General features: G+C 43.2%; 2 protein-coding genes across 5 annotated transcripts; one reads left to right on the top strand and one right to left on the bottom strand.

Moving 5' to 3' along the window:
- The first annotated feature begins 31,487 nt into the window (after positions 1–31,487).
- Positions 31,488–210,931, top strand: LOC129814417 (low-density lipoprotein receptor-related protein 8-like). Of its 4 annotated transcripts, none has more exons than XM_055867525.1 (18): positions 31,488–31,642; positions 32,551–32,673; positions 106,784–106,906; positions 135,660–135,788; positions 157,632–158,027; positions 167,228–167,350; positions 167,761–167,883; positions 175,485–175,604; positions 176,389–176,514; positions 180,836–181,007; positions 183,210–183,443; positions 183,668–183,786; positions 188,361–188,500; positions 198,167–198,308; positions 199,527–199,679; positions 201,666–201,962; positions 205,332–205,400; positions 207,006–210,931. In XM_055867525.1, the coding sequence occupies exons 1-18, from the start codon at positions 31,576–31,578 to the stop codon at positions 207,332–207,334; spliced, it is 2,985 nt and encodes a 994-aa protein (XP_055723500.1). In that variant the 5' UTR covers positions 31,488–31,575; the 3' UTR covers positions 207,335–210,931. The 4 variants fall into 4 exon arrangements, with proteins under 4 accessions (XP_055723500.1, XP_055723499.1, XP_055723501.1 ...); XM_055867524.1 differs by having other exon boundaries at positions 206,988–210,931; XM_055867526.1 differs by lacking the exon at positions 106,784–106,906 and having other exon boundaries at positions 206,988–210,931.
- Positions 210,932–212,394: 1,463 nt separating this feature from the next.
- On the bottom strand, positions 212,395–240,336 carry LOC129814418 (KN motif and ankyrin repeat domain-containing protein 4-like). Its single transcript, XM_055867528.1, has 10 exons — positions 240,088–240,336; positions 226,547–226,703; positions 224,737–226,359; positions 222,738–222,813; positions 222,146–222,502; positions 221,820–221,904; positions 217,668–217,887; positions 217,295–217,437; positions 215,094–215,294; positions 212,395–213,879 (listed from the first exon to the last, which is right to left on the bottom strand). Exons 2-10 carry the CDS (start codon positions 226,563–226,565, stop codon positions 213,781–213,783), a joined length of 2,823 nt encoding a protein of 940 aa, XP_055723503.1. The 5' UTR covers positions 226,566–226,703; positions 240,088–240,336; the 3' UTR covers positions 212,395–213,780.
- Positions 240,337–246,776: the final 6,440 nt, after the last annotated feature.

Below are 246,776 nucleotides of genomic sequence, written 5' to 3'. Positions count from 1 at the left end.
AAATAAATGTGTGAAGTAGTAAAAATAAATTAATTTCTGTGCGAGACATTTAATAGATAAGTAGCGTATTGTTTTTAAATGTATCCTTTCTCCTTCGAGGAAACAACTGCTGACTCAAAGGGTGTGTGGCGGCTTTTAAAACACTTCCGCGATAGCCGTCGGAAGGATACACTTGCACTTCCTCTGCAGGAGGAGGCTATCAAGGAGAGGACACTCTTTCGTTCGCATGTTAACAAATTGACACTCCTACATATGGCAACTGCTTTTTTGGATTATGGAGGAGTCGAGGAGAGGACGTACTTTTTCCCAGTTGAGAATCTCCCAAGGAAAGACAGTTGTTGCTTTCTCCATGTCCCACACCAGTGGGCTATATTACAAAGCAGAATCAATGAATTAGCCAGTTAACTTGCCTAAATATTGAAATGGGCATGGTCTAATTGACTCAAAAACCCCCAAAACATATTGAAATTTAGCTTTATTAATGAAGCTGAAAATCTGTAGATATTTTAGGTTGTTTATCAAAGTTAACTGGCTAACTCATTGACCGTGCTTTGTAGTATACCCTTCAGACCTACTGAACCATGCATACCAATGTTCATATAAAAAAATCCCCTCAATCAAATGTTGGCTAGGCTACTTTGAAGCAAGGTAAGCCTTGTCTGTCTATGAATATGTGAAGTAGCCTAGGTATGGTGCACCTCAGCCACGCTCAAGGTACTAAACAATATCATAACCGCCATCGATAAAAGACATTACTGTGCAGCCGTCTTCATCGACCTGGCCAAGGCTTTCGACTCTGTCAATCACCATATTCTTATCGGCAGACTCAATAGCCTCGGTTTTTCTAATGACTGCCTTGCCTGGTTCACCAACTACTTTGCAGACAGAGTTCAGTGTGTCAAATCGGAGGGCATGTTGTCCGGTCCTCTGGCAGTCTCTATGGGGGTACCACAGGGTTCAATTCTCGGGCCGACTCTTTTCTCTGTATACATCAATGATGTTGCTCTTGCTGCGGGCGATTCCCTGATCCACCTCTACGCAGACGACACCATTCTGTATACTTCCGGCCCTTCCCTGGACACTGTGCTATCTAACCTCCAAACGAGCTTCAATGCCATACAACACTCCTTCCGTGGCCTCCAACTGCTCTTAAACGCTAGTAAAACCAAATGCATGCTTTTCAACCGCTCGCTGCCTGCACCCGCACGCCCGACTAGCATCACCACCCTGGACGGTTCCGACCTAGAATATGTGGACATCTATAAGTACCTAGGTGTCTGGCTAGACTGCAAACTCTCCTTCCAGACTCATATAAAACATCTCCAATCCAAAATCAAATCTAGAGTCGGCTTTCTATTCCGGAACAAAGCCTCCTTCACTCACGCCGCCAAACTTACCCTAGTAAAACTGACTATCCTACCGATCCTCGACTTCGGCGATGTCATCTACAAAATAGCTTCCAATACTCTACTCAGCAAACTGGATGCAGTTTATCACAGTGCCATCCGTTTTGTTACTAAAGCACCTTATACGACCCACCACTGCGACCCGTATGCCCTAGTCGGCTGGCCCTCGCTACATGTTCGTCGTCAGACCCACTGGCTCCAGGTCATCTACAAGGCTATGCTAGGTAAAGTGCCGCCTTATCTCAGTTCACTGGTCACGATGGCTACACCCACCCGTAGCACGCGCTCCAGCAGGTGTATCTCACTGATCATCCCTAAAGCCAAAACCTCATTTGGACGCCTTTCCTTCCAGTTCTCTGCTGCCTGCGACTGGAACGAATTGCAAAAATCTCTGAAGTTGGAGACTTTTATCTCCCTCAACAACTTTAAAAATCTGCTATCCGAGCAGCTAACCGATCGCTGCAGCTGTACATAGTCCATCTGTAAACTACCCACCCAATTTACCTACCTCACCCCCATACTGCTTTTATTTATTTACTTTTCTGCTCTTTTGCACACCAGTATCTCTTCTTGCACATGATCATCTGATGATTTATCACTCCAGTGTTAATCTGCTAAATTGTAATTATTCGATTTATTGCCTACCTCATGCCTTTTGCACACATTGTATATAGATTCTCTTTTTTCTACCATGTTATTGACTTGTCTATTGTTTACTCCATGTGTAACTCTGTGTTGTTGTCTGTTCACACTGCTATGCTTTATCTTGGCCAGGTCGCAGTTGCAAATGAGAACTTGCTCTCAACTAGCCTACCTGGTTAAATAAAGGTGAAATAAAAATAAAATAAAAATTCAGGTTTCAGGGGAAGTATCCTATTGACGATATTCAAGAATGTATCTGTTTGTAAGGTATTTCTTTATTCAGATTATTTTGTATAATGTGTTGTATTTACCATGGATGGTATGATAACATTGTGAATCTTTTAAGTTAAATTTGGGCCTTAGAAACAATGCATCATCTTAATTTAAAACCTGCCTTTCTATTGAACTTGCAAGTTTGAAAGCGGGTTTACTATTATTAGACAGTACTTGGTTTCAGTAAAAAACAAAACTGTTGAGGTAGTAAGAGGAAGGGGGATACCTAGTCAGTTGCACAACTGAATGCATTCAACTGAAATGTGTCTTCTAAATTTAACCCAACCCCTCTGAAGTAGGTAAGGCAGGTTAAGGCCTCTCGAGTGGCGCAGTTGTCTTAGGCACTGCATCGCAGTGCTAGCTGTGCCACGACAGATTCTAGAGTCCGGGCTCTATCGCAGATGGCCACGACTGGGAAACCCATGGGGCGGCGCACAATTGGCCCAGCGTCGTCTGCGTCAGGGGAGGGTTTGGCCGGCAGGGATATCCTTGTCCCATTGCGCACTAGCAACTCCTGTGGCGGGCCGGGTGCAGTGCATGCTGACATGGTCGCCAGGTATACAGTGTTTCCTCCGACACATTGGTGCAGCTGGCTTCCGGGGTTAAGCTTGTGTCAAGAAGCAGTGCGGCTTGGTTGGGTTGTGTTTCGAAGGACACCCGGCTCTCGACCTTTGCCTCTCCCGAGTCCGTACGGGAGTTGCAGCGATGAGACAAGACTGTAACTACCAATTGGATACCACGGAATTGTGGAGAAAAAGGGGCAAAAAAAATAAAAGGCAGGTGAGGCTTCCTCTAAGGGAGGATGGGGAACACTGCACCCATGAAACTGTTTACGTTGGCAAAGACTTTCTAATCAGCAATGACCTGGTAGGTTCGAAAGACTGTCATCTATATCTCTGCAGTCAGGTGAGATCTAGTAAAGAACAGGAAGGCCAAAACACTCTGTTTATGCTCCCAATTAACCGCTTTACTGACAACGTTTCAATCCCAAACTGATTCTTTTCAGAAAATGTGTCAATATAGCGGTGCGAGCATAAACAGAGTGCTTGAGCGTCACTTCAGACCCGGGTTCAATACACAATCACAACCGGTCATGACATGGAGTTCCATAGGGTGGCGCACGATTGGCCCAGTGTCGTACGGGTTAAAGGAGGGTTTGGCCAGGGGGGGGGGGGGCTTTACTTGGAAACACTGGTCACTTTAGTAATGTTTACATACTGTTTTACTCATTTCATATGTATATACTGTGTTCTAGTCAATGCCACTCTGACATTGCTTGTCCTAATATTTATATATTTCTTAATTCCATTCTTTTACTTTGAGATTTTTGTATATTGTTAGATATTGTTAGATATTACTGCACTGCTAGAGCTAGGAACACAAGCATTTCGATACACCTGCAATAACATCTGCTAAATACGTGTATGTGACCAATAAAATTTGATTTGGATCTCCCTGTCCCGGTCCTACTTCATCTGCTTCTTTATCTCCTTGATGTTCTCCTAGGGCTCGATCTGTTTATTCAGTTCTTTGATTTTGTATTCCAGGACAAACTTGAACTTCCCTAGCCCTTGGTTCTTCTTCTTCGGGTCATAGATCCTCTTCTTCTTATAACCCTTTTATATAAAAAACATGAAGTTGTACTAATAGCTACTGTTGTCAGATCTCTCCAAGGAGATGTGGGTGTGGAGTCAGGCGCAGGAGAGACAAGTTCCTGTCACGAATCCCGCTTCCTGAGTCTGTTTTTGCCTGTGTTCTGTCCTGGAGTGTTTTTTCCGGTGTCCTGGAACACACCCTGTCTGGTTGCCGGGCGACGTAGCTGGTTGGGAGATCTCTGATTTACCGCACCTGTTTCCAATTCGCTATCTGCACACCTGGTCCTGATCATCACCCCTCCACTTCATAAGCGCAGACCTGACATCCATTCCCTGCCGGATCGTTAGCCATGAACAGTATGTTGTGCCAGTGTATCAGCCTCCAGTTTGATAGAGTTTGTTTTGTACGTTTTGCTTGCCTTGAACTCACCTCTGTTTTTTTCTGTCTACAGTCATTCACCCGGAACACTCATCTCATCCCTACCTGGTTGTCGGTGACTTCAGTTACTTCATTGGACCTGCCTATTCAATCCCATCAACTCACCTTCGCTGCCCGCTCCAAAACTTGGATTTTTCTATCACTACATTCAAACTTGTAAATAAATACTCACCTTCGTCTTACTCTCCTTGTCCTGGTCTGCTTCTGGGTTCAACTTTAGAAAACCGTGACAGTTCCAAAGAAAAGGGCGTTTTATTTAACCAGCTCAAAAGACAACAGGAACACTGGACTACAGCAATAGCCACGAAAACCCCACTCAGACACAATGTAGGGAAAAACACCTGTAAAACATGAGCTAATTAAAACAAAACCCAAACTCACTGACAGTTCAAACGACAACAATCCCGCACAAAACCCCAAAGGAAATGTCGAATTAAATACCCCCCCCTAATTAACCAAAATGAAACCAGGTGAAACACAAAACAGACATAACCAAAAGAAAAGGAAAAAGGATCGGTGGCAGCTAGAAGACCGGCGACGCCGAGCGCCACCCGAACAGGGAGAGGAGCAACCTTCGCTGGAAGTCGTGACAACTGTGGTAGTTGTTGACTTGAATGGCAGTGTCCATTCTACTAATTCTTACTCTATGCGGTAGCATGATGAACTACAGTGTCTATAATGCATTGTAAAACATATATGTGTATATCCTTCTGCACTGCCCTCCCAAGCGAAAAAGCAGTAACTGCTCATTTGGTCGAAAATGAGTTAATGTCATTTTTGCTACATTAAATACATGCCTAATCATGTGGACAAGTATCCTGCCTCTGTTGTATTGTGTTTGGGAGAAAATGGGGGTCATATTAGCAGTAACTGCAAAACGTTACTGTGAAACCAAGGTAAATGGCAGTAATTTCTGAATATAATTTGCTTGGTTTCAACCTGCCCTTGGCTGCAGTTACTGCATTTTACCTTGGTATCATATCATTTTATTCTGAAAGTGATGCAATTGAACCTGTATGACACTGATTGACAGGTACACACACATACATTGCTAATCTAGCGATACAACACCATGACACAGCACTCTCAGGAGAAAATGATGGTTGAACTTGCTCTGAAACGCCGACATCCAGACACTGGTAAGAACTAGCTAGCTAAATAGATCTGAGATCAAAATTAATTAGCAAGCTAACTAGCTAGCGAGCATAGACTAACAATGCTACCTGCTCTCATAAGATGAGATCTGCAATTGATACTAACTTCAATCTATTAGCCATATAATGAATTATATTCTGAAATTTCATCTGATGGTTTCTTTGAATGAGTATACCATACACACGATTTCTAGCCAGTGACAGCCACCTAGCTAAAACTCACGCGCCCCTACCAAAACTTCAAAACCTACCTAGCTAGCATTAGCATGAAGCGATAGATTTGTGCTACATGCTCCCATAAGAGGAGAACACTAAGAGAACACTTTATGTTTCAGCTTAGTCAATGGAAGAGAGATGTTTATACTGGCAGTTTATACTGGCTTCAATATATTATACCTAGAATTGATATAATCCCTATAGTGGTATTCTGACATTCCATGGGTTATTTGAATCAGTAACATTACACCACACACACGATCTCTAGCCAGCTGACAGTCAGTTAGGCTTGCACCACATACTGAATTGTCAAAAGCCACGCACACTAGTTTTCCGTTTGAGCACACACACAGCATTGCTAGCTGATTAATTATATATACACTCACATGTTCAGGGTTTCTGGTTCTTTTTTATATTCCAGTATTGCATGACTGTCCTGGTCAGGAAAGTTAAAATCCCAAATTGTGTCCATCACCTTTGTTGGTGGCATATGTAATTGGTACAACAAGCTTTGACATGCCAAATGTGTGCTCAATGTGTCTGCTTCGGTGCCATCATTACAAGAATGTGGAAAAGACAGTTTTGCCAAAATGACTTCCACCAATCCCTGTGGTCTAGATGATTAGTATCTATGCGGATCAAAGTTGCCATGTGAGGGTGCAATAGGACAGTACAACCACGTCGATACTAGGTTTTATTCCTGTCAATGTCCATCTATGCAATTGTTTTTGTATTTGTAAATAAAGATGCAAATTTTAGAGCCTTTTTGGGAGCAGGTATGAAATGAATAAATGAGCTGACTTATGACAGTGAAAATGATTATGATAATGTTTGCACAAGATAAAATCAACATTGATTATATCCTATATTATAGAATAACTGAAAAGGATTATGATCATATGTTTGCACACCACAACATGTCAGTGTTAATTATTATCATCCATGACAGAAGAGAATCATTAGGATGCATGTCCCTGATTATTTGCTCTATTTATTTCAGGTGAGTTTGAGGGCCACATTCCAACAAAGACTCCTGATCTACCCCCTTTACCTGAAGTCAGTGTCAACACTATTTGAAGAAATAGAGAACCAGTCGGTGTTCTACGACTCCTTAGACATCATCATTTCTCATCAGATGAGAAAGCAATTGCCAGTGATGATGATGATGAAGAATATCATCCACCTTCAGAGTTGGATGTCCCAGCACAAGTGGCAGCTGAACCCGTGGACACAACCAGACGTACTACCAAACAAGAAATCCAAGATTCCACCAATGGGTAAGCCACGTGGTCCCAAAATGAAAGAGGAAATGTACTCAGAATATTTCAGAGGGTAGGAAAAAGGAAATATGGGATGAGATGAAGAGGACATGGATCTTCCACATGGTGGCACAGCAATCTAAGAAAAATATCACTGTTGGCGCTGACAGTCGATGCAGCAGGTCGTTTCTGTACCATCTTCCAAACCAGAGAGGTTCTGCACAACAGGTTGATGACAGCTTTGATGACAGCTTTGCACACGCTTGGCATTCTCTCAACCAGCTGCACGAGGTAGTCACCTGGAATGCATTTCAATTAACAAGTGTGACTTGTTAAAAGTTCATTTGTGGAATTTCTTTCCTTCTTAATGCGTTTGGGCCAATCAGTTGTGTTGTGACAAGGTAAGGGTGGTATACAAAAGATAGCCCTATTTGGTAAAAGACCAAGTCCATATTATGCCAAGAACAGCTCAAATAAGCAAAGAGAAACGACAGTCCATCATTACTTTAAGACCTGAAGGTCAGTCAATCTGGAACATTTCAAGAACTTTAAAAGTTTCTTCAAGTGCAGCTGCAAAAAACATCAAGCGCTATGATGAAACTGGCTCTAATGAGGACCGCCACAGGAAAGGAAGACCCAGAGTTACCTCTGCTGCAGAGGATAAGTTCATTAGTGTTACCAGCCTCAGAAATTGCAGCCCAAATAAATGCTTCACAGAGTTCAAGTAACAGACACATCTCACCATCAACTGTTCAGAGGAGCCTGCGTGAATCAGGCCTTCATGGTCGAATTGCTGCAAAGAAACCACTACTAAAGAACACCAATAAGAAAAAGAGACCACACCAAGTTTATATGTTTATAAGGCAAATAAGAACATATTTCAAATTACTTGAATAGCCTATGGGAAAGGTGTAAAAATGTGTATTTGCATCAGTAGGTTAAATGACTGAAATGCATTAGAAAAGTATTGGAAAGTGCAGGTAAACATCAGGGAAGCTCATCAGGTAATAGGCCTAATTGTGTGTGTAGAGGAGATCTGCATTGCATTCAATTGTGGTTTTGTCACAGTCCCTTCTAACGTCTCCTATGCAGCTGGTGAGCTTTTTAGAGGGAAACACGTAGGCCTATCCATGTTCATGAGAGTCTTACCTTCAGGAATGAGAACATGTCTCCTATGCAAGTAGGAGGGGCGGCAGGTAGTTAAATAAAAGAACAAAACAATCCACTAGGCTATACATAGCATGCTAGCAAAATGTTCTGATCAGTCCTGCTAATAGATAGATGAGACAACGAGACTAATGATCATGAGCACTCACAACTTTCCCATCCTAATGTTAACCAAGTATCCAAACGGAGATTCATTGAATAGAAAAATCTGACTGATTGATTCATCAAGATGAGTCTCAAAGCAGCGCTATGGTGCTGTCCCAATCAAAACGGTTCTGAAGTGATCATCTAGTTGACCGCACATGGCAATTGCTTTTACTGCTCTGTGTGCGGCGCATTCAGCTGGCTACAATTGTTTTACACCGTCGCAGCGCAAATGACCCCAAATCAATGGCCCAGCAATAACATCTTCTCTTGGAAGAGGGTGATCCCCTCCAAAGCGCCCCTTAGCCCCATCCGACCACCCCCAGACTCCCAGTCTCTACCCTCACCCCTCACCTGGCCCAGCATGAGCATCTTCTCCTGGAGCTTGGCCTTGTAGAAGAGGTTGAGCTCCTCCAGGGGACTGGAGGAGCTCAACCAATTCTACAAGGCCAAGCTCCAGGAGAAGATGTTGTTTTTGTTCCTCCTTGTTCTCCTCCATGGCCTGCACTTGAGCTGCAGCTCCTGGCAGTTCTCGTACTCTAGCATCAGCTTCTGGTTACTGGTCAACTCTGGGGAATGAACAATCTGATGATATATATATTCATCTAACAGATACTTTTACCTTAAACCAAGTACAGAGTACACATATACTCACGAGGCACACAGAAATCAAACCCACAACTCTGATCTCCTCCAACCACCTCAACCCCTCAGTGTGTGGAGGGTGTCCCTGTATGTGTGCAAATGTCGCAGTAAAAAAAAATGGGGCACAGTATGAAACTATTACAGTATTGTGTTCTCAATAGATGTAGGGTTATTGCATACAAAAGTTGACTTGAAATCTGTTGGATGAGATCTGTTGTAAAGTATTACGAGTTTACATTCAGTTAAGGTCAAACCGTTTCTAAGGGAGTGGGCACTAACGAGGCGTTTTTTTCTCTTACCTAAATCCTGCTGTTCTTTAGTGTTTCTAAGAGCAGTCATAATAATAATCATGGATTTTATTCCTAAGGGATTTTTCTCCGCACTTAAGGTGATTATACAACATTACTAACAGCCCAGTCCTAAGACTCATGTGGCGTTTCTGAACGTTGCTTTAAAAATATTTATTTATTTTACCTAGCGAAACCCTTAAGTTCTTTGAGAGTATTTTTTTAGACTCAAGTTTCTCTTAGGAAATGGCACTCAAGTGTGGTTACTTAGATTTTTTTCTTTCCCTTACCAGAATCCTGCTGTTATTCAGAGTGTTTCTCCACAACCTCCCCCATAGCCTCCTGATGAGCCAACTCCTGCTTCTCCTTCGTGGTTTTCAGGACCTACAACAACAGATCAGACCTGGGTTCAAATACTATTTGACATTTTTCAAATACGTTGAGCATTTGCTGCCGGGTGGACGGGATATGTAGTTTTGGGACTTCTCTATTGGTTCCATTGAAACACAGGGAAGCTCAGTCAAGCCCAATATAGCATTTGACATGCTTTGAAATAGTATTTGAAGCCAGGTCTGCAACATATTATGTATATAAACAGACAGTATATATGTACGGTTGAAGTCGGAAGGTTACATAAACTTAGGTTGGAGTCATTAAAACTAGTTTTTCAACCACTCCACAAATTTCTTGTTAACAAACTATAGTTTTGGCAAGTCGGTTAGGACATCTACTTTGTGCATGACAAGTAATTTTTTCAATAATTGTTTACAGACAGATTATTTCACTTATACTTCACTGTATTACAATTCCAGTGGGTCAGAAGTTTACATACACTAAGTTGACTGTGCCTTTAAACAGCTTGGAATACTCCAGAAAATGATGTTATGGCTTTAAAAGCTTCTGAGAGGCCAATTGACATCATTTGAGTCAATTGGAGGTGTACCTGTGGATGCATTTCAAGATCTACCTTCAAACTCAGTCGGTGCCTCTTTGCTTGACATCATGGGAAAATCTAAAGAAATCAGACCTCAGAAAAAACATTGTAGACTTCCACAAGTCTGGTTCATCCTTGGGAGCGATTTCCAAACCCCTGAAGGTACCACGTTCATCTGTACAAACAATAGTACGCAAGTATAAACACCATGAGACAACGCAGCCATCATACCGCTCAGGAAGGAGACGCGTTCTGTCTCCTAGAGATGAATATACTTTGGTGCGAAAAGTGCAAATCAATCCCAGAACAACAGCAAAGGACCTTGTGAAGATGCTGGAGGAAACAGGTACAAAAGTATCTATATCCACAGTAAAAACGAGTCCTATATCGACATAACCTGAAAGGCCACTCAGCAAGGAAGAAGCCACTGCTCCAAAACCGCCATAAAAAAGCCAGACTACGGTTTGCAACTGCACATGGGTACAAAGATCGTACTTTTTGGAGAAGGCATTACATTTAAGACTATAAGTTTCAGGAAAAGGCGGTTACAGGTTGTTTTCTTCAACCGTAACCAGAGGTCTGGTTCTGCCAACATCATTATTAGGTTGAAACGGTGCATTTGCTAATGATTTGAATGGTGTGTGGGTGTCGCACGTGCGTCGTCCGGGGGTCCGAGGCCGAGGGCGCGCCCCCGCTGCGCTAAATTGCTATTCATACAGATTCATCAAGGTTAGCAGGTCTGCAACTGTAAAGAAAAGTGTGTTTTTGAGCTTACAAACACCGAGTTTACAAAACACAAACACAGAGTGTACAAAACCACTGCTTACAAACAAACATGACTATTTACTCGAATGCAGCACCTGGCACAGATCATTTTATGGATGTGCATATGCATTATCCAATGAATACATTATCCTTCTAGATAACCTTTACTCAGGGTCATGGTCCATCTGTTGTGCTTAAAGAGCCATACATACTCAGGGTATATACAGTTGAAGTCAGAAGTTTACATACACCTTAGCCAAATACATTTAAACTCAGTTTTTCACAATTCCTGACATTTAACCCTAGTAAAAATTGCCTGTTTTAGGTCATTTAGGATCACCACTTTATTTCAAGAATGTGAAATGTCAGAATAATAGTAGAGAGAATAATTTATTTCAGCTTTTATTTCTTTCATCACATTCCCAGTGGGTCAGAAGTTTACATACACACAATTAGTATTTGGAAGTATTGCCTTTAAATTGTTTAAATTGGGTCAAATGTTTTGGGTAGCCTTCCACAACCTTCCCACAATAAGTTGGGTGAATTCTGCCCCATTCCTCCTGACAGAGCCGGTGTAACTGAGTCAGGTTTGTAGGCCTCCTTGCTCGCACACACTTTTTCATTGTTCAATCCGGTGGCACGTTATAGGAATCAACTTTTTACCTGTCTGTAAAGCATAACACACACATTTAGCTAACCATTGATATAGCTAGCTAGCTACAGTAGCTTGTTAATAGGGATAGGCGTCCCGCTAGCGGGACACCTGTCGACAACATCCGGTGAAATTGGAGGGTGCGCAATTCAAATAAATAATTGTAATATTAAACATTCATGAACATACAAGTATCTTATATCATTTAAAAGCTTAAATTCTTGTTAATCTAACTGCGTTGTCCGATTTACAATAGGCTTTACAGAGAAAGCATACCATGCGATTGTCTGAGGACAGCACCCACCATCAACATATTTTTCAACCAGCACAGGCTTCACAAAATCACAAATAGCGATTAAATAAATCACTTACTTTTGAAAATCTTCCTCTGTTTGCAATCCCAAGGGTCCCAGCTACAACATGAATGGTCGTTTTGTTAGATAAAATCCTTTATATCCCAAAAAGTCAGTTTAGTTGACGCCATCGATTTCAGTAATCCACTCGTTCAACATGCAGACAAAGGAGTCCAAAAAACTACCGCTAAACTTCGTCCAAACAAGTCAATCGACGTTTCTATTTAATCGTCAGGTATCCTAATATGTATAATAAAGTATAATATTTCATACGGAAAGTAGTATGTTCAATAGGAAAGTAAAATTAGGAAGCGCACGCCCTCTTCTTCGTGCCGAAATACTGATATTGTTCCGGTGGTCTCTTCACAAAACTCAAAATTCTTGCTTGTTTTTTTTTTAAAGCCCGAAACCTTGAACAAAGACTGTTGACATCTAGTGGAAGCCATAGGAATTGCAATCTGGGAGCCGGAATTACATAGGACCCATAGCTTTCCATTGTAAGAGCCTGGGACCTAAAACCCCCAAAAATCTGGTTGGTTTTTCTTCGGAATTTCACCTGCATATCAATTCTGTTATAGTCTTAAACATTATTATAACAGTTTTAGAAACTGCAAAGTGTTTTCTATCCAATGCTACCAATTATATGCATATCCTGGCTTCTGGGCCTGAGTAACAGGCAGTTTACCTTGGGCATGTCAGTCAGGCGGAAATTCAGGAAACTAGACCCTCTCCCAAACACATTGCTTGCAAAACTAACGTTAACTGGCTAGAAATTCAGACAACCACTCTCGTGCATTGTCACTACCCTGGTCTGTCATTGAAACTTTGTAAAATTATTAGCTAGCAAGTTATGCATGGTTGGAAATTGGAACATTTAGAGAAGTGCATCTGTCTTTATATAAACTTTTTCATGCATCTTGGGTGTGTGGTTACCAAGAATATATGAAGCCGGAGTGATACCATAGCAACCATGGAGGATGCCACTCAATCCTCGACCACTGGATGACGCCAAATACTGCACATTCTTTAGATGCGAGTGATTTTGTCATTTCAATGATATCCAACTACTACAATAATACTTGATAATACCACGTACGATATTATTTTGATATCAACACGATGAACTTCATAATCATTTGTTATTGCACATTACTGCAACTATGCTGTAAACCGATTTTATGCTCAAAATGAATCCATCTTTTGTGTTTCTGTGCCATAAGACTGTATTAATATGAATGAGTACTACATATAATTGCTGTCGGTTGTCCGGTGTGGATCAGTTAGTTGGTCGAGCATGGCGCTAGCAATGCCAGGGTTGTGTGTTCGATTCCCATGGGGGACCAGTATGGGGGGAAATGTAAGCACTCACTACTGTAAATCGCTCTGGATAAGAGCATCTGCTAAATTACTAAAATGTCAACAATTGGCTTATCAATCCAACGACTCTGTTTGAAGTCTGGGATAAATATTGCAGTTTAATTCATTTTTTGTGAGTTCCTCACTCGCTATACTCCTGGTGTGAAGGTGGGTGTAATGTAATGCTTGTCTGAAAAAGAATCAATACATCATTGAATTAAGATATACTGAGAGCAATAAGCACACAGAGATCCGGCTAAAATGATCATGTCATCTTAAAACTATAAGCTATTCGTTATGTACAAATGGAATATTATCAATGACACTGCACTGCTGTTTTTGCAGTGTACCAATAAATCCATATAGATTTTCTTCTGGTCCTAAAAAGTCACTGTCATGCAAAGACATTGGAAGTGTTGAGTTTGACTGGTAATATTCTTCTTATTTGTACTTTACACAAAAAATGCTTCACATCACAGGCTTTTACATTAATTAAGGGCATCAACAGTTGTTACGAACAGGTAACAACAACAGCATTGATTTTCTGTTACATATTTATTTCATGAACACTGAAAAAAAAAATCTGTGAACGTAATACAGCTAAACCGATTGAGCAAGAACACATTTGTTCCATATGAGTGGAGATAAACAAAACAAATTACAAAACAAAAACGTGAACAAATATGGGATTATATTTGAATTCAGAGCCGGTAAAGTGGAAAAAATCTCCCATTCTGCCCTTGAGCAAGGCAGTTAACCATCAACAACAACTGCTCCCCGGGCGCTTATGACGTGGACTTTGATTAAGGCCGCCTCCCGCACCTCTCTGATTCAGAGGGGTTGGGTTAAATGCAGGAAAACACATTTCAGTTGAATGCATTCAGCTGTACAACTGACTTGGTATTCCCTTTCCCTTACCTTTTAAAAATAGGCATAATATTGCTTCATATTTTTTTTAGATACAATTCTTTTGGTTGTGAATTGCCTTGAAAGTAACCAAATTGACAGTTTTTCCAGAAATGATTACAGATTATTATGTATTGTTGTTTTGATAGTCTGTTACGTCCGCCGTTAAATGAAGACCAAGGTGCAGCGTGGTAGGCGTACACATTCTTTCATTTTTAAATGTTCCACAAAAAACAATAAACAACTCAACGAATGTAAAGCTAGGAGTGCAACCATAGCAACACAAAAAGACAAGATCCCACAACTGAAGGTGGGAAAAAGGGCTGCCTAAGTATGATCCCCAATCAGAGACAACGATAGACAGCTGCCTCTGATTGGGAACCATACTCGGCCAACCAAGAAATATAATCAGATTTCCCACCCTAGTCACACCCTGACCTACCAAATAGAGAATGAAATGGATCTCAAAGGTCAGTCTTTTTATCAAATTGTTGTTAAAACGATGTTTGAGTTTACAGAAAATAAATGGTGAAGTCATGAAAACAAAGCTCAAAATCTGACTGGGAATGATAAAAAATAAAATAATAATGTTCGCAAATATTGGATTGAAATATGCCAATGAGACACTATCTCAATAAATATGTGCATATTTGCATATCTAGCAAATCCATTTTCAGGACACTGGATTAAGTCAGCCTAAGTATTTTGGTTTCATTTTGTTAAAATACTCCAGGACTGTAACGGCGGTCCTCCTTCTCTTCATCCGAAAAGGAGGAGTAGTGATCGAACCAAGGCGCAGTGGAGTTTGAACACATATTTATTAACGAAAAAACACGAACTTGAATAAACTAACAAAACAACAAACGGTGTAGACAGACCTAGACGACGAACTTACATGAAACAAGAAGAACGCACGAATAGAGAAAACAGGCTACACAAAAACAACGATGAACAAAACAAACCGAAAACAGTCCCGTGTGGTGCAACAACATACACAAACACGGAAGACAATCACCCACAACGAACACTGTGACAACGCCTACCTAAATATGACTCTTAATTAGAGGAACGCCAAACACCTGCCTCTAATTAAGAGCCATACCAGGCAACCCAAAACCAACACAGAAACAGAAAACATAGAATGCCCACCCAACCTCACGTCCTGACCAACTAACACACATAACAACTAACATAAATAGGTCAGGAACGTGACATTACCCCCCCCCATAAGGTGCGAACTCCGGGCGCACCAGCACAAAGTCTAGGGGAGGGTCTGGGTGAGCATCTAACCACGGTGGTGGCTCAGGCTCCGGGCGAGGTCCCCACCCCACCATAATCCATCCTAGCTTCCATCTCCCTCTAAGAATGTCCACCCTCCTTTTACCCCCACAAAATCTTCTTAGTAACATCACTGATAGGGACAGCACCGGGACAGAGAGATAGATCAAGACAGAGGGATAGATAAGAATATAGAGGTAGATCAAGATAGAGAGGGAGATAATGATAGAGGGGCAACTCCGGACTGAAAGGCAGCTCCGGACAGAGAGACAGCTCTGGACTGATGGGCAGTTCTGGGTATCTAGCCGTTTCAGGCTGAAGGGCAGCTCATGGCTGACTGACGAATCTGGACGCTCATGGCAGGCTGACGGCTCTCGACGCTCATGGCAGGCTGACGGCTCTCGACGCTCATGGCAGGCTGACGGCTCTCGACGCTCATGGCAGGCTGACGGCTCTCGACGCTCATGGCCGGCTGACGGCTCTCGACGCTCATGGCCGGCTGACGGCTCTCGACGATCATGGCCGGCTGACGGCTCTCGACGCTCATGGCCGGCTGACGGCTCTCGACGATCATGGCTGGCTGACGGCTCTCGACGCTCATGGCAGGCTGACGGCTCTCGACGCTCATGGCCGGCTGACGGCTCTCGACGCTCATGGCTGGCTGACGGCTCTCGACGCTCATGGCTGGCTGACGGCTCTCGACGCTCATGGCTGGCTGACGGCTCTCGACGCTCATGGCAGGCTGACGACTCTCGACGCTCATTGCTCTCTGACGGCTCTGGCTGCTCATGGCTCGCTGGCGGCTCTGGCAGATCCTGTCTGGTTGGCGGCTCTGGCAGATCCTGTCTGGTTGGCGGCTCTGGCAGATCCTGTCTGGTTAGCGGCTCTGGCAGATCCTGTCTGGTTGGCGGCTCTGGCAGATCCTGTCTGACGGGCGGCTCTAGCGGCTCCTGTCTGGCGGGCGGCTCTAGCGACTCCTGTCTGGCGGACGGCTCTGTAGGCTCATGGCAGACGGGCGGCTTTGCAGGCTCATGGCAGACGGGCGGCTTTGCAGGCTCATTGCAGACGGATGGCTCAGACGGCGCTGGGGAGACGGATGGCTCAGATGGCGCTGGGGAGACGGATGGCTAAGATGGCGCTGGGGAGACGGATGGCTCAGATGGCGCTGGGGAGACGGATGGCTCTGGCCGGATAAGGCGCACTGTAGACCTGGTGCGTGGTGCCGGAACTGGAGGCACCGGACTAAGGATAAGCACCTTCCTACTAGTGCGGGGAGCAGGGACAGGGCACACTGTACTCTCAAAGCCCACTCTATACCTGATGCGAGGTACCGGCACTGGTGACACCGGGCTGAGGACAAGCACATCAGGATTAGTAGGGGGAGAAGATACAGTGTGTACAGGGCTCTGGAGACGCACAGGAAGCTTAGTGCGTGGTGCCGGAACTGGAGGCACCGAACTGGATACACGCACTACAGAGAGAGTGCGTGGAGGAGGAACAGGGCTCAGGAGACGCACTGGTAGCCTAGTGCGTAGTGTAGGCACTGTAGGTACTAGGCTGGGGCGGGGAGGTGGCGCCGGAAATACCGGACCGTGGAGGCGTACTGGCACTCTTAAGCATTGAGCCTGCCCAACCTTACCTGGTTGAATGCTCCCGGTCGCCCGACCAGTGCGGGGAGGTGGAATAACCCGCACCGGCCTATGTAGGCGAACCGGGGAAACCATGCGTAAGGCAGGTGCCATGTATGCCGGCCCGAGGAGACGCACTGGAGACCAGACGCGTTGAGCCGGCCTCATGACATTTGGCTCAATACCCAATCTAGCCCTACCAGTGCGGGGAGGTGGAATAACCCGCACTGGGCTATGCACTCGTACAGGAGACACCGTGCGCTCTACTGCGTAACACGGCGCCTGCCCGTACTCCCGCTCTCCACGGTAAGCCTGGGAAGTGGGCGCAGGTCTCCTACCTGCCCTTGGCCCACTACCTCTTGGCCCACTACCTCTTAGCCCCCCCCAAGAAATTTTTGGGTGTTACTCACGGGCTTTTTGGGCTTCCGTGCCAGACGCGTTCCCTCATAACTCCGGTTCCTCTCTCCGGTAGCCTCCGCTCTCCTCAGTGCCTCCAGCTGTTCCCATGGGAGGCGATCCCTACCAGCCAGGATCTCCTCCCATGTGTAGCAACCTTTTCCGTCCAATATATCGTCCCAAGTCCATTCCTCCTTCTTTTCCTGTCCCTTACTCCGTTTACTCCGCTGCTTGGCTCTGGTATGGTGGGTGATTCTGTAACGGAGGTCCTCCTTCTCTTCATCCGAAAAGGAGGAGTAGTGATCGAACCAAGGCGCAGTGGAGTTTGAACACATATTTATTAACGAAAAAACACGAACTTGAATAAACTAACAAAACAACAAACGGTGTAGACAGACCTAGACGACGAACTTACATGAAACAAGAAGAACGCACGAATAGAGAAAACAGGCTACACAAAAACAACGATGAACAAAACAAACCGAAAACAGTCCCGTGTGGTGCAACGACATACACAAACACGGAAGACAATCACCCACAACGAACACTGTGACAACGCCTACCTAAATATGACTCTTAATTAGAGGAACGCCAAACACCTGCCTCTAATTAAGAGCCATACCAGGCAACCCAAAACCAACACAGAAACAGAAAACATAGAATGCCCACCCAACCTCACGTCCTGACCAACTAACACACATAACAACTAACATAAATAGGTCAGGAACGTGACAAGGACTGGATTTACTCAGAGCAGATTATTTATTTATTTATTTTATTTCACCTTTATTTAACCAGGTAAGCTAGTTGAGAACAAGTTCTCATTTACAACTGCGATCTGGCCAAGATAAAGCAAAGCAGTGCAACACAAACAACAACACGGAGTTACACATGGAATAAACAAACATACAGTCAATAACTTAATAGGAAAAAGTGTAGATACAGTGTGTGCAAATGAGGTAAGATTAGGGAGATAAGGCAATAAATAGGCCATAGTGGCAAAATAATTACAATTTAGCAATTAAACACTGGAGTGATAGATGTGCAGAAGATGAATGTGCAAGTAGAGATGCTGGGGTGCAAAGGAGAAAAAAAATTAACAGTATGGGATGAGGTAGTTGGATGGGCTATTTGCAGATGGGATATGTACAGGTGCAGTGATCTGTGAGCTGCTCTGACAGCTGATGCTTAAAGTTAGTGAGGGAGATATGAGTCTCCAGCTTCACTGATTTTTGCAATTAGTTCCAGTCATTGGCAGCCGAGAACTGGAAGGAAAGGAGGAATTGGCTTTGGGGGTGACCAGTGAAATATACCTGCTGGAGCACGTGCTACGGGTGGGTGCAGCTATGGTGACCAGGGAGCTGTGATAAGGCGGGGCTTTACCTAGCAAAGACTTATAGATGACCTGGAGCCAGTGGGTTTGGCGACAAATATGAAGCGAGATTGGCACAAGGGTTCAATTCTCGGGCCAGCCAACGAGAGCATACAGATCGCAGTGGTGGGTAGTATATGGGGCTTTGGTGACAAAACGGGTGGCACTGTGATAGACTGGATCCAATTCGCTGAGTAGAGTGTTGGAGGCTATTTTGTACATGACATAGCCGAATTAAAGGATTGGTAGGATAGTACGTTTTACGAGGGTATGTTTAGCAGCATGAGTGAAGGATGCTTTGTTGCGAAATAGGAAGCAGATTCTAGATTATATTTTGGATTGGAGATGCTTAATGTGAGAGTTGCATGGCATTGAAGCTCGTCTGGAGGTTAGTTAACACAGTGTCCAAAGAAGAGCCAGACGTATACAGAATGGATTCGTCTGCGTAGAAGTGGATCAGAGAATCACCAGCAGCAAGAGCGACATCATTGATGTATACAGAGAAAAAGTTGGCCCGAGAATTGAACCCTGTGGCACCCCCATAGACTGCCAGAGGTCCGGACAACAGGCCCTCCGATTTGACACACTGAGCTCTATCTGATAAGTAGTTGGTGAAGCAGGCGAGGCAGTCTTTTGAGGAACCAAGGCTGTTGAGTCTGCCGATAAGAATGTGGAGATTGACAGAGTCGAAAGCCTTGGCCAGGTCAATGAATACAGCTGCACAGTATTGTCTCTTATTGATGGAGGTTATATCTTTTAGGACCTTGAGCGTGGCTGAGGTGCACCCATGACCAGCTCGGAAACCAGATTGCATAGCGGAGAAGATACGGTGAGATTCGAAATGGTCGGTGATCTGTTTGTTAACTTGGCTTTCGAAGACCTTAGAAAGGCAGGGTAGGATAGATATAGGTCTGTAGCAGTTTCGGTCTAGAGTGTCTACCCCTTTGAAGAGGGGGATGACCACGGCAGCTTTCCAATCTTTGGGGATCTCAGACGATACGAAAGAGAGGTTGAACAGGCTAGTAATAGGGGTTGCAACAATTGTGGCTGATAATTTTAGAAAGAGAGGGTCCAGATTGCCTAGCCCTGCTGATTTGTAGGGGCCCAGATTTTGCAGCTTTTTCAGAACATCAGCTATCTGGATTTGGGTGAAGGAGAAATGGGGGAGGCTTGGGCAAGTTTCTGTGGGGGGAACAGGGCTGTTGACCAGGGTAGGGGTGGCCAAGTGGAAAGCATGGCCAGCCGTAGAAAAATGCTTATTGAAAAGTTGCATATCGTGGGGGCTATTCGATGCTAATGCAGTACACCACAGGATGTTTTTGTGCTGGTCAAGGGCAGTCAGGTCTGGAGAGAACCAAGGGCTACATCTGTTCCTGGTTCTACATTTTTTGAATGGGGCATGCTTATTTAAGATTGTGAGGAAAGCACTTTTAAAGAATGACCAGGCATCCTCTACTGACGGAATGAGGTCAATATCCTTCCAGGATACTTGGCCAGGTCGATTAGAAAGGCCTGCACGCTGAAGTGTTTTAGGGAGCGTTTGACAGTGATGAGGGGTGGTCGTTTGACCGCAGACCCATTACGGACGCAAGCAATGAGGCAGTGATCGCTGAGATCCTGGTTGAAGACAGAGATGTATTTGGAGAGCAGGTTGGTTAGGATGATATTGATGAGGGTGCCCGTGTTTACGGATTTGGGGTTGTACCTGGTAGGTTCATTGATAATTTGTGTGAGATTGAGGGCATCAAGCTTAGATTGTATGATGGCCGGGGTGTTAAGCATGTCCCAGTTTATAGCAAGCGGCAACGGTGAGAGACTTGTTTCTGGAAAGGTAGAATTTTAAAAGTAGAAGTTCAAATTGTTTGGACACAGACCTGGATAGTAAGACAGAATTCTGCAGGCTATCTCTGCAGTAGATTGCAACTCCGCCCCCTTTGGCAGTTCTATCTTGTTGGAAAATGTTATAGTTAGGGATGGAAATTTCTGGGGTTTTGGTGGTCATGAAACATGAGCTAAAGCAAAACTTTATACATTGCATTTATATTTCTGTTCAGTATAGAATAAGAAATGTACAACATCTCAACAATTCCCTCTGGGCAAGTCTCAAGAATATATTGAAGGATAACCACACAACATTGAGATAACGAGATGCAGTATTTCCGGTATTTGGGTTTTTGTCACTGGTTATATGGACATATCAGGAGTGGGCAAAGGCAGTGCTTAAACTGCTTCGCTTCGAGTGCTTTGCGCATGTGCTTCGCTTCGAGTGCTTTGCGCATGTGCTTCGCTTCGAGTGCATAGCGGAAATGTGCGCTTTGGCTGAGTTTCCTTTTGCAAAGGTGGAGACTTCGCAAACTGCCAGAACTCTCAATTTCTAACAGAAGTTAATCATGCAACTGACCAAATTACGTGACACTACTTTTTGGTTAACCCAGATTAAGTGCATCCAAACTCATAACAACAGTTGCAGTTGTGCTGTGGGTATGCTGCTGCTATTAAATCATGCGGTTCATGATACAGTACATGGGCCCTGTTCCAATACTCATCAATTGATCATTCCTTCTTTCCTTCATTGAAGTGATCTGATCTGACATACTAGATTGGTGTAAGTAAGCTTTCCATTTCATAGCGTTCACCTATTATGTCATGTCAGATCTGGGATTCCTTCAAGGATAGAAGGAAGCATTTTCAGAGTATTCAAACAGGACCCATGGTGTTCTCTAGCAGAATGGCACATCATTGACTGGATATGAGGTGACATATGCAGTGTAACTAATTGGGAACTCAGCTGAGACAGGCATTGGCATTTCCAGCCACAATACAGTTGGTATAGGCTGTGGGAAGAGGCTAGCGTTGTTATAGCTCCAGCCTACCCAGTTATTATTATTATTATGGCACTAGACAGAGGTATCATTTCAAATCGTAATGTTTTTTTCCCCACGAAAGATGCTGTACTCATCTGAAGAGTTTTTTTGCATTAGTATTATGTACACTGCCTTATTTTGGTTCCGCTCCAGTGAATTCGTTCAGGTTAATCCATTATAGTGATTTGCCTTTGTCACCACTGAGAATCACAATGACCACACACTGTGTAGCTACAGACATATCCTTCTAATGTAACCAGACTGTCTTTATCTGTATGCAGCTCTGTCTTGTTAAATTAAACCTTCCCGGCTGATATATTAAAATGCATTTTGTAAAACCATTTTGTAACTCTTCCCTCTGGGAATTCGACATTGCTGGAATCGATTGACAAACATCTCTTACGCTCGCTCTCTCTTTCGCTCTCTCTCTCTTTCGCTCTCTCATATATATATATATATGTATGAGAGAGAGCGAAAGAGGGGGTCTGAATATATATACAAAGGGTCTGAATATACAAAGACCCTTTGCTATGAGACCCGAAATTGAGCTCAGGTGCATCCTGTTTCCATTGATCATCCTTGAGATGTTTCTATAATGTGATTGGAGTCCATCTGTGGTAAAATCTATTGATTGGACATGATTTGGGAAGGTAGACACCTGTCTATATAAGGTCCCACAGTTGATAGTGCATGTCAGAACAAAAACCAAGCCATAAGACAACGTGGCCCCATCCGATGATACCCCCGGACAGGGCCAAACAGGCAGGATATAGCCCCACCCACTTTGCCAAAGCACAGCCGCCACACCACTAGAGGGATATCTTCAACCACCAACTTACTATCCTGAGACAAGGCCGAGTATAGCCCACAAGATCTCCACCACGGCACAACCCAAGGGGGAAGCGCCAACCCAGACAGGAAGACCACATCAGTGATTCAACTCACTCAAGTGACGCACCCCTCCTAGGGACGGCATGGAAGAGCACCAGTAAGCCAGTGACTCAGCCCCTGTAATAGGGTTAGAGGCAGAGAATCCCAGTGGAGAGAGGGGAACCGACCAGGCAGAGACAGCAAGGGTGGTTCGTTGCTCCAGTGCCTTTCCGTTCACCTTCACACTCCTGGGCCAGGCTACACTCAATCATAGGACCTACTGAAGAGATGAGTCTTCAATAAAGACTTAAAGGTTGAGACCGAGTCTGCGTCTCTCACATGGGTAGGCAGACCATTCCATAAAAATGGAGCTCTATAGGAGAAAGCCCTGCCTCCAGCTGTTTGCTTAGAAATTCTCGGGACAATTAGGAGGCCTGCGTCTTGTGACCGTAGCGTACGTGTAAGTATGTACGGCAGGACCAAATCGGAAAGATGGGTAGGAACAAGCCCATGTAATGCTTTGTAGGTTAGCAGTAAAACCTTAATCAGCCCTTGCCTTAAAAGGAAGCCAGTGTAGGGAGGCTAGCACTGGAGTAATATATGATAAAAAAATGTGGTTCTAGTCAGGATTCTAGCAGCCGTATTTAGCACTATCTGAAGTTTATTTAATGCTTTATCCGGGTATCCAGAAAGTAGAGCATTGCAGTAGTTTAAGTTTTGCATAAGTTTTGGACAGAAAATGTCTGATTTTTGCAATGTTACATAGATGGAAAAAAGCTGTCCATTAAACAGTCTTGATATGTTCGTCAAAAGAGAGATCAGGGTCCAGAGTAACGCCGAGGTCCTTCAGTTTTATTTGAGACGACTGTACAACCATCAAGATTAATTGTCAGATTCAACAGAAGATCTCTTTGTTTCTTGGGACCTAGAACGAGCATCTCTGTTTTGTTCGAGTTTAAAAGTAGAAAGTTTGCAGCCATCCACTTCCTTATGTCTGAAACACAGGCTTCCAGCGAGGGCAATTTTGGGGCTTCACCATGTTTCATCGAAATGTACAGCTGTGTGTCATCTGCATAGCAGTGAAAGTTAACATATTTTTGAATAACATCCCCAAGAGGTAAAATATATAGTGAAAACAATAATGGTCCTAAAACGGAACCTTGAGGAACACCGAAATTTACAGTTGATTTGTCAGAGGACAAACCATCCACAGAGACAAACTGATATCTTTCTGACAGATAAGATCTAAACCAGGCCAGAACATGTCCGTGTAGACCAATTTGGGTTTCCAATCTCTCCAAAAGAATACGGTGATCGATTGTATCAAAAGCAGCACTAAGGTCTAGGAGCACGAGGACAGATGCAGAGCCTCGGTCTGACGCCATTAAAAGGTAATTTACCACCTTCACAAGTGCAGTCTCAGTGCTATGATGGGGTCTAAAACCAGACTGAAGCATTTCATATCCATTGTTTGTCTTCAGGAAGGCAGTGAGTTGCAGCGCAACAGCTTTTTCTAAAATTGAGAGGAATGGGAGATTCGATATAGGCCTATACTTTTTTATATTTTCTGGGTCAAGGTTTGGCTTTTTCAAGTTGAGAACTTTATTACTATCACTTTTAGTGAGTTTGGTACACATCCGGTGGATAGAGAGACATTTTATTATGTTCAACATAGGAGGGCCAAGCACAGGAAGCAGCTCTTTCAGTAGTTTAGTTGGAATAGGGTCCAGTATGTAGCTTGAAGGTTTAGAGGCCATGATTATTTTCATTGTGTCAAGAGATATAGTACTAAAACACTTGTGTCTCCCTTGATCCTAGGTCCTGGCAGAGTTGTGCAGACTCAGTACAACTGAGCTTTGGAGGAATACGCAGATTTAAAGAGGAGTCCGTAATATGCTTTCTAATGATCATGATATTTTCCTCAAAGAAGTTCATGAATTTATCTCTGCTGAAGTGAAAGCTATCCTCTTTTGGGGAATGCTGCTTTTTAGTTAGCTTTGTGACAGTATCAAAAATAAATTTTGTATTGTTCTTATTTTCCTCAATTAAGTTGGAAAAATAGGATGATCGAGCAGCAGTGAGGGCTCTTCGATACTGCACGGTACTGTCTTTCCAAGCTAGTCGGAAGACTTCCAGTTTGGTGTGGCGCCAATTCTGTTCTATTTTTCTGGAAGCTTGCTTCAGAGCTCTTAGCTCTATTTTCTGTATACCAGGGAGCTAGTTTCTTATGACAAATGTTTTTAGTGGTGCGACCGCATCTAGGGTATTGCGCAAGGTTAAATTGAGTTCCTCAGTTAGGTGGTTAACTAATTTTTGTCCTCTGACGTCCTTGGGTAGGCAGAGGGAGTCTGGAAGGGCATCAAGGAATCTTTGGGTTGTCTGAGAATTTATAGCACGACTTTTGATGATCCTTGGATGGGGTCTGAGCAGATTATTTGTTTGCGATTGCAAACTTAATAAAATGGTGGTCCGATAGTCCAGGATTATGAGGAAAAACATTAAGATCCACAACATTTATTCCATGGGACAAAACTAGGTCCAGAGTATGACTGTGGCAGTGAGTAGGTCCGGAGACATGTTGGACAAAACCCACTGAGTCGACTTTTCCATGTGAATATTAAAGTCACCAAAAATGTTAATATTATCTGCTATGACTACAAGGTCCGATAGGAATTCAGGGAACTCAGTGAGGATCACTGTTTATGGCCCAGGAGTCCTGTAAACAGTAGCTATAAAAAGTGATTGAGTAGTCTGCATAGATTTCATGACTAGAAACTCAGAAGACGAAAACGTCTGGGGTTTTTTGTAAATTGAAATTTGCTATCGTAAATGTTAGCAACACCTCCGCCTTTGCGGGATGCGCGGGGGATATGGTCACAAGTGTAACCAGGAGGTGATGCCTCATTTAACACGGTAAATTCATCAGGCTTAAGCCATGTTTCAGTCAGGCCAATCACATCAAGATTATGATCAGTGATTAGTTCATTGACTATAACTGCCTCGGAAGTGAGGGATCTAACATTAAGTAGCCCTATTTTGAGATGTGAGGCATTACAATCTCTTTCAATAATGGCAGGAATGGAGGAGGTCTTTATTCCAGTGAGATTGCTAAGGCGAACACCGCCATGTTTAGTTTCGCCCAACCTAGGTCAAGGCACAGACCCGGTTTCAATGGGGATAGCTGAGCTGACTACACTGATTGTGCTAGTGGCAGACTCCACTAAGCTGGCAGGCTGGCTAACAGCCTGCTGCCTGGCCTGCACCCTATTTCATTGTGGAGCTAGGGGAGTTAGAGCCCTGTCTATGTTCGTAGATGAGAGCACCCCTCCAGCTAGGATGGAGTCTGTCACTCCTCAACAGGCCAGGCTTGGTCCTGTTTGTGGGTGAGTCCCAGAAAGAGGGCCAATTATCTACAAATTCTATATTTTGGGAGGGGCAGAAAACAGTTTTCAACCAGCGATTGAGTTGTAAGACTCTGCTGTAGAACTCATCACTCCCCCTAACTGGGAGGGGGCCAGAGACAATTACTGATTTACTTGAACTCTGTGAAGCATTTATTTGGGCTGCAATTTCTGAGGCTGGTAACTCTAATGAATTTCTACTCTGCAGCAGAGGGAACTCTGGGTCTTCTTTTCCCGTGGCAGTCCTCATGAGAGCCAGTTTCATCAAAGCGCTTGATGGTTTTTGCGACTGCACAACTTTTGAAGTTCTTCACATTTTCCACATTGACTGACCTTAATGTCTTAAAGTAATGATGGACTGTCGTTTATCTTTGCTTATTTTATCTGTCCTTGCCGTAATATGGAGTTGGTCTTTTACCAAATAGGGCTGTCTTCTATATACCCCCCCTACCGTGTCACAACACAACTGATTGGCTCAAACGCATTAAGAAGGAAAGAAATTCCACAAATTAACTTTCAACAAGGCACAGCTGTTAATTGAAATGCATTCCAGGTGACTACCTCATGAAGCTGGTTGAGAGAATGCCAAGAGTTTGCAAAGCTGTCATCAACGCAAAGGGTGGCTACTTTCAAGAATCTAAAATGTAAAATATATTTTGATTTGTTTAACACTTTTTTGGTTACTACATGATTGCATATGTGTTATTTCATTGTGTTGATGTCTTCACTATTATTCTACAATGTAGAAAATAGTACAAATAAAGAAAAGCCCTTGAATGAGTAGGTGTGTCCAGACTTCTACTATATATATATATATATATATATATATATATATATATATATATATATATGAATGATGGGATATGGACATTATGGACAGACATTATGGACAGTATGTGGAGAGAATATGTAGTATATCTGAAGAATACGTGGATAGAATAGTATACAGTGCATTCAGAAAGTATTCAGACCCCTTGACTTTTTCTACCTTTTTTTACGTTACAGCCTTATTCTAAAATGTATTAATTGCCAACAATTTCTAAAAACCTGGTTTTGCTTTGTCATCATGGGGTATTGTGTGTAGATTTATGAAGGAAAAAAACAGTCCTTCATAAATCTACACACATTACCCCATAATGACAAAGCAAAAACAGGTTTTTAGAAATTGTTGCCAATTTAGTAAAAATAAATAACGGAAATATCACATTTCCGTAAGTATTCAGACCCTTTACTCAGTACTTTGGTGACGCACCTTTGGCAGCGATTACATCCTCGATTTTCCTTGGGTATGATGCTACAAGCTTGGCACATTTGTATTTGGGGAGTTTCTCCCATTCTTCTCTGTAGATCCTCTCAAGCTCTGTAAGGTTGGATGGGGAGCGTTGCTGGACAGCTATTTTCAGGTCTCTCCAGAGATGTTTGATCGGGTTCAAGTCCGGGCTCTGGTTGGGCCACTGAAGGACATTCAGAGACTTGTCCTGAAGCCACTCATACGTTGTCTTGGCTGTGTGCTTAGCGTCGTTGTCCTATTGGAAGGTGAAACCAGTCTGAGGTCCTGAGCGCTCTGGAGCAGGTTTTCATCAAGGATCTCTCTGTACTTTGCTCCCTTCATCTTTGCCTCGATGCTGACTAGTTTCCCAGTCCTTGCCGCTGAAAAACGACCATTGAATTTTCCTTGTTTTACTATCCTTTTGAGAACTTCTGGTCCCCACAAGAATAATAAAACCAAACACACACAGACACACACAGACACAAAAATTATGTAGTGCCTCCTACTTAATTCTCTGTGTGCCAAATGCATTTTCATTCAATCTTTATTCACTCTCGGCGGCAAATTGGCTGAAAACTAAATTCCGTCTGCGTTATCTTCAGTAGATGAGATTCCAATTTGATCTAGTGAATTTTCTGCCACTTAAAACTTCCAAGTGATTTCACAACATTGTGCCATCTATCATTCTCGGTTGTGCTGTGGCCAGCAATTCTGTTCTATGAGTGGGCTTACAGGTTTGAGACTATTTATATTTAAGTATACATTTGCATATTTTTGCATCTTTTGCATCCAAACTTTGCCTGTGGTGTTCCCATGCCTATTACATGACTAAGCATTACACCTTAAACCTGAGAGTGATTTATTTTTTATTTTAACACTTAAATTATGACAGAGACGGTGACAACAAGTGTAGCATCATCTTTGTCTGAGAATTTTTATAATTCCCTAATCCTTATAGTGGGCTCCTGAGTGGCGCAGCGGTCTAAGGCACTGCATCTTAGTGCTAGAGGCGTCACTACAGACCTTGGTTCGACCAGGCTGTATCACAACTAGCCATGATTGGGAGTCCCATAGGGCGGCACACAATTGGCCCAGCGTCATCCGTGTTAGGGTTTGGTCGGGGTAGGCCGTCATTGTAAATAAGAATTTGTTCTTAACTGACGTTAAATAAAGGTTAAATAAATAAAAAAATATTGAAGATCATGTACGTGTACCTTTCAAGAGGTGTAGAGTACAGTACTCCAGTATTTCTCAGCTGGCAAGGGAACAGATGCCTCTTGCCCATAGCCCTGTGGAGAATGAGACACCCCTAATCAGTGATATTCAGGCCCCCTGTAACGGCAGTCTATCTCTTCCTCCTCTTCGGACGAGGAGAGGCGAGAAGGATCGGAGGACCAATATGCAGAGTGGTAAGTTTCCATGATTTTAATATCCACCAAAACAAGATACAATACAAAATAACAAAATAACTAACCGTAACAGTCCCGTGTGGCACAAACACTGACACAGGAAACAAACACCCACAAACCAAACGTGAAACCCAAGCTGCCTAAGTATGATTCTCAATCAGGGACAACGATTGACAGCTGCCTCTGATTGAGAATCATACCAGGCCGAACACAAAACCTCAACATAGAAAAACACACATAGACAACCCACCCCAACTCACGCCCTGACCTACTAAATAAAGATAAAACAAAGGAAATAAAGGTCAGAACGTGACACCCCCAATTTCTGCTTCTGCTCACTGGTGAGAGAGCAGGTTTCCATGGAGGTCTTGAAGTCAGTTATTGTATTTTTCTTTGCACAGCACTCTGCTCTGTAATCTACCCAGTTCAATTTTTTTTGTAGCACTAGAATATAAATTCTGCTTCAGTTTATCTCCATTAAAATGACTTATTATGCTGTCAGCAATGGTCGTGGCCTAGATTTGACTGACAGCATCGTTCGTTCTGTAGATACGGATTATTGCACTTTTTTCTCCCTCGCCACAGTGCAGCAACCTCATTGTGTTGGGCAAGACCAATAACAGTTTCATGGTGGGTAATGAGGGGAAGTAGTGGTGCTGTTCACTCATGTGGCCATTACCTGGCTGTAGCCGAGGAGTATTATTTTGCATAATTGTTTGGTGAATAATCTACTAAGACTCGGGTTGTTAAAAAGATATGGCAGTGTCAAAAGGGAATCGATTCTGTAACTATGCACGCAGGTGGGGACAGCAAAGTCACTTAGAGACTCGCAGACCCTTTTTAAAAGGTGCCCAAATTGAGTGTTTTTGGTAAACAGGTCTGGACGTGTTTTGGACACCTGCAGGAGCAGAATCATTTAACCTTCGCAATCTCATTTACGACACCTTCTGTACTCCCTCCACTCCTTCCTTCAGTTTTTCAAGGACAAGACACCAAAATAAACTCATCATTGACTGATCATTCTCCCTCTCTTGGTCAGATCCTCTATCACGTCAACCTTGACTTCCACTGCTATGCTGATGATGCCCAGATCTACCTCAGCACCAAATCTCTCCTCAACCCACCTCTGACCCACATTGAATCCTGCCTCTCTGCAATAAATACATGGATGCAGCAAAATGTCCTCAACCTCAACAGTGATACAATGGAACTCCTACTCCTAGGCATCAAATCCACCCTCAACAAAGCTGAGACCCTCACCATTGACGACACCACTGTGTCTCCCTCCCCCACACAGGGAACCTTGGCGTCATTCTAGACACCGCCCTCTCTTTTGACCACCACATAAGACAGATTGTCAAATCCTCATTCATCCACCTCCGCAACATTGCCAAAGTCAGGCCCTCCCTCTCCTGTTCTGCCGCTGAAACCCTCATACATGCATTAATCTCCTCCTGTCTTGACTAATGCAACTCACTACTCTCCGGCATCAACTCAAACTGCCTCCATAAGCTCCAAATGGTTCAAAACTCTGCAGCTCACCACACTAAGTCTTGGCAGCACGTCACCCATGTTCTCCGTGAACACCGCTGGCTCTCTGTCTCCCAACACATTGATTACAATATCCTCCTTCTCACCTACAAAGCCCTTCACCACCTTGCCCCTCCTTACCTCTCAGACCTTCTTCTCCCCTACCAACCCACATCCCAGGTCGAAGCTCCAAAGCTTCAGCGACAGGGACTTCTCCAGGGTTGCTCCTAGGCTCTGGAAGTCCCTCCTTCCAGCCATCTGTGACTTTGAGTCCTTCACCATCTTTCAGGGTCCTAAAGCTCCCCCAATCTCACCCCTTACCCTAAACCGGGTTTGCATCTAAACCCAAATCCTACCCTCCTCATACACTGATACAGTACGTCACACTTTAACCCTTTCTTGAGCTGACCCCTCTCTTTGTTCATGGTTTTGTTTAGTCTGATGTTGTTATGTTTTGACTCCAGTTTTTTATTTTATTTCTACAATTGTAAAGTGATTTGGGGTCCTTGAAAAGTCCCATGTATTATTTGTATAACTATTTTCCTTTGCCTAGCACCCTCCTCTACCTCACTTAACTGCCTGTCATGCCCCCCCAAAAAATCTGTCTGGGTAGATGTGATTGTGTATATCTCGCTCGCTCTGTGTGTGTGTGCCCCAGGGAAGGGTTTCTCTCGCTTAAATATTTATGTGTTGGCCTACATACAATTATTTCTCAGAACATATTAAATTAGATATTCAATTAATGAAAATAGTTTATTGTGTATTATTGTGGTGGGAGGAACCTTGGTTTTGGTCTGTGTTTTCCAGGGGACTCCAATTAGTAAACTATATTAATTCAACCTTAGACCTGTTGTTCAGGTGAGAGCTTTGTTCTCATGGTCCACTGTGAAGTTAATAATTTAAAACTTTAGAAATATATTGCTTTCATCTATTGCAAATAGAATAGGCTACAAAAGGAAAATAATAAGCTGAGCCCAAACAGTCTTTGTAATTTTATGTAGCCTAATACGTTTTTTTCATGTGTTCTTGGTCAATGCATCTTCATCTTTTTCTGCCTGTTGGCGCGTGAAAAACAAAGTTGAATATTTTAGGAATTCCCGCCAATGTTTTGGCTCTGTGAAGAACATTATAAAATAATTATAGTCTACAGTAGGCCTGAACATCTTCATGTTATCGGGGGAAATAATTGAAAAGACCGCTTTATGATTATTTTTACTAGCACAATTCCCGCCCATACACGCCGTCGTCACCGATTCAAATTGCCAGTGAGGTTTAGTTCGGTGAAGTACCACTGTCGCATCGCTAGAGGAACGGATACTAGGTCAGGCTTTGTTTGTGGATGAGCTCCATCACCTCCTCCAGAAATGTGGACGGATATAAGGAAACTACTGCTCTTTCATTTGTTAGCCCTGAAACTTCATTCCTCAAAAGGTTTGTCCTATTTTCTTTGCTCCTTAAAATTATGGCAATCGGATGAAAGTATGCCCGTAATGAGCTAAACAGAGAGGGATCCATCCATACGCGGTCTCCTCCGGATGGTAGCGAATGATTTCATGCGCTAGCCTACTGTTGCAACGATGTGGGAGAGCCACTCATTGTTAGTGGAAAACTGAATGAAAATATCACAATACAAATTGCGGTCATTTAATCTGTATGTTTTATCAACATTTATGGGAAAATGTATGGGAAATGTGTGCGTCGGCGTTTACTTGGCAATGTTGACATGTGTTCCTTGGATGTGAGACAGCATCCATATAATTGCAACATAGGTGGTAGTAGCCTAGGCTACATTAATCTTTGTCTCATTGTAACGATACGATGGTTAGGCCTAATGTGCGCCCACCCCCTTTTTAAAATGCTATAATTATAAATTACAGAATCGGTCCTTACAATGGGCAAATACATCAGTTCAACTTCTAGTTTTGATTTACATTTGGTTGAGTTGTCAATGTCAACTAACGTGAAATAAACCCCCAAAAATGTACCATGTCATTGCATTTAGGTTAAAAGTTGTGTGAAAAAAAAAAACGAAATTCCCTTACATTGATTACTTTTTTCAAACCCAATCAGTTTTCCACGTTGATTCAACGTCATCACATGTCATTTTGTTGTTAAAATGACGTGGAAACAACGTTTGCCAAGTGGTTTATGTGTCTATTGTAGCAAAACAACAGCCCCAAGTGACGCTCATAACGGAATCCTATTTCAATACTGACTGCCTGGATGCATATGCGGCATATCATAGGCATTCATTTGCAAATGACAGTTTGAGCGCATGCCCATGTGTTAGGTGGATGGCGGGAGGTGCGCGCATATTGATGTTTTTTCCAACATTGCAGGAGCAGAGGCAGAAGAGTGTGAGGATGGTCAGTTTCAGTGCAACAACAAAAGGTGTATACCGACCATATGGAGGTGCGACGATGATGACGACTGTTCAGACAACAGCGACGAGGAAAACTGTGGTAAGTTAAACAATTCATAATAATGTCTGAAATTGCCTTCCAATTGCCTACACGTGACACTTGGGCAACTTTTCAATATCTAAAAACACACATGGACACTTGAGAAACAGACCATGACTAGGCTACTCAGAATAATAGTGACTTTCTGGCACATTTGGTGGCAATGGCGAACTGTGACTATAGGACCTTCAAAAATCTTCCAATACATTGTATCAAACTCAGAAATCAAGAAGATAACAGAAAACATAGCATCACTTAATGTGCCCAACATATATTCTGTAGATGGAGCGTTATAGTGAAGGAGGAACAGGGCTTTTTGACATTATGAATGAATCAAACAGGCCTGGCTGCGCTTTGGGCTGCCGCACTCGCAGAGATAGAACAGGCATGGACACAACATGTGACACCCAGCATAAAATAATGCGACCAGCAAAACAAAAAACATACTTTTTACACAACCTATGGTAGCCCAACACCACTATCACCAAAAGTGACCGCAAAAGTGTCACATCTAAGGTGACAGGCTTGTGGTGCTGAAAGGACAGGGACCGTAATACCTGTGCACTCCGTGGCGCTGAAGGAGAGACAGTTTTGGTTGAACAAGACAACTTGGAACCCTGACAAAAACTAGCTCCGACTGGGATTATTATTTTTTGAACGGTCATCCAACTCAGAATTCCAACTCAGGAACTCAGGCCTCTTTCTAGAGCTCTGACCTGAAGATCACTGATGTCAGGATTTTGACTTTGTTCATATTTTTGGAGTTCCCTGTTGTCTTGAAAGCACCAATAGACATTTAATTTCCATGAGATTCTTTTTAACAGACCCACCAATTACAAGTCAAAATGTGATTGGTTCATTGCACTGTCACCCCAAAATTCTGCTCTAATAGAGTTTGATGGCAGAGGCCTTCTGTCTAGCTTCTGAAGGCCTAGCCAATGGCTGGCTGAGCTCGATTTTTCTACCCATAGACCACCAATGAAAATAAATCCCGATGGGATATAAATCAGTATTAACCCTTGTCTTTCCAACACAAACTGAAGCGATGAAATCAGAAGGTCATACAAATTGATTGTAAAGATGAAATAGAAATTAAAACAACATTTTATTTGACATTTATTTATAAATCCGTAGGCCTTCTCTGAAGGCTTTGAAGGGGCTCCTTATTCCATGCTATTTTGTAGACTATGGTGTTTTGGTCTCTTTCTATCACCAACAAAAATGTATGCCTATGTCAGATAATGTTAAAAGCAAGTAACATTAATTATATTCTCCACAGTAGCTATGTTGGATCGGGTGGCTAGTGCCTTGCATGTAAATCATTCCCCTTAATGTATGAAAGAACAGGTGGATAGGGACCCATGGCATACAGTTGGGGGAATAACACACAGAGGGGACCGGTGCAACATCACACCTGAGTTGGGACGCTCTAGGGGCCTGTCATGCCAAACAGTGTCCACCTTCCAAAAAGTGTCCTCCCTGCATCACAATGGGAATCGATATGCTATTAGCGTCCGTTGCTATATCAGCGGTGTGGGATGACCTAATGCGTTGCATTTTGGAGATCATTACAGCCCCCATTTTTTTTAATTTTTATCCCCGCTATGTAAACAAATCAGATTTCTGTGACAATTTAGCTGCTTAAGCTATTTTTGTTGAGCTAATAAGATGACAACTATTTCAAACTACTTTTGGGTACCTTGTTGACATGTCATCAACATGAAATCCATGTCTTAAAAGTTGCTACGTTTCGGAAATGGCAAAGGAAACGTCTATTCTGCTTGACACGTTAATATTGCTTACCTTTTACAGATCACAAAGTCAGCTAATTTCCACTCCATTCATATGCACATCGATTTGATTCATACCCTGGCTTGTCTGGCTGGCATGTTTTTATTTTGAGCTTGTCTTGTCTACATTGAAACTCTATTATGATTAAAAAATATATATATATCTCGCATGGCTTGTGGTTGAATGTATATGTACCTACTGTCGGTCCTAGGCCAACAATGAATAATGTTAAACTAACAAATTACCATCAAGGGATACGTTACAATTTACAACAGTGAACGCCTTGTGAAACAGGTGCGTCAATCGACTCTAGGGGGTTAAGAGAACGGGACAGAGATGATAACAAGCAAACGCACAGGTGACAGGTAGATCAGGTATTGATTGATTTAAATGTTCGATTAGACATGCAATAATGTAAATGTCAGACAAAAAAGAAAGGATGTCTGTCTGTAATCTTTTACACCAGAGGGGTTGATGAGTGCGGTAAGGAATGGGAGGAGGTCTCCAGAGATGGAGAAGGGATGGGATGAGTGGGCAGATTGTTCTGCAATCAGATGCCACTAGATGTAGAATTTCATCTGGAGGGAGAGGAGAAAGAGCTGAAGGATGATGGAAGAGGCAGAATCTAGAGACAGGAGGTGCTACTTCTTCCGGTCACTTGTATTCGACAGGCAGCCGGTCTCCAAAGGGGGCTTGAATTTTGCTCAAGCTGGTCATCGTCTTGTCTCCTCGCCGTCTTGAAACATGGCAGAACCCCTGGAGATCAAAAGCAGAGTAAAGGGAAGAGAGGTGGAGGGATGAAAAAGCAAACACAAAGGCTACTTAATTTTCAATATCATGGGCCTGGTTTAGTTGAAAGCCCTCACCACGTCAAGGTATAGGCTGTGAGTTTTTTTTTTTTTAAATTAAGTCCCTTAACCCCCTACTCTATTTCTTCAGTGTTTGATCTGATGGGGCTCAGGTAGGTGTAACAATATGGTGATGACCCCACCCTGCTGTGTAATGGGCTCCGGGACACCTCTGTCATATTACTTACACAAATCTAGAACCTACAGATATGCAAACACTAACTAGAAACCAATGTCCAATTCCAAAACCAACCCTGGCCTGAAATTTGATTTGGAATTGGGCACAAAAGATGAATGGCTAGGGAGAAGGGGCTAATGACCAGTAAGGAACTAGGCAACTGAACAGTCAATTTCAGTCAACTGAACATTTTACTTGCAATAAATATATTTACTATGCAAATGTACACATTTACTGCCAAGTTTCAAATACAGTTGAAGTCGTACGTTTACATACATGATACAGTGAATTATAAGTGAAATAATCTGTCTGTAAACAATTGCTGGAAAAATTACTTGTGTCATGCACAAGGTAGATGTCCTAACCGACTTGCCAAAACTATAGTTTGTTAACAAGAAATTTGTGGAGTGGTTGAAAAACAAGTTTTAATGACTCCAACCTGTGTTTGTAAACTTCCGACTTCAATTGTACATGTGATTGCCTAACAAGTTGGAAGACAAGGGTTGTTGAAATACTAAAGTTTAAGTACATTTCTCTTTCTCTCTCTCTTTCTCTCTCTCTTTCTCTCTCTCTTTCTCTCTCTCTCTGTGTGACACCTAGTTAACTACTTAACGTTACCCTGAATTGTGAATTTATCTGCCCCCCACGAATGTTGCGCCTCTTGTTGAGATCACTGGTACCTTCATAGTACTTTGGCTGGTTAGAAAAAAAAAAAAAATCTCCTCGAGGGATGCCATTAAAGTGCAGGCTACATACAAACAGAACGGTACAATAACAGTTAGCTAGCTAGCTAACGTTAGCTAAATATAACTTTCTGGCTAGCTAGCTGACTAGGCAGGCTGAGGTAAATAAGTAGCTAGCAATGTCAATATTTCTTCCTATTTAACAATATTTTCATATACACTGCTCAAAAAAATAAAGGGAACACTTAAACAACACAATGTAACTCCAAGTCAATCACACTTCTGTGAAATCAAACTGTCCACTTAGGAAGCAACACTGATTGACCATAAATTTCACATGCTGTTGTGCAAATGGAATAGACAAGAGGTGGAAATTATAGGCAATTAGCAAGACACCCCCCAAAACAGGAGTGATTCTGCAGGTGGTGACCACAGACCACTTCTCTGTTCCTATGCTTCCTGGCTGATGTTTTGGTCACTTTTGAATGCTGGCGGTGCTCTCACTCTAGTGGTAGCATGAGACGGAGTCTACAACCCACACAAGTGGCTCAGGTAGTGCAGTTCATCCAGGATGGCACATCAATGCGAACTGTGGCAAAAAGGTTTGCTGTGTCTGTCAGCGTAGTGTCCAGAGCATGCAGGCGCTACCAGGAGACAGGCCAGTACATCAGGAGACGTGTAGGAGGCCGTAGGAGGGCAACAACCAAGCAGCAGGACCGCTACCTCCGCCTTAGTGCAAGGAGGTGCACTGCCAGAGCCCTGCAAAATGACCTCCAGCAGGCCACAAATGTGCATGTGTCAGCATATGGTCTCACAAGGGGTCTGAGGATCTCATCTCCGTACCTAATGGCAGTCAGGCTACCTCTGGCGAGCACATGGAGGGCTGTGCGGCCCCACAAAGAAATGCCACCCCACACCATGACTGACCCATCGCCAAACCGGTCATGCTGGAGGATGTTGCAGGCAGCAGAACGTTATCCACGGCGTCTCCAGACTCTGTCACGTCTGTCACATGTGCTCATGTGCTCAGTGTGAACCTGCTTTCATCTGTGAAGAGCACAGGGCGCCAGTGGCGAATTTGCCAATCTTGGTGTTCTCTGGCAAATGCCAAACGTCCTGCACGGTGTTGGGCTGTAAGCACAACCCCCAACTGTGGACGTCGGGCCCTCATACCACCCTCATGGAGTCTGTTTCTGACCGTTTGAGCAGACACATGCACATTTGTGGCCTGCTGGAGGTCATTTTGCAGGGCTCTGGCAGTGCACCTCCTTGCACTAAGGCGGAGGTAGCGGTCCTGCTGCTGGGTTGTTGCCCTCCTACTGCCTCCTCCACGTCTCCTGGTGTACTGGCCTGTCTCCTGGTAGCGCTTGCATGCTCTGGACACTACGCTGACAGACACAGCAAACCTTTTTGCCACAGTTCGCATTGATGTGCCATCCTGGATGAACTGCACTACCTGAGCCACTTGTGTGGATTGTAGACTCCGTCTCATGCTACCACTAGAGTGAGAGCACCGCCAGCATTCAAAAGTGACCAAAACATCAGCCAGGAAGCATAGGAACTGAGAAGTGGTCTGTGGTCACCACCTGCAGAATCACTCCTGTTTTGGGGGGTGTCTTGCTAATTGCCTATAATTTCCACCTTTTGTCTATTCCATTTGCACAACAGCATGTGAAATTTATTGTCAATCAGTGTTGCTTCCTAAGTGGACAGTTTGATTTCACAGAAGTGTGATTGACTTGGAGTTACATTGTGTTATTTAAGTGTTCCCTTTATTTTTTTGAGCAGTGTATATTGTCATAGAGTACCAGTCAAAAGTTTGGACCCACCTACTCATTCAAGGGTTTTTCTTTATTTTTACTATTTTCTACATTGTAGAATAGTAGTGAAGACATCAAAACTATGAAATTACACACATGGAATTATATAGTAACCTAAAAATTGTTTAACAAATCAAAATGTATTTTATATTTGAGATTCTTCAAAGTAGCCACCCTTTGCCTTGATAGCTTTGTACAGTGCAAAGCTGTCACCAAGGCAAAGGATGGCTACTTTGAAGAATCTCAAATATTTAATATATATTTAGCAACATGTGGTGAAGAGAGGTTTGTCTATCCAGTCTTTTCAGTCTTCTGAAGCAGTAGGTAGTCAGCAGGTAGTCACCCTCAAAACACAGTCCTTGGAGACTAGAACTGTCCGCGTCCTCCGTCCTCCACGACCGCTACAGAGGCAAGCAACGGACACTTTGGTTCATTACGTAGGCTGTTCAGAATTTTGCCAGTTCTAGAAACTGCCCTAGCAACAGAAGCGAGAGCTCATCAAATCCCCTTGTGACGCGGGGGGTGGGGACACTTTTTGCCAGGTGGACACTATTTGGCATGATGGGCCTGATTTGTGTGCAGGTGATTTAACTCCTTCTATCAAGAGTTCCTGGCTATTTTTCATTTAGGGCAGTGGTGCTATGTTTGGTTCTCAGGCCTCAGGGGTAATTTGTGGTGGAGGCGTGAACGATGATTGGACAGCACTTCTTCCCATCTCCTCCCACCCACATAGAGAAACCAGCTGACAGATAGTATATAGCAGCCTATGAGAGCATATAGAGCTTTGATAGGTAGCCAGAATCCTGTCAGACTCCCTCAGAAAAAATAATAGAATTCCAATCCCCTTGCTCTTTGTGAACCCAGCCCGTGTCCTATATTTTCAGGAGCAGCACAAACAAACACATTGGTTGTACTCTTGGCATGCGTTTCTCTTTTGTCTCTCTGGGTTTTTTTTTCTTCTGTTTTTTTTTTGTCACTAATTGTGGCTCAAGAGGAATTCCTACTGGTACCCACTCTGTGCACATCTCTCTCTGTCTCCCTCTCTTACGAACACACACGCACGCACGTGCGCACACACACATTTTCACTCTCTCGCGCTCTTCTCTCTCCTTTGTGTCTGTCTTAAGGCTTCTGCTGGCGCCAAACCAAACGAGTGTGCTTGCGTACTGCCTTAAAAGACCTTCACTTGAAAAATTGAAGAATCCCTACCGTTGACCAATGGCCAACGAAGGGGCGTCGAGTTCATCTCCAAGCTTACGCTTGCCTCGAGAAAAAATGTAGTGCGCATGAACAGCTGAAAAAACCCTTGCCGAAGACCAAAACAAACAAAAAACGTCACAAACTGTTCCGAATTGATTCGGATGGGAAGCATGTGGACGCCTTTACTTACACAGATGGACACGCGCATACCAGTGGTGGCTGCTGAGGGGAGGATGGCTCATAATAATGGCTGGAATAGAGTATAATGGCTGGAATAGATTCCATCCTCTCCATTCTGGCCATTATTATGAGCCCTTCTCCCCTCTGCAGCCTCCATTGACGCACACACAGAACCACTTTGTAGAGCATTTAGATCTATTGTGGCGATAAAGCCAGTCTCCGGAGGCCGCTTGGTATCCTTGCCCCCTCGTCTCTGACAGTGACACCAGCAGGTTGAGTCCTCAGGCCTCAGTGAAAACAGGTCATTTGGAGCTTCTCTCTTCGTCTCCCTAAAAGATTTATGTGTCGCTGTTCCACACCCGCGATACTGTGTGGGACATTTATATTATTGTTTTTTTGTTCTTTGTTATTTTCTATTAAAGATTAAGGGCATCGGTCTGGTGGACCCATTTTCGCCTTCTTACTGTCCAACAGGGCTGGTGGCTTCAATTCCATTTCAATTCTGTCAATTCAGGAAGTAAACCCAATTTCTCTCATAGTGGAACAATTTGGAATTTCTGTTTACTTCCTGAGTTGACTGAACTGACATGTAATTGACTTGAATCCTGCTGTACAACGGAATGTTATGTTTGGGTGGGTTGCATTTTGGAAATGCCAGCATTGCAAATACTTCTGGAAATTGTATTTGTCACATGCTTCGTAAACAACAGGTGTAGACCAACAGTGAAACACTTACTTATGGGCCCTTCACAACAATGCAGAGAGAGAGAAAAAATAGAAATGATAGAAAAATAATAACACAAGGATTAAATACACAATGAGTAACGATAACTTGGCTATATACACAGGGTACCAGTACCGAGTTTCTGTGCAGGGGTACGAGGTAATTGAGATAGATATAAACATATAGGTAATGATAAAGTGACTAGGCAACAGGATCGATAATAAACAGTAACAGCAGCGAATGTGAGTCAAAAGAGTTGGTGCGAAAAGGTTCAATGCAGACAGTCCGTGTAGCTACTCGTTAACTATTTAAATAACTATTTAGCAGTGGCTTGGGTGTAGAAGCTGTTCAGGGTCCTGTTGGTTCCAGACTTGGTGCACCGGTAACACTTGCCGTGCGGTAGCAGAGAGAGCTGTCTATGACTTGGGTGGCTGGAGTCTTTGAGCCTTACGGTCTTCCTCTGATACATAATCGAGGTAAATGATTATGCTACCAACATGGTTTTAGCAGGGGCCACCTGCTATTTGATGATTACACTTTCAAAATGGCATCACATTTTTATTTTATTTTGCAATCTTCACTATGTTGAATAGCTGCTGTGTGTGGTGGGTCATATCTGTGTGAGCCCACAGATAAGGCTTATTGTTAGCCAGATTGTCACCAGCATCCTCATTTCTCACACAGTTGACCTGCTCTCAATGGGCCAAGACCCTTGCAATATTGGAGAATTACTCCCTTTTTCATATAGGCTAGGTTTTCAGAGGACTAGGCTTTATTATGAAGGTTGGATATAATAAAATGAATACAGTCGTGGCCAAAAGTTTTGAGAATGACACAAATATTAATTTTCACAAAGTCTGCTGCCTCAGTTTGTATGATGGCAATTTGCATGTACTCCAGAATGTTATTAAGAGTGATCAGATGAATTGCAATTAATTTTAAAGTCCCTATTTGCCATGCAAATGAACTGAATTCCAAAATAACATTTCTACTGTATTTCAGCCCTGCCACTAAAGGACCAGCTGACATCATGTCAGTGATTCTCTCGTTAACACAGGTGTGAATGTTGACGAGGACAAGGCTGGAGATCACTCTGTCATGCTGATTGAGTTCGAATAACAGACTGGAAGCTTCAAAAGGAAGGTGGTGCTTGGAATCATTGTTCTTCCTCTGTCAATCATGATTACCTGCAAGGAAAAACGTGCCGTCATCATTGCTTTGCACAAAAAGGGCTTCACAGACAAGGATATTGCTGCCAGTAAGATTGCACCTAAATCAACCATTTATCGGATCATCAAGAACTTCAATGAGAGCGGTTCAATTGTTGTGAAGAAGGCTTCAGGGCGCCCAAGAAAGTCCAGCAAGCGTCAGGACCGTCTCCTAAAGTTGATTCAGCTGCGGGATCGGGGCACCACCAGTACAGAGCTTGCTCAGGAATGGCAGCAGGCAGGTGTGAGTGTATCTGCATGCACAGTGAGGCGAAGACTTTTGGAGGATGGCCTGGTTTCAAGAAGGGCAGCAAAGAAGTCACTTCTTTCCAGGAAAAACATCAGGGACAGACTGATATTCTGCAAAACGTACAGGGAATGGACTGCTGAAGACTGGGGTAAAGTCATTGTCTCTGATGAATCCCCTTTCCGATTGTTTGGGGCATCCGGAAAAAAGCTTGTCTGGAGAAGAGGTGAGCGCTACCATCAGTCCTGTGTCATGCCAACAGTAAAGCATCCTGAGACCATTCATGTGTGGGGTTGCTTCTCAGCCAAGGGAGTGGGCTCACTCACAATTTTACCTAAGAATGCAGCCATGAATAAAGAATGGTACCAACACATCCTCTGAGAGCAACTTCTCCCAACCATCCAGGAACAGTTTGGTGACGAACAATGCCTTTTCCAGCATGATGGAGCACCTTGCCATAAGGCAAAAGTGAAAGCTAAGTGGCTCGGGGAACAAAACATCGATATTTTGGGTCCATGGCCAGGAAACTCCCCAGACCTTAATCCCATTGAGAACTTGTGGTCAATCCTCAAGAGGCGGGTGGACAAACAAAAACCCACAAATTCTGACAAACTCCAAGCAGTGATTATGCAAGAATGGGCTGCCATCAGTCAGGATGTGGCCCAGAAGTTAATTGACAGCATGCCAGGGCGGATTGCAGAAAAAGAAGGGTCAACACTGCAAATATTGACTCATTGCATCAACTTCATGTAATTGTCAATAAAAGCCTTTGACACTTAGGAAATGCTTGTAATTATACTCCAATATTCCATAGTAACATCTGACAAAAATATCTAAAGACACTGAAGCAGCAAACTTTGTGGAAATTAATATTTGTGTCATTCTCAAAACTTTTGGCCATGACTGTACATGTACTTGTACTGTATGTTAAAGAAGAATGCATGTAGGCTACTTGTACTGTATGAGAGTATCCCCTTTTCGAGGCTAATGTATAATAAGATGAATTTCCAATTGTGTGATGGAGAAGGCCCTCTGGGTTCTCTATGGTGTATAGGTCAGAGCGTGACTAGAGGGGTTTCTAGCGTTTGCATTTCTATGTTGGTGGTTTGTATGGTTCCCAATTAGAGGCAGCTGGTAATCGTTACCTCTAATTGGGGATCATATTTAGGTAGCCCTTTTTCCCACCTGCGTTTGTGGGATATTGTTTGTTAGTTTGTTTAGCACCACGGCTTTCACGTTTGTATTATGTTTATTGTTTTTTTGGTAGTTCCACTGTATAATAAAGTATGTGGAACTCAACTCACGCTGCGCCTTGGTCTGCTCATTACGACGAACGTGACAATTTTAAAAGCCTAATGCAGTCATCAACATGAGTTTAACGTGTTTTACATATATTTCCACACTATGAAGTTGGAATAATACTGTGAAATTGTGAAAATTATGATAATTTAGTGTAAAGGCTGTTTGAAAAGGCCACCTGAAATTTCAGCCTGTTTTGGTAGGATAGAGTTTTGGCCTGCCTGGTTAGTTAATAGACCAATAAGAAAGAGTTCCAAACCTCTCTGCCAATAACAGCTAGTTTTCAGTTTTCCCCTCCCCACTCAGACTACTACCAGACAGTCCTAGTAAAATTCTTGCTTGAGAAATTGCTCTTAGCAAAAGAAGCTATTTTTATTTATTTAAGCACATTTTTATGGAAAACAATCACAGTAAGGTACTTAATTGTAACACAGAAATTATTTGATATTGAGATAAATGCATTACTATGTAGAAATTGTTTTCAAGGCTAAACATAAGATGAGTTTACTGTATGGTGCAATGACAAAGGGGTAATGTGGGGCAGAGGAATATAAATGTTTCCAATAGGGATGTGCATCTTTACCTTTCAAGATGATTCGATACGTATCTATACTGAACAAAAATATAAATGCAACATTCAATTATCTGGCAACAGCTCTGGTGGACATTCCTGCAGTCAGCATGCCAATTGCACGCTCCCTCAAATCTTGAGACATCTGTGGCATTGTGTTGTGTGACAAACCTGCACATTTTAGAGTGGCCTTGTATTGTCCCCAGCACAAGGTGCACCTGTGTAATGATCATGCTGTTTAATCAGCTTCTTGATATGCCACAACTGTCAATTAGATGGATTATATTGGCAAAGGTAACAGGGATGTAAACAAATTTAAACACACATTTGAGAGAAATAAGCTTTTTGTGCATATGGACAATTTCTGGGATCTTTTCTTTCAGCTCATGAAACATGGGACCAACACTTTACATGTTGTGTTTATATTTTTGTTCAGTGTAGATACAGTTGAAGTCGGAAGTTTACATACACTTAGGTTGGAGTCATTAAAACTCCCTTTTCAACCACTCCACAAATTTCTTGTTAACAAACTATAGTTTTGGGAAGTCGGTTAGGACATCTACTTTGTGCATGACAAGTAATTTTTCCAACAATTGTTTACAGACAGATTATTTCACTTATAATTCACTGTATCACAATTCCAGTGGGTCAGAAGTTTACATACACTAAGTTGACTGTGCCTTCAAACAGCTTGGAAAATTCCAGAAAATAATGTCATGGCTTTAGAAGCTTCTGATAGGCTAATTGACATCATTTGAGTCAATTGGAGGTGAGTGGATGTATTTGAAGGCCTACCTTCAAACTCAGTGCCTCTTTGCTTGAATCATGGGAAAATCAAAAGAAATCAGCCAAGACCTCAGAAAAAAAATTGTAGACCTCCACAAGTCTGGTTCATCCTTGGGAGCAATTTCCAAACGCCTGAAGGTACCACATTCATCTGTACAAACAATAGTACGCATGTTTAAACACCATGGGACCATGCAGTCGTCATACCGCTCAGGAAGGAGACGTGTTCAGTCTCCTAGAGCGGAATGTTCTTTGGTGCGAAAAGTGCAAATCAATCCCAGAACAACAGCAAAGGACCTTGTGAAGATGCTGGAGGAATCAGGTACAAAAGTATCTATATCCACATTAAAACGAGTCCTATATCGACATAACCTGAAAGGCCGCTCAGCAAGGAAGAAGCCACTGCTCCAAAACTGCCCTAAAAAAGCCAGACTAGGGTTTGCAGCTGCACATGGGGACAAAGATCATACTTTTTGGAGAAATGTCCTCTAGTTTGATGAAACAAAAATAGAACTGTTTGGCCATAATGAACATCATTATGTTTGGAGGGAAAAGGGGGATGCTTGCAAGTCGAAGAACACCATCCCAACCATGAAGCACAGGGGTGGCAGTATCATGTTGTGGGGGTGCTTTGCCGCAGGAGGGACTGGGGCACTTCACAAAATAGATGGCATCATGAGGCAGGTAAATTGTGGATATATTGAAGCAACATCTCAAGACATCAGTCAGGAAGTTAAAGCTTGGTCGCAAATGCGTCTTCCAAATGGACAATAACACCAAGCATACTTCCAAAGTTGTTGCAAAATGGCTTAAGGACAACAAAGTCAAGGTATTGTAGTGGCCGTCACAAAGCCCTGACCTCAATCCTATAGAAAATGTGTGTGTAGAACTGAAAAAGTGTGTGCGAGCAAGGAGGCCTACAAACCTGACTCAGTTACACCAGCTCTGTCAGGAGGAATGGGCCAAAATTCACCCAACTTATTGTGGGAAGGTTGTGGAAGGCTACCTGAAACGTTTGACCCAAGTTAAACAATTTTAAGGCAATGCTACCAAATACTAATTGTGTGTATGTAAACTTCTGACCCACACGGAATGTGATGAAAGAAATAAAATCTGAAATAAATTATTCTCTCTACTATTATTCTGACATTTCATATTCTTAAAATATAGTGGTGATCCTAACTGACCTAAGACAGGGAATTTTTACTCGGATTAAATGTCAGGAATTGTGAAAAACTGAGTTTAAATGTATTTGGCTAAGGTGTATGTAAACTTCCGACTTCAACTCTGTATGTGCTCTTATACGATACAGGACTAATACATTTTAGTTTGAAACATTTCGGTGCAATTCGGTTTGTTAGACGAACAAATCGATGCGATTCGGTTTGATACGAACATTTGTTGTCGTGCTGTCCGTGACAAACATTCTTGGTAGACCAAAAGTCATCTGTTCTTTTGACCAATCGATTGGTCTACATTTTTTAAATGTGTATTTTTCCATATATAGACACACCCTTTGTGTTTTAATCAAATCAGCCATATGCATTGAGCTTGTCTGATGCTTTAAGCACACTGTTTGATTAAATAAGACACAAATGACTCAAGAGGGAGCCAGAGAACAAGATAAGCAGAAGAGAAAAACCTTAACCTGACCCAACCACTCTCCTGAAATGATCAGTAATAGGCTACACGAGGAGTCGGCTACCTTTCTCATGTGGAATGCCAATTTATCTTACCATTTCTACTAATCTGCTTGTTAGTTATGGTTTTCATATGCACATTTTCATTAACAGTTTAATTTAATTTATAATAACTTCGTATCGCAAAATAATTGTCATGTGGTTGATCAAAATTCTATCCAAATATAAATGAAAATGATTCAAACCTAAAAAGTTTATTCTATTGCCATTGCTATCTATGTAAAAATAGTGTACATAAAGCCAACAAAATAAAAACATTGCCACCTGCAGGTAGAAAATACCCTGATAAAAAGAAATATCCAATGAATCACATCACATTGTCTACGCATGGCCAGTCTGCAACAAACTTCAAACATTGTGTCAACTTGGGTCCTGCTAAAGCTCGGCCAGCAAACTTGCAACATTAGATAAAATATTCTGGGCCCTCAAGATTTTTCCGCACCATTGAGCTCAGGACAGACACAGCTGTAGGCTATTTGTGCAAGGAATAACAGGTCATCAGGTATTTTAGGATGTTTCCACTGGATCAGAGCATGACATTTTTCCATTTCACGCTGAGTGGTTAATGAAAGGGAGAGAGCTGGAAAGACGTAAAAAATATTTTGAGGAACTATTGTCATCCTCAATGGATGTCAAGACTCAGTTTTCTTGCTGTTTGAGGTGAAGAAAACATGACTTTGAGAAGCTCCACAGCTCATTAGCGGTGATGCTTTAAGCCAATCAGAAATACAATCAGATCCCCAAATCGGCACATTTATATGCCTAAATTTGCGTGCAGGCCAGGTAGCCTATAGGCCTACTACTATGCATAATCAGGTCCGCGTCCTTACTAAACATTGATAGGAGCACTCCAAAAAAAACAAAACAAAATGACTAAATTGACAAAACTTGTAAATGGAATTATATAAACAAAAATGTGGTTCTCACGTGTAGGATAGGTTGTTTACACTGCCAACAACATGTCCACTCTGACAATGGGAAAGGTAAAAGACTGGAATAATAATATATTCAATGTATTAACAGAAATGACCGTAACCAAACAAACATTGTAGATTACAAATTATAGGAATTAACGGTAAATGTACTACTGTTGATATACAGTATGTAATGGGGAATTGATAGACACAAATGCAAACAATTCACACGATGAAGTTATGAAATAATGAATGTCCACAAATTGGCGGGAGAGAGCGCATTCTGGAGAGAGATGTGCATTGTGCACATCTCTCTCCAGAGCCACACTCCCCTTCTTGGACTGTTCCATCCCTGCGGCCTCCGCAATGGATTAGTCTCAGCCTCTGCAATGGATTAGTTCACTGAGATCTTGTGTGCCATAATTTTTTTTTATATATATATATATACACTCCGATCAAAAGTTTTAGAACGCCTACTCATTCAATGGTTTTTCTTTATTTGTACTATTTTCTACATTGTAGAATAATAGTGAAGACATTAAAACTATTCAAATAACACAGATGGAATCATGTAGTAACCAATAAAGTGTTAAACAAATCAAAATATATTTGAGATTCGTCAAATAGCCACCCTTTGTCTTGATGACAGCTTCAAATCAAATCAAATTGTATTTGTCACATACACATGGTTAGCAGATGTTAATGCGAGTGTAGCGAAATGCTTGTGCTTCTAGTTCCGACAATGCAGTAATAACCAACGAGTAATCTAACCTAACAATTCCACAACTACTACCTTATACACACACAAGTGTAAAGGGATAAAGAATATGTACATAAAGATATATGAATGAGTGATGGTACAGAACGGCATAGGCAAGATGCAGTAGATGGTATCGAGTACAGTATATACAGTGGGGAGAACAAGTATTTGATACACTGCAGATTTTGCAGGTTTTCCTACTTACAAAGCATGTAGAGGTCTTTTTTTTTATCATAGGTACACTTCAACTGTGAGAGACGGAATCTAAATGCAAATGAATTACTTAAAAATCATACAATGTGATTTTCTGGATTTTTGTTTTAGATTCTGTCTCTCACAGTTGAAGTGTACCTGTGATAAAAATTACAGACCTCTACATGCTTTGTAAGTAGAAAAACCTGCAAAATCGGCAGTGTATCCAATACTCTTTCTCCCCACTGTGTGTGTGTGTATATATATAATTGGGGTCAGCCCTAATTTGTTGCAATAACACATGCATTTTCCTTTCGTAATTCAAATCTGACTGTCTGAGCTGACTTGTATATGTCTATGGTGTATTTACCTACACTGAGCCATAAGGGAGACTGGGCATCTACCACCCCACATTTAGATGAAAGGGGGCCAAGCATGTATGCTTTTTGTCCCCCCACTTTAGATCTGAAATCACCATGACCCACGAATTAACTTAGATTGTAAGTGTTTGAGCTAGTAATATATCAATATGTATCATAAAAAATGTGCTATGACATAGCCAATGAATATATAGCACAACTTTGGATTTTACCCCGTCTAAAAATTGAATGGTTCTGACTGTTTCGAAGTTTTTACAAAGCTTCTCTTCTCCTTTAGCTTCGGCCATGCAGTACAGCTCACAAAAATGATTGCTGTCCTAGTTAGGAAATTATCAACTTTGCCCTGTATATCTAAAAACGATAATTTATTTTATTTATTATTATTATTATTTTTAAAGGAACATATTTACTATTGCTGATAGTGATCCTGAAAAATCTTAATAAAATACATGATATATACAAAAGTATGTGGACACCCCTTGAAATTAGTGGTTTTGGCTATTTCAGTCACACTTGTTGCTGACAGGTGTATAAAATCGAGCACACAGCAATGAAATCTCCATAGACAAACATTAGCAGTGGAATGGCCTTACTGAAGAGCTCAGTGACTTTCAATGTGGCACCGTCATAGGATGCCACCTTTCCAACAAGTCAGCTAGAGCTGCCCGTGTCAACTGTAAGTGCTGTTGGAAATGTGTAAGAGCATCAACGGCTCAGCCGCAAAGTGCTAGGACACACAAGCTCCCAGAAAGGGACCGCTGAGTGCTGAAGTGTGTAGCGCGTAATATCGGCTGTCTTCGGTTGCAACAGTCACTACCTAGTTCTAAACTGCCTCTGAAAGCAACATCAGCACAATAACTGTTCGCCAGGAGCTTCATGGAATGGGTTTCCATGGCTGAGCAGCCGCACACAAGCTTAAGATCACCATGCGCAATGCCAAGCGTCGGCTGTAGTGGTGTAAAGCTCGCCGCCGTTGGACTCTGGTGCAGTGGAAATACGTTCTCTGGAGTGATGAATCACATTTCACCATCTGGCAGTCAGACGGACGAATCTGGGAAAAGGCTAATGGTCTGAATGGATAGTGCCAACTGTTTGGTGGAGGATGAATAATGGTCCGTGGCTATTTTTCATGGTTTGGGCTAGGCCCCTTAGTTCCAGTGAAGGGAAATCTTAGCGCTACAGCATACAATTACATTCTAGACGATTCTGTGCTTCCGACTTTGTAGCAACAGTTTGGGGAAGGCCCTTTCCTGTTTCAGCATGACAATGCCCCCGTGCACAAAGTGAGGTCCATACAGAAATGGTTTGTCGAGATCGGTGTGAAAGAACTTTACTGGCCTGCACAGAGCCCTGACCTCAACTCCATCGAACACCTTTGGGATGAATTGGAACAATGACTTTGAGCCAGGCCTAATCACCCGACATCAGTGCCTGACGTCACTAATGGTCTTGTGGCTGAATGGAGGCAAATTCCCGCAGCAATGTTCCAACATCTAGTGGAAAGCCTTCCTAGAAGAGTGGAAGCTGTTATAGCAACAAAGGGGGACCAACTTCTTATTAATGCCCATGACTTTGGAATGAGACTTTGAACAAGCAGGTGTCAACATACTTTTGGTCATATAGTGAATATAATAGCTTGCTTTTACTCCGGTAAAACACAATTTTCAACAGCGCATTGGATAACAATAATGTAGCAAATTACATTGGTTGACATTAAACTAGTAAAGCCTAGTATTGCCTAAGCCATTTTACAAGCATTTGAATGCTGAACGTGCAGATATGCAAGATCAGGAATATACCTATTTTTGGTCAGCACTTGCTGCGCATAGTGTGCAGTTCGTCTAGGCTACTACTATAGCCTGGGGTTGTTCAGCATGCATAGATCAATAACTGTCAACGCAGTTACTTAGATCGACACCGAAGGAGAGGAAGCATCAGTTATCACAAAATATGTCTTTTCGGAAGGAAGACAAAAAGTAATATGAGAAAAGCATTTCGGTGAACAGGCGATTCGCAATGTTTGAATCGATTTTCTGACTGTTGCATGCTAGATTTGGATCGGTCTGGGGTCTTGTGGACTGATGCACTCTTGTCTTAAAAATTTGGACCGGGGACCAATGTTGATAGGTGAATTGTTACATCCAGTAGTTTCCAACATATTTCGTGCAGAAGGAGAGAACGGAGAGGATTTAGATGTTTCAGAGAGCAAAGCCATTCGAGAAACTACAGCCCAATTATTTGGAGTGAATCTTACTATTGTTCTGGTTAAAGAACTACTATACTGTGTCTCACAATAGTGCCCCAGTCAGGTCAGTACACATTTCAAAATACACTGTAGAATCATGTTTCAAAAATGTGTGTGTGTGCGTGCCCAGCATTGTGCATTTATACTGTATAAAGTGCTGTGTGTATGTTGGAGATTGAGTCAAACGCTATGAACACTTTGAAGGAATCTGTTCTGCGTTCCTTTGGCTTGAATAAGGCGTTGCATTTCTTGAGAATATGGCCGCTCCCTTGGGTAGACGGACAGGTGCGTTCTCAAACCAACCATTTGATGGCGGTACTGATGCTAGTCTGTCACTGTTCCTGGTCTCCATCCCCCACCATCTTCTCCAACACTACACCATCCTCCTCTTGCTATCTCCACCACTACACCATCCTCCTCTTGCTACCCCCATCCCTCACCAGTCCTCCCCCTAAGCACCCGCTCTCTCTTAATCCCATCCCCTCCAACTCTCATCCTAGCTCCATAGTCCCCACTGACTGGCCCCCTGACAAACCCACACACACTGACACACACACTTGCATGCATAATCTCACACACTCAGGCATACGTGTGCATGCCCCCCCCCCCCCCACACTGACACACACAAACACACACAGACACTGGCATTAGTGGCACATTTTGCACTCACAGCTTATTTTTCTGCTTATGAATTATGAAAATATTCAAACAATCAATTTAGTTAATATGCAATACCACAACACCATTGTGATAAGCTCTGTGTTGTTACGTAACTTAGTTATTCCATTCTCGGCCAAACAGAATTTTATAATGCAGAGACACTCTTCTCATCTTCTAACAAGTTGACAGCACTGTGGCTCGTACAAAGGAATCCTGTATCGTGTTCTGAAGTCAGATTTGTGCCCACCCTGACATGGTGCCTAATATTGCAATATCTCCCAGGTTGCGTCCCAAATGATACCCTATTCCTTTTGTAGTGCACTACTTTTAACCAGGGCCCACTATGAAGGGAATAGGGTTCCAGATGGAACGCTGAGTGTGTCTCTCCATGTATTCTTTTCGAGCGTCCCTTTAAAATCTCGCTGGCCGCACTCTTTTCCCTTTCTTTTATTGGGTTGTCATCCAGACTGCAGATTATACAATATCTAGGCCTATTCCAACAACAATAGGCTACTCATGAATATAACATGTTTTGAGAGAGGCTCTACATTGTCCATGTTGGGTTCAGACAGTTCTGTTTGTCTATAAACAGACATTTACATTTTAGTCATCTAGCAGATGCTCTTACTGTGAGTAACTTACAAACCAGTAAATTCAACTATGGTAGTTAAAGCAACCACATATCACAATCAGTTTCATGGGCCCCCAGACTGTTAAACAGCCATCACTAACATAGAGAGGCTGCTGCCAACTTAAAGACTCCGGCCACTTTAATTCAAACTTTAATGAAGGTATCACTAGTCACTTTAAATAATGCCACTTTAATAATGTTTACAGATCCTACATTACTCATCTCTTAGGTATATACTGTATTCTATACCATCTATTGCATCTTGCCTATGCCACACGGCCATCGCTCATCCATATACTGTATTTATATGTACATATTCTTATTTCATCCCTTTACATTTGTGTGTATAAGGTAGTCGTTGTGAATTTGTTAGATGACTTGTTAGATATTACTGCGCTGTCGGAACTTGAAGCACATGCATTTCGCTACACTCGCATTAACATCTGCTAACCATGCGCATGTGACCAATAAAATGTGATTTGATTTACAAGAAATTGCTTCTATCTACAAATATCAGTGCTTGTATAAGTAAGAAAAGAAAAGTACGAACGATGGACAAGAACAACAGTTAGCCTAAGTTTGAGTCCTGGTCTCTTTGCTCTATTTTTATAGCTAAAATAAATCCAGGCTTGTCTTTTGGAGGCAACGTGGGGTAAAAAACATTGGACGCTCTCTCTCTTCTTACCCCCTGTAGTGTTTGTTTATTTCTTATTTCTTCATACCAGGTGTGCATCCCAAATGGTACCCTATTCCCTGTATAGTGCACTACTTTTGACAAGCACTAGACCTATATAGGAAATAGGATGCCATTTTGGATGCACACCAAGTCTCCGATTGGATGTGGTCTCTTCTTATTCTGTGCCAGAACACTTCCTCCAATACCCACCACAATCCGCTTATATTAGGAAGTTGTTTTGGGTGGGGGCACCAGTTTGATTGGCGGCAGAGGTTAGTCGTGACTTTGGAGCTGCAGTGTTGCCGTGTCCCAATGCAGCACTCAATCCCCGTTGTGCTTTGGGGACAAAGAGATGATTTATTTACCCACGTTGACAGTACCGTCTTCTGTTCTGACAGAAAAAATGAACGCTTTTTAGAAATGTATTGCCTTCTGTCATGTGGTTGGTTCCACGTTTGCAGTATTATTTTCTGACGACTAAAAACAAAAGCTATTTAGAATGTATTTCCACATCTATTTTCTCCTGAGTCATAATATAGACAGACAACAGATCGTTGGTTCAGGTTTGCAGTATTGCCTTCTGACAGCAAAACAACTAAAAGCCTTTCAGAATGTATTTCCTCCAGTCCTGAGACATACAGTGTATTCAGATCTCTTGACTTTTTTCACATTTTCTTATGTTACAGCCTTATTTGGATCATATTATTTATTTGTATTTTTTTATTTTATTTAACCTTTATTTAACTGGGTAGCGAATGACTGGGTCGCGTCCATAAATACAGAACAAAAAATACTTAATGACTGGGTCTCGTCTGGCAACCGAACCGATAGAAGGAACAACCAGCCGGCTTGGGCAGCAACTTTAGATTTGTGTCGGGACTATATCTCATGTAAGGATGAAATAATATGTTTTTTTAATGAAAATATGTCAATCATTGTTTGAATATGTTGGTAACCCGTTGTATAAAACTGATGCCCTCGAAGCCGGTGTTTGCAGGATATATTGGCATTAGGCCCGAGATGAAATCAAGCAAACCGTGCCAATATATCCTCCAAACGCCGGCTTCGAGGGCATTATCTGTCACGATCGTGTGGAGGATTGATGGACCAAAACGCAGCTTTAGGAAAATAAGCCATCTTCTTTTTATTTGTGAAGAAGAAGGCAAACGAAACAAAAACACTTAAACACTAAACAAACTAACAAAACAACAAACGATCGTGACGCTAATAACCGTCGTGCACATACAACAGGCTACAAACGTTCTACATAGACAATTACTCACCACCAATGAGAGCCTATGGCTACCCTAAATAAGGCTCCCAATCAGAGACAACCGAAATCAGCTGTCTCTAATTGGGAACTCATTCAGGTAACCATAGACTCTCCTAGATAACTAAACATACATAGACAACGCTAGACACCTGAACTCAACACAAACCCATATACTACACCCAATAACCCCTTTACCATAGAAACACCGAAAACCAACAAAACACAAACATTCCCCATGTCACACCCTGACCTAACTAAAATAATAAAGAAAACAAAGAATACTAAGGCCAGGGCGTGACATTATCACTTAAGTGCGCCACAGTTTTTTTTATTATCCTTTACTAGTTTGATGGTTGTAGCCGTCAATTGTACCATTAACATCACCCATATTAGCAAACGTATTTCATTCTTTAGTATAGGCTACTTATGATAATGAATGAAATCAGCAAAGTGCCTGTGATAAGTGATCAGTTTGGTCGGTGTCGATAATTTTTGGTTTATCGGACCCAGCTCTACTCTACGAGCATATCAAGTTCTAGAGTGGGATCTCTGCTAGGTTTAAAGTTGTGGCCCATTTTATACAGATAAATTGGCATAGCAGGCAATGTAACCAATCACAGCCTTCCTTTTACCTGTATCATTGCACATCTTTCAAGTTCCTTGGTGTCCACATCACCAACGAACTATCATGGTCCAAACATACCAAGACAGTCGTGAAGAGGGCACGACAAAACCTTTTCCCCCTCAGGAGACTGAAAAGATTTGGCATGGGTCCCCAGATCCTCAAAAGGTTCTACATCTGCACCACAGAGAGCATCCTGACCGGTTTAATCACCACCTGGTATGGCAACTGCTCGGCATCTGACCGTAACGCGCAACAGAGGGTGCTAGAAAGAGGGTGCCAGGCTTATAGTGTCAGAAAGCTCCTTCTGTGTGCTCTCCACTGCCACTCTCCCAGCGAAGCTGACTTGAAGGTCATCACTGGGGCCAAGCTTCCTGCCATGCAGGACCTCTAGGTGTCAGAGGAATGCCCTAAAAATTGTCAGAGACTCCAGTCACCCTAGTTATAGACTGTTTTCTCTGCTACCGCATAGCAAGCGGTACCGGTGCGCCAAGTCTAGGACCAAAAGTCTCCTCAACAGCTTCTACCCCCAAGCCATAAGACTGCTGAACAATTCATCAAATGGCCACCGGACTATTTACATTAACCTCCCCTCCCTTGTGTACACTGCTGCTACTCGCTGTTTATTGTCTATGCATTGTTCATGTGTTCAAGTTCATGTGGATAATCTTGTGACAAAGCTTAAATTGAAATTGGGTTTTTATTTTCGTAATAAGGCTTGCTTCCCGCTTATGGCTAGAAAGAAGCTTGTTCAGGCTACTTTTCTCTCTGTAATTGATTATGGTGACTTGTTGTATATGCATTTAAATATATATATATATATATATATATATTTCACCTTTATTTAACCAGGTAGGCTAGTTGAGAACAAGTTCTCACTAACAACTGCGACCTGGCCAAGATAAAGCAAAGCAGTGCGACAGAAACAACAACACAGAGTTACAGATGGAATAAACAAACATACAGTCAATAATACAATAGAGAAAAAGTCTATATACAGTGTGTGCAAATGAGGTAAGATTAGGGAGGTAGGCAATAAATAGGTCATAATGGCAAAATAATTACAATTTAGCAATTAAACACTGGAGTGATAGATATGCAAGTAGAGATACTTCGGTGCAAAGGAGCAAAAATAAAAAATAAATAACAGTATGGGGAAGAGGGAGTTGGATGGGCAGTGATCTGTGAGCTGCTCTGACAGCTGGTGCTTAAAGATAGTGAGGGAGATATGGGTCTCCAGCTTCAGTGATTTTTGCAATTCATTCCAGTCAATGGCAACAGAGAACTGGAAGGAAAGGCGGCCAAGGGGCGATTTGGCTTTGGGGGTGACCAGTGAAATATACCTGCTGGAGCGCATGCTACGGGTGGGTGCTGCTATGGTGACCAGTGAGCTGAGATAAGGCGGGGCGTATGCATGCAACCCCCTCCGTCTTACAGAGACTGGACTCTGTTTATCATGCACCCACCGTTTCACATTGTACCAATTGGTAGGTTGGACCTCACTTTATATACACAGAAAGATACATTTGTATGTGTTTGTCTACAAAGCCCTTTTGGGTAAACCCTCTTTACCTCTGTAGTCTGGTCTCCTTCACCACCAGCAGTTACCATACCCAGTCTGCTAGGTGTTTGCTACTTAAAGTCCCCAGGACATTCACAGTATTTGGTAATACTGCCTGCTCTTCGTGTGCACCGGACGCGTGGAATAGTCTACAATCCATGCTTCATCTAGATATGTTAGTGCCACTGAATGAATTACAAATATTGATGGGAGACTCTGTTACGGAGAAGTGTAAATGCTTTTTTTTAGACTGGATCATGTTGTTCTATTGTATTGTATGGTTTAATTCTGTAATGTATTGATTGTTGCTGGCTACTTGACCAGGTCTCCCTTGAAAAAGAGACTCTGTGTCTCAATGGGCTTTTCCTGGTTAAATAAATGTAAAATAAAAAAATAGTCACTTCACCCCTACCTACATCTACTAATTACCTCAACTAACCTGTACCCCCGCACACTGACTCGGTACCGGTACCCCTGTACATAGCCTCATTATTGTTATTCTTATTGTGTTACTTTTTATTCTTATTTTTTACTTTAGTCTATTTGGTAAATATTTACTTAAGTCTTCTTGAACTGCACTGTTGGTTAAGGGCTTGTAAGTAAGCATTTCACGGTAAGGTCTACACTTGTTGTATTCGGCGCATGTGACAAAGTTTGATTTGATTTTGATTTGATCTTACAAATCACCAGCAGAGGGCGACCATTTTCAATCCATTTTCACATTCACTCTGGTGATAATGCTTGCAAAATGGATCATAACTCTAAAAGTAGCAGAGATCCCACTCTGGAACTTTGATATGCCGTGGAGTATATTATGTTCAACAATATATAGAAAATTTACCAAATAATTTTTGGAGATTTTTCAATATTCATGTTTTTATTTTTCAATATTCAAAAATGTATGTAATTGCTTTCTATTGAAATCACAATACTACTCATCCTACAGATCAAGCGGTAAAGTCTTATATGACACCAGTGTTTGCTTTGTAGCACCTACAGATGAAACATTGTGGAGTCTTAAACGAGGTCTGGGTTAGGCCTAAATCTCATAAATATGCCAACTTTGCTAAATTCTTTCTCAATTACGCTTTTAGATACAAATGCCAAAAATATGTCAACAATCCTTCCTCCAAAAGGACCATTCTATGGGTAAATCTCATGGAAATCCCCAAAATCATGGTCTTTTCTCGGCCTGGATTCGTGAGGAATCAGTCAGTATTGTTTTCTGAAAGCGAAAATAAGAAGCTTTCCAAAAAGTTTTTACTCTTCTTTCCCCATTTCCCTACCGAGTAATCAGGATAGACAGCAGATATTGATGTGGGTTGGTTCAGGTACCCTTGCGGCGCTTCACAAGGAAATAAATATGCACATCCAATTGTCTGGTGCTATTAAAAAAAGTGTATATATATATATATATATATATATATATATATATACAGTTGAAGTCGGAAGTTTACATACACTTAGGTTGTGTCATTAAAACTCGTTTTTCAACCACTCCACAAATTTCTTGTGAACAAAAAATAGTTTTGGCAAGTTGGTTATGACATCTACTTTGTGCATGATACAAGTCATTTTTCCAACAATTGTTCACAGACAGATTATTTCACTTATAATTCACTGTATCACAATTCAGAAGTTTGCATACACTAAGTTGACTGTGCCTTTAAACAGCTTGGAAAATTCCAGAAAATTATGTCATGGCTTTAGACGCTTCTGATAGGCTAATTGACATCATTTGAATCAATTGGAGGTGTACTTGTGGATGTATTTCAAGGCCTACCTTCAAACTCAGTGCCCCTTTGCTTGACATCATGGGAAAATCAAAAGAAATCAGCCAAGACCTCAGAAAAATATTGTAGACCTCCACAAGTCTAGTTCATCCTTGGGAGCAATTTCCAAACGCCTGAAGGTACCACGTTCATCTGTACAAACAATGGTACGCAAGTATAAACACCATTGGACCAAGCAGCCATCATACCGCTCAGGAAGGAGACGCGTTCTGTCTCCTAGAATTGAATGTACTTTTGTGCGAAAAGTGCAAATCAATCCCAGAACAACAGCAAAGGCCCTTGTGAAGATGCTGGAGGAATCAGGTACAAAAGTATCTATATCCACATTAAAAAGAGTCCTATATCGACATAACCTGAAAGGCCGCTCGGCAAGGAAGAAGCCACTGCTCCAAAACTGCCATAAAAAAGCCAGACTACGGTTTGCAGCTGCACATGGGGACAAAGATCATACTTTTTGGAGAAATGTCCTCTAATTTGATGAAACAAAAATAGAACTGTTTGGCCATAATGAACATCGTTATGTTTGGAGGAAAAAGGGGGAGGCTTGCAAGCCGAAGAACACCATCCCAACCATGAAGCACGGGGGTGGCAGTATCATGTTGCGGGGGTGCTTTGCCGCAGGAGGGACTGGGGCACTTCACAAAATAGATGGCATCATGAGGAAGGAAAATTGTGGATATATTGAAGCAACATCTCAAGACATCAGTCAGGAAGTTAAAGCTTGGTCGCAAATGGGTCTTCCAATTGGACAATGATCACAAGCATACTTCCAAAGTTGTGGCAAATGTCTTAAGGACAACAAAGTCAAGGTATTGGAGTGGCCATCATAATTCCCTGACCTCAATCCTATATAAAATTTGTGGGCAGAAATGAAAAAGCATGTGTGAGCAATGAGGCCTACAAACCTGACTCAGTTACACCAGCTCTGTCAGGAGGAATGGGCCATAATTCACCCAACTTATTGTGGGAAGGTTGTGGAAGGCTACCTGAAACGTTTGACCCAAATTAAACAATTTAAAGGCAATGCTACCAAATACTAATTGAGTGCATGTAAACTTCTGACTCACAGGGAATGTGATGAAAGAAATAAAAGCTGAAATAAATAATTCTCTTTACTATTATTCTGATACTATTATTCTGACATTTCACATTTCTTAAAATAAGGTGGTGACCCTAACTGACCTAAGACAGGTAATTTTTACTAGGATTAAATGTCAGGAATTGTGAAAAATGGATTTAAATTGTATTTGGCTAAGGTGTATGTAAACTTCTGACTTCAACTGTATATATTCCGGTATGAAAAAGGTAATGAATTTTTTTAGACACATATCAGACAATGTTTCTATCCCAATGGTATCTTTGTCAGGTGACGAGTTGCAGAGTACATTTTTCAGGTAACCTTGTGGTCTTTAGCGTGTGTGTGTGTGCGCACATGAGAAAATGAATATAATCCCATATAGGCCTACCGAAGGTAACAGTAAGCAAGCAGGCTTTAACTAGGATTTGTTTTGTGTTTTTACAGTTTCACGTATCTATCACCTACTATTCCTTGCTTGCAACTTTAAATCTCCCTCACATTTTTAAGAAAAGAGCAGAGATAACCCACTATTTGGAAATCCTATTAAACTCTATTAATGATTCGCTATAAGCTAATGATGTCTGGAGAGAATTGCTTCACTGTTCAAATTTAAAGCCTCCCTAGGATTTTCACTGCGAAACAACTTAGAAGAGAATACTGTGGGAGAGAATACTGGTTGAAGGAAATTTCTGTGAGGATAGCGTTTCTGAGGACAACCAAACCCTCTTTTCTCCTTCATTTTGCCTCCTCTCCTCGTTCCCTCCCTTCATCCTCTCCCTCCCTCCTTCCTTACATCTTCTCCTCTCCTTCATATTTCAAGCTCCAGACCCTAAAGGCATACTACAGTTGAAGCCATCTCTTCAAGTCTCTTTCCTTCCTGCTGTTGCCAGTGTGTGTTGTCAGTGCTCAATGGCGCTCCACTAACATTCTGTTCCTCCCCTGCCTGTCGTAAGCCTTGGGGATGCTGTGAGACTGAGACATACCGACAGGGTCCTTTCTATACTTGCGTCATAATGTGAGTCTCTCCTGCGTGCTGTCATCCACCACACAATGCAATAGAGAGAGAGCCATAGACATCACAGTCAATACATGAGTGGTTGTATTCAGCTTCATCATTTTATATATTATTTGGAATGGCGTGTGTCTCTGAATCTGTGTGTCTGATGTCTATGTCCAAATACTTTTTATTCTCTTCCAAATGCTTTCTGCGAATAATCAATGACGTGATACATCTCGATTGAGCTTGCCTGGCTCAGTGGGACCATTGGAATAGTCGCAGCACTGAAAATCCCACCCATCTGGCACTCCAGGCAGGTTTAATCAAACACTCAAAGCATTTGAAAGGAAACAAATACTTTTTAAAATCAGGTTTGATGTGCGCGTCTATGCACGTGCAGGGATGTGAGACAGAGTACGCGACAAAGAGATGGATTGACGGCAAAGTGGATGTGTGAGTGAGAGAAGTGTGATGTTAGAGAAAGGAGGTGGGGTGAAAAAAACTAGGGATTGCGGTGGAGTGATGGAGACTGGGTAAGAGAACAGTCAGTCCCACAGGGAGACATAGGAGAGTTCGGGAGGACAGCCGCTTTCTTTTATTATCTCTGTAATTTTTTTTGCAGATGTGTGAAAATGATAATCCCTCAATGGAATTAAGTGTTTTCATTGCCCCTCTCATTTCAGCTATTCAGAAACCAGGCTGTCGTAAATAACAATTTGTTATTAACCATCTCGTCCGGATAAATAAAAGTTGAATAAAATAGCCTATAAAACACAGCTGAGAGCTATACAGTGTACAACACAATGCCTGTCTTTTCTCATGCCTTTGGGAATCTTTTTCCACCGAAACAAAGAGGTTGCTCAGTCAGTCCTACCGAAGGAAGGTTTTTAGAGAACACATTAAATTTGACTTCTCCTGCAGTATCTCCAACTACTCTGTTCCCAAGTCAGTCTGGCTAGTGCCAAAAAAAACAGCAGTAGAGATCTGCGTTAGATCTGTCTTGGGGTCAGTCATCTGTACCTGTTGGTCATTTCCACGTAAAAGGACCCATGAGCACCAAAATGGGAAGTTTATAGGAAGATGTTAAGTCCCCTATATGGTCCTGGACCGGTTCCTAAATGACATTTTGGTGTACAACGCGCTCTGAGAACGTCGTAGGGTCCCAAGGGTTATAGTGCCAGAAACTCCATCTGTGTGCTCTCCACTGCCACTCTCCCAGCGAAGCTGACTTGAAGGTCATCACTGGGGCTAAGCTTCCTGCCATGCAGGACCTCTATACCAGGCGGTGTCAGAGGAATGCCCTCAAAATGGTCAAAGACTCCAACCACCCTATTCATAGATTGTTCTCTCTGCTAACGCATGGCAAGCGGTACCGGTGCGCCAAGTCTAGGTCCAAGAGGCTTCTTGAGGCGGAAGAAACGCACACCTATTTAGGTGCTGGCTAGCGGAGTGGAAGACTTAAAAAAAATAAAGGAGAACCGCGCACCCGACAGGGTGTCTTCATCAGGGTATAATGACAATCACTGCGGGATGACTCATTTATATAGTGTCAAAAGACACACACAGGTGTCTGTAATCATGGTCGGGTGTGGCCTGATATCATTGGTTATTTCTCATATATTAAAATAGCATACAAAAAACATAAATGGATAGCGTATGATCATAGATACAATTTGGCTACATAAGCCTACAAGCATTTACAATAGCAAAATCACAATAATCACAAGAATGGCTTCAGATCAAAGTCTACGTTGAGACTGAAGGGAGCAAGGTTCTTTAAATTAAAGATCCAGACAGCCTCTCGTTTTAACAACAAATTGTCGAGGTCACCCCCTATCTTAGGGAGGGTGACACGTTCGATGCCAATATAACGTAGAGGCGAAATCGAGTGGTTTTCTTCCAAAAAGTGGGCCGCAACTGGGTAGGTCGAGTTTTTTGCACCGAATGGTGCTATGATGCTCCGAGATACGTACTTTTAATTCGCGCTTTGTTTTACCCACAATTGTTACCACATGGACAAGTTATAAGATAAATAACTGCCTTAGTGGAGCATGTGATAACATATTTGATTGGGATCTGTTTCCCTGTTTGGGGGTGTTTGAAGGATCTACATTTATAAGTGCCATTACATTTGTAGTTTCCATCCAGTAGGGGTGCAAATACACATTGTGCAGGGATATCTTGGGGTGGTAAATCAGAGTTTACCAATTGATCTCTGAGGTTTCTGCCCCGCGAGAATACGACCAAGGGAAGGTCCGAAAACACATTACCAATACTATCATCCGATCTTAGAATGTGCCAATGTTTGTGAACGATTTCCTTAATTTGTTCAGAGCACTTTGAGTAGCGGGTAGTTAGAACGCAAAAATGCTTATTTTTAAGAGGCTTCTTAACAGCTTCTACCCCCAATCCATAAGACTCCTGAACATCTAATCAATTGGCTACCCAGACTATTTGCATTGCCCCCCCCCCCCCCACTCTTTACACCGCTGCTACTCTCTGTTGTTATCATCTATGCATAGTCACTTCAATAACTCTACCTACATGTACATACTACCTCAACAAACATGCAAAGAAGGATATTACATTTTTCTACCTTTGTGTACCTATTTACCATTACCCTGAAGAGAATGACGTAAACATGTATGCAATTCTGTACAGTACAGATTAAGGACCCAGGATGTCATTCTGTTACTGTCATTCTGTTACCGGCTGTTGATCCACTTTACTTGCTGTAGTTCTATAACCAAAATGTATTTTGGGGAAACTCAAGGTGCCATGTCATAGCTGACACCCCATTCTTACTGCAGACATCTTTGAATCTTAATTCGGACTAGATATTTAGGAGATTTTGGAAAACGTGGTCACATAAAATAAACACATTTTACTGTCATTCTGTTACCGAACTTTGCATCGGCACTGTTCCTCAAATAAATATGTTTTAGTACATTTACATTCGCAATTGTTAAAAGTAGACTGCTCCATGTCGCTGTATGGTTTGTTCAACTTTGCAATCAACGTTTTTAGCTTGGCATACATTCTAAAGTGAAAAAGTATGTATCAGCGTCACCCTGTTACCGTGGGATTTCTCTGTGTGGAAGAGAAGCTCTCAGAGGTATGTGTCAGTCAGTATCCCTGTGAGTGTTGCTATGTGTATCTATGCGAGTGTGTCTATCGTGTGAGTGAGTCTATGTGAGTCAGTCTGTGTGTACGTGTTCATGTATGTGTGTGCGCACAAATGTGTTTGTGTGGGTTTGTCGTGTATGTCGTGTTCAACCCTGGACTATTGGCACTGTTTCCGAGTTAGTCAGTCCTCTAATGTAATCATTAAGGAGTCCACGGCTTAAGTCCAGCTATTATCTCAGATTAGGGCGTGATGCTGCAGGGAGATGAGTGTATCCTCACAGAGAGAGGAAAGGGTATTAATAGGGGTGGCAGGGGCAGGCATCACAAACAACAACTCTCTCACTCACACACACAAACACACAGACAGACAGACACACGAGGGTTTAATAGCGGAAACCGGGATGTCCCGCCCAAACCCACATAAATGACTGCGGAAAACCGGTAAAATATAATACATTATTTCTATGAGCAGCTTGACATAGAAGCTTGAGCAGCTTGACATAGAACTGTTAAATTAGGTCTATATGCGATGTCAAAATCTGGCCTCTCTGTGGTCTTCTTTGCTCTGCTATCAGCATGATCGATCAGGGTGGGGACAGACAGCGCATCTCAGTATGGAGCACAGTTCACAATGCATGTATCATCTCATTAGCTGGAAACGTTTTTTTTCTTGTGACAGGTATGTTAGATTTTCTGCAGCATAGCCTATGCTACAGTAATATTAGGACTAATACTGTATATCTGAATGCACGTGTAATTTACACATCTCCGTCTGTCTTTCGGGGGTCATTGCGGCTACAGAGTTTCTTTAAAACAGCCTATCACTCGAATAGGTGTTTCTTTAAATCAGGGCACGCAAGCATTCTCTCTCCCCATCAATTCCATTCAAATTGCATCACAAAAAGATGAATATAGATATACAGTGTATTCAGAAAGTACACTGTTAGAAAAAAAGGTGCTATCTAGAACCAAAATTAATGGAAAATAAAACATTAAGAATAAAATAAAATCACATCAAATTGTATTTGTCACATGAGTGGACCTTACAGTGAAATGCTTACTTACAAGCCCTTAACCAACAATGCAGTTTTAAGAAAAAGACCGAAAAAAAAGAGAAATAAAAGTAACAAATAAATAAGGAGTAGCAGTAAAATAACAATATCGAGGCTATATACAGGGGGCACCGGTACAGAGTCACTGTGCGGGGGCACCGGTTAGTCGAGGTAATTGAGGTAATATGTACATGTAGGTAGAGTTATTAAAGTGACTATGCGTAGATAATAACAGATAGTAGCAGCAGCGTAGAAGGGGAGGGGGCAATGCAAATAGTCTGGGTAGCCATTTGATTAGATGTTCAGGAGTCTTGGCACTCCAGGACCGCTTGCCGTGCGGTAACAGAGAGAACAGTTTATAACTAGGGTGGCTGGATTCTTTGACAATTTTTAGGCCCTTCCTCTGACACCGCCTGGTATAGAGTTACTGGATGGCAGGAAGCTTGGCCCCAGTGATGTACTGGGCCGTGCGCACTACCCTCTGTAGTGTCTTGCGGTCGGAGGCAGAGCAGTTTCCATACCAGGCAGGGATGCAACCCGTCAGGATGCTCTCGATGGTGCAGCTGTAGAATCTTTTGAGGATCTGAGGACACATGCCAAATCTTTTCAGTCTCCTGAGGGGGAATAGGTTTTGTCGTGCCCTCTTCATGACTGTCTTGGTGTGCTTGGACCATGTTTGTTTGTTGGTGATGTGGACGCCAAGGAACTTGAAGCTCTCAACCTGCTCCACGACAGCACTGTCGATGAGAATGGGGGCGTGCTTGGTCCTCCTTTTCCTGTAGTCCACAATCATCTCCTTTGTCTGGAACATATTCCAGTCTGATCACGTTGAGGGAGAAGTTGTTTCCTTGCACCACACTGTAAGGACTCTGACCTTCTCCCTATAGGCTGTCTCGTCATTGTCAGCGATCAGGCCTACCACTGTCATGTCATCTGAAAACTTAATGATGGTGTCGGAGTCGTGCCCCTGAGGGGCCCGGGGGTGCTGAGGATCTGCGTGGCGGATGTGTTGTTACCTACCCTTACCCCCTGGGGGAGGCCCATCTGGAAGTCCAGGATCCAGTTGCAGAGTGTGTTTAGTCCCAGGGTCCTTCGCTTAGTGATGAGCTTTGTGGGCACTATGGCGTTGAACGCTGAGCTGTAGTCAATGAATAGCATTCTTACATAGGTGTTCCTTTTGTCCAGGTGTGAAAGGGCAGTGTGGAGTGTTCTGTTGAGGTGATATGCAAATTGGAGTGGGTCAAGGTTTTCTGGGTTAATGGTGTTGATCTGAGCCATGACCAGCCTTTGAAAGCACTTCATGGCTACAGACGTGAGTGCTACAGGTCGGTAGTCATTTCGGCAGGTTACCTTAGTGTTCTTGGGCACAGGGACTATGGTGGTCTGCTTGGAACATGTTGGTATTACAGACTCAGACAGGGAGAAGTTGAAAATGTCAGTGAAAACACTTGCCAGTTGGTCAGCGCATGCTCGGAGTACACGTCCTGGTAATCCGTCTGGCCCTGCGTCCTTGTGAATGTTGACCTGTTTAAAGGTCTTACTCACATCGTCTACGGAGAGCATGATCACACAGTCGTCCGGAACATCTGATGCTCTCATGCATGTTTCAGTATTTCTTGCCTTGAAGTGAGCATAGTCATTTAGCTAGTCTGGTAGGCTCGTGTCACTGGGCAGCTCTCGGCTGTGCTTCCCTTTGTAATCTGTAATGGTTTGCAAGCTCTGCCACATCCAACGAGCGTCGGAGCCGGTGTAGCACGATTTGATCTTAGTCCTGTATTGACACTTTGCCTGTTTGATGGTTCGTCAGAGGGTATAACGGGATTTCCTATAAGCTTCCGGGTTAGAGTCCCGCTCCTTGAAAGCAGCAGCTCTACTCTTTAGCTCAGTGCGAATGTTGCCTGTAATCCATGGCTTCTGGTTGGGGTATGTACGTACAGTCACTTGTTGATGAAGCCAGTGACTGATGTGGTGTACTCCTCAATGCCATCGGAAGAATCCCGGTACACATTCTAGCCTGTGCTAGCAAAACAGTCCTGTAGCTTAGCATCTGCTTCATCTAAACACATTTTTATTGACAGAGTCACTGGTGCTTCCTGCTTACATTTTAGCTTGTAAGCAGGAATGAGGAAGATAGAATTATGGTCAGATTTGCCAAATGGAGGGTGAGGGAGAGCTTTGTACGCGTCTCTGTGTGTGGTGTAAAGGTGGTCTAGAGTTTTTTCCCTCTGGTTGCACATTTAACATGCTGGTAGAAATGGATTTAAGTTTCCCTGCATTAAAGTCCCCGGCCACTAGGAGCGCTGCCTATGGATGAGCGTTTTCTTGTTTGCTTATGGCTGTATACAGCTCATTGAGTGAGGTCTTAGTTCCAGCAGCGATTTGTGGTGGTAAATAGACATCTACGAAGAATATAGATGAAAACACTCTAGGTAGATAGTGTGGTCTACAGCTTCTCATGAGATACTCTACCTCAGGCGAGCAAAACCTCGAGACTTCCTCAGATAGCATGCACCAGCTGTTGTTACAAATATATATAGACCGCCACCCCTTGTATTACCAGAGGCTGTTGTTCTATCCTGCCGATATAGTGTATAACCCCCAGCTGTATGTTATTCATGTCGTCTTTCAGCCACAACTTAGTGAAACATAAGATATTACAGTTTTTAATGAAGGATATACGTGCTTGTAGTTCGTCCACTTCATTATCAAGTGATTGTACGTTGGCCAATAGTACCAATGGCAAAGGAAGATTAGCCGCTCTTCACCGGATCCTCACCAGTTACCCCGATCTCCTTCCCGGGATAACTCTGTCTCTTTCTTCTGCGAATGACAGGGATGAGGGCCTGTTTTGGTGTCTGGAGTAAATCCCTCTCGTCCGACTCATTAAAGAAAAAATCTTCGTCCAGTTCAAGGTGAGAAATCGCTGTTCTGATGTCCAGAAGCTCTTTTTGGTCATAAGAGACGGTAGCAGCAACTTTATGTACAAAATAAGTTACAAACAATACGAAAAAACAAACAAAATAGCACGGTTGGTTAAGAGCCTATAAAACGGCAGCCATCCCCTCCGGCACCATCTTACTCCAGGTGAACGCTATGATCCCTTATTGATGTCATTTGTTAAATTCACTTCAATCAGTATAGATGAAGGGGAGGAGACAGGTTAAAGAAGGATTTTTAAGCCTTGAGACATTTGAGACATGGATTGTGTGTGTGTGTCATTCAGATGGGGAATGGGCAAGACACAAAATGTAAGTGCCTTTGAAAGGGGTATGATAGTAGGTGCCAGGCACACCGTTTTGTGTCAAGAACTTGCAATGCTGCAAGGTTTTTCACGCTCAACAGTTTCCCGTGTGTATCCAGAATGGTCCAACACCCATAAGGACATACAGCCAACTTGACACAACTGTGGGAAGCATTGGAGTCAACATGGGCCGCCATCCCTGTGGAACACTTTCGACACCTTGTAGAGTCATCAAATTTAGGCTGTTTTGAGTGCAAAAGGGGGTGCAACTCAGTGTTAGGATGGTGTTCCTAATGTTTGGTACACTCACTGCATGTATCGACGTCCTAGCCTACCTCTTTCAGGCAATAAATTCAATGCAGTATTAGCCTTATATTTATCTAAGGAATGATGGGTTAGCATGCATAAACCTCTAAGTTATGGCCTCTGCACTGTTTTTTTGCTCAGTACGCACCTGCTCTCTGCTGGCCTCTCTCATTCTTTTAGGTCTTGTGGAGTTCAGGAAAAGTTAGACTAGCTCGTTGGATTTTTGTTGTTGTTGCAGTTCTTATACTAATGGAGCATTGGAAGAGGGAAGCAAGCTTACTCTACAGCAGAATAACTTGTGACGATTTTGAAAGAAGAGTGAGAACGCGCGAGGCCATATAGCAGTTATTTGTGCCGACCCATAACCATTCAATCTTCGTGAAGTGACGTGAACGCCGTTTGCATCTTATTCTAGTCCTATATTACTCAAGCATGTCAAATCAAATTCAAATCAAACTTTACTTGCCACATGCGCCGAATACAACAAGTGTAGACTTTACTGTGAAATGCTTACTTACAAGCCCTTAACCAACATTGCAGTTCAAGAAGAAGAAAATATTTACCAAGTAGGCTAAAATAAAAAGTTATAATAAAAAGTAACTCAATATCATTGTGTCATTACAATGATGAAGAAAAGGACAACGAAACATATTTAATTTAACTGTTGAGCGCGATGAAGGAAGGAAGGAAGGTGTCATGACTTCCTCTCCTTGTTCGGGCGGCAGTCGACGTCACCGGTCTTCTAGCCATCGCAGATCCACCTTTCATTTTCCATTTGTTTTGTCTTGTTTTCCCACACACCTGGTTTACATTTCCCTCATTACTTGTCATGTATTTAACGCTCTGTTGTCTGTGTGTGAAATTGTTTGTTGTAAGTGCTTGTGCACATTTTGACTGGTGCGCGACGGGTTTTGTGCCCATATTTTGTATTTCTGGATGCTGTTGGTTTTGATAATTAAACTGCTCCGGTTATTACCCAGTTCTGCTCTCCTGCGTCTGACTTCCCTGCCACCAGTTATGCACCCCTTACAAAAGGAAGGAAAGAAGGAATGAAGCAACAATAGGCTACTAGAGAGAAAGAGAACCTAATAAGCAGGCCAGAACCGTAGGGGAAATATTATCAAAGGTTAATGCGTCGGCCTACTAAATATAACAATTTAAAATAGATAAATAAAATAATCCATATAATGTACAGTCATCTAGTCCACGCTTGATTCATTTAGTTACCCAAGAGGGTCAATGGGCTTTTATGTTTTTCTGTCGTGCGTAATGTGCGATGGCCTAAAGACAACCCTTTTCCTGGAATGCCACAAGGTTTTGTTCCAACTAGTAGGCACCGCTCCTGGCTAACTGAGCTAATTGATCAGTTCAGTGTTTGCCTAGATTCAACAAACCTGGTCTCTGATTCAGAGGGGTTGGGTTAAATGTGGAAGACACATTTCAGTTGAATGCATTCAGTTGTACAACTGACTAGGTATCCCCCTTTCCCCTTCCAGATCGGTTAAATCAAAAACATGAAGTATCTGCTGCACTCCAGGACTAGGGTTGCCTACCCCTGGCCTGTCATATGTAGCTTATTGGATAACAGCACAATCTTTTGGTCTTTTTTGGGCTTGGGCTCATTAAAATGAGCACACAAACGGACCGTCGCGCCCACACATGAACAGAAATGTGTGGGTGCACACACACACGCTGGCACAGCATTGCTCCCTCAATGCCCTTTTCACTGTTCACCCCCTTTTGTTGGTAGGAATGGGAGTTTAATTGCTACATTAGCCTTTTTTTAGCCTTGAATGTCAGTGCCCTCGGAAGTCTTTGGCATTCTTTAAAGAACACAATTTAAAAATGTATTTGGGGGTGGGGGTTATTATGGAGTCACATGTAGGAGCTACATGTTCCCTTGAAAAACATTGCATTTCGCTTCTGTTTTGCTTCAGCATTGAAACAGCATCGTAAATTGTTAATAATACGCAAAAGCTAAAGTGTAGATTGGTTGTGATTGGCTATAAGGGGGTTTTTGCCTTCGCCTGGAACTCGGCGGTGACAGTCGAAGGTTTCGTAGCTGACGGGCTGTTTGTCGGTTTGTATCAGACCACAACTGACTTTCTATGAATTGCTAGTGCCCTCAAATGCCGTGTGTTATTGTGTTCCTATTGCATCGCAAAACCATTAGTCAATCCCCAACTCAACGTTTTCATGTATTGGCAGCGCGTTGTTGATAGAAGGTTGTGGGAATGACATGATTCCACTCTCCAGTCAATGGGGATACAGTAGTACCAGATGTGCTATCATTTACATAAGTGCTACTCGGATTTATCTCCCTTGGAGGCACAGCGGGATTGCTAGAAAGTAGAAACACTTTGCCAAATGATAAGTAGACAGAGAACAGAAGCTGGGGACGTGGCCCAATAGACACGTCATGTCAACTCCATTACACGATCTGACTGTCACAGCTCATATTTTCTTTAGGATTGTGTAGCATACCTGTTGTGTGCCTCTAGGCTGTACAGTCTATTGCTAGACTGCTACTATAATGTGTGTTTAAGAAATCAAAAGAAAGTTAGATTTCCATATAGCGATAGATACAGTAGTTTATTTATATTGTTTTTCCAATGTTGAAGCAGTCTGCTGGGTGAGCAGCAAGGTTAAGGTCAGAGAATGAGATCGATAAGACACATGTTGGGCCTGGGTTAGTCGCTGTAGAGAGAGTCTGCCTGTTGGGGAGACTCCCGAGTCTGAACCACAGGGATACAGGCAGACAGCCTCTGTCAGCCAGAATGGATGTCAGATTGGGCCTAACACAAGAGGGATGTTTGCACACATACCAAATACTCTGCTTTTTGCTCCTCACTCAGAGCTCACTGCTAGTTGATGTTCCGCTGCGGGGGGAAATTTGTTTCTTTTGACTCAGCGGGCATTCTCGTTAATCCACAGCAGAACAACCGCGAGGATGGATGATCCGATTGGCTGCACTGTTCTGTGTGTTGTTTTGATTGGCTTATTTTGTTTGCGATTGGTTGATTTCATTTTTTGACTTTCTTCTACGAATATAACTGCATTCGGAATCATAAGCACTCCTTCGGAGTAAATGGCACAAAAGCTGCCCCGCTTTGGTGTAAGACTTCATTCATTGGCCAATTTGTAATGGTTAAGTAAAGGGTCATCAATCAAAGCCAAACCAGGAGTTTTTCACGAGCACCTGAATTAACTGGGGAATACTCATGCCCTAATTATAGTCTATAATACTAGTTATAGATAATTCCTCTTGGCCCATTTGGTATGGTGTGAAGTATGACATTTAATTGCAGGCTGCATTAGGAGTGGTTCAAAGGCAGTCTCTGACTTTCAACAGTCACTAGGGCTGTTGTGGTGACTGTATCACCGCCACACTGACTGGCAGGAGTCATGACCGCAGTAAAATTCCATGTGACCGTCGAGTCACGGTAATCTCCTCTTATGCACTCAGGAAATGCGTTGGTAGTACCCTAATGACCATCGGGTCGCTAATGGCCTGGTACTCAGGGCTCTACTGTCCCTCTACCCACTCTGACATCAATGCAAATGCAGTCGAACATCACATCAAAGACGTATCATCAAAACATTATCATGCTTTTAAAGCTCACCTGTGAGCTGTGATGTGATGTTCAATTTGAGGAAGTTCAACAGCAGGTTGAAACTGAGTGGAAAACATGGTCGTTGTGGATGTTGTTTCGATGCCAAACACAACGAAATGGACAGCGCTTTCTAAAGTGAGGATTAATTCAAAACATCCATAGGCATAAATTCCAAGCCCGAAAAACCCTGAATAAAAATGATGATTCTGCTGTTATACAATATATAGCATATTGCATATTACACATGGCCGAAAAACATAAAACAAAACTGATTTTAAGATGTATTTGGTACATAATTGGTCTAGCCTATACTCCAATATTAAACACATTTGAGTAATCGCCTTTGAGTGTAGAATGTATTATTATGCATACTGGATGGACTGGTTACCTTATACTACACTCCCAAAAGTCTATCCATGAGTTTGGGAGAGAAAGTATAGCCTTAGGCGAGGCTGTTGGTTCATTGATTGTGCAGGGCGGCTTACAGTTAGCTTACTATTTATAGTGCATTTGTATGTGATTTTTTAATAGCCTAGTAATAAGGAATTGTTGTATATTTTCATAATTAATAGGCTGACACTGTTCCTTTAACTAGAGAATATCTCACCACCATGCATTCCCATCGCCTCTCTCTCTCTTATTCCTTTCTCAAGGACATAGAGGGGCTTAGTGAAATACGTTTTGTGAAATTCACAGTTTAGTGAAATACGTTTAGTTGCGAAATCATGACACTATCGATGTTCCTGAACAGATTTCACTTCGTTTCCCAAATTAAGCACTGGGTAGCTACAGGAACAGGGTTGGAGAGCCCATGGCATAAAGAGTTTGGGCATAATAGCACCTGTCGCGCAGCGAGAGCACGGTCCTCAAACAGTGTTTGATGTGTGGAGTTAAATAAGTCTTCTCATATGTATTTCTCAGCTGCTCATATTAAGCACAGCTCCTCTATGAAACCGAAGTTAGGTCTATCTGGCATCACTGAAAAACAGACCTGTGGGTAAGGACAGGTGTGAAAGCCTGCTGCCGCCATTAGTTATTCGAGTGCAAACGGATGATATCTTTTTCCCCCTGCCCCCGTTTCTGCCCATTTGATAATGGGCCATTCTAAATCAAAACTAGTTTGACATATTAGTAAAGACAAGATTAAATTGAGACGTCTGATAGGTGAAAATATGATCACTTGGTGAGAGAACAGCTGTGCAGCCTGAGGCAAGGAACAGAGCGCAAGCTTTTTTTCCGACTCTCTCAAGTCATCAGTAGACTATAGTTGCATCATGCAGCCCATATATGTTTTGATTTCTAAGACATTCTTAGGTTTGTATCATTCAGAACAAAAAAATTGACAAGTAACTCTAAATCTAGTTTATAGGACCTGTTTCAAATGATCATTTTTATGCTCAACATAGCCACTTCATATGCACAGATTCTCTGGAATGTGAAACATATCCTTTATATTTTATTCAGCTAAGTTCAATTATAATCTCCTTACTATAAAATCATATAATATAAAATAATGGTACGGGACTTATAAGCATATCTTGTCTGCTAAATGAACAAGTCTACTGCCTATGGCACGGCACATAGCCAGATAACATACAGTAAACCAACTCATATTTTATTCATATCATAATGTTTCTTTAGACCTGACTAAAATAAATAATGGATTTATTGTGATGGTGTATATTTTTTGTAATATAATATATATCTTTTTTTACTTTTACCCATTTTTCATAGTATCCAATTGGTAGTTACAGTCTTGTCTACAGCAATCTAGTTACAGCAATCTACACAATACCCCATAATGACAAAGTGAAAACAGGTTTTTAGAAATGTTTACAAATGTAAAAAAATAAAAATAAATACCTTATTTGCACAAGTATTCAGACCCTTTGCTATGAGACTTGACATTTAGTTCAGGTGCATCCTGTTTCCATTGATCATCATTGAGCTGTTTCTACAACTTGATTGGAGTCCACCTATGGTAAATTCAATTGTTTGGACATGATTTGGAAAGGCATACACCTGTCTATATAAGGTCCCACAGTTGACAGTGCATGTCAGAGCAAAAACCAAGCCATGAGGTCGAAGGAATTGTCGGTAGAGCTCTGAGACAGGATTGTGTCGAGGCACAGATCTGGGGAAGGTTACCCAAAAAATCTGAAGCATTGAAGCGCCCCAGGATCAGGGATCTCCATCATTCTTAAATGGAATAAGTTTGGAACCACCAAGACTCTTCCTAGAGCTGGCTGCCCTGCCACACAGCAATCGGGGGAGAAGGGCCTTGGTCAGGGAGGTCAACAAGAACCCAATGTTCACTCTGACAGAGCTCTAGAATTTCTCTGTGGAGACGGGATAACCTTCCAGAAGCACAAACATTTCTGCATCTCCACCAATCAGGCCTTTATTTTAGAGTGGCCAGATGGAAGCCACTCTTCAGTAAAAGGCACATGGCAGGCCACTTGGAGTTTGCCAAAAGGCACCTGAAGACTCTCAGACCATGAGAAACAAGATTCTCTGGTCTGATGAAGTCAAGATTCAACTCTTTGGCCTGAATGCCAAGCGTCACATCTGGAGGAAACCTGGCACCATCCCTACGGTGAAGCATGGTGGTGGCAGCATCATGCTTTGGGTGTGTTTTTCAGAGGCAGGGATTGGGAGACTAGTCAGGGTCGAAGCAAAGATGAATGGAGCAAAGTACAGAGCGATCCTGGATGAAAACCTGCTCCAGAGCGCTCAGGACTTCAGACTGGGGCGACGGTTCATCTTCCAACAGGACAACGACCCTAAGGACACAGCCAAGACAACACAGGAGTGGCGCGGACATGAACTCGATCTAACATCTCTGGAGAGACCTTAAAATAGCTGTACAGCAACACTCCCCATCCAACCTGACATAGCTTGAGAGGATATGCAGAGAGGAATGGGAGAAACTCCCCAAATACAGGTGTGCCAAGCTTGTACTGTCATACCCAAAAAGGCTCGTGGCTGTAATTGCTGCCAAAGGTGCTTCAACAAACTACATCAAACACCTGTTTGAAAAAACTATGTGGAGATATGCGATCAGAGCATGACAATGTTCTATTTCACACTGAGGCTTGGTGGTTATCGATGGGGAGTGTTGGAAAGATTTTTTGCATTGAGAGACAAACTGTTATCCTTAACAATGGGATGTAAAAAAAAAAAAATCTGACTTGGTTGACTTTCTGTGTAATGAAAGGAAAATGTGTCTCCTTGCCTATTTGGGAAACTGAACAAACTGAATGCAAGCATTCAAGGGAAATACAAAAACATTCTACAGATGAGCGACCGAATCAGTGGATTCAAAGGAAAGAATCTTATTGAAGAGAGTCTTTCAAAAGCGAACCATGCCTCCTTCCCTCGGCTGTCCATGTTTCTAACAGAATACAGCATCAATAAGTGTCCCACACAAGTGGTGACTGCTCACCTCCAATGCTTTGAAGAGCACTTTGGGACCTACTTCCCAATCTGTTTGACTGTCATCCTGCCTTAGTTGACAGGCCTCTTTCTAAAACTCCGACTTTCTGACCTGAAGATCACTAACGTGCTCTCGTCTGCATTAAAACGAAGTATCGATCCAGGTTGGATGTGACAGCAGAGATGAGGTGCGCACTGTCGACCACGCCCCCTGACTTGTGAAGCTCCGACGCGACATGCATTAAGCACACCCATCTCATTAGTGGTGGTGAGATGAGATACATTATGTCAGACTCATTTGCATTTAACTGTCAAAGCCTCACATTAAAAGAATGTGATGGTGAGTTGAAAAGATAATCAGAAATAATGTTAGAATGGTTTTCAATTGACTGCCATAGCACCAAATAAAAAAAGAAACATAAGATGTTAATTACATATTTTTTTTCACATGGTTGGGGTCGCGAGATTTGTCAAATATCAAAATGGGGCCTTGGGCTAAAAAAGTTTGGGGAACCCCTGGCCTATATCTCCAACTTTTTGAAAGCGGCAACTTTAGGACAATAGTACCTCCTTAGGCTATTTGAATATTTTGTAAATAGGCTACTGTTCATAACTCTAATTTGTCTTAAAGCTTTTATGATAGGCTTTGTAGAAGGATAGGTTATTGGCCATTTGGTTTTTAACCTCTACTGCCTCAGAAACCCGGATCCGGGAGCACCCCCCACCCCCCACACACTGTTTAGCATAGCTAGCATAGCTTCACAAGTAGATAGTAGCATCTAAATATCATTAAATCACAAGTCCAAGACACCAGATGAAAGATACAGATCTTGTGAATAAAGCCACCATTTCAGATTTTTAAAATGTTTTACAGGGAAGACACAATATGTAAAGATGTAAATCTATTAGCTAAAAACACATTAGCATAATCCACCATCTTTTATTTGTCCACCAACACCAGTAGCTATCACCAATTCGGCTAAACTAAGATATTTATAGCCCCTAACCAAGAAAAAAACTCATCAGATGACAGTCTGATAACATATTTATGGTATGGGATAGGTTTTGTTAGAAAAATGTGCATATTTCAGGTAGCTGCCATAGGTTACAATTGCACCCACCGTCACAAATGGACTAGAATAATTACAATGAGCAACGTGTTTACCTAACTACTAATCATCAAACATTTCGTAAAAATACACAGCATACACTAATCGAAAGACACAGATCCTGTGAATACAGACAATATTTCAGATTTTCTAAGTGTCTTACAGCGAAAACACAATAAATCGTTATATTAGCATAGCACATAGCACATAGCAGCCCAGCATTGATTCTAGCCAAAGTGAGCGATAAAAGTCAACATCGCCAAAAGATATTAATTTTTTCACTAACCTTCTCAGAATTCTTCCGATGACACTCCTGTAACATCATTTTACAATATACATATACAGTTTGTTCGAAAAGGTGCATATTTAGCCATACAAAACCGTGGTTACACAATGAAAATAGTAGCAAAACAAGCCTGAAAATGTCGGTCGCCATCTTTCAGAGTGATCTAGTTTAATTAATAGCTAATCATATACTTGACTAAAAAATACAGGGTTTACAGGAATCGAAAGACAAATTAGTTCTTAATGCAACCGCTGATTTACATTTTTAAAATTATCCTTACTTTTCAATACAGGGTTCGCCAAGTGAAGCTATACCAAACAAAATGGCGAAATATGCGTTTAAAATATTTCGACAGAAACACGATTTATCATATTAAATATTGCTTACTTTGAGCTGTTCTTCCATCAGATTCTTGGGCAATGTATCCTTTCTATGTTATAAACGTCTTTTGGTCGATAGATGTCCTCTGTCCTTCGAAATGTCCACCACCAACGACCGACACCCCAAAACGTGTCCAAAGTTTCAGAGTGCACAACAAATAAATTCCTCAAAATCGCACTAAACGGATATAAATTGCTATAAAACGGTTCAAATTAACTACATTATGATGTTTTTAACACCTAAAACGAGTAAAAACATGACCGGAGAAATATTGCTGGTTAGAAAACGATTTGGAACGAGGCAGGTCCGATGCCCTTCACGCTTCAGGCGCACGACGAGAAAGGGCGGTCTCTATACATTTTGGTCTTTTATACTGGCTGTGAATATCCCATCGATTCCATTGAAAGCGTGATGACGTACAGACACCCAGAGGAAGACGTAGGCAGTGTCGGTTTCTTCATAGCATTCACTGTCGCCTTAAAAACAGACCCCAGATCAGAGGTAAAAAAAATTGAAATCTGAACCCTGTCATGAAAAGTGCTGTAGAAATTGTTCTGTACCACTCAGAGACAAAATTTCAACTTCTATAGAAACTAGAAGGTGTTTTCTATCCAATAATAACAATAATATGCATATTGTACGATCAAGAATTTAGCACGAGGCAGTTTAATTTGGAGACACAAATATGCTAATGCGGAACAGCACCCCCTATAGTTCCAAGAAGTTAACCTTGCGTGGAGAGATTTTTCCACCCTGCACGGATCATTTATCTCTTAACAAGCTTAAACTGATTAAACGTAATTAAATCATTAAACTTGATTAAATCATTCAATTTTTCTACATGCCATTGATCTTGTTTCTTCTCTCATTATTAGTCCCGCTAGCTTGAGTTTTTAGGATGGAACTCTGTTAGATGAAAGCGTATTATCCCAAAGTCATATTCATATTGAATGGAGAGACAAGGAATTATAGCCTACATTTTTAAAACAGCTAGACACAATAACGATTGTCTGTGATAAAAAAAAATAATAGGTTTAGGCTACAAGGCCCATGCATCCGAAGAGAGGGAGACAATATTTTCTGACTGGTGATTTTGTGCAGCTTTGGTGGAATTCTCCACTCTGTCTAGCCTACATTCCTCTCTTGCATTCTGTAGGCCTATAAAACATAGGCTATTTATTGAAATAGGCTATAGTAAATAGGAACAGGCAGATCACTCGTAATGTCACTCATGTTCTACCCTGCTGTGTGCTGCCCGGCTCCGTTTTTAGGCCTACTCTGCGGCACCAGTCAAGTTCAAATAGGCTAAACCATCATCTGTCACATCACAATGTCACCATCGACTATGGCTGTCAATCATTGTCGATAGAAGATACTATGGTAATATGGCCCAACACTAGTGCACTATATAGGGACTAGTGGGCCATTTGGGATATAGCCTAAGTGTCACTGACTCCCACAGAGGGCTGGATTAGAATAGGAAAAGCCTGTATGGTGCGGTTACTCTGCTCAGTCACTCCACTCGGCTAAGGTTACTCTGCTCAGTCAATCCGCTCGGCTATGGTTCCTCTGCTCAATCGCTGGGCTGGCAGTCAGTCAGAGCCATGAAATCACACCGTCCGCCCACTCGTCTCCTTACCCCATAACCAGCCACAACACGGAGGCATCACTTCTTGCCTGGCCTCGGACTTAAACGCTAACGCTAATACATTCCTCAAAAGTGTGACTGGGGTGTCGAGAGACGTTGAGAGAAAAGGGATAAGGGGCCCCAAATTTGGCTAGCTGTGAATATGTTAATACTTTGTCACAGGCTAATGGTATTGTCACAGGCTAAACTGTCAAGACGGAGATTATGGCTAAGTAGCGATATACTGTACTTTTCTTCATCGTTTGTTGTGACTAAACTGAATAACAACCACAACTCTTATTACAGTAGTTTGGATAGTTATTACCCTATTAGTAGAAATGGCAATAATAGCAGTAGGAGCGGCTTTAGCAATGGTAGTGGTCGTCGACATAGTAGTAGCCTAGCAGCAGCAGTAGTAGTAGTAGTAGTAGTAGTAGTAGTAGTAGTAGTAGTAGTAGTAGTAGTAGTAGTAGTAGTAGCCTAGCAGCAGCAGTAGTAGTAGTAGTAATGATACAGATACAGTTTTAGTGTATGCGTCAGTAGTAGATTTTGTAGTACCAGCAAAAATATTGTTATTTGTATCAATAATGATAAAATATGGGGATGGGCATTTGACTTTTTTTTTACTCTTTGAGTACTCGCATTATGTTTTTTGAGTACTCAAATTAAATAAAGACGCAATTTTTAGAACCCAAAGCCTGCACTGGAAGAAAGAAAATGTTCGCCTTTATCTATATGCCAACAGTGTGCAACAATGCCCAATTTAACTATTACACATAACGAATCCTAATTGTTAAATTCCATATTGAACGTTGCATTGGAATGAATTACGGCCACATCAGTTTGGTGAGTAGGCCGCAAACATTTCTTATGAAAATACACTCTTGTCTTTATCAAACTGTTTTTGTGTATTTTCAGTGTGGAACCTGTCTATGTTTAGGGGGGTTATAGCCTACGCTAACCAATTCTAAATCGCACTAGCAGTGTGCAAAGTAGGGTCGTCACTAGTTATCACAGCCACAAAGTCATAAACCCAGGTTATTTCTACAATTAAAATCAGATTTCATACCTGACCCTTAACCCTAACCTTAACCACACTGCTAACCTTAGACCAAAAAGCTCATTTTTGTTTTCATACATTTTTCTGATATAGCCCATTTTGACTTTGTGGCTGTGGTAACTAGTGACAACCTCAAAGTAGTCTAAGCTGATAATAGATGAGACAGAATTATTCCAAAACAGCAGCTGGAACACATGTTTCCCAATTTCAGTCAACTAGTCAATTTAGAATTTGTGTCATAATTTGGCATGGAATGTCATAATTTGGCATGGAATGTAGCTTGTGTATCCCATCTGTTGCATATGTTTTTATAGGCAATTATTTCTGTAGGCCTAACGGAGCACGCGTGTGTAAAGGGAGCGGTCTGAACGCAATTGAGTGAAGTGAAACATGGGAAAGGGAGTTTAGGTAGAAGAACTGTGTGATGCTTGGCTTGGTTTCTTTTTTGTTGTGTCCCGCAAATGCACATGTACAAATGGAACACTAGAGTCAAAGCAAATTAACATTGTCTTTCAAGATAAAATTTCATACCAAATAGTTTCACAGTATTTAAAAAAAAAATGGTGTTCTCTGGTTAAAGAGCGAGTTTTGACGTCTGTTCGAGTTGTGATCAAAGCTGAGCTGAGCCCAGCCCGGAGGTGGATTGGTTTTTATGCAGTGCTGCTGGCCACTGTACTCTGGCAGGCAGGAACACACACACACACACATAAAGAAATTGAAACACAGCACAAACACACACGATACACATGGAGAGGCACACAAAAAAAGGAAGGACACACACACACAGTGTGAGCTCGTTCTATTGATCGCTGCACCCTCCAGTACCCATCCCACAGAATGATCACAACAGAAAGAGGGAATGAGAAAAGAGAAAAAAGAAGGTGGAGGTGTACAGAGGAGAGAGAAGCCAGGAGGGGAGATGAGACCTGGGGTTTTCTGGATCAACAAGGGGTTTGGGTGGTGGGCGTGGCAATGGACACATCAGCTGGTTGGCGCGGCTGAATTTTGGAGAACATTTTAGAGCCCTCGATCTTGGCGGTGTAGAGAAATATTTGCATTTTTAAGCCAATTTCCTGAAATTCTACACATTTTTCTATGGAGCTGAGAGAAAATGTTGCAGTTTTAAAGCAAATTTCCTGGAATTCTATGCATTTTGCCATGGATAATTCTGTATTATTTTGCTCAAATATAACAAAATCAATACTGCTAAATTCAGTGTTTTTGGAATTTTCCCTGGCTGTCTAGCTTTAATTTTGGTGATTGTTAGTTCTCAAAGATTATATTATATTTTCTACATACAGTACCAGTCAAAAGGTTTTTTAACATTTTTGCGGCCTTTTAAGCATTCTAGTACAGTTAAATAGTTAACACACACCCATGGACGCAGCGGTCTAAGGCACTGCATCTCAGTGCAAGAGGCATCACTACAGTCGCTGGTTCGAATCCAGGCTGTATCACATCCGGCCGTGATTGGGAGTCCCATAGGGCGGCGCACAATTGGCCCAGCATCGTCTGGGCTGTCATTGTAAATAAGAATTTGTTCTTAACCGACTTGCCTAGTTAAATAATGGTAACACACACACATACCACACTGACCAAAAAGTTATTTTGTTGGCATTTACGTATGTATCCATTACCAGCAAAACATAATCAAAACCTATTTCTTTCACTTACTTGCTGTGTTGTTTCATTGTTCATTTGTTCAGTCGTTTCATTCTCAACCAGGATTTCTATGGAATGCCGTTTGGGTCTTTGCGTGTCAAAAAAGATGCACATCAAATAACACTAATTGACGTGTCAAATAACACAACATAATCTGTTTCAGTAGCTATAGTTAGCTAGCTAACTATATAGCTAGGTTTCATCATCTAAAATAACCCTAATATATACCCTAATTTATTTGATTAATGGTGGTCAGACCCATCTATGTGTAGCTATCCACAATAAGGATTAGCCACAATAGTGGACTTTGCGGTTTGCCTTCAAAATAAAAGTATGACATAATTATACTTTGTGTATTCATTTCCATCACTGTCAAGGACATCATTTTATTTTGAAGGCAAACCGGTGTACCGGTGTTCGACCTGTAGGCGAAAGCCAACATCATCCACGACAGGGAACGGTTGATTGTCAAGGGCAATGAATTCCATTATCTTGGGTTTAATGGATTTTGCCTTTGAGTTGTCTCGCTGAAATGTTCTTACTCTTTCAAATGACTGCTCGACTTGTTGACTGCTCGATCCACACAGCAGACATTGTGTGGGACATTGAGTTGCACGTGTAGCGGCAAATTTTACGTGCCGTTATTACGTGATGTGCCTACGTTATATAGGTATGCACGGTAGCTTTGACATCGGTTTTTAACATTGCCGTTAAACTAGACATATGGCCGATACTGATGTTGCCATTTTTAGCTAATGCTGGACGATTCCGATATGTTCACCGATAAATCGTGCATCCCTAGTATCCACCCTTTGCTTGATGACAGCTTTGCATACTCTTGGCATTCTCTCAACCAGCTGAGGAGTGAGGAATGCTTTTCCTTCACTCTGCGGTCCAACTCATCCCAAATCATCTCAACTGCGTTGAGGTCGGGTGATTGTGGAGGCCAGGTCATCTGATGCAGCACTCCATCACTTTCGTTGGTAAAATAGCCCTTACACAGCCTGGAGGTGTGTTTTGGGTCATTTTCCTGTTGACAAACAAAATATAGTCCCATTAAGCGCAAACCAGATGGTATGGCGTATTGTTGCAGAATGCTGTGGTAGCCATTCTGGTTAAGTGTGCCTTGAATTCTAAATAAATCACAGACAGTGTATACATCTTCTCATTTAATGAAACGAAGAACACTTAAACAAACGTGACGCTATATATGAAAAGTGCAGACTCAGGCAACTAACACATAGACAATAACCCAAATATGCCTAAATATGGTTCCCAATCAGAGACAACGATAAACACCTGCCTCCAATTGAGAACCAATCTAGACAACCATAGACATATAACACCTAGACTAGTAAAACACCCATAGACATACTAAACCCCTAGACAGGACCAAAAACACATACAGTGGGGAGAACAAGTATTTGATACACTGCCGATTTTGCAGGTTTTCCTACTTACAAAGCATGTAGAGGTCTGTAATTTTTTATCATAGGTACACTTCAACTGTGAGAGACGGAATCTAAAACAAAAATCCAGAAAATCACATTGCATGATTTTTAAGTAATTAATTTGCATTTTATTGCATGCATTTTATCAGCACAAGAATAGACTGACGAATTTCAGAAGAAAGTTCTTTGTTTCTGGCCATTTTGAGCCTGTAATCGAACCCACAAATGCTGATTCTCCAGATACTCAACTAGTCTAAAGAATGACAGTTTTATTGCTTCTTTAATGATCACAACAGTTTTCAGCTGTGCTAACATAATTGCAAAAGGGTTTTCTAATGATCAATTAGCCTTTTTAAAATGATAAACTTGGATTAGCTAACACAACGTGCAATTGGAACACAGGAGTGATGGTTGCTGATAATGGGCCTCTGTATGCATATGTAGATATTACATAAAAAATCTGCCATTTTCAGCTACAATAGTCATTTACAACATTAATAATGTCTACACAGTATTTCTGATTAATTTGATGTTATTTTAATGGACAAAAAATGTGCTCTTCTTTCAAAAACAATGACATTTCTAAGTGACCCCAAACTTTTGAACGGTAGTGTATTTATATGTAAATGTGTATATTCTTATTCCATTCCTTTACTTAGATTTGTGTGTATTAGGTTGTTGTTGTGGAATTGTTCGATTACATGTTAGCTATTGCTGCACTGTCAGAACTAGAAGCACAAGCATTTCCCTACACTCGCATTAACATTGCTAACTATGTGTACGTGACAATTTTTTTTAAAATTGCTTTGATTTGAAGTCTGAGCCTGGCTCGGCACAATCAAATCAATTGCGTTCGGACTCCTTCTAGTCATCTGTGTGTCTTAATTATTTAATCAAACAGTGCGCTTGTAACAGCTCTCGTTGGTAGAAGGAAGAGTGGACCAAGGCGCAGTGTGGTAGACGTACATCGTCTTTTTATTGATGACACCAAAACAACAAAGACAAAAAACGAAAGCGCACAGTTCTGTAAGGCTAAGAAACTATACAGAAAACAAGATCCCACAAAACCCAAAAGGAAAATGACAACTTATATATGATCCCCAATCAGAGACAACGATAGACAGCTGCCTCTGATTGGGAACGCCACTCGGCCAAAAACAAAGAAATAGAAAACATAGACTTTCCCACCCGAGTCACACCCTGACCTAACCAAACATAGAGAATAGTAAGGATCTCTAAGGTCAGGGCGTGACAGCATCAGACAAGCTCAGTGCATATATTTGATTTGATTAAAACACATAGGCTGTCTATATACACGTTTTAACATCCAGACCAATCGATTGTTTGAAAGAACAGATGACTCGCGGCCAACAGGCCTAATACGTACCATGCCTTCAGAAAGTATACACACCCCTTGACTTTTTCCACATTTTGTTCTGTTACGCTGACCTACATGCAATACCCCATATTGTCAGTGGAATTATATTTTTCGACACATTTAAAATTGTACTAAAAATTAAACGCTGAAATGTCTTGAGTCAATAAGTTGCATGGACTCACTCTGTGTGCAATAATAGTGTTTAACATGATTTTTGAAGGACTACCTCATGTCTGTACCCCACACATAAAATGATCTGTAAGGTCCCTCAGTCGAGCAGTGAATTTCAAACATAGATTCTACCACAAAGACCTAGGATGTTTCTCCAATGCCTTGCAAAGAAGGGCAGCTATTGGTAGATGGGAAAAAATAAAAAAGCAGACATTCAATATCCCATTGAGCATGGTGAAGTTATTAATTACAATTTGGATGGTGAATCAAAACACCCAGTCATTACAAAGATACAGACTTTCTTCCTAACTCAGTTTCCAGAGAGGAAGGAAACTTCTCAGGGATTTCACCATGAAGCCAATGGTGACTTTCAAACAGTTAAAGTTTAATAGCTGTCATAGGAGAAAACTGAGGATGGATCAACAACATTGTAGTTACTCCACAATACTAATCTAATTGACAGAGTAAAAAGAAGGAAGCCTTTACACCAAAGGTGCTTCTACAAAGTAATGACTCATGGGTTTGAATACTTATGTACATTTATATTTATGTATTTTTTTTTTCAAAAACAAATCTATTTAATCAATTTTGAATTCAGGCTCTACAGCAAAAAAATGTAGAATAAGGTATGAATACTTTCTGAAGGCACTGTATATATATTTTTTACACTGTTTGGACTTTCGTATCCCCAAAAAATGCATAAGAAAACAAAAACAAATGTTTCATTGTCACATACACCGGATAGGTGCAGTCAGCTATTGTAGTACAGTTCCCGTGGAGCAAATTAGGGTTAAGTGCCTTACTCAAGAGCACATTGACAGATTTTTCACCTCGTCGGCGCGGGTTTTCGAACCAGCAACCTTTTGGTTACTGGCCCAACGCTCTAACTGCTAGGCCCGACCATTGGTTTCAAAGGCAGGATAAACCCCTAGAGACAACTAAAGCTGGGTGACGGTGGGCAGGAGAGCACAGGACTACTGCAGTGCCATTGATTTTGGAGGGGATGTTTGTGGTGTTTTTGTTGTGGATGCAGATGTGGTTGATTGGACAAGAATGGCACGTTCCTGAGGATGCAGTGGTTCGGTTGAGGTTAAATTATATTGAAGATGTACTGTAGGTTGCCGACTGCTGCAATCTTGACCAGGTCTCTCTTGAAATGTTATTTTCATCTCTACGAGACTTAAAAGTTTATAAAGGTTACACGGAAAAGGATGTCATGTATTGTAAATTGGACTATATCATAAACCGACACTACAGTACATAGAGCAGAACAGGATTCAGGCTTGTTATATGTCCATCTAAATAGTGTATAACCCTTGGCTGTACATTATGGCCATAACCCTGTCATCATTGATGGGGAGCACAAAATAGGGCTGGACGGTATACCGTATATTACTATATACCAGTATTGATGCACGACCGGTTTGGGTTTTTACTTTACTTTTGAATGTTTGAAAGGTTTGTTAAATGTGATACGCCGTGTGTAACGTTCAGTTTTTTATAATATAATTTACTTGAGACATCTCTCATCGCTCTCACTCTCCATGCCGTTTTCCACACAGACCTAGCCCCACCCCCTATCACTCAAGGAGCACATTTGTTGTTGCTCGACCACTAGACACTTGCGTTCAGTCTGCGTGGTCAATGCAGCACATGCAACAGTGTTGATGACAACGATGCTCTCTCCACTTTGCGTCTTAATATAAACCCATAAGCGTTCTATAATTACACTGTTATACTGAACAAAAATATAAATGCAACACGTAAAGTGTTGGTCCCATTTTTCATGAGCTGAAATAAGAAATTAAATTTTTTCTCCATATGCACGAAAAGCTTATTTGTCTCAGATTTTGTGCACACGTTTGTTTACATTCCTGTTAGTGAACATTTCATCCATACACCTGACAGGTGTGAAATATCAAGAAGCTGATTAAACAACATGATCATTACACAGGTGCACCTTGTGCTGGGGGTCAATAAAAGGCCACTCTAAAATGTGCCATTTTGTCACACAACACAAAGCCGCAGATGTCTCACATTTTGAGGGAATGTGCAATTGGCATGCGGACTGCAGGAATGTCTAACAGAGCTGTTGCCAGATAATTCAATGTTAATTTCTCTACCATTAGCCGCCTCCAGCGTCGTTTTAGAGAATTTGGCAGTACATCCAACCGGCCTCACAACCGCAGACCACGTGTAACCACGCCAGCTCAGGACCTCCACATCCGGCTTCTTCACCTGCGGGTTCGTCTGGGGAGTATTTCTGTCTGTAATAAAGCCTGTTTGTGGGGAAAGAATAAATATGATTGGCTGGGCCTGGATCCCCAGTGGGTGGACCTGTCTCCCCAGTGGGTGGGCCTATGCCGTCCCAGGCCCACCCATGGCTGCGCCCCTGCCCAGTCATATGAAATCCATAAATTAAGGCCTAATACATTCATTTCAATTGACATATTTCCTTCTATGAACTGTAGCTCAGTAATAGTTTGTTTTTTACATCAGCAAACAGCTAGTTTGTATTTTCTTAGCAAGTTGTGGCTAAATCGTGTTAGCTGCTAATGCTAATTGCTAGATAGCTGGGTAGCTAGCTAGCTATCTAGCTAATAAATGTACTGAGTCAGAGCAAACGTAGCTAGCTATACAGCCTGATACCAGTGATGGTTTAGGCATACATCAGAATGTTGTTTGTGCAACAGTATCTTATAAACCAAAAAGGATTAGGTGAAGCATGAATATGTTAGCTACATGAAATAGCTAAGAGAAAACATTTAATGTTACCAAAGATTATAGGGTCCCCTAGGAAACACTTACCAACAATTTGGTTTCTACCCTATCACAATAACTAATCCCTGGCATTTTCATTTATTGTCATGTCAAACAACACTGTATTCTAAGTGCCCACAATTATATTAGAACTATATAATTATAATAATCATTATATTTCCATGATTCCAACAGTTCACCCAAGTGTTTTGATCTAAATTGCAAGTCAACTCGCAATTGCATTTTGTTAAGAATAACATTTGGTTAAAAATAAGGCCTCGATTTCTTTTGCCAATATCGTGCAGCCCTACGTGGCAGTGTGGAAATGACCTCAAATGAGTGTAGGAAATGCAGAAATGTATGAAAATGCTGAATATTTTGGGGGGTTAAAGTTGAATTGAACAGTATAAAACAATCAGAATGCAGAAAGACCCATTGAAATCACTTAGAATGTATGTGTTTCCACCCTAGGGCCATGCACTACTCATAAAGCAAATTTAGAAGTTGTATTGTATTGTAGAACTTGTATTCAAAAACATAAAATACCGTCGTGCTTTGATATTTTGGCCATATGACTCAGCCCTAGCAAAAAAACAATGGATGTCTGGCTGCAGTGCTTCCCCTACCCACATTATTTTCCAGGCAGGGTGCCCAAGGCCCCCAACTAAACATCCAGCGCCAATTTAACCAAACATTTCAATTGAAGCCATGTTGAAAAAAAAAACCACTCTGATCAGTGTCCTCTCAGAAACAAGGGGTTGGTTGAGAAACAAAAATCAATGTGGCCAAATGCTGCGCTTTGTAGTAGGTCGTCTTCTCCTAGTTCCAGGCTAGTAGTAGTTTCCCTTTCACCTGGAAAGAGGGCGAGCCGAGCAGAGCATCTTTAGGGGAGGGTCTGATACAGTGGGAACAGATGTCTACCTAGTGCTGGGGAACATCTGGGACGCATGATGTACCTCTAGTCTACTGCCCTAGTTCTAGGCTATTTGAAGTGTCTGTTTGCTGTCTCTCAGTCGTGATTGGAGTCTCCTGTTGACAGAGAGCGATACTATTGCCAAGTCAACCTACTTGCTGGCTTAAAGGTGTACTGTAGGTGTGTAGGTGCCAAACATCATGTAGGCTCAATGTTTGACACTGGTTTTAATCCCTCCTTTCCCACCAGAAAGTAGTTTGAAACTAGTGAACCGTGAGATACTGGATACTGAATATTAGACACACACTTTTTAAAACCACCAGATACGTACTTACTTTGACTTTGGATATTCAGATATTGCATCACTTTTACCTGGTCAGTAAAAACCTTTGACTCTAAGGATACCAGACCAGGGTTCAAATAGTATGTGTTTTCTTTCAAATACTTTGCGTATTTGACTGAGCTTGCCAGTAGTGCCAGATGGCCGGGGTTTGCACTTTTTTTGACTATTCCATTGGTTCCATTGAGCCAGCCTGGCAAGCTCAATCAAACTCAGCTATTTGAAAGAAAACCCTGGTCTGCAGAATACCCAGGCCGCCCTTCTATTGCAGTCACATGAAGGACTGAGTGACTGTTTGGTGTTTATGGAACAGTTTATGAAGCAGGTTCCCTCCTGTGTTAGTTGAGGTCAGTGGAGATGCCAACACTTTGATGTATTACCAATGTGCTTGGCTTTTAATGAATCCACCTCGGTTTATGCCTGCACGCTTCAGAAAACCATCAAAGCTGTGATCAAAGAGCATCATATGCAGCGTACCGGCATGGAATTATAACACCGAAACATACACATTTGCATCCTCTGAACATTTTCACACGGACAGACGGACACGTGTACTGTGGGAGCACACACACATAGGCGCGCAGTCACATGCGCGCACACACACACACACAAGTACACACAGACACACACCTGCAAAGTGGTGTGATGTAGGATATTTATGCAGCGTGACAGTTGTGAAAGGGCATGTGTAAGGTTAAATGACTGATGATTGAGATGGAGTAGCCTAATAAGTCAGCTTCTCTCCAGCTCATTAGCAACAACAACCCTACAGACCCTACAGTACATATGCTAGGCCTTGGCCCCTAGACCACCCTTATATACAGTATGCTGCGAGCAAAGTTTCCCCTAGGTACAGATCTACGATCGGCTAAATCTATCTAAGCTAAACCCTCTAAGGTCCAAAGCCCATTCTCCCATTTCATTCCAACAGATTAACTGAGCAACACAATAACTGCAATAGTGCGCGCACAGACAGACAGACAGACAGGCAGACAGGCAGACAGGCAGGCAGGCAGGCAGGCAGGCAGGCAGACAGACAGACAGACAGACAGACAGACAGACTGTGCTGTGTTGCTCTTGCTGGATTTCATCATAGCCCTAGACACTGTGATGCAATAATGTTTCACACTGGTGTATCTGTACGGTATTGCTTTGTTGTTCTTGCTGCATCGTTATCATGGTACGAGACTCTCTTCAGACAGCGACGAGGAGAGGCTTTTTGCCATGTTCAGTGTGCTCTGTAATCTCTGTCTCTCTGCGAGTGTGAAGCGCAGCCCAGGCATGATCTTGTCATTGCAGATCTCTGGTGTATTCGGTACAAAGGGCATGACTCTGTTCACATAGAGAGTCCATCGTCACTGAGAGATGTATTTTCACGTATTGGGTGTTTACTTTTTCTTTGGGGTATTGCCTGGGTTATTGAAAAGCACTTTGCTTATGTGTGTGTGAGTGTATGTTGTGTGTGAGTCTTCATGTGCATGTGTGTGTTAGGGCTGCACCGCTAATCCTATTTCAATCGAAATTGTGATTATTTACATGCACAATATTCATATTGCAAGAGGCTGCAGTATTTTGATACGCCACATAGCCGTCTGTAACGCCAGTTACAGTTCCTCCGTCGCTCCTCTTTTGGACGCTTCCCAATCCCACACACACCAAGCCCCGCCCCCTGTCACTCAAGCAGACAGTTCCTAATGCTCGAGATTCACTCTGCATGCATTGATGGTTTGACCAAACAATAGATTTCTTTCCCAACAAGAACGACACAGCATTCCACAGCAGTTGGAATTAGCAAGCTGCAAATGTGCCTAAGAAATGTGTGGTAGCACCTAATGCTCCAATGAGATAGGGCAAATCTTGCTAGCAAACTTTTCCTCAAGTACAGACTGGTACCAGTGGTGGAGTACAACAGCTTGTTATTAATCAGAGTGGAAAAAGTTAAGAATATTCTAAACTTTTTGTCTGAATGTACCTATCTATTTAAATCGAATTTGGGTGCCCTCGGAAATACTGACCAACACTTTGGTTCCTACTGTCACAACCATCTCATCCCTTACTTTTTAATTTGTAGTCATGTCAAACAAAACTGCATTCCAAGTGCCCACTGTATTCCAAATGTTTTGCCCATATCGTGCAGCTAGGGTTGCCAACTTTTTCCACTACCAAATAAGGGACAAAAGGTGCATGGTGCCATGGCAGTATGGTGTTGTGTGAATGAATATACAGTGTATATTCAAATTCTTATTTCATTGGAAAGGCAAAACATTTGTATATTCCATTTAACCTATAGCTTTACTAAAACTGTATCATTATGTAAACTTATGTGAATAAACCTCAAAATAAATGATCAAAGAAATCACAATTTGGACCTTTACAGCAAAAAAATATAACTTGTCAAATGCAAAAGAGGAAAAGAGGGGCATGAGGGGCACTCACCAAGTCTACATATTTTTTGCTGCTCTTGACTGATTCAAGCAGTCCTTTCTCATCTTGCATAGCCAGAGAGAAGTCATTTTATGACAAATCACAGTTCCCAGTAATTTGAAGTTAATTTTTGATCAGCTCTGTGCTACATCGGTTTCTTGAGTCTGACCATTTAATGGTCATCAGACAGAACATCCTCTCTACAAAGGCATTTGAGTCTGGCACACTGAGGACAAATGAGACAATCCTGAACATGTTGATCAAGTTGGCTTTCCCTAGGTTTTGGAAAACTGCCACCTACTCACTGGAGGATTTTGTGGTATCCTGTCTGGCTTTCTGTATTTCCTCCCGGCTAGCACAAAACTCTTCATAGAGTTGGTCCATACTGACTGTCTCTGTCATTTTGAGGGCACCCACCACCTGCTCCAGGTCAGTGAAGGAGAGCTACTCATAGAGGCCGATCGGTTTCACCATTACATGTTCTGGTGAGAAATCAAACCACTTGGCAATGTACAGTATGTAATGACAGTGTGATAGAACTTCAAAGTCCTGTTGCTGCTTGGACCTTTGTGCTGACAATTGTTTGACCATCAGCTGCTTGGTCTACTCAGAAAAAACGGTCCCATTTCAGCTGAAGCATCTTAAATGTTGAACTTTTGTACTTCCTCGTTAACATCTGTGATGCAGAGCGTTGTTTCGTCCAGATTTTTTACGATTTGGTCAAAAACACACCCTACATTGTGGAAAAAGCACAGATAAATCTCAGCAGCTTCCGTTTTTTCTTCATACTCAAAAACACTATTCAGTGCCACAGGACAGGTCTCCCTAAGGGACCTGAAGTATGATGTAAGAGCTGGCCAGCTTTGCTGGAGACGATCGACAGCTGGATGAAGAGAGAGCCATCGTGTGCAAACATGTCGCAGAATTTCACGCCACTCAGTGTCAACAAAGGCAAAGGAAATGCACGCAGTTCCTCTCTTCGGGAAGCAGATACTGAGTGGCTGTAGATTTGTAAAACAATTGTCTCAATATCCACTGACCGCTGATCGCAGGCGTGCTTGCAGGCATTATGAGCTATGTGAGCTGGGCAATTAGCTTTCAGAATGCGATTGTTGGCACTGCTCAATAACTGGTAAACGGAGAGGTGTTTTCCAATTATGGCTGTAGACGTCACGAAGAATGCGCCGATATTGCTAGCACCTTTAACTAGCGCGTGTAAGGGGTGCGTAACTGGTGGCAGGGAAGTCAAACACAGGAAAGCAGAACTTGGTTAATAGCCGGAGCAGTTTAATATATAAAACTAACGGCATACAAAATAACAAACACATGGGTACAAAATCCGTAGCGCACCAGTAACACATAGCACAACTAATTACAAATAAACAATTCCCGACAAGGACAGGGGGGAAACAGAGGGAAAATATCCAACATGTAATTAGGGAATTGAAACCAGGTGATGTGTGAAAACAAGACAAAACAAATGGAACATGAAAAATGGATCGGCGATGGCTAGAAGACCGGTGACGTCGACTGCCGAACACCGCCCAAACAAGGAGAGCAACCGACTTCGGTAGAAGTCGTGACAGCGCGGCCTTGTGCATTTCTGTGGATGCATGCTGAGTTAGGTCATTCTCCCCTTCATGGCCAATTGAGAATTCCCGACGCATAAAGTACAGGAAGCTTTCGTCGAGTCACCACTGACGGGCTTAACCCACGTCTTTTTTGCTTCACATTGTTTGTTGTAGCTGCACAGTCTTTTTTTGCATGTTTATCCATATTTCCTTGATAAGCCAAACCGACCGAACAATAACAGAAATTACTTTGCAGGAATTGGCGCGTTTACACTATACTGTGATTAGATGAATATACGGGACAAGAGAGGTCCCGTATGGGACAAACCAATTTAGCCCAATATAAGGGACATCCCGGCTAATACGGGACAGTTGGCAACCCTACGTGCAGTCCTTGTGTGTGTGTGTGTGTGTGTGTGTGTGTGTGTGTGTGTGTGTGTGTGTGTGTGTGTGTGTGTGTGTGTGTGTGTGTCTGTGTCTGTGTCTGTGTCTGTCCGTACGTGGCATGGGTGTGCAGCAAATGCAATCGTTTTCACACACAGATGTGTATTAGAATGTATGTGATCGCCACGGTGTCTGTGTGTGTTGTTTGTGTGTGTGTGTTCACGAGCAGCTAGCCTATGCTCATTGGAAAACAGCAGCTGACCCCTAAAGCAAGTGTCTTAATTACACTGCTGCATTTTAGCTGTTGGCAGATTTGATCTGAAATGGGGATTTTAACCGCGGGCGGTATCAGTGTTATGGTAATTCACGTCTGGAGTAGGCAATGGGGAAATGCATAATAACTACAGTCAATGTTCATTGTTCCAGCTATCTGGCTTTTCTTCAGTCTTTAGGGTCCCTTCTGTTGATTGGGGATTCAGCCACTGACTGCTTGGATTGTTTGCATGTGTGTGTGTGTCTAACTCTGTCTGGGCGTAACTCTGTGTGTCTCTCTCTTTCTGTGTGTGTCTACTCTGCGTTATTGCAGTCATTCTCTGAGAGCACAGTGGGAGAGTAGATGATCACTTGAAAACCAGGGCAAAAGGCTAATCTCCCATTTCCAGTTGCAGTGCTTTATTTAGCCAACCACCCGACAGGGATCCATTGTGACGTCCATATATGGCTATGTTAGGGCATAATGCATCCACAGTAGAGGAGAGATTGACTGCATCGCTACTTGTCTTTGTGAGAGGTGTTGATGTGTTGAAAGCACTGAACTGTCTGTTCAAACAGCTGACGCACATCTCAGACACCACATAACCCACACGACATGCCACCAGTGGTCTCTTCACAGTCCACAAGTCCAGAATAGACCCTGGGAAACACACAGTACTACATAGAGCCATGACTACACAAAACTCTCTTCCACATCAAGTAACTCAAACGAGCAGTAAAATCGGATAAAAAAACAAGTGATAAAGCAACACCTCACATCTTCAATGTAGACTGTGAAGAGACACCCCCCCCCCCCCCCCCAAAAAACACTTGGCAGCAGCTAATGGGGATCCTAATAAATACTAAATACTAAGCATCGTCTGTCGCTTTCCTCTGAGGTACAATAGAGTGGAGTTGACTCGAGTTCTACATGCACAGTGTAAAATCTACACATAACCCGCAAGACAAGCCACCAGGGGTCTCTTCACAGTCCAGAACAGACTCTGGGAAACACACAGTACTACATAGAGCCATGACTACAAGGAACTCACAGTGTTAAACCTGTGTCAAGAAACCAGATCTGGCAACGAAACCAAACTTAACAGGTCCTCTATTACTGGAAGGAATTGGTGTACATCGTTAATGCATAATGTTGTGCTTATACGGCATTGTGAGACTTGTCACAAGCATGTATGACCTCTTATAATGTCTTATTATCATCTCATAATGATCCCGACGAGCTAAATACCAGCCATTTGGATCAGTTGAAAATGTCCTACGTAGAGACCATTATATAAACTTAAGCCTTACAATGAGACATCATGAAGACTCATATGTGCTTAGAACAGGGAATAAAGCATTGTACCTGTTGAGCAATTATGCCCCAACTGTTCTGCGTACTCTCTACTCTGTATCAAGAGCTGTATCATGTATTCTGATAACAAATGGCCGTAGTCCACTATCTGATTCACCGTAGCTCCTCTGTGTCAGCCTCCACTGTCTGGCCAGTATACAAGTGCTGCGACACAGCTGCTATTTTTTACAGCCCAGACTCTGTGTATCTTTATGGGCAGTTCATTTGATAGCCTCTTGCCTTAATGGGTCTCAATTACGGTGTTTTGTTGTAACGCTGTTGTATTATCCATAGCCGATCATTGTTTTTTGATTATGGATTCAATTTAGGCCTCTAGTGTGTGTAGTTATGATGGATTACTACTGTGAGAAAAATGACTGCAGTGGTGTCACCTAAGTGGAGGTGCTACACTTTGGTGGATGAGATGACACACACACACACACACACACACACACACACACACACACACACACACACACACACACACACACACACACACACACACACACACACACACACACACACACACACACACACACACACACACACACACACACACACACACACACAACTTAAAGCTGGTCCCCAGTGCTGTAATGATTTTGACAGAAAGATACTGATCATCAGTATAATGAAGCCTCTGTGTTTTGACTGAAGCCAACAGAGACAGATTGCCTCGTCAATAGAGTATCATCAGAGCTGTGGGAATTTGTCCTCATTAATCTCCAATAATCTCCCTTTGAAACACTGGGCCTGCGTGCCAAACGGCACCCTATTCCCTACATAGTGCACTACTTTTGACCATTGTCAAAAGTAGTGCACTAAATAGGGAAAGGGGTGCCATTTGGGACACACCCCCGTTGTCTGAGTCATACTTGTTCTTTTCTGTTTGATCCCTTTGAAAAACAAGTCTTTTACTGATCCAACTGGAGCTTGGCTGTGGATGAATACACTTTGCTGGGCAACGAGTGTGTGTGCTTTTGCGCGCGCTTGAAGACGAGGAAGCATTTAGACAGTGTGGGGTTTTGATGCTCTAAATTCCAGTATAGTTTTATTTTACATAACAAAGATTATGTAATGGTGTGTGTGTGTGTTTAATTAATTGACCTGCTAGTTTTGTGTTTTACTGTAAACTCACGCCTCTAATTTTCTCCCCTGAGATCTCTGTACAGAGGCTGCCAGCTCTCTCCGTGCTCTGCCCCATGGCCTGTGAACTCGCATTACATCATGCTCTTGATCTCTCGGCAGTGGTACTTGATTAAGATAACAGAACTGTCAAAAGAACATGAATAATACTGTATATGTATCAATAGCCATAAAAGTGAAAATCCTGGTCGAATTGAACTGAGCTAGTGCTCTCATGTCCTTGATCTTTCAGCTGAGGAAATACACTGAACAAAAATATCAATGCAACATGTAAAGTGTTGGTCTCATGTTTCATGAGCTGAAATCAAATATTCCCAGAAATGTTCCATACGCACAAAAAGCTTATTTCTCTCAAAATGTGTGCACACATTTGTTTACATCCCTGTTAGTGAGCATTTGTCCTTTGCGAAGATAATTGCCTTGATAATCCATCCACTTGACAGGTGTGGCATATCAAGAAGCTGATTAAACAGCATGGTCATTACACAGGTGCACCTTGTACTGGGGGACAGTAAAAGGCCACTCTAAAATGTTCCGTTTTGTGTCACACAACACAATGCCACAGATGTCTCAAGTTTTGAGGGAGCGTGCAATTGGAATGCTGACTGTAGGAATGTCCACCAGAGCTGTTGCCAGAAAATGGTATGTTTATTTCTCTACCATAAGCCGCTTCCAACGTCGTTTTAGAGAATGTGGCATTATGTCCATCCAGCCTCACAACCGCAGACAACGTGTAACCACGCCATCCCAGGACCTCCACATCCGGGTTCTTCACCTGCAGGATCATCTGAGACCAGCCACCAGGACAGCTGATGAAACTGTGGGTTTGCACAACTGAAGCTCATCTGCGTGCTCGTCGTCCTCACCAGGGTCTTGACCTGACTGCATTTCGGCGTTCTAACCGACTTGAGTGGGCAAATGCTCACCGGCACACTGTAAATGTGCTCTTCACAGATGAATCCCGGTTTCAATTGTACGGGGCAGATGGCAGACAGCGTTGTGTGGGCGAGCGGTTTGCTGATGTCAGCGTTGTGAACAGAGTGCCCCATGGTGGCGGTGGGGTTATGGTATAGGCATGTATAAGCTACGGACAACAAACACAATTGCGTTTTATTGCTGGACGTTTGATTGCACAGAGATATCGTGATGAGATTCTGAGGATCATTGTCGTGCCATTCAACTGCCGCCATCACCTCATGTTTCAGCATGATAAAGCACGGCCTCATGTTGCAAGTATCTGTACACAATTTCTGGAAGCTGAAAATGAACTGCACACTCACCAGACTCACCAATGTCACCCATTGAGCATATTTGCGATGCTCTGGATCGACGTGTACGACAGCGTGTTCCAGTTCCCGCCAATATCCAGCAACTTAGCACAGCCGTTGAAGAGGAGTGGGAGAACATTCCCCAGGCCACAATCAACAGCCTGATCAACTCTATGTCAAATCAAATCAAATTTTATGAAGGAGAAGTGTGGTGCTGCATGAGGCAAATGGTGTTCACACCTGATACTGACTGGTTTTCTGATCCAGGACACTACCTTTTTTTGAAGGTATCTGTGACCAACATGCATATCTGTATTTCCAGTCATGTGAAATCCATAGATTAGGGCCTAATTTATTTATTTAAATTGACTGATTTCCTTATATGAACTGTAACTCAGTACAATCTTTGAAATGGTTGCATGTTGCGTTGATATTTTTGTTCAGTGTAGATAAATCATATAACATGGCACTATGAAAAAAATAGCTTTTTCAATGGTATATCCTTGGACTGCTTCTGAGAGAATTCTCCGTTTTCAGTCCATTGGGCAATGACTACTATAGTATTGGGTATGACAGCAGCTGAAAATGTGTCTCCCTGGATAGTGTGTAGATTGGATCACGGTTCAGTGGAATTGGATGTGAGGCTGACCAGACCAGATAAGGTTTCAGCTGTTAGGCTGTGTATGGTACTCCCTATCTCCCCTAAATGGTCACTCGGATAGCGTGACACGTTTCCTAATGGCTACAGATGCAGGTGACAGAGAGTAGTGGCAGCTTGTGTATCCTTTTAGTTGGGAGGCACCTAGTGCAGTGCTGCAAGTCAAATATTAATTTGGTCCTTCAGGTTACAAGACTTCCATTCATTTAAAGGGATAGTTCACCCAAATTACAATGTCAGTTAAAGAGTTTGTTCCCACTTGAAAGTTGTCTATGGGGTTAGCCACGGTTCAGATGGTTTCTTTAACACTCAATTACATGATTAGATGTTACTTAGAGGGTAATGAATGGCCATTTGGAGCACACTAGTGTTCCCTCTCGTTCCATTTGTTTTTTGGTCAATAATGCAAAAGTAGCAATTGGTGTCAATGGGTAGCCCAAAACATTTCCACTATGGATTACAGTCACCCATGAGAGGATAGTACAAAACAGGTTGGCCTAGCTTACTTTGACCAACAACCAGAAATATATGATTTTCTGGTTCATTTAAGAAATCTAAAGTTCGATATGTGTTTTTGGTTGTTCCGTCAATTAGACCCTACCAATTTCAAGCTTATCTTTATAAGAAATAAAAAGTTGTATCAGAATATTTAGGCTACTTAGCTGGCTAACTCCTTGATCTTGCTTTGTACCGTATTATACCCCTCTGGCCCCTAGACTACTTTCAGGGTAAGGAACCATCGTATGTGTGGTAAGCAACCATCTTATGTTGCAATTGGGGTGAGCTATCTCTTTAACATGAGAAATATTGATTCATTATCGAGAAATGACGACAGAAGTCTACTTTATTGGCTTCTGTGTGAACTTTGCAGAGATTCACACACATACAGTATTACAGAGAAATGAATCCTCTTAACACATTTTCAAACCCCCAAAACCACATCCCACCCAACAGGCTTAGATGTGTTGCGGAATCATTTTATTTTCCTTCTCACTTTTTAATGAAAGCGGGATTTGGAGGCAGCAGAGGAAAATAGTGTCACCGCATGACCCTTCCTAGAGATTTTGAAAACAGCAGTGAAGGAGAATTGAAGCAACTCCCCGCCACCTAATACCAGACTCTCCGCAACGACCCCTCCCCCCCTGCTATTTCAAACAAAAGATTATTTCAGGAGAACATAATGCGGCTTGAATTTAGACTCTGGCAGTTGTAGTTTCACTCGATGGCATTTCATCAATGTTGCACGGGTGTTATGCTGCCGTTTTAGAGCTGTAGATGGTTGTAGAGTGTTAGATGTTGACACACCGAACTGCTATGACTAACCTAACTGATGTGCTGCACCATCTTATCTGCCTCCAGGCTGCTGACTGCTCTACATTGGTCTGCTAAATCAATCATTAATTTCATCCATGTATTTCTTGTTGCCAGTACATACTTTTACTTATCTCCTCTCGCCAATATGACTAGTCTGTCTTAACTGATGTTAGCCTATAGAGTCTAATCTTTCTTCGCTGGCTGCTGGTGGCTCTATAATGGTAAGTTAAATCAATCATTCCATCCATCTTTGTGTCCCTGTACTCTACAGTGCAACCTCTCGTTTGCTCTCTCGTCGCTGCATTCTCGCAGAGCTTCCAGAGATGTGACTTGATCTTCTGTCTAATGGTGTGCAGTTGTGAAGCGTAGACTTTCGGCGTATTGTATAGCGTGATACTAGACGCACCGAGTAAACACAGGGTAAGGTAGCAGCACAGAAAGCCGCAGTTAGGCTAAGGGCAGTCGCGTGGAGTGGGTTTTAACGGTGCTAAGGGGCAGGGTTGTGAAACTACCGGAACTGTACTGAAGTGTGGGTGTGTCTGTGTGTCTGAGCAATATACCGTATATCCAGGTATTTTTCGAAATACTGACGGTAGGATTTTTAATACAGAGAAGAAAAAAATATATAATAATAGAAATAGCGCCCCTTGTGTGCACTTCCGGTAATACTGTATACCCCGGTATGGTACAGGAACGGTATGACAGCATGAATATCTTGATACCGCCCAACCTCAGTTTGTGTGTGTGAACGAGAGCAGTTGTTATGTACGTGTGTGTACTGTGTATTTCTTGTGTGTTTATGTATTTTATGTGTTTTTTTTTTGTGTGTGTGTCCGTGGAGGAGGAGATCAGGGTAGCCTAAGTTCACCATAAATAGAAAATGTGCAGTGAAATCCGAAAGGACCTCAATAAATCAAAGGCTATTTCCAAATGTCAATGTGGCTCCGAGGGATCATTGTGCTTTATTTCCCACTCACATATCCTCTGATCATATCTGTCCAGTGAGCTACAGTATGACCACATTCTGATCAAATGGCCAAATGGCACCTGATTCCCTATATAGGCCACTACTTTTGACCAGGGCCCTCTGGTCAAAAGTAGTGCCCTACATAGGGAATAGGGTGCCATTTGGAACACAGCCCTGATCTCTGTAGGCCATGCTCTACTGAAGAAGAATCACATGGGGTTAAAGCTCAGGGTCTTAAATCAGGCTTAGCTGCTGAACTTCTAGGGGATAATTATAGGCCATGAATGGTTCTTACCGAGGACCAGGAGTAGTTCCTGACGACATGACTGGAATTTGATCACCGATGATCTCATAAACAAGGGTTCAAAGTTTTGCTTAGTCGAGTCACTTGGTCTTGAAAAAATCCTGGCCCTAGCATGGTATGACATTGTATCCAGTTTACCGATGTCTCTCTGGGATAGAAGTGCTGATGCCCCTATTCAGCTATTCAAATCAAATCAAATTTTATTAGTCACATACACATGGTTAGCAGATGTTAATGCGAGTGTAGCGAAATGCTTGTGCTTCTAGTTCCGACAATGCAGTAATAACCAACAAGTAATCTAACCTAACAATTCCACAACTACTACCTTATACACACACAAGTGTAAAGGGATAAAGAATATGTACATAAAGATATATGAATGAGTGGTGGTACAGAACGGCATAGGCAAGATGCAGTAGATGGTATAGAGTACGGTATATACATATGAGATGAGTACTGTAGGGTATGCAAACATAAAGTGGCATAGTTTAAAGTGGCTAGTGGTACATGTATTACATAAAGATGGCAAGATGCAGTAGATGATATAGAGTACAGTATATACATATGAGATGGGTAATGTAGGGTATGTAAACATTATATTAAGTGGCCAATGGCGTGTTATCATCGTGAGAATCGTATTGAATCTTGGTTTAAACGGGTACGCATGCTCCAGGACCCCAGCTAACGAGAATGCTCAAATGCACAGCAGTAGCAGCGGAGAAGATAATGTCACCCGAGTCCCTGGCTGTGTTTACACAGGTAGCTCAATTTTCCCAATTATTGGCAATAGATTGAGTTTGAGTTTATTTTATTTTAACAGGGACAGTGCACATTAATCAACGTTTCAGTAAAAGTGCCGGTTTTAGCCAGCCGGCTAATTTTCAAACGCAGTCCCTGGGCAGGTTATTAAAAACAATTACAATATAGACAATCATTGAGCAGTGAGCACACGCAGAGCAACATAGGACAAGCAAAACATAGCATACAAACAGAGCAACATAGGACAAGCAAGACATAGCATACAGACAGAGCAACATAGGACAAGCAAGACATAGCATACAGACAGAGCAACATAGAACAAAAAGCAACAAGACAAGAATTGATCAACAGATCTGATCTGACTGGTCAAAAGACAGTTAGTGGCAAAATATCAAAACTGTGCCTCTTCGCGACAGTTTTCTGTGTCCAGGTCAATAAGTGATCTACTACCACTGAGCAACTGTCTGTCTGTCTCCACTTTCTCCCCTAATTGAACGAGTAAAACCAATACAATAGGAATTGATCAACATGGAATTTTTGTCACAGTTGGTTCAATTGGCTGAATAATTACCCTTTTCGATTGCAGTTCAATTGGAACTACTGGCTATTGGGAATAGTATTGGTGTAACGGGTGTAGGAATCCTCCTCAGACGAGGAGAGGAGAGAAGGATCGGAGGACCAAAACGCAACGGTTGTTAAATACATAATGAATTTATTAAACAAGACGGAAAAAAACACGAAAACACTATAACAAACTAAACTTGATAACCTACAAAATAATAAACGATGAAGACAGACCTAGACGACGAACTTACATATATCATGAAGAACGCACGAACAGGGAAAATAGGCTACACAAAAGAACGATGAACAAACAAACCGAAACAGTCCCATGTGGTGTACAGACACAGACACAGAAGAAAATCACCCACAAACAAACAGTGTGAACACACCTACCTTAATATGACTCTCAATCAGAGGAAATGAAAAACACCTGCCTCTAATTGAGAGCCATATCAGGTCACCCAAAACCAACATAGAAACAGAAAACATAGACTGCCCACCCACACTCACGTCCTGACCAACTAACACATACAAAACTAACAGAAACCAGGTCAGGAACGTGACAATTGGGTGAAATCCAATTGTTTACCATTTAGTGAAATCAATTAAATGTATTTATTTACCAGTTTTAGCCTACATCAGTGGTTGTCACAAAGTGTGCCAAAAAGTAAACAATCCATTTCCGCAACTAGGGCTACTGTACAGCGATTGGGATTCAAGCAAAAAATATTTTATGGATGGGAGTAGGTTAGTCTCAAATGCTACAAGATGTCAATCTTTCGTGTGCATTGCACGACATTTGAATTCTCCCCTTGGCCTGATTTGCAACTCTTTCTACTCTTAAGAAATTCAGCAAATAAAAACAAATCCCATTGTTTTCCCCAAAATACCTGAATTTCCCAAAAAACTGGGAATTTTGGGAAAGTTTACTGGTCAAACTGGCGGGCGAGGTTATCTTCTTCACTGTTACACCAATCTAGTAAATGTGGAGGAGGAGTTAAGATGGAGTGTCACCTTGCAGTGGTGTAAAGTACTTAAATAAAAAATACTTCAAAGTACTACTTAAGTAGCTTTTTGGGGTACCTGTACTTTACTATTTACATTTTTGACGGCTTTTACTTTTACTTCACTAGATTCCTGAAGAGAATTATGTACTTTTTATTCCATACATTTCCCCTGAAACCCAAAAGTACTCGTTACATTTTGAATACTTAGCAGGACAGGTAAATTGTCTAATTCACACACTTATCAGGAGAACATCCCTGGTCATCCCTACTGCCTCTGATCTGGCGGACTCACTAAACACAAATGATTTGTTTGTGTTGGAGAGTTCCCCTGGCTATCCGTAAATGTAATGCCGTCTGGTTTGCTTTAAATAAGGAATTTGAAATGATTAGTACTTTTACTTTTGATACTTAAATGCATTTGAGCAATTACATTACATTTTTGATACTTAAGTATATTTAAAACCAAATATTTTTAGACTTTTACTCAAGTAGTATTTTACTGGGTGACCTTCACTTACTTGAGTCATTTTCTATTAAGGTATCTATCTATACTTTTACTCAAGTTTGAAAATCGGTACTTTTTCCACCACTGACGCCTTGTTATTATTCCGGATGGAAACCACTTCAGAGAGCAAGCTAGCAAACGTGCCGTTGCTCATCCGCTATATGTTTCACCGGGGACTGTAAACAGCCAGGCGCACGTCCAAAAGCGGAAGTCACGTCACACTGCTCTACGATTTTTGACAATGCCGCTGAGGGCGCCTAACAGGAGCCATTATGTTTCCTGCTCAGACAACACTTCCCCAATTCACTCTAGGCTAATGAGGCCATTTCTCTTCTGTTGCTCAAGAGAATGTGCTTATTGATGCATTACCTATGAAAGGGATAGTTCAATCAAATTACAAAAATGTCATTGTATGACAAGGTATGAAAGCAATGCATGCTTTGGTTAAGTTGGCCTGGCACTGTTTCCACATGATAACGTTTTTATAATTTGTGGCACAAATCCCATTCAAGTCATGGGACCAATATAAATCCCATGACTTGAATGGGATTTGTGCCACAAATTGTTAAATGTTAGCATGTGGAATCAGTGCCAGGGAAACTAAACCAAAGCATAGATTTCGGTCATACCTTGTCCATAGACTGCTTACACGAGAAGGAAGCCAATGGGGAGAGGAGGGTGTTGCTGTGTGTGTGTGTTTGTTTTAGTGTGTGTGTGTCTCTGTGATGAATGCAACTAGCCTCCTGCCTTGTGCGCGCTGTTGCGCTTATAACGTGAAGAAATAATCGTTTCTCAGCGTTTTAAGCTAAACGTTCTGATCTGTAGCCTTGGCCTACTGGTTGTATGAATTTGGGATCTATCCTCTCACAGCTGTCCCAGAGTCTGTCTGGGCTATTTCTTTCTCGACAAGCTGACCAATAGAATAGGTCAACTTTTCCGCCATGGGGGACAGTAGATTGACATAGGCTAGTGATTTTTCTGTTTGTTACTCGTCTTATTGGCTGAGGACAGTTATGCTAACATCTTCAAAGTGCACGTCAGAATTCGGTGAGAAGGACCGCACGTCGTTGCATCCTCCACTTGCATTCTATTTGTATATGAATGGCCATACTATAAATGTGATTTCCGTCATTCTGAGCACCGTGGGTGGACACCCTAATCAGGTTACGCACCCAATGTATATGGGTCTGGTAAATTTCTCAAATGTCCGGGAAATTAAAATGTTTGCAGGTCAAAAGTCCGGTGCCATCATTTTCCTGACAAAAACCCTGGTGGGTGTGTGGGAGCATAGGTACTTAATTGGTTGCTCTCACTGGTGTAGTCATGGCCCTGCCTGATGCTAGGTAGCCCCTGCATCTCTGTTGCTAGGTAGAAAGTGAATTGGTTCCTCTCACTGGTGTAGTCATGGCCCTGCCTGATGCTAAAACCTTCGTGGGCGTTGAAGTGTATGTGTGTGTGATAGGACTGTAGTAGGAGGGTCTTTGGGGTGGGCCCCTCTGGCCCCCCTCCCAGAGGTTTATTCTCACTTAATCTGTTGACTTGACCTCCAGCCGAATTCCTCGCTCCTCCCTAGTTCCGCAGCTGGCCTGCCTTATCAGAGACTAACTGTTGCCCTTTGCCTCCTTCAATGACTTTCCATACACATCCCTTTTTCACCCTTCATTGACACAGATCATACATGTAACGTAGCCAATAAGTTATTATATAGTGACAGGAATAAATATATTTCAAGTTAGAACCCAACACTAGATTAACCTTCTCGATTCTCTTAGGACCTCATTCATTTCTCTATTGCTCTTGTTCTGTATCACCATTTCTCCACTCAAATCCACTCATCTCATTTGCCTTTTGTCTTGCTCGCTCTCTTATCTCCTCCTCTCTCTCTCTCTCTCTCTCATATGGGCCTAACATTTAAACCTAGCCTAGTTAAAAAGGAGAGAGTCAATCCAAACAGATGGCACAAGCTGGCGTTAGTAATTATCAAAGAGTGAACCACTATGGGCTCCTTTGACTGGGAACGGCCCCAATAGAATTTGACTGGGAAATACCCTCATTGAGTCTGACTGGGAACAACTCCCAGATAGTTTCACTGGAAACGAATAGCCAGGTCGGTCTGCTGTGTCAGACTTGGACCAAGACTTAACAAGCCGTCAAGCCGTCCCATCTTCAGTCATCTGTTCGTTCCACACAACAAAAAACACGGTTAAGACGGTTATTTTATTTTCATGACGGTCTTCAACCATAATCGTTGGTTCCGATTATACGGTAGTTGTGCCAGCCCTACTTGTGGACTGAGGGAGAAAGGGAGGGAATGGGACAGAGAAGGGGAGGTGGGACAATTGAATACCCTGCAGACAAAGGTCTTTGTCTACGCTTTTAGAGTGTTTCAAAAGATGTTCTACCTCTTTGTTATTCCTACCCAGGTTTCCTGTGTACCACTTTATTGTTATCCTGCTGAGCTTAAACCTATCGTTAGCTCGGGGAGACAACACATTTTCAGCTATTTTTCACGCAACGGTGGTTCTGAACCGTCCAACAATAAGATATGCACACAGCAGGGCATACATCCTTTCCTTCCTCAGATGAGCAAAAACCGGTTGAGTTTTGACGTTGAAATGACGTCAACCAATTATTCTCACTGGGTCTATCCCATCTGTTTATTTCAATGTGAAAACCACAGGGTCTTGTTAATATTGTTGTCTCTCTGCATTAGGGAGTACAGACAGACAGACAGACAGACAGACAGACAGACAGACAGACAGACAGACAGACAGACAGGAGGTGCAGACAGACAGACAGACTGGAGGTGCAGACAGACAGACAGACTGGAGGTGCAGACAGACAGACAGACTGGAGGTGCAGACAGACAGACAGACTGGAGGTGCAGACAGACAGACAGACTGGAGGTGCAGACAGACAGACAGACAGACTGGACGGGCAGACAGACAGACAGGCAGACAGACTGGAGGTGCAGACAGACAGACAGGCAGACAGACTGGAGGTGCAGACAGACAGACAGGCAGACAGACTGGAGGTGCAGACAGACAGACAGACAGGCAGACAGACTGGAGGTGCAGACAGACAGACAGGCAGACAGACTGGAGGTGCAGACAGACAGACAGACAGGCAGACAGACTGGAGGTGCAGACAGACAGACAGACAGGCAGACAGACTGGAGGTGCAGACAGACAGACAGACAGACAGACTGGAGGTGCAGACAGACAGACAGACAGGCAGACAGACTGGAGGTGCAGACAGACAGACTGGAGGTGCAGACAGACAGACAGACTGGAGGTGCAGACAGACCGACAGACTGGAGGTGCAGACAGACAGACAGACTGGAGGTGCAGACAGACAGAAAGACTGGAGGTGCAGACAGACAGACAGACAGGAGGTGCAGACAGACAGACAGACAGACAGGAGGTGCAGACAGACAGACAGGAGGTGCAGACAGGAGGTACAGACAGACAGACAGACAGACAGACAGACAGACTGGAGGTGCAGACAGACAGACAGACTGGAGGTGCAGACAGACAGACAGACTGGAGGTGCAGACAGACAGACAGACTGGAGGTGCAGACAGACATACAGACTGGAGGTGCAGACAGACAGACAGACTGGAGGTGCAGACAGACAGACAGACAGGAGGTGCAGACAGACAGACAGACAGGAGGTGCAGACAGGAGGTACAGACAGACAGACAGGAGGTGCAGACAGACAGGAGGTGCAGACAATCCAAAAGAACAGGGTCAACTTGTCTCTCTGTACCCACCAGGGCCTCCAGGGCCTCTCTGCTTCATCTTCACAACTGTGAAGAGAAACAACAACCCCAAAATATAATCCAAACTCATTAAGCCTGGGCTTCCTCTACCTCTTGAAAAGTAGTGGCCAGTGGAACAACACCAGGAAGCTAGACTGAAAGTCTCTTACGGTTTGTTTTTATTAGACTAACTGCACTGCCAGTCCCATTGCAGTTGGGGTAATGGCCCAGAGAAATGGAATGGCTCTGACCTCTGTGTTGGCTGTGTTTGCATTTTCGTTGCCATGCGTGTGCCGTCACTACAGGTGGCGAACGCTTTATGGCGGTAACACAGCCGGTCTGCTGGGTCGGCTCATCACCATGATGATCTGCAGGGCTGGGCTGTACTATGTGTTAATCAGACCTGGTTTCAAGTACCATTTGAAATAATTTCAACTACTAACTTGTGTTCGATTGAGCTTGCCTGTTGCAATGGAACCAATAGAAAAGTCCCCAAAAAAGCATTTGAAAGATTTCAAATAGTATTTGAACCCAGGTCTGGTGGGAGCAACGTCTGTCTGTAAGGGTCTTTCTTTCAGTCTTTTCTCCCCACGAACATTTCCATTCAGAAAGAGTGAGACCTTTGCTTTCTATCTGTCCGTGGCTGTCTACAGTCATAGTCTATTTCGATAACCATGTCTGGAACAAAGAAAACTAAGCTTCAGTATAACCCGGAGCACACAGCATTTAGCAATCAGCATCCACTTTTCTTTTGCCGTGTGGAAAGACCTGCAGCTAGGATTAGACTAGATGCTCTCAGAGACAGACAGAGGGTAGGAGAGAATGCGTGATGAGTTAGATAAGAGTTGGGGGGGGGGGGGGGAATGGTAAGGAACGAATGATCAGTGACTCCGTCTTCCCAACATCCCTCTCTTCTCTCCCTCCCTCTCTCTGTCTCTGCGCAGCCAGGAAGACGTGTGCCCCGGCAGAGTTTGCCTGTGCAAACGGCCAGTGTGTACCAGGCCGCTGGCGCTGTGACGGGGAACCAGAGTGTCCCGACGGCTCAGATGAGGCAGACGCCACCTGTAGTAAGTCGGAGCTGACTTGGTCTACTCAACGCTAATGGTTTCCCCCGTTCGCAGTCACCCAACAACACTCACCCAACTCAAACACTCAACGTTTCCCCATTCTGTCATTCCACCACTCCATTCCAAGTGGACCAAGCTATCCATAGTCACTCAACCAACCACCCTAAACCCAACTCAACCACCCTTACATGATCACCCAACCATCTATACTGAACAAAAATCTAAACGTAAAGTATCGGTCCCATGTTTCATGAGCTGAAATAAAAGGTTCCAGAAATTTTTCCAGAAAGTTACATACGCACAAAAAGTATCAAGTTTCAGGTAAGACGCAGATGCAGACAGTGACGAAGTAAAAGTGTATTAATACTACAGGGGCAAGCAAAACGACAGGTCAAGGGCAGGCAGAGGTCAGTAATCCAGATAGGGTGCAAAAGGTCCAGAACGGCAGGCAGGCTCAGGGTAGGCAGAATGGTCTAGAAAACAGGAACTAGAACAGCCAGGAGCAAGGGGAAAACCGCTGGTAGGTTTCACGAAACAAAACAAACTGGCAACAGACAAACAGAGAACACAGGGGATACACTGGGGATAATGGGGAAGATTGGCAACACCTGGAGGGGGTAGAGACAAGCACAAAGACAGGTGAAACAGATCAGGGTGAGACAAAAAGCTTGTTTCTCTCAAGTTTTGTGCACAAATTTGTTTACATCCCTGTTAGTGAGCATTTCTCCATTACCAAGATAATCCATCCACCTGACAGGTTTGGCATATCAAGAGGCTGATTTAACATCATGATCATTACACAGGTGCACCTTATGCCAGGGACAATAAAAGGCCACCTTAATTGTGCAGTTTTGTCACACAGCACAATGTCATGGATGTCTTATGTTTTGAGGGTGAATGCAATTGGCATGCTGACTGCAGGAATGTCCACCAGGGCTGTTGCCAGAGAATTGTATGTTCATTTGTCTACCATGAACCACCTACAACATTGTTTTAGAGAATTGGGCAATACTTCCAACTGGACTCACAACCGCAGACCATGTGTAACCACGGCAGCCCAGGACTGCCACATCCGGCTTCTTCACCTGCGGGATCGTCTGAGATCAGCCACCCGGACAGCTAAGGAAACTGGTTTTGCACAACCGAAGAATTTCTACACAAACTCAGAAAACGTCTCAGCGAAGCTCATTTCGTCGATCTTACTACGGCCTTGACCTGACTGCAGTTCGGCGTTGTAACCGACTTCAGTGGGAAAATGCTCACCTTCGATGGCCACTGGCACGCTGGAGAAGTGTGCTCTTCACGGATTATCCCGGTTTCAACTGTACCGGGCAGATGGCAGACAGCGTGTTATGGTATGGGCATGCATAAGCTACGGACAGCGAACCCAATTGCATTTTATCGATGGCAATTTGAATGCACAGAGATAAAATGATGAGATCCTGAGGCCCACTGACGTGCCATTCATCCTCCACCATCACCTCATGTTTCAGCATGATAATGCACGGCCCCATGTCGCAAAGATCTGTACACAATTTCTGGAAGCTGAAAATGTCCCAGTTCTTCAATGGCCTGCATACCCAACCGGACATGCAGTTCTTCCATGGCCTGAATATTCACCAGACATGCCACCCAATGAAAATGTTTGGGATGCTATGGATCAACGTGAATGACAGTGTGTTCCAGTTTCCGCCAATATCCAGAAACTTCGCACAGCCATTGAAGAGGACTGGGACAACATTCCACAGGCCACAGTCAACAGCCTGATCAATTCTATGCGAAGAAGATGTCAGGCAAATGGTGGTCATGCCAGATACTGACTGGTTTTTGAATCTACGCCCCTACCTTTTTTTTTTTAAAGGTGTCTTTGACAAACAGATGCATATCTGTGTTCGCAGTCATGTGAAATACAGTATATAGATTAGGGCCTGATGAATGTATTAAAATTGACTGATTTCCGTAAATGAACTATAACTCAGTAAAAAATAAACTGTTTGCATGTTGCGTTTATATTTTTGTTCAGTATATTTACCCATCCAGTGATTCAGAATTTACCCTACCTTCTCTTCCTCTCCACTCTATCCCTCTACCTCACTCTGCTCAGCGAGTGATTGAGCTTAATATTTCCCTGTTCCTTGGAAGCTCGTCAGATTGATGCTCCCCAAAACATTTACAGAGATATTGGGTACCTAAGTATCATTCACCAATAGGTCCAGAGGGAAGATGAGGTCCTAACCAACTAACATTCCAGATCATTATACCTCTGCATTTGAGAGGCTAATAGGCCAGGCCAATTTAATTACAGGTCTATTCTTCACACTCACGCCCCATTTGAATATTATGCAGCTTCTCCCCGCTCCGATGCACCAGCCAGACAGTCAGCATCTAATTTGGCTCTTGAAACCTAGACCCGTCGTTTATAATTTCCCCTGCTACTCCACTCAGGCACCGGTTCAGCCGCCTCTCCCTCACGCATCCAGCCAGGGCCCTTGCCTCGGCTCGCTTCCCCTCGCCCACACACTTCCCCATTACACCCGCGTCTGATGTTGGAGAGAGGCAGAGGTGTAACCTGATTAATGCCAAGCTCTTAGAGTAGGAGGGGTAAAGGGGGAACACTTTCATACTTTCATTTAGGCTGTGTCAGACTGACTGAGATCGTGCTCATCCGGGAGGAGGAGAAGGGCGGGGGAGACGTGTTTGCGGCTTGTCTGGACTGAGCTGGGCCACAGGTGTGGGAATTGGGAAATGGGAGATCAAAGGGGTTCTGAACTATTCCGTTTCCCCATCGCAGTCGGTTTTCCTCTGAGTCATGGGAAGCAGTGTGGACTCGAGACAAGATCATTATCTTGTCTTTTCAAGCAGATAATTTAGAGGAATGACATTAAGATGTTATTCTAAGTTTATCTGATTGACATTTATCCGTCAGCACTTGATTCTCTTGTACCAACCAGAGTTGTAGACGAGACCGCCTTCAGCGAGTCCAATTCAAGAGGGACCAGAGCTATTCAAGTCTGCGACAAGACGGAGACTGGGGCCGTTCAAGTCCAGGTCAAGACAGAGACCACAGCTATTTCAGTCCGAGTGAAGACCGGAACCAGAGCTATTCCAGTCCGAGTCAAATCTGAGAACTGAGATATTCCAGGGGGAACCAAGGTGGGTTCTACTCCGTGTCAAGACAGATCAAAACTATTCGAGTCAGAGTCAAGACTGAGACTACAGGTATTCCAGCTGAGTCAAGACCGAGACCAAGGTGGGATCAAGACTTAGACCATAGCAACCTGAATACTACAACACTGGTACCATGTTTTCATCTTGTGGTTGGTGAACCATTGGTTGATTGCACAGGCCTACAAAGTTTGTCATTGTGTAGTAGGTGGTCCTTTTTTATATGTGTATATTATAAATTCAGCAAATGCGACTCGTAATAAGAGTAAGCAATTTGGCTATTAGCCTGTTTATCTGACTCCATACCGATAATTGGCAATATGCAAGAGACTATGGTAGAGTTACAGTAATAGGCAAGGAAGACATGTCTGAGAATGGAATTCTAAATACAAGTGTATTTTATTACTTTGTAAAACAAATGGATTCACATACAAAGCATAAAGCTTAAGTTACAAGGCATTAACACGCATTACAAGGAATAATTCTAAGCATGGTCAGAGAGAGAGAGAGAGAGAAAAACGATTGCCTGAAAGGACATGCCCCAAAAGTCCATTGGGTGGAGACAGAAAGAAAGAAAGAAAGAAAGAGTATCTCACTACAGCAGGTCAGGAACAAATAAGAGAATGAACAATTAATCTTAGACCCTTTTATAAGCATCTGAGTTGGTTGGATTCAAAACCTGAGTTGTTGACCAATAGTATTTCTGTAAAGTTAACCTCCAGTCAGATATTACATTTACATTTTTTTTTTTTTTTTACATTTTAGTCATTTAGCAGACGCTCTTATCCAGAGCGACTTACAGTAGAGTGCATACATTTTATTACATTTTATTTCAGATATCAGAGTTACATGATGTAACCTCTGCTTCTCAGAGGTGTGACAATGGGGGTTGGCAAGACCAACACAGAGAATGATGAATTCCTAAGATAACACAGCAAATTCTTGAATGTAGTTGATAAGAAGAGTCACTTCTGGGGCTGGGCTGCCCTACAATAGTGCATGTTATTAAAAAGGAATTTGAATGCAGAAAGGGAATTGGAAAAATACAATTTATCTTTGACATTTTTTTCTCCTCATTTTGTACCGCTTTAGCAGGTAGTGGGCCGGTATCTCATGAACAAAGAATGAAGAAAGGAGATACAGATCACGAAAAATCATATATGTGTTATATTCATGTAGCATTTCAGTCAATGGTAAATTCTTTGGGATTCATGCCCGAAGATTTGGCCAGAAAAATGGGATATGCCTGGGTGTAACCACAAGCTCGAAGTAAACAATCAAACAGTGTCTGTTGGAGACAGACAGGTCGAGTGAAAAAATTAGGTGAACCCCTCTCCTCCATAAAGGTTGCCACTCACTTGCCAAACTGGTCATTCTCACCTCTCTTACTTGAGGAAGTGACTTCGTTCACTAAAGCTCTCCTCAGGACGGGTAGATTTCTAGTTTCCTGCTGAACCGCTCTCAGGTGAACCGTGAGGTTTACACTGCCGAACTTAGGACTTAATTTGCTAGGTTATTGTCATTAAATGCGCTGTTGAAAATGTCGTTTTCTGAGACCCTACTCTCATTTGGCTACAGGCTATAACCTAACTGCTGATCAGGGCTTAGGCTACATTACATTTTATTTTGATTGTTCAAGTTCACCATCGGCAATAGTTTTAGTTTAAACAATTACTGAATATGGTTATTTTTAGCTATACAGGGGAAGTTGATAATTTCACAAGAGGACAGCAATCTCTGCTACCGGCACTGCATGGTCAAAGCAGAGGAGACGGAAAGTCCACTCGGTGTAACTTCCAAAAAGTCTAAACCATTAGATTTTGAGATGGGATGAAATCCAAAGTTGTGCTATATATTCATTGGCTATGTCATAGCACATTTCTAAAGATAAATATTGATACATTACTAGCTCAAACACTTTGAATTTGCAAAAACAACATGAATTAGTGGGTAATGGTTATTTCAGATCAAAAGTGGGGGGACCCAAAGCGAACATTGCCCACCTTATCTGATAGGTAGTAGATTCCCAGTTTCCCTTATGGCTCAGCTCAGGTGCCTACATACATCATAGACATATACGCTACCATTTAAACGGTTGGGGTCACTTAGAAATTTCCTTGTTTTTGAAAGAAAAGCACATTTTTTGTCCATTAAAATAACATCAAATTGATCAGAAATACAGTGTATTGTGAATGTTGTAAATGACTATTGTAGCTGGAAATGGCAGATTTTTTTATGGAATATCTACATCTACATACAGAGGCCCATTATCAGTAACCATCACTCCTGTGTTCCAATGGCCCGTTGTGTTAGCTAATCCAAGTTTATCATTTAAAAAAAATTATCATTAGAAAACCCTTTTGCAATTATGTTAGCACAGCTGAAAACTGTTGTGATGATTAAAGAAGCAATAAAACTGGCCTTCTTTATACTAGTTGATTATCCGGAGCATCCGAATTTGTGGGTTCGATTACAGGCTCAAAATGGCCAGAAACAAAGAACTTTCTTCTGAAACTCGTCGGTCTATTCTTGTCCTGAGAAATGAAGGCTATTCCATGCGAGAAATTGCCAAGACACTGAAGATCTCGTACAACGCTGTGTACTACTCCCTTCACAGAACAGCACAAACTGTCTCTAACCAGAATAGAAAGAGGAGTAGGAGGCCCCTGAGCACAACTGAGCAAGAGGACAAGTACATTAGTGTCTAGTTTGAGAAACAGACGCCTCACAAGTCCTCAACTGGCAGCTTCATTAAATAGTACCCGCAAAACACCAGTCTCAACGTCAACAGTGAAGAGGCGACTCCGGGATGCTGGCCTTCTAGGCAGAGTGCAAAGAAAAATCCATATCTCAGACCGGTCAATAAAAAGAAAAGATTAAAGATGGGGAAAAGAACGCAGACACTGGACAGAGGAACTCTGCCTAGAAGGCCAGCATCCAGGAGTCGCCTTTTCACCTCCCTGACCAAGGCCCTTCTCCCCAGATTGCTATGTCGGACGGGCGGACACCTCTAGGAAGAGTCTTGGTTGTTCCGTAAGTAAGATATTTCCGTTTTTTTCCCTTCACATTTGCATACATTTTTTTTTTAAACAGTTTTTTGCTTTTTCATTATGGGGTATTGTGTGTAGATTTATGAAGGGGAAAAACATATTGAATCCATTTTGGAATAAGGCTGTAATGTAACAAAATGTGGGAAAAGTTCAGGGGTCTGAATACTCTCCGAATGCACTGTACATGCATGCATGTCAAATAATATCTATGCATCGCTAAAAACACTATAATGACCAGAAAGTAATACCACAATTGTAGGACTAAATACAATGCAGCATACAGGTGAATAATGCACACAGCATAGAATGACCACTGATAAGTGTAGGCCAGATCTACAACAATGTAATGAGAAAAATAGTAGCTGAACTAGCAACTCAAACGTGACTGCAATGCAACTAGGGTCTGCGCATGTGCACAAGACCACGACCAGAGTAGAATAGTAACTGCGCCACGAAGAAAGGCACAGGCTAAATTAGGCTACATGCTACTACTAGGGCTACATACAGTGCATGGTTGCGTGAGGCTATAAAAAGGTTGTAAATGTCTATAAACATGACTATGAGCATATACAGACTATGAACAGAATAGTATTTCCCCTGAAATTATACGTGAGTTACACCAGGCCTAAAGAGCTAGCATTACTAGCTAACATCTTGGCTTAGCTGGCTAGCAGTAGCGTGACTCACATGAACATTACTCTATAAATATTACAAACATGGTAAATATCTGAGCTGCCTTAGCAACACCCAACTAAATATGCAATGACACGTCACTGTACTTATACAAGTCAAATTCAGATCATCTTTAGGTATAGTCCTGGTACATTCTCTTCTGACCACGATCTCGCTCTAATGGCAAGAGCGGGGTTCAGTGAGGTGCACCGGGAATAGCGGACTGTTATTGCCGGATACAAGTGGGGGGACTTGTAGGGGTGTTGGGCAAGTACAACAAACTACTAGTTCAGGGGTGCTGAAACTGCTTACTAAGGGCTGGCCTTTTCAACACAGTGTGTAGTCCACATGATGGTGTGCAAATTAGGACTTCCTAATGGCTGCTGTGGTGTCAGGTAGTAGACCATCACAGCTGGCTCTGAGAGCAGCTCCTGCTGTCACAGTCGCATTAAAATGGATGGAGAAGCGAGCGACTAAATAGTGCCACGAGAGCCAGGGAACCTGTTCATATCACCATAGTGAACGTCTCTTCATCAAAATAACATTTTTCTTTCGTCTCCTTGTTGAACTGATCAACCTGCTGTGTCAGAAGCACATTATTAGCGGACGCTGTGAACTGATTTTGATGGACATTCAGTAGAACTTTGAGAATTAATTAATAGCGCCATTTAGCAAGAAACCTTGACCTTCTGACATACTACAAATCGTGTGTTAGTGTGTATTTCTCTTCTGTTGGTGCCAGACAGAGACCTATGTTTGCAGTGATAGTGGAGCCTCTGTTTTACATCTGCTAATGCTAATTAACGTACAGCGCACTCACCTTCCGCACTCACGCTCCAATTACGCTGAAGCTTAATCAGCTATAAGGCATGCTGCGTGTCTTCTCTCTCTTTCTATTTCGTTTTCTTTTATCTTTGCCTCATTCACATCCATAGACACACACACACACACACTGAGAGCGATAGAGACAGAGACAGGCCCTAGATCTGTGCCAGCCCAGATCATTGTAGCGCAATGAGTGGGCTCGCAATCACACGCTAAAGTAGCATTACACTGGGACATTAAAGATTTAGGCTGGGGTTTTGGCCAAGTACTGAGAAATTAATGGCTATCTGCGGAGATTCACGTGAAATGCCAGACCTCATTGATTTCCCAGCGAGGTAAGGTTGATTCACGGGGGACCATCAAACATGTATACTTCCCTTCATGAATACAGTGGTTCCTCCTTTAAAAGTTGCGACTTCAGCAAAGATGGCTGACAAAACTTTACAGGGAAGCAAATGTATGTAGTTATAACGTCATAACGAGTCAAGCAAAAAAATTACAATTGAGAGGAATATGTTGATGTAGAGACAAAAGATTGTGCAGATTTTTTTGTTCGTTTACGAAAATCACTATTTAGCAAGTTTTCTTTCTGCCATATCCCACTTTTTTTAAACTAGGCAAGTCAGTTAAGACCAAATTCATATTTTCAATGACAGCCTAGGAACAGTGGGTTAACTGCCTTGTTCAGGGGCAGAACGACAGATTTTTACCTTGTCAGCTCAAGGATTTGATCTTGCAACCTTTCGGTTACTAGTCCAACACTCTAACCACTAGGCTATCTGCCGCCAATACCAGGTGTATCAAACTCATTCATTATAGCAAGCAGGGAGCAGGTTTCGAACTCTCAACATTCTAGCCCGAAGTCCAGCACACAATCGACTGTGCCCAAATGTATTAATTGGGGTTGGGTCCGATTGTGGTTAAAAACACTTTATCAATTGGAATCTTTAACGTGGAAAGGGGAAAAAGTATTATTATTCGTTTTTCACAAGCGTAGCAGGATGGGCTACTAGCTGAACAATAGACTATTCAACCTTTACTAGTGTAGCAGGATGGGGTACTAGCTGAACAATAGACTATTCAACCTTTACTAGTGTAGCAGGATGGGCTATTAGCTGAACAATAGACTATTCAACCTTTACTAAATAATTGTCTAAAGCTGACCTAGGTGTGAACCACCCCTCCCCAACTTGAGCTAGATATGAACCCCACCAAACTTGCAACAAATCATTTTCAGGACTATCTAGGAAAAGCAGCGGAGATGCACAATAGGTTTCTAAGAAGAGGCTATTCTCCACAATGTGGATGAAGCTCTAAATTTGGCATTGGGGAAAACACGAGATGAACGGCTACAAAAAAGACCCGCGAAACCTAAAGAACACTCTGTAATGTTCACAGCTACAACTACTTTGAACTCGCGAAAAGTGGGAGATGCGGTCAAGAAACACTGGCATGTTTTAATTACGTGATAAATTGGTCCGTGCCAGCCACAAAAGAAAATCAGCCAGAATGTTTGGGGATTTTCACCCTCCAGACGTTATTTCCTAAAGGTCTTGATGATGAAATGCCTATGTATGTTATGTTGTGAATTTTAACATGAATTATGCCCCTGTTTCAGATTACTCTGACGTTTTTCTTACACTGTACCCAATGATTTATGAAAACTTGCTTGGTAGGTCGATGTCCTCATTGTGGTTTTACAGACGTGTTTAAGACGTTTTATGTGCACACTTTATTTAAATATTTATGAAATGCATATTGTTATATTTGGTAGCACTTATTTGTTTTTCCTTTGCCTCCAACCCCTTTCGATGCGTGGAACGGATGTGGGTGTGGCTAGGTCTACGTAAGGGTGCTAATTTAAGAAACACACAAAAGCTCTGACGAAGGCTGTGATGCCGATACGTAAGGCTTAAAGATCAGTGATACGATCAAGACCAGTGTGCGGTTTCCTTCTTCTTTTTCCTCATCTTATCCGGCTGTTGCCATGCAACTGCAAAGAAGATAGCTCAGATGTGCGAGTGCTTTTTAAATTTTGCGTGCCCTGCATTCTGTAGTATAGACATGGCCTGTTCTCTGTTAGGAATTAGGAACTTTATTATTTTATCATTATTTTAACAACAAAATGTGTTTATTTGTTTATTAGGCTACTGTGCAGTCTACCTTACATCCTGTAGTTAACATTATACTTCTGGCCCTTCTTTGGACACTGTGTTAACAACCCTCCAGGCGAGCTTCAATGCCATACAACTCTCCTTCCGTGGCCTCTAATTGCTCTTAAATACAAGTAAAACTAAATGCATGCTCTTCAACCGATTGCTGCCTGCACCTGCCCGCCTGTCCAACATCACTACTCTGGATGGCTCTGACTTAGAATATGTGGACAACTACAAATACCTAGGTGTCTGGTTAGACTGTAAACTCTCCTTCCAGACTCACATCAAACATCTCCAATCCAAAGTTAAATCCAGAATTGGCTTCCTATTCCCGCAACAAAGCATCCTTCACTCATGCTGCCAAACATACCCTTGTAAAACTGACCATCCTACCAATCCTTGACTTCAGTGATGTCATTTACAAAATAGCCTCCAATACCCTACTCAATAAATTGGATGCAGTCTATCACAGTGCCATCCGTTTTGTCACCAAAGCCCCATATACTACCCACCACTGCGACCTATACACTCTCGTTGGCTGGCCCTCGCTTCATACTCGTCGCCAAACCCACTGGCTCCAGGTCATCTACAAGACCCTGCTAGGTAAAGTCCCCCCTTATCTCAACTCGCTGGTGATCATAGCAGCACCAACCTGTAGCACGCGCTCCAGCAGGTATATCACTCTGGTCACCCCCAAAACCAATTCTTCCTTTGGCCGCCTCTCCTTCCAGTTCTCTGCTGCCAATGACTGGAACGAACTACAAAAATCTCTGAAACTGTAAACACTTATCTCCCTCACTAGCTTTAAGCACCAGCTGTCAGAGCAGCTCACAGATTACTGCACCTGTATATAGCCCATCTATAATTTAGCCCAAACAACTACCTCTTTCCCTACTGTATTTATTTATTTATTTTGCTCCTTTGCACCCCATTATTTCTATCTCTACTTTGCACATTCTTCCACTGCAAATCTACCATTCCAGTGTTTTACTTGCTATATTGTATTTACTTCGCCACCATGGCCTTTTTTTTGCCTTCACCTCCCTTATCTCACCTCACTTGCTCACATTGTATATAGACTTATTTTTCTACTGTATTATTGACTGTATGTTTGTTTTACTCCATGTGTAACTCTGTGTTGTTGTATGTGTCGAACTGCTTTGCTTTATCTTGGCCAGGTCGCAATTGTAAATGAGAACTTGTTCTCAACTTGCCTACCTGGTTAAATAAAGGTGAAATTAAATAAAAAAATGTAATTAAAAACATGGAAAAGTGCCTAATCCCTTACATAAGGGAGAGCAGGCCATGTCTGTACTACAGAATGCAGGGCACGCAGGAGACCGGTGTTATTTCATAGTTGTGATGTCTTCACTATTATTCTACAATGTAGAATACAAATCCTGGAATGAGTAGGTGTGTCCAAACTTTTGACTGGTACTTGTTTAATTAATTTGAATAATACTATGGTGTTTCTATTCCATGAAAAACGAAACCCTCAGGGTGTCCATTAGGATGGATTGGAAAATATGGCGATGTACGACATGACGGTTAGGAGTAGGCTACAGGATTGGAGGATTCTAAATTGTTTGCCTTCATTAGACAACTTTGTTCCAATATTCTGTAAATTAGTGATATTTATTCGCATAGTAATCCATTATGGATCCATAACTAAATCAACATCTGCATTTTGAAAGAGTATTTTTTATAATTATTTTATTAACGAAATGTGTTTATTTGTTTATTAGGCTACTGTGCAGTCTGCAATACATATTGTAGTTAACATGGGACTCTTTCAAAATGCAGATGTTGATTTAGTTATGGATCCATAACAAATTACTATGGGAATAAATATCACTGATTTACAGAAATATAGGAACAAAATAGCAGAAAGACATCAATGCATGACTAAGTGGAAGTTAGGATTTTGACGCCAAGTGAAAGGCCATTATGCTGACTTCATGCCAGAAAAATGGCTGACTTGGTTATGTGGAAATCCACTATCTGCAAGTGGTTGAGCCTTGGCTTTTGATGAAAAGTTTGAATCACTATTGGCTAAAATGGGTAACTTTGGGTTTGTTTCCATTCCCCTTTGAGCCTGGTTCAATTGGGCCAGAAATATTTTGTGAGGGTTTTATACAGGGCCTGTGCACAACGGTACAGATTTTACAACTACAATGTTGTACCTGATTACTTGCACCTCTTACAGAATATTTGTTCTAATAAATGAACACTGGTACTGCAACATTGAAATAAGTCCTGGCACTAAAATGAGGGCTGGTGCCTTTTACGTTCTACTTCAAGCACTGACTGTTGGTAATATCCGCCGTTGCTTGATATGACACACACCAGACATTTTAGAGTGACAGCTAAAAGAGACAGCTAGAAAAGGTGTAGTACTGCACACTCAGTTTTAACTAATGTGCAGCTTCCGGAATAAACCTGCAATACCTGAAGACACATCCTTCACACGATACGAATCCTCTCTATCGATCGACATCGGATTTCTTAAACCTCTTGCATTATTTCCTCATTTTGGCCCATTTAAATGACATAACCACAGAGGATTATGGATCGTTCTCTGAGGAGGTTTAATGAAAACAGCCTCATCCAGTCTCTTTGTAGATATTGAGTTTCAACTCCATTGAGATTTTCCACTCTTAGGGGGTATGAGTAATAAGGCTTTGCCTCACTTTATTGACTTAATAACGGAGAGGATTTTAGTTACGTAAAGATGTGCATTTCAGTCGGGTGGGAGGGTGTTTCCGTGTGTGGCAGTATGTGTGTGTGAAGATTTCTTTCTTTGAATGCACTTTACTGTAGTTAACGTGTTTTCAAGGTTCACACTCTGTGTACTGTAGGTACATGTATGAGCATTAGCGTTTGCCATTATATTAACACGTGCCTTCTCTTCCCGTGTACTGAGCCTTCACGTGTACTGAGTCATGCCACATACCGCATGATGGCCTGCATTGAACCCAGGTGATACTCATATTGTGATATACAACAATGTGAGCTGGATAGGCTACAGTAGTATGCTAACGCTAGCTATGCTAAGGACTGTACAATTTTAGACTTCTTATGCAACGATTTTGCCGTCCCAGACAAAATTTCCACATCGTGGGCAAATTGTTAGGCCGTAAACGATTGTCGGATGTCTTGGCTCATTGATTGTGACAGGGTCTAGGTCTGCCAATTAAGTACCACTACGTGCGCTCGTAGTCTCCAACAAAGTTCTGTCAGTGTCCAAAAATGTTTAGCCTTTGTCGTGTAGTGTGGCTGGTGTTATGAGCCGATGCCTACGAACACGGCCGGCAATAAGTATACACACAATAATATTATTATTGTGAATAGTCAGATTAATCCAATAGTTTGATTTAAACATTTACACACGATTCCCTAATAATGTTGTTTACATAACATCTGAAATCAGTCTACCTGATGGGATTTTGATCAATGCACAAAATCGGCAATCAAAATAAACCTTCTACCATAGCGACTATGTTATTTTTGGGAAGCCTATTTGATTCTGAGTTAAGATATATAAAGTTTGCATTTCAAAACTCTTTCTTAGATGAACACTTTCAGTTTTCTGAACTCACTTCACTCGCAGATAAGAGGGAGGCTTGTGCTTTCGGTGCTGGCACATGCGTAGATCAAATACACCGCTGCTTTAACGACGTGTGCTGAGAGTCGGGAAGCAAGTTCAGGGAGTGAGTGTTTTAATAAACAAATTCAACATAATACAAAACAAGAAACACCAATAACGCACAGACATGAAACAGAAACAATGATGACTGGGGAAAAAAACAAAGGGAATGACATACAGTTGAAGTCGGAAGTTTACATACACTTAGGTTGGAGTCATTAAAACTCATTTTTCAACCACTCCACAGATTTCTTGTTAACAAACTATAGCTTTGGCAAGTCGGTTAGGACATCTACTTTGTGCATGACACAAGTCATTTTCAATTGTTTACAGACAGATTATTTCAATTATAATTCACTGTATCACAATTCCAGTGGGTCAGAAGTTTACATACACTTAGTTGACTGTGCCTTTAAACAGCTTGGAAAATTCCAGAAAATGATGTCATGGCTTTAGACGCTTCTGATAGGCTAATTGACATAATTTGAGTCAATTGGAGGTGTCCCTGTGGATGTATTTTAAGGCCTACCTGCATCTTTGCTTGACATCATGGGAAAATCAAAAGAAATCAGCAAGACCTCAGAAAAAACATTGTAGACCTCCACACGTCTGGTTCAACCTTGGGAGCAATTTCCAAACGCCTGAAGGTACCACGTTCATCTGTACAAACAACAGTATGCAAAGTATAAACACCATGGGACCACGCAGCCATCATACTGCTCAGGAAGGAGATGCATTCTGTCTCCTAGAGAAAAACGTACTTTGGTGCGAAAAGTGCGAATCAATCCCAGAACAACAGCAAAGGACCTTGTGAAGATGCTGGAGGAAACAGGTACAAAAGGATCTCTATCCACAGTAAAACGAGTCCTATATCGACATAACCTGAAAGGCCGCTCAGCAAGGAAGAAGCCACTGCTCTAAAACCGCCATAAAAAAGCCAGACTACGGTTTGCAACTGCACATGGGGACAAAGATTGTACTTTTTGGAGAAATGTCCTCTGGTCTGATGAAACAAAAATAGTACTGTTTGGCCATAATGATCATTGTTTTATTTGGAGGAAAAAGGGGGAGGCTTGCAAGGCGAAGAACATCATCCCAACCGTGAAGCATGGGGGTGGCAGCATCATGTTGTGGGGGTGTTTTGCTGCAGGAGGGACTGGTGCACTTCACAAAATAGATTGCATCATGAGGTAGGAAAATGATGTGGATATATTGAAGCAACATCTCAAGACATCAGTCAGAAAGTTAAAGCTTGGTCGCAAACGGGTCTTTCAAATGGACAATGACCCCAAGCATACTTCCAAAGTTGTGGCAAAATGGCTTAATGACAACAAAGTCAAGGTATTGGAGTGGTCATCACTAAGCTCTGACCTCAATCCCAAAGAAAATTTGTGGACCAAACTGATAAAGCGTGTGCAAGCAAGGAGGCCTACAAACCTGACTCAGTTACACCAGCTCTGTCAGGAGGAATGGGCCAAAATTTACCCAACTTATTGTGGGAAGCTTGTGGAAGGCAACCCAAAACATTTGATCCAAGTTAAACAATTTACAGGCAATGCTACCAAATACTAATTGAGTGTATGTTAACTTCTGACCCACTGGGAATCTGATGAAAGAAATAAAAGCTGAAATAAATCATTCTCTCTACTATTATTCTGACATTTCACATTCTTAAAATAAAGTGGTGATCCTAACTGACCTAAAACAGTGAATTTTTACTCAGATTAAATGTCAGGATTTGTGAAAAACTGAGTTTAAATGTATTTGGCTAAGGTGTATGTAAACTTCTGACTTCAACTGTAGGTGCTGTTGAATTCTAGCTATTTTGAAGAAAAAGCCAAAACAGGATTTATTCAGTGATATGAGGCACTCTTTTGGTGTAGGCATCTGTCACAATGAATCTACAGATGGTGTTTAAATCAGATTTCTGACATCTACTGCACAGCCAACAAAGTAACTACGGTGCTGGAAGATTAGACTAAGATGAAGAGAGTTAAAAACTCACAGTGCACTTAGATGCCAATTTCAGTAAGAATTAGATCAGATGGCAATTTCAGTAAGCAATGTTCTAAGCTTTCGGTCAAAGCAGCTGAGCAGAAATCAGACTTATAAATTCTAACCACTATGCCAGATGATCAATGCTGTGTAGACATTGTGGATGATGGTGCTCAGTCATCTCTCTCTAAACCACAGACTATGTTCCTGTTTGATTCCTTCCTTCCTTCCTTCCTTCCTTCCTTCCTTCCTTCCTTCCTTCCTTCCTTCCTTCCTTCCTAGAAGTAATCACTGATTGGATCTGTGAAAGCTATGCACCCGAAGCTTTGATCGATGCTTTTCCTTTTCCTTTGAAATCTAAATCTGTTCACACCAGCCATCAGAAAGGAAATGCCGACATTTTGCAAACCCTAACAGGGCCCATCACCAAGTCACATTCACTTAGAGGCAGTGTGTGTTGGTGTGACTCTGGCCTGAATGTGTGAAGGTCGCTAGGTGGTGAGGGAAGCAGCTGGTGCCCAGGGGAGGCAGGTTGAGTGGTGGGGCCTGATGTATCCGCCAACTGCCCCCTGGAGAAATGCTGACCTGGGCCCTGGGTGTTATAGCTGCAAAACAAGGTAGCCTAAGTACTCAGATAGCACAGTATGGCACTGATATATTTACTAATACAATAAAGAGGGAGAGAGAAAGGGAGAGCGAGAGAAAGAGAGAGAGAGAGGAGGAGATAAGAGAGCGAGCAAGACAAAGGGCAAATGAGATGAGTGGATTTGAGTGGAGAAACGGTGATACAGAACAAGAGCAATAAAGAAATGAATGAGGTCCTAAGAGTGCAGCATGACACAGAGATTTACCCATTCCAAAATGAGAACCGCTCAATAGCAGGAAGAGAAAGACAAAGGGACGGAGAGATGAGGAAGGGGTGGGTGACACATGGGGAGAGAGAAAGAAAAAAGGAGGTTGTGATACAGACACGCACTGCCAAATGGCCTTTTCAATTCTTACCCTCGAGCAAAATCAAAGCCCTCCATACTGAGTGGCAGAGCGGAGAATAATGAAGGGAGGAGAGAAGGAGGGGTGAATGTAGGGAGGGCTGGATGAAGGTCTTGTGTTGAATCAGAAAAGCAAGATACGGTGGCAAGTAAGAGAGAGAGAGGGAGAGATGAGCGAGTGAGAGTGACAGAGAGAGAAAGAGAGAGTGGATAGAGCTGTTCTATCCTCTAACCGATCGCCCTTTGATGAACTACACACTTAATCCCCCTTCGACGCACACAAGGAAATCAAATACCAACTGCGTGCCAAAGTGGCTCACGACACCTAAACAACAAGGTGGTGATTGATTAGATTACGCTAAACCCCGGTGACTTCCACAAGCTGCCGCTAAAGTTGTGGCTAATGTGTTTTGTTGGAGAAGGGGGCCATATAGGCCTCGTAAACAACAATTACTCAGAGGCAGAGTGACATTTGTGTCTCAGTTGTTTACCGCTGGAGTGACAAACGAGGACTTAACGTTATGACATGGGAGCTGGTAAGGAATTCATAATCTGTCGTAAAGGAGTTGGCTCATTGAACTTAATTTGAAGTTCACTGAAGTTTCTATGACGTGAGGGACGTGTGGCTTTATGTTTTGATTTGTATGTCCACATTTGTCGGTAAAGTATGGTGTGTACTTTGAAGGTGTCCATTTTGACCCATATGTTTCTCCTTTCACTGTTTTATGTTGTATATTGATAAATCACTCCTGACTGATGTGATTGGTCAGTTTCTTCTAACTGGAACAAACGGTTTAATTCACAGTCATTAATCTATTAATATTATATGTTCCCCTCTGAAAAAAATGCTGGTGACTAGAGCTGTGTTTTTTCTGGTGACCAGCTTTCGCTGTGTTTTTATTGGTGACCAGCAACACCAGCATGAGTTGGTCACCAGCATCACTAGGTGGTCGGCCCACCTCATCACCTACCCCCCTTTTGTAGCCACCCTTTGCCTTGATGACAGCTTTGCACACTCTTGGCATTCTCTCAACCAGCTTCACCTGGAATGCTTTTTCAACAGTCTTGGAAAGGGAGTTTCCACATATGCTGAGCACGTCTTGGCTGCTTTTCCTTCACTCTGCGGTCCGACTCATTCTAAACCATCTCAATTTGGTTGAGGTCGGGGGATTATGGAGGCCAGGTCATCTGATGCAGCACTCCATCACTCTCCTTCTTGGTAAAATAGCCTTTACACAGCCTGGAGGTGTGTTGGGTCATTGTCCTGTTGAAAAACAAATGATAGTCCCAGTAAGCCAAAACCAGATGGGATGGCGTATCCCTGCAGAATGCTGTGATAGCCATGCTGGTTAAGTGTGCCTTCAATTCTAAACACCATAACACCTCCTCCTCCATGCTTTATGGTGGGAAATACACATGCAGAGATCATTCGCTCACCCACACCGGTCTGACAAAGTCACGTCGGTTGGAAACAAAAATCTACAAATTGGACTCCAGACCAAAGGACACATTTCCACCGGTCTAATGTCCATTGCTCGTGTTTCTTGGCCCAAGCAAGTCTCTTCTTATTATTGGTGTCCTTTATTAGTGGTTTCTTTGCAGCAAATCGACCATGAAGGCCTGATTTACACAGTCTTCTCTGAACAGTTGATGTTGAGATGTGTCTGTTACTTGAACTCTGAAGCATTTATTTGGGCTACAATTTCTGAGGCTGGTAACTCTAATGAACTTATCGTCAGCAGCAGAGGTAACTCTGAGTCTTTAGTTCCTGTGGCGGTCCTCATGAGAGCCAGTTACATCATAGAGCTTGATGGTTTTTGCGACTGCACTTGAAGAAACTTTCTAAGTTCTTGAAATGTTCCTGATTGACTGACCTTCATGTCTTAAAGTAATGATGGACTGTCGTTGCTTATTTGAGCTGATCTTGCCATAATATGGACTTGTTTTTTTACCAAATAGGGCTATATTTTGTATACCCCCTACTTTGTCACAACACAACTGACTGGCTCAAATGCATTAAGAAGGAAAGAAATTTCACAAATTAACTTTTAAGGCACACCTGTTAATTGAAATGCATTCCAGGTGAATACCTCATGAAGCTGGTTGAGAGAATGCCAAGAGTGTGCAAAGCTGTCATCAAGGCAAAGGGCGGCTATTATAAGAATCTCAAATATAACATATATTTTGATTTGTTTAACACTTATTTGATTTCTACATGATTCCATTTGTTTTGTTTCATAGTTTTGACGTCTTCACTATTATTCTACAATGTAGAAAATAGTAAAAATAAAGAAAAACCCTTGAATGAGTAGGTGTTCTAAAACATTTGACTGGTAGTGTATGCGAATATTTCTTTACACCTCCAGCAGAATAATACAATTTCTGAGTGCATGTTATTCAGTTTAACTGGCATATATGTACGTTATATGGATGGTCTTAAACTGCAGTAATTTATGTCTGAGATTATATGAACACGACTTGGCATTCTAACATATCTTTATCCATTAATCATCAGTAGCCTCTCCCAGCTCTTTCTCACATTTTTGTTTTACATGTTTTGTGTCATCGGGAAAAGCCTCTATCAACCCTTGATACAGTTTGCAAATCAACTTTAGAGGTTTGTCAGACTGCCTTAAAACAGTTCCAATCTTTGAAGCTTCTTGCTTGTCCAGTGTTTGCTGCACAGAAAGAATAAAGTCTTGTATCGGCAAAAATGTACCTCTGCGCTGTCACAGACTGGCCTTCCCTGGCTTCCTGACCCTGCTGAGACCCCTTTCACCATCTGATCCTGCTCAGATGAGGCATTACAAAGAATTACCTTGGTGTACATTTATACATTATATTACCAATGAATAGAATCAATGGTTCAATCATTTAAATGACCATTATTCCCAGGTCCCAGACTGTAGCCTACCCATCAACTCAAGATGGCATTTTGTATCCATTCACTGATTGTAATAATATACTGCAAAATGCACCTGAGCGCCATAGACTGGTCTTCTGTTCCCCGGAAGACGTGGATGTCGATTATGGCAGCCCGCCGCACCTCTCTGATTCAGAAGGGTTGGATTAAATCCAGAAGACACATTTCAGTTGAATGCATTCAGTTGTACAACTGAATAGGTATCCCCCTTTCCCTTTCCCTGGCTGTCTGACCCTGCAGGGACACATGTCACCATCTGATCCTGCTAAGACACAATGAGCATAGTGTGACAGTGAAGCTTGTAGAGCGGTTTATACCGTGGCAGTGTGAAAAGTAGGGAATTAGCTAGGGAAACTGGCAGATCAATAGCGTTACGTTACTATACAGACTAATAAAAACTAACATTGCGCTGAAGAACGTCCGAATATCGATTTTCGATCGTTTTGGCAGCTGGTTTCGTCATTTGATTCAGGTCTATTGTGATTGAGCAAAAATAATAGCTAAAGTTAGTGAGCTAGCTGTGTCAGCACGAACTGTGGTGTGCGTGTGGTTCGTGTGGTCCTTTTTTCAGCAGGGTAGATACTTTTATTGTTACTAATTATGTGTTGCGGTTTTATTCGGCATGTCTCACTTTAAAGGGGATTTTAACCAGCCGTGGTTCAAAATAGTATCTGTTTTCTTTCAAACACTTTTTTTGATTGAGATCGTCTGGTGATATGAAACTAATGTAATCATCCCAAAAGTGCAAACCCTGCCCATCTGTCACTCAGGCAGGACCAATCAAGCGTTCAAAGTTTTTAAAGTATTGACAGGAAAACAAATACTATTTGCATTCAGGTCTGATTTGAACTGTCATCAAGGTTAAACCTTGTAAAATTAAGGTGACACTATTTCTTAGCCTGCCTCTGAGTGTTCCTGGCTCTGCAGTACAGCCCCACAATGCAGTCAGAGTCAGCCAGTGTGTCATGCTGCCTGGTGGTGGGTGGTGGGGAGAATAAGAGAGTAACTTGGCCCGGTCCGCTGGGCAGAATAAATGGCACCAAACAATCAGATAACATGAGTTACAGGCAGTACTGCTTCATTAAGCTGGGCTAGCATAGCCACGTCCCTCTCTGTGAATTATGGTTTATGTACAAGAATGCTAGCTTGCTTGCTAAAGCCCTTCCAACACTGTACAGTGCCTTCAGAAAGTATTCATACCCCTTGAGTTATTGCACATTTTGTTGTGTTACAGCCTGAATTGAAAATGTAATAAAATGTTTTTTTAATCATCTATCTACAAACAAATTCCCATAATGACAAAGAAAAAACGTGTTTGTAGATACAGAAATATATAATTTACATAACTATTTAAACCCCCTGAGTCAATACATGTTAGAATCACCTTTGGGCAGCGATTACAGCTGTGAGTCTTACTGGGTAAGTCACTAAGAGCCATCCACACCTGGATTGTACAATATTTGACCATTATTAGTTAAGAAATTCTTCAAGTTTTGTCAAATTGGTTGTTGATCATTGCTAGACAATAGAGGTCGACCGATTTATGATTTTTCAACGCCGATAACGATTATTGGAGGACCAAAAAAGCCAGTACCGATTAATCGGACGATTTTAATTTGAATTCAATGTTTGATTTATTTATTTGTAATAATGACAATTACAACAATACTGAATGAGCACTTTTATTTTAACTTAATATAATACATCAATCAAATCAATTTAGCCTCAAATAAATAATGAAACATGTTCAATTTGATTTAAATAATGCAAAAACAAAGTGTTGGAGAAGAAAGTAAAAGTGCAATATGTGCCATGTAAAAAAGCTAACGTTTAAGTTCCTTGCTCAGAACATATGAAAGCTGGTGGTTCCTTTTAACATGAATCTTCAATATTCCCAGGTAAGAAGTTTTAGGTTGAGGTTAGTATAGGAATTATAGGACAATTTCTCTCTATACCATTTGTATTTCATATACCTTTGACTATTGGATGTTCTTATAGGCACTATAGTATTGCCAGTGTAACAGTATAGCTTCCGTCCCTCTCCTCACCCCTACCTGGGCTCGAACCAGGAACACATCAAAAACAGCCACCCTCGAAGCATCGTTACCCATTGCTCCACAAAAGCCAAAAGCCCCTCTGCAAGGGGAACAACTACTCCAAGTCTCAGAGCGAGTGACGTTTAAAATGCTATTAGCGCGCACCCCGCTAACTAGCTAGCCATTTCACATCGGTTACACCAGCCTAATCTCAGGAGTTGCTAGGCTTGAAGTCATAAACAGAGCTGTGCTTGAAGCATTGCGAAGAGCTGCTGGCAAACGCACGAAAGTGCTGTTTGAATGAATGCTTACGAGACTGCTGCCGCCTACCACCGCTCAGTCAGACTGCTCTATCAAATATCAAATCATAGACTTAATTATAACATAATAACACAGAAATACGAGCCTTAGGTGTCACGTTCCTGACCTATTTCTGTTAGTTTATGTGTGTTAGTTGGTCAGGACGTGAGGTTGGGTGGGCATTCTATGTTTTCTGTTTCTGTGTTGGTTTTTGGGTTGCCTGGTATGGCTCTTAATTAGAGGCAGGTGTTTGGCGTTCCTCTAATTAAGAGTCATATTTGGGTAGGCGTTGTCACAGTGTTCGTGGTGGGTGATTGTCTTCCGTGTCTGTGTTTGTACAGCACGCAGGACTGTTTACGGTTTGTTCGGTTTGTGTAGCTTATGTTCCTATTCGTGCGTTTTCTTGTTTTATGTAAGTACGTCGTCTAGGTCTGTCTACTCCGTTTGTTGTTTTTTGTTAGTTTATTCAAGTTCGTGTTTTCGTTAAATAAATTATGTGTTAAAACTCCACTGCGCTTTGGTTCGATCAATACTCCTCCTTTTCTGGCGAAGAGGAGGAGGACCGCCGTTACAGAATCACCCACCAAGAATCCAGAACCAAGCAGCGTAATTTGGAGCAATGGGGAAGTATACAGGACTTGTGGAGTTGGGAGCAAATATTTAACGGAGAGGGACCATGGGCTAAAGTGAATCACCGTCCATGGGAACAGCTGGAGGCAGCTCGGAGAGTGGAGGAAAAGAGAGAGAGGAACCAGAGTTATGAGGGACGCGTCTTGCACGGAAGCCCAAAAAGCCCGTGAGTAACACCTAAACATTTCTTGGGGGGGGGGGGCTAAGAGGTAGTGGGCCAAGGGCAGGTAGGAGACCTGCGCCCACTTCCCAGGCTTACCGTGGAGAGCGGGAGTACGGGCAGGCGCCGTGTTACGGAGTAGAGCGCACGGTGTCTCCTGTACGAGTGCATAGCCCAGTGCGGGTTATTCCACCTCCCCGCACTGGTAGGGCTAGATTGGGCATTGAGCCAGGTGTCATGAGGCCGGCTCAACGTGTCTGGTCTCCAGTGCGTCTCCTCGGGCCGGCATACATGGCACCTGCCTTATGCATGGTTTCCCCGGTTCGCCTACATAGGCCGGTGCGGGTTATTCCACCTCCCCGCACTGGTCGGGCGACCGGGAGCATTCAACCAGGTAAGGTTGGGCAGGCTCAATGTTCAAGAGAGCCAGTACGCCTCCACGGTCCGGTATTTCCGGCGCCACCTCCCCGCCCCAGCCTAGTACCTACAGTGCCTACACTACGCACTAGGCTACCAGTGCGTCTCCTGAGCCCTGTTCCTCCTCCACGCACTCTCCCTGTAGTGCGTGTATCCAGTTCGGTGCCTCCAGTTCCGGCACCACGCACTAAGCCGCCTGTGCGTCTCCAGAGCCCTGTACACACTGTTTCTTCTCCCCCTACTAATCCTGATGTGCTTGCCCTCAGCCCGGTGTCACCAGTGCCGGTACCACGCACCAGGTATAGAGTGGGCTTTGAGAGTACAGTGTGCCCTGTCCCTGCTCTCCGCACTAGTATGAAGGTGCGTGTCCTTAGCCCGGTGCCTCCAGTTCCGGCACCACGCACCAGGTCTACACTGCGCCTTATCCGGCCAGAGCCATCCGTCTCCCCAGCGCCATCTGAGCCATCCGTCTCACCAGCGCCATCTTAGCCATCCGTCTCCCCAGCGCCATCTGAGCCATCCGTCTCCCCAGCGCCATCTGAGCCATCCGTCTCCCCAGCGCCATCTGAGCCATCCGTCTCCCCAGCGCCATCTGAGCCATCCGTCTCCCCAGCGCCGTCTGAGCCATCCGTCTGCAATGAGCCTGCAAAGCCGCCCGTCTGCCATGAGCCTGCAAAGCCACCCGTCTGCCATGAGCCTACAGAGCCGTCCGCCAGACAGGAGCCGCTAGAGCCGCCCGCCAGACAGGAGCCGCTAGAGCCGTCCGTCAGACAGGATCTGCCAGAGCTGCCAACCAGACAGGATCTGCCAGAGCCGCCAACCAGACAGGATCTGCCAGAGCCGCCAACCAGACAGGATCTGCCAGAGCTGCCAACCAGACAGGATCTGCCAGAGCCGCCAACCAGACAGGATCTGCCAGAGCCGCCAACCAGACAGGATCTGCCAGAGCCGCCAGCGAGCCATGAGCGGCCAGAGCCGTCAGAGAGCCATGAGCGTCCAGAGCCTTCAGCCTGCCATGAGCTTCGAGAGCCGTCAGCCTGCCATGAGCGTCGAGAGCCGTCAGCCAGCCATGAGCGTCGAGAGCCGTCAGCCAGCCATGAGCGTCGAGAGCCGTCAGCCAGCCATGAGCGTCGAGAGCCGTCAGCCAGCCATGAGCGTCGAGAGCCGTCAGCCAGCCATGAGCGTCGAGAGCCGTCAGCCAGCCATGAGCGTCGAGAGCCGTCAGCCAGCCATGAGCGTCGAGAGCCGTCAGCCAGCCATGAGCGTCGAGAGCCGTCAGCCAGCCATGAGCGTCGAGAGCCGTCAGCCTGCCATGAGCGTCGAGAGCCGTCAGCCTGCCATGAGCGTCCAGATTCGTCAGTCAGCCATGAGCTGCCCTTCAGCCTGAAACGGCTATATACCCAGAACTGCCCCTCAGTCCAGAGCTGTCTCTCTGTCCGGAGCTGCCTTTCAGTCCGGAGTTGCCCCTCTATCATGATCTCCCTCTCTATCTTGATCTACCTCTATATTCTGATCTATCCTTCTGTCTGGTGCTATCCCTCTGTCTTGATTTATCCCTCTGTCCCGGTGCTGTCCCTGTCATGGATGTTACTAAGAGGATTTTGTGGGGGTAAGATATGGGTGGACATTTTTAGGGGTAGATGGAGGCTAGGATTGATTATGGTGAGGTGGGGACCTCGCCCGGAGCCTGAGCCACCACCGTGGTCAGATGCCCACCCAGACCCTCCCCTAGACTTTGTGCTGGTGCGCCCGGTGTTCGCACCTTATGGGGGGGGGGTTATGTCACGTTCCTGACCTATTTCTGTTAGTTTATGTGTGTTAGTTGGTCAGGACGTGAGGTTGGGTGGGCATTCTTTGTTTTCTGTTTCTGTGTTGGTTTTTGGGTTGCCTGGTATGGCTCTTAATTAGAGGCAGGTGTTTGGCGTTCCTCTAATTAAGAGTCATATTTAGGTAGGCGTTGTCACAGTGTTCGTGGTGGGTGATTGTCTTCCGTGTCTGTGTTTGTACACCACGCAGGACTGTTTACGGTTTGTTCGGTTTGTGTAGCTTATGTTCCTATTCGTGCGTTTTCTTGTTTTATGTAAGTACGTCGTCTAGGTCTGTCTACTCCGTTTGTTGTTTTTTGTTAGTTTATTCAAGTTCGTGTTTTCGTTAAATAAATTATGTGTTCAAACTCCACTGCGCTTTGGTTCGATCAATACTCCTCCTTTTCGGGCGAAGAGGAGGAGGACCGCCGTTACATTAGGTCATTAATATGGTCAAATCCGGAAACAATCATTTCGAAAGTAAAACGTTTATTCTTTCAGTGAAATACGGAACCGTTTCGTATTTTATCTAACGGGTGGCATCCATAAGTCTAAATATTCCATTCCATATTCCATACAATTACATTGTACAACCTTCAATGTTATGTCATAATTAAATCTCTGAGCGATTTCCTTCCTCTCCGGCAACTGAGTTGGGAAGGACGCCTGTATCTTTGTAGTGACTGGGTTTATTGATACACCACCTAAAGTATAATTCATAATTTCACTTTTTTTCAAAAAAGGATATTCAATGTCAGATTATTTTTCTTTGTACCCATCTATCAATATGTGCTCTTCTTAGCGAGGCATTGGAAAACCTCCCTGGTCTTTTTTGTTGAATCTGTGTTTGAAATTCACTGCTCGAATGAGGGACCTTACAGATAATTGTATGTGTGGGGTTCCCGAGATGAGGTAGTCATTCAAAAATCATGTTAAACACAATTATTGCACACATGCAACTTATTATGTGTCCATGCAACTTATTATGTGATTGTTAAGCAAATTTTAACTAATAAACTTATTTAGGCTTGCCATAACAAAGGAGTTAAATACTTATTGACTCAAGACATGTCAGCTTTTAATTTTTTATTAATAAATAAATGAAAAATGTAATTCCACTTTATGGGTTATGGTACGCAGGCCAGTGACAAAACATCTCAATGTAATCTATTTTAAATTCAGGCTATAACACAATAACATTTAGAAAAAACAAAGGGTGTGAATACTTTCTGAAGATACTGTACGTCGGATTCAGTCTTTTACGATTTGCTTCAGTTCTGTCATCACATTCTGCTATTGGCTTGCGAGGCTACGTCAGCTGACCTCTAGATGACCATGCTGCTCGTTATGGCGCACACCTGTCACCAGCGTTACGCACATCTGCGCATAATGACACTCACCTGGACTCCATCACCACCTTGATTACCTGCCCTATATACAGTTGAAGTCGGAAGTTTACATACACCTTAGCCAAATACATTTAAACTCAGTTTTTCACAATTCCTGACATTTAATCCGAGTAAAAATTTCCAGTTTTAGGTCAGTTAGGATCCTCACTTTATTTTAAGAATGTGAAATGTCAGAATAATAGTAGAGAGAATTATTTATTTCAGCTTTTATTCATCATTCATTACATTCTCAGTGGGTCAATTAGTATTTGGTAGCATTGCCTTAAAATTGTTTAACTTGGGTCAAACGTTTAGGGTTCCCATTTTCTATGGGATTGAGGTCAGGGCTTTGTGATGACCACTCCAATGCCTTGACTTTGTTGTCCTTAAGCCATTTTGCCACAACTTTGAAAGTATGCTTGGGGTCATTGTCTATTTGAAAGACTCGTTTGCGACCAAGCTTAAACTTCCTGACTGATGTCTTGAGATGTTGCTTCAATATATCCACATAATTTTCCTACCTGGTGCACTATTTTGTGAAGTGCACCAGACTCTCCTGCAGCAAAGCACCCCCACAACATGATGCTGCCACCCCCGTGCTTCACGGTTGGGATGGTGTTCTTCAGCTTGCAAGCATCCCCCTTTTTCTTCCAAACATAACAATGGTCATTATGACCAAACAGTTCTATTTTTGTTTCATCAGACCAGAGGACATTTCTCCAAAAAGTACAATCTTTGTCCCCATGTGCAGTTGCAAACCGTAGTCTGGCTTTTTTATGGCGGTTTTGGAGCAGTGGCTTCTTCCTTGCTCAGCGGCCTTTCAGGTTGTCGATATAGGACTCTCTTTACTGTGGATAGAGATATTGATTTGCACTTTTTGCACCAAAGTACGTTCATCTCTAGGAGACAGAAAGTGTCTTCTTCCTGAGTGATATGACGGCTGCGTGGTCCCATGGTGTTTATACTTTGCGTACTGTTGTTTGTACAGATGAACATGGTACCTTCAGGTGTTTGGAAATTGCTCCCAAGGATGAACCAGACTTGTGGAGGTCTACAGTTTTTTTTCTGAGGTTTTGGCTGATTTCTTTTGATTTCCCCATTATGTCAAGCAAAGAGGCACTGCGTTTGAAGGTAGGCCTTGAAATACATCCACAGGTACACCTCCAATTGACTCAAATGATGTCAATTAGCCTATCAGAAGCTTCTAAAGCCATGACATCATTTTCTGGAATTTTCCAAGCCGTTTAAAGGCACAGTCAACTTAGTGTATGTAAACTTCTGACCCACTGGAATTGTGATACAGTGAATTATAAGTGAAATAATCTGTCTGTAAACAATTGTTGGAAAAATGACTTGTGTCATGCACAAAGTAGATGTCCTAAACGACTTGCCAAAACTATAGTTTGTTAACAAGACATTTGTGGAGTGGTTGAAACTTTTGTTTTAATGACTCCAACCTAAGTATATGTAAACTTCCGACTTCAACTGTAGATTCTTCTCCTGTTTTCTTTTTACCACCATGAAATAAATAATTGTATTTGATCAAATTAAAATACATGATGCCATTTCAAATATGTACAGTACATGTATACCATCATACTGTTAATCATTTTCGTTAATCATTTATCATCTCCAATGCTTTTTTTGCCTTTGAAAACCACCACAGAAAACCTGTCAGACAGCACATTACATGAAAATCGGAGACCCTGCTAAACCAGCCCTCAGCTCGACTACGACAAGCTAATAAAAGGTTGTGACACTATTAACATCTAACACACTCGAAAACGAGACCAAATCAAATTACCACCAGATTTTTTTTCTTTGTTGATTCGATTCGGGGGCGACTGTGAAAAACGGCTTAAATCCAGCCGGCTGTATGTACTGTAAGCAGAGATGTATAATTAACGACAGCAGGGCTTGATACTAAACGCTGAGTAATCTGGATCAAACAGCACCCGTGCCAGCTACATCAACCAACAGATTGGGCTAGAAAGAAGGGGAGATGGAGGAGACTGAGCTGGGGAGGACCAGGGTTCTCTTTCACACTGCGGCCAACTGTACTTTTGCTGTATTAAATGTTCTTGTCATGTCTCTAGGGTTGATGCTAGAAAACAAAATATGTTGGCTGAGTGGTTGTGCTTCTGGATGTGCGTCAGTGACATGAGGATGTTGTTCTGTTTATATACAGTAGGTCCGTGAAGATACTAGGGCTGAATTCTATTTAGACCCCTCGCCCCTTACATACACCCTAGACATTCCTGTAGTTGTGAGTGGATTGGATAGAATTCCATATCGACACCGAGCCTCTACGACCTAGACCTAGGATTCGATAGATATACGCATCATGGTGATAGCTTCACCATTGTGTTTAATAGGCCCAAGGGGATAGAAGGGCTCGCTCACTCTCCTGATACACATATCTGGTATTATGGTGATGAGCAATGTAGCAGAAACTCGGTGGCCAAATTGCTTACACCTACTCAGTCGCCTCAGGTCTACGAAGTGGAGTGAGTGAGGGCAGCAGGGGATGGTATTGGAATGGAACGCAGCCTAACAAGTCATCTCTGCCTTCCTTCCCTTCCTCCCTCCCCTCCAGGCAAACAGACGTGCCCTCCGGAGAAGTTTGACTGCGGCGGCTCTACCAACAAGTGTGTCTCAATGTCGTGGCGATGCGACGGCGAGCGGGACTGCGAGAACGGGTCAGACGAGGAGGACTGTGCCGCCGGTGAGTGTAATGGACAGCTGTCAATCGATGGCCATAGAAACGACTTATTGGCAGAGACAGGTGTCCTCACGCTAAGGATGGGCAGTAGTCCAGCCCACTGCCAAAGTGCCTGACTGAATTTTTTATTGAAAACTATAAGGGGGAAAAAGCTTTTATAAGGTGTTCTGCTCAGTTGTCAGTTGACGAGACAGATTACATTTGTAGTTGAGCAAGAGTAAGGGAACCAGGGAAAGTGTTGGGGGGGTGGCTTCTATGAGAAATAGAGGCAGGGGTGTGTTACCCCAGGTAGTAGGTTACCCCAAGCTACCAGATAGGGTGCAGTATATTCACTCTGTTTGTGCATGTTTTTTGAGACATAAAATTCATCAATAGGATGCATTACGTGTCAAACCTCGCAAGTCAACAAATTCTTATTTACGATGACGACCTACCCCGGCCAAACCCGGACGATACTGAGCCAATTGTGCGCCATCCTATGGGACTTCCAATCACAGCCGGATGTGATATAGCCTGGATTCGACCCAGGGACTGTAGTGACGCCTTTGCACTGAGATGCAGTGCCTCAGACCGCTGCGCCACTCGAGAGTGTTTCCACGACATAGACTAACCAGGTAGTAGGTGCCAGGTGCACCGGTTTGAATGTGTCAAGAACTGCAACGCTACTGGGTCTTTCATGCTCAATTGTTTCCTGTGTGTATCAAGAATGGTCCACCACCCAAAAGACATTCAGCCAACTTGACACAACTGTCGGAAGCATTGGAGTCAACTTGAGCCAGCATCCCTGTGGAACGCTTTCGACACCTTGTAGAGTCCATGCCCTGACAAATTGAGGCTGTTCTGGGGGCAAAGGGAGCGGGGTGAAACTCAATGTTAGGAAGGTTTTCTTAATGTTTTGTACACGGTGTATATCTGGCGCTAATAGTGGAAGGATAGTGTTTCACAGTATTACTTACCCACCAGTGTTGTGATTGGCTGTGATATTCGCCTATTGATTTCTCGGTTGGCTGTTCTGACTTTGTGGAAATCGCTCATTTCCTGGTTGCTAAAATTCTAAACTCTTTGCTCCATTTCAGTTTATGTGAGAAAACAAGCACTGAATAGCGTAGGGAATCACCAGCATTAAACAGCTGTAAAAATTACATTTTTTGGTTATTGAAAGAATACAGTGCCTTCAAAGTTTTCACACTCTTTGCCATTTTCCACGTTTTGTTGTGCTACAAGGTGGGATTTAAATGAATTTAATTGTCATTATTTGTCAACGATCTACACAAACTCTTCCTTATTGTCAATGTGTATGGTACAATACAACCATTTTCAGGTCTTGCCATAGATTTTCATGCATATTGAAGTCAAAACTGTAACTCGGCCACTCAGGAACCTTCACTGTTTTCTTGGTAAGCAACTCCAGTGTATATTTGGCCTTAACCTTTAGGTTATTGTCCTGCTGAATGGTGAATTCATCTCCCAGTGTCTGGTGGAAATCAGACTGAACCAGGTTTTCTTCTAGGATTTTACCTGTGCTTAGCTTCATTCTGTTTCTTTTTTATCCTGAAAAACTCCCCAGTCCTTAACGATTACAAGCATATCCATAACATGATGCAGCCACCACTATGCTTGAAAATGTGGAGGGTGGTACTCAGTAATGTGTTGTATTGGATTTGCTCCAAACATAACACTTTGTATTCAGGACAAAAAGTTAATAGCTTTGCCACATTTTCTACAGTATTACTTTAGTGCCTTGTTTTAAACAGGAAGCATGTTTTGGAATATTTGTATTCTGTACAGGCTTCCTTCATTTCACTCTGTCATTTAGGTTAGTATTGTGGAGTAACTACAATGTTGTTGATCCAACCTCAGTTTTCTCCTATCACAGCCAATCAACTCTGTAACTGTTTTAAAGTCACCATTGGCCTCATGGTGAAATCCCTGAGATACCCCTGTATCTTTGTAGTGACTGGGTTTATTGATCCAAAGTGTAAATAATAACTTCACCATGCTCAAAAAGGGATATTCAATGTCTACTTTTTGTACATCTAGCAAAAAGTGCCCTTCTTTAAGAGGCATTGGAAAACCTCCCTGGTCTTTGTGGTTGAATCTGTGTTTGAAATTCACTACTCGACTGAAGTACCTTACAGATAATTGTATGTGTGGGGTACAGACATGGGGTAGTCATTCAAAAATCATGTTAAACACTATTATTGCACACAGAGTGAGTCCATGCAACTTATTATGTGACTTTTTTAGGCTTAACTCTAGACATAACAGCTTTTCATTTTGAATTAATTTGTACAAATAACTCCGCTTTGACATTATTGGGTATTGTGTGTAGTAGGCCAGTGACCAAAAAAATCTTAATTTAAGCCATTTTAAATTCACTACTGACTGAACATGTATGTCATTCTGCAGCAGTACCCTTGTCATAGAATTGGGTTTAAACAATTGTCGCCATGTTACAATTCTATGTATCTTTAAATAGGCCCACTATTGTGTGACATTAAAGTGTTTTCTTCTTAGAGATCCCTATCTTCTCCATATCTGGCTTTTTGGTGTTTCTGTTCTCCGTATGCTTATCTTCTGACGATGGAGGACACGACAGCTCGGTGTGCAGCACTTGAGATTTCTCGGCATAGCAAATGGCACCGTACTCCCTACGTAGTGCACTACTTTATATCAGGGCCTGTCTAAAGTAGTGTTCTGTGTAGGGAATAGAGTCCCATTTGGGACGCATCCCCTATCGATGGAAACAGGGGCTAATGAATAAATCAGCTCTGCTGAGAAAATACATAGACTTTGATGCACAAATCAAAGGTTGCAATTCAATATCAAGTATGAGAATCAGTGTGTATAGAATTTTCCCTTGGCGGCCGGCGAGAGCTTTGGTATCTTCCATGACTCATCGCAACCATAGCGATAGGAAGAGATACCAATTCAACTAGACTGTGCGTGGTGCAAGTGCCAATCCATCAACAATGGATGATGACATCACCCTCCTCTTTACCTAATCACGTGCCACCCTGGTGTGTCTCCACACACTCATACACACACCCCGCCGTGACTACACTCCTGCCCTACTTTACACAGCAGCGTGAAGAATTGACTTCTCCTTTTCTCTCGTGCCCTCTTCTCTCCCGCATGTCGGGGGAAAATTGATTGAAGCGAAAGCACCACGGGAGGCGGAATGTTTGGACTTTGAAGATTCTGTGCCGCCGTGGCATGCGCACCGAAAGCCACACTTGGAGAAACCCTGTCTTATTTTCCCCAGATGAGGGAAAGAGCAGAGAGAAGGAGAAAAACATGCTGTATGTTTTCCTGGAATCGTTTGGGTCCCCAAGGTTTTGTGTGTCCAGTGTGTTCTTATTTTTAACTAGGAAAGTCAGTTAGGAACAAATTCTTCTTTTCAATGACGGCCTAGGAACAGTGGGTTAACTGCCTTGTTCAGGGGCAGAATGACAGATTTTTCCCTCGTCAGCTCGGGGATTTGATTTTCCAACCTTTTGGTTACTAGTCCTGCACTCTAACCACTAGGCTACCTGCCGCCGCAGGCTACCTGCCGCTCGACTTCACAGCATTCGCTCAATTTATATTTCATCAAATTGTAAATCAAAACAACTATTTACTCCTCTCAGATATGGTCTGTGAGCATTTACTACAGTACATCATAGAACATTCAAAAATAGACCTGGTTTCAAGTACTATTTCAAATCTTTGTTTTTTATTTAGCCAGACGGGCACGGTTTGTGCTTTTGCGTTTATTCTACTGGTCCCATTGCGCCACGCAAGTACAATCAAGCCAAATTCAACCGTATTTGATCCAAGGTCTGTGTAATATACATCTATGCCACTTTACCCATAACACTCCTTTGGCTAAAGGAGCTAACGGTTGACTGAAAATGGCACACCCACTAGTATTACGAGATCCCACTGACTTTCGCCGTAATACCTTCTTAAGTTTTTAGCTGTACTCAGCCCGGGTCCATTGAGAGCCCTTCTAGCCTGCTCTAATCTCTTTCTCAATCGAATTTCTCCATTGACCCCTCCAGACTAAGCCTCTCAGTGATGACTTCAGGCCAGTGCCCACTGCCTCCCCTAGAGCTCAAACACTGCTGGGCTTGTAGAGTATATAGTATGGAATCCATATTAGGATTTCCCTCAATTGTCAGACGGATCTCACTTTATTGTCAAAACTCCGTCAGTTGTCAGTTTTCAGACAAAAGTCCCTCTCGGTCTTGGCAGTCAAGTTGCGTCTGAGGACTGAGTACGGAAGGACTTCAGAATATGGATGCTGTAATATTAGGATTGGGAGTTACTGGTCGGGTAATCTGATGCTACGGTAGATCTTCGATTTTAATAATAGGCATATTTTCTACCGTTACTACATTGGTATAATACTGTAGGGGCCTGAGTTTTTCTGACCTGGTTCTTCCAATGTTGACCTGGCCACATGGTCAGGGAAATCAGTGATTGTAAATAGACTACTGCAGTAGTGTAGCCTGTAAACCCTGAGTGAATCCGGAGGACATGGAGATTATGATACCACACCACCACAGTGATAACGCACCTGGTCTGTAGTAGAGGATAATTGATTGCCTGCCGGCATCGGTCGGAGATGTACTGTGTTATGAAGCTCAAATGAAATACGTCCGAGGGCCTCAGATCTCTAATAGTGTGTATGTGTTTTTGGTTTTACTATCGTCGTGGAGACCAGAACCCCTCACAAGGATAGTAAAACAAGGATAATTATTTTAAGGTAGGGGTTTGGGGTTAAGGTTAGGCTTATGGAAAATATGATTTTGAATGGTATCAAATGTTTGGTCCCCACAAGGATAGTAAAACAAAAGTGTGTGTGCCTGGAGATATGCTAAATGGATGGGAATTACCACCGGCAGCTCTGATAATGCAACTCCGTCTGACTGACAATAAAGTTTTAATTGAATGGAATTAGATTGACTCGCCAATCAGAGAGGAGAATTGACTTCAAAGGAGTTGTAACACACTGTCTCCGTGTTGTATTTGTGTTTCGTGTTTGTATTCACCAGGAGAATGTGCATTGAGGTGCATTGACAATGACTGGCACATATAATAATACATGCCATTCCTCGCAGCCAGCCAGTTAGCAGCTAGATACATTTTACATTACATTTAAGTGATTTAGCAGACGCGTTTATCCAAAGCGTGCATTCATCATAAGACAGCTAGGTGAGATAACCACATCTCATAGTCGTAGTAAATACATTTTTCCTCAATACAGAAGTTATCAGCGAAGTCGGTGCTAGTAGGAAAAGACAAGTGCAGTTTTTTATTCATATTTTTTCGTTCAAATATTTTTATTGAACACACACAGGAATGGTGTATAGGTATGAAAGGCAGGTATACAATTTTTAACTAAACATAAAAGAGCAGACAGAAATAAAAAGATCCAGAGTTCTGGGTACAAAACAATTATTACAAAACAAGACATACAAAACAAGGACAGGTAGAAAGAAAGAGGGTGGGTGTCACCCCCCCTTATTCCCCCCCTTTATCCCTCCCCCCCCTTATCCCTTCCCCTTATACCCCTCCCCGCTGCTCGGGTGGCGGTGCCAGCACGTGCTGCCCAGAGGTGGATTAAAATATTACAATGGAGAGTGCGTTAAAAAGTACAAATTCACAGCGCCGAATGGTCCAAGTAAGAGAGGAAAGGCTGCCAGATTTGATCAAATGTTAATAATTTATTGTTCAGAATATATCTAATCCTTTCTAAGTGTACAGTGTTTGCCAATTCGCTGAGCCATAATTTGGTAGTGGGCGCTTCCCTCTTTTTCCAGAACAACAAGATTAGTTTTTTTGCCGAAATGAGACTGTAAGAGATGAGTTGTTTTTGGGGGTTGGTTAGTCCGATTAGGGAATCAGACACTCCCAGGATTATCAGAAGCGGGTCTGGGTCAATTGAAGTCTCCAAAACTTCAGAGAGGATCCTAAAAATTCCACACCAGTAACCATGCAAGCTAGAGCATAGGGCAAAGCAGTGGAGAAGTGTACCCTGTGCAGCCTGACATTTATCACACAAAGGGGATGTATCAGGAAATATCCTATGCAGTTTGGTTTTGGAATAGTGTAATCTGTGTAATACCTTGAATTGTATGAGCCGATGTCTGGAGTTAATGGAGCAGGTGTGGATATACTCCAAGCTATCTTCCCAGTCTGCCATCGAAATGTCAGTCCCTAGTTCTTCCTCCCATTTTGCCTTAATGGCCTCTGTAGAGGGTGTGCTAACCGATTGAAAAGAGTCATATAAACGAGATATCAGTTTGTCTGAGGTGGGGGATGTTTTTATGCATCCGTCAAACATGGAAGGCTTAGCGTTCCCAAATGTTGGGAGGTGTTTCCTAACATAGTCTCTGATTTGTAGGTATCTGAAAAAGTTATTTCTGGGAAGATTATAAGTTTCCCTCAGCAACTCAAAGGAAGCAAAGGTCCCTTCTATATATAAATCCCCTATGGTACTTATCCCCAACTCTCCCCATTGCTCAAAGGTGTTATCAAGGTTGGAGGGGGCAAAGGAGGGGTTCCTGGCAACAGGGAGCATGAATGACATTGGTCTAAGCTCAAAGTGGGTTTTAATTTGCTTCCAGATTCGGACTGTGCTATGTATAATAGGATTGTTACGATAAAGTGACCTCTCCAGATTGACAGGCGACAAAATCACAGCACCAATAGAGAAGGGGTGACACTCCTCACGCTCCATACTAAGCCAGGTGGGTGACGGACGTGCGTCATCCAGCAAAAACGTAACCGCACGGAGGTTAGCGGCCCAATAATAAAATATAAAATTTGGGAGAGACAGTCCTCCTTCCATCTTGGATTTGCAGAGGTGTTTTTTACCTATCCTGTGTGTTTTATAATCCCAGATGAAAGGATTGATAATTGAGTCCAGTTGTTTATGAAAGGATTTAGGTATGAATACTGGGATGTTCTGGTATAGGTAGAGCAGTTGTGGGAGGAAGACCATTTTAATGGCATTAATTCTTCCGAGCAGAGAAATTGGGAGAGTTCTCCAAAATTGTATGTTTGTTTTTAGTTTTTGCATCAGCGAGGGGAAATTCTCTTTAAATAGTAAGGAATATTGTTTGGTAACTACAATTCCTAGATAAGTAAATTTTTCTGAAGATAACTTAAGTGGAAGATGTTCTAGCCAGGAGGTGTTTTGTAACCGTATGGGCATTAATTCACTCTTGTTCCAATTTATTCTGTATCCCGAGAAGGTACCAAACAAATTAATCACATCAAGAATAGCTGGAATACTAGCTTGGGGTTCTGTTACATAGAGGAGAATGTCATCTGCGTATAGGGAAATCTTATTTAGAGTATCTTTAGTATTATAGCCGTGTATTGCTGCATCAGATCTAATCGTCTGAGCGAGAGGTTCAATGATTAGGGCGAAGAGCATCGGCGACAGCGCACAACCCTGCCTTGTCCCTCTGTAGAGGTTAAATCGGGGCGACAATGATTGGTTAGTGAGTATTCTCGCACAGGGGTTCCTATATAAAAGCTGGATCCAATTTATGAACCCATCTCCAATATTAAATTTATGTAGGACTTTGAATAGATAGGACCACTCAACTTGGTCAAAAGCCTTCTCGGCGTCAAGAGATATAACGGCAAGGTCCATGTTTGGTAACCTCTGAGAATACATAATGTTGAAGAGGCGCCTGAGATTGAAGAATGAGTTTCTGTTCGGGATAAAGCCGGTCTGGTCCGAATGGACCAGTTTGCCAATTAAAGTGCTAAGCCTGTTAGCCAGGGTTTTTGCTAAAATCTTTTGGTCTGTATTGAGGAGGGATATAGGTCTGTATGACCCTACCTCTTCCGGATCTTTACCCTTCTTATGTATAACTGTAATGAATGCTTCATCCAAAGTAGATGGGAGAGCTCCATCCTCTCTGGACTGAACCAACATTTTGTGCAGGTAGGGAGAGAGCATGTTGCTGAATGTTTTATAGAATTCACCCGGGTATCCATCTGGGCCCGGGGTCTTGCCACTCTTTAGAGTTTTGATTGTTTCTCGAATTTCTTCAAGAGATATTTCCTTATTCAGGAAGTTAGAATCTTCCTGGTTCAGGGCAGGAAGATTACAGTCATCCAAAAAGTTTTGCATAATTAAGGGGTTAGAATCGGCTTTAGATGTATATAGAGTCTCATAAAACTGACGGAATCTGTCATTGATGTCTTTGGGGGAAGAGAGTAATTCCCCAGATGCAGACTTAACTTTGTGAATCATTCGGTCACTCACAATTTTTCGAAGTTGTCTGGCGAGTAATTTGTGTGGTTTGTCACCAAACTCAAAATATTTTTGCTTGGCGTAGAGAAAAGATTTAGCAATTTTAGCTGAGAGAGTCTGATTATATTCAAATTTTAAAGAGGTAATTTTTTTATGTTTCTCCATAGATGGATGTCTAGCATTCTCCCTATCCAGTAAGTGAATTTGTCCCTCCAGTTCTACCAATTTTCCCTTGTTTTGCCTACTCCTGGCAGTCTGATAGGAGATGATACAGCCTCTCAAATAAGCCTTAAGTGTTTCCCACAGTAATGCTGGGGAAGTCTCTGTGTTGTCGTTGGTATCAAAGAAAAATGTTATTTGGTCTTTAAGATGTTCACAGAATGTTGGTTCTGTGAGGAGCTGAGGATTTAACCTCCAGACCCTCTCGTTTGGTACCATATCACCCAATCTCAGGGAGAAGGTGAGTGGACTGTGGTCCGAGATTATAATATCATGATACTTCACATTACAGGTATAGGGGAGTAGTTTAGCATCAACCAAAAAGTAGTCAATTCGAGTATAAACATTGTGAACATGAGAGTGAAAGGAGTATTCCCTGCCCGTAGGGTTAGTGATCCTCCATATATCAAATAAGTTAGAATTCTTTATGTAGGTATTCAAGAATTCACTTGAATAGGAGGTGGGGGTTCGCCGGGTAGAGGATCTGTCCAAATATTGGTCTAGCACGCAGTTAAGGTCCCCTCCAATGATCAGATTAGTATGGGAGATATCTGGAATCAGGGCAAGGACTCTTTTGAAAAAAGAGGGGTTATCAATGTTTGGCCCATAGATATTTAGTAGAGTTACAGAAGTAGAGTGGATCTCTCCTATTACGATCACATAACGACCCTCTTTATCCACAATAGTGGTTTTATGTAGAAAGGGAATTCCTTTCCGTACCAGAATCGCTGTGCCTCTCGTTTTGGCAGAGAAGTTAGAGTGATACACTTGCCCCACCCACCTACATTTAAGTCTGCTGTGAGCATTATTTTTCAGATGGGTTTCTTGCAAAAATATAATATCAGACGAGAGTGCTTTCAAGTGGGCTAGGACCTTGCCTCTCTTAATTGGTTCGTTTAAGCCCCTGACATTCCAGGAAGTGAATGTGAGCCCCGCCCCCCTCTCATTTGTAGTTCCTATGGTGGCCTGCATAACTTGTAACTCAATAAAAAGGTAAGAAAGCGCACCAAACCATCACGATCAGCATATGTAGCAGCTACACCCGAGCAGTATCCAACCAGCCCCTCCCCCCCTGCAAGCCCCTTTACTTCCCACCCTGTTCCCCTACTTTCCCCACTATTTACCCCCCCGCCCAACCCACCTTTAACAGGCATACACAAATAGGAGAGAAAATAAAATAAAAATAAAAATAATAAACACATTGTCTGGCCGATGCCAAAAAAGCACGGCGCGACCTCGAACAAGAGGTGAAACAGAAATAAAATCCCAACTGTACGTTCACCTCTCACTATCCTAGAACTTCTACTAACATATGAACTGAGGAGGCTCCCGCGAATAAAGTGTCCAATTAGCATCTAATAAACCTAAAGAGAATAAGTTTCAACCTAAACATATTGCGCACTTAAGCGTCATCTTGGGTCTATCTATCCCTGAGATAAGCAAGATATAGCATCACAAGATTATTTTGCTAAGCACTGCCGGTCTAAACATGAACCATCAGCAACCAACTTAGACAGCCGTACATTTACATATTGTGGGTTAGATCGGAAACAAGAATTTTTCTAAATTAAACGTATCCCCCAGTCAGAAAATAAATAAATAAAAAGGTTATATATATACATGTATACATACACACACATACACATACTTACCCATATACATATATATATATATATATATATATACATACATATACATACATACATACATATAGACACATATATATACATACATACACATACACACATACAAACACATACACACACACACACATCCCCAAAAAATACATATAAAGGTATATGTTTAAAAATATACATATACACACACACACCCATACATATCTACATATGCGCATATACACATACATACCCATACATACAGAAACATTCATGCCCCAGAGTAATAATCTACACTAATTTAAAATATACACATACATAATAGTAACATGCTAAGAGAAAATAATTATAAAGTACAAATAATAATTATATGTACGCACACCTACCTAGACACTACAGAGGGCTGGTAGGGATCTAATCGGGAGAGCGGCCCTCGGCTATATCAAAGGCAGAACGGCACAAAACATCCACCTGCTATCCAGGTGTCTGTGTCTGCCCCTTCCCCACCATCACCCCCAGTCCCCTGCAAGCTTTAAATAAATGGTATTGTAATAACAATAAATGTAAGAATTAAAAAATAAATAACGAAACAAAAAAAAAATGGGGGTAATAAGTATATTCATCCGAAAGTGACAATGATCAAACCTGGAAGGCATCCTAAATAGGCATCGCTCTGAACACAGCCAGAATGAGAGTGACTTTAATTGAGAGCCAAGACCGCCCTCCACAGCATCTTGCATGTTCGGTAGCCCTTGTTGAGACCGTTCAATACGGTTTCACCCGTTATGGTTTAGTATGGATTCGATTCCATGAGCAGACCCTAACACACAATGACAAGGCACTCTAACCTGTACGGGGGATTGGCGTATGTTCCCGGATAAACTTCTCTGCGTCCAAAACCGAGGAGAGCCACATCTTCTCACCAGAGGGCGGGGTAATTCTTAGTCTTGCAGGGAAGAGCAAGGCTGGGCGAAGATGGAGTTTGTAGAGTTTGGCCATGACATCTCTGTAGCCGCCACGGTCCTTTGCCACATCGGGCGCATAATCATCATAGACACGGAAGGGGTGCCCTTTATGTAACAGGTTGCCCCTCATTCGGGCCTCGCGCAGGATAAGATCCTTGGTCTTGAAACTGTGACAACAGATGATTACTGCGCGAGGGCGTTGACCCGGTCCAGGCACTGGGACAGGGGCGCGATGTGCACGGTCCAGCTGGGGGTCCGAACCCAAAACGTCCGATCCCATTGCATCCTTCAATAGCTTGGCGAAGAAGTCGGTGGGGCGAGAGCCCGCCTCTACCCCCTCTGCCAGACCAACAACGCGAAGGTTATTACGTCTGGAACGGCCCTCCAGGTCGACCACTTTCACAGAAAGCCTCTGCACAGTACCCTGTAGTGACGAGCACAGCTTCTCTAACTCGTCGATCCTACCAGCGCTGAATTCAGAAGCCCTCTCAAGGTCCACAATACTCTGGCCCTGCGAAGCGACCGCTCGAATGGTGCCCTCGATTTTGGTGTCCAGTTCAGCAATAGTAGCCTTAAGATCCTCAGCTAAAGCAACACGTAGTTCTCCCAAAGCCTGGGTAAGTTCTTTAAGTGTCACGTTGTTGCCTGTGCCTTCCGCCATGTCTGTCTCGTTGTTTGGTGTGGAGTAGGCCTCCGATGTGGATTTATTGTCCTTTGGTCGCTTATTACTCGGCATTTTTACACAGAAAGTTACGATGTTGTATTAGAAAGAAACGTTTGTTGTAAAAAGTATCATAAAGTAGGGTAAGTTAGATTATTTAGCAAAAAAGTTGCAGGAGCCTCTCACACGCAGCCGTTCACTCCAACATGCTAGCTCCGCCTCCTATTCATATTTTTTTAATGGGGATTTGGAATAAGATTTCAATGTTTCATTTAAGATACTGTTTGAAGATGTAGGTTTTCAGTTGTTTTTGGAAGATGGGCAGGGACTCTGCTTTCCTACCATCAGAGGGAAGCTTGTTCCACCATTGGGGTGTCAGGACAGGGAAGAGCTTTGACTGGGCTGAGCAAGCATTTGAACCCCGGAAGGGGTGGGACCAGAGGTGGCAGAACAGAGTGTTCGGATTGGGGTGTAGGGTTTGAGCATAGCCTGAAGGTAGTGGGCAGTTCCTTTTGCTGCTCTGTAGGCAAGCACCATGGTCTGAGTGGATGCGAGTGTGCGGAGGAGTGGGGTGACATGGGAGAACACCAGGCGGGCTGCAGCGTAAATTGCAGGGGTTTGATGGCACAAGCCGAGATCCCAGCCAACAGGGAGTAGTCCAGACGGGAGATGAAAAGTGCCTGGATGAGGACCTGCGCCGCTTCCTGTGTGAGGCAGGGTCGTACTCTATGGATGTTGTAGAGCATGAACCTGCAGGAGCGAGTCACTGCTTTGATGTTTGTAGAGAACGACAGGGTGTTGTCCAGGGTCAAGCCAAGGTTCTTTGCATTCTGGGAGGCGGACACTGTGGAGTTCTCAACTGTGATGGAGAGGTCTTGGAGCGGGAAGGCCTTCTCCGGAAGAGCAGCTCTGTCTTGTTGAGCTTGAGGTGGTGGGCCGACATCCAAGCTGTGATGTTGGCCAGGTACGCAGAGATGCGTGTCACCACCTGGGTGTCAGAAGGGGGGAAGGAGAAAGGTAGTTGAGTGTCATCGGTATATCAATGATAGAAGAGACCATGAGGACATGACGGAGCCGGGGGCCTAGAACCGAGCCCTGGGGAACACCAGTAGTGAGAGCATGTGGTGTAGACACAGATCCTCTCCACGTCACCTGGTAGGAGCGGCCTGCTAGGTAGGATGCAATCCAAGAGTGTGCAGAGCCTGAGACGCCAAGCCCTGAGAGGGTGAGGAGAAGGATCTGATGGTTCAAGGAGTTGAAGGTAGCAGATAGATCTAGGAGGACAGAGTAGAGTCAGCTTTGACAGTGTGGAGATCCTCCGTGGCACAGAGGAGAGCGCTCTCGGTTAAGGGATCCATCTTGAAGCCTGACTGGTTAGGGTCAATAATATTGTTCTGTTTTGGAAAGATACAGGAGTAAACTGTGATAGATTCAAAATGCAAGCAATGTCTATCTTATAAGTATGTCTTTTACATGGACACGTGTAGGTGTTAAAACACACACACACATAGACACAAGCAGCATACACACAAACACACTCTAGGAGTTTTTTCTGGGTGACACAGGGTCAGTAAGTATAGATATTTGTAATAGTATAAACATAAGCTTGTTTTGTTTTACTTGAGTTTCACGCTTTACTGACAATGGCCCCAAAATACATGTCAATAATTGACAGAGTACGTGGACCGGCTATTGTTTAATCCTGCTTAGAGAGAACTACAATAGTATGCACACACACACAAACATACACATTCCAACAACCTTGCCTTCCATGCCAGAGTCTGGGGCCTTGGGCACCTAGAGACAGTTGTGCTCCCTCTTGGAAGCCATCCCAATCCTAGCAAAGCTCTCTGCACTCCATCCAGTCGGCTTAAAAAAGTAAATTGCGTCAAGGAGTTTCGCTAATTGAGTCATCCACATGTTAAATAATGCAATAAGTCGAATCCTGCCCTCCATCCATCTCTTTCTCTCGCTCTCTCTCTCTCTCTCTCCCTCTCTCTCTCACATTACATAACATTACATTAAGCAGGCAGCAGTCCCCTAAAGAGAAAGTTGAGCTCCTTTGTCCAGTCATCTGTAGTAAGGTAAATGTGCTGCCCTGTACTCACACACACAGGCTCTGAGGTCCTCTCAGGAGCAAGGAACACGCCTGTCGCATGGGATCTCTGGGTAATAGAGTAGGGGAGTGTGTATGACATGGTGATGAGCAATTAACCAAAATGTCAGTTATTTTGGGGGTTTTAAACTAATTGACTAGATTTTGTTTGTTTTATTCTGAGAGCCAACAACAGGCCAATATTCTACAGAGTTTGGAACATCTTGATATATTATCGTCCCAATCCTAAAGGCGACTGTACAGAATATCACCTTGTCTTTGAGGGTATAAAAAAATAGTGGATTCTGCTATTTCAGCCACACCCGTTTCTGACAGGTGTATAAAATCAAGCGCACAGCCATGCAATCTCCATAGACAAACATTGGCAGTAGAATGGCCTTACTGAAGAGCTCAATGACTTTCAATGTGGCACCATCATAGGATCCAACAAGTCCCTTACTCAAATTTCTGTCCTGCTAGAGCTGCCCCGGTTAACTGTAAGTGCTGTTATTGTGAAGTGGAAACATCTAGGAGCAACAACGGCTCAGCCACAAAGTGGTAGGCCACACAATCTCATAGAACCAGACCACCGAGTGCTGATGCGCGTAGTGCATCGTCTGTCCTCAGTTGCAACGCTCACTAACGAGTTCCAAACTGTCTCTGGAAGCAACGTCAGCACGAGAACTGTTCTTCGGGAGATTCATGAAATGGGTTTCCATGGCCGAGGAGCCGCACACAAGCCTAAGATCACCATGCGCTATGCCAAGCGTCGGGTGGAATTGTAAGGACAGATGCTAGGAGACGAGAAGCAAGTACAGGGAGTACAAGGGACACAAAACGACATTAATGCTGATTTGGGAAAGAGTCAGCATTAACGTGATGTGATGGAGTATTAACATAACGTGATGGAGTCCAGGTGAGTCCAATGAAGCGCTGATGTGTAATGATAAGCAGCCTGGCGACCTCGAGTGCCAGAGAGGGGGAGCGGGAGCAGACGTAACAGGAGTGGGAGTATAAAGCTGTTAGGAATTTTGTGTATAATAACTAAAACAATTTCTAGATTTAGATAAAACTATAACTAATTGAACTCTGCACGCCTGGTGAAAGAGATTTGTGCTGTGGGTTATAAAGTAAGCAAAAAGGGTCGTTAAACTATGGTTGAACCGACCCAACTTAGCCCTGAGATGTTTAGATAAGGCAGTGAGTAACTTCTTAGGTCTTCCATTATCTTGAGTTGTCTGCTAAAGGGGTAATAAATTATAGTGAGCCTTCAGGAGAATAAATAATATTGTGTGCGCTGGGGATTTGGAATGAACTTTTGAAACTGTTTTATATTGGTCAAGAGGAGGAGATTTATTCTGTAAACCAATGACGTCATATCTTGTATATAAACCGTTGTTTATGGTTAAATGGGAGCGTGCTCTGAGAGTAAATACTATTATCTCATTTTAATAAGACTGTATCCTGTCTATTTTATGTTAATAAGTATCTTACAAATTCTTATAAATAGACAGATTGATTTTAATTAATGAGTACATTAGAGGAATTATTTAATTCCCTCAACAAAAGCTCGCCACCATTGAACTCTGGAGCAGCGTTCTGGAGTGATGAATAACGCTTCACCATCTGGCAGTCTGACGGACTAATCTGGGTTTGACGGATGCCAGGAGAACGCTACCTGCCCCAATGCATAGTGCCAACTGTAATGTTTGGTGGAGGAGGAATAATGGTCTGGGGCTGTTTTTCATAGTTTGGCCTAGGCCCCTTAATTCCAGTTAAGGGAAATTTTAACGCTACAGCACTCAATGACATTCTAGACGATTCTGTGTTTCCAACTTTGTGGCAACAGTTTGAGGAAGGCCCTGTTTCAGTATGACAATGCCCCCGTGCACAAAGCGAGGTCCATACAGAAATAGTTTGTCGAGATCTGTGTTAAAGAACTTGACTGGCCTGCACAGAGCTCTGACCTCAACCCTCAACATAGTAGGACCCAAAAGCATAATCAGTACTCTAACTCCCCCTTGCGCTGGTCTGGAGCAATAAAGTGGTGACGCAGGGTACCGTACTAAACCACAAATTACTTCTAAGTCCCGTGGCGTAAGCTCGCAACTTTTAAAGGAGGAACCATTGTAGTATGCTTTTTTTATCTCAACAATCCTGTTTGCTTCTAGCATTGTCCCAGATCATATCTAGGAGTTAGTTTAGCCAATTTATCTGACTTCGTGTTACATAAATGTATGGTTGCAAAATTCGAGTAACTTAATATTCCCTATTTGTTCCAATTCCTGCTTACTCCGTCTTGAACCAGGAATTTATCAACCAGGATTTCTGGAATTTTTGATTTTTTTGTTGCATCCCTACAGTACACAGTCAAATAGTCTCTCAATCCCTGACAATAGCAGTGATTAGGGTCTGAGATTAATGACGGACTCTCTTGGTAACTTAAAAAATGGAAAATAAATTGTTCCAGGGAGGTTTCTCTCCAGACAATTCTCCCAACAAATCACGAGGCTGAAAAGACCCCTCTCTTCTCTTTCTCTCTTCTATATCCCTCCCCTCTATCTCTCACTCCATCCATCATACTCCTGGTAGCAAGTTGTACGTGTGGTCATAGTAAGACTGACATCACTGTGAAAAAAAATCCCTCCACTCTTTCCTCTCTTCCTCTACTGTATTCTATATCCTCTCTCTCTCTCTCTCTCTCTCTCTCTCTCTCTCTCTCTCTCTCTCTCTCTCTTTCACCGGTATTATCTCTCTCCCATCTTGTCTATTATCTCTCTTTTTCTCTCCTCAATCTCCCCCTTCATTGTCATCCTCCTCTCCCCGGCGTCCACTTCTCCCTCTCCATTATCACACCGTTTTGCTGTGTAAATGTGTCTGTGGCATTAGTAGAAAGGTCATCTGTTGAGTCGTTCCCCAGTGAAGGGCGGCCTGTCTAAACTGCCTGAGATGTACGTTGTGTCCCAAATGGCATGCTATTCCCTATTTAGTGCACTACTTTTGACCAGAGCCCTATGGGCTCTGGTCAAAACTAGTGCACTACAAAGAAAATAGGTTGCCATTCGGGATGTAACGTGACCTTCCTGTAGAGAAGGTCTATGGAGGCCTCGATGGGTAGCACTGTGCTCTATGGTCCTTAGGGAGTTAGTATTTCTATGAATAATAGTGTGACATTGGTCCTTAGGGTTCTAGTATCTATGAATGCCATCTGTGAAAGTCAAACGTTGCTTAACCTCGTGACATGGATTGATGGGAGTAGGGGTAGGGTGGATGGATGGAGGCAACCCCCCCCCCCCCCCCCATCACTGTGGCTCCTCGTCCAATCAGAGATAGAGAACCGGGTCACACCACAGCCACACCCTTCATGATTGGCTGGCTGGGGATGATGTCACATTCCGATTGGATCATCATCCTTCAAAGTCAAGAACATGTACAGGAATTAAAGTTACTCTGAGCCCATAGGCAAAAGCCAAGGGAAGTTTGTCAAAAGTCTTTAAATGCTTTTACCACAGGCCCCAACTGAAATTATGTCTCTACCGATGTAGCAGGAAATGCTAATGTATTTCACTAATGAGCCTCCCCATGTGTAATATGCATATTTATCAAGTCTCCTTAATAATTTAACTGCAAATTAGTTGATAAGTGGGGCTAGATTGCGCATGATGTGTGTGTGTGTACTGATTCTGTGTGTGTGCGCACGCACGTACATGTGTGTATTTGTACTGATAAGACACGGCAAATTCAAATGGAACGCTGTGGTTTAATATCGATGAAGATTAGATGAAGCCTGCAGCTCAGCCGAATCCCAAAATATGATTTGATTTTCTGTTTCTATCAGTGGTGCAGCGGGTATAGTTTAGTATGTGATAATCCTCATCTGTGGCCTTAGCAAAATTAATTCATGTGTGGTGTAATGGAACACACATGGTGATTTGCACATATGGGTATAATAAGCAGGATGATCATGGTGTTCTGGTCCCACATTCCGCCAGAGGAGGTTCATTTACAGCAGTCAGCTTGATAATAAGCGGTGATTAGAATGAAAAAATAAGTCTCTCTTTGATTCTCTCTTCTTTAGCTACTGGTATGGTCTGGTAAGCCTACTCTGAAAAAGCAAGTCATGTACTGTAATGATTTTCAGCCAATAAATGCGTGAGAAAATAACAGCACTCGCACATCTGAATTGGCTTGTTGCAGGTGCGTGGGAATAGCCCAATGAAATCTTTGAGGAATGAAAAACCCGCACACTGCTCTTGCCAGTATCACTAAGATTGTCATAATAAAGGATGGTTTTGTAGGCCCTTAACCAGACTTAACCCAATGGGAACAGATGTCATTTCAATGTTCTCTTAACACCAGAACCGCTGGGCCTCGAGGGACCCCTCTTCAAGCTAACCAGCAGTCATTCTGACTGCAACATTCTAACCGTGTAATTAATACATTTCATCAAATCAAAGTTCATTTTTCACGTGCGCCGAATACAACGGTTGAAATGCTTATTACAGGCTCTAACCAATAGTGCAAAAAAGGTATTAGGTGAACAATAGGTAAGTAAAGAAATGAAAACAACAGTAAAAAGACATTGAAGAATAACAGTAGCGAGGCTATATAGAGTAGCGAGGCTATAAAAGTAGCGAGGCTACATACAGACACCGGTGAGTCAGGCTGATTGAGGTAGTATGTACATGTAGATATGGTTAAAGTGACTATGCATATATGATGAACAGAGAGTAGCACTTGCGTAAAAGAGGGGTTGGCGGGTGGTGGGTGGCGGGACACAAAGCAGATAGCCTGGTTAGCCAATGTGCGGGAGCACTGGTTGGTCGGGCCAATTGAGGTAGTATGTACATGAATGTATAGTTAGTGACTATGCATATATGATAAACAGAGAGTAGCAGCAGCGTAAAAGAGAGGGGGGGGGGGGGGGCACACAATGCAAATAGTCCGGGTAGCCATTTGGTTACCTGTTCAGGAGTCTTATGGCTTGGGGAAGCTTTTGTGGGAAATTATGTGGATATATTGAAGCAACATCTCAAGACATCAGTCAGGAAGTTAAAGCTTGGTCGCAAATGGGTCTTCCAAATGGACTATGACCCCAAGCATACTTACAAAGTTGTGGCAAAATGGCTTAAGGACAACAAAGTCAAGGTATTGGAGTGGCCATCACAAAGTCCCGACCTCAATCCCATAGAACATTTGTGGGCAGAACTGAAAAAGCGTGTGCGAACAAGGATGCCTACAAACCTGACTCAGTTACACCAGCTCTGTCAGGAGGAATGGGCCAAAATTCACCCAACTTATTGTGGGAAGATTGTGGAAGGCTACCTGAAACATTTGACCCAAGTTAAACAATTTAAAGGGAGTGCTACCAAATACTAATTGAGTGTATGTAAACTTATGACCCACTGGGAATGTGATGAAAGAAATAAAAGCTGAAATAAATCATTCTCTGTATTATTATTCTAACATTTCACATTCTTAAAATAAAGTGGTGATCCTAACTGACCTAAGACAGGGAATTTTTACAAGGATTAAATGTCAGGAATTGTGAAAAACTGAGTTTAAATGTATTTGGCTAAGGTGTATGTAAACTTCCGACTTCAACTGTAAGCGTCAATATGACAGCAGTCAAAAATAGTCAATTATTGTCAGCTCGTGCTTACATGGTCTGCGTTTTCACGCAATGGCATCAGTTGGATTTCATTTAGCGGTTATCCCTTGTCCTAACAGCCGACAGAAATCTTTGCCACTCTGACTTGCTTGACACACTTCCCACAAGCATGTCGCTTGCAGGTGACACAGATGTCTTGGGTTCTGTTCTTTGTGCATCTGGCCACCTGGCACGGTCTCCTCCTTGGGAGCTGTGCGCAATTTGGCTCGCTCAACGGCTCGCGGGGAATCTTTGCTGCTGCCTTGGCCCTCATATGTCTCTTAAATAGCCCATATGCCAGACTGGGCATGGTGTTGTTGATGCACTGCTTGAACAACACGTGTGCGTTGATAGCAGCCAAGTACACAGCAACGGGAGCGGCGGGAGCCTCCTTTCACAGAGTACAGCCGTGCCATCCAAGTAGGCCATACTAGACTACTTGGATTGGTGGACTGATATAGGGTACATACCACTCTGAGATTATGATCTTCATTCACAATTGGTGATTATATCATTAGGCATCGTTCACTTCCCCTCGCTCAACAACTCATCCATTCTCCCTTTCTCCCCCATCATACTTTACCTCATTTATTTCATCTGTTGTTGTATGTGTGAATTAGTTTCGGTATAGTTTAGGTTCAGTTTCGAGGGCAATTATTAGGGTGATTATCAACTGGCCACTTCCAATGTTGGGAGAAGGAGCAGAGCAGGCCCTACTGTCGGAAGGAGGAGCAGAGCAGGCCCTACTGTCGGGAGGAGGAGCAGAGCAGGATCTACTGTCGGGAGGAAGAGCAGAGCAGGCCCTACTGTCGGGAGGAGGAGCAGAGCAGGATCTACTGTCGGGACGAGGAGCAGAGCAGGCCCTTCTGCCGGGAGGAGGAGCAGAGCAGGCCCTGCTGTCGGGAGGAGGAGCAGAGCAGGCCCTACTGTCGGGAGGAGGAGCAGAGCAGGCCCTACTGTCGGGAGGAGGAACAGAGCAGACCCTACTGTCGGGAGAAGGAGCAGAGCAGGCCCTACTGTCGGGAGGAGGAACAGAGCAGGATCTACTGTCAGGAGAAGGAGCAGAGCAGGCCCTACTGTCAGGAGAAGGAGCAGAGCAGGCCCTACTGTCGGGAGGAGGAGCAGAGCAGGATCTACTGTCGGGAGTAGGAGCAGAGCAGACCCTACTGTCGGGGGGAGGAGGGGCCAACAGTGGAAAACCATTTAAATAATGACATGCCCTCCTAAAACTGGTTATAACTCCAGTTCTGTTTGTGATATTACGCTTCTAACAACGGCGTTGTGTTATATAGACTTATTTAGGAAAAGTCAAGGATGGAAGGGGGCATGACTTTAAAATGGCAGAGTAATAAAATAAATATGTTAATGAGCAGTCAAACTGACTGCTTTTAGCAGTTCTCGTGGTAATGGTTGAGATACAGTTGTGAATGAAAATGTTTTCGATGTGGGATTAACTCAACGTTGAAGCCATGCCTTTAAAAGCTTGGTTAAAAGCAAGATTTAAAAAATGATGTAGGTTAGTGACTTGGAGGTCCCATTTGTTATGGACATTGATACAGTGTGCCATTGAAATAATGTGGAAACAACATTGACTCAACATACTTACAGATGTACCAGTGGGCGGGCACACGCACATACACACAAACACACTCACACACTGTTTAAACTCTGCGGGTGGAAACGAGTCACTAAAATCCTAAATTAAATGTCTCCATTTGACGAATGACATTTTATTCCCTGCTGTATTTTTTCCCCCCTGTCATTTGTCACACAGAACTGAATGCTTAAGACAGCAACCCAGGGTCGTGTTCATTAGGAATGAAACGGGGAACAGGTAAACAAATCGAAGTGAAACAGGGAGGTATTTTCTGACCTTGTTCAATAAGAAAGGCTAATTATCAAATCAAATATTGGGCCCTAGGATGGGCCCTAATGAACATAGCCCAGACCTAAATCCCCTTTAAGAATAAACCCAGGGCGACAGCAGCAGCAGGGAGTAACTCCCTGTAGTCTATATGAATATCAAAGCTCCACTCTCAGTGAGTTTTCTGAGATAAAGAAGTGTGTTCCAAGTGACACCCTATTATGTACTGCACTACTTTTGACGAAGGCCCATAGGGCTCTGGTTAAAAGTAGTGCACTACATAGGGAATAGGGTGTCATTTGGGACATAGCAAGAGACTGTAGGAGTGATGGGATGTCTGTAATTCTCTGACTCTTGAATGTGAGAGAGCGAGAGAATAGAGAGATAGAGATCTACCATGGAGCAGAGGTGTGTGTGTTGGGTATTTCTGTGTTGTTGTGTGTCTTATATCAGCAGTTGATTTTCTCACTCTAGCTGACCTCTCTCTCCCTATCTCCCTCCCCTCTTCTCACCTAGACGCCAAGTCCTGCCCAAAAAGCGAATTCCAGTGTGCCAACCGCAAGTGCCTGGCACCTGTCTACGTGTGCGACGGCGATGACGACTGCGGCGATGGCTCTGACGAACTAAAATGCTCCTCCCGCCACTCGCCAACGACCACCTGCGGCCCGCACGAGTTCCGCTGCAACACCTCAGAGTGCGTGCCTGTCATGTGGAGCTGTGACGGCGACCCAGACTGCCCGGACGGCTCTGACGAGTGGCCGGAGCGCTGTGGGAGTGAAGGGTCGAAATCGCGACGCAGGATGAACTGTACAGTGGAGGAGTTTCGGTGCGCCAACGGGGAGTGTGTGAGGCTGACGTGGAAATGTGATGGGGATCCGGACTGCAAGGATAAATCGGACGAGGCGGATTGTCGTAAGTGAATGGAAATGTTTTTTTCTCTCTGTTCGATACATATTAGGCCTTATTACACTGCATTATTCTTAGCTCTCCTAAGCTCCAGCCTCAGACTTATCCCATATTCACACGAGCATTTCTAAACCATGGGCTAACAGACAAACACAACACGCAACCAATGTGACATTCTATCTATGTAGAGTCCTGCATGGGCATTACATTTAAGCCCAAGTCCTACACACACCCACGACCGACGTTCAAGACCTGTCCGAACTACAGTAACTTCCTCCATCAGTTAGCTGCTTGTCTTTGTCTGTCTCCCGCTCCTCACTGCCCCTGCTCTGCCTGTTTGGGTAACCATAGCAACGGCTACGTTTTGTGCTGCTCCTCGAGCTAAGTGCAGTGTGAACACGCCTGCACATACACATACATGCATACAAAGCAAAACTCATATACAGACATGTGTAATACAATTCAATGGTACCGTAACCTCATTCCCCAGTTTAAACTGTTTCCTCTTCACTATCGAATTGGTACCTTTTCGGTGGCACAACTGGCTAAGACGTTGTCACCCAGGCAGTCACGTATTTACATTTTTATTTATTTATTATTATTATTGCTATTATTATTGGCCCATCTACACTTTTCAGAGGACAAAGGTAACATTATTTTATTTATTTGTGTTTTTTATACATTATTCATACATTTTACATACATGATACTTTTATACACCCTATTACATAACAGAAATATAGTTTGAGGTATACATTAAAAAGTACAGTGCCTTTGGAAAGTATTCAGACCACTTGACTTTTTCCCCATTTTGTTACGTTACAGCCTTACTCTAAAATGTATTAAATACAAAAAAAATCATCAGATCTACACACAGTACCCCATAATGACAAAGCGAAAACAGGTTTTTATACATTTTTGCAAATTTATAAAAAATAAAAAACATAAATACCTTATTTAAGTAAGTGTTCAGACCCTTGGCTATGTGACTCGAAATTGAGCTCAGGTGTATCCTGTTTCCAATGATCATCCTTGAGATGTTTCTACAACTTGATTGGAGTCTGCCTGTGGTAAATTCAATTGATTGGACATGATTTGGAAAGGTGCACACCTGTCTGTATAAGGTCACACAGTTGACAGTGCATGTCAGAGCAAAAACCAAGCCATGAGGTTGAAGGAATTGTCAGTAGAGCTCCGGAACAGGATTGTGTCGAGGCACAGATCTGGGGAAGGGTACAAAACAATTCTGCAGCATTAAAGAACACAGTAGCCTCCATCATTCTTAAATGGAAGAATTTTGGAACCACCAAGACTCTTCCTAGAGCTGGTCGCACGGCCAAACTGCGCAACCGGGGGAGAAGGGCCTTGGTCAGAGAGGTGACCAATAACCCAATGGTCACTGACAGAGCTCTAGAGTTCATCTGTGGAGATGGGAGAACCTTCCAGAAGGACAACCATCTCTGCAGCACTCCACCAATTAGGCCTTTATGGTAGAGTGGCCAGACGGTAGCCCCTCCTCAGTAAAAGGCACATGACAGCCCGGTTTGAGTTTGCCAAAATGCACCTAAAGACTCTCAGACCATGAGAAACAAGATTATCTGGTCTGATGAAACCAAGATTGAACTCTTTGGCCTGAATGCCAAGTGTCACTCGGGAGGAAACTTGGCACCATCCCAGCGGTGAAGCATGGTGGTGGCAACATCATGCTGTGGGGATGTTTTTCAGTGGCAAGGACAGTGGCAAGTCAGGGTTGAGACGAAGATGAACGGAGCAAAGTACAGAGAGATCCTTGATGAAAACTGCTCCAGAGCGCTCAGGACCTCAGACTGGGGGGAAGGTTTACCTTCCAACAGGACAACAACCCTAAGCACACAGCCAAGACAACACAGGAGTGGCTTAGAGACAAGTATCTGAATGTCCTTGAGTGACCCAGCCAGAGCCCAGACTTGAACCCGATCGAACGTCTCTAGTGAGACCTGAAAATAGCTGTGTAGCAACACTCCCCATCCAACTATAACAAAGCTGTAGAGGATCTACAGAGAAGAATGGGAGAAACTCCCCAAATACAGGTGTGACAAGCTTGTAGCGTCATACCCAAGAAGACTCAAGGCTGTAATCACTGCCAAAGGTGCTTCAACAAAGCACTGAGTAAACGGTCTGAATACTTATGTAAATGTGATATTATTTAAAAAAAATAATCATAAATTAGCAAAAATGTCTAAAAATCCGTTTTTGCTTTGTCATTATGGGGGTAATGTGTGTCGATTATTTTAGAATAAGGCAGTAACCTAACAAAATGTGGAAAAAGTCAAGAGGTCTGAATACTTTACGAAGGCACTTTACATGGTATACATGATGCATGGTGTTTTCGGTCTTAACTATTACAGATCATGCCTTTTTCATTCCAGCCCTCAGCTAATCTCAGCCAATCCCACCTATGTCCGCAGACCACCCTCTTTATTACCATGTGCTTTAGATTTTTCAACTGTGCTGTGATGTCTTGCATGAATTATGATTTCTAATGGTATTCACAGATTGTAAATTAAGACGAATATTTTTGCTAAGATTATTATTACATTCGTTTATGGACTATGGTTTTGCAAATCGCCCAACGGTGTTATTTGTAGGGTTTGTTTTAAGTGACTATTGTGATTTTTAAGCCATCGTGACCAGAAACAAGGGGGCAATACCAGATGACTAAATTCTCACAATTACAATAACAGGGGAGGTTCGCAATTTTAGGGGGGGTATGATTTTTGTGCATCTGTAACTTTCTCCCTCATCATTATTAACAATTCATTCAGGATTATCCGTAATCCTGGTAGCATCCAAATGAATGTAGAAGTGTTTAGAAACATATTCTATTCTTATTTACAATAAAAGTGACTCTAAAATGACAAAATACATTATTTACCATTCATTTCTATTGGGCACAAAGTAATATGAAACAACCAAACCAAACAGCAAATGCATCCAACAAGTTTGTAGAGTCACAAGCTTGATGTAATCCTTGTGTACTAGGAATACATTTTTGACTACTTTAATAAACATATAAGTGAATTTGTCCCAGTACTTTTGGTCCCTTAAAATGAGGGGGACTATGCACAAAAAGTTCTGTAATTTCTAAACAGTTTACCCGATATGGATGAAAATACCCTCAAATGAAAGCTGACAGTCTGCACTTTAACCTCATAGTCATCGTATCATTTCACATCTCGTGGCAGAAAGTGTGTTTTGCGTGCGCTACAGACAACTATATCGTTCCCGCTAATGCAGGACTTTAAAAAAAATCATATTTATATTTAACCCAGCTTTTTCAGGGGGTGCTGCAGTACCCTCGGGACCCTTACTTCACGCAGCTATGCCCAGCCTTAGTTGCTAGGCAACCCATTAATGTCCTTGAGCGTTTAAAAGCCCTTGAATAATATTGAGGTCTTGGGTTTGACAAGAAAGCCAGGGCCGGGGAGAACGATCATATCGCTGTGTCTCTGTGGCGCTTTTGGCCCACCACACAATCACTGGCATGTAGCATTATTCGAAGTGACTGGTAACTCACACTTATATATATTATTCACTGTTATGTGGCCCGTGCTTTTGAATAATAATGAGATCTTCAGTTTTGACAAGAAAGACAGAGCTAGGTGTGTCCCATTTGTCCACAGCAAGTTTATTGGTCGCGTACACAGCTCTGCGGATGTTATCGCAGGTGCAGCGAAATGCTTATGTTTCACGCTCCAACAGTGCAGCAATATCTAGCAATACAATAACAATACACACATAATCCAAAAGTAAGTCATGTCAGAACAAGTTCAAGCTACACTGTTGTTATATTATGATGTAGCACACATACCTATTGAGTTACTTGTAGTACATTCAGTAGTAGTACAGTATACTGTATGTGTAAACTGTATTCTCTGTATGTTGCCCATATACAGGAATCCAACGCACAATGCAGTGATTCCCCGAGCTAGATTCTTTTCCAAGCAGGTTGTTAAATCTAGGTCCTGTTCAACCAACCTTTTTAATGAAAGACAAATGAAGATTACAGTTTTTTCCAATTGCTAACACACTAAAATGACAGGTACAGCACAATTATTTAAACTGACACACAGAGAGCAAAACCTCTTCTCAAGTCTCCAAAAGTCTGAACACATTTTCTGCTTTACACACATTTTGCAATTCAAAATGGCACTTTTTAAATACACTGCACACAGTTCTCTGCATAAGACAAAACAATCTGACATAAAGTCACATGTTTGCCGTTTCAAAACACTGCCATTCAAAATGACACTACATGAGCTAATTGTCCAATACATGTGCCACCTGGCCAAACAATGGTTAATTGTTACCACTTCAATCAGGAAGTAAGCACTATGAAAAGACCACAGGTGAGCACCTTTTGTTTTACAACAACAATGGAAGCCGTTGCAGAGAGAGGAAGAGGAAGAGGGAGGGTGAGAATGAGAGGGGGAGGAAGAGTGACAGGTAGGGGTAGAGCTGGTAGAGGAGTTCATGGCCAAAGAAGACAACAACTTTCAAATGAAATCAGAGCAACATTAGTTGATCATGTCATCAACCATGGGCTGACAATGCGAGAGGCTGGACAGAGAGTGCAGCCCAACTTTAGCCGTTTTACTGTCGCCTGTGTCATCCGGACATTTAGACTGGAGTACAGGTATGTAACCAACATTTCTTTCACACTATGTAGTACACTCCATGTCATCAGTTGGGTGACACCTGTTTACTTCATGAATGGCTAATGTCATACACTAACTGCACAAATGTCCTGTAGAATTTACTCTACTGTGGGGGAAATATCTTTAGGCTGCATTGTCCATTGTCCCTATATTTTTGTTTTTTTGTTTTTCTAAAGGACTGAGAGACGCAACCATGGTGGAAGAAGGGGCCAAATGTTCACCGGGGTACAGGAAGCTGCTATTGTAAACTTGGTTTTGGAAAATAATGAAATCAGATTACGAGAAATTCAAAGCCACATCATCCAAGACAACCCCATATTCAACAACATTCAACGAGTCAGTCTGTCCACATTGGCTCGTAATTCTCAAGCGAAACCAAATCAGAATGAAACAACTTTACAAGGTGCCGTTTGAGAGAAACTCTCAAAGAAACAACGAGGTCAGACGAGCACATGTGGATGTAAGTACAATATTGACTGCAGTACACTACACACAACATTGTTTCCCAGTGTACTGGATAACACCATATTGACTGCTTTTGTTCTTTGTTTTCAGGGAGTACTGGAAATGGATGCTCATGCAATCCCACATGAGTTCATCTTTATAGATGAGGCTGGGTTCAACCTAGCAAAGACCAGAAGAAGTGGGAGAAACGTCATTGGCCACAGAGCCATTATAGATGTTCCTGGCCAACGTGGTGGGAACATCACAATGTGCGCTGCCATCTCCAATACGCATGGTGTCCTCCACCGGTCATGCCAACCTTGGACCATACAACACAGCCCATATTCTCACATTTCTGGACAGACTCTACAACATTCTCATACCACCAGAGCGTATGAATGATGCAGACCATCAAAGAACCTGGTACTGTCACGATTGTCTTCTTGTGAGAGATTGGACCAAGGCGCAGCGTGTGCAAAATACATCTTCTTTATTTTAAGAAGAGAGAAAAACAAACAAGAAACGAACAACTAATCACGAACTAACAAAATAACAAAACTGCCGACCGTGAAGCTAATAATACAGACAGTGCTGACACAAACACTACACATTGACAATTACCCACAAACAGCTAAAGCCTATGGCTGCCTTAAATATGGCTCCCAATCAGAGACAACAATAACCAGCTGTCTCTGATTGAGAACCAATTCAGGCAACCATAGACTTTCCTAGACACCTACACTGAACACTAACCCATCTACTCTACTTAACCCCCTAAACCATACAACACCCTAGACAATACAAAAACACACAAAGACAACCCACCCCAACTCACGCCCTGACCAACTAAATAAATAAAAGAAAAAGGAACAATAGGTCAGGAACGTGACAGGTACGTTGTAGTATGGGACAACGTGAGCTTTCATCGTGCAGAACCCAGTCCAAAACTGGTTTGCTGACCACCCACCATTTCTCGTGCAATACCTCCCACCATACTCACCATTTCTGAACCCCATAGAAGAGTTATTTTCGGCGGTGGAAGGTATACGACCGGCAGCCCTTTGTGCGCATGCCTCTTGTGCAGGCTATGGAAGAGGCATGTGATGAGATTGATGTGGGTGCGATTCAGGGATGGATAAGGCACTCAAGGCGCTTCTTCCCTCGATGTCTGGCAAGGGAAGATATTGCCTGTGATGTGGACGAGGCGTTGTGGCCAGACCCAGCTGTGATGTGGACGAGGCGTTGTGGCCAGACCCAGCTGTGAGACGAGGCGTTGTGGCCAGACCCAGCTGTGAGACGAGGCGTTGTGGCCAGACCCAGCTGTGCGTCAAGATGCTGCCTAATTATTTTTCTTGCCTCTTTTTTTCTATATACACTGCTCAAAAAATTAAAGGGAACACTTAAACAACATAATGTAACTCCAAGTCAATCACACTTCTGTGAAATCAAACTGTCCACTTAGGAAGCAACACTGATTGACAATAAATTTCACATGCTGTTGTGCAAATGGAATAGACAAAAGGTGGAAATTATAAGCAATTAGCAAGACACCCCCCAAAAAAGGAGTGATTCTGCAGGTGGTGATCACAGACCACTTCTCAGTTCCTATGCTTCCTGGCTGGTGTTTTGGTCACTTTTGAATGCTGGCGGTGCTCTCACTCTAGTGGTAGCATGAGACGGAGTCTACAACCCACACAAGTGGCTCAGGTAGTGCAGTTCATCCAGGACGGCACATCAATGCGAGCTGTGGCAAAAAGGTTTGCTGTGTCTGTCAGCGTAGTGTCCAGAGCATGGAGGCGCTACCAGGAGACAGGCCAGTACATCAGGAGACGTGGAGGAGGCCGTAGGAGGGCAACAACCCAGCAGCAGGACCGCTACCTCCGCCTTTGTGCAAGGAGGTGCACTGCCAGAGCCCTGAAAAATGACCTCCAGCAGGCCACAAATGTGCATGTGTCTGCTCAAACGGTCAGAAACAGACTCCATGAGGGTGGTATGAGGGCCCGACGTCCACAGGTGGGGGTTGTGCTTACAGCCCAACACCGTGCAGGACGTTTGGCATTTGCCAGAGAACACCAAGATTGGCAAATTCGCCACTGGCGCCTTGTGCTCTTCACAGATGAAAGCAGGTTCACACTGAGCACATGAGCACATGTGACAGACGTGACAGAGTCTGGAGACGCCATGGAGAACGTTCTGCTGCCTGCAACATCCTCCAGCATGACCGGTTTGGCGATGGGTCAGTCATGGTGTGGGGTGGCATTTCTTTGTGGGGCCGCACAGCCCTCCATGTGCTCGCCAGAGGTAGCCTGACTGCCAATAGGTACCGAGATGAGATCCTCAGACCCCTTGTGAGACCATATGCTGACACATGCACATTTGTGGCCTGCTGGAGGTCATTTTGCAGGGCTCTGGCAGTGCACCTCCTTGCACAAAGGCGGAGGTAGCGGTCCTGCTGCTGGGTTGTTGCCCTCCTACGGCCTCCTCCACGTCTCCTGATGTACTGGCCTGTCTCCTGGTAGCGCCTCCATGCTCTGGACACTACGCTGACAGACACAGCAAACCTTTTTGCCACAGCTCGCATTGATGTGCCATCCTGGATGAACTGCACTACCTGAGCCACTTGTGTGGGTTGTAGACTCCGTCTCATGCTACCACTAGAGTGAAAGCACCGCCAGCATTCAAAAGTGACCAAAACATCAGCCAGGAAGCATAGGAACTGAGAAGTGGTCTGTGGTCACCACCTGCAGAATCACTCCTTTTTTGGGGGTGTCTTGCTAATTGCCTATAATTTCCACCTTTTGTCTATTCCATTTGCACAACAGCATGTGAAATTTATTGTCAATCAGTGTTGCTTCCTAAGTGGACAGTTTGATTTCACAGAAGTGTGATTGACTTGGAGTTACATTGTGTTGTTTAAGTGTTCCCTTTATTTTTTTGAGCAGTGTATTTTTTCTACACATTTGTTCTGCAATTTTCTTTTTCAGTTTACTGTTTTTTTGTGGGAATATTTTTGTTCAGTCCAATGTAAATATATCTGCTGTGCATATGTTGCACTGACTTGTTTTGTAAAAAATAAAAAATAAAATGTTTCAACAGCATGTGTGTGTATCTGCAAATATTTCTGTGCATCTGAAGAATTTTCTACAATTTGAACTATTTTAGTTTTATGGCAAAGCATACTAAAGATGAGAGTGCTTTTCATTATGCCCAACAGTGTGTAGTTGGTAAAACAAAAATCTGGTAATATGAATGAAGTGTGTGCCATTTCGTGCAAACGTTTCATTTTGATAATGCTATGTGTAGTTTTGGTTGCAGTGCTTCATTTTGCAGGATATGACATATTTTGCAGTTTGGGTGTGTGGTTTTGTGTTTAGTATTTTGATAAAACCAGCCTAGTTTGCAAAATTGTGTTTTAGCAATTGGGAAAAACTGTAAACAATGGTAGGAGAAAAACAGCCACCCACAACTTGCAAACCCCCTCTGAGCTATCAGATTCTACTGTTGGTACAGTATCTACAGTATGATTAAATAATGTGGAGAGGCATTCCCAGCCGCAGTCTTGCCTGTGTATGAGAGTGTGTTTTCGTGTTGGCGCAGCACTAGATTAGTGGGCCTTAATCAGATCCCACCGCTGCTGAATTTACATGAACGTCATATAGCAGACGCTCTTATCCAGGGCGACTTACAGTAGTAGTGAGTGCATAGATTTTCATAATGAATATAAATGAATATAGGGGAAACTGTATATTGTTTATAGATCTCCTGCTCTTTTTACCTGTAGTCTAGTTTCAATGCTCATTATTATCCAACTCTCTCTCCATCCTGTGTGTGTGTGTGTGTGTGCGTGTGTGTGTGTGTGTGTGTGTGTGTGTCCGTGTCCGTGTGTGTGTGTGTGTATCTGTGGGTATGTCCGTGTGTGTGGGTATGTCCGTGTGTATTTGTATGTCCGTGTGTGTATGGATATGTCCTTGTGTGTGGGTTTGTCTGTGTGTGTGTATGGATATGTCCGTGTGGGTATGTGTGTGGGTATGTCTGTCTGTGTGGGAGTATGTGTGTGTGCTATAGCTCTGCTGACGTGCCGCCCAGATGAATTCCAGTGTGGCGACGGCTCCTGTATACACGGCACCAAGCAGTGTAACAAGGTCCACGACTGTCCTGACCAGAGTGACGAGTCAGGCTGTGTCAACGGTAGGAAGGCAGTTTCATGTCTGGGCTAGGGAATTAATGGCGACTGGGGGGGGTGGACTCGGCTCCACTCTGGCCATTCTACTCTGGCCTCCATCTCGGGGCAGGATATCGGTCACATGTCTGTCTGTGGCTGGCTGGATGGATGACTGAATGTCTAGCTGGCTGGGTGGATGACTGGATAGCTGGCTGGCTGTGTGTGGCTGGTTGGCTGGCTGGCTATTTATGTATCTGGCTGGCTGGATGCTTGTGTCTGTCTGGCTGTTTGGCCAACTTCCTGGCTGGATGTATGTCTGGCTGACTTTTTGTCTGTCTCTCTGTCTGTCTGTGCCTGTCTGACTGCTTCTCTGTGTATGTCTTCCTGGCTACCTGTCTGTAGCAAAACGATTTCCCTGTCTCTCTTCCTGCAACAGCCACTAAGTGTGAGGGCCCCCTGAAGTTCCTGTGTAAGAACGGAGAGTGTATCGACAGCGCTAAGGTGTGTGACAACGTCAAGGACTGCAAGGACCGCTCCGATGAGCCCAAGAAGGAGTGTGGTAAGGACACGTGCACACACACACACACGGGCACACACACACACACGGGCACACACACATTGTAAATACGTTGTTTGAATCCACAAATCACATTACAGTCAAAGGATTCAAACACCTTAAAGAGGTTTATTTTGTCTTATTATGCCTCTAATTCTTTTTTAAAAAGTTTCTTTGACAGTACATGTACCTTTTTGTACGTACAGCAAGGCTGACACAGAGCAGTACCTGGCTAGCTGCTTTGTTATATGCAGGCCTGTAATCTGAAGGCCATGTACTGTTAGCCTATGTACATGGACTGCTAAATATCATTACCATAAGTTTGCACTCATATCCAAAGCTGTTCAGGCATGACACAAGGGGCTGGTATTTCAGTCTGTTCAAAGTAAGATCTTTTTTTTGTGTTTTTTTTTAAACACACTGAGAGAGTCCTCTTCAAAGGGATTATGGTCACTTTACATCCAATCCCTGCTCACTAGCCACTTGCCAATCACCCATGGTTCCTCATGGTCTCAACCTATCGTGTAGTAGATGACCGGAGTGATCTGTGAACAGTGGGTGTGTGTGTGTGTGTGTGTGTGTGTACGCGTTTGTGTGCATGTGTGTGTGAGAGAGGTAAAGAAACTGTGTCTGTCTTCTGTCCCTTCCTTTTGTAATGCTCCCTGTATCTCACCTCTCTCTGGGTAAAGACAAAATACAGGTACCTCGTGGTGTAGCGCCTGGCCTAATTGTGCCTCGTGGTGTAGGCCCTGACCTAATTGTTAATTTCCCTGATTGTTGTAGGGTTTACAGACAGTGAGACAGACCGTTTGTCCCAAATGACACCCTATTCTCTACTGTAAATAGTGCACTGCTTTTGACCAAGGATTATTTTGTCTTATTATGCCTCTAATTCTTTTTTTTTTTTAAGTTTCCTTTTTTAATTATTAGTAATTATTCTCCTCTTTGACTGTGCTTTTTTGGCTTCAATTGCATTTCTTCCTTTAACTTATTTGCCATGCTTGCTCTCCCAAAGTTGTTGAATTGTTGTGCTTAGTAATTGTGCTTGGGGTTTGGGCAGTATCTAGTTTTTCATACCGTCATACTGTTTCTGTACTATACCAGGGTATACGGTGTTACCGGAAGTACACACTAGGGCCGCTATTTATTTTGGAAATAATGACGTATTATAATTGTTATTTTGTATTTCTTGGGGGGGGGGGGGGACAAAACCATTCAGGCAACAGGGACCTTGATACAGGAGGGGATTGAATGTCTCTGCTGTAGTCAAGAAGCTTGATCTTGACATCGAGCTACTTAGCTAGCAAGTTAGCAAATCAAATGCATAGCTGGAGCCCTGAGCTGGATATAATTCATTTGACACATCTTAAGATTTATTATAGTTATACTTAACTTCTCGTTAGTTATAAGCAGTGGCGTAGCACGCACCCCTGTTTTTTAAACGGTATTGACGGTATTGTATTTTGATATACCCCGGCATACGGTATAAACGGTATATCGACCCAAGCCTAGTTCGTGCTAGCAAGGTTCATCCTCCTGGCAGAGGCAACCAGGTTTTTCTAAAAATGTCCTTGTACTGGGTAAAGTCCATGATGCCGTTGACCTTAACAAAGGGCCCCAGGACCAGTGGAAACAAAACAGCTCAATAACATCAAAGATCCGCCACCCTATTTTACAGTACGTATGGGGTTCTTTTCTGCTTGTGCATTCTCGTTTCGGTGCCAAACCCAACACTGGTGTGTGTGGCCAGTACGGCATCGGTAAATTAAAGTAGGTTCCTCTGGAAATGTTTTTCATGTGGGTGTCGAAGGAGAGAGAGGTTAGAGTCGAGTGGAAGACCGCGCCGTCTATATTTAACAACGGGGTTGTTAAATAATAATAGTTTAGGTTTTGTATGAATTTAGGTTCTGTAAGTTTAATATTTGTGTGACGTCACCGGGTTTCATTGACAGATATAGTTGAGTATCATCAGCATAAGAATGAAAGTTGATTTTGTTTTTGTAAATTACATCTCCTAGGGGTGTGCAATGACAACAATAACGGTCCCTAAACCGACCCTTCAGGTACGCCGAATCTGACACTGGTTATGGGCGAGGATTCATTATCTAAGTGCACAGTCTGTCTGACAGATAGGAGCGAAACCAAGAGTGCGCCTGACCTTGAAGAGCAACATTTGTCTCTAGGCGCCTGATGAGAATGTGATAGTCGATAGTATCAAACGCGGAGCTTAAACTGAGAAGCATTAGTGTCGTGGTAATAAGTAATAACAAGTAATAAGGCATTAGTGACTTTTATACGGGTGGTGAGGTCAAAACCAGACCGATAGGATTCATAGATCGAATTTGGAAAATCTGTAAATTGCTGTGCCACAGATTTTTCACGGACTACACACCTCCAAATCCCTGGAGACAGGGGAGAGAGGAAGGGGAGGTAGAGGGGGAAGGGGAGGTTGTGGTGGAAGGGGAGGTACAGAGGACGGGGAGGTAGAGGGGGAAGGGGAGGTAGAGTGGGAAGGGGAGGTAGAGGGGGAAGGGGATGTTGTGGTGGAAGGGGAGGTACAGAGGACGGGGAGGTAGAAGGGGAAGGGGAGGTAGAGTGGGAAGGGGAGGTAGAGGGGGAAGGGGATGTTGAGGGGAAGGGGAGGTAGAGGGGGAAGAGGAGGTAGAGGGGAAGGGGAGGTACAGGGGACGGGGAGGTACAGGGGTGGTGTAAGGGTGAGATTAAAGAAGTGAGAAGAGGGTGGAGAGAACATAAGAGAGGGAAGGGCAAAGGAAGGGCAAGGAAGGAGAAAGTATGAAACCGAAACAGAAATCCCAAAGGGAGCTCCTCTCCCTTCTCTCGTTCTCTCTCTTTTTTCTGTCTCTCCATCTGTCTCGTCTCTTTTTAACTCCTTTTCTCTCTTCCTTTTTTTTCTCTTCCCTTCCTCCCCCTCTCCCTTTCTCCATCTCTCCCCCTCTCCTGCCCCCATCTCTCTCTTTCTCTGCCCCTCCCCCTCTCTTCTCCTTTTCTCTCTCTCCTTCCCTCCCTCTCTGTCTCTCCGACTCAGGGTCTCATCAGGCTTTATTGCAGCTCATTAAAAGCGTGTCCACAGACACCTAGCTCATCCCTCTGCTCGCTCAACCCTTCACTTGCAAGATGTTCCCCTTAAAGCGGAGCAGCAAACACACTCATGTTTATACATCATACGGTAGACACACCAGGACACAGATGCCGTAAACCACACACATGCACAGCACGCACACACCTATATACTCACACAAACATTTATACACAGACACAACACACACGCACACAAATGTATAAGCGTATTTATAAGCACACATACACAAACACACACACAGCGGCCAGGATAATGGGCCCCAATTTACTCCAATTTACTCCCCTCAACCTTAACGCTGCAAAAATAAACCGGAGTGTATTTCTCGGTGCGCTCAGGCGTATATTTTTATGTATTTGATATTTTACCGTTCCATTAGAAATAAAAGCCTATTAGCACAAGTATTGATTGAATGCTGTATCACGATGCAGCCTTTCTCATTTGAACACAGGCAGATGCTGCTTCTGTCCCCGGATGAGCTTATGAGGAGCGCCGATGCATTAGAGGTTGAAAAGAGAGATGGAAAAGGAGAGAGGGGGGAGGGAGATAAAAAGGGATAGAGAGAGAGGGAGAGAAAGTGTGTTCGCACGTGTGTGTGTGTGTGTGTGTGTGTGTGTGTGTGTGTGTGTGTGTGTGTGTGTGTGTGTGTGTGTGTGTGTGTGTGTGTGTGTGTGTGTGTGTGTGTGTGTGTGTGTGTGTGTGTGTGTGAGCACATACAGGTAACTGCCAAAATAACGGAAACACTTGAGTAAATGAGGGATATAAAGTGTATTGGAAGCAAACAGGTGTGATTCCTAAGTTAATTAACATACCATTATGTTGGGCAGGCCATTATTTTGGCTACCATGGCTTTGCCCCATAGGATGACCCGTGTGGCTCAGTTGGTAGAGCATGGCGCTTGCAATGACAGGGTTGTGGGTTCAATTCCCACGGGGGGACCAGGGTTCAATTCCCATGGGGGGGACCAGGATGAATATGTATGAACTTTCCAATTTGTAAGTCGCTCTGGATAAGAGCGTCTGCTAAATGACTTAAATGTAAATGTAAATGACAATTCCCCCATCCACAGGGCACGAGTGGTCACTGAATGGTTTGATGAGCATGAAAATGATGTAAGCCATATGCTCAGTCGATCTAAACCCAGCTGAACACTTATGAGAGATTCTAGAGCGGTGCTGGAGACAGTGTTTTCCACCACCATCAACAAATCAACAAATTATGGTAGTTCTCGCTGAAGAATGGTGTCACATCCGTCCAATAGAGTTCCAGACACTTGTAGAATTTATGCCAAGGTACATTGGAGCTGTTCTGGATCGTGGTGTCCCAACACCTTATTAAGACACGTTGTCTTGGTGTTTCTGTCATTTGAGCAGTTACCTGTGTGTGTGTGCGTGTGTGTGTATGTGACAGGAAGGTCCTTTGAGGCTACTTGAGTGTGAAAACTGTGGCAGCTTTCCAAACCAGCTCTCATGAATAGAGAGGAATGATTTAGAGGTCACCTGCCAAATTGAACACCTTTCACACACACTAGGTGGAGACTGGCTTCTCACAAATTGATTGTGATGCATCTTTCTTCTTTTCCTTAAGCTAGCCCAGGGCCTCCCAAACGTTTTTGGCCCACAACCCCATTTTGATATCTGAAAATTCTCGTGACCCCAAACATATGAAAAAGAAAGAATGTAATGAGATGATCGACAGTGTGCACCTCATCTCTGCTGTCACATCCAACCTGGATCGATATTTGGTTTTAATGCAGACGAGAGCACTGAATCCAGGTTCACATAGATTGCGGCAGGGTAGCCTAGGGGCGGCAGGGTAGCCTAGTGGTTAGAGCGTTGGACTAGTAACCGAAAGGTTGAAAGTTCAAATCCCCGAGCTGACAAGGTACAAATCTGTCGTTCTGCCCCTGAACAGGCAGTTAACCCACTGTTCCTAGGCCGTCACTGAAAATAAGAATTTGTTCTTAACTGACTTGCCTAGTTAAATAAAGGAAAAAATAAAAAAAATAAAAAAGATATGAGTCGGCAAAGGGTAGCCTACCATGAGTTTCATGGTGCTTTCAAAACAACTGAGAACGAGGTCAACTCATGACATCAGTGATCTTTAGGTTCGGAAAGTCGGAGCTCTAGAAAGGGGCCTGAGTTCCCGAGTTGGAGTTACGAGTTGGATGACCGTTCAAAGTGATTTTTCCCAGACGTCTGAGATTTACGATTTCCCAGTTCTGAGTTCCCAGTTCTGAGTTCCCAGTTCTGAGTTCCCAGTTGTTTTGAACGCGGCATTAATGCTCATAGGGAGACGGCGGGGTATTCCCTTTGAGTCAGGAACCAAAACTCCTCTGTAGTGACCCATGAATGCGTTGTCATTCGGTCACGACAGCCCGATCAGCTGTTTGATTCCACTTACTGGCATGTCAACTGATCCAGAATCACAGTCAAACGGATTGGGAAGTAGGTCCATCCCAAAGTGCTCTTCCAAGCGTTGGAGGTGAGCAGACCACTCGTGTGGGACACTTACTGATGCTGTTTTCTGTTATTTTCTTTCCTTTACACAGAAAGTCAACCAGATCTTTTTATTTATTAATTTTTTACAACAGTTCCTCTCTCAATGCAACAAATATTTCCAACACTCCCCCTCGATAACCACCAAGGCTGTGTGAAATAGAACATCATCATGCTCTGGTCTCATATCTCCACATAGTATTGCAAACAGGCGTGTGCGCAGTGGATGTAGTTAGATGTAGTATACAATCGAAGTTACCTGCTGCAGTATCTCTGAGTTCTGTGCTCAGCTCTTTTGCCGCCAATTGCTCTCGGGGTATCATACAGTGCGGTCCATATGGCAGAGGGAGACTCATTCATAACTAGAGTGCAGAGGCCTGCTCGCCGTCCTGTGATAGATGGAGCCCCATCTGTGAAAAAGCCCACCATTCGATCCCGTATGGAATCTGTTTATTGTCAACGTAGCCACGCAGCACACTGATCCGAACTGTGCCGTTTCATGCTCGGGAATCTTGAGACAGAACAATATGTCCTCGTGAAAAGCATCCCCCGACATGTATAGCGGAAAAAAAGTCAAATGCAAGGACATTTAGGCCCTCACCATTTAGAGAGCATAAGCTGGGGAGGTTTTTGAGTCATTCAGTCAGAGTTTCCTCTTGATTGCTAGCAATAGCGTCAATTCTTTGTTTAAACAGTGTTATCTGACTATGGTACTGATCTGAGTTTCTGTGCTTTTGCGTTTCCCGCACATTGTCTTCACCATATTAATTGTGGCTGGTAATATCAAAGTCTCTGCAATATTGTGTTGTTTCATAGCGTAGCCATTCACCGTGGGACGATCAAATGCGGCCTTTTCCCATGATCTAAGGTGGCTCTGTGGTTGAATTGTGTCTTTTAGATTTGAATCATTTTCATTTAGATCTTTAAGGTTAACCAAATTACAATGATTTTGAGATACAAGTACGATATTATGATACAATATACATATACAAAAGTATGTGGTTTGATCGGTGTGGAAGAACTTGACTGGCCTGCGCAGAGCCCTGACCTCAACCCCATCGAACACCTTTGGGGTGAATTGGAACGCCGACTGCGAGCCGGGCCTAATAACCCATCATCAGTGCCCGACCTCACTAATGCTGTTGTGGCTGAATGGAAGCAAGACCCCTCAGCAATGTTCCAACATCTAGTGGAAAACCTTCCCAGATGAGTGGAGGCTGTTATAGCAGCAAAAGGGGACCAACTCCATATTAATGCCCATGATTTTGGAATGAGATGTTCTTAGTCCACATACTTTTGGTCATGTAGTGTATCTACTGTATATGTTTTTATATATATATATTTATTTCTATCATGATTTTGGAAATTCTCCCACGACCCCATCTTCATATCACGCGACCCCTAGTTTGGGAACCGCTGGGATACGCTGTTATTCACTGATATACCGTTATTGGTGGAAAGCATTTTTCAGCCATCTTTGATTGTTTAATTGGTGATTCAATTCATCTTTATTGTGTTCAGGCCTAATTCACTTCCTGAATGCTTTCATTCATTCGCTTCCTTCTCTCGCTCAGTCCTACTTCAAAACAGTGAGGGAACATGTGAGCGCAACTTGACTGGCAGCTATTTGATAGGGTTTTACCGAAGAGGAGAGGAGAAAGCTGGGCATTGTGGAAGATCAGAGATGCTGAGAAGCTTCCAAATGAATTATTGAAGGGCTCTCAATAGGACGGTGTTAACTCCTTCGGAACTCAAGGGAGATTCCATGGAGTAGAACTGAGCAAGTGGGGTGAGCGACGGGAACGGAAAATGAGAAGTGGAATTGGGCCACTCTCTCAGTTACTGTCATGGTTGTGTTCATTTGGGCACGCACCAGAAAACGTTTTAAGTCCAAGTAGTCCCTCGCTGTTTCAGTCCGTTATCTTTTGTTTGGTGCTGAATGGATATGACCCAGGTGCTAAAAGGCCTCTCTTAGTGGTTATATCTGACCTCTGACCTCTGTCTCCCAGGACTCAACGAGTGCACGCTCAACAACGGCGGCTGCTCTCACATCTGTCTGGATCGACCAATTGGCTACGAGTGCCAGTGTCCCACCGGGTACCAGCTACTGGACAAGAGGACATGTGGAGGTGAATATTGAGAGTGCGCGCACACACATACGACAGTATACAGATGCACACACACACACACACAGACACACACACACACACAGACACACAGAACAGTATAGACACACACACACACATAAATAGTACCGTGACCTTTATACCCCCTTCTCGAAATTCCATTCCTTTTTATCAGTATCATTTCTCCATCTCACTCAAAGTTAAAGACTGCTATCTGTTGGAAGAAATGTGAAGACTTGAACCCACAGAGACGGTCTCATATTTTCACCTCTTTTTGAATTGCAATTTTGTCTTCAAAGTACAGCTTTTAAGCCACAGAATTGATTGTACCTTTTATTTTACCAAGCGAGATCTGGTCGGTCCAAGGTGACAGCTCTTTACCCCCCACCTTAAATTCACAACTGCACCCACATATACACACACATTATGTTCTTCTATCCTCGTGGGGACCTAAAATGTGTATCCATTCAAAATCCTAGTTCCCTTACCCTAACCTTAACTCTAACCTTAACCCGTAACCCTAAACCTAACCACTAACTCCTTACCCTAACACTAATTATAACCCTAACCCTAAACCTAACCCCTAAGTTTAAAGTAGCCTTTGTCCTCATGGGGACGTGGGAAATGTACCCACAAGGGAGGATCGTCCTTGTTTTTTTTCTATCCTTGTGGGGACTTTGGGGGATTTTAGGTCCTCGCGAGGACATAAGAACCAACCAACCAACATACACACCTCCGCCATTAGAGTCCAGTGTGATTGATAACCCCCTCTTCCATTCCGCCCCAGACATTGATGAGTGCGAGAGCCCCAACGCCTGCAGCCAGATCTGCATCAACTACAAGGGAGACTTCAAGTGCGAGTGCTACCAAGGCTATGAGATGGACCCCGTCACCAAGACCTGCAAGGCAGAGGGTGAGTGACAGCGGGAGGGAAGGGGGACGGGGGAAGGGATAGAGTGAGGGTTGAAGCAGAGGGAGGAAGGGATGAAGGGAGGACAGACAGAGGGAGGTAGAGACATCAAGTATGAGTGCTATGAGATGGACCCCGTCCCCAAGACCGGCAAGGCAGAGGGTGAGTGACAGCGGGAGGGAAGGGGGATAGGGAGGGAGAAGGAAAAGAGATGAACCCCAAACCGATCCCTAGCCCATACCCCTTAAAACCTCTTATGGATCCCTTTCACGCGCCAATCTCTTTAGCGGGATCGATTTGACAACATTCAGTGAAATGGCAGCGTGCCAAATTCAAACTACAGGAATATCAATATTCAACATTCACGAAAATATATGTGTAATACATCAAAATATAGCTTAACTTCTTGTTAATCCAGCCGCTGTGTCAGATTTCAAAAAGGCTTTACTGCGAAAGCAGACCATGCGATTATCTGAGGACAGCGCCCCGCATAAAAATAATTTTTCAACCAGGCAGGTGCGACACAAAAGTCAGAAATAGCCATATAAAAATGCCTTACCTTTGAAGATCTTCTTCTTTTTGCAATCCCAAAGTTCTCATTGACACAATGAATGGTCATTTTGTTCGATAAATTCCTTCTTTATATACCCAAAATGTCAATTTATTTGTCTCGTTTGATTCTGAAATACACCAGTTCCAACTCGCCCAACATGACAACAAAGTATCGAATAAGTTACCTGTAAACTTGGTCCAAACATTTCAAACAACGTTCCTAATCCAACCTCAGGTATCCTAAAATGTAAATAATCGATCAAATTTAAGACGGAATAAACTGTTTCTAATACTTGATAAAAAACAACGTGAGGGGCGTTCCAGTTCACGCACATAAAAACAGTAGAGTCCACCTGGAGTGACACTTACAATGAATAGGACTACTTCTTAATTTGTCAAAAGAAAAACATCAAACAATTTCCAGACTGTTGACATCTAGTGGAAGCCATAGGAACTGCAACCAGGTTCCTCATAAATAGGCCTTCCCATAGAAAACCATTGGGAAATCCTATGACCTCAATTTCCCACCCCCCTGGATGGTTTGTCCTCTGGGTTTCGCCTGCCAAATCAGGTCTGTTATACTCACAGACGTTATTTTAACAGTTTTAGAAACTTTAGAGTGTTTTCTATCCAAATCTACCAATTATATGCATATCCTAGCTTCTGGGCCTGAGTAACAGGCAGTTTACTTTGGGCACGCTTTTCATCCGGACGTCAAAATACTGCCCCCTAGCCTAAAGGTATGTATGCAGTATGGTTAAAATTCTACCTAGACTATCAGATCGCAAGGTGGAGCTTTCAGCGTTTTTCATATCCATTCTCCTGAGATCTAGTGCCTATGGATGTGTGGCACATGGCACAGGAGCTGGATAATTTTTTTATATTTATACAGGAGACTATAAGGTTATATCTGCTCTCTGTTTGCTGCATCAACAAGCACCCAAGAGGTTCAATTAGGTGTTTCTGTATTTCAGGAAAGAAACAACACCCGTAGCACCCATATAAAGGTTTTAATGCCATATTGGTTTTTGATAACAAAGAGGCACTTACATTTTCCTCTGAATTATCTTGTTGCTCCTCATTGTCTTTTCACGCACCTGGGTTGGTACGTAGTTAATCTAAAACACCTAACAAGTGTCAGTATTTATTTATTTTATCAGGTAAGTTGACTGAGAACACATTCTCATTTGCAGCAACGACCTGGGGAATAGTTACAGGGGAGAGGAGGGGGATGAATGAGCCAATTGTAAACTGGGGATTATTAGGTGACCATGATAGTTTGAGGGCCAGATTGGGAATTGAGCCAGGAGACCGGGGTTAACACCCCTACTCTTACGATAAGTGCCATGGGATCTTTAATGACCTCAGAGAGTCAGGACACCCGTTTAACGTCCCATCCGAAAGACGGCACCCTACACAGGGCAGTGTCCCCAATCACTGCCCTGGGGCATTGGGATATTTTTTTAGACCAGAGGAAAGAGTGCCTCCTACTGGCCCTCCAACACCACTTCCAGCAGCATCTGGTCTCCCATCCAGGGACTGACCAGGACCAACCCTGCTTAGCTTCAGAAGCAAGCCAGCAGTGGTATGCAGGGTGGTACGCTGCAAATTCTCAGTATGACTGCTGATTCTCTCTCTCACACACACACACACACACACACACACACACACACACACACACACACACACACACACACACACACACACACACACACACACACACACACACACACACACACACACACACACACACACACACACAGATGCACACTCTCATACTTAAACACACACAGCCCAGCCGTGCTAAATGATATTAGTGCATTTTAATGACAGTAATATCACAGCAGTCGACAGGCTTAAGGGACCCGCTGCTACTTTAGTCACACTCACTCATTCACAAACTCACTCAATCACTCATTCACTGACACACACGTACAAACCACTGCTTCTTTAGTCGGTGAATGAGCGTTGTGTGTAACTATCCCACTGCTTCCAATTAGGAAATGTTTTTTTAAGAATGTAAACATGGCCTCTTCTCTCCTCTTTTCTCAATTCCTCTCTCTTCAACCTTTTGGGGATTATTTTCTGATGAGACAAAAATGACAGAAATTACCCTCTTGGCATTGTTATTTGGAGAGGTACTCATGTCACGCTATTAGAAATAATTTGTTGTAATGAGCTAAACTGCTGTGACTCACCTTGGTGCCTCGAGGGCATGTGAGCGTAATTAGATTGATTCAGAATGTAAATACGTCAATCTGTCGCTAAAGCTAGATAGGAAAGTAGTGTGGTTTAATTAGATAATGTTTCTTTATCCTGCTCCACTAGCTTTTGATGGGTTTTTTTTGGGGGGGGGGGGGGGGGGTTCAGTGTGTGTGTGGCAAGAGCATATACAGTGTGCACTTGCGTATCATGTACGCTATGTGGACTCGGCTATTTCAGCCACACCCGTTGCTGACAGGTGTATAAAATCTAACACACAGCCTTGCAATCTCCATAGACAAACATTGGCAGTAGAATGGTTTACAGCGTGAGTCTTTCAGGGTAAGTCTTTCTGGGTAAGGCTACTTAACAGCTTCTACCCCCGAGCCATAATTAATCAAATTGACTATTTGCATTTTAAACTGCTGTTTACCCCTACCTACATGTACATATGACCTAATTTACCTTGACTAACCTGTACCCCACACATTGACTCTATTTACCCCTACCTACATGTACATATGACCTCATTTACCCTGACTAACCTGTACCCCACACATTGACTCTGGTTACCCCTACCTACATGTACATATGACCTAATTTACCTTGACTAACCTGTACCCCACACATTGACTCTGTTTACCCCTACCTACATGTACATATGACCTCATTTACCCTGACTAACCTGTACCCCACACATTGACTCTGTTTACCCCTACCTACATGTATATATGACCTCATTTACCCTGACTAACCTGTACCCCACACATTGACTCTGGTTACCCCTACCTACATGTACATATGACCTCATTTACCCTGACTAACCTGTACCCCACACATTGACTCTGTTTACCTCTACCTACATGTACATATGACCTCATTTACCCTGACTAACCTGTACCCCACACATTGACTCTGGTTACCCCTACCTACATGTACATATGACCTCATTTACCCTGACTAACCTGTACCCCACACATTGACTCTGTTTACCCCTACCTACATGTACATGTGACCTCATTTACCCTGACTAACCTGTACCCCACACATTGACTCTGTTTACCCCTACCTACATGTACATATGACCTCATTTACCCTGACTAACCTGTACCCCACACATTGACTCTGGTTACCCTTACCTACATGTACATGTGACCTCATTTACCCTGACTAACCTGTACCCCACACATTGACTCTGGTTACCCCTACCTACATGTACATATGACCTCATTTACCTTGACTAACCTGTACCCCACACATTGACTCGGTTATTGTTTTGTTTATTGTGTTACTTTTTTACTTCAGTTTATCTAGTAAATATTTTATTAACTCTTATTTTCTTAAAACTGCATTGTTGGTTAAGGGCTTGTAAGTAAGCATTCCACTGTAAGTTCTACACCTGTTGTATTCGGCGCATGTGACAAATAAAATGAGATTTGAAAAGTCAAGGGGTGTGAATACTTTCTCACCCCTTCTGTAGAAAGACCCCAGGAAGATAGGCCATAGAATATGAATTCTGGCCATAGAATATGGGCGAAATAACTTGACCTCTCCACTTTCCCTTCTACAGGGAAGTCTCCCTACCTGATGTTCACCAACCGCCATGAGATCCGTCGGGTGGACCCAGTGAAGAAGGATTACAGCCAGGTGCTGGCAACCCAGAAAAACGCTGTGGCACTTGACATAGACGTGACCAATAACCGCCTGTTCTGGTGCGACCGCTTCCACCGCAACATCTACAGGTACTGGTTCTGACACTTGACCTTAGAGCTGCAATTTACAAAATTCCTGAAACTTTCCCCAAGTTCACAGGTTTTTCAGAAATCCTACTTGGAGGATTTCCAATTTAATCATTGCTTCCTGATTCCCACCTGGGAACTTTGAGGGGAAAAAATCGGACCCCTTTCCGAATAGATAACCTATGAACTTTGGGAAGGACAATCACTCACTCACTAATTTCCTTATGCAATCACCTCTTAGGATTGCTTTGTTTTTGAAAATGTTTGTCTTGAAAAATAAATATATTTCAAAAGTTGTTCATCTGAACGCATTTCAACACAGATGGATTGGATTAATATGGATTAATCTAGTGGATTATGTACATTATTATATTATCATTTTTTCCTACTTGAGTGGGAGCCAGTCACTTTTAATAAACTCATTTGTTTTATCCCTCATACCTCTCTAACCTCTACCTGGTGTCTCTTATCCCACATGGGAGTGTGCTAATTGGGACAGTATATCAGAGAACTGGAATCTATACCCATTACCTATACTCATCTCCCCTGTTGTAAAGGTGCCCAGTCATTAGCTTGTAGGACAGCTCCCTGTGTGGACAGCTGCTATTCTGGATACAGTGTCTCACCTACAGAGACTGACTGTGAGATGAACCCTATGAAATTAACACAAGGTTAATTTATTTCGTTAAGCCATGGCCAGCCACAAGTGTCACTCTGTTACTGGCACCACTAGGACCATCAGCAACTGAGGCAGAGATTCAAACCAACACAGATTACTGACCTGTGCACGAGAGGTCTTCACGGGTCCAAAAAGTTAAGTCTGTTCTGAAATGGATCTGTGGCTTTCCCACCCAACCCGATATGCATTAATACATTTTTTAAAAACAGACCCGCTCAGAATGAACCCGAGGACAGTCAGACCCGTTCTGAAAAGGCCTGTTGATAATAAGACCCAAACAGACCCGTGCTGGTTCGGATCCCAGACACCCATTCAGATCTGAGAGTAGAACGAAAGAGCGAAAGAAACCTCCGACTGGGTGCTGCCAGCGCCACCAATAAACAAGTGATACTGTCCAAATGATCCACAGTTACGTGTCCTCAAAAATTGCATATAACAACAACAAAAATATTCGGTTGTGTTTCGATGTGTAGCATATTCTAAACTTCATAGCCTGTTGTTTTATTGATTTTTAACTTTCCTAAAACATGAATTTCCCCCCTCTGAGCTTAAAGAGCTACATTCATCAGGGCATTGCTTGCATGTAGGCCTATAAGCTAAGGCATCCACTGTATGATATTAATATTTCAAAAAATATACATAAAGGAAGAGAAGCTTACTCCTAGCCCTAGAGAGACCAAGAGAAAGATAGAGATATGCCGGCAATATGTTCCCAACACCAACAGGCTTCTGCTACACAGATAAAGCATACAGAAGGAAGCTAATTTGTAAATTTTCAATCAGAATATGTTTCATAACATTATATTGTTAGATTAAAGGATTAACTCTGGCAGGTCTAAAACATTCTTCATCACCTCAGGTTCAACTGTCGGAGGCAGTTGGGAGGGCTGATGCGTTCTGCCTTCATAGGCCTGCAGTAGCTAGTCCTACTAATAGCCATACCACATCAAACCTTGACAACTTTATTAGGGTAGTATTGAAAGTAAGTCAAGTCATTGTTTATAGGGAAAACATGAACAGGTTATTATATTGTGGCATTAAAGTAAGTTTTGCATCTCGCCTTTTTTGGGGTTTTCCTTTTCATGTTTTGAGAGCGAGTAGCCCTAGTAACCCTACCGGTAACTCTTTTATGTTGCGGCAAACACAATATTACAGTTGGAACTTAATTTGGCCAAAGAAAATGGCTGAACATAATGAAACAAAGCACTTGTTGCATATTTAAAGAACTGATTTGGGGGGAAAAGACGGCTAATTATAATCCTACATTGAAATCATACATTTAAAAGAATCTTCATAAATGTGTCTTCAGCAGGGATATAAATCTCCTCTGGCAGACCGTTACCCGTCTGACGTTTGCTCAAGTATAAATCCCCTTTAAAATTCAATCACAGTGCACAGGTCGTCTATCTGCGTTGAATCCTGGCTCTTACTTTCCCTCTTTCGAGGTAGCTGGTGCAAGTCTTTGAGTGTGATTCACAAGCTTTTCTTTTTACACCCCTATCTATTGTCATATTGCCATCCCCCAGTGCTCTGATCCCGGAGGCCAGTGTCCCGTCCCAGCAGGTGACCCTGGTGGACTCTGGCTCTCTCCTCTCGCCCGAGGGCCTGGCCCTAGACTGGGTCCAGCACAACCTCTACTGGACCGACTCGGGCCACAAGACCGTCTCGGTGGCCTCGGCCTACGACGGCCTCAAGAGGAGGGTGCTGGTGGACACGGAACTCAGCGAGCCCAGAGCCATAGCCCTGGACCCCCAGCACGGGTAAGTGTGGTGTAAACATGCATACAGCAGTAAACAACTTGATTTCGTGTTGGTTTCCCGAGAATATCATAATATATGCCTTTCAGCAGATGCTTTTTTCCAAACCGACTTAGTCATGCAGGCATACATTTTACATAATGGTGGTCACGGGGATCAACCCACTATCCTGGCGTTCCAAGCGCTCTACCAACTGATCTACAGAGGACCACCATTCCTCTCCCCAGGTTCATGTACTGGTCTGACTGGGGCACCCGGGCCAAAATTGAGAAGGCTGGGATGAATGGGGTGGACCGACAGGTCTTGGTGTCAGATAACATCGAGTGGCCCAACGGCATCACCCTAGGTAAGAGGGCTCGCACACAGACTCACATATATGGTCACATATATACACACACATACACACACAAACACAAACAGATCTAGACAGACCCAGACGCACACACGCACGCACACACACACGGGGGGGGTTTACGCAACACCACTTTTAGGTGAGCGCCTTACAGTGGGTTTTCACTGCATTAGAAGTTCTGCCCCCAGAGAGATATGCGGGGGATTGTAGGAAGGTAAGCGGCGAGAATCCTGCTAGCAGAGTGGTAGAAAAAGTTCAGCTTTGCTCTACTTTATGCAAATTTCAAGCCAATCATTGGGTTGGAACGAAGCGTTGGAGTAAAGTGTTGGAGCGAAGCGTTGTCAAGAGGAGGCGCCGCGTTAGATATACCCTGTTGAAAGCATTTGCTGAAATACTTTGGTTTTAACAATAAAATGTATTTTTCAAGCAAGCTTAAAAAAAAAAAATCCTCTATATCTGTGCGCCTTAGAAACCTTTTAACACGAGAACAGCTGGGCCTCAACCTAATGAGCAGTCATTGTGACTGCAACATTCTAACAGTGTAATTAATACATTTCATATATGCTATTGCAAAAATAATAAGGTCTTGAGTAACATTAGAATACTATTATTATTATTTTATAACACAACAGAATTTTCATTATGCTATGCAGGCTTTTTGTAAAAACACAAAATTCAAGTGTTCAATCAATTTTATTCATGGAGTGTCTTCATTACAACTATGAAACAGAAAGCATATGTGTTGGAACATGGTAACAGTTTATTTTTATAACGACAAAAAAAGAAAAAATACCCCAAATGATGAAAACATCAGTAGCCTAAACATCATTATGAGTGCCAAGTGGCCTTGATAAATAGTGAAAATCAGCACAAAAGTAATCAAATCAAAGCAAAGTTTATTGGTCACATACACATGGTTAGCAGATGTTAATGCGAGGGTAGCGAAATGCTAATGCTTCTGGTTCCGACAGTGCAGTAATATCTAACAAGTAATCTGACAGTTCCCCAACACCTACCTAATACACACAAATCTAAAGGGGTGAATGAGAATATGTACATATAAGTATATGGATGAGCGATGGCCGAGCGGCATAGGCAAGGGTAACAATGTACGCTGAGAGTCGGGAAGCAAGTTCAGGGAGTGAATACATTTAATTAATAAATGAACAAAAAAAGAAACACTAGCAGCACACCGACATGAGACACCTACAATGACGACTGGGGAAGAAACCAAAGGGAATGACATATAAAGTGCAGGTAATTAAGTGCAGGTAGTCAGGTGATGGAGTCCAGGTGAGTGTCATTATGTGCACACCGCTGGTGACAGGTGTGCGCCCTAACGAGCAGCCTGGTGACCTAGAGGCCGGAGAGGGAACACACGTGACAGCAAGGTGCAATAGATGGTATAAAATACAGTATATACAGTTGAAGTCGGAAGTTTACATACACTTAGGTTGGAGTCATTAAAACTCGTTTTTCAAACCACTCCACAAATTTCTTGTTAACAACCTATCATTTTAGCAAGTCGGTTATGACATCTACTTTGTGCATGACAAAAGTAATGTTTCTAACAATTGTTCACAGACAGATTATTTCACTTATAATTCACTGTATCACAATTCGAGTAGGTCAGAAGTTTACATACACTAAGTTGACTGTGCCAGAAAATGATGTCATGGCTTTAAAAGCTTCTGTTAGGCTAATTTACATAATTTGAGTCAATTGGAGGTGTACCTGTGGATGTATTTCAAGGCCTACCTTCAAACTCAGTGCCTATTTGCTTGACATCATGAGAAAATCAAAAGAAATCAGCCAAGACTTCAAATAAAATGGTAGACCTCCACAAGTCTGGTTCATCCTTGGGAGCAATTTCAAAATGCCTGAAGGTACCACGTTAATCTGTACAAACAATAGTACACAAGTATAAACACCATGGGACATCGCAGCCATTATACCGCTCAGGAAGGAGACACGTTCTGTCTCCAAGAGATGAACGTACTTTGGTGCGAAAAGTGCAAATCAATCCCAGAACAACAGCAAAGGATCTTGTGAAGATGCTGGAGGAAACAGGTACAAAAGTATCTATATCCACAGTAAAACGAGTCCTATATCGACAACCTGAAAGGCCCTCAGCAAGGAAGGAACCACTGCTCCAAAACCGCCATAAAAAATATTTTTTTTGCAACTGCAAATGGTGACAAAGATTGTCCTTTTTGGAGAAAAGTCCTCTGGTCTGATGAAACAAAAATAGAACTGTTTGGCCATAATGACCATCATTATGTTTGGAGGAAAAAGGGGGAGGCTTGCAAGCCGAAGAACACCATCCCAACCGTGAAGCACGGGGGTGGCAGCATCCTGTTGTGCTGCAGGAGGGACTGGTGCACTTCACAAAATAGATGGCATCATGAGGAAGGAAAATTATGTGTATATATTGAAGGAACATCAAGACATCAATCAGGAAGTTATAGCTTGGTTGCAAATAAGTAACCCCAAGCATACTTCCAAAGTTGTGGCAAAATGGCTTATGGACAACAAGTCATGTTATTGGAGTGGCCATCAGAAAGCCCTGACCTCAATCCTATAGAAAATTTGTGGGCAGAACTGAAAAAGCGTGTGCGAGCAAGGATGCCTACAAACCTGACTCAGTTACACCAGTCCTGTCAGCAGGAATGGGAAAATTCACCCAACTTATTGTGGGATGATTGTGGAAGGCTACCCGAAACATTTGACTCAAGTTAAACAATTTAAAGGCAATACTACCAAATGCTAATTGAGTGTATGTAAACTTCTGACCCACTGGGAATGTAATGAAATAAATAAAAGCTGAAATAAATTATTCTCTACTATTATTCTATTATTCTGACATTTCACATTCTTAAAATAAAGTGGTGATCCTAACTTACATAGGACAGGGAATTTTTACTAGGATTAAATGTCAGGAATGGTGAAAAACTGCATTTTGCAGTCGTGGGTGAACAGGGAGTACAGGAGGGGGCTGAGCACGCACCCTTGTGGGGCCCTAGTGTTGATGGTCAGCGAGGTGGAGATGTTTCCTACTTTCACCACCTGGGGGTGGCCCATCAGAAAGTCCAGGACCCAATTGCACAGGGTGGGGTTGAGGCCCAGGGCCTCCAGCTTGATGATGAGCTTGGTGGGTACTATGGTGTTGAATGCTGAGCTATAGTCGATGAACAGCATTCTTACATAGGTATTCCTCTTGTACATGATGGGATAGGGCAGTGTGCTGGTGATTGCATCGTCTGTGGACCTGTTTGTGCTTTATGCATATTGATGTGGGTCTATTGTGGCCGGTAAGGTGGAGGTGATATGATCCTTGACTAGTCTCTCAAAGCACTTCACGATGACAGTTGTGAGTGCTACGGGGCAGTAGTCATTTAGTTCAGTTATCTTTGCCTTCTTGGGTACAGAAACACTGGTGGCCATCTTGAAGCATGTGGGGACAGCAGACTGGGATAGGGAGCGATTGAATGTGTCCGTAAACACACCAGCCAGCTGGTCTGTGCATGCTCTGGCATTATAATGAATTATAATGAATGTGTCAATATGACAGTAGTAAAAAATAGTCGATTATTGTCAGCTCGTGCTTACATTGAGTGCGTCTTCACGCAATGGCATCAGTTGGATTTAATTGAGCTGTTATCCCTTGTCCTAACAGATACGTTCTTCGTAACCTTCACTTGCTTGACGCACTTTAACATAGCCTTGTTTGCTTGTAGTGCTTGATAGTCTCCGGTACAATTACGCATGCTCTCACTGTGTAGCCTACTCCAAGTAGGTCAGAGTAGACTGATAAGACTGCTTTGATTTGGTGGACTGATATAGGGTACATACCATTTAGAGATTATGATTAGAGTACACCAATGCAATAGAATGGCCCGCCCTGTTCTTCATTCACAATTGGTGATTACATAATTATGCATCGTTCACTTCCCCTCGCTCTTCAACTCACCCATTCTCCCCCTTTCGCCCAACATACTTTAGTATATTTAATCTGTTGTTATATGAGTTAAAATTCGTTTCGGTATAGTTTAGGTTCAGTATCGAGGCAGTTATCGGGGTGATTATCAGCTGGGGAGAAGGAGCGGAGCAGGCCAAACTGTCGGGAAAAGGAGGGTCAACGGGGGAAAACCATTTAAAAAATGACATGCCCTCCTAAAACTGGTTATAACTCCAGTTCTGTTTGTGATATTAAGGTTCTAACACTGACGATGTGTTAAAAAGACTTATTTTGGAAAAATCAAGGAGCAGTCAAAATATCTGCTTTAGCAGTTCCAATGTTAATCATGATAATACAGTCCATTTGTAAAGTGCTTTTCCTTTGTTTCTTGCTTTGTTCTGGTTTGGATTTCACTAGTTTTGTTACATAGTGAACTTAGACTTTTACAGTTGATAACTCATCTCCTTTGAGTTGAAACTTCTTGATCTAACCCCAATTGATCGTTTGACTAAATATTATAATGAGCAATGTTTTCGGAGCTGTATGTCTGCCCAAGTGGCCATCAATGTGTGTGTGGGTGTGTGTGTGTGCGTGTGCGTGCGTGCATCAGATGTAGCCAACAGGCGTCTGTACTGGGTAGACTCCAAGCTGCACCTCATCTCCAGCGTGGACCTGAACGGGGCTCACCGCCGGACACACCTGTCCTCCTCAGAGAGACTGGGACACCCCTACGCACTGGCCGTGTTTGAGGTGAGAGAGTGTGTGTGTGGTTTTGCCGTGTGTGCCGCTCTAATGGGAACATCTTGCGAGTGAAAGGTTGAGCGAGCAGAGGAATGAGATAGGTGTCTGTGGGCACGCCTTTAATGAGCTGAAATAAAGGCTGATGAGAAGTTGGAGACACAGAGAGTGGGAGGAAGGGAAGGAGAGGAATAAAAGGTGAAAAGAGAGGGGAAGGGGCAGAGAGAGAGAACTTTATTCTGGAAAAATTAAGTATAAAAACATTCTCTATGTGGGTTAAGATGGGAAATGAAGGCCTGACAATTGTCTATTCAATTATATACTTTCAGTTAGGGTTACATATTACAGTAACTTTCCCAAAATTCCCAGGTTTCCCAGTTGGAAGTTTACCGGAATCAGGAAGGAAAGAGCAGGAAATCAAGAATCTGTAAAGTTACCAGAATTTTGCAACCCTTGTCCCATTTGTCCTAGGATCAGCCAGGGTGCACAATAACTATTTGTGTAACGCCAATAGTTTTACAAGCGTTGTGTACAAGCTACAAAAGTTAAAGGGGTAGTTGACCCAAATTGCAAAATAACACATCGGTTTCCTTAAAGGCCCAGTGCAGTCAAAACTAGTTTTATATATATTTCCATACTATGAGGTTGGAATAATACTGTGAAATTGTAAACATTTTGATACTAGCCTTTTAGTGTAAAAGCTTAAAATTCAGCCTGTTTTGGTGGGATTGGAGCTTTGGCCTGCATGGTGGATTTGTTAATAGACAAATAAGAAAGAAAGTTCCAAACCTCTCTGCCAATAACAGCTAGTTTTCAGTTTTCCCCATCCCCACTCAGACCACTCCCAGACATTCCTAGCTAAATTATTTATTGAGAAATTGAGCTTTGCCAAGAAGCTATTTTTGTTTATTTTTTACCATTTTAATTTAATAGAATCTCAGTAAGGTACTTAATTGTTACCCAGAAAGGATTTGATATTGAGATAAAAACATCTGCATTGAACTTTGAAGCATTCTATGGACAATGCATGACAGCAATCCATGCTTTGGTTTTGTTTACCTGGCCACTGTTTCAAATGCTAACTTTTTTGCATTTGTTGCACAAAGTCTATGGTTCTATATTAGCATTTTCGCGCGTCATGTCCAAATCATCCATATGTAACTTCATTGAGCTACACAATCAACTTGTGATTTTTTTACACCTTTTTCGAGGTATCCAATTGGTAGTTATAGTCCTGTCCCATCGCTGCAACTCCCGTACGGACTCAGGAGAGGTGAAGTTCGAGAGCCGTGCGTCCTCCCGAAACACAACCCAGCCAAGCCGCGCTGCTTCTTGACACAACACCCACTCAACCAGGAAGCCAGCCGCACCAATGTGTCAGAGGAAACGCCGTACACACCAGGCGACCATGTAAGTGTGCATTGCGCCCGGTCCGCCACAGGAGTCGCTAGTGTGCGATGGGACAGGAACATCCCTGCGGCCAAACCCTCCCCTAACCAGGACGACGCTGGGCCAATTGTGCGCCGCCCCATGGGTCTAGCGGTCGCGGCCAGCTGCGACGGAGCGTGGACTCAAACCAGGGTCTCTAGTGGCACAGCTAGCACAGCGATGCACTGCGCCACTCGGGGGGCCTTAAGTATGATTTTGACATGAAGCACAAACATGCTAATATACTGTAGGTACCATGTCCTCCTAATTCAATATCTAGACCCATTTGTTTTTAATGTCTTTCAAATATCATTAATTTCCGACTTGACTGTCCCCATTACCCTCCTGAGACAGAAACTCCAGAAGTAAAGACAGCCATTAAGTAATTAATGGCGCTACACAGACGGAGCGATCGTTACCCTGGGCTGCTATCTTCTCCTAAACAAATATCAACACACGTTAGATGTGTTTTTTTACTGTGTATTTCTTTCATTGTTTGACTGTCCTTATTGACCTATGCAGACTAGGGACCCCAGACGGAAAGACATTCAAGTCATTGAATGGTGTGACGCTGACTGAAGCAGCTATCATTAGCTGAGTGCTGCTGTGTCACGCAGCGCTTGATGTCTGTGTTTAGTCTCCCACTGCCGTGTGTGTGTTTAGTCTATGACTGCTGTGTTTGTTTTGTCTTCCCCTCTGGGATGACAGACTGTGCGGAATAAACAGAGGAGTTACTGGAGAGGAGAGGGAGCTGAGAGCTGCCCAGAGCTCTGTTGTTGTTGTTAGTGACACACACACTGCAGGCACTGGCCACAACATTGGCACACACATAGATGCCACACACAAGTGCGTGGGCACATACACACACATACACACACATATACACACACACACACACACACACACACACACACACACACACACACACACACACACACACACACACACACACACATACACACACACACACACACACACACACACACACTGCAGGCAGGGCCACAACACTGGCACACACACGCATATTGATGTACACATACATACAGATTATTGCACGTACACACAGATGCTCGTATGCACACACACACACACACACACACACACACACACACACACACACACACACACACACACACACACACACACACACACACACACACACACACACACTGCAGGCACAGCTATGACACACTGGCATCCACCCAGATTAAAGTTGTACTGCTGGCCCTAGTCATATCGCACACAGACAGGCTGGCAGCTGGGTAACGGGTGGGCCAGAGGGAAGTGTCTGTCTGTGTGATGTGTGTGTGCTTATGCATACACAGCGTGTGTTTGTGCGTGGTGCATTTGCTTGCTCCCAAGTAGGGCTGCGGTGGTCATGAAAATTTGGAACGTCTACATCAGGGATCATCAACTAAATTCAGCTGTGGCACAACTTTTTATTTTGCGGATGGTCAGTGGGCCAGAACACATTTACTAATAATTTGGGGACTGAAAATTGACGGCAAGAAGCCCAAACAGATATAATATTAGACTAAAACATAATCATTTCATACCTTGCTTACATTTGTATACGGTCACATATACTGAACAAAAATATAAACGCAACATGTCAAGTGTTTGTTTCATGAGCTGAAATAAACAATTCCATAAATGTTCCATACGCACAAAAATATTATTTCTCTCAGATGTTGTGCACAAGTTTGTTTACATCCCTGTTAGTGAGCATTTATCCTTTGCCAAGATACTCCATCCACCTGACAGGTGTGGCATATCAAGAAGCTGATTAAACAGTATGATCATTACACAGGTGCACCTTGTGCTGGAGACAATAAAAGGCCACTCTAAAATGTGCAGTTTTGTCACATAACACAATGCCTGTCACGTTCCTGACCTGTTTTCTGTTGTTTTTGTATTTGTTTAGTATGGTCAGGGCGTGAGTTGGGGTGGGCAGTCTATGTTATTTGTTTCTTGTTTAGGTTCATGGTTAATTAGCCTTATATGGTTCTCAATCAGGGGCAGGTGTTTGACGTTTCCTCTGATTGAGAACCATATGAAGGTAGGCTGTTCTCACTGTTGGTTTGTGGGTGATTGTCTTCCGTGTCAGTGTTTGTACCACACGGGACTGTTTCGTTTGTGTAGTCTGTTCCTGTTCGTGCGTTCTTCGTTGTTTGTTAAGTTCTCATGTTCAGGTCGGTCTACGTCGTTTTGTTATTTTGTAATTTATCAAGTGTGCTTCTTGTTCGTCTTGTCTAATAAATTCTATCATTATGTCTACACACCTCGCTGCGTTTTGGTCCGATCCATGCTCCTCCTCGTCTGAGGAGGAAAACGACTTAGACGAGTGTTACAGAATCACCCACCAACAAAGGATCAAGCAGCGGGGTAACGGGCAGCAGCGACAGCAGCAGCTATCTCAGGATTTCTGGACATGGGAGGAAATACTGGACAGTAAAGGACCATGGGCACAACCTGGAGAATATCGCCGCCCTCGTGAAGAGCTGGAGGCAGCTAAAGCCGAGAGGCGGCGGTATGAGGAGGCAGCACAGAAGCAGGAGCAAAACCTGGACTACACTACGTGGGAGGAGATCGACAGGTGGGCGATCGACCCAGGGAGAAGGCCGGAGCCCGCCTGGGATTCTCTGGCGCAGTGTGAGGAGGGATACCGGCGAATGGAGGCAGCACGACGACGTGGTAGGAAGCCTGTAAGTCAAGCCTGTAAGCCATGCCCATTTCTTGGGGGGGGGGGGGGGGCTAAAGGGTAGTCTGGCGAAGTCAGGTAGGAGACCTGCGCCAACTTCCCGATCTTACCGTGGAGAGCGAGAGTACGGGCAGACACCGTGTTATGCGGTAGAGCGCACGGTGTCTCCTGTACGTGTGCATAGCCCGGTGCGGGTTATTCCACCTCCCCGCACTGGTAGGGCTAGATTGAGCATTGAGCCAAGTGCCATGAAGCCGGCTCAACATATCTGGCCTCCAGTACGTCTCCTCGGGTCGGTGTACATGGCACCAGCCTTACGCATGGTGTCCCCGGTTCGCCAACACAGGCCAGTGCTGGTTATTCCACCTCCCCGCACTGGTCGGGCTACGAGGAGCATACAACCAGGTAAGGTTGGGCAGGCTCGGTGCTCAAGGGAGCCAGTACGCCTGCACGGTCCGGTATATCCGGCGCCACCTCCCCGCCCCAGCCCAGTACCACCAGTGCCTACACCACGCACCAGGCTTCCTGTGCGTCTCCAGAGCCCTGTTCCTCCTCCACGCACTAGCCCTATGGTGCGGTTCTACAACCCGGTACCACCAGTTCCGGCACCACGCACCAAGCCTCCTGTGCGTCTCCAGAGCCCTGTTCCTCCTCCACGCACTAGCCCGGAGGTGCGTGTCTCCAGCCCGGTACCACCAGTTCCGGCACCACGCACCAAGCCTCCTGTGCGTCCTGTTGCTGCTCCCCGCACTAGCCTTAAGGTGCGTGTCCTTAGCCCGGTACCACCAGTTCCGGCACCACGCACCAGGCCTACAGTGCGCCTCAGCCGGCCAGAGTCTGCCGTCTGGCCAGCGGCGCCTGAACTGCCCGCGTGTTCGTCTTGTCTAATAAATTCTAGCATTATGTCTACACACCTCGCTGCGTTTTGGTCCAATCCATGCTCCTCCTCGTCTGAGGAGGAGAACGACTTAGACGAACGTTACAATGCCACAGATTTCTCAAGTTTTGAGGGAGTGTGTCGAACAAAGTTGTTGCCAGAGAATTTTATGTTCATTTCTCTACCATAAGCTTCAGACAATTTGGCAGTACGTCCAAACGGCCTCACAACTGCAGACCACGTGTAACCGCTCCAGCCCAGGACCTTCACATGCTTCTTCTTCACCAGCCACCCGGACAGCTGATGAAACTAAGGAGTATTTCTGTCTGTAATAAAGCCTTTTTGTGGAGAAAAACTCATTCTGATTGGCTGGGCCTAGCTTCCCCGTGGGTGGGCCTATGCCCTCTCAGGCCCATCCATGGCTGCGCCGCTGCCCAGTCATGTGAAATCCATAGATAAGGGCCTAATTTATTTATTTCAATTGACTGATTTCCTTATATGCACTGTGCATTTTCTTTAATTCTGAGCACCGTAGGTGGACGCTAGGCTTGGGCAATATACTGTTTATACCGGGGTATTCGGAAATACCGCCAATATGATTTTCAATACCATTTTTTTTAAATGAACTGTAACTCCGTAACATTTTTGAAATTGTTGCATGTTGCATATTTTTGTTCAGTATATCTCTATATTATACTTGGGAATACTTTGGAACAGATTTCCAAAATTAAAAATCACTTGGAGCTGATATGCTGGGGTTTTTATATTATTTTATGTCCAACAATACAAAAAAATAAAGAAAGTTATTGATTACAAAAAATTTGCTGGAATCTCGGGGGGTTTAATAAAATCCTGCGGGCCGCCAGTTGAGGAACCGTTTTAAAAAGTATAATAAATCCATTTAATTAACACCATCACAATAATAAAGCCATCACAAAAAATCCATGATTTATTTTAGGCAGGTCTTAAGAAACATTATGATATGAATAAAATATATTTCAGAAGAGCAGAATAACATATTCTGGAGTTGTTACTGATCTGGCTAAATGCCTTGCCACTGGCATAGCCTAGGCTGTAGGCTAGTTCATTTAGCAGACAAGATTTGCTTATATGCCATTATTTTATATTATTTTATAGTAAGAAGAATACAATTTGAACATAGCTGAATTAAATAAATGATATTTTTCCCCAAAGGATTTCTGAGTGATTGCGCACATTGAGCAGCTGTTCTGTGTTGAGTGGTTATAAAAAGTGATCATTTGAAACAGGTCCTATATGCTTAATATAGAGTTATTTGGCTACTTAAGTTGTGTTACAAACCTTAGAATGTATTTTAAATCAAAACATATATGGGCTGCATGATGCAACTAATTTGAAAAAGTCAACTACAAAAAATGTATGGGCTCTGTTTATTGCCTCAGTAGACTGCACACGTTTGGGCATTCCGTCTCTCATTCACAAGCGATACTATTTTCACCTATCAGACTATTCTCAATTTAATCCTGTCTTTACATATACAAAATAATATGTGTGGAATTTGTTTCGATTTACAATGGGCCATTATCAAACGGGACATGTAATCCGTATGCACTTGAATAGCAATGTGCTCATATGCCAAGTTGAGAAATAAATAGCCTAGCAATATAGCTGAGATCCTCCTCTTTTGAATAGAGGCAATCAAAACATATGTTTTCACACGTGAAAGAAATGTTGCGCAATTCCTGGGCTTATAAGAAAACGTATTTCATTCCACGCATTGACCAGCTATTTGAGGAACTGAATCTCGCTACGCGACAGGTGATGATGCCCTGTTCCCGGAGAGCTACCCTCCTGAAGGTTTTTGCTCCAACCTCAAATGTGACTAACCTGATTCAGCTTATCAACCAGCTAATTATTAGCTTTCCATCCAAAATGTGTCCAAATGCCTGCCATTGTTTTTGGCTTTGACTTTGAAACAAGATCCACAACGACCATGGAATGTTTTCATTTGGAACGGGACCTCTAACTCCCATCATTTATCCTCATCATTCAGATTACTCAAATTCAATCATGTGTTTGATTTGATTTTCGATTCCATTTGTCAGAGTCAGAGTGATTCGAATGGTAAAAAAAAGACTGCAGAGTACCAGGCCATTTGCGACTTGAGGGCCGTTAGCAAGTCAGGCTATTAACCGCAGTCAGCGCCATCCATTTACATAGCGCAGTTTTGGAGTAGTTACCGTGACTCAACGGTCACGTGGAATTTGACAGCAGTCATGACTCGTGACCACTGATGTGGCGGTAACACAATCACCGTTACAGCCCTACTCCCAAGTGTGTGTCACTTTCATATCTCATTGGGCGTGTCACAGCCTGTTTAGCCAATGTGGTTAATGACATATATCCCACTGCCTTATTCCACTGTGGTAATGACATATACCCAGCTGCCTTATTCCACTGTGGTAATGACATATACCCCACTGCCTTATTCCACTGTTATAATGCTGCCTATTCCACTGTGGTAATGACATATACCCCACTGCCTTATTCCACTGTGGTAATGATATTTACCCCACTGCCTTATTCCACTGTGGTAATGACATATACCCCACTGCCTTATTCCACTGTGGTAATGATATTTACCCCACTGCCTTATTCCACTGTGGTAATGACATATACCCCACTGCCTTATTCCACTGTGGTAATGACATATACCCCACTGCCTTATTCCACTGTGGTAATGACATTTACCCTGCTGCCTTATTCCACTGTGGTAATTACATATACCCAGCTGCCTTATTCCACGGTGGTAATGACATATACCCCACTGCCTTATTCCACTGTGGTAATGACATATACCCCACTGCCTTATTCCACTGTGGTAATGACATTTACCCCACTGCCTTATTCCACTGTGGTAATGACATATACCCCACTGCCTTATTCCACTGTGGTAATGACATATACCCAGCTGCCTTATTCCACTGTGGTAATGACATATACCCAGCTGCCTTATTCCACTGTGGTAATGACATTTACCCCCACTGCCTTGTTTTACTGTGGTAATGACATATACCCCACTGCCTTATTCCACTGTGGTAATGACATATACCCCACTGCCTTATTCCACTGTGGTGATTACATATACCCCACTGCCTTATTCCACTGTGGTAATGACATATACCCCACTGCCTTATTCCACTGTGGTGATGACATTTACCCCACTGCCTTATTCAACTGTGGTAATGACATATACCCCACTGCCTTATTCCACTGTGGTAATGACATTTACCCCACTGCCTTATTCCACTGTGGTAATGACATTTACCCCACTGCCTTATTCCACTGTGGTAATGACATTTACCCCACTGCCTTATTCCACTGTGGTAATGACATATACCCCACTGCCTTATTCCACTGTGGTAATGACATTTACCCCACTGCCTTATTCCACTGTGGTAATGACATATACCCCACTGCCTTATTCCACTGTGGTAATGACATTTACCCCACTGCCTTATTCCACTGTGGTAATGACATATACCCCGCTGCCTTATTCCACTGTGGTAATGCTGCCTATTCCACTGTGCAAATTGCTAAAGAGACTTCTAACTCTCTGCTCCTAACATTGCTGGTGGATTGGAACGGACCTTTTTACAGCACAATTGAATCCACAGCAGAGCTCTACTTTTAAAAGTGCAAATCCTCTATTGCATTGGTACAGTAAGTAGCTAAAAGGGAAAATATGTTCTTATTGAAAGCTTCTTCAAATGTAAGACCAATAAGAAAAAGCTACTGCAGGAAGGTGGTTAATAATACATTCTTTATTGTCCATTTTGTGAGAAGAGGAAATGCCTTTCTACTCTAACTGACCTTGTTTGACAATGTTAGCTTTTGGTTAAACATGCTCTACTTCAGTTTTATTAAGTGGATTGTAACACACACACACACACGCACATGCAGACACACTCTCACGCACATTCCCCCTATACACACTTCTGTACCACAGGATGTGCTGTCTCGCCGCCGCACTCTAATGGGGATTAAGCCCATGGTTTCCACAGCAACCGTGGAACGATGCCAGCTCCCCTCCGCACAGCATCTTCCGAAGGCTGATAACGTTAGGGGAACGTTCCGGTAAACAGACAGGATATAATGAAATAAACAACCACAAGGTGAAGTCTGGTTGCCGTCAGAGTTTGTTTAACCTCCCAACGGAGGAGCAGTGGATTGGAATGCTCGCCCTTTACAGTAGCACGGATAAGATCTTTGCAAGGATTTCTGCAGAGAGGGCTATAGCCAGACAGTTTTAACTGTAAACGTACCGCTTATTCAGAGGTCACTGTCTGTCTGTCGTTCTGTTTGTCTGACAATCAAATGTGTTTTTACAACAACATGTTCCAAACGTCCTTACTCTTGCTAGCCGCACTAAAAGTCTTGTTCTAGCTAGCTCAGCCTTTTATAAATCAGGCGAGAGAAACTACGAACTGCTGTCTGTCTACTGCGTTGTTTTTACAGATACTTACACACAATGCTAATTGACCGACAAAGTGATTGTGCGTTCATTGCTTCTCCTCCCTTTCTCCTGCCTCTTATCTATCTGCCTCCTCTTACTCTTTATCCCTCTCTCCTTCCCTCTCCTCCTTTTTTTCTCTTTCTTATTCCCTCTTTCCATCTCTCTTCCCCCTGTCAGGACCGTATCTACTGGACAGACAGGGAGAGGGAGGCGGTGTACAGCGCTAACAGGCTAACAGGCCAAGATGTCAGCACGCTGGCCGAGCACCTCAACGACCCCCACGACATAGTGGTCTTCCACCCACTCCGACAGCCCCAAGGTGTGGGGGTGAGGGTTGGGGGGGGGTCTGTATATCTGTGTGTGTGGTGTGTGTGTTTGAGAGAGCAAGTAAGAGAACAAAAAATAACTTGTTTTCTCTGTTCTGTTCTCTGTGTGTGTGTGTGTGTGTGTGTGTGTGTGTGTGTGTGTGTGTGTGTGTGTGTGTGTGTGTGTGTGTGTGTGTGTGTGTGTGTGTGTGTGTGTGTGTGTGTGTGTGTGTGTGTGTGTGTGTGTGTGTGTGTGTGTGTGTGTGTGTGTGTGTGTGGGGGTGTGTGTTTGAGAGAGAGAAAGATCAAGAAAGAGCTTGTTGTCTCTGGTTGTTTATCTGTGTCCCTAGTGTGTGTGTTATGCAATGCTTCCAGTACACTTCTCCCTATGACTGTACACATGTCCCTACCTGAGTACACAAGGTGTGAGTCCTTCTTCTTCTGTGATCCTTTGAGACACACACACACACACACACAACAGCGGCAGGAAGCCTAGCGGTTAAGAGCGTCGGGCCAGTAACAAGAAAGGTTGCTGGTTTGAATCCCTGAGCCGACTCTGTCGATGTGCCCTTGAGCAAGACACGTAACCCTAATTGCTCCCGTAAGTTGCTCTGGATAAGAGCGTCCGCTAAATGACTAAAATGCCATGTAACACACAAACTACACTAGTTCCACCTGGTCTTCACAGACTGATCCCTGGTCTCATGTAACAGACCCATCACATTATTAAGTTGAGAAGCTAGTAGTTACGAAGATCAAAGTGCCACGTGTATCTTAACAGTGCAGTTACACTGTTAAATGTTTTTATTATATGAATAAGTGAACAGTTCGCCTGGATTATCAATTATTCAAATCTATTTTATAAGTCCCTTTTTACATCAGCAGCCACAAAGTGATTTACAGATACCCAGCTTAAAACCCCAAAGAGCAAGCAATGCAAAGGCCGACTAGCAAGGAATTCCTCAGATCTCCCCTGGCACGTTGGTTATTAGCTTATCTAGCTTGGTGTCGAAGTTAGCTAGAGAGACTCTCCTTACCCCAATGCGTCTGAGTCTCTGACTGTGTGTCTCTTTGGCTGCGTTTACACAGGCAGCCCAATTCGGATCTTTTTGGACCAATCAGATCAGCTCTTTGGCCAATAATTGGGCAAAAGATCCGAATGGGGTGCTGTGTAAACACAGCCTTTTGTATTTCTGTCTCTGACTGTGTGTTTCTCTATTTCCCTCTCTAAGGCCCAGACAGCTGTAACTTGGGCAGTGAGGCCAACGGTGGCTGTGAGTACCTGTGTCTCAAAGCCCCCCAGATCACAGAGCACTCCCCCAAGTACACTTGCGCCTGCCCCACAGGACAGGACCTGGGGCCCGACATGCGGGGCTGTGTGCCAGGTGAGAGTGTGTGTGTCAGTGGGTGGCTGTTCGTGGAGGCTGGTGGAGGGAGAAAAGGGGGGATGGGCTCATTTGGTACCATCCATTAATTCCAACCATTTCCATGAGCATGTCCTCCATTTCAAAGTGACACCAGCTTCCACTGATGTGTGTGATTTGCAGACCCCCGGTATCCGATCTGGAGTGAGAAGTCACGACCTCTGCTGGTCGGCTACTGCGTAGCAACCTATCAGTGCCAAAAGCCCGAGAAAGCCAATGTAAATTACGATCGCCAGAACGGCGACAATGTATTTTTAGGCGCCCATTTTGGTTTATTATGATCAAGTTTGATCCCCACTGTGAATTATTTTTAAGATCGCTACAAAAGAAGATATTTAATTAAATATTGATCCATTCTGACTACTACATTTGTCGTAACACAGAACCACATGCTGACAGACCAATCACAGGCCGGCAGGCTACGAGGAGGCTCGCCCTCATGCACGCTCTTTGCACGTGTCTCTCAGGCAGGATTAAAATGACTACATCGACCATGATCCTTTGATAGTTACGGTCATGTTCTCTATGATCCTTAGCGATTTTTTGGTGCCATTCAGCCCCATACAGCAATATGGCTCGCTTCAAATTCAAATACAAAAGCATGTGGACATACTCAAATTAGTAGATTCGGCTATTTCAGCCACACCAGTTGCTGACAGTTGTATAAAATCGAGCACACAGCCATGCAATCTCCATAAACAGACATTGACTTTCAACATGGCACCATCATAGGATGCTACTTTTCCAATAAGTCAGTTCGTCAAATTTCTGCCCTGCTCGATCTGCCCCGGTCAGCTGTTAAGTGCTGTTATTGTAAAGTGGAAACGTCCGGGTGCAACAACAGCTCAGCCGGGTGCAACAACAGCTCAGCCGTGAAGTGGTAGGCTACACAAGCTCACAGAGTGCTGAAGCACAATGCGCGTTAACAATTGTCTGTCCTCGGTTGCAACACTCACTACCGAGTTCCAAACTGCCTTGGAAGCAAAGTCAGCACTATAACTGTTTGTCGGGAGCTTAATGAAATGGGTTTCCATGGCCGTGCAGCCGCACACAAGACTAAGATCACCATGTGCAATGGCAAGCGTAGGCTGGTGTGGTGTAAAGCTCACCACCATTGGACTCTGGAGCAGTGGAAACGCGTTCTCTGGAGTGATGAATCACTCTTCACCGTCTGGCAGTCCGACTGAGAAATGTGGGTTTGGTGGATGCCAGGAGAACGCTACCTGCCCCAATGCATAGTGCCAACTGTAATGTTTGGTGGATGAGGAATAATGTTCTGGGGCTGTTTTTCATTGTTTGGCCTAGGCCCCTTAGTTCCAGCGAATGGAATTCTTAACGCTACAGCATACTATAACATTCTAGACAATTCTGTGCTTCCAACTTGTGGCAACAGTTTGGGGAAGGCTCTTTCCTGTTTCAGCATGACAATGCCCCCATGCAAAGTGAGGTCCATACAAAAATGGTTTGTCGAGATCGGTGTGGAAGAACTTGACTGGCCGACACAGAGCCCTGACCTCAACTCTATCAAACACCTTTGGGATGAATTGGAATGCCGACTGCGAGCCAGGCCTAATCGCCCAACATCAGTGCCCGACCTCCCTTATGCTCTTGTGGCTGAATGGAAGGAAGTCCCCGTAGCAATGTTCCAACAGCAAGTGGAAAGCCTTCCCAGAATAGTAGAGTCTGTTAAAGCAGCAAAGGGGGGACAAACTCCATATTAATGCCCATCATTTTGGAATGAGATGTTAGACGAGCAGGTGTCCACATACTTTTGGTCAAGTAGTGTACTTCCGGCGCCATCGAGAGTTTTCCATAGTTGAGGTTTGATTGAGTAATACTCTATTATGATAATCTTACTGCTCTAATCTTGTAAAACAGCTACATATAGTTGATATGGCATACATACAAGGATTTACTGTAACTAATTGTATTTCCCTGTTCTTTTAGCAAATGAGACTATTACCACACGGTCGCCATTCCCCACCAGCTCGGTAGCCATCATCACGGCAAGTATCGAGGAGGACAAAGAGGACTCCCATTCCACTTCTGGGTTGTCCCAGGCAGATGCCGGGGTCCGCCACCTCACCCCCGCCCCCTCCAGCACCCCAGAACCCCTCCTCATCGCCAAACCTGGGGCAGAGGTGAAGGAGAAAGATGGCCGGCGTTTGGATCACACTACCTCCACCACAGTAGGGTCTGGGGACACTAATGTCATCAAGGAGGACAGCAACCTCTCTCACCACTGTAAGTGCCATCAAGTGGCCACCAATGTGTGTGTGTGTGTGTGTGTGTGTGTGTGTGTGTGTGTGTGTGTGTGTGTGTGTGTGTGTGTGTGTGTGTGTGTGTGTGTGTGTGTTGTGTGTTGTGTGTTGTGTGTGTGTAACAGGTCTGTCTATGTCTGCGTGTGTACCAGATATGTATCCGTGTGTACTATGTTTAATTGACATGAATTTGTAGTAATTACCTACAGTTCTTGAGCAAGATCGCAATATTTAACATTTCAGAAACCAGCTCTTTGTAGCCCTCCTGTCAGATTTGGAATTCGTTAGGACAGTGAGGGAGAGGGGGACATCATTTGAAGAAATTACCTCCAGCCATTAGCATGGAAGTGTGATTTTCAGCAGTTTACAGCGATAAAATGATCAGTTCACCTGAATTTGACATGATCATATTTCAGAAACAATCCTGGACATTATGGGTGCAAATAGCACTCTATTCCCTATATGCACTATTTTTAACCAGGGCATATAGCGCACTATATAGGCAATAGGGTGTCATTTTGGACACAGCCAGAGTGTTATCTGATAACGCGCGGCCTAGTCCACCACCTCTTTGTCTCCTGCCAAATACTGCTTAATTTCCAAACCAGGGTTTCTGTTAGCTGTCAAAAGCCGGGGGGAAAATGTGATGCCCAATGCAAAATAATGTTTTTTATTAATTGATAGAAATACCAGTCGATGGAAATACGTTTGATCTTCATGCTTATCGGTCTATAGGTTAATTTGTGTAATTTTTTACAATTCAATTGGCCTGTGTGTGTATTTTCGATAGTTGTCATGTATCTTATTTATTCAACACAACAATCACACACGCACTATTTTGAGCGGGATTTCTCCTGCAGCTCCTCAACACTAAATGCTTGAGGAGGGGGACCTCAAGCATTTATTAATTATTATTAATTACTAAATGATAATATTATTAAAAACAGTCATTATTAAAAACAGTTTTGGTGCACAATTAAAAAGAGCTACTATTTTTTTTTCTGAACTGGTAATCGAAGCTCGCCTCCCATTCACCATTCAAGTGCAGGCGACAGGCCATCAGCGAGTCACCCACCACTTTACTTTTTTTGTTGGAAATTTTACACTCTTTTCTCCCCAAATTTCGTGGTATCCAATCGCTAGTAATTACTATCTTGTCTCATCGCTACAACTCCCGCACGGGCTCGGGAGAGACGAAAGCCATGCGTCCTCCGAAGCACAACCCAACCAAGCCGCACTGCTTCTTAACACAGCGCGCTTCCAACCCGGAAGCAAGCCGCACCAATGTGTCGGAGGAAATACTGTGCACCTGCCGCCCTCGGTTAGCGCCCGGCCCGCCACAGGAGTCGCTGGAGCGCGATGAGACAAGCATATCCCTACCGGCCAAACCCTCCCTAACCCCGGACTACGCTAGGCCAATTGTGCGTCGCCCCACGGACCTCCCGGTCGCGGCCGGCTGCGACAGAGCCTGGGCGTGAACCCAGAGACTCTGGTGGCGCAACTAGCGCTGCGATGCAGAGCTGGAGACAGTATGCGTTCTGAAAACATACTTAATTGTTTGAAACCTGAACATTTTATTTCATATTATGATGCATGTCTTACCTTGCTTCAAAGTAGTTTATTGCCAAAATCTGACCATCGAAACGTGGAGGCAATTCTTTTATTAAGACTTCATTGGCGGCACGTGAATTTCAAGCTCCGGGAAGCTTACAATTATGCTACCATTGCTACCGATCTGCGTGCCGTTTATGATTTTCATATGCGCATTTTCGTTTCTCAAAATCATTTTCATGTGGTTAATTGTAAAAATCTGAATTAAATTGTTACCAATCTAAAAGTAAAGATTCAACTAATTTGAGATCTCCAGCCTCCGCCATATGGACACATTGATACCCCTGTGTACCATTGGCAGCTAAAGAAATGAGCGCATGGAATTCACAGCCTATAGGCCAATGCAGCAGTAGGCCTATAACTTCCATTGCTCTTTCACACCGAGGATTGCTGACTATTGAGGGTGAGATTGCTGAAAGAAAATTCAATAGCCTACTCTGGGGAACTATATATTTAATATATTATAATCTGCAGTGGATGTTATTAAAACAGACTTCGCTGACTTACTGTGTGAGGTGAAGAAAAAATGACTTAGAAGCTCAGCTTATTAGTGAGGGACGTGGGGAATCTCACCACTTCCTACATTTCCGCACAGCGGGCCAGGTACTTCTATTCCTGCTCAGGCGCACGCGCTCCCTCAACATTATCTGGGCAAAGAAACCAGACACATGCTCATTGCTCACATGGAACACTTGGAAATGATGGTTATGAAATTAACCAAAACTTGTTTCTCAGAAGTGTAGCAGGTTGTGAAATCTGACTGTAACAGAAATGAATGGAACCAAATGACGGGGATTAACAGTAAATTTACTACTGGTGACACATGTAATGGGGAATTGATCAAAAAGAAACAATCAAAGGGTAAACAATTCACACAATGAAACAATGAATGTGCAAGAATTTGTGGGAGACAACTGAGCCATTCTGGAGAGAGACTTGCCTATATCTTCGCCACACACCCATCCCCTTCTTCTTGTCTCAACATTTCAAATCATACTCAATACACATCCAATTCACACGTTTTAGATGCTTTTCACTGACAGCCGCAACTTAATAATCAGCTCGGCCTATTGCCACGGGCGCTGCCCAAATTTGCGGGCCTCCCAGCTAGCCATAAGCCTATGAGCTTGTGATTTGAAACAATCCACAGCAACAAAAAAATGAAGAAGAGATTTTCATCTCTCTCACATATGGAACCGCTCTCATCAGGTCCGCTGTTTAGAGTGGTGTTTTCCTGCGAATTGCATTTTGGAAAATGTTAGAAATTGACGTTTTATCGGCTATTTCATTACAGGGAGTTGCATGTTCTGTTAAGATGAATTACCATAATCTAAATGGGATTCCTGAGCACCGTGGGTGGACACCCTAATGGGTCACAAACCCAATCCATATGGGTTCGGTAAATGTCTCAAATGGCCGGTAAATTACAATCTTCCCGGTCACGTTGTCTGGTGCCACATTTTCCTAATGGAAACCATGTTCCAAACGCACACACACCTAATAGCAGGGCTAACCACGCTCTCTCTCTCTCCCACTTTTATTTTCTTCTCTGACACTCCCTATCTGTTTTTTTCTCTCTCTGTCTTTCCTTTGTCATCCTTACTCTTTTTTCACCATCTGTCTCCCACACTCTCTCCCTCTCTCTCTCCTGTGTCCCGCTCTTTCTCCTATGTCCCTTTCTCGCTCTGTCACTCCTATGTCCCTCTCTCTTTCTCTTGCCTCCATGCCTCCTCCTCTGTAGCTGGAAGTGAGCATTTTCTCCTGGGGGAGAACCTGACAGTGGCAGTTCTGGGAGTAGTCATCCCTATAGGTAAGTACATGTCCTCTCTCTGTACCCCTCAGGGGCTGCTTGTCCTGTCTGACCGGCTATATTTAGTCTACTCCCTACTAGGCCTGGGTTCAAATAGTATTTGAAATCTTTCAAATACTTTGAGTGTTTGCCCTAGAGTGCCAGATGGAGGGTCCATGAAGGCAGGTATGTTCAATCATGCATAGATAAAAGTAGTTACAATTATTTCAAATAGTATTTGAACCCAAGCTTGCTATATTTAGTCTATTGTCTACACTATCCACTGATCCTGGTTCAGTTTGGACCAGAGGGACCATGCCTAGAGACATGGCCACTCAGAAACCATTGTGTGTCTGTGTTTTGACATTCTGCCACTGCATATCCATTCATTTATTGTGTGTCGGGTACGTTCCAACCAAAACAACCATGGTGGCAGGCGAGTTTGTTTGGATATATTATTGCAGGCAGTCAGAAAACACCCATTCCAAATGGAATAATACTGACTGAAACAGTGGGGGAGTACATGGATTTGTCCAATAAGAAAAGCTCATTTTCGTTTTACGCTGCAAAACGTTTTACATTGCTCGCCGTAATGAACACAACCCTAAGCTACTCTTCTTTTCTGGGGTGTTTTATCATAATTAATGTGGAGCTGAGGTTTTACATGTAGGGCAATGAGGGCATATTGAAGGCATATGGGAAATGCCAGTCTCTCCTGCCCTTCTAATGACAAGGGTGATGGGCACACAGGTCAGCAGGGAATTAGCCAATCAGCCTAAATAACCCAGCAATTTTTGGGTTGCCCCCCTTCACCTGGCAACGCCTCTCATCTGCATAAAGTGACTCAGACAGGATACCCTTATACGGCAATAAAGTTGCATGCAAAAGTAATAGTATTATGATGCTATGGCAGGTTTTGAAATGATGAAATGGTGATGAAATGATGTCACCTTTTAACTGAAGATAATCTGCAACTCTTTTTTGAATCCAGCTCATATATAAGTGTATTTCATTTACACTTAAAGCTAACCTGCGAGCTGTAGTAATACTCAATATAAATATTATATTGAAGTAGCAAATTAAGTAATGTTAGCTTCCAGACACACTTCTCTCTCAATACTTAAATGTACTAGTAAAATATACAACACAAAAAGATTATAGTCAATTCTCAGTTTTATGAGCTTGCTGAAAGCGTGCTGGACAGTTGCGGTTCCTCTGTTACAAACCGTACCCACTGTTTTTCATCAATACTGCCTCAAGCTCAGTTTTGCCAAGATCTCTCAGAAATGTCCCATCTGGCTTGGCTTGAAGTTGTGTGACAACTATATGGTTACCTGCATACAAACCATGCTCTTCGAAGTTATGAGATTATTCCCTGATGATGTTAATGTCAATTGATCCACCAAGCCTAGCACAGAAATCCCCACCACAAGGCCAGTTCACTCCATCCCCTCCCCCTCTGTCCATCCGCATGTCTTGATTTGCTATACTTCCGCTCTGTGCCTGTCATCTCACGTTGCTCATGGTCCGACAACATTAACACTCCTCCGTCTTCCCCGTGTCCCCCCCCATCCCTTCCCCCTGCCACTGTGTGTTAAACGCATGCAGTTCCTATTGTTGCCACAGTGGTCTTCGGGCTGCTCTGCACTGGCGTCTACCTGGTTTGGCGGAACTATCGTGTAAACTCTACCAAGAGTATGAACTTTGACAACCCCGTTTACCGCAAGACCACAGGCGAGGGCGAAGAGGACGAGATTCACATCGGACGGACGGACAGTGGCATGAGCGGCCAGCACGGGCATCACCCGTACCCAGTTGGAGTGGGGTGTGGCGTAGTCGGCGGGGGCGGAAATACATGCCCGCAGTTTATCGCGCTGCCACTGGGTGGCAGTATGCCCGACCCGGGGACTCACTGGTACACGGAGCAGCCTATGCTGTCCACTACGGCTAAGTGAGGTGGGCAAAGTAGGAGGATGGAGGCTAGACTAAATGGCTGCTCAGGGGGTTAATTTTCAAGATGGTCGCTGCTCAGGCGCACATACATACACACATGCACCCGTACCAAGGTCAGGGGTCACTCACTGAGTCTGTTCAAGGGATGGACATATGATGTTATCATCACATCCAGCCATTCGGGATCATGCTGTGCCAATTCATCACACAAAATTGACAGTTTTGACACTTTCTAAGGTTTATTTATGTTATGTCAGAGTTGGGGTTGGTTCGGTTTGAATTCCTGTCAATTCAGTTCTTGAATTCTCTACGAATCAATTGAATTTAGATCACTGGACTTGAGTTGCAACTGAGTCGACACCAATTCTGTTCATCCACTTTTGATCCATTTCAGCAGTCTTGAGCTGTGCTATCTGTCTCACGTTTAAGGCCGAGAGGAGTTCCAAGAGATTCACTTTGCCCTTGACGTTATACATTTATGCTCTCCATTTTAAATCCCTGGTGGATCCTCGTTCTCTGGCTTTTTAGGAGGAGGTTTAAAATGAGGGCAGCACCTTAGTTGGTTGATGGGACAATCTGTATAGTTTGAAGCTATTAATTCAACACGTTTTATCGTTCACCTCACGATTACTAAAGATGTCATAGTGTTTTGTTATTTTGGTCAGGGCTTTTGTCTTGGAGTGGAAGGTTTGAGAGAGGTGTGTGTGTGTGTGTGTGTGTGTGTGTGTGTGTGTGTGTGTGTGTGTGTGTGTGTGTGTACTTACTCTCTACAGTTCTTCTTTGACGTTTTCCTGATTGAACCTTAAAGGCTACAAGAGGGAAAGCAGGGCAAAGGGTCGTTGAGAAAGTTTTGTGGCCGCTTTGGGATCCAAAAGAAAGCGTAAGGCTTAGCGAGAGAAGCCTTTGTAGTTATTAGCGGGAGGCTGGATTTTTAGGCCCAGTGAAGATGTCTAGCTAGTGGCTAACAGTATCCGTGTTAAGGATTTTGTGTGTGTGTCTACGACATGTCTCTAGACAATTAGAATGCGGCAAGTATTGCTGGTCAAAACTACAGTTCATTTATACTCAGGCTGACTGTGTAGATCATCACTACAGTGAAAACGGTTCTACTTTAACCCTGCCACAGTGTCCATTGTCACGAGTAGATAGAGCCACTGGCGCTAGATAACCATGACAATAAATTCCAAACGTCTGATTGACAGCTAGCTAGCTTGCGTTAGCATACAGAATATACATACATTTAATATTATGGACGACTGTATGTTTTGTAGAGCAGATGTTAAGTTTAGTTATGGAGCACCCTTGTCTCTTTGCCGTTGAGAGGGAAGACTCCAAAGATTCTCAACAACAAAAAATCCTGGTTAGCAATTGGTAGCCAGCTTAATATCGAGCTGTAATTAAACTGACTTTCGCTGAGCTTGCTATCTAGTCAATCTAATTCTAGACTAGGTGTGGGTATGAGAAATCAAACAAGCAAATATTCATCTCTTCTCAGGAGAAAGGCAGCACTTAAAAAGATTAGGAGCAAGGCAGCTTCCTCCATCTTTTCTCATTTATACGAAGGATAGAATGTAATTCACTATCACGTGACAATATGATGCTCATGATGTCAATTTTGTGTTTATACAAACAACCAAGTTTGTAAATATAATTTTCATGATATCACTGCAACAACATGTCAATAGATGGACTAAAAGAGAGTTGGCTAGAGCAGAATTAGCTCGCTAGAAGGCTAGACGGCTAATGTTTAGCTAGGCTAAAGCAGAACGAGATATGGCTAATGGCTACCAGGCTAATGCTTAGCTAACCGTTTGAGAAAAGCAATTAGAAGGTTGTTGTACTGAGGTGAATCATTTTGGCTATTATTCTCCTCCTCTTTTTAGCTGTTTCCCATGGCCACTGGTGAATTTGTCATCTGTTATTGTTAATTTTATTTCCCCATCTACTCTCTTTGTCAGTACAACACACACACACACACAGAGTCACTCACCCTCTAGAGATCATACACAGGGGGTATTTTATTAGTATCCCCATTAGCTGTTGAGATAGCAGCAGCTACTATTCCTGGGGCCCACACAGAACATGAAGCATGACATAATACATAACATTAATAGACAAGAACAGCTCAAGGACAGAACTCCATCAATTGGACGGAACTACAGAAACATTCACTTGCACTAGGAAGATACTATGTACACACAGCGTGCATAATCGCTCGACCCTTCACAAACACAAGCATTCCACTCACTCCAATGACAGACAGACACACACACACACACACCAGACACGCGAACACAAACATCCATGCCCCTGTCTTCATTCTTTGAGAAGATGTCAATGTGAGCTTTCATATAGGAGGCACTCAGTCAGAGGGAGGTCGACTGCTGACAAAAGGCCCCTGTCAGCTGATTTGGTGGCCGACATCACTGTGGCAGATTTTGGCTTGCTTCCTAAATGGCACCCTATTCCCTTTATAGTGCAGTACTTTTTTTTTTTTTACCAGGACCCATAGGTATACCCATAGGGCTATGGTCAAAAGTAGTGCACTATGTAGGGGAAAGGATGTCATTTGGGACACGGCCTTAAACAGTAATGAGGTTCAGTCAGGTTGGATTCTCCTGTCAGTAAACACAACTGTCTTTTGTCCACCTCTCCTTTTGTCCTGTCCCGCACATTGGTGATCCGCTCAGAAAATGTACATTTCTGAGTCCCCTCCATTGTAGTATTGTCGATCACGGTGTTGGGATGAAATGGGATTTGGAAAGAGCCAAATTGATAGGTGTGTGTAGTGGGGGTGGATATGTGTGTGTGCCTGTGTGTGTGTTTATGCATGTGTGCAAGTATTTTTGTTCATTCCACAGCCATATTGGAAACGTTTTGTACACTTTGTTGCTCAGCCCTCTCAGAATGCCTTCTGTATTGTGTGTGTTGCATGGGAGAACGTCTGCGTGCGTGTGTGCGTGTGCGTGTGTGTGCATGTTTATCAGAATGAGTGCATGTGAGTATGTATGTTTTTGGGACCGGAGTAACTGCGAGGGTGTTTTATGAAATCATGATTTGTAAATACTTTTTCATATTGCAAACAAGTTTTTGATAAAGTATTATACAATTCTGTAAAAAAAAAAATATGTACATAAGATTTTAGATAAGAATAAAGTGTTGATGACAGTATATGAATTTATTTGTATAAAAGAGCACTGCAATCCCTGACTGTACGAAATAGGAATTATCCACCCAAGTGTTTTGTGTTGTTACTTGGTCTTGCTTCATTTGATATCCTTTTCTCTCTCCAAACGTGTACTTCTTTATCAGTACAAGTAATACAACGTGGTACCCCCTCAGTATTTCCCATATCTCATTGTTTCTCAACCCCAATGTTTATAGTATGAATGGTTGTTTTCTGGTGCCTTTTCCCCTCTTTTTATTTTGTACTGCTGTTTCGCTGTGGGGGATAGGTTCTTTTCAAGCAACTTCTGTACATGCAAATGAGAACATCTGTACCCACAATTGACAAAATGGTCTCGCTCACCTTTTTATCATTTCATGAAGTTGTTCTTAAATATCTATATATTGCTATATAAAACTTCATTGCAAATCTCTTCCCTGTGTCTTTTGTTTCCGTCTGCTTCTCTTAATATTTGTATCTTCGTATGTTTACAGACTTCATTTCTGTCACGAGCACCTATCAAGACACAATAGACTGACCAAGAATCTCTGGGACTTTCGACATTGTCTTATGTGGACTGCGTCGGCACTGTAGTTATAGAGTAGTCCATTTGCGATGCGTTACGTTAAAATGGCGTAGCTGGCGGAAGACGCGGGACATTTCAGGTGTGTATTCAAGAGCAGGGAGTAGAGTGGCGGCGAGCAAACCAAGTCACAGACTCCACATCGTTGCTAATTAGCAAAAATTGTCTCATTCCACAAGGATGCTAACTTTTAAGGCAGCATTTGACAGCCCGAAAGTTAAACTCACCATTAATCTGCGTAGTTCCTTTATGATCCCCATTTAAACAGGAAATCATGCAGGATGCATAGGGAGCCCAGTTGAACTTTGGCCAGACAGGGATGCGTCACAGATGTTGGTCCTACAGGCTAGAGGCCAAATGGACACCTTAAATCCGAGCCCCGTGAACACCGGCTGGGGATGATGGAGAGGATGGAGCTCTTCATCCTACTGTGACAGTGATGCATCACACACACACCATATACTGTATGAATATAAATGACATACAGTAGGTCTCTCTTTATATTTACTTGGTGTTGCAGTTGTTGTTGGATTCTGTAACAGGGATGGAAGTGTGTGATTGTGTGTTGGTGTGCTTGCATTCTAATGTGCGAGCGAGCGTGTGTGTGTGGCTGTAATAGATACCATATAGTGCTGACTCAGTCTCTTCTTTGTGTGATGGGGATGCAACACTGCAGGCGTGGGGTCAGTGTGACAGACAGCAACAGGCATCCTAGGGATCCCATGGGGAAATGCGGGGCTTTGCTTCCATGGCGATAAAGCCAACCACATGCACACACACACACACACACACACTCTATCTTTCACTATCACACACACTGCGTCTATCTCAGTCTTATTTCTCACACACAATTTCCATATCTCCATACAGCCAAGCCTCACACATACATACCAGCATAGAGAATGAGACCTACCGGTCCAGTACCAAGAATTCATATAATCTATTATGGCTGACAGGGCATTGAATTTCAAAGTGTAAGCGCAAGGTGGATTACTTTGAATGCTTGTATGATTATTATAATACAAGTAATGGATTGGAGCTTTTCGTAAAAGCCTAAAGCATTTTGGCATTTCATGGGGGCGGACTCACCTTATCCAGATGCACTACTACCAATGAGTAGCACTCACCAGAAAGAATTGTGTGTCATATTACAAAGGGATTGTATATCTCCTAATCCCGTACATTCTACGTGTCTGAATTGAAAGACATTCAGTCAGGGTAGCATTCATTTCATGCGCGCAGTTATAACAGTATGGAAAAAATAGCGCCATCCGCTGGCCATTTATGTCATTACATAGACAGAGTACAATGGGTGTGATGCGTTTTCCCCCATATCAATACAAAATCATTGGCAAACATCAGACATTTTATTCAAACTGTCGTATGTCAGCAATCTTGCTTAGCTTTAAGAGTAATGCATAAAAAATGAGTAGAGAAATCCACTGTCTGGTTTGTCTATAATTGATATTGATAATAATGAAACAAACTTTACCAGTATAGCGCACTGATATTTTAAAATGCATGCAACATTTTGCTGATAGTGGGAAACAGTTCAATCCAGACAAGCATCAATGTAAATGTACTGCATATTTACTGTAATAATTATCTCTAGCTGAATGAAATGCCCAGAGGGTAGTGGTGCAGACCTGAATACCAACTAGATTCGATTTCTCTGATATTTCTATATTATCTAACACAATTGCTCTCTTCCCTGTTGCACATGGTAGAGATGGTGTAAGGCTGAGTCAAAATAATAGATATTAAAAATAGAAGTTCCACCTTACAATCAAACAATAAAGGCCATGTGAAGAGATGTAAAGGCATTGACACACAGATAGAACATTGTCACTCCCCTAATGCCATACAGGGGATAGCATAACGGCACTGAAACGTATACAGTGCCAGCAGAGCATTCAACCCATCCACCCATTGGTGGTCCAGCATATACTGTAATAATGCATTTTCGAAAATAACAGGGATAGACGGCTCGAGGTCTCAAGGGCTGCAGTTTGGCTGTTTTAAAAAAAAATCTCCCATTGTGGAACTCGGCTGACGAGTCCACTTTGCTATTTGCCCAGGTAGGAATAGACACCTGGATCAATTTTAATAGGCAAGGACAAAAACCAGCAGACAATATCGCCCTCCAAGTTTGGAGCTGTGCACACGCCTGTCATAATAACACTTCCACTGGCACACAAGAGCCTTAAAATAAAATGTTTTCCTGTCCAGGAACAGGAAGTGAACTGAAGAGCTAACTTCCAGCATGGTTGAGGATAGTGAATGACATTGACCTCCCAACCTGAACCTTAGTGGCCCAAGATGGAGATGAGAAGAGAGACGGGCCACCTCCGAATCAGACGAGCAGAGGTGAGGGATCTTCGCCTGTGTCTGAAATGGCACTCCATTCCCTACTGTATAGTGCACTACTTTTGGCCAGCACCTAGTACTTTAAGTCAGTGAGAAATGCTAACATGAGATGCTGAGCTCAGTAAGTGGTGAGTGTTGGAGAAGTCAAGTGATAGCCAGAAGGCTACCAACACAGTTTTCTACCATAGCTTTTAGATGTACTTAGCTAGTTAGGTTGTAGTCAAAAGTGCACTATATACAGTAGGGAATAAGTTGCCATTTAGGATTGGATATTCCTTGCACTGTGGCGTCTGTGTCTTTGACCTATCCACGGGAACGGGGGGATCAAGGTCTCAGAGAGATGTCCCAGCGTGTGTATGGTGGGCCTGGATGAGGACTGTGATGTCAACGTGAGACCCCTGCTGGGCCACGAAGAGGGCCGTGCGACCACGCTGGAAGAGGAAAAGAGGCGGAAGAAAGCAGAGAAGGTCAACACTTGAGGTATGCACTAAGCAGTTTAAACCATTCTGGTTTATGCAAAGGCAGTGTTTCCCAAACCTCTCCTCGAGTACCTCCATGTTTTTATCTATTCCAGTACTAACACAGCGGATTCAACTAATGAAGGGCTTGATGATTAGTTAACCAATTGAATCAGGTGTGCTCGTACTAGAATACATCAAATAAGGGGAATGGGTGGGGGTACTTGAGGAAATGTTTGGCACACACTACTAAGGTATGTAACCATGCTAAACGACAGTGATATAGACAAAATGAGAGAGAACGGTAGAGTGCACATTCCCGGGTGAATTAGAATTTATACAATTAACACTTTTGCATCTAGGATAGTGTCAATTCAAGGCAGAAGGCCCTTAATCGTGAGAGCTCTCCTCTTGACCGCCTGACTAACGCTCTGCTAGCTCTCTGTGGATAAATGAAGCCTATTGTAGAGGCAATCCTCACTGGGCTACGATGAGCTAATCGCTGAGTCGGAATGGCACCCTATTTCCTATTTTGTCCACTACTTTTGACCAGGGCCCAAAGAGAATATGATTCCAATTGGGACGCAACCAAGGTATTTGGGCTTTCAAATGCTTCAAATAGCCTAAGCTGCCCTTTCAGCAAAGGCGCTAAATCTAGTGAGAAAAGAGGACTGATATCCTGTTCACATTGAATCTTATAATGGCAATACTCGAGGCGCTCTTATTCCCCCAAGGGCGTATTTTGTATACTTGTCCCCTAGGTGGCGTAAGGTCTGGTTGTTAGCTGTATTGCTTACTCCTGAAGTCGTGGTTAGTAACTGAGGGCCTGCATGGGGTGGGGGATTGTGTGTGTGTGTGTGTGTGTGTGTGTGTGTGTGTGTGTGTGTGTGTGTGTGTGTGTGTGTGTGTGTGTGTGTGTGTGTGTGTGCATCCATATCTGTGTTTTGTGTGTATGATAAAGAGCATAGCACTGTTAATCTGTTTCTCTTCCTGAGTTGTCCAACAGGCACAATGAGAGCCAGTGACATACTGCAGGCATAGACTTCCTGTTAGCACTAGATACCAAATCCTGACCTACTGCACAGGGCAAAACCTGTTTATGATGCTACTACACACTATGCGTGTAGTGTGTGTGTGTCTATGCACATGTGTTTGTGTATTCTCTAGTCTATCCATCCAACACTCACCTGGTCTGTGAGGCTGGTGTCACACTCGGCCCTCTCCAGCAGAATCCGGGCGACGTGTGTGTGGCCCCTCTCACAGGCACACATGAGGGCCGTGGCCCCATGGCGGTCCTGGACATTGGGGTCGGCCCCACAGCGTAGCAGCAGACGCACCATCAGGCCCCGGCCATGTCTCACTGCTAGCATCAGAGCTGTCTGACCCCCCTGGAGGGAGAGAGACAGGGAGAGGGATGAGGAGGGCCAAGCGGAGAATCATCTCAATATGCCAAGCTGAAACTGACTGGCCATAAGGAAGTTGTGGCAAATTCCTGGTGGGATGGTTCATCTTTAGGCCAGTCTTATGGGAGAATATTTTACTGTGTGTTTAAAAGAGAGAGAAACAAAGTATGTAGGCTAGGCCTATGGTGGTCATGAAATTTTGTCCGGCCTGTTATTGTTATGCAAAAGACGTCCGGTCTCGTGGTAAATGACCGTTAATGAACATAAACACGTTTAGCATCTCCAGGTCTCCACGCATACAAGCCGCTGATGCACGTCTTTGGAACATTTGAAAAAAGTTGAATGAATCAATTTAATATACACCATCACAATAAATCCATTGTTTATTTTAGGCAGGTCTAAAGAAACATTATGATATGAAGAAAATGTATTTCAAAATGAGTTGAACAACTCTTTGTCTGGCTATGCGCCATGCCATAGGCTGTAGGCTGGTTCATTTAGCAGACAAGATATGCTTATAAGTCCCGTGCCATTATTTTATATTATACGATTTTACAATAAGAAGAATACAATTGATCTTAGCTGAATAAAATAGAAAGGATATATATCCCATTCTGGAGAGAGTGCTCATATGATGTGGATATGTTGAGCATAAAAGTGATCATTTGAAACAGGTCCTATATGCTAGATTTTGAGTTATTTGGGAACTTTAGTTGGGTATAATGCAAACCTTAGAATGAAATCAAAACATACCTATGGGTATGCATAAACTCTAATACGCGTTATGGATGTTTTAAATTAATCATCACCTTAGAAAGCGCTGTCCATTTCGATGTGTTTGGCATTGAAACAACATCCACAAAGACAATGTTTTCCACTCAGTTTCAACCTGCTGTTGAACTTCTTTCTTCAAATTGATCATCACAGTGAGGTGAGCTTTAAAAGGATGATACTGTTTTGATGATACGTCTTTGATGTGATGTTCGACTGCATTTGCATTGATGTCAGAGTGGGTAGAGGGACAGTAGAGCCCTGAGTACCAGGCCATTAGCGACCCGATGGTCATTAGGGTACTACCAACGCATTTCCTGAGTGCATAAGAGAAGATTACCGTGATGCTCACGTGGAATTTTACTGCGGTCATGACTCATGACTACCGGTGTGGCAGTACAGCCACCGCAACAGCCCTAGGCGCGGCCCCTTGGGTCCGTTAAGACATGTTATTATGGTTTTTTGTGTAATTTGCTTTTTGAGTAATCATGGAGAAGATTGAAGCTCTCTCTGTATGTGAGAGGAGATGAGAGGACAGAGGCCCAGGCAGCAGGAGAGAGCTCATGATAACCTCCAGTCTTCTGTAGCCATGCCAGAAACATAAGGGTATTCATGCTCCAGTACCTTAGCCTGGTTAAACCAGACTGAATGCATGCTCTGAAATAATGGTGAGCACAGTGTTCATTCTGGTGTAACCAGGCTAACGGTTTCTCCCACTGCTCTCAGTGGTACAGAGGTGATTCATCCTAACCCAGGCCGCATGGGAGAGCTGTAAAGGTCAACTCAATATCTCCTCTCTCCAAAGCAGAGCTTTAAGCCTCTGTTTATTAAAGCCATTTACCCTCTGTGTGAGCAGCATGACAGACCACTGGCCCTTGGTGCGGTGGTATGGTTTATAGTTTATAGTCTGCGACATGGAAATTGACGTCTATTATTATTCAAAACAAGTATTCACTGCACAGGTCCAATTTACTGTACATGACTTTGATGTTTCATAGCGATAACCACCATGGTACTGCATGTAACTCCGAAACACCCACTGTGGATTGTTGGAGCCATTCTTGTCTATTGCTTTGTGTTATGGAACCGTTTGGACAACACACAGTTATACATTTGGAATACTAAGATACTTGGTCGTATAGTACATTATGTGCCATATAAGAGTGTTAGGATGAAGTATGAGGTGTGTACTTGGCAGTTATAGAGGTAGTGACCTGGCTGGCTCGAGCGTTGACGTCCCCCAGCTCCATGAGCCTGCGGACCACCTCCATGTCCCCAGAGCCGTCCGGGGCCGTTAGGGAAGCCAGCATCACCGTTGTGTACCCAGCCTTGTTCTGGAGGTCCACCTCACACACATCTGTATGGGGAAGGACAAACACACACACACACACATTTAGGAACACATACAGTGTATTGGAATGCTCAATACACAATGTCAACTTGTTAGATATGGAATCATAGGTACAAATGTATAACCATTTAGATACACATAATTCCATACAATAAGTGTTTATATACACTCACTCACTCACTGTCTTACCTTAGATTGCCCCATAGCTGTGTAATAACACACACAGTGGTACCAACCTGTGTCCAGTAGCAGGCTGACGATGGGGTAGTTGGCATGGGATACGCTGTAGTGCAGCACTGTGTTGCCGTTGTCGTCCGCCATGTTAGCAAGGAAGGGGAGGAGCGAGGGCGTGGCCTTCCTCACCTCTCTGAGGTACACAGACACGGTATTGGCCAAGGAGTCCTCTTCAGCCGCCACCCGGAACCAATCTCGGAACAGCACCACCAAAGCCCGCCTCTGGGGAGCAGATGAAATGTGACCGTTTTTCTCCCCAAAATGGAGGGTAAGCTAGTCCTAGATCTGTATCCGAGGGCAACTTCTGTTCATAACGCTTGGAGATTTCCGAGAGAAAATGCATACAGCAGATAGACAGCTTGAGGCTAATAGCACTAATGAAAGTATCCGTGCTGACCGACACGGGCGCGAACCAGGGACCTTCTGCACACATCAACAACGGTCGCCCACGAAGCATCGTTATCCATCGCTCCACAAAAGCCACGGCCCTTGCAGAGCAAGGGGCAACACTACTTCTAGGTTTCAGAGCAAGTGACGTAACTGATTGAAACGCTATTAGGGCATACCCGCTAACTAGCTAGCCATTTCACATCCGTTACACTCACCCCCCTTTCAACCTCCTCCTTTTCCGCAGCAACCAGTGATCCGGGTCAACAGCATCAATGTAACAGTATAACTTTATGGCGTCCCCTCGCCCCGGGCACGAACCTGGGAACCTCTGCACACATCAACAACGGTTGCCCACGAAGCGTCGTTACCCATCGCTCCACAAAGGCCGCGGCCCTTGCAGAGCAAGGGGCAACACTACTTCTAGGTTTCAGAGCAAGTGACGTAACTGATTGAAACGCTATTAGCGCATACCCGCTAACTAGCTAGCCATTTCACATCCGTTACACCAGCCGCTTTCCCACTGGGCACAGACATCAATTCAACGTCTAATCCACATTGGTTTAATTGAAATTACGTGGAAACAACGTTGATTTAACCAGTGTGTGCCCAGTGGGTGGTTACCAGTGCCCCTTTCAACACTCATCACTGTGACCTTTGCACCCTGGTCAACTGGCCCTCATTACATACAGTACACGATGCCAGATCCACTGGTACCAATTTATTTACGAGTCCCTCAAAGGCAAGTCCCCCCTCTACCTCAGCTCACTCCTCAACATCTCCACTACCAATAGCATCCTGTACTCTGGTACTGTAGATACAGTGCCTTGCAAAAGTATTCAAACCCCTTGGATTTCTTCACATTTTGATTGTGTTGGAAAGTTGGATTAAAATGGACTTAATTGTCTTTTTTGTCAACAATCTACACAAAAGACTTTGTAATGTCAAAGTGGAAGATTTATTTTTATTTTTGTGATTAACAAAGGTCATCGCGTACATATTCAGCTCCCTGAGTCAATACATGTTAGAAACACCTTTGGCAGCAATTACAGCTGTGAGTCTTCTTGGGTGTCTAAGAGTCTAAGAGCTTTGCACACCTGAATTGTGCAATATTTGCCCATTATTCTTTTCAAAATTCTTCAAGCTCTGTCAAGTTTTTGGGGATCATGGCTAGACAGCAATTTTCAAGTCTTGCCATATATTTCCATGCAGATTTAAGTCAAACCTGTAACATGGCCACTCAGGAACATTTACTCTTTTCTTTGTAAGCAACTCCAATGTATTTTTGGCCTTGTGTTGTATGTTATTGTCCTGTTATTGTAGCTGTTCTAAAATCCCCAATGGCCTCATGGTAATATCCCTAAGCATTTACATTACATTTTTACATTTTAGTCATTTAGCAGACGCTCTTATCCAGAGCGACTTACAGTAGAGTGCATACATTTTAAATTTTTTACATATTACATATTAAATACTGAGACAAGGATATCCCTACCGGCCAAACCCTCCCTAACCCGGACGACGCTATGCCAATTGTGCGTCGCCCCACGGACGCACAATTGCAGTTTCATTCCTTACCTGCAGCTCAGTTCAGAAGGACGACTGTATCTTTGATGTGTCTGGGTGGATTAATAGATAATCCGCAGCATAATTATTAACTTGACCACAAAGAGATATTCAATGTCTGATTTGTTATTGTTACCCATCTACCAATCACTGCTCTTCTTTATGAGGCTTTCGAAAAGATCCCTGGTCGTTGTAATTGAATCTCTGCTTGAAATTCAATACTTGACTGAGGGACCTTACAGATGTTGTATGTATGGGGAACAGAGGAAGGTGTAGTCATAAAAGATCATGTCAACCCCTATTATTTAACACAGAGTGGGCCCGTGTAAGTTATGTGATTTGTTATGTCACATTTTACTCCTGAAATAATTTAGGCTTGGCTAAACAAAGGGGCTAAATACACTGAACAAAAATATAAATTCAACAAAGGTTTTACTATTGTTTCAGTTCATATAAGGAAATCAGTTAGTTGAAATAAATTCATTAGGCCCTAATCTATGGATTTCACATGACTGGAAATACAGATGTGCATCTGTTGGTCACAGATACCTTCAAAAAAAGGTAGTGTTCTGGATCAGAAAACCAGTCAGTATCCGGCGTGAACACCATTTGCCTCATGCAGCGCCACACTTCTCCTTCACATAGAGTTGATCAGGCTGCTGATTGTGGCCTGGGGAATGTTGTCCCACTCCTCTTCAACGGCTGTGCCAAGTTGCTGGATATTGGCGGGAACTGGAACACACTATCATACACATCAATCCAGAGCATCCTAAACATGCTCAATGGGTGACATGTCTGGTGAGTATGCAGGCCATGGATGAACTGGGACATTTTCAGCTTCTAGGAATTGTGTACAGATCCTTGCGACATGGGACTGTGTATTATCATGCTGAAACATGAGGTGATTGTGGTGGATGAATGGCTCGACAATGGGCTTCAGGATATCGTCACTGTGTCTATGTGTATTCAAACTGCCATCGATAAAATGTAATTGTGTTTGTTGTCCGTAGCTTATGCCTGCCCATTAAGTCTGCTGTGTTGCCTTGGACTTTTCATACCCTAACCCACCGCCACCATGGGGCACTCTGTTCACAATGTTGACATCAGCAAACCGCTCACCCACTCGACACCAGTCTGCGGTTGTAAGGCCCGTTGGACTTACTGCCAAATTCGCTAAAGCGACATTGGAGGCAGCTTATGGTAGAGAAATGAACATTAAATTCTCTGGTGGACATTCCTGCAGTCAGCATTCCAATTGCATACACCCTCAAAACTTGAGACATCTGTGGCATTGTTGAGTGGCATTTTATTGTTCCCAGCACAAGGTGCACCTGTGTAATGATCAGCTTTTTGCTATGCCACACCTGTCAGGTGGATGAATTATCATGGCAAAGGAGAAATGCTCACTAACAGGGATGGAAACTAATTTGTGCACAACATTTGAGAGAAATAAGCTTTTTGTGCATATGGAACATTTCTGTGATCTTTTATTTAAGCTCATGAAAGATGGGACCAGCACTTTTCATGTTGCGTTTATAATTTTGTTCAGTGTAACTATGCAACGGCTATATTTTTGTTAGAATTTCTCTTCCACTTTGACGTTAGTATTTTGTGTAGATTCTTTACAAAAAAATACAATTAAATGTGGCACTGTATATCACACTGGTCATTCCCAAAGCCCGCACATCCTTCACCCGTCATTCATTCCATTTTTTTCGCCACCAATGACTGGAACGAGCTGCAAAAGACCCTCAATCTTGACACATTCATCCCACCACACTCCTTCAAAAACATATTAACTGAGCTGCTATCGAATCAATGTACCTGCTGATCATTAAGTGTGCTGTGTATTTCTTACCGTTCCTCTGTATAGTGTGTTTTTATTGATTTATTTGTGTTATTTTGTGTTGTCCTGTTCACTGTTGCGATGTTATGCCTCTTGGCCAGGTCACCATTGTAAATGAGAATTGGTTCTCAATTGACTTATCTGGTTAAATATTGGTGAAATAGAAGAAAGAAATGAGGTGCATAACTATCCTCTTCCGTACAATAAATGAAAAATTGTGTTCATCTTTAAGACACTGTGTTTGGTAGTGCCTCGTCTTATCTTAACAGATATTCACAGAGCTTTTGAATGACGCTTGTGTAATTAGGTTGTGTCTATGTGCCTATGTTTAAGTGGATTGCTGTACCATGCGTACCATTTCATCACTGGGGTTATCCATGTTGTCCATGTGATCTTTGAGGAAATTACACGCTGCTATGAACTCTCCATCTACAGTGTCCCTATAAGGAAAGACAATCATTAGTCCCATGAGTTGGATTGGCAGCGGTATTCATATACTCTCACTAACATCAATAAATTAGAATAAATATTGCAATTTTTTTCATAGTCTGAAAAACAAATCATGGCACTCTTCAAAATGTGAAAATTGCTAAATAAATATGCCCAAATGTTAACTGGCAAATCCTCAAATTGTTTAATTCATGAACAAAAAAATATAAAGATATACTCAGTTCCCTTCACCTGTCTTTCAGTTCATGTTTGGAATCTCTGTTTGGGTCTGGTTCTGCCTCCATAGGTTCATCTTTGTGGGTGTCTATCTTGGCCTGTTTTTGGCCAGCTTTCAGATTTTCACCACTATCTGTATGTGAGTCTGGTTGTACATATTGAGTAGTCTGGTCCATTGGATTGGTTCCTTCCATCATCTCTTGACTTGGGTCTCCCTCTTTCTGGTCTCCATGGTTGGAACCACCATGCTCTGCAGGTTTCTCTACCATCTCCCCAGGGTAGAGTTGTCCTTCTGGCTGTCGCTGTAGGTCGGAGATGTCCACATTCTCATGGCTCTTACTGTCCAAATCCTCATTTGGTGTTGTTTCAAAGCTAAACACATGTGAAAAGAATATTCAGACACTACAGTGTCATTATGAACCAATGTGCTTTGCCATTATAGCCATCATGATGGGGTTTTATACTGTAGCTGAACGCAGACAGTACAAAATGAGTGTTGCTGCACAGTGAAATCGTCAGGGTTAGCCATAAGTTGGTCATAAATTCAAAGGGTGATGCTCAAGTTAGTTATTTGTCAACAATAAACAGCAGGAGCCTTCTGTCTTACCCGCTGTTCACACCCGCAAAGTGGAGGTTCTTTGACGTCTGAGCACCGCCATTTCTCTTCATGATAGATTTCGGGGCTAAGAGAGAAAAAGACGAGGCCGATCGTATTTTAAGGCCGGAGCTGTTAAATCACACGCTCCCACTTCGAATACAAAAAGAGCTAAACAAGACAACCACAACTGAAGGCTTAAATTAACCTTTTATAAAAAGCTACAGAATTGTAGACGCTTTGCTAAGTGGGACCAACCACAGCATAAGGATGATGAGGAGGCCCCCATGACATAGACAATGAGATAGAAAGTCTGTCGACATACTCCATTATACATGGCTGGATGCCTAATCACAATGGGAGGCATTGATAACTATCAATTCAAGTGAAACTCCAGTCAAAAACTAACTGTTGGTATTAGTAGTTAAATTCTTTAAAAAATATCGTTTTTGAGTGGAGTTTTTTTTCTCCAGTTGGATGATAACTACATATAAACTGCATTTCGGTTCATTTCCCTGCTTTAGTGAAACAAATGGGTCTGGTGAGTTCTTTCCATAGCAGCTTCGAATTGTTCTTCGCATGAGAACAAAATAGTTTCCCTGTAATTATGACCAAAACTGCTCTCGTTTTAGAAGAAAGGAAGAAATGGGAAGTACTGGTGCTTGTTCAGTCTCCTAGGACTGAGTCAGGGCATTCCAGTATGGCAAAAAGAAAATCCTTAATCAAGTACAAACAGTCAGGAAGAGTTACAGTCATCAATAAAAAACCTATCATGCATAAAGCCAGACTACCTACAACCATCAATTTACACTGCATAGCAAATTGTGGGTCTCAATTTGAGAAAGGAAAATAAAGTTGTCTGAAAGTGGTCTCTTTAAATTGGCAATGGAATTTGCGCACAGTGAATTGACTCGCATTGACTCGCATATCGGACCTGATCTTTCATGATAGATGGAGAAACAGCTCAAAGCTATGAGTGAAATGTGCTGACATGACGTGAATGGAGTAAAACAAAACACTGGGAATGGATTGTGTTACAGTTAGACGCATTCAAATGAGTTGGAATATATCTAATGACTTATGAAAGACAGAAATGAGCCCTGTACTATAAAAGAAACATTGTAATTCACTCGCGCCAGTAACTAAGTTTCCATCCAATTGGCGACAGATTTTCTTGCGAATATATAAAAAAAAATGCATGAAGAAAGTATGCACATTTTCCCACCAGTGATGTGTTTCCAACAAACGGGCTTGTTGTGGATAAAAATCATTGCGTGATGACGTAGTACACACAAAATGTATTTTTTTCACTTACGTTTTCATGTTTCCATAGCATTTACAACTATACCCATATTTTTGTCACAAAAACTGTTGCGTTAAATAGCAAATGTGCCTACTATGGTCTTGGCACGTTCGCTCTAGCCAACAGCTAGTCTGTGCGCGTGGCCTAGTATACATGATGAGAGTATCATGGATAGCCTAACATTTGTATTTGTCAAACGGCGGTCAAGCATCTATCATGTCACTAGATAGAATAAGAACCTAGATATTTATTGGAAAGGAGCATCAAGATCATTGTGCACTTTCACCACCCTGTGAAGTTCCTCATAAGTTATTTAATTTCCTCTGTCGCCTAATAAACTGCATGGTTCCCTGCGTCGTAGTGGGGGACCACACACATTGCACATGAAGGCGTTTCCACCGCCATTTCTCGCATAATTGATTTTACCGACACAAAAAGATCCCGCCATGTCGAATGAAGAAATGATCTGTCGGCATTTACATTTCTGTGACAAAGCGTACTGTTTCCATCACAGCGGTCGTGATTTTTTTTTGTTAGTGCGATATGACTTTACTCGCATAAAAACTGTGGATGGAAACATGGTTAATGTAGACTGTACATTATTGTCCAGGCTTTTCCTGGATTAGAACGCACTTTCAATGGAGATTCTCCATTGAGCATGCTAGTTCTGGAAATCAACCCAAAGTTGAAATCAACCCAAAACCATACCTCCTTGAAAAGCCTCTCCGTCACTGGATCCATTGTTGTAGTAAGAGGAAAGAGTATGAACCAGACTCATTATCTCCTCCTGTAGCGAATTGACCTTGGGGTCTGGGTGCTCCAGGGCCTTGCCCCCCTCTGTTGCGGTCCCCCCACACAGACACCCCCACTGCTGTTCCAGGAGAACCTGGATCCTCTTCACGTGGAGGGCCGCCACAGGTTGCTCCATGCCACCTGGGGAGGCTTCTTTCTGCGGCATGTGCTCCATGGTTACTGCCAGGCCTGGTTCTCTGTCAAAGCGATGGAGCACCATTTCTGAATTGTGTTGACCAGCTTGGACCTCCATCATGGAAGAGCTAGCTGAAACACAAATGTGATGATCTCCAAGGCCCTCGATCTGAGTGCCAGAGTTTTGTCTATTTGTTCCGATGGCCACTGCATTGGTCGACAAAGATTCTCCTTCATTAAACATTTCTCGACTGGACGCACCATGCGCACCTGCTAAAGACCACCTAGAATAAGTATCGGTCTCTTCATCATCTTGGTCCACTGGGACTCTCTCCGCTCTCACCCAGCCCCCAGTGTTTCTGGTGAGCTGCTTCATCCTCAATTCCTTCCTCCGGCCCTCCTCCTGCTGTTCTCTCAGCAGCAAGGTGGCGTTCTGGAGGTCCAAGCTGCTCTCATGAAGCCTTTGCTCCAGCATGGCCACTTTGGCTTGCAGGGATGTCACTGTAAGAAGCTCGTCTAGGTCTGTGCTCGTCCTCCATTCGTGTGTCTGGTTAGAGTCGTCATCGCTGACATCGTTGTTGTGGGTGAAGAGATTACTTTCTTTCCTGGGTCTTTTGAGGTCAGAGGTCGCATAAGAGGGGTTTTTGGCCCCGTTGACCGGGGTTTGGGATCTGGGTCGGGGATTCAGTCCAAGACAGAACCTCTCCCTCTCCTCCTGCAGGATGCAGATCTGTGCCTTGAGCTCCGGGATGACCCGCACCTCCTCCTCCAGCTCGCCAACTCGCTCCAGGGCTTCGGTGAGGCGGCGGAGGGTTCCAGAAAAGTCCTGGCTTGACCGAAAGTCGGATGAGCAGTCCAGGGAGTAGAAGCTGTCTTCTGTGGACATGTCCCTTCCTCCGAGACGGTCTCTGGAGCTTTGGAGACTGGCCGGGTTTTCAGTTGACTCGGAACCTTTCCTCAGCAGGACGGTGAGAGGCAGGCTGGAGGCCCGCAGGAGATTTGGCCTGATGTGCTCCCCCAAGGGCTGCGCATCAAAGGCTCGGATACTGGCCTCCATCTCAGCCACAGACTTATACCTTCCAGAGGAGGCTGACGACCTGCCATCATAAGCCCAGGAGCCATAGTGGGGGTCGGCTAGGCGAGACCTAGGGGCCAGAGCTCCAGTGGAGCCCCAGGGGGTAGGCCGATAGCCAAGCCCAGAGAGGTTGAGGTGTCTGGGGAGTGTGCTGGGCCTCTGCCCCTTGCTCCGGCGCTGGATGGGGACCCTCTTTATGGTGTGGCCCTTCTCGATGTCGTCAACGTACTTGAGGAAGTCCAGGTCCAGGTGGAAGCCGTAGGGCGTCTCCACCGAGTACGGAGGAGGCTTCCCCTTCACCCTATTCTCTGGGGCTTTGGGCCCATTTCCTAAAAGAGTAATAGCAGTGTTTCAATACTTGTTGCCATAGTATTGCCACATAATAAGCACTATAGTATGTGGATCATACCATAAACCATGTATTTAGGAATAATCTAACATAAAGTTATAGATAACCAACAATAAAAAAAAGTTGCCAATTTTTGTTGATACATTCATGTTTTTAAAGGCTGTTACCATTTTGCTTGTCCATCATTTGCAGGCTTCAGCTGTGAGCATTGTTTGTTGGCACATGGTTGTTGGTAGTCTGAGTGCCAGTCTGAGTGTGTCTGCTCTCTTGCCAACTTCTACAGGTGTTGTGACTCTGTTCTTGTGGTGTAAATCGGGTGATTGCCTGGCAAGAGAGTGAAAACAGGACAAAGGAAGAGGTGAGAAATTGCTGATCAAAAGTCATTTTTGTACCTTAAGCATGTTAACCACAATGAATTTCTCCATGATTCAAAATAGGGAGATCACATCTAAGATCACATTGGGGTTGGAATAATTAGAACTCTTTAAAGAAAAGAAAGACTTGCAGTTTAAACGGAATTGAAATTATACTGGTGAGAGCAGTGTGCAGGTCTTTAAAAAAAAGAAAGCTATCCATGATTAAATAGAAGTTATAAACTGGGTAGTTTGGGTCCTGGATGCTGATTGGCTGTAACAGCATTCCAGCCGTGTGTATATCAGACAATGTACCATGGGTATGACACAAAAATACTTCTTCACTGTTCTATTTATGTTGGTAACCGATTTATAATAGCAATAATGCACCTTGGGAGTTTGAGTATATGGCCAATATACCACTTTGCGTCGTGCCTATGAACAGCCTTTAGCCGTGGTATATTTAAGCTATGGAAATTACACACAATAATTGCTAATTACAAATGTAGTTATTACATAACCTTCTGTGACCTTCCAATACATCATTATTGCATTATGGCCCTACAGGTTTTGATACTGGTAGACTTGTGCTTAGGTTCTAGTATTTCCAAATGAAGATTCGCCCTAGGGTTTCCAGTAGACAGCGTATTATGAACGTGTGGCACTAGCCTTCACTTTAATCTCATTCCTATATTATTTCTCTTTCTCTCTCACTCACACATCAGAGTGAACCCTCCCGGCTTGCATACAACAGCGGTGGACCTGATGTTCTCTTGATTATAGCCATTCAGTCCAAATACAGATCTCAAAATAACTCCTAGACTGTTGAGACCAGTAGCCATGGAACCCAATACACTCCTACATATAAAAATAAATACAGACAGCCATTGTTCTGACTCATTTCTCTTCTACTCTCTCGGCCTCACACTTTTCTCCCAGTGCTTTCTCTCAAGTTTTTCTCTCTCTTCTCATATATTTCTCTCCTCTTACTTTGTTCCCTTCTCCCTCCTTATCCTACCTTCTCCCTCCTTATCCTACATTCTCCCTCCCTATCCTACCTTCTCCCTCCTTCTCCTTCCTTATCCTACCTTCTCCCTCCTTATCCTACCTTATCCCTCCCTTTCCCACCTTCTCCCTCCCTATCCAACCTTCGCCCTCCCTTTCCCACCTTCTCCCTCCCTATCCAACCTTCGCCCTCCTTATTCTACCTTCTCCCTCCTTATCCTACCTCCTCCTTCCTTATCCTACCTTCTCCCTCCCTTTCCTACCTTCTCCCTCCTTATCCTACCTTCTCCCTCCCTATCCAACCTTCTCCCTCCTTATTCTACCTTCTCCCTCCTTATCCAACCTTCTCCCTCCTTATCCTACCTCCTCCTTCCTTATCCTACCTTCTCCCTCCCTTTCCTACCTTCTCCCTCCTTATCCTACCTCCTCCTTCCTTATCCTACCTTCTCCCTCCTTATCCTACCTTCTCCCTCATGCTACCTTCTCCCCTATTGCCTCATCTCTCCCCATCTCTTATTTTACTTGTTCTCTTTCCTGAACATATACTGTATATCCCTCTCGCTCTTCTTTTACTCTCTTCCCAAACTTCCCCCCTCCCCCTCTCTGTCTGTCCTCCCCCTCTCAAACCCTAACCCCCTCCCCCTCTCTGTCTGTCCTCCCCCTCTCAAACCCTAACCCCCTCCCCCTCTCTGTCTGTCCTCCCCCTCTCAAACCCTAACCCCCTCCCCCTCTCTGTCTGTCCTCCCCCTCTCAAACCCTAACCCCCTCCCCCTCTCTGTCTGTCCTCCCCCTCTCAAACCCTAACCCCCTCCCTCTCGCTCCTGACCACCAGGCTCAGTGAGTGCTAGACTCTCTGGCCTCTTGGGGGACCACAGTGACAGCCACACACAGCCACAGACCCAAACAATGTCAGCTATGCAGTAAACAGAAGAAAACACTGACTGAACAGCTCCGCTGGAAAAGTAGCCCAGCACACACACCCCGATTAAGCACAGTAACACACACACTGTACACATGCTCCATACATACAGAACATTCACAAAGATCACTCAAATACATGTGCATACTACAGTACAGTACATATCCTGTATCAATGGTATGTATTGACATTTACAGCTCTTGTTACACACATACAAGCACATGACCTGTGCCATGTAACCCACAACAATTCACACACCACCTGTGACTTGTTGTATTCCCCTAGCTACACACTGCTGGCACCAATTGCCCCTATATAAACAAATGAAAAAATTACAGTACGATGGTCGATAGAGATGATAGATACATTGTCCTGCCAGGCATTTTCACAGAGATGAGAGAGGTCTTTCAACACCTAACTAAGCTAAGCCTTGCCCGCAGCGCTGATATTTAGTCTGAAGACCTGGGGCCCGTGACAGCAGAGGGTACACTGTACATCATAGGACACGTGTATTCATGTTCAAAGTTGACTTTTGACAGAGTACTAATATCTTCAGTTGGGAAAGACAGTGACATGTTAGGAAGGAAAGAGAGGAGGCCCCTTTGCTTGTGGGAAATGTCAATCAAAACAACCTGTCTTATGAGTTAGTGAAGTGTTCCCTGCGACACTCTAAAACCTCTGAGATGTTAAACTGTATGTACAGGTAACTACCAAAATACAGGAAACACCAACATAAAGTGTCTTAATAGGGCATTGGGCCACCACCAGCTTCAATGCACCTTGGCATAGATTCTACGAGTGTCTAGAACACTATTGGAGGGTTGCGACACCATTCTTCCAGGAGAAATTCCATAATTTGGTGTTTTGTTGATGGTGCTGGAAAACGCCATATCAGGCGCCGCTCCAGAATCTTCTATAAGTGTTCAATTGGGTTGAGATGTGGTGACTGAGACGGCCATGGCATATGGTTTATATTGTTTTCATGTTCATCAAACCATTCAGTGACCACTCGCGCCCTGTGGATGGGGGAATTGTCATTCCTATGGGGCAAAGCCATGGTAGCCAAAATATTGGCCAAACTAACGACCTTTCCAGTATTTTTAAACATGACCCTAAGCATGATTGGATGTTAATTGCTTAATTAACTCAGGAACCACACATTTGTTGAGGCATTCAATGCGTTAAGTATACTTTGTAGCCCTCATTTACTTGAGTGTTTCCATTATTTTAGCAGTTACATGTAAAACGTTCGCTGTGGTGTAAAGCTATACTGACAAAAATATAAACACCACATGCAACAATTTCAACGATTTTACTGAATTACAGTTCATATAAGGGTAATCAGTCAATTGAAATACATTCATTAGGCCGGGCTGGAGCCATGGGTGGGCCTGGGAGGGCATAGGCCCACCCACAGGGGAGCCAGGCCCAGCCTGTCAGAATGAGTCTTTCCCCACAAAAAGTCTTAATTACAGACAGTTTCATCAGCTGTCTGGGTGGCTGGTCTCAGACGATCCTACAGGTGAAGAAGACGGATGTGGAGTTCCTCGGCTGGTGTGGTTACACGTGATCTGCGGTTGTAAGGCCGGTTGGACGTACTGACAAATTATCTAAAACAACGTTGAAGGAGGCTTATGGTAGAGAAATTAACATTCAGTTCTCTGGCAACAGCTCTGGTGGACATTCCTGCTGTCAGCATGCCAATTGCACACTCCCTCAAAACTTGAGACATCTGTGGCTTTGTGTGGTGTGACATAAATACACATTTTAGAGTGGCCTTATATTTTCCGCAGCACAAGGTGCACCTGTGTAAGGATCACGCTGTTTAATCAGCTTCTTGATATGCCACATCTGTCAGGTGGATGGATTATATTGGCAAAGGAGAAATGCTCACTAACAGGGATGTAAACAAATTTGTGCACAAAATTTGAAAGAAATAAGCTTTTTGTGCATATGGAACATTCCTGGGATCTTTTATTTCAGCTCATAAAACATGGGACCAACACTTCATATGTTGCGTTTACATTTTTGTTCAGTATACATACATAACTGTTACTACTGTAACGACCTTAACCCAAAACCTACAGATCTCGTCAAGAGGTTCAGACCTTGACAGTTGACAGTTGATGGACCTGGGTTTGAGTCCTGGACGGGGCTACCCCCAAAAGTGGAATGACGCCGTGAGGGACTTCTAGAGAAGCATTGGGATTGGGGGAGAAGCATTGATACATGCTCTCCCCAAAAGAAGGGGGTGACATAGCGACCTTAAAGGGGAATTTCACTTTGGCTCTGCCACGGCATATAGACATTACTATATAAACAACATTCTGTTTTTGTCATAAATATCACAATTATCCAAACCACAAGCTAGAACTAGCACATTCTCCTTTCACTGGTAGAATCGGGAAGTTTTGACTTACTGTGTATTTGTTTGCTCATAGTGAACCACAAAGTCCGGCATTCATAGCGAATGCAGATACTGCCCGCCAAGGTAGATGGGGTGTGCCCGCAAATTCGGACTATGAGACTGTACTTTGAACGAACAACACATTTTTTGAGACAATACTTGTTATTCAGTAAAGTTTGTCATGCCTGTGTGGTGTTCTGTGCCTGGCTGTGCTAATTACAAACAAGCGCAAAAATGAGTTTTCTTTCAACGTTCTATCTTCCGGAGATTTTTATTCACACTGTCAATCAATTTTGCCTATGCTATGGGAGTCACTGCTAGACTGGTAACCATCTTCAGCAGAGTAAACATGTTTGTTTGTTCATTCTATCTTTGACTGACGTAAGCTAGCTAATGTTAGCATATAAGAGTAGCTCAATCTGGTAGCCATCTATTCAATCAAATCAATCAATGCTATGGTAGTCACTGCTAGACTGGTAACTATCTTCAGCAGAGTAAACCATCTATTCAATCCAATCAATCAATCAAATGTATTTATAAAGCCCTTCTACATTAGCAGATGTCACAGTGCTATACAGAAACCCCAAACAGCAAGCATTGCAGATATTGAAGCACGGTGGCTAGGAGAAACTCCCTAAAAAGGCAGGAACCTAGGAAGAAACCTAGAGAGGAACCAGGCTGGGTGGCCAGACCTCTTCTGGCTGTGCCGGGTGGAGATTATAAGAGTACATGACCATTTAAGGCCAGTTTATTCTTCAAGATTTTCAAAAGTTCATAGATTACTAGCAGGGTCAAATAATAATCACAGTGGTTGTAGAGGGTGCAACAGGTCAGTACCTCAGGAGTAAATGTCAGTTGGGATTTCATAGCTGATCATTCAGAGGTTGAGACATCAGGTGCGTTAAGAGAGAGAGATGAAAACAGAAGGTCCGGGACAAGGTAACACGTCCAGTGAACGGGTCTCAGGTTCCTTAACCGCAGGCAGAACAGTTGAAACTGGAGCAGCAGCACGACCAGGTGGACTGGGTCTGGAAAACACTCCGTTACTAAAACTATAATTGTCGATATAGCTAACAATGATGAATGTGTAGAAATAATCTATGGTGGGTTCACAGCCAGTCTCAACTGGATAGCAATCTTGCTGCCAATTTAGTGACGCCAGTTAGCTAACAGTAAGCAGACTATTGAAATGTCCATGTTAGCTATTGTAAACTAGCCAGTCTAATAGAGGTCAATACAATTAGTGGGGTGGTTAAATAGTGTATTGCTCTGTATTTTGTTGTAGGTGGTACAGAATCTGATTCCACCATCATGTGCTTCCAACCCCTAGCTCTGCACAAGGTGAAGGTCATTTCGGGTATACAAGCATGGGGGAACGGATACACCTTGTGGTTATGGAGCACAACAACATTATCGGACAGAAACCAGCAAGGGACACTGAAAGGTATAATATCAAGACTACAACAGTGACGACACAACCACATCATTCTTCTCTCTACGGATTCTTAAAAAACTACACAAAGACAAAGGGCTACTATTGACAAGAATGATCTGTCATTGGTGGAAGTTTACAGACAATACTTTTGAGACAAGAAAGGGGGGGTTTGGTTGCGCAGGGTTGTGATTATACAGACTTTTCAAAACTTCTTTAGCCTCACCCACCCCATTCACTTTGTTGACTGATCTTTCCTCTTAAAAGCAGCTCCCAATTTCCTTTCATTGCCTCTAAACAATACGTTAGTTGGTCCTATTCGGTTGCATTCAACAAAGGCATGTTGCCCTAAGTCCCTTCCACAAAAAAGTGTAAAATGCTAACACAACAACCGGAGTTTCAATCTACTGTAGAGATAGCCTGCAGAGTTCTGTCCTACTATCCAGGTCTATGCCCACACAGTTCGAGCTACTACTTTTAAAAATCCATCTCTCCAGAAATAAGTCTCTCACTATTGCCGCTTGTTATAGACTCCCCTCAGCTCCCAGCTGTGCCCTGGACACCATATGTGAATTGACTGCCCCCATCTATCACCAGAGTTCGTACTGTTAGGTAACCTAAACTGGGATATGCTTAACACCCCGGCCGTCCTACAATCTAAGCTAGATGCCCTCAATTTCACACAAATTAACAAGGAACCTACCAGGTACAACCCAAATCCGTAACCATGGGCACCCTCATAGATATCATCCTGACCAACCTAACCTCCAAATACACCTCTGCTGTCTTCAACCAGGATATCAGCGACCACTGCCTCATTGCCTGCGTCCGTTATGGGTCCGCGGTCAAACGACCACCCCTCATCACTGTCAAATGCTCCCTAAAACACTTCTGCGAGCAGGCCTTTCTAATCGACCTGGCCCGGGTATCCTGGAAGGATATTGACCACATCCCATCAGTAGAGGATGCCTGGTTGTTCTTCAAAAGTGCTTTCCTCACCATCTTAAAAAAGCATTCCCTTTCAAAAAGTGTAGAACTAAGAACAAATAAAGCCCTTGGTTCACTCCAGACTTGACTGCCCTTGACCAGCACAAAAACATCCTGTGGCGCACTCCACTAACTTCGAAAACTCCCCGCGATATGCAACTTTTCAGGGAAGTCAGGAACCAATATACACAGTCAGTTAGGAAAGCAAAGGCTAGCTTTTTTAAACAGAAATTTGCATCCTGCAGCACTAATTCCAAAACGTTTTGAGACACTGTAAAGTCCATGGAGAATAAGGGCTCCTCCTCTCAGCAAGGAAAGGCTAGGAAACACTCACCACCGATAAATCCACGACAATCCATAATCGAGAATTTCAATAAGCATTTCTCTAAGGCTGGCCACGCTTTCCACCTGGCTACCCCAACCCCAGCCAACCGCTCTGCACCCCACGCAGCAACTGGCCCAAGCCCCCCCGCCCCCGCTTCTCCTTCACCCAAATCCAGACAGCTGATGTCCTGAAAGAGCTGCATAATCTGGATAACAACAAATCAGCTGGGCTAGAAATCTGGACCTTCTCTTCCTAAAATTATACGCCACCATTGTCGCAACCCCTATTGCTAGTCTGTTCAACCTCTCTTTTGTATCGTCTGAGATTCCTAAAGATTGGAAAGCGGCCGCAGTCATCCCCCTCTTCAAAGAGGGAGACACTCTAGACCCAAACTGTTGCAGACCTATATCCATCCTGCCCTGCCTTTCTAAAGTCTTTGAAAGCCAAGTTAACAAACAGATCACCGACCATCTCGAATCCCACCATACATTCTCCGCTATGCAATCCGGTTTCCGAGCTGGTCACGGGTGCACCTCAGCCACGCTCAAGGTCCTAAACGATATCATACCACCATCGATAAAAAACAATACTGTGCAACCAAGGCTTTCGACTCTGTCAATCACTGCATTCTTATCGGCAGACTCAACAGCCTTGGTTTCTCTAATGACTGCCTTGCCTGGTTCACTAACTACTTCTCAGATAGAGTTCAGTGTTTCAAATCGGAGGGCCTGTTGTCTAGACCTCTGGAAGTCTCTATAGGGGTGCCACAGGGTTCAATTCTCGTGCCGACTCTTTTCTCTGTATATATCAATGAGGTCGCTCTTGCTGCGGGTGATTCTTTATCCACATCTATGCAGACAACACCATTCTGTATACATCTGGCCCTTCTTTGGACACTGTGTTAACAAACCTCCAGACGAGCTTCAATGTCATACAACACTCCTTCCGTGGCCTCCAACTGCTCTTAAATGCTAGTAAAACTAAATGCATGCTCTTTATCCGATCGCTGCCCACACCCACCCGCCCGCCTAGCATCAATACTCTGGACGATTCTGACTTAGAATATGTGGACAACTATAAATACCTAGGTGTCTGGCTAGACTGTAAACTCTCCTTCCAGACTCATATTAAGCATCTCCAATCCAAAATTAAATCTAGAATCAGCTTCCTATTTCGCAACAAAGCCTCCTTCACTCATGCTGCCAAACACCCTCGTAAAACTGACTATCCTGCCAATCCTTGACTTCGGAGATGTCATTTACAAAATAGCCTCCAACACTACTCAGCAAATTGGATGCAGTCTATCACAGTGCCATCCGTTTTGTCACCAAAGCCCCATATACTACCCACCATTGCGACCTGTATGCTCTCGTTGGCTGGTCCTCGCTACATATTCGTCACCAAACCCACTGGTTCCAGGTCATCTATAAGTCTTTGCTAGATAAAGCTCCTCCTTTATGCCACCATGGGGCACAACGTTGACATCAGAAAACCGCTCGCCCACACGACGCCATACACACTGTCTACCAAGTCGGTTACGACGCCGAACTGCAGTCAGGTCAAGACCCTGGTGAGGATGACAAGCACACACATGAGCTTCCCTGAGATGGTTTCTGACAGTTTGTGCAGAAATTACACAGGCAGCCCAATTCTGTTTTGTTTTTTTCACTAATTGGTCGTGACCAATCAGATCAGTTCTGAAAAAGATCTGATGTGATTAAGACCACTTAGTGGGAAAAATATCAGAATTGGGCTGCTTGTGTAAATGCAGCTAGTATGGCTGAGTCAAAATCTCAAATAGAGGGGAGTGTACACTTTTTATCGCTAACTCAAGAGAACTGGGTATTCAACAAGAATGTTATATGATAAAAGTAACATACCAAATAAATTGTATGAACAGTGAGGTACTGTTCAGTGTGGCCGAGTGTGTCTCATGTGTAGACACACACAAGTGCAGAGAAATGTAGCTACAGATTGTTACACAAGACATTGTGATTTACTCAAAGATTTTTGTCACCATCTTGTCTATTTCAAATCTTCTCTCATTGATCAAGACAAGTGGGTGTCAACCCCAAAGTGTTGCATGTCTTGATGACACAGACCTGTCTCGATAAATGAGAGAAGACTTGAAATAGACAAGATGGCAGCGTGGCACATTTTCTAAATACAACAGTAAATTGTTGTATTGTTGTTTCTCCTCACTGTTTGCTAGTAAACTTATCTAGCTAGCTTGATATACAATACTTGTTATTTACATCTGTTTAGATTTTTTTAAATTGTACCTTTATTTAACTAGGCAAGTCAGTTAAGAACAAATTCTTATTTACAATGTCCTGACAATGCTGGGCCATTGTGCGCCGCTCTATAGGAATCCCAATCACGGCCGGATGTGATACAGCCTGGTAACGTTTGCTGGAAAACCTAGGTTTAGTTGGCTGGTTTTAATGTTGTAGCTTGCTGTAGCCATATCTACAACTAAAAAGAGAAGAGGTTTTACAATCAAGATACAAAATATCTCCAATTGTAAATCTCTTCTATTTTTAGTCATAGATATAGCTTTAGCTAGCTACATAGCCAAGTTAGCAAACAGAAAAATAATTTAATTTCTCCCCACTGTAACACAGTAGTATGTCAGCCAGCAATACAGTATGGGTTTCAGTAGATAAACTACATTTTACTAGCTAGCTAGGTGGCTTGCAGGAAAAATAACTTAGCTAGGCACCGTATTTGTCATCTGCTCTCTTGGTGCTGGCATCAGCTGTAGCTAAACGTTAGCTAGCCAACTCTTTGTTTCGAATCCTCTTCCCTATATTCCGGTTGAAACATGTACGGTTGAATGTCACCATGTAGCTAATAGAACATCACAAAGTGCTCCATGGTTGAATTCGTATTGGTGAGAGGAATCACTTGAAGCCATTGCGTCTGGACAGTTCTTTCAGTTTTGCCCAAAGGATTGTTGTTGTTAGTGTTGGCCTCCTTTTTTTTAAACGCCTTGTGGGAGGGACAGGGGCCAGAATACAAATCAGTGAGATGAAACACGTCTCGCTGTCCTAGAAATGCCTCGGACATGATGAAAACAAGACCAGATTCCCCCAGGGTGAAATTAACCCAACACCTAGCAACCTCAATAAGAGGTTCAAACCTCTTGGCTTAACGGTACGCTGCCCCCTGAATTGTCCACACTATGGTGCATAGCTACATACAACACTTTAACTGTGGTGTGTTGCTACAGACATAACCATCACTTTTACTGTCGTGTACATGTACCCGGCAGGATATGAACCCAGGACTGCCACAGGAGAAACCAACGTCTTGACCATTAGACCAAAATGAAATTCTCTCTAGGGCAAAGGGCCGACACTGATTTTTAAGTCGCAGGTGGGCTACCTCATCATGTGACCATGAGCAACCATGACCAACTCATGTCCGTTACACATAGCTAGACATTCCAACGTTGAGTCACATCAACACTACAGCAGCTGTTGCTATGATCATCTCAATCTCTCAACGGCATCATGATAAAACAGGCAGGCATTGATAAGAGTTGTGTTAATTGCTCTTGAGATTGACCTCCATAGCGCAAACACAGTACCTGATTGGTTTACATTCATGTTAATAGGGTATCAGTGGGTATGTTTATGGTAATTTTGAGACGGACAGAGAGACAGCTAGACACTCACTCCTTCACTCACACAGACACACACACACACTTATTCCCCACCGGCTCACCACAGAGGATAGAATATAGCACAATCGGTTACAGTCCTACCCTAAACCTCTCCACATTTCCATGGCACACATTTTAATTGTCACTGCTTAGAGCGACTGGCCTACCTCACAGGAAACTCATTTGGGAGAAACAAAAGGAAAAATATTCACTTTCCCCACATAAGCCCCATCCAACTGTAACCTAGAGTAAGCTACCTCAAATATATGAACTTCAGTACTTTTAGCCTGATCCCAGATCTGTTTGTTACCTTGTCAAGTTTTATGGACCATAGTAGCACAAGCAGATCTGAGACCAGGTTAGAGTACTTAGAGCTTTCACTATGTTCATATTTTCGGGACTTTTCCAGATCAAGGCACCCTTATTATCCTCCTAAAGCCCTTTTCCCATTTTAAAGGTCTTAGAAGAAGGAAGTGTCAATATTTTGTTTGACAGCCATTTTGCGGCCAATTTCAGGGCTTTGTTTCTTCCTGTTCCCACCACTGCCCTATCCTGGGGATAAATGCAGCCTTCTTCCTCACACAGCCTCCTCACATCATTATAAACTTTGCAATCCAAACATCTCCGTCCACAGCATTCTTGACTACAAACGACAAATTACATTTGAACACATGACACTTAAAACGGTAGCCTCACTAAGAAGACATCTTTTCAAACATTGAGGCCTCAAGAAGATATGTTCTAAAACATTGAGGCCTCTGCTGCAGAATATCACATTTTAGATATTAGTTTGGGCACATACTCACATTGTTTTGGATTGATGTTCCTGGAACACCTCGAAGTTAGCCTGGTCCCAGATCTATTTGTGCTGTCTTGGCAACACCTATCTATGTGACAATGACCATAATTGGCAAGCACAAACACATCTGGGACCAGGCTACCTTGACGTTGCTACACTTAAACAAAGAGTTCAGAGTTTTCAGCCTTGGGAATTGGGCTCTGATATAAGCTTTGTGAAGAATGTTGTGGAAAATATACCGCTATCATGAACATGAAGAATACCAATTTTTTCAGCTGTTCCTGGACTGATTATTCTGCTAAGATCAGATGATTCTCTCTCTCTCTCTCTCTCTCTCTCTCTCTCTCTCTCTCTCTCTCTCTCTCTCTCTCTCTCTCTCTCTCTCTCTCTCTCTCTCTCTCTCTCTCTCTCTCTCTCTCTCTCTCTCTCTCTCTCTCTCTCTCTCTCTCTCTCTCTCTCTCTCTCTCTCTCTCTCTCTCTCTCTCTCTCTCTCTCTCTCTCTCTCTCTCTCTCTCTCTCTCTCTCTCTCTCTCGTCAACTGTGATGGTGACGTGTATGCCTCTTATTTGCGATGCACTTTTTCCCAAACCCAAAGTGCTACTTACAAAGTGCTGCGGACTCGAGAATGGCTCTCGTCGACAGTAGTGCACTATATAGGGAGTACAGTGCCATTTGGGACACACTCTACAACTGGAGGGGGCAGTGACTTGGATGAATTGGATATCCTATGGCATCCTGTGGGCCCTTCTCAAGTTCTCAATAACCATTTACATGTATGTGTACAGCATGTGTCTGTCTTTAACTCTCTCTCTCTCTCTCTCTCTCTCTCTCTCTCTCTCTCTCCGTGTTCTGTTCTTTAAAAAAGGGATATTTTCTTCCTCCAGTATGGACATGCTGACTGTGTGGTTTTTCCAGCACATAACCTCATTCCTTGTCTTCTATTTGGACTTGGTTTTAGAAACTAAAGCCAACTTCTATGACTCCAACTCCCTCCACCTAACCCCTCTCTGTCTCCTCCCAACTCTCTCTCTCTCGCTTTCTGTGTCTTTCTCTCGCACACATGCACGCGCGCACACACTTTCTCTCTATCGCTCCATCCAGTTTGTTCTGTCCTGGTGTCTCTCCAACAGCAACAGGGTCTCAATCTCCGCTCCGTGTGCAGGACATACGTCCATAGGATAAAAGCTGCCCGTGGGGATTTCACGCAGGGAGGAAAAACAGCATGGTTTTTTAAATGCTTGGGCCAAAACAGATAGAGTGAGTGAGTGAGTGAGTGAGTGAGTGAGTGAGTGAGTGAGTGAGTGAGTGAGTGAGTGAGTGAGTGAGTTTATATGTGTGTGTGTGTGTGTGTGTGTGGGGTTGAGAGGTAATGCATGTGTGATAGACAATCAATTTTTAGAGGTCACACTCTTAGAAAAAAAAAGGTGCTCTCTCGAACCTTAAAGGGTTATTTGGCTGTCCCAATAGGAGAACCCTTTGAAGAACCTTTTTTTGGCTCCAGTAGAACCCTTTTGGGTTCAAAATAGAACCATTTCCACAGAGGGTTCTAATTGGAAACCAAAATGGGTTTTCTTATGGGGACAGCTGAGGACCCCTTTTTTTCTAAGAGTGCAGATGTCTATCAGATGGTCATTAAGTGCACCAAATCCAACCTGTATGCCTGATTCGTTCAGACTACTAAATAACACTTTCCTATCTATTCAGTTCTAAGATTAAAACGACCCATTCGTATTTGAATGACCAACTTTTACCCACGGTCAATAACAGTACATTCAACTAGCAGAGAAATAGAAGAAAAAGCTACTTTCTCTTACCTTTAACAATGCTGGTGTTCTCCACTGTAACCTGATGTGAGTGTGTCAGAGTATCCACTCCAGTCTGAGTTCCAGTACTTCTCCAGTCACTTCTCTCTCATCTCAGCCCTGCCTGTCTGTCTCTCTCCTAGAAGGAGGTACCATCAGGGAGAGTGGGATGCCGTGGCTGCTTGGCAAATACCTCTTTGGAATCCTCTCATAGCACAAGGGGTGTTGTTGTTGTGTGTAAAGAGCAGAGTGGGGAAGGGTTTCAGAACAGGACTTTCTCCCTCTGTCCAATGAGACTGCGGGTGGAGGCCCACACAGAGCGGCCACACCCATGTCATAGGATATCGACCAATAGGAGCGTGCAGGTGGGGCCCCTTACTCAAAGCAGCTCACCCCACACCCTGGCAGCTGGTAGTGGGTTTTCAAAATAAACTCCCCTCGGTTGTCAGTGAGGGTACTGTGTGCAGTGTTCCCTCAAAACACACAGACACACAGTTATTTTTTAACTCAAGTAATGCCACTTTTGTGCATGAAAATACTCACACACCACACACACACAGTTCTTTTTTAACTCAGCTAATGGCACTACTACATATGCATGGACACACGTACACACAGGCAACTGGTGTAAACGTATCCTCTGTTATGTGGACTGTGACCACCCTTTACAATCAAGAAAATAACAAGGAGGCAGAGATGTGGGGGGCAATTCACAGGACATACCTCTCATTCTTCATGAGTCCCCTTTTCCCCCATGACCACCATACTGTCTACCCCCCTCTACACAACGCTACAATCGTCCCCTTGTCGTAAGGTCATTACTGTCAAAAACCAGCCCTATGACCCCTCCTTCCGCCAAGCTACTGTTTGCTAGAGCAATTAAGAGCAGTGTGTGTGTGTGTGTGTGTGTTGTTTGTGAAGTCTGGCAATCTTCTCAGGCCAAGATAAATATAATCCAAGCAGCAATAGAGGAAGAATGTACCCCTAAAAAAATTGAAATATTTAAACAAGTTTGCAGCCTGTGCACAAACTAACGACACATCTTATTGACTTACTCAAAATAACATTCAGAATTCTATGAAGCAGAAAGAGATACCCACAGAGCCATGACCACAGCATTTCACATTCGCCATGTTCATAACACGGATGGAAAAGGAATTAGCGAAGAAAGGCTCATTTTCCATTACACACACAGACCACTGACTCCGAAAGGGATTGTGGTTTTACTGAGGGCAAAAAAAAAACATTTTATTGGACAAAAGCACTGCTGACTGACCACATACTGCAGTGTTCACAACAGAAAACTCAGAGCTGCCTTAGTTGGTTATGGCAGCTACAGTATAAAGAGAAGAAATTCTAAAGTATTTAAAAATGTATTGCATTGGAAGGTACTTGGACATGATTTGCACATGAAGTGTGAAAATGCTAATATGCACTGAGTATACAAAACATTAAGAACACCTGCTCTTTCCATGGCATACATTGACCAGGTGAATTAAGGTGAAAGCTATGATCCCTTATTGCTGTCACTTGTGAAATCCACTTCAATCAGTGTAGATTAAGGGGAGGAGACAGGTTAAATAAGTATTTTTAAGCCTTGAGACAATTAAGACATGGATTGTGTGTGTCCCATTCAGCAAGACAAAACATTTAAGTGCCTTTGAATGGGGTATGGTAGTACGTGCCAGGCTCACCTGTTTATGTCAAGAACTGCAACACTGATGGGTTTTTCACACTCAACAGTTTTCCTTATGTATCAAGAATCGTCTACCACCCAAAGGACATCCAGCCAACTTGACACAACTGTGGAAAGCATTGGAGTCAACATGGGCCAGCATCTCTGTGGAACGTTTTCGACACCTTGTATGTAGAGTCCATACTCTGATGAAGGGGGTGCAACTCAATATTAGGAAGGTGTTCCTAATGTTTGGTATACTCAGTGTAAGCACCAATGACTTGCATTGGATTTGTGCCAGAAATGCTAAAAAGTTACCATTTGAAACAGTGGCCAGGTAAACAAAACCAAAGCATGGACTGCTGTCATACCTAGTCCATAGACTGCTTACAGTGTAAGGAAACCAATATGTTATTTTGTAATTTGGGTGAACTATCCCTTTTAAGTGCTAATGTAGCCTAGTTGAAGATCATTATCTTTTGATTTGTACCAAGACAGCAAATTATCTAGAGGTTTATTTTTACCTGTACAAATCCTTGTTCTGTCTACTATACATGTATTTTCAATGTAAACTTTCCCCCTTTGCCTCTCTTGTTCATTTGCCAAGAATGCCCTCTAGTGGTGAAAGGTGATCATCACAAAGTTGTAACCAAGGTTAGTAGTTTAAAAAAATCTATCTATATTAACAATATCCCAAGGTTTAGTGTAGAACAGTGGTTCCCAAACTTTTTATAGTCCTGTACCCCTTCAAACATTCAACCTCCAGCCTTGTTCCCCTTCTAGCACCAGGGTCAGCGCACTCTCAAATGTTGTTTTTTTGCCATCATTGTAAGCCTACATTTATTAAACATAAGAATGAGTGTGAGTTTTTGTCACAACCCGGCTTGTGGGAAGTGACAAAGAGCTCTTATAGGACAAGGGCACAAATAATAATAATAAATAATTTTCCTCTTTATTTAGCCGTCTTACATATTAAACCTTAGTTGGTCATCACAAATTGTGAATAACTCACCACAGGTTAATGAGAAAGGTGAGCTTGAAAGGATGCACATAACTCTGCAATGTTGGGTTGTATTGGAGAGAGTCTCAGTCTTAAATCATTTTCCGCACACAGTCTGTGCCTGTATTTAGTTTTCATGCTAGTGCAGTCCGAGAATGCACTCTCACATAGGTACTTGGTTGCAAAGGGCATCAGTGTCTTAACAGCGCGATTTGCCAAGGCAGGATACTCTGAGCGCAGCCCAATCCAAAAATCTGTCAGTGGCTTCTGATTAAATTGTTGCAATTTCGATGAGGCTCTCTTGTTCAGATATTTGTAAGTGGACTGTAGGCAGGGCATGAAAGGATAACGAATCCAGTTGTTTGTGTCATCCGTTTCGGGAAAGTACCTGCGTAATTGCGCACCCAGGTCACTCATGTGCTTCGATATATCACATTTGACATTGTCCATAAGCTTGAGTTAATTTGCACACAAAAAAAATCATACAACGATGGAAAGACCTGTGTGTTGTCCTTGTTAATGCAGACAGAGAAGAGCTCCAATTTAATCATTGCCTTAGTTTTGTCCTGCACATTGAATATAGTTACGGAGAATCCTTGTAATCGTAGATTCAGATCATTCAAGCAAGAAAAAACATCACCCAGATAGGCCAGTTGTGTGAGAAACATGTCATCATGCAAGCGGTCAGACAAGTGAAAATTATGGTCAGTAAAGAACTTGAATCTCGTCTCTCTCTCAAAAAAAAAAATCTTTGCCCCTTGATAACCAGGCACCTCTGTATGTTGTAAAAGAATAATGCAGAAAATACATGAGAGTTCAGGGGCCTTGCTTTAACAAAGGTAACCATTTTCACTGTAGTGTCCAAAACGTCTTTCAAGCTGTCAGGCATTTCCATGGCAGCAAGAGCCTCTCGGTGGATGCTGCAGTGTACCCAAGTGGTGTCAGCAGCAACTGCTTGCACGCGCGTTACCACTCCGCTATGTCTCCCTGTCATGGCTTTTGTGCCATCAGTACAGATACCAACACATCTTGACCACCAACGTCCATTTGATGTCACAAAACTGTCCAGTACTTTAAAAATATCCTCTCCTGTTGTCCTGGTTTCCAGTGGTTTTCAAAAGAGGATGTCTTCCTTAATTGACCCCCCATAAACGTAACGGACATATACCAGGAGCTGTGCCAGGCCTGCCACGTCTGTTGACTCATCCAGCTGTAACACATAGAATTCACTGGCTTGTATGCGAAGCAGTAATTGTTTCAAAACATCTCCTGCCATGTCACTGATGCCTCGTGAAACTGTGTTGTTTGATGAAGACATTGTCTGTATCGTTTTTTGGGCCTTTTCCCCCAGCACTGTCCCAGCCATATCCACGGCAGCAGGAAGAATTAAGTCCTCCACAATAGTATGGAGCTTGCCTGTCCTAGACACTCAGTAGCTCACCACATAAGACGCTTCTAGCCCCTTTTAATTAATGGTATCTGTTGCTTTTATACATGTCTTATTACTCGAAAGTCGTCTTAATTCTCACTCAAAAAACTCCCGTGGCTTATTTTTCAAACGGGAACTTTTCGTTTCTAAATGTCTGCCCAAGAGTGAAGGATTCATCTAGTTGTGAGATAGTACTTTTGCAAATATAACACACTGTGGCTGAGGAAAGGCACTACTCCCAATATAAGTGAACCCCAAATCAATGTAGTTCTCATCATATTTTCACCTCTTCGATGGTCCAACACCCCTGTCTGTTGTTCGATGCTTTCCCGGGTAAGGGGGCAGTAGCTCTTCGGCTGCATCAGATTCACAACTGTCAGTGTCCATGCTAGCTGGGCTAGCAACAAATGTAGAATTACTGATGCTAGAATTGGATGTGCTCATGGAAGCAGAACAACTTGTGTCATTGACAGGTGCAGGTGTAGTACTGCTAGTAGTAGTACTACCAGTAGAGCTGGTATGTGTCTCTATGGATGCGGCGGGCCTTACTTTTTTCAACCATTTATCAATTTTCGAGCAATCAGAATAAGAAGCAGCTACATTTGGCTATGTACGGACCATTAGTGGAATTCCCGTGAGAGAGTAACGGTTAATTAAATTGTGTAGTTATTTCGCTGAACACTACTGTAGATGGTTTAATTTTATTTTTGGCAGTGAAACAAGGCTACTCAGGCGAGAAAAACACCTCACCCAAATGTATAACCCCTTTGGAAAATGTAAATGGGCTGTTTGAAAATGTGAATCACATTTTTATTTGGCATAACCTCCGACGTCATAAGCGTGCACCCCAGTTTGGGAATAGCCGGTGTAGAAGATGTTCAATCGGGGAGATTGTTGCTTTTACAAGGTTTACATGTGATACTGGTAACACTTTACCTAACGCCTGCAGATATAATGCTGTATAACTTCTTTTAAGCATCTACTATATGAGCCTTTATAATTGAGGCTTTAGGTTAAAGTGTTACTGTGATGATATTTGTGGGTAACTTTTCAACCCACATTTAGGAAGTATCAATAGCGTAGTGTGAAAATAGAAAACTGAAAATAGAAATTCTATTGGAAGTGATACACAATCAATAGGTAGGTGCCATTGGGTTTGACAGTCACAGCAGACTCCATATTTGATGTGCATTATGTAACTCTATGCTACTGTAGGCCACTGTGGTTATCGGTTACATATTGACTGTGTTGGTATAGTCCTCTATGATGCGGATGCCTCCCCTTGATCGGAAGTTCACAGACCCTTAAACACAGCTGGCCTTTTTCAACAAGAAGGACCAATCACAACTTCTTTACTAGAATCCACACCCACAAAAGTATTATGTATATGTACTGTATGTGACCAACTCTGTGGCCTTGTGGTTACTTAGCCACACTGAGAATGGAAGCATTTTAGGAATTACAGTTGAAGTCGGAAGTTTACATACACCTTAGCCAAATACATTTAAACTCAGTTCTTCACAATTCCTGACATTTAATCCTAGTAAAAATGTAGGTCTTAGGTCAGTTAGGATCACCACTTTATTTTAAGAATGTGAAATGTCAGAATAATAGTAGAGTGATTTATTTCAGCTTTTATTTCTTTCATCACATTCCCAGTGGGTCAGAAGTTTACATACACTCATTTAGTATTTGGTAACATTGCCTTAAAATTGTTTAACTTGGGTCAAACGTTTCGGGTAGCCTTCCACAAGCTTCCCACAATAGGTTGGGTGAATTTTGGCCCATTCCTCCTTACAGAGCTGGTGTAACTGAGTCAGGTTTGTAGGCCTCCTTGCTCGCACACGCTTTTTCAGTTCTGCCCACAAATTTTCTGTAGGATTGAGGTCAGGGCTTTGTGATGGCCACTCCAATACCTTGACTTTGTTGTCCGTAAGTCATTTTGCCACAACTTTGGAAGTATGCTTGGGGTCATTGTCTATTTGGAAGACCCATTTGTGACCAAGCTTTAACTTCCTGACTGATGTCTTTGCTTCAATATATCCACATAATTTTCCTTCCTCACGAAGCCATCCATTTTGTGAAGTGCACCAGTCCCTCCTGCAGCAAAGCACCCCCGCAACATGATGCTGCCACCCCCCTGCTTCACGTTTGGGATGGTGTTCTTCAGCTTGCAAGCGTTCCCCTTTTTCCTCCAAACATAACGATGGTCATAATGGCCAAACAGTTCTATTTTTGTTTCAGCAGACCAGAGGACATTTCTCCAAAAAGAACGTTCTTTGTCCCCATTTGCAGTTGCAAATCATAGTCTGGCTTTTGTATGGCCGTTTTGGAGCAGTGGCTTCTTCCTTGCTGAGTGGCCTTTCAGGTTATGTCGATATAGGACTCGTTTTAATGTGGATATAGATACCTTTGTGCCTGTTTCCTCCAGCATCTTCACAAGGTCATGTGCTGTTGTTCTGGGATTGATTTCCACTTTTCGCACCAAAGTACGTTAATCTCTAGGAGACAGAACACGTCTCGTTCCTGAGCGGTATGACGGCTGCGTGGTCCCATGGTGTTTATACTTGTGTACTATTGTTTGTACAGATGAACAG

Source organism: Salvelinus fontinalis, chromosome 17, assembly GCF_029448725.1.
Source record: "Salvelinus fontinalis isolate EN_2023a chromosome 17, ASM2944872v1, whole genome shotgun sequence".
Classification (NCBI taxonomy): Eukaryota; Metazoa; Chordata; class Actinopteri; order Salmoniformes; family Salmonidae; genus Salvelinus; species Salvelinus fontinalis.
Note: the sequence above shows the minus strand (reverse complement) of the source record. Positions and strands in the feature narration are given on the sequence as shown.

Excerpts from the sequence above, each read along its gene's own strand:
- LOC129814417 (XM_055867524.1), top strand. The coding sequence starts at position 31,576 with ATGTGGACGGATATAAGGAAACTACTGCTCTTTCATTTGTTAGCCCTG. Across the intron at positions 181,008-183,209 it reads TTCCACCGCAACATCTACAG|TGCTCTGATCCCGGAGGCCA; the intron begins GTACTGGTTCTG and ends GCCATCCCCCAG. Across the intron at positions 205,401-206,987 it reads GGGAGTAGTCATCCCTATAG|TTCCTATTGTTGCCACAGTG; the intron begins GTAAGTACATGT and ends AAACGCATGCAG.
- LOC129814418 (XM_055867528.1), bottom strand. Across the intron at positions 222,503-222,737 it reads TTTGCGGGTGTGAACAGCGG|CTTTGAAACAACACCAAATG; the intron begins GTAAGACAGAAG and ends ACATGTGTTTAG. Across the intron at positions 215,295-217,294 it reads TCAACGCTCGAGCCAGCCAG|GGGGGTCAGACAGCTCTGAT; the intron begins GTCACTACCTCT and ends CTCTCCCTCCAG.